Source organism: Scyliorhinus torazame, chromosome 19 (assembly GCF_047496885.1).
Source record: "Scyliorhinus torazame isolate Kashiwa2021f chromosome 19, sScyTor2.1, whole genome shotgun sequence".
NCBI classification, from domain to species: domain Eukaryota; kingdom Metazoa; phylum Chordata; class Chondrichthyes; order Carcharhiniformes; family Scyliorhinidae; genus Scyliorhinus; species Scyliorhinus torazame.
The window spans coordinates 79,923,263-80,211,620 of NC_092725.1; the positions used below are offsets into that span (position 1 = coordinate 79,923,263).

General features: G+C 45.9%; 2 protein-coding genes and 1 long non-coding RNA gene across 7 annotated transcripts; 1 reads left to right on the top strand and 2 right to left on the bottom strand.

Annotated features, from left to right (window-relative positions):
- The first annotated feature begins 43,010 nt into the window (after nt 1-43,010).
- Nucleotides 43,011-229,011, top strand: wnt5b (wingless-type MMTV integration site family, member 5b). 3 transcript variants are annotated; one of them, XM_072484596.1, is made up of 6 exons: nt 43,011-44,229; nt 185,351-185,407; nt 186,710-186,858; nt 188,116-188,363; nt 192,855-193,147; nt 226,811-229,011. In XM_072484596.1, the coding sequence occupies exons 1-6, from the start codon at nt 44,224-44,226 to the stop codon at nt 227,267-227,269; spliced, it is 1,212 nt and encodes a 403-aa protein (XP_072340697.1). In that variant the 5' UTR covers nt 43,011-44,223; the 3' UTR covers nt 227,270-229,011. The 3 variants fall into 3 exon arrangements, with proteins under 3 accessions (XP_072340697.1, XP_072340698.1, XP_072340699.1); XM_072484597.1 differs by lacking the exon at nt 185,351-185,407; XM_072484598.1 differs by lacking the exons at nt 43,011-44,229; nt 185,351-185,407 and adding an exon at nt 185,821-185,990.
- Nucleotides 57,739-136,059, bottom strand: LOC140396250 (uncharacterized). 3 transcript variants are annotated; one of them, XR_011936498.1, is made up of 4 exons: nt 135,828-136,059; nt 127,730-127,889; nt 127,268-127,462; nt 57,739-58,308 (listed from the first exon to the last, which is right to left on the bottom strand). It is a non-coding gene; the product is annotated as an uncharacterized lncRNA (long non-coding RNA). The 3 variants fall into 3 exon arrangements; XR_011936497.1 differs by lacking the exon at nt 57,739-58,308 and adding an exon at nt 99,656-100,146 and having other exon boundaries at nt 135,828-136,058; XR_011936496.1 differs by lacking the exon at nt 57,739-58,308 and having other exon boundaries at nt 125,706-127,462.
- On the bottom strand, nt 136,080-138,904 carry LOC140396249 (F-box/LRR-repeat protein 14). Its single transcript, XM_072484599.1, has one exon. The coding sequence runs from the start codon at nt 138,283-138,285 to the stop codon at nt 137,083-137,085; it is 1,203 nt and encodes a 400-aa protein (XP_072340700.1). The 5' UTR covers nt 138,286-138,904; the 3' UTR covers nt 136,080-137,082.
- Nucleotides 229,012-288,358: the final 59,347 nt, after the last annotated feature.

The following is a 288,358-nucleotide window of genomic DNA, read 5'->3' on the forward strand; positions in this document are numbered from 1 at the left end:
AACCACCCAACAACCCTACCACCACCCCCCACCTCGACTTCCCTCCCAACTACCACCCCAGTTCCTGACTACCACCCTACCGCTCTCAACCACCCGCACATCCTCTCAACCCTCAACTACACTCCCGACTGACCACCCGACCCCCTCCAGACCATTCTATCCGCCCCCTGTTGCCCGCCATCCTATCCACTTACATTACACTCTTAGCTTCTCCTGGGCTTCTCGAAGTGCATTTAAACCCAGGAACCTTTAAACTTACCTGGGTTTATGGAAACTAGTGCCATAAAAAGTGGGTGTATCTTCAATGCCCTGCACTGGAAGGCCTCGGGACTGGGTACACTGCCCATTTCTCACCAGGCGCAGGTTGGGCAAGAAATGTGTAGCTCCCGACTTAGGTAAGTGAAAAGAAACCCGGTGGCAATCCAACTATGATCCCCTCTCCTCGAAAGTTCTGGCCCTTACATTTCATTTATTGCCATGTGAACCACTGTGTAGTTATCTGGCAAGTCTATCTGCCGCAGCAGCATCATCCTTATTGGAATATGACCTGGTTCAACACACAGGATTAGAATCTTGGCAACTAGAATGACATCATCTCACGGTCTTTCCAGATTTCAGGGATTCACAAGCTGCCAATTCCAGTGGTGACAAACTGTGAAATTCCTCACAGTTCTACATATCCTTCCTTACACCTTTTAAATAATCTTTTTTTTATCTTTCATGAACCATATTTGCAACAATGCAATCTTGTTTTCAACCAATCCGCCAGCCATTTCAAGATGACCTGTTTTTCATGTTCCTCGGCCTTAACGAGAGTGCTCAAATGTAATCAATTTCCTGAAACTTGGTCCTCAAATTAATTCCTATTATTGTATTTCATTGCAATTTGGCCATTTTGATATTTCATGCTTTCAGTCAGCAAAAAACCTCAGTTTATCTACGCATGTCATACTAAGAGCCATTTCTCCTACAATTAATTTACACTGTAAAGTTCATGCTATGTAAATTCCACCCAAAAGTTGACAATCTGCCATAACATTGCTCTCAATATAGCACATTGTGATATTAGGGCTTGAGAAACTATCGTAATAAGGAAAGAAAAAAAATTGGGACAGTTGGATAACAGAAAAGAAAGACGATATTTAATTGAGGATTTTACAATGATGGTGAAGTTATTTTTCAGGTAAAGCTGGGAAAGTGTATTTGCTACAGTTCAAGAGTCAGTAATGGATGGATGGGGAATCATTAGTTTAATATTGGAAGAGAGAAATTAGGATAAATTTATTTTTGCAGGGATACGTTAGAGGATGTGATGCTTTGACACCTGAGGAATCAAGGCACTCTTGCATCTTTTAAGGGGAGAATAATTAAACATTTGAAACAGATGGCAACACAGCACTCTGGATAGAGCAAGATACTGAGATTCATATGGATTGCTCTAGCCAGCATAAGACGTGAACATTTATGGTTGTATCGTGCCCTGCTTTTCTAGTGATATGGCAGTCGCGTTCTACGGCAAAAACCAGGATTAGATCTGAAGTCATTGTTGAACCCTGAATATTACCAGCCAACAGAGGTCAGAAAATCTCCTAGGTGTGCTTCAGGATCTTAACACTATTGCAGAATTTGCATTGGCAGCCACAGCAATCAGCCATATTAACTCTGGGTATTATTTTGAGATGATTAAGTAAGCGTATGCACCTTTAAGTGGGCCAAGCTTTCACATATACATTTTTCCATATGTGTATATACACATCGGACAGATCGTCCCTGATGTGTAAGCTTTACTTCAGTCTCATACTTTTATTTTATAGAACAATAATTTATTATTTTGTGTTTAAGGATTGTCAGATTCCCATTCAGACAAAAGTGCATCTGTGACATAGATAATTGCCTAACATGTGTTTTTCCAGACTAGACATTGTGCTCATATATTGCGCAACATGACTTTTGTCTGGAACTTGCCTGATTTTTACTACTGTATTTTAAGAACCATCATATGCATTCTTCTCTAAGCACATCACCATAATTATTCACTACAGGAATCTGAGACTACTTAGAAAAAAAAGAATTTACTGAACCAGTCAGGACACAGCGAACTCTACCTCACAATCACAAGCTGCGTTGGCTCATGTCATCGACATATATGGGCAAAGACAAAGGCATATTGATGTCTAATAAAATGATGATCCAACTGGTCAGGGCACAGTAATCTCTATCCCACAGTCACTGATTGTAGGCTCTCCCAATGACATATATGGACAAACATAATTCATGCTGAGGCATATAAAATTATGATACTGAAGTGTAACTGTCAAATGTCTTTATTGATAACCACAAGAATGATAAAACTCCCCATAAAAGCCCTGTTTGAATATGTACTGTTCTTGGTACATTTGCAAATGTGCATGTATAACATATATCCATCAGAAACATTATTATTTTTTCTATATTTGATATTCTTTCTCATTTACACATGGATGATCTGATACTAGGTCCATTGTGCAGATGTTCAATTAAAACTCTTTAAAACTCATTCTTCCTCCTACTAATGTAATTATCCTATTGTTAAACACCAAACTGTGTAATGCAGTGTTGTGTGAACTATTCAGCTAATTGAAGTATTTTGTTCAATATTAAGTTCAGTATTTCTTTTTAAATTTAGAGTACCCCATTCATTTTTTCCAATTAAGGGGCAATTTAGCATGGCTAATTCACCTAGCCAGCACATCTTTGGGTTGTGGGGGCAAAACCCATGTAAACACGAGCAGAATGTGCAAACTCCACAAGGACAGTGACCCAGAGCCGGGATCGAATCTGGGACCTCGGCGCCGTGAGGCAGCAGTGCTAAGCACTGTGCCACCGTGCTGCCCCAAAATTCAGTGTTAACAGCAGGGTAGAGTACCCACTTTGGTAACCTGTGTGCAAATTGGAGTTGAAATCACATTGGGTTTCTAAAATAAAGTTGGGATTCAAATTTCCACTCAAACTCATTTGTATCATTACAAGTGTAAAATTGTCCGTGAATCAATGCAGTCAGGCAGAATAATAAACAGATGATCATTTTTTTCTCCCCCCTTAGAAGAGTGGAAGCCTGATGTGGTTTCATTAATACAGCTGAAAATTGATTGCTCACATAAAGTAAGCATTCTTTTATCAGTGTCTATTCACCACCTGTGAATAACTCACTTTTAAATCACTGAAATTACTTCCAAATAACTATACTGAACTGGTTACTGCTTCATCAGTGTACACCAGTTGCTTAGTAACTTTTTTAATATTTAAAAACTTTAAAAATGTGCCTTTGTGCTTTAAAAAAGCAGTTTAAATTGAAGAGCCTGTTCAAATGGTCAGAAACATGCACCACCGGTGGAAACTCACTATGATCATTATTTCACTGGGGCATGGTCATATTTTTGGGAAGGGCCAGCTTCCAAAGCAATGTTTTCTTAAACTAACGTTAAAGGTCGTGGAAGCTGGATTTATACTCTACATAATTTGCACTTAAAATTCCTCAATCTGGTTTGGCTGATTTCTGTCAAATAGAACCAACAGAAACTATTTATAAAATGATTTAATCTCTTTCAATTTTTGAGTTAATAGTCAATGGAGGCTCATTAAATGAGGTTCATCTCATTTCATCCCAGTTTTATGAAATCGGTTTCTCCACCACAGACTCATGCTCACCGTTCTAAATTAAAATATATAGAGCACGTGATCCATCTTAAATGAGCAAATTTTAAACAGAATAGTTACTGCAAGAGATCAAGATAACACATTTCAGGCCTGTCCAATGAAATATATAAATATAATGGGTGGGAATTTCCACGCTCCCACACAGACTATTAGAACTGTGCTTCACAATCAGATTTATGTTCTCTGAGTAGGAGTTATCAAAGTATCAACTGACCAGAATTTTCCACCCATTCTCGTTGGTGGGATCTTTCAATGCAGCGACAGCAAACACCTTCCCCAGGTTTCCAAGTAGTAGGGGTTGTATAGGAATGCCACTGTTAACAGGGTTTCCTGTTCTATACCAGAAATAGAAATTGGATGACTGGCCAGTTAACTTGCTGGTTTAGAGGCACATGTTTGACAGAACTCTTCTACTTTGCTTTAATAATGTCATACTGCTGCCTCACGGCACTGAGGACCCGGGTTCGATCCTGGGCCCACGTCACTGTCTGTGTGGAGTTTGCTACCCGTGTCTGCGTGGGTCTCACCCCCACAACCCAAAAAGGTGTGCAGGGTAGGTGAATTGGCCACGCTAAATTGCTCTTTAATTGGAAAAAAAGAATTGGGTACTCTAAATTTACTTTTAAAAAATAATGTCACACAAACGAGCATACATCTGAAAGACAGAGGGCGAGATTCTCCACTCTCGCGCCGGTTGGGAGAATCGCCTGGGCCGCCAATATTTCCCGGGACACCGGTCCGACACCCTCCCGTGATTCTCCCAAGCGGCGGGAACGGCCCCGTCGAGTTCCGCGGGCCGGAGAATCGCCGGAGACATCCAAAATAGCGATTCTCCGGCACCCCCACTATTCTCAGGCCCATATGGGCCGAGCGGCCAGGCCAAAACGGCGGGTTCCCCCCGGCGCCGTCCACACCTGGTCGTTGCCGTCGGGAACAGCGCGGGAACGCTGGGGGCGCAGCCTGTGGGGGGGGAGGGGGGATCCTGCACCAGGGGTTCCTCAAATGTGGCATGGCCCGCGATCGGTGCCCACCGATCGTCGGGCCGTCCTCTTTGAAGGAGGACCTCCTTCCTTCCGCGGCCCCGCAAGATCCGTCCGCCATCTTCTTGCATGCGCGGGTGACACCAGTTATGCGGCGCCGGCGGCGTCATCTATGCGGCGCCGCCTTTACGCGGCGACAAGGCCTGGCGCGTGTAGATGACGCAGCCCCGATACTAGCCCATTGTCGGGGCCTGAATCGGTCGGGATCGGGGCCGTTTTGCGCCATCGTGAACCTCGCCGCCGTTCACGACGGCGTGGGCACTTCGGCGCGGGAGTAGAGAATCCCGCCCAGAGACTCTGACAAAGCGGCACTCATTCAGCACTGCACTAAAGTATCAATATAGATTATGGGGCTAATACTGCACAAACCAATGAACACAATTCCACCATAAATCCAATGGAAGTGTGGTTGGGTCCCAATCTTCCCCACTGCAAACAAGTAAAACACTTGTTTTGGTGCCGAAGAAGGAGATTTAGGGCTAATGACAAAAAACATGGAGTGTCTTGAAGGAGGATAGAGTGACAGAGAAATTTATGGAGGGAATATCAGAGCTTGGGGCCCCGGCTGGCTGAAAGCACAGCATTCAATAATTTGGCAAAGGAAATGGGGAATCCACCAAAAGATAGAACTGGAGGAATGTAAAATTCGGATGGTTTGGAGGGAGGGCTGAAGGAAGTTAAAGAGATAATGAGGACTTCAACCATGGAGAAATTTGAACGATTAGCATATTTATGTTGGGGAAGATCTTGTTGTGCTTGGTCCCAGCACAGTTTCTATTGAAACCCATTTTGATCTTGGGGTGTTTTTGACAATTTAAGCTTAAAAAATGGCTAAAGCAGCAGTTTTAAAACAACCATATGCATGCATGTTAATGACTGTCGTCTTATAAAAAGATCTTTCAGGCAATTAATTGCAGAACTGTTTTGTTGCATATAGAAGCTGCCCACCAGAGGCCATTTTTCTTGGCCACTATTTCTCCAAAGTATTCCATGTAGCATTTACATTGGAGCCTGCTAGAACGCTGCCGACAGAAGCTTGGCTAAAGTCGATATACCTTTGCTGTGCCTGTTCCCACCAGTTTAAATGATCAAATGTTCAATGTGGCCAATTGTGTGTGAGCCAAACATCACAGAAAGAAAGATCTCAATTTCAACCCTTGGTCTGTACTAAGGTAACTATACTCATCTGGTAAGGCAATAAAGCACCGTGATTACCATTCATGCCCCGACTCCAGTGTCCCTATTACTGATCGTTCTCCAGTGAATCCTGCTGAAAAATGCACTTTTGGGAAATCAAGTGAGAACATGGTGAAATGGACTCCGTGGACATAATCTGCCACCATTCACTCTCTTGGTTTATGGTGAAGAATGGGTGAAATGCAGGAGGGCTTCAGCTCCCACCACTCCACCCCCTCCCCAACCTGTGAAACGATATCCTATCTTCAGCGGAGATGGGAGGAAACTAGACAAGCGTAAACAAAATGACTATGTTGTACATGCAACAGGGCCAAATTCTCTTGAAGTAAGAGACATTTTGCCTTTTCATTTACATTTCTACATTGAACCAATCTACAATTAAGTGGATTAAAGTATATTTTTTGATGAGGTCATGAAGTGAGGAAATATTTCACTGAGTGCTCTAGATGGTAACTGATCACACAGATCATAGAAAGTAGTACACACAGAGCAGCAAGACGGTGGAACTTTGCCACATGGAACATAGAACATTACAGCGCAGTACAGGCCCTTCGGCCCTCGATGTTGCGCCGACCTGTGAAATCACTCTAAAGCCCATCTACACTATTCCCTTATCGCCCATATGTCTATCCAATGACCAAAGATGTGCAGGTTAGGTGGATTGGCCATGCTAAATTGCCCTTAGTGTCTAAAATTGCCCTTAGTGTTGGGTGGGGTTACTGGGTTATGGGGATGGTGTGGGCTTGGGTAGGGTGCTCTTTCAAAGAGCCGGTGCAGACTCGATGGGCCAAATGGCCTCCTTCTGCACTGTACATTCTATGAATGCCCTTAGTGTTGGCGAGTCCACTACTGTTGCAGGCAGGGCATTCCACGCCCTTACTACTCTCTGAGTAAAGAACCTACCTCTGACATCTGTCCTATATCTGTCTCCCCTCAATTTAAAGCTATGTCCCCTCGTGCTCGACATCACCATCCGAGGAAAAAGGCTCTCACTGTCCACCCTACCCCAATCCTCTGATCATCTTGTATGCCTCAATTAAGTCACCTCTTAACCTTCTCTCTAATGAAAACAGCCTCAAGTCCCTCAGCCTTTCCTCATAAGATCTTCCCTCCATACCAGGCAACATTCTGGTAAATCTCCTTTGCACCCTTTCCAATGCTTCAACATCCTTCTTATAATGTGGTGACCAGAATTGCACGCAATACTCCAAATGCGGCCACACCAGAGTTTTGTACAGCTGCAACATGACCTCATGGCTCCGAAACTCAATCCCTCGGCCAATAAAAGCTAACACACCGTACGCCTTCTTAACAACCCTCTCAACCTGGGTGGCAACTTTCAGGGATCTTTGTACATGGACATCGAGATCTCTCTGCTCATCCACACTGACAAGAATCTTACCATTAGCCCAGTACTCTGTCTTCCTGTTATTCCTTCCAAAATGAATCACCTCACACTTTTCTGCATTAAACTCCATTTGCCACCTCTCAGCCCAGCGAATTAGCTCATCTATGTTCCTCTGTAACTTGTAACATCCTTCTGCACTGTCCACAACTCCACCGACTTTAGTGTCACCTGCAAATTTACTCACCCATCCTTCTATGCCCTCCTCCAGGTCATTTATAAAAATGACAAATAGCAGTGGCCCCAAAACAGATCCTTGTGGTACACCACTAATAACTGGACTCCAGTCTGAACATTTCCCATCAACCACCACCCTTTGTCTTCTTTCAGCTAGCCAATTTCTGATCCAAACTGCTAAATAACCCTGAATCACATGCCTCCATATTTTCTGCAGTAGCCTACCGTGGGGAACCTTATCAAACGCTTTACTGAAATCCATATACACCACATCAACTGCTTTACCCTCATCCACCTGTTTGGTCACCTTCTCAAAGAACTCAATAAGGTTTGTGAGGCATGACCTACCCTTCACAAAACCGTGTTGAATATCTCTAATCAAATTATTCCTTTCCAGATGATTATACATCCTATCTCTTATAAACCTTTCCAAGGTTTTGTCCACAACATAAGTAAGGCTCACTGGTCTCTAGTTACCAGGGTTGTCTCTACTCCCTTTCTTGAACAAGGGGACAACATTTGCTATCCTCCAGGATTCTGGCACTATTCCTGTAGACAAAGATGACTTAAAGATCAAAGCCAAAGGCTCAGCAATCTCCTCCCTCGAGAATCCTAGGATAAATCCCATCCGGCCCAGGGGACTTATCTATTTTCACACTTTCCAGAATTGCTAACCTCAAGCCCTTCTAGTCTAGTAGCCTGAATCTCAGTATTCTCCTCGACAACATTGTCTTTTTCCTGTGTGAATACTGATGAAAAATATTCATTTAGCACCTCTCCTATCTCCCCGCACTACTGTCCTTGACTGGCCCTACTCTTACCCTAGTCATTCTTTTATTCCTGACATACCTATAGATAGCTTTCGGGTTATCCTTGATCCTACCTGCCAAAAACTTCTTATGTCCCCTCCTGGCTCTTCTTAGCTCTCTCTTTAGGTCCTTCCTAGCTAACTTGCAACTCTCGAGCGCCCTAACTGAACCTTCATGTCTCATCTTTACATAAGCCGCCTCCTTCCTCTTGACAAGTGTTTCGACTGCTTTAGTAAACCACGGTTCCCTCGCTCAACCACTTCCTCCCTGCTTGACAGGTACATACTTATCAAGGACACGCAGTAGCTGTTCCTTGAACAAGCTCCACATTTCCATTGTGCCCATCCCCTGCAGTTTTCCTCTCCATCCGATGCATCCTAAGTCTTGCCTCATCGCATCATAATTGCCTTTCCCCCAGATATAACTCTTGCCCTGCGGTATATGCCTATCCCTTTCCATCACTAAAGTAAACATAATCGAATTGTGGTCACTATCACCAAAGTGCTCACCTCCCTCCAAATCTAACACCTGTCCTGGTTCATTACCCAGTACCAAATCCAATATGGCCTCGCTTCTCATTGGCCTATCTACATACATGGAGTAGTTGGTGCAGATGGCCTTGCATTTAAAGGATGTTTTGATGCAAACATAAATGAGAAGGATGAAAGATGTAGTTAGAGTGAGAGAAGTCTACTATGAAGTACAAATATCAGCTTAGACCTGTTGAGCCAAATGGCCTGTTCCTGTGCAGCAGATTCTATGTGGCAAAGATGATTAGCTGTTAAAAACACGGAAGAGATCATGCTGTCTCTCTTTCTGAGTCGCCCACCTACATATATGTTTTCCTGTAGATGCAGTCACATGTCATAGGAACCCCAACATTAAATTAAAGATTACTCTATACCATCTGTATTTTGTTGTTTATATATCTCTCTATATGTACAATAAAACCTTAATAAAATGGAAACATACTAACTGTTGAAATAGAGATAAAAGGACTGAAGGCGAAAAGCTTACGTGATGTTACTATCAATTTATGCCTCTCTCCGCCAAACAAATTAATTGATCTGACTGTTTCAGTCTTACTGTTAACCTAAAGCATTGCACAAACAGCTGAATTGTTATTTAAATTGGCGATGGAACAATATTCCTTTGGCACATACACAAGCCAAATGTCACAATCTGGTACAGAACTAAACCATGCAAGGAAACAAATGTTATAAATAAGACTGGTACAACTTCATTTTATGAATAAAATGATCTTTTTTTTAAAAAACTGCCCAATAATTTTACTGAACAAAATTGTTTTGCTGGTTACCTTTTTAAAACTTGTTTAATGTTTCTCGTGTCAAAAACAATGTAAACAATGAATTTTAATGTGTGTTTAAAGAGTATTGTAATTCTATACTTGTAACATTTTTAATTTTAGTTCCTCTTTGGCCTGTTCATTGTCTGTGTTTTAGAAACTGTCATAAAAATGGGTGTGTGTTTAATGGGCTTTGTGGTGCGTTACATGAAAATCTTTTATGCTGAACAGATTAATTTCTCTGGCATTTACATTGACTAAAAACTGTACTGCCTTCATTTATCTTCACGATAAAAAGGGGGTTTTCTTTGATTCTTTTGCTGAAAACTATTGGCAGATTAAAACTGTCACTTTTATTCCTCCTGCCTAAATAGTATAAACACTGTGTTGACATGCTTTGTGCATTTTTCTTTCCTCTCTTGCTTAGTGTAAATGAACGTCACTTCCAGGCTTGAAATCAAATCCAACCAAAAACATTTGCAGTTACATAGTGTTGAAATGTTCTATAAATAAATAATTCATCATCTTGTTTTGAATATGAACCAATGGGTGACTGATCAATGCCATCTATGTTCCTGAGGAGAAATAAGCAAAGCCATCCCATTCCATTTGACGCCCCCTCCCCCGCTGACAAATGTAGATCTAATCTAACTCACCAATCAACTCAGACTGAAGGTAATCCCTCAGTGACTGATTCCTCAGTGAAATTCTGACGAGCAGTGCATCCCTCAGTAAAGCGTGTCACAGTTTACATTACTGCCCTTACCTTAAATCAGCTATTCTGCTGATGAGGTAAAAAAAATGATTCATATCCTTATCCATCATCCTGTCAAAGTCATGAGATTGTTGATTGCAGTGGCTAATTTGATAAATGGTGAATAAGAATTTGGGTTTCAAAACAAATGGCAGATTCAGACTTGTAATAGTGTTCTGAGTGACACGCTAATGGTTCAAATTCCCTGCCATTAACTTGGGGATTCATTTTAAAGATGAGTGGGCAAGTTCAGTCAACTTGAAAATATTCACAATGTGAAAATGTTACATCCAAATTTGCAGCCTCTTATGTCATACATTGAAATCATTCACGGATGTCTCTTGCCTGTCAGACCTGCAATTTTCAACCACAATTGGCATTGTGAGTCAATTTGTTGAGCAATAAACAAGGATCATCCAGTCCACTTGAGCCACTCCAGGGCAAACACACATGGAAAGTGGCTGTCAAGAAAAGAGAAACGTTTAGGGTCCATTTGGTATATAATTATGTTAAAATATGTGTTTGACGTTCACTATCCAGGTAATTTCTGCTTGGTCGCTGGTGGAAATACAGCAGACTGGTGAAGTTTTCAAATAACATGTTACAAGGTTTTAGGTTACAATATAATATCTCGGGTGTAACAGTCCACACAGATTTAATTTCCAGGATTGCTTTGTACGTTTCATACTAATATATTATGGGGATATAAAGAATTAGTGAAAACAATTGGATAGAGCTGCTGTAATGCAACTTGCTTAGCGTTATTAGTTCCACCAATTGTTTGCTGATTGATGTAGATTGATCCTTTTTCAATTAAAACCTTTAAATTAAAAAATAACTTTGAGCCCTCTGTTATTTCCCTCAGCTATGTGCCAGACCTGTCTAGGGCTCTGCAAGTAATACTCTGCAGGTAGCTTTTAAGAGGTGTACTAGAGTGACCTGGGATGGCTTTGCTCCGACACAGAAACATAAGCAGAGCGTAGATCAGGGGCTTTTTAGCACAGGGCTAAATCGCTGGCTTTGAAAGCAGACCAAGGCAGGCCAGCAGCACGGTTCAATTCCCGTAACAGCCTCCCCGAACAGGCGCCGGAATGTGGCGACCAGGGGCTTTTCACAGTAACTTCATTTGAAGTCTACTTGTGACAATAAGCCATTTTCATTTCATTTCATCAGTGATGTGAAGATTAATAGTCTTTTGCTAAACTTATAGAGTTTAGTGAACATGTTGAAAATAAAGCTACTCAACCTTGTTCTTCATTTTGTTACAAGAACATTAGAAGGTTGGGAAAAGGAAAACCATTCAAACCTTAACTTGGTAATTCCCATGTTCAGGACTTCCTCAGACTATTTTTTCCCCTCCACCTATGGGTGTCAAGTTTTTATCTGACTGTTTCTTATTGAACTGTTTTTTAAATATTCCGACCAGATTCACAATCATTGATTATTCACAAGTTAAGAACTTTTAAAATCTGAAGCAGAGATGCTTCAATGGAGGTTCTCTTGCTTTTAATTAGAGTCCTTTACTTATTTTCTCCTGATCCTGTAGAAAGAGTTTAATTAAAACCAAACATCTTTGCTTGAACCCTGCTCATTCCTATTCTCATGTAATCTTCAAGGGTCTACTGTTGGACAAGGATACCGTACTGTGCCTAAGTTTGATATGCATGTTTGAATAATGAGCTCAGGGAAATGGTGTTGATAACAGACTAGCTACAGAAGGCACACTTTGGAATCGGATATCCTGGGCACTGAGTACAACAAGGGAAATGAACATTTGACATTTTTGCTACTGAAGGACTGCCTAAAGAAAACCAAAACATCAACAGAAATCTTTAGGACATTTGTGAGCTGTAACAAAAATAATTTCTTTTAATTTTCTGTGTATGATATTCATGTTAACTTGTACTATGATATTCATGTTAACTTGTATTATGAATTTAACAATTTCCTATTTCTGTTTGCACAATGTTTCACTTTCCTCCTGCAAGCTCTTGTGTATAAAGGTGCGAACTCAAAGACAGCAGCGAGGCAAAATGGCACCTCATTTGTTTTGAGCTGTATGATTATACTAAGATGTCTCTTCTGTGAATTGAATTTTAGATTATATACTCATTTGAATTTATATTATGGGTAACTATTTTTATTTTAATAAGTAACAGTGTATTAAACTGCTTCACCCTACCTTGATTCAGACATTTAGCTTTACAGGAATTAGACTTTTGTATCATTGTGGGTGCTAACATTTTTTGGGCAGGCAGTATTGAGATGTTCTTGCTATTAAAGTCGTTGTTCTGGACTTTAATAAAATATATTTAATCAAAATATGTGACTGTGAGCTTCTGTGTACGCCATTTTATCTTTTTTATTATATTATTATCAAAACATGCTCTGGAACACACGGTAAACAAAACAATGCAAGGTTTGAAAAATAATTAACATAATGGTAAGTGTTTGTGTATGTCCCTTAAAGTCTGAAATGACTTTGTTTCTTTATATCTTTCTTTAAAGTGTGACACACAATATTGAGCACAATACATAGCTTAGTGTATCAGAACTGAAATATATTTTTATAAATATAATTTCTTCCTTCACGAACATTACAAACAGAAAGTTCAGTCTGCTGCCCTGATTGGCAAATTTTGTATAAGATCACTGTTTCAAGGCTGCCTCTGACACCAATTTGGGGCAAATTGCGTAAAGGAAATGTAACCACAGGGATGATTAGAAAACAGAAAGTATGGGTAAGTAGATGTTTTCATTATAGCAGGATTAGGGTAGTGAGTGTCTCGGGAAATGTGCTGACTCATTTCTTTATCTTTCATTTCAACATAGGCATCTGATGGATCTTTATGACATTGGCCCAGATTTTGCTGGACTAATAATGTCAAGGCTATCAATGCTCACCATGATTATAAGGTGAAACTGACAGCAGCTTCTGGTATCTGCAGATGCACAGTTAAATGTGGAAATGCAGAGGTTGTTGTCAGTAATACCCTTCTCTTCCACAGGCTGTGCTGCTGCAGTCTTAATGAATGAAATCTGCATCGAGATTATGGGCATGAGCTTGGGCTAATTACCCGCTATTCTGATTCGATAAATGGCTTAAATAGGTTTGGGGCTCATTCAATCAGGAATGACTGATTTTTTGGGAGGGGGGGGGGGGGGGGGGGGACAGGCAGTTATTCGGTAGTGGTTACACGCTAAACCTCCATGGTTCCAAATGTTAATTTCACAATTTCTTTTTTTTTTTTAATTTTAATTTTCCAATCAAGGGGCAATTTAGTGTGGCCAATCCACCTACCCTGCACATCTTTGGGTTGTAAGGGTGAGACCCAAACAGACATAGAGAGAATGTGCAAACTCCACACGTACGGTGACCCGGGGCCGGGATTGAATCCGGGTCCTCGGCACCATGAGTCAGCAGTGCTAACCACTGTGCCAGCGCACTGCCCGTTAATTTCCCTCAGAAGAAAATTAATGTTTTGGAATTTATAATTTTTTGTGTTTTGTCTTTTATGTCACTCCATTAAATCCAAATGTGTATCCTAATCTTGATTTCACTTTCTATACAATAATTTTAAATGTAATTTATACTAGCTTTTTTACTTCCTGCTTTATTGTCTGCGTGTCTCAGTGGGTATTGTGCATTCTGAGTTGTTGAAAACACAGACCCGACAGACCTGTAGAGGGCACTAAATTCAAAGACGCTTGACTATTGGAAAGCTCCTCTGATGCGCCCGCAAAATGTCTTTGTATAGCAGGTGAACATGTTGTGAACGACTTTCCTCACACCAAAATCTGATCCATTACATATACAGACATGACTAATTGTGAGAATAATTCCAGGATTACATCTTGGATTAGCAGGATGGGCAATTGGTCGAGGATACAGGTTCATACAGGGATATTTGAACAATATATCCCAAATATAATATTCTGAACAGAGTGGAGGAACAGAGATATGTAAATCTTTCAAAATCAACTGCTTATACGCTCATCAAGATTTCCCTTATCAACACTGACAATGCTGGCAGACACGAGCTCTGAATGCATTGTCAGTGTTGATAAGGGAAATCTTGATGAGCGTATAAATTGTTGATGCTGTGGACAGGAATACTGCTGCAGTGAGAGTGAGAATGAGGAAAGGGTACAAGGAGCAAAAACGTTCAAGAAGCATACACCCGGTGGGTGAACCAGACTCTCCCATGTCCAGCTCTGTGATGCCTGAGGGAGAACATAGAACATAGAAAATACAGCACAGAACAGGCCCTTCGGCCCACGATGTTGTGCCGAACCTTTGTCCTAGATTAATCATAGATTATCATTGAATTTACAGTGCAGAAGGAGGCCATTCGGCCCTTTGAGTCTGCACCAGCTCCTGGAAAGAGCACCCTACCCAAACTCAACACTTCCACCCAACACCAAGGGCAATTTTGGACATTAAGGGCAATTTATCATTGGCCAATTCACCTAACCTGCACATCTTTGGACCGTGGGAGGAAACCGGAGCACCCGGAGGAAATCCACACAGACACGGGGAGGACGCGCAGACTCCGCACAGAAAGCGACCCAAGCCGGAATCGAACCTGGGACCCTGGAGCTGTGAAGCATTGTGCTATCCACAATGCTACCGTGCTGCCCTTAAGAACAAGTAAATCAACACTATATCATTTTACCGTAATCCATGTACCTATCCAATAGCTGCTTGAAGGTCCCTAATGTTTCCGACTCAACTACTTCCACAGGCAGTGCATTCCATGCCCCCACTACTCTCTGGGTAAAGAACCTACCTCTGATATCCCTCCTATATCTTCCACCTTTCACCTTAAATTTATGTCCCCTTGTAATGGTTTGTTCCACCCGGGGAAAAAGTCTCTGACTGTCTACTCTATCTATTCCCCTGATCATCTTATAAACCTCTATCAAGTCGCCCCTCATCCTTCTCCGTTCTAATGAGAAAAGGCCTAGCACCCTCAACCTTTCCTCGTAAGACCTACTCTCCATTCCAGGCAACATCCTGGTAAATCTTCTTTGCACCTTTTCCAAAGCTTCCACATCCTTCCTAAAATGAGGCGACCAGAACTGTACACAGTACTCCAAATGTGGCCTTACCAAAGTTTTGTACAGCTGCATCATCACCTCACGGCTCTTAAATTCAATCCCTCTGTTAATGAACGCGAGCACACCATAGGCCTTCTTCACAGCTCTATCCACTTGAGTGGCAACTTTCAAAGATGTATGAACATAGACCCCAAGATCTCTCTGCTCCTCCACATTGCCAAGAACTCTACCGTTAACCCTGTATTCCGCATTCATATTTGTCCTTCCAAAATGGACAACCTCACACTTTTCAGGGTTAAACTCCATCTGCCACTTCTCAGCCCAGCTCTGCATCCTATCTATGTCTCTTTGCAGCCGACAACAGCCCTCCTCACTATCCACAACTCCACCAATCTTCGTATCGTCTGCAAATTTACTGACCCACCCTTCAACTCCCTCATCCAAGTCATTAATGAAAATCACAAACAGCAGAGGACCCAGAACTGATCCCTGCGGTACGCCACTGGTAACTGGGATCCAGGCTGAATATTTACCATCCACCACCACTCTCTGACTTCTATCGGTTAGCCAGTTCGTTATCCAACTGGCCAAATTTCCCACTATCCCATGCCTCCTTACTTTCTGCATAAGCCTACCATGGGGAACCTTATCAAATGCCTTACTAAAATCCATGTACACTACATCCACTGCTTTACCTTCATCCACATGCTTGGTCACCTCCTCAAAGAATTCAATAAGACTTGTAAGGCAAGACCTACCCCTCACAAATCCGTGCTGACTATCCCTAATCAAGCAGTGTCTTTCCAGATGCTCAGAAATCCTATCCTTCAGTACCCTTTCCATTACTTTGACTACCACTGAAGTAAGACTAACTGGCCTGTAATTCCCAGGGTTATCCCTAGTCCCTTTTTTGAACAGGGGCACGACATTCGCCACTCTCCAATCCCCTGGTACCACCCCTGTTGACAGTGAGGACGAAAAGATCATTGCCAACGGCTCTGCAATTTCATCTCTTGCTTCCCATAGAATCCTTGGATATATCCCGTCAGGCCCGGGGGACTTGTCTATCCTCAAGTTTTTCAAAATGCCCAACACATCTTCCTTCCTAACAAGTATTTCCTTGAGCTTACCAATCTGTTTCACACTGTCCTCTCCAACAATATCGCCCCTCTCATTTGTAAATACAGAAGAAAAGTACTCGTTCAAGACCTCTCCTATCTCTTCAGACTCAATACACAATCTCCCGCTACTGTCCTTGATCGGACCTACCCTCGCTGTAGTCATTCTCATATTTCTCACATATGTGTAAAAGGCCTTGGGGTTTTCCTTGATCCTACCCGCCAAATATTGTTCATGCCCTCTCTTAGCTCTCCTAATCCCTTTCTTCAGTTCCCTCCTGGCTATCTTGTATCCCTCCAATGCCCTGTCTGAACCTTGTTTCCTCAGCCTTACATAAGTCTCCTTTTTCCTCTTAACAAGACATTCAACCTCTCTTGTCAACCATGGTTCCCTCACTCGACCATCTCTTCCCTGCCTGACAGGGACATACATATCAAGGACACGTAGCACCTGTTCCTTGAACAAGTTCCACATTTCACTTGTGTCCTTCCCTGACAGCCTACGTTCCCAACTTATGCACTTCAATTCTTGTCTGACAACATCGTATTTACCCTTCCCCCAATTGTAAACCTTGCCCTGTTGCACGCACCTATCCCTCTCCATTACTAAAGTGAAAGTCACAGAATTGTGGTCACTATCTCCAAAATGCTCCCCCACTAACAAATCTATCACTTGCCCTGGTTCATTACCCAGTACTAAATCCAATATTGCCCCTCCTCTGGTCGGACAATCTACATATTGTGTTAGAAAAGCTTCCTGGACACTGCACAAACACCACCCCATCCAAGCTATTTGATCTAAAGAGTTTCCACTCAATATTTGGGAAGTTAAAGTCACCCATGACTACTACCCTGTGACTTCTGCACCTTTCCAAAATCTGTTTCCCAATCTGTTCCTCCACATCTCTGCTACTATTGGGGGGCCCATAGAAAACTCCTAACAAGGTGACTGCTCCTTTCCTATTTCTGACTTCAACCCATACTACCTCAACAGGGTGAAAGACTCCTCGAACTGCCTTTCTGCAGCTGTTATACTATCTCTAATTAATAATGCCACCCCCCCCCCCACCTCTTTTACCACCCTCCCTAATCTTATTGAAACACCTATAACCAGGGACCTCCAACAACCATTTCTGCCCCTCTTCTATCCAAGTTTCCGTGATGGCCACCACATCGTAGTCCCAAGTACCGATCCATGCCTTAAGTTCACCCACCTTATTCCTGATGCTTCTTGCGTTGAAGTATACACACTTCAACCCATCTCCATGCCTGAAGATGGTAACTAAGCTAGATATGCTAATGGAGCCTGGGCTAGTGTCAAGCAATGCTGTGTCATAGCTCCCATTCTATTTACAATCTGCCTGGCAGTGGCTATTCACCTCATCAAAGATCAACTGTACACTGGTGTGAATTTTAAATACCACCTCGATGGAAAACTCTTTAGCTTCAGTCACCTCCATGCCAAAACTAAACTGAGAACCATAGTCTAAACTGAGAACCATAGACATATATGATCAATAGTTTGTGGGTGACTGCTGTGTCATTACCTATCCTTTGCAAGATATTCTTGATTCTTCAATTCTGCATACAAGAAACTTGGCCTGTCCTTGAATGTTGCCAGAACAAAACTCATATATCAACCCACACCTGGGCAGCCATCCTGAAACCAGCTCCACAAGCATTTATCAAAATCTCTTCCAAAGTACCCTTTGATGAACTGAATACTATGTCCAGATGACCGAAAAGCATCTCTCTGCCAGGCCGTTTTTTCTCAACCCACAGATGGTCAGCATTCCAAGAGAGGAAAAAGAAAATGCTTCAAAAGCACTCTGAACCTCTTCTTGAAACAGGGCCTTGCTACCAGTCATTCAAAATGATGACGGCTTGTCCTTCAAACTGTATCACACTGAGTCCAAACACCTTAATGGTGTGGCTGAACAGTGGCAGAGAAGGAAAGAAACAAAAGCAAATCTTATTTTCCTGACCCTACTATCTTATCGGATGTCCTGTCCAAAGATCTGCTGGTTGAGTATTGGCCAGTCACATGGCAGGATCTGGCAACTCTGAGTAGATGTCATTCTTGAATGGAGGGACAGCTAATGAGGATGATGACAAATCTGTGGAAATTTTGTCTGAGCTAAATTCTTTGTGGATGAACGTGCTGTTGGCAGAAAGGAAACCACAATGAGAGTTTTTTGCAAAATGACCAAAGTTTACATTGTACAACTCATAAAGTGCTCAAGTTTCAATCGTTGCTTTGATGTTTGATGCAGTATGTTAGTGTTTCTGCAGAGTTTTGCTGTGCTGTCTCAGAAAATGACTCAATTTGAACGACTGGACATTTTAATTTAATATTTAATAGATTTTGATGAGTTTGGGATGTTGGTGACTTGGCCTCAGCTCAAGGGCTACGTAGCACTTACCAATTCTTTACCATGTTTTTCAATCTTGCACATTCTGATGTGCATTAAACAATGGGCCTGGGTTATGACGTTTTGGGGCCCTAGGTTTTAAGACTGTTTGGGGCTGTTTCGCACTCAGTTACTGCAACACCACCCGCCTCCCATCCATTAAAATACAAACATGCAGTAAAATTCTTTTAAAATTGACCTGTACAATTCATACGCACTCTATTAATAATCATGTAAATCACGTTTGATTCAATTAAACTGATACAGCAGTTGTCCGCAGGTTTTACTGGATTGGAGTTCCATAGACAAGGATGCTAATCTAATCCTTGTTACATGGCAACAAGTTGTAATGGGAACTTGCTGCTTACACACATTCTCTTCCTGAGTCTGCAGGTTTGTCAGAAGTTGTTGAGGGAGGAATCATTGATCAGGAGCAACTACACCCTGGGCAGGCTTCTCTAACAATCGGCGCGATGGCTGGAACCCGGCAGCAAAAACGGCACGAATCACTCTGGCGCCGGGCCCCGCGAAACGGCGCAAATTCTCCAGCCCGGAATAGGCTAGCAGCGGTGTGACGCCATTCGCGACGGCATCACCCATCACGGACGCACGGTGTCGCAGCACAAAAGACGTCGCATCCCCCCCCCCCGGAGACCTGTCAAAATGGCCACCCGCCACGCAGCGCTGAGGTTCCAGGAGCGGGACATCAAGGTGGTCCTGGACACAGTGGAACAGAGGAGGGAGGCCCTGTACCTTGGACATAGCCGCAGGGTCGCTCCACACCTCAGCCGGCACCTGTGGAGGGAGGTGGCAGAGGCCGTCAGCACCGTGGCTGTAACACCAAGGACAGGCGCCTAGTGCCACAAGAAGGTGTCATGTGAGAGTGTCTTTAAGAATTGGATGCTGAAGAAATGTACCTTTAACAGATCAAGCTGATCATATTACTGAAGTGTTGTCACGGGGGGGAGCTGAGCTCACTTCTGCTTTTGGTTTCAGTTTGAGAAAGCAGCTTGTGTGTGTCTGTGTGTTTCCAGAGAGCTGAAGTCAACCAAGCTAATATATCTCTGCCATCCAATAGAAAATATATATGTTCTGTGACCTGGTGTGGTACTGTTTTGAAGGTTTGAAGCCTTTTGGATGTTTGAAGGAACATTTTGAGGGATTATTTAGTGTTATATTATTTTTGGGGTTATTTTTGAAGTAAGGGGTGTTAAGGGATCCAACATTTATTCAAAAGGTTCATGGAATAAACATTGTTTTGTGTTAAAAACCACGTGTCCATAATTGTAACACCACACCTGGGGAACAAGCTATGTGCTGGAAAAGCAACAGTCCATTAAAGGGGGAGGTTGGTTGAACTCCATGATACATTTTGGCGTTCTGAAAACACCTCGCCCATAACAATTGGGGGCTTGAGGGGGATAAAAGTCTTATCTATTGGATTGGCTTTTGTGAACTTAAAGACAGTGGAGGATTGTTGCTTTTCCGGTATGGTATTTTAGTTTAAGTGGGGAGAGTGTTGTGAACAATGGCTCTTTCAGAGGCTCAGAAGTTTTTGGGGGTGGACGTGGTAACACGTGATACCTTACAACAGAGAGTAAAAGCAGACTGTTAAGTTTAGCAAAAGCATTGCAGTTAACTCTAGCAAAATACGAAAAGATGAGGTATCTGCGCATTTACGTTTGCCTGTGATACATTCTGACTAATTAGATATGGCAAAGCTCCAATTGCAGATTAAGCAATTTGAACATGAAAAAGAATTAAAGCAACTTTAACATGAAAAAGAATTAAAGCGGCTTGAATATGCAATGAAAAAGAAAGAGATAGAGAGGAAAAAGAAAAGGAGAGCGAAGAAAGAAACAATGAAAGAGATAGAGAGGAAAGGGAAAACGAGAGAGTGTTTGAACTTTGGAAAATGGCTCTGAAACATGAAAATCAGTTAAAATTGGCAGACGCAAAGGGACACGTACAGTTGGAGGAGATGGATGAGGATAATGAGACAGAGCATCAATGTAAATATGTCCAAGCATTGCCAAGGTTTGATGAGAAGGAGGTAGAAGCCTTTTTCATTTCATTTGAGAAGGTAGCTAAACAAATGCAATGGCCATAGGACTTGTGGGTATTACTGATCCGAAAAAAGCTGGTAGGTAGGGCTAGTGAAGTGTTTGCATCACTACCGGAGGAGGTATCTGGAACATATGAGGAGGTGAAGAAATCCATCTTAAGTGCATATCAGCTAGTGCCTGAAGCTTACAGACAAAGGTTTAGAAATTTAAGGAAAGAATTTGGTCAAACATACATGGAGTTTGAAAGGCTCAAACAGAGTAATTTTGATAGGTGGGTAAGGGCTTTGAAAATAGACCAAATGTATGAAGCTCTCAGAGAAATTACACTTTTGGAGGAGTTTAAAAATTCAATTCCTGATGTAGTGAGAACTCATGTGGAAGAACAGAGGGTTAAAACTGCGAGATTAGCAGCAGAAATAGCAGATGGTTATGAATTAGTTCATAAATCAAAGATTGGTTTCCGACATCAGTTTCAGCCGGTGAGGTATAGAAACTGGGGACATGAGAAATACTCAAGTGGTAAAAGTAAAGGTGATCTGATGGGAGACAATAAAGAGAATGTACCTCAGATTAAAAAAGAAATCCAGGAGGGTGGAAAAGAGATGAAAAGTTTCAAATGTTTTCACTGTAATAAACTAGGCCATGTAAAGTCACAGTGTTGGTGGTTGAAGAAAAGCACTGGGAAGGCTGATGTGGTAAAACAGGATAAGACAGTGGGGTTTGTTACAGTGGTAAAGGAAAGCCCAAGGGAAGCGAAGGAGGTGCAAATGATTGTACAGCCTGTTCAAGAAGTAATTGTTAAGAAGGTGCCAGATGTCTTTAAAGAATTTACTTGTGTGGGTAAAGTTTACTCGTGTGTATCAGGAGGAGCAGGTAAAGAAGTCACAATTTTAAGAGATACGGGGGCTAGTCAATCTTTAATGGTAAGAGATGAGGAATTATGTAGTTTGGGAAGGATGTTGCCAGAAAAGGTGATGATATGCGGAATACAGGGTGAGAGGAGTAGCGTTCCATCCTATAAGGTAAGGTTGGAAAGTCCAGTGAAGTGTGGTGAAGTGGTAGTAGGAATAATAGATAAACTATCTTGTCCAGGAATACAGTTTATCTTGGGTAATGATATAGCTGGATCGCAGGTGGGAGTGATGCTTACTGTGGTTGATAAGCCAGTGGAAAATCCGACTACTGAAGGGTTGAAGGACAAAGAACCTGGGACTTTTCCAGATTGTGTAGTAACAAGGTCGCAAAGTCACCGGTTAAGACAAGAGGAGAAATCAAAGAGTGAAGTTGAAGTGCAATTATCAGAAACGATTTTTGATCAGATGGTTGAAAAAGAACAAGAACAGGTGGAGGATGAGGCGGATATCTTTAGTTCAGGAAAATTGGTGGTGCTACAACAGAAAGATGTAGAAATAAAACTGAAATATCAGAAAGCATATGCGGAAGAGGAATCTGAGAGTATACCAGAGTGTTATTACCGTAAAAGCGATGTCTTGATGAGAAAATGGAGACCTGTACGTATGCAGGCGGATGAAAAGTGGGCAGACGTTCATCAAGTAATATTGCCGGTAGGGTATAGAAAGGAGGTGTTGTGAGTTGCACATGAGGTACCAGTGGGAAGTCATTTGGGAATAAGGAAAACTCAAGCTAAAATCCAGAAACATTTTTATTGGCCTTGGCTACATAAAGATGTAGTTAAATTTTATCAATCATGTCACACATGTCAAGTGATAGGGAAACCTCAAGCAGTGATAAAACCAGCGCCATTAATACCCATTCCAGCATTTGAGGAACCTTTTTCAAGGGTCCTAATTGATTGTGTAGGACCGCGTCCTAAAACAAAAAGTGGGAATCAGTATCTTTTGACTATAATGGATGTGTCTACTAGGTTTCCAGAGGCCATTCCAGTACGTAATATTACAGCTAATAGGATTGTGGAGGAGTTACTTAAATTCTTTACTAGATATGGGCTACCCACAGAAATTCAATCGGATCAAGGATCGAATTTTACTTCAAAGTTATTCAAAGAGGTTATGGATAGCTTAGGAATAAAACAATTTAAATCAACTGCGTACCATCCAGAATCTGAGGGAGCGTTAGAAAGGTGGCATCAGACATTAAAGACAATGTTGAGAGCGTATTGTCAAGATTATCCAGAGGATTGGGACAAAGGAATCCCACTCGTATTGTTTGCAATTAGGGATGCACCTAATGAGTCTACCAAATTTAGTCCTTTTGAACTAATGTTTGGTCATGAGGTACGAGGACCACTTAAATTGATTAAGGAAAAATTGGTGGGTGAGAAATCGGAAATTACACTATTGGATTACGTGTGAAATTTTAGGGAACGATTAAATAGAGCAGGTGAATTGGCTAGACAACATTTGAAAGTTGCACAAAATGTGATGAAACTGGTAACGGACAAGAAATCCAAAGTTCGTAGTTTTGTCAGTGGGGATAAAGTTTTAGTGTTGTTACCAGTGGTAGGTGAGCCTTTAAGAGCTAGGTTTTGTGGACCGTATCAGATTGAAAGGAAATTAAGTGAGTTGAATTATGTGGTTAAAAACACCAGATAGAAGGAAGACTCACCGAGTGTGTCATGTGAATATGCTTAAAAGGTACTTTGAAAGGGAAGGAGAGAAAAAGGAGGTTTTAATGATTCTAACTCAAAGTGACGAACCAAATCCAGATGACTGTGAATTTGACATACCTCAAATTAAATTGGAAAATGAGGATGTTCTTAAAAATTGGGATGAATTGTTAAGTTACCTTCCAGAGGAAAAGCGAACTGACCTGAAAGAGTTATTGATATCACATGGGCAAGTTTGTAGAGATAAATTGGGAAGTACTAAAATGACTATATCTGATGTAGATGTGGGAAATGCTGTTCCTATCAAACAACATCCATATAGACTTAAACCTTTAAAATTGGCACAGGTTAACAAAGAGATTGAGAGTATGCTTAAAAATGGCATAATTGAAGTGGGTTGCAGCCAATGGAGCTCACCCATAGTGATTGGACCTAAACCAAACGGTACCCAACGGTTGTGTGTGGACTATAGAAAGATGAATGCAGTTACAAGAATGGACTCTTACCCTATCCCACGTTTGAAGGATTGCATGGAGAAAGTGGGACAATCTGCTTTTATTTTCAACTTCCAGACATGGAAAAAACATTTTAAACATCGTATGGAGTTTTTCGATCGACTTCAGACGGTGGGTTTGGTGGTGAACCTAGCCGAAAGTGAATTTGGAGAAGCCCGAATCACTTTCCTTGAGGAGTTTCCGATACCCTCAAGACAAAGGGAGACAATGCGATCTCTTAACATGAATGAATTTGATCGAACCTTTGTGCAAAGGTTTTGTGGCGTGATTACTCCACTGATGGAATTGCTGAAGAAACGTTAAAAATTTCAATGGACAGGGGATTTTGCACAGGCATTTGACTGCCTGAAAGTTGTGATCACCAATGCTCCTGTATTGGAGAATTGCAAGGGGCTCTGTGGTCAGATTGAACTAAAGTATCTGAAAATGCCGAGGAGTAGAGGAATGGATGGATTGTGCAGAGACTTTCCTGTTCAAAGAGACTGTCAATCGAGAGGGATTTTGGTTGGAGGAAGAAGAACAAAGAAAAATTGACTATATTATTATACCTGATTGCGTGTGGTTTTTTTTAAAGGAAAAGGTATATTTATTGTGTACATTTCTTAGTGGATGGTGCAAAAGTGAAAAATGAAACCATCTTGAAGTTGATGGGTTTTTTTTTCTTGGGGGGAGGTGTCATGTGAGAGTGCCTTTAAGAATTGGATGCTGAAGAAATGTACCTTTAACAGATGAAGCTGATCATATTACTGAAGTGATGTCACAGGGGGGAGTTCACTTCTGCTTTTGGGTTCAGTTTGAGAAAGCAGCTTGTGTGTGTCTGTGTGTTTCCAGAGAGCTGCAGGAAGAAAAGCAAGGTGCTGGAGCTGAAGTCAACCAAGCTGATATATCTCTGCCATCCAACAGAAAATATATATATTCTGTGACCTGGTGTGGTACTGTTTTGAAGGTTTGAAGCCTTTTGGATGTTTGAAGGAACATTTTGAGGGATTATTTAGTGTTGTAATATTTTCGGGGTTATCTTTGAAGTAAGGGGTGTTAATGGATCCAATGTTTATTTAAAAGGTTCATGGAATAAACATCGTTTTGTGTTAAAAACCATGTGTCCATAATTGTAAAACCACACCTGGGGAACAAGCTGTGTGCTGGAAAAGCAACAATCCATTAAAGAGGGAGGTTGGTTGAACTCCATGATACATTTTGGGGTTCTGAAAACACATCGCCCATACCAATGGTCAATGACCTAGTCAGGGCAACCAGGGTGAGTACCCCCCCCCCTCCCACCTCCGATGTGCGGCACAGCCCTAGGTGCAACTGACATGGCTGCACCCACCCATGCAGCCTGCAGTGGCAGGATGAGTTGTGCACCTCTGCCAATATACACACAAACGCTGGCCTGCATGTATATCTCTGCCTAACACTGTTGCCCTTTATCTCTGCTACCCACCCGTCCCCCACAGGAGAAGCGTGCACACAAGAACCTGGAGCATGAGAGGACTGGAGTGGGTCCAGCTGATGTGCGACCGTTCATGAAGAGAGGGCCCTGGAACTTGCAGGCGGACCTGAGGACCGGGAGGTTGTGGATGCAGAGGTCAGGGGCGCACCACCAAGTGAGACCCCCCACGACCTGCCCCCCTTCTCCCTTCCCCCATATCCCCGTTCCCCCATATCCCCTTTCCCCCATATCCACCATCCCCCATATCCCCCTTCACCCATCCGCCATATCCCCATCCCCTTTCCCCCATATCGCCCTTCCCCCATATCCCCCTTCCCCCATATCCCCCTTCACTCATATCCCCCATATCCCCTTCCCCCATATGCCCCATATTCCTCTTCCCCCCCATATCCCCCATATTCCCCTTATCCCCATATCCCCCTTCCCTCATATCCCCATATCCCCCTTGCCACCAATCCCCGTCTGCGTGTATAACCATGGCATAAAGGTTCAGGGCCACCGTAACCTTGCCGGCCACGGGGAGAGGGTGGTCCTCCCCCAGTGCTACGCGGTGCCAGGTGTGCCATCAGGTGGCAGATATGGGCGATGGTTTCCCGGCTAATGCAAAGTCTCCTCCTGCATGCCTGGTCCGTGAGGTCCTGGTACAACGAGCGTGGCTGGTACACACGGGGCCTCATCGAGTGCCTCCGTCACCGTGGCACCAACTCCTCGTGCTCCTCCTCCTTGTCCTGTTGGGCGGGCGGCCCTCTGGCCTGGGCGGCTGCCACTTGCCTCCCTGCAGCACGCTCCTCTGCGGCAGCCTCCGCCGCCTCCCTGGCACGCTCCTCCTCCTGCTCCCCCAGGGCAACATGTACAAGTGCGGCTCCCGCCTCAGCGGCCAACATCGCTGGGTGATCACCAAACATAACGGCCTGTGGGGGGTGGGAACGACAACATGTCATCATTGCCTGTTACCCCCCTCCCCCCGCGCAGCCAGGTGCCATGGGGTGCATGGTCACGACTGTTGGAAGCTGGCACCTGGCCAGGCGGACAACCTCCCCAAACCCCCCACCCCCTCTCCCCGGCACTCGCCCTCGCCCCTCCCCGGCACTCGCCCTCCCTCTCCCCGGCACTAGCCCTCCCCTTCCCCTGCACTCGCCCTCTCCTCCCCGGCACTCGCTCTCCCCCCCCACCCCCCGGCACTCGCACTCTCCTCCCCGACACTCGCCCTCCCCCCTCCCCGTCACTTGCCGTCGCCCCTCCCCGTCACTTGCCCTCGCCCCTCCCCGGCACTCGCCCTCCCCCCTCCCCGGCACTCGCTCTCCCTGGCACTCGCCCTCCCCCTCCACGGCACTCCCCCTCCCCGGCACTCGCCCTCTCCTCCCCGGCACTCGCTCTCCCCCCCACCCCCCTGGCACTCGCTCTCTCCTCCTCGGCACTCGCCCTCCCCGGCACCCGCTCTCCCCCCTCCCCGGCACTCGCCCTCCCCGGCACTCGCTCACCCCCCACCCCCAGCAATCGCCCTCGCCTCCCTGGCACTCGCTCTCTCCTTCCCCCCCGCCCCTCAGCACTCGCCCTCTCCTCCCCGGCACTCGCCCTCCCCGGCACTCACCCTCCCCCTCCCCGGCACTCGCCCTCCCCCTCCCCGGCACTCGCCCTCTCCTCCCCGGCACTCGCTCTCCCCTCCCCCCCCCCAGGCACTCGCCCTCTCCTCCCCGGCACTCGCCCTCCCCCTCCCCAGCACTCGCCCTCCCCCGTCCCCGGCACTCGCCCTCCCCCCTCCCCGGCACTCGCCCTCCCCGGCACTCGCCCTCCCCCCTCCCTGGCACTCGCCCTCCCCCCTCCCTGGCACTCGCCCTCCCCCCTCCTCGGCACTCGCCCTCCCCCTCCCGGCACTCGCCCCCCTCCCTCATGGGAGAAGGATGTCTAGGAGCTCCACTGTATGTCAGATAGGGAGGTGAATAGTGTAGGATGCTTCTCATTCAGGCGAGCGGCGATCCATCGGAACAAAAGCTCTGGGACCTCGGCCATCAGGTGAGACACCTCCCCTGAACTACTGGGGCAGAACACACTGAGGTGGTGCACCTGTGGCCAGAGAAAACGCAGGGACCATCAATGCCAGGTCAGCGAACAAGCGCATTGTTCTGGTTCAGGGACGTACCTGCCTAGAGCAAGGACCTTCCGCCTAGAACAACCTGATGAAGATGAGTGCATGCAGTTGAATTGCATCACCGTGTTGCGGGTTTCCCCTCAAAGTCACCATCCAGGTGATTGGTCATCCACTCATAGTGGAACTGGACACGGCAGCTGCGGTCTCTGTGATAGGACGTTAGAAGTTCAAAAAAATCAGGACGGAGATCTAACGTTTGAACTTGAGGGACACTGAGGTGAGGTTGGCAATGTAAATGGGAGACCCCTAGCCCTCACGGGTACAATAATGACCCCAGTTGCCTATGTATGGTATTCCGTCAGGTTGCCCTGGCCAGAATCTGCTGGGCCATGATTGGCTGCAGAGGCTCGGTTTGGCCTGGCAGCAGACTTTCAGGATGGGCACTGGGGGGGTTATACAAAGTCCTGAGGCCTAACCGAAGTACTTCAGGGCCGCCCAGTTCCTTACACATTGCTGTCAAAGGTAGAGGATGAGCTCAACTACGTGGAAAGACTTGGGAATCATCCAACCGGTATAATTTGCAGATTGGGCAGCACCTGTAGTCCCGGTACTCAAACTCGATAAAACTGTCTGCCTGTGTGGGGATTACAAGCTACCAATGAACAAGACCTCTCGTTTGGATAGATACCCGATGCTGCAAATAGACAACCGCTATGAAAAGCTGGCTGCAGGACACTCTATTTCTAAACTCAGCATGAGTCATGAATGCCTCCAATTGGAGCTAGACGTCGCTTTGGGCGGCATGGTAGCACAGTAGTTAGCACTGTTGCTTCACAGCGCTAGGGTCCCAGGTTCGATTCCCAGCTTGGGTCACTGTCTGTGTGGAGTCTGCACGTCTCCCTGTGACTGCGTAGGTATCCTCCAGGTGCTCCGGTTTCCTTCCACAAGTCCTGAAAGACGTGCTGTTAGGTGAATTGGACATTCTGAATTCTCCCTCCGCGTACCCGAACATGCGGCGAAGGGCTTTTCACAGTAACTTAATTTGTAGTGTTAATGTAAGCCTACTTGTGACAATAAAGATTATTATTATTAGATTATTATTATTCCAGAAGTTTTGTGACCGTTAATACCCATAGAAGTCTCTAAGAATATACAAGGTTGCCATTCGGGGTGTCATCGGCTTGCACTATTTTCCAGAGAGTGATGGAGATGATCGAAGGACCACCGTGGGTGGCGGTTAACTTGGATGATGTCCTGGTCACCGGAGCCATGAAAAGGAGCACGAGAGCAACTTGGAGGAAGTCCTCCATCAGTTTTTCGAGGCAGCATCTGCCCTAAGAGAGAAAAATGTGCTTTTCGCACAAAAGAGGTCACATACTTACGGTACCGTGTCAACCGAGATGGCCTGCACCCAGTACAGGAGAAGGTGCGAAAAATCAAACAAGCCCCACGCCTGAGAATGCGACCAAATTGCGGTTGTGTGAATTATTACAGGAAATTTACATAGATACATAGAAGATAGGAGCTGGGGGAGGCCTTTTGACCCTACGATCCTTCTCCGCCATTTATCACGATCGTGACTGATCATCCAACTCAATAGCCTAATCCTGCTTTCTCACCATAACCTTTGATCCCATTCGCCCCAAGTGCTATATCTAGCCGCCTCTTGAATATATTCAATGTTTTAGCAACTACTTCCTGTGGTAATGAATTCCACAGGCTCACCACTCTTTGGGTGAAGAAATGTCGTCTCATCTCTTTCCAAAATGGTTTACCCTAATCCTCAGTCTGTGACCCCTGGTTCTGGACACACACACCATCGGAAACATCTTCCCTATATCTACCCTGTCTAGTCCTGTTAGAATTTAATCAGTCTCTATGAGATCCCCCCTTGTTCTTCTGAACTCCAGCGAGAACAATCCTAACCTCGTCAATCTCTCCTCATATGACAGTCCCACCATCCCTGAAATCAGTCTGGTAAACCTTTGCTGCACTTCCTCGAGAGCAAGAACATCCTTCCTCAGAAACCGAGACCAAAACTGCACACAATATTCAAGGTGTGGCCTCACCAAGGCCCTGTACAATTGCAACAACACATCCCTGCTCCTGTACTCGAAACCTCTCGCAATGAAGGCCAACATACCATTAGACTTCTTTACCGTCTGCTGCACCTGTATGCTTACCTTCAGCGACTGGTGTACGAGGCCACCCAGGTCCCGCATGCGCACTTCCCTCTCCCAATTTAAAACCGTTCAGGTAGTAATCTGCCTTCCTGTTTTTGCTTCCAAAGTGAATAACTTCATACTTATCCAAATTATACTGCATCTGCCATTGATTTGCACACTCGCCCAACCTGTCCAGATCATGCTGTAGGATCTCTGCATCGCGTCACAGTTCACCTTCCCACCCAAGTTGATATCATCTGCAAACTTTGTGATGTTATATTTTGTTCCCTCATCCAAATCATTAATATATATTGTAAATAGCTGGGGTCCCAGCACCGATACCTGTGGCACCCCATTAGTTACTGCCTGCCAATTTGAAAAGGGCCCATTAATTCCTACTCTTTGTTTCCTCTCTGCCAATCAGTTTTCTATCCACCTCAATACCCTTCCCCTAATCCCATGAGCTTTAATCATGCACAATAATTTCTTATGCGGGACTTTGTCAAATGCCTTCTGAAAGTCCAAATATACCACATCGACTGGCTCCCCCTTCTCAACTGTACTAGTTACTGTTGTTGTGGGCCAGGGTTTAGACAACCCCAAAGTGTATCATGGAGTTCACCTGACCCACAACTTGTAATATAGTGTGTTTATGGGGAGCACACGGGTCTACTTTACAGGTGTAGTGCAACAGAGAGCTAAAGTACTTTTAAATTAAAACTGTTTATTTATGAAACCAGTTAACACTTTATAAACCCACAGTAAACATCTTAACAACTATCAACATCAATCATCCCCACAGATACAATATTCTATAAATAACCCTTAATCTTTCCTTGCAACATCCATAAGACAAAAGACCCTTTTTAACACCGAGATCAGGTTTAAATGCTCTACTGAGAGCAGTTATCACTTTGAAATCACCCAAATGATCTGGAGACAGTCCTTAGATTGCAGAGAGATCCTTATACAGCTGCTTGCTTTTCCTGCAGCTATCCAGCTCTCAAAACAAAACTAAAAACACCCTGTAGCTGCCTGCTCAAAGCGAAAGTGAAAGACAGCCAGCCCAGCTCCACCCACACTCTGAGATCTACAGCTATTTAATAAACACCCGTTTCTTAAAGGTACTCTCACATGACACTGCACTGTACTAGTTTATCCCAAACGTAGCGATCATTCTCGCACTGCAGCATGCGCTATTGAAAAAGCACCAGGATTAGGTATGGAGAGCGCCGCTAGAAGAAGCATTCGCCAAGGTGAAGCAGTGACTGTCAGCATCGGGATTGTTGACCCACTAAGACCCCTCAAAGCCCTTTTTAGTCACGTGATAAATTTCCATTGGAACCGGGGCGATGTTATCCCACCGCATTGACAGCGGAAAGACCAATAGTCTATGTATTGCGGACTTTGGCCGCTACGGAGTGCAACTATACTCAGACTGAGAGAGCAGGTCAGGCCGTCGTTTCTCTGGTGAAGAAAGTCCCCCAGTATGTGTCTGGGCGACAGGACACAGAAGGACCCAGTCTTGGCAAAGTTCTGCCTAAGGAGAAACTGTCTAAGGAGCTGCGGGCTTTTGAGGCCAAGAAGCAAGAGCTCAGTGTGGAGGAGGCATCCTGCTGTGGGGAGCTCCGCATTCTGATTCCAAGTCAGGGCAGACAGGTCATCAAGATCTACAGAAGGACACCCAGGAGTGACAAAGATGAAAATGCTAGCCAGTAGCTACGGATGGTGACGAGGCCGAGGCGGCGACACGAGGGACTGACCCCGCAATGCACCACGGGCCAGTAGCATCAGCAGCTCCCACCAGTCGCAGCCTTCCACCCATGGGAATGGTCAGGCAGCCTTGGGTCTGCCTAATGCTGATTTTCCCGGACAGTGGACGCCCATTCCAAATGCCGTCCACCACTTCAAAGTCCACCGTTGAAAAGCTACGCCTCTCATTCAGTACCCATGGCACCCCATGGTTTTAGTCATGGTACCCCGTTCACTAGCGAGGTGTTTGCATGGTTCATGAAGACAAACTGGGTGAAACACATCCAGACAGCCCGATACCACCTTTCCTCAAGTAGTCTGACTGAACGAGCAGTGCAGGAGGAAACGGGCCGCGGGTGGCAATGTGCAACTGCTGATGGGCCCGAGGCTGAGAGGCCGCCTTCGTCTAATGTTCCCCGTTATTAGCAGAAAAGTGGAATGGAGACAAGATCTCCAGAGACAGTACCTGAACAGATGGACACAGGACAGAGGTTTTCAGCCGGGGGGCACGGTATACGTCTGGAGATGGTGTCTGGTGGATACCAGGAACGGTATTGAAACAGATTGGACCGGTATCTTACATGGTAAAACATGAGAACAGGGCGTGTGGAAGCATCTGGACCACCCCCAGGGAACCAGCATCAGGACACCGCCACCAGAGGAACCATTTTCCAACCCCGCCTGCCTGGCACAGGGGGGGCTGTGCCAGGGGGGGGGCTGGGGACCCCCACCCCACCGGGGGCCCTGACACTGAGATGCGCGAAGTGGAGGATTCCGGATCCAACATAGAGACTCGGGCATCTGCGTTTTCGGACGGCATCCTCGTCAGGGAACAGTTGCCAACGAAGCCCGCCCCTCCCAGACGATCGATGCAAAAACGAATTTCCCAAACACACCACATCCCCCCGCCCTCCCCTGTCCCCGACCCAGCCCAGCACCTGCCGGATGCGTAACTGTGGGCAAAGCAAAGCAGACGGCCTTCTCCGCTCCTTGTGACAGAGGCACTTGCAGACTTTGGGGGGAGGGATGTTAGAATCTCCACCAGACCGATGGGGATAGCCCAGTCGATCTCCCCGTGGGGCTTGTGAAATACGAGCGGAGCCCAACAGCGGGGTTTATTAATTGTACAAGATAAAACTGGCCCAAGAGGAAGTCGGCATCTGAGGATGGTCCGGGCTGCACTTGGAGCGTTGTTAAGTTGCTGTATTTCATAACTGTGAGCAGGAAATCAACTATTTTTGACTAACCTTTTGGGGCTCTTCATTGACGATAATATGGTCAATGAATCAGTTTTGTCACGGTGTGCATTTCTGTGCCACTGGTACCTTCCTCCAAGCTGCATATGAATATGTTCTCCGCCAGGCACCCAGCAGTCTTTTTCTCCTCTGCTACAACCCACCGAGCTCCTTTACTCTGTGAGCTCTGCCCCCGCTTCTTGGATCCCCTTCCTACTCAACTCCCGACTATTCATTTTTAAAAGTATTTTTATTACAAATTTTTTACATTTTTATAATTTACAACAAACACAAAACCCATCCAACACATTACCACCCCCCCCCCCCCTCCCCGCCCACAACCCCTCTTTCAGCAGTCAACGGTAACTAACCCTCCAAAATGCAAAATGAACAAATCCCAACAATTATAGAAGCCGTCATGCTTTGAGCAAATTTCACCTTCTTCAGGGGCAAAAGCACCAACAGGTCCCCCCCACCACGCCGAGGCACAGGGTGGTGAAGCTGACCTCCACCCCAACAAGACCCACGTTCGAGCAATCAGCCAGGCGAAGGCTAAGACATTTGCCCCGCCACCGTCTGCAACTCTAGCCAGTCCGACACCTCGAATATGGCATCCAGGGGACTGGGCTCCATATCAACATGCAAAACCCCCAAAATGATGCTGAAAACCACCCTCTAAAACCTTTCAACCTTCAGGCAGGACCAAAGCATATGTACAAGGTTTGCAGGGCCCCTCGCACATCGCTCACAGTCATCCTCCACCCCCTCAAACAGCCAGCTCATCCTAACCTTTGTCAGGTGCACCGTGTGTACCACCTTCCGCTGTATCAGCCCCAGCCTCGCACACAAAGTCGAGACATTCACCCTCCGCAGCACCTTGCACCGCAGTCCCTCCTAATGCCCTCCAAGGACACCACATTCTCCTCCAAAATCCTCCCGTAAATCGCTGAGACAGCCTCCACTTCAACTCCCCATTGGCAGCAGCAAGGAGGCCAGTGCTAATGGGAAGGTCCCACACCTGAATGTACCGGAAACTCTTCCCCCCCCCCCCCCCCCCCTGCCAACCCAAACTTCTCATTCAGCTCCTCCAGGTTCGCAAACCACCCTCCCAGAAACAAATCCTTAATTTCCCTAATCCCCTTCTCTTCCCATCCCTGGAACCTCGCATCCATCCTCCCCAGCACAAACTCGTGATTTCCCCTGATCGGCATCCAGCCCCGACTCTGCTCCCGACCTAAAATGATGCCAAAACTGCCTCAAAAACTTGAGCATGGCCACCACCACTGGACTCACCCAATACTTCCCTGGAGCGGTGCCGTTGCCAGCACCCGCAACCCCGAACATGAGCCCGCCTCCATCCTTACGCACAGAGCCTCCACCTCCCTATTCCATCCCTGAATCTTCTCTGCATTCACCGCCCAACAACAGTACATCAGATTCAGGAGGCCTAACCGCCCCCCCCCCCCCCCCCACCCATCGACTGCCGTCCCCTCTGCAGTATCACCTTCCTTATCCGGCCACCTTCCCCGCCCAGAGAAACAAAGAGATCAGCTTATCCACCCCCCTTGAATAGTGCTTCAGACAAAAAGACCGGCAGGCACTGAAACAAAAACAAGATTCACGGTAAAATATTCATCTTCACTGCCAACACCAGAGCAAGTGTATCCCACCTCAACAAATCAGCCTTCACACTCCCAACCAAACTAGAGAAATTGAACTTCCGAAGACCTGCACAATCCCGGACCACCTGCACCCCCAGATACCTAAAGTGAGATGCTGCCAGGTGAAATGGCAGCCCCCCCCCCCACTCCAGCTCCCGACCCTGGGGAGGAAATCACAAAGTACTCACTTTTCCCCAAGTTCAACTTAAATGTCCCAAATCTCTGAAGCAAGCCCATTATGTCCCCCAAAGAGGGGCCCAAAATATATAACAGCAAATCATCCGCATACAAGGACACTGTCAACCCCCTCCCAGAATCCCCTTTCCAGTTCCTCTTGCAAACACCTTACCCAGTATCGATCCCCTCCCCCCACCATTCACACCTCCCCAGTCCATCAAAACTTCCTCGACCAGGCTCCAAAGACCCCCGCCACTCCCCCACCACAATTGTTCACTCGCCGAACTTTGTTTACTAGCACAGTGACCCCTGCCAGAGCCCCCCCTCCGCACCAAATCCTCAGTAACCAGGCCCCTCATGCACAAAACCGCACCTTCCCCCAAACCATGAAACAAAAAAGAACCCCACCCATAAGGAGCAACAAAAACACATGTAATTAAACCCAATCCAAGGAAAAAATCTGATTAAAAAATAACATTCTCAGTCCCCACCAACAAAGCCCAACTCCCAACTCTTATCTCAGCCCCAGTTCTTCTGCCTTGACAAACACCTCCGCCACCTCCACCGTGTCCAATCTGATTCAAGTTGAAGGACTAGCCAAGGAGGATATAGTCAATGATAAAAAAAGTTCTGTTTCTTATAATTCCCAAGCATATTACCATAATTCATCTGACACCAATTACAAAGAGAAACAGGTTTACATACATATTCCCTTGACTTTTCAAGAACAAGTAAACTGAAATAGTCTTGTTTCCTAATGTCATGTAATCTCATTGCATCAGTAAGAGCAAATGCATTGGACTGAAAGAAAAAAAACTCTAATTTTTTTCTGATGAGCAACACAATTCTGCTTTGAGTGTTGAGAAAAATAAATGTTTCCAGCTGGATCTTCAGAGTCAATGGTGAACCGTAAGAATACTTCCTTGATGCCGGAAAATGTGCTCTGAATTACCTGCTCCAATTTTACATTTCATATTGTTTACCTTCATAACTTGATTATTTAAAAGTGCAGTTGGTAGCTGCAAAGTAACTGTTGCTTTTATCTCCGTGTTCTGCAGAGTGTTGTATATTTGCTCTCCGGCTAAATCTAAACATCAACCCAGTGGAAGAAAGAGAGCTTCAATCACTGGTTTTCTGTTTAAAGTGCTCCCAAATATCAAATCCAGATCCGAGAAAAACTCACATTACTCTCTGAAAACTTGTGATAAGTGACATTCTGGCCTCAAGTCGACACCAAAGCTGCCAGGTAGAAGGGAGAGGGATTTTTCACCTGGAATTTTTTTGAGGACATCCTTTCAATTCAGGTTTCTCAGACTCCACTCCCTCCCCATTCCATGACCTGGTGCAGGAGCTGTGCTTCGAAAGCTAGTGATTCCAAATAAACTTGTTGGACTTTAACGTGGTGTTGTAAGACTTCATACTGTGCCCACCCCAGTCCAACGCCGGCATCTCCCCATCATGGTACCCCATTCCTTGGCAGCAAGCGGTTTGAAGATGGTAGATTATGATTTACAATCTCCATCCATCATCATCGTCATCACTAAACTGGCTGATCTCGCTGTACCTGTTCAGAGAGGTATCCATGTTAAAACCTGGTACCCCCACGGAAAATTATGGCGAATTGAGAAATCTTACAAGTGAAGTGATCCCCTCTTCATCTTCCCAGCTGGGTGGCTACGAGAATCTCCGTGCAAGTGCTTCAGAATAGAAATTGATCTGACGATGCGTGTCTAAATTTAAACACAGGGAGAATTTTAAAAACTGATTAAATGCTAAATGTTTCACTAAAATCCAATAGACGATGGCGCTGAAAAGGAGTTTGATCCATTCACTCCCGGGGCTTTGAAAATGAAAACGACGTGTTGTTTTTTGCCAGGAGGTGGTCTCTTGGCGGCTTTCTGGGAAATGAAGCGGTTAATATTTAGAAATAGAAGCAGCTCCACTTCCGCTCAGACCTACAGTGAAACAGGATGAATGGGAAAAGAGCAAGTTACATAAAACCATTTTCTAAATTGCGTTGGGTGTGTTTTCTGGAATGATGCGGTTTGCCAGCGGTGCCAAATACACTGAATTTAAATGCTTGAAATAACAAAATCTTAAAATAACGCCGAAAATACAGCAATTAGTTTGTCTCCTTTGAAAAGCAGCAAATTCAACAATGTGGTGACCTTCGTATAACAAGCTGCACTTCAAACTATCTCTGAGGTTTTGTGAGTGAGTTTTTCCATACTTCGCAATAGTGCAGGTTACGGGGAGAGAGAGACCCGTTACAAATCCATAGACCACTGGAGAGAATGGTATTTTCTGGATAAACGCCCAATTTTAAAATAAACATACCCTTGAAGATGCGGCATTACGGGTTTAGTTCTGTGAAGTGCCCGCCTCCTCATGACTTTAAATTGAGGCTTTGAAGTTAATTAGCTCATGGCTGTAAAACAGAATTTTACACACAGAATTTAAAGAGATCAAGGGCCAAATATCGACATGTTTTGAATTATGTCTATATTTCCAAATGGCTTAGGTAAGAATATTTTTTCCACTTACCTGTGTTATCTGGTTTGGAACAGCGCCACCTTAGGACGTGGAGACATATCGAAATGATTCCTCGTGGGTTTCTTTGGGAAGGACGGTACTGAATAATCCCACTGGATTTGCAGGATGCACAGTGGTACTAAAACTACTGGTCACCTGCAATGTACCGATACTGACAGATGACTAATACAATCACGGCATAACAAACTCAGTAGGATGTCATCTCCAGGATATGTGTTCCCTATAAAATCATGGGACGAACGCCAGCCATTATCACAGAAACGTTACAGTGCAGAAGGATGTCGTTTGGCCCATCGTGGGGGCACCGGCTCTCAGAATGAGTTTAGTGCCATTTAACCCTGCACATTCTTTCTTTTGAGATAATCAGCATTTTGAACGCCTCCATCACACCCACAGGCAGCGTATTCCAGACCTAACCACTGTTGCTCTCGGTAAATGCTTGCTTCTTTTGCCAATTACTTTAAACCTGTGCCCTCTCCCTCTCTACCCTTTCATGAGTGGGAACAGTTTGTCTCTATCTACCCTGTCGATACACCTCCTGACTTTGAATACCTCTATCAAATCAAATCTCAGTCATCTCTATTCCAAGGAAATCAATCCCAACTCCTCCATCAATCCCAACTCCTCCAGTCTATCTTCATGACCAAAGTTCTTCATCCCTGAAATATTCTTCTGAATATTATCCACACTCTCTCCAAAGTCTACATATCTTTCCTAAGGTATGGCATCCAGAACTGAAACCGATAGCCCAGCTGAGGTTAAACTAGTGTCTTATGAAAGTTCAACATAACCTCCATGGTCTTCTACTCTATGCCCTTATTAATAAAGCCCAGGATACTTTCTGATTTATTAACTGCTCTCTCCACCTGTCCTGCCACCTTCAATGACTTATGCATGCATACACCCAGATCTCTCTCCTCCTGTATCCCCCCCCCCCCAATTTATAGTTGAACACTTTATTTTATATTGTCTCTTCAAATTGTTCCTACCAAAATGAATCACTTCACATTTTTTTGCATTGAACTTCATTTGCCATCTGTCCACCCATTCCAGCAATTTGTATGTGTCCTTTTGAACTTCTATCACCCCCACAGTTTACAATGCTTCCAAGGTTTGTGTCATCTGCAAATTTTGAAACTGTGCCTATACCAAGGTCTTGGTCCTTAAGATATATCGTGAAGAGCAAGGGTCATAACACTGACCGCTGGGGAACTCCACTGCAACCCTTCCTCCATCCTCAAAAACATATATTAACCAAAACTCTTTTCTGTCATTCAGCCAATTCCATATACGTGTTGCTTCTGTCTCTTTTATTCCCTAAGCGTTTACTTTGCTCACATGTCTGTTGTGCGGCACTGTATCAAATGTCTTTTGGAAGTCCATGTACACCATATCCTCATCAGTGCCCTCATTAACCCTCTCTGTTATCTCATTTAAAAACTCCAAGCTAGTTCAAGTGATTTTCCCTTGACAAATCCGTGCTGGTTTTCCTTAATTTGCCTGAATGTATCCATGTGACTATTAACTTTGTCCTGAATTATTGTTTTCCCTGTTTCCCCATCATCAAAGCTAAACAGACTGGCCTGAATTTGCTGGGCATATTCCTCCCACCCCCCTCCCCCCACCCATCTTTTTGAGCAATTCTTCAGTCCTCTGGTACTACCCCTGAGCCTAAGGAAGACTGGAAAATAATGGCCATTGCCTCCACAATTTCCACTCTCACGGTTTTCTTGGATGCATTTCATCCAGTCCTGGTGTCGTATCAACTTTAAGTGCAGATTGCCTGTCTAAAGGCCCCTCCTTAATAATATTAAACCATTCACGTGTCTAAATCACTTCTACTTTTACCATGACCTGTAGAACATCTTCCTTGGTAAAGACCGATGTAAAAGGATTATCTTAATACCTTAGCCACGCTCCTGCCTCCAATTGTAAATCCCATCTTGATCTCTAATTAGTCATTTTTACTATTTATGTACCTATCGAAGACTTTGGGATTCATTTTTATATTGGCTGCCAGAATCTTTTCATACTCTCTCTTTGTTTCTCTTATTTAATTTTTCACCTCCCCTCTGAACCTTTATATTCAGCCTGGTTCTCCATGTATTTTCCACCTGACACCCATCATAAGCACACGCTTTCTTCCTCATCTTCGTCTCTATTCTTTTGTCATCAGGAAGCTCTGGATTTGTTTACCCTTCAGTGGAAATTGACTGTGCCTGAGTGATCTCTTCTTTGAAGGTGTTTGATAGATCCAGGGCAGGATTTGAGGGCAGGAAAATGTTGAGAGAATGTTACTTGTGGGACGTCCCCCGGGACGAGATGTTAAACCTCGGCTATTCAGGTGTCCGTGGCCCTCAACTATGAGGAGGAAGCTCCCCATATGTCCAGGCCGACATTTATCTCTCAAACATTATTACCACGTTTGACGACATGAGAAGTCATTTCAACTAATGAGTTGGCTGCAATTAGGTTCTGGGATGTGAAAGATGCTGTTTATGTGCACAAAATACGGAATTACTGCAGAAGCTTGCACTATCCATTAACTTTCACTATCAAGAACGTGCTCTTAGAAAAACAGATCGTACAAAACATTTTATTTGCTAAAACTGCCTTTTGCACCGACAATGAAATAGCTTACGGTTACTTTTGACTTTGAGTGCAATCTCGGTTACAATAAATTTTGATTTATAAACCAACCTTCAGAACAGCCTGTGCTCTTCCCGATCATTCTAGAAGCCGCATCAATAAAACATCTCAATAAGGAGAAGCTTCGAGAAAAGTGAGTTCATCGGGACTTTACACTGCTGTTACATTTACACATTAAGTTGCAGGTGGCGAAATATATAATCCATCACATTCTCCCTCTCTAACTCTGAAGTCACGCAGACTTGAAACGTTAATTATGTTTCTCTCTCCCCAGATGCTGCCAAACCTCCTGAACTTTTCTAGCAGTTTCTGTTTTTGTTTCAAATTTCCAGCAGCTGCTGTATTTTGCTTTTGAGATATAACTTGCGATCAGCTGTTACATTCCATTGGTCTATTGTGCAATGGTTGACAGTATCATTATAATGTTTTGATTAGAAATATTTTACATTTTTATCCCTACTTTAAGTCCATTTCTGTAATTTAAAAAAACAGAACAATTAGTCAACTCAATTCTGGTAGTCTTTGGTTCAATCCTGGGTATAACCGAATGCCTTCAGTCACTGCCTTCCAATAATCTTTTTCCTGATAAAGGTTGAGTAATTCGATTTAGTTAATCAAATAAGATATGTTATGCACACTCATTATCACTTTCCATGTCTATCCCTTACCAGGGATTGAAGGATTAAAGATCACCTGAAATAGACAAACAGCCATTTCATGTCCATGACCCTGGCGCTATTCCATCAACCTGCAGCTTGGCATTGTAACGATACTGTTCTGATACTGTGGGGTGCGTTAAGCTTTGGCAACCTGTCTGCGTTTCACTTTGTTTTTGTTTCGCTCTTGGAATGTGAAAGTCGCTAGCGAGGCTAGTATTTATTGGCCATCCCAAATCACCCTTTAGAAGATGAGGGTGAACCGGCTTCTTGAAGCAGCTGCAGTCCATGTGCTGTAGGTGCTCTCGGGGTTTGTGAGGGAGGAAGTTGCAGGATGTTTTTGGCCCGTTGTTTCAATGTGACAAACTGATCAATTTGATCGTGATCCCAAATGAGAAATAACACCCTCTCACCGAGAAGAACATGGTGTTGAGTGTACCCTCCATTCCCAAACTATCGAGGGGTTTGTTCCTTAATTCAGCCACACACACATACACACGAAATCCGAATTTTAACTTGACAGTTGAGATCAAACTAGATTGAAAGCCATACCGGTTCCAGGTATTAGATTATTCCTGGACGTGAAGAATACATTCCTTGGACATGTATTGCTCGTTAACCTGATGAATTAGTTTGTACCTGGCCAAATATTATTGATTGTCGGACAGTCGGTTTGTCTTCTATTGCACAACGGCCATTGGTTCGGTAACATTAAAAAAACGGCGAGATAATTGGTACAACAAATATCATTGCTGCAAAATAAACCTGTGTAATATTAGTTAATGAGAACATTTGCAGCAATGTCCTTCGTTTTCGAAGTCTTCTCCAACCATTGTCTTTAAATCAAACATTAAATGTGTCCAAATTATTGAGTAAAATATCGGTTCGTTGACATGCCAGCTGAGACCTCGCCTCCACAAGATGGATCAGCAGACCTTACTTAAAGATGACGGGAATAATAATGTTATATTCTGTGAAAATTGACTTAAATTCGTCGGTGAGCAAAATCCACATTTCTCCACATTCGTTTCTCATTGGAAGACAGGTGTATATTTTTCCTGAGCTTTACCTTTTACACGCATCAGGAAGCCCACCCGCCTTCTACAGAAGAGGGCAGGAAAGTGTTGGCTTAGATCTTCAGAGAATTGTTTCTTTCGCCATGGTCTCTGGTTTCTTTGTGGATAGAACTAGGAATGCGTTTTAATTCCAAGTGCACAATGAACAAGACACGCCATGTGACTTGGACCAATAGTTTACATATATGTGCACGCCGATATCAATACGTTTGTTCAGAGACAAGTATCCAGGTATACTTTTCCAGGGATCAATGTAGTCGGATCTTATAATCACAGTTTTGTTTTTAAACTGGTTGTACACATACATGTACCGGCCTCCCGGAATGTGGCGACTAGGGGCTTTTCACATTAACTTCATTGAAGCCTACTTGTGACAATAAGCGATTATTAATATTATTGCATGTTGAGTTTTGTAAAGTATAAATCTGTATGTCTGTGTATTCCTGCACATATGTAGGAATGGAGGACACTACATGTGAACATGTGTTTATACATGTGCAAATATACACAAGAATGCTGCATGAATGTACCTACATAGTATATTACAGTCCTCCGAAAGACTAAACTATTTTCAAACATCCCAATCAGAAACAGAAAAGCTCTGTTCTCAAACACAACTGGACTTACGAAAGTGACCCAAGAAAAGGTAATTAGAGAATTCTCCCCCCCCCCCCACAGAAATCTTCAAAACAGACTATTAAACATATTGTAAAGATGTTCAGTAATTTCAAATAGTTACATTTTTTTTAAAAATAGATGAAATTGGTATAAAGTGGAAGGAATTTCGATTTTATTCTGACATGAAATTGACGTTATTGGAAAGGCGGGAATGTGTTTCCCTGTTCGGGCAGTTTTAACCCGGGTCAAATGAAAGTGATGAGAGAATCAAAGAAACTTCAGAAAAACCTAGTCACAGAAAGTAAGCTGTGGATAGGCGAAACATTTGGATGATTTAGGAAATGTTGGGGTTGTATAGACCAATGGGGAAAGGGTGGCTGGAGAATTTGTGACAATGAAATATGTTTTCATGTTATTTTGCACTGCTTCATTCGGGTATTATTTCCCGTGGACTGTTATCGCTGTGAAGAATGTGCACTGTATTAAAATACGGCCAGCTCTAAAATAGGGCAGTCTGACAACTCAGAAACTCCAACCTTCCCTGATTGCTGTGCAGTTTTAACTCTGGACAAAGTGGACAAATGCTACCCCCTCCCCCCCCCCCCCCCCCACACACACACACACGCACCGACTCTGTCCCTTCTAGTATGGTTTAGTCCAATGTTGACACTAATACTAGATTATTTTTGTTGTGAATGACTTTAAATGTGAGATCCGGGGCAGTCTCGCTTTAAGGCGTTAACCTGCTAATGGCGTGTGCGCACGGCGGTGAGTGCGCAGGCGCGGTGTCTGGCTCAGGTAGCAGTGTGAAGTCGGATTCGGGAGCAGCGCTTTGCAAAAAGCGCCTTTGTTCAACTTAAACAGCGAGAGCTGCAGCCCCCGAACCTCAGTGCAGTGGCAGCGAAGGCGAGCACAATGTCCCCGGCACCAAGATAAAGCAGAAAGGAGTCGAGCGCTCACTGATCCAGGGGAGAGAGAGAGAGCGCCAGCAGGATAAAGCGGAGTTTCTCCTTAAAAAGGCAACAAGAAAAGTTTCTCGAAAACTTTTGCACGAGTTTGCACGTTCACACTGTCAGCACATTTCACAGATTTACCTGCCCCCCCCCCCCGGGCTGAGAGTGGCGGGCGCTTGCACCCAATTCCCGAACTGCTGGATGTGTTACTTTGTCAAATTGAGGGGTGCAAGTGTGGACCAAAATAGCCAGTGAGTGGAAACTGGGAACTCGAGAGGAGAGGCTGCTGATCGCAGCTGGGAACTCCAGGAGCGAGGATTGAACTGATTTATTTGCTGACGGTGGAAAAGGTCCCTCACAAAAAAAAACTTCAACCCGAACACCAAAGGCAGAAAGGACTTTAGTGCACGGTCTGATTTCTTTCAAGCGGATCCACGCTTTCAGCAATCCTGTGACAGGCGTTGGTGAAATGGCTGAACAGCGTCCCAGCAGAGCCCAGCTCTGACACCTCAAAATACACCCAAACTGATGAAGTGACACTCGATTTGAAGGAAAAAGAATTGTCCCTCAGGTAAACTAATCTGCGCACAGAGGGTGGGTACACACCATTATATTGAAAATCAAATACCAAACCAAAGGAGCAGCTTGCAAAATCTAAAGCTAACTCCAGCAAAAGGACAAGAGTGAGATAAAGAAGTTACCAGACGGAAACGAGCAGAATTGCAGAAGTGTGTGGGGGAAAGAGGTTGGCCGACTGTGTGTGAGGGGGAACTGGGAACAGGGCCGGAGGAAGAGCGCGGATCTCTCCGCGTGCTGGTGTGTGGAGTTATGGGTCCAAACCTGAAAGAGCTTCAATAACAGGTGCAACATGCTCACACAAGCCAGCTCCGTTCCTCCTACTGCTCTGCAATCCTGAGAACCAACTGCTTCGTCCTCGCTCTGTTGGCTTCTTCATCCGGAGAGTCTTATTCTAAACAGCACAGCAGAGGAACTCTGAATAACTCCGACAGCCTGGATATTTACCCTGCACCCCTGGCTCTGAAAATGCAGGTGAGTGTTCACCTCTTTCCTCTGGCCTGTTCCTTTTAATGAAGCGAGAGCAATGCAAATGAATGAGAGCTGTAATGGATGGAGATACAACGTTAGTGCGGTGTTGAAAAATGTCTCATTGTTACTATAAGTTGTTTACTTTTGACAGCAGAATGTTGCAGATCGAGTGTAGTATTGTTCTTCTGTGGAAGTGTTTGTTTTACCTTGTTTGGAGTTGGTGTTTGCGGATTTGAGAAAGATAGCTTTATCACTTAGCCTCCCTATCTTACCTTTCCCCAATACGATATTTAATTTTGGCATTTCCACCAATGTCATTCCCCCCCCCCCCCCCCAATGAACCTGTCGCTGTTATTTTAAATCGGAGTTAGCCTCTTTCAAAAAAAAATGACTGGAATATAATTCCTGCAATCTGTCATTTGGAACAGGATTCGCTGGAAAACAAATTTCACTTTTGGTGGGTTTCAGTTTAATTTGAGCTGTGTACCGTTTTAAACGCAGAATTCAGTTCATGCAAAGCCTTGCTTTTACAGAGAAGCTACTTTTTCTGTATTCTGTACATTTGTTCAAACATTACGTGAACATTTAAAAAATGTTTCGTTCATCCTGCGAGTTTACGATCAGTTTTCCCAATGCACCGTGTTGTTTATCCTATCTATGCACACACCTCTTAAATTGACCCCCCCCCCCCCCCACCCCATGTCATACATAATCTGTGGCCGTTTTATGTATCGAAATATCTGTCGCCAGTTGATGAACTGTTGTGCTCTTATTCTGAGGGCATTTGGATCCTCGACCACAACAATATCTACGGTTGCTGACGACAGACAAAACACTAAAGAAGCGACCAGTTTTCCATTGGAGCAATAAGTTACTCCTTGGAAACTGACATCGACACACATGTGCCTTCCAGCTGTAATGGTTGGCTTTGGTTGGGTTGCGAAGGGAGAGGCTAGTTGTGACTGGCGGTGGTTGTTAGTTTGGAATGGGTAAAAACATTAAATAAAAATGCAACATGGGGAGTGACAGGCGATCTCTGCAGGAGAAAGATCCGTGAAATTGATCCATTTTTGTGTGTGTAGGGAAGCCCCCCTCCCACACCTATCCCCAGGAAGGGGGTCCACCCCACTCCCCCATCCCAGGGAGTGGAGACCCCACACCCATCCCCATGAAGGGGACTCTCCCACACAACCCACCCAGGGAGTTGACCCCACCCCCACTCCCCGACCCCAGGAAGGGGGCCCCACCCCAATCTCCCATCCCAGGGAGGGGAGCCCCCCCCCTCCCCCCCCCCCATCCACACCCATCCCCAGGAAGGAGGCCCCACCCCACTCCCTCATCCCCAGGGAGGGGAATCCCCCACAACTCACCCCAGGGAGGGGACTCCCCACTCCCCCACCCCAGGGAGTTGAGACGCCCCCACTTCCCGACCCCAGAAAGGGGACCCCCCCCACCCCAGGGAGTTGAGCACCACCACCCCCCATCCCCAGTGAGAGATCACCCCCTCACTCCCCCACCCCAGGGAAGGGAGCCCCCTAACCCCCCCCCCACCCCAGGGAAGGGAGCCCCATAAACCCCCCCACCCCAGGGTGGGGACCCCCGCTCACTCTCCCACCCTAAGGTGGGGACCCCCCTCAGTCTCCCATCCCAGGGAGGGGAGCCCCCCCCCCTCACTCTCCCACCCCAGGGAGGGGACCCCCCCTCACTCTCCCACCCCAGGGAGGGGACCCCCCACTCTCTTTCCCACTCCAGGGAGGGGACCCCCTCACTCCCCCACTCCAGGGGGACCCCCCTCACTCCCACCCCAGGGAGGGGACCCCCTCTCACTTTCCCACCCCAGGGAGAAGACCCCCCCACACTCCCACCCCAGGGAGGGGACCCCCCTCACTCTCCCACCCCAGGCAGAGGACCCCCCCCCTCACTCTCTCACCCAGGGAGGGGACCCCCCACACTCTCCCACCCCAGGGAAGGGACCTCCCTCTCACTCTGCCACCTCAGGGAGGGGATCCCCCCTCACTCTCCCATCCCAGGGCGAGGACCCCCCCTCACTCTCCCACCCCAGGGAGGGCACCCCCTCGCTCTCCCACCCCAGGGAGGGGACCCCCCCTCACTCCAGGGGGACCCCCTCACTCTCCCACCGCAGCGGGACCCTCCTCACTCTCCCACCCCAGGGAGGGGACCCCCCACTCACTCTCCCACCCCAGGTAGGGGACCCCCTCTCTCTTTCCCACCCCAGGGAGGGGACCACCCCTCACTCCCCCACCCCAGGGAGAGGACCCCCCCTCACTCTCCCACTCCAGTTCATATTCCCTTGAGAGTGGCAGCGGCCAGTCAGCCTTGTAATGTGTCCGCTTCAGTCCCTAGCTCCAGCACACCTTCTGATTAAATCGCTTTAAACAAAACACCGCCGAGCTGGGGGACACAGCGGGAACGGGCAGCTCGGGCCGCTTTCTGAACACTTTTCCCGGGAGGAAGTTTTGTGAGAACAGCCGCTCCATTGGTGTTTACAGAGTGCGCCAGTGTAACGTGCTGGCTGATACTAAACACAGACCCACCAGTAACGTCCAATGATAAAGTTAGCGTATTGGGGGGGGGGGGGGTTGTTGTAGAAAAGTTACATTAAATCAGTGGCCACCATCGAGTAGCCTGAACTTTATAACTTCTGCTGCTTTTTAAAAAATAAATTATTTCCGGCTGTGGTTCCACACTAAACCAAAGTTAGGTGAAGTGTGCAAGTGTGTTAAATGTTTCAGTCAGGGAGATGATAGTGTTCATTATTGTTGATTAATACAGGATTTGCGTTAAATCAGATTGCGGCCCTCATCCGGACAACACTCTTCCCTCAGCACTCTTGGCACAACCCGCTACCTCCTCAGTTCACCCTTTAATCCACACCATTAATCCACCCTTTAAACCACACTGGGGCTCACCACCAGTTGAAAGGGCGGCATTTAGCATCATTGGGGTTTCGGGAATCCCAGAGAGAACTCGGTCAGAAAGAAACTGCTGGCGACTGTGTTTTGTTAAACAACTCATTCCGTTCAGCCTCAGCTCACTCATTATTCACCGTTTTCAATGGTAAACTGCACCCAGAGAGTCCGATTGAATGATGAATCTGTATTATAGACCATGAGAGATGCCAGCATTTGTTATACAGTGAGGGGGGGGGGGGGGGGGGATTCTGGTCAGCAGACTTTGAAAACATTATCACTGATTTTTGGTACTTTGTGTCCAGGCATTGTCTGTATTACAGCTGGGTTAAAGGATTGGCACAAATATAAATAAATAGTTTGGCACCGGGCATTTTCTGTGCCGTACTGAGGACACTGATTGAAATGAGCAGTCTGTAACATTAACTCACTCCAGTCAATCCACACTGCCAGTCATTTCGGTGAGCTGACCGAAGCTTGAAATGTGCGAGTGGACCACATTCCATGCAGCAAAACACAGGATAAAGGGACAAGGGGGGATTCCTGGAAGCCAATCGTAACCTGGGTTGTTTAGCTGCAACACCGAGTTCATTCATCCGCACAACTATCCGAGTCCGCGTGATCGCATTTCAAAAAAGTGCCTCAACCCCAGAGCTAACCTGTAGTGAATGGTGCCCCTCGCTGGCGGAACTCTGTTACTGCAGCTCCTTCCTGGCCAGATTGAAACACTGGCGGGGGGGGGGGGGGGGACCTGTCAATGTTTAAAACGACTGTCTGGTTCTCTACGATATTCAGTTGGAAGAACAAGTCAACATGTTAATTCATATCGATTGTCCAGTGATCGACACAAAAATGTTAATCGCCCAACTGTTCAATCCGCGTGTCAAACCGCAAAGTCTCATCCATTTCTGGTCATACAGAAATCTCGAGCAAGTGCCCCAATCCCAATTTATCATCAATCCTCCCATTACACACACATCATGTTCCAATTACTCCATTTCAATGTACCGCCTGAGCCCATGACAGTAACATTCCCATTCAATTACACAATTGTCTTTGTCCCATCAAAGTCCAGTACACAAGTCCGGATTAACTTTGTATTATTGTTACTTTAAAACATCTCGATTTGGAACTTTAGGGTAAGATTCCATCATACAGACCAGAAATGATCAAGGTTCAATCTCCCAGCCAATACTAAATTGATGTGGACATTGCCACTCATATTCCCAGGCAGGGGAAGAGAAAAGGGGCTCCTGGTCCCGATAACTGTCCAGAGAGCCCTTTAGGAGTGATGCCTTTGTCTGAATGTTGGGGCAGTACAAGAATGGACACAGCTGTGTTGCTACCAGTGGTCAGGGAAATCTGCCAGCACTTCTTGTCATAGAATTTCTACAGTGCAGAAGGAGGCCATTTGGCCCCTCGAGTTTGCACTGATCCTCAGACAGAGCCTAAACTCACTCCCCCGCCCTATCCCCAAAACCCCACCTAATCTTTTGGACACTAAGGGGCAATATATCATGGCCAGTCCACCTAACCTGCACATCTTTGGACTGTGGGAGGAAACAGGCGCACCCGAAGGAAACCCGCGCACACACGGGGAGAACGTACAGACTCCACACAGACAGTCACCTGAGGCTGGAATTGAACCCGAGTCCCTGGCGCTGTGAGGCAGCAGTGCTAACAACTGGGCCACCCTAAATGAGCCACAATGTCTGAGTTCACACATGAATAATAATGATATTTATGTGATGCTGGAGGTTAGCTGGTGTCTGTGGAATGTACATCAGCTTGTAGTAAAAGCAAAATACTGTAGATTCTGTAAATCTGAATTAAAATCACAAACTGCTGGATTAACCCAGTAGGTCTGGCAGCATCTGTGGAGAGAGAAACAGAGAAAACGGGCTGGACTCTCTGTTTGGGAGACTGTTCTCCCGTCGGAGCTGAATTGCAACTGATTTTCTTGGAGCGCATAATCAGGGAGTGATTCGCCGTCCTTCGCCATGCAAATTTACGCATGACGAGGATTGCGAGTGATTCCCAAGGGAATCTTGCTATTGGGCTGCCATTTTGAGCCCGATAGTGAGGTCCTGTGGCCAACCTCGCATTATAATTCAGCCCCCCAGCATCACAATTCAGCTCCCCAGTACCCGCCCCCCCCCTCCATATCGCAATTCAGGCCCCCACCCCTGGATTTTCTGGGTCTCCCCCTTCCCCAATTATTTGGGTGACCTGACCCACCCCACAGAGCCCCTAAATAAGGAGACACCCAGAAACCCTCTACATAAAGAGGCTCCCCAGAGATCCCCTGAATAAAGAGACCCCCCTAGAGACTCCTAAATAAAGGGACCCCCTAGACACCCTTTAGGAAAGGGACCCCACCAGAGATTCCTTAAATAAAGAGACCCCGCCAGAGATCTCCTAAATCATAGAAGATCGTGGAATCCCTACAGTGCAGAAGGAGGCCATTTGGCCGATAGGGTTTCCACCGACCCTTCGAAAGACCACCCTACCCAGCCCCAATCCCCCACCCTATTCCTGCAACACCACCCTAAGGGGCAATTTAGCATGGCCAATCCACCTAACCCGCACATCTTTGGAGTGTGGAAGGAAACTGGAGCACCCGGAGGAAATCCACACAGACACGGGGAGAATGTGCAAACTCCACACAGACAGTGACCCGAGGTCGGAATTGAAACCAAACACCTGGCGTTGAGGCAGCAGTGCTAACCACTCATTGTAGATGTAGAATGCATATGGGGGAAGAAAATGGCAGGTGTAGTCAGTACATTATTTGGGTGACCTGATTACCCCCCCCCCCCCTACCCTCCCCCATAACAGTGACAATTCTGTGGGGCAGAGAATAAATCAGGAGATAATAAGGGCATGTAAAAAAGGCAGTACATTAATCATGGGTGACTTTAATCTTCATGTGGATTGGAAAAATCAAACAATTGGCAAAGTAGCCATGAGGAAGAATTCATAGAGTGTACTCAGGACAGTTTCTCAGAAGAAGATGTTGCGAATCAAGCCAGGGATCCGACCATATTTGATCTGGTAAAGTGTAATGAGGCGGGTTTAATAAGCAATCTGAGTAAAGGATTCCCCAGGAATCATTGATGCTAACATGGTAGAATTTAGCATTCAGTTTAAGTGAGAGAAACTTGGGCCAGAAAGAATTAAACATAAATAAAGGTAATGACAAAGGAAAGAGGGCAAGTTGGCTGGAGTGGACTGGGAAAGTAATTTAGTAGAAAAGATGGTTGAAGATTGAGATGAGGAAACATTTCTGCACTCAAAGGTGTAAATAAAGGGATTTCCCAGAGATGCTCTAAATAAAGGGACCCCCTCCAGAAACTCCCTAAATAAAGGTATCCACCCTCAAACCCCTCCAGAAACAAGACCCCAGCCAGGAAGCCCCCCAGAAAAGAGACCCTGAGGGTCAGGCAGCCCCCAGAAAAGAGACCCCTGTCTGGAAGCTGGAGAGCAGTCCAGACAGAGGCAGTGAAAAAAGTTACTGTTGTAACACTCACCTGGGCACTACACCTGCTGGTTCAGACACAGAATGGACCACATGTCAATTCCTGGAAAGAGAAATCAATCAGCTGTGTTTAAACCTCTCAGATCCTTGAGCTGCAAGCCATTCTTTAATTTCTCTTACTGTGATTGACAGCTTCCAAACACAAACAGCTGGCAGCTTTGCTTCAATCACCTTCCTTCAAGGCTGAGTAACTCTGAAGTGCTCTAACCACAATGTTTATAAATGTCAACCACTTCAAAGAGAGTTAAATGTTGTCAATTTCCAGTTGACAACTTCAAAAGCATTCAAGCGTGAGGGGGGGGGGGGTGTAATTGAACACATATCTTTCCTATTTAGTTTCACCATAAAATGAATAATCTTGATACAACCAGAGAATTGGTGATAGATGTTTAATTTTCATATGGTTGCCAAATGTATGGGGAAATCACCAGAATTTAGCTTTCACTAATAGTTTATGGTAGAGTGCATCTTTGTATTGTACTCCATGTTTCCCAAAGCATTGAAACAAAATACTCATTTATAAATCTTTGCCTGACCTCTCTCTTCCATACCTATGCAATGTTCTCCAGCTATGAATCCATCTGTACTCATCAGCCTCAGATTCACCTCTGTAAGCCTCTATGCTGTGATGGATTTCTATGCGTCTTTATAAGCTTCCACACGATGTTCTGCTCCAAATCCATCTTTGTAACTATACTTACTATCACTCAAAATAACTTAATTGGTTGTGAAGCATTTTGGGGCATCCCGAAAATATGAAAAGCAGTACTAAAATTAAAGTTTCTCTTCTCCTCCTCCTTTCTTTACCTTCTCTCCCGCATTCTCCTCTGTATCTCTCGTTTCTTTCTCCTTTTTTTGGCATTTATTCCTCTTTCAATCACCTTGGGATATTTTACTCTGTGTAAGACACTGTACAAAATTAAATGATAAATATCTGTATCAGAAGAGCTTTATTCACTAGTGTTCACATGCTGATTGTGTGTTAATGTACTCAGAGAACAGATTGTCCTGTTGGCTCTCTGTTAACTATAAAAATTTGAAAAGTGAAGCTTGGAGTTCGTGCCATGTTGAAACTTCACTTTTTGTCACAATGGGTTATAAAGCTGAAGCAGTGTTAGATTATATATCTTTTACCTATGTGTGCTTTTGGTGATTTCACATATGAATTACACTTCACACTGTTTGCATTGATGCAGACAGACCATTTAGTTTTAATGACCTATAAGCATGGGAGTGAATTGGAGCATTGTGTGTGTCTGTCTACATGTGTGTTAATGAACATGAATAAGTAATCGAATTCAGTCCAAGGTATATCTGAACGTCATAAACTTGTAGGATGTCCAGCTTTATTCTGATTTTGACAAGCAGTATAATGTTAGTTAAATGATGCTATTAGCAGACAAAACGTCAGCGAGGACTCTTGAACAGTACTAGAAACAGAGGTAAAATATTAAAAGTGAACATTTTCTGTATAATAGTGGCTACTTCAAAGTTGGGGGGAGGAGTTTACAAGAGGAAGTGGAGGGGAGGAGTCTACAATTTATAGGTATCATTCACCGTACTCTTCCGGGGATTGGATGCTGTTGAATATTGGGGGGGGGGGGGGGGGGGGGAACTATATATGTCAGTGGTGACCATAGGCAATTCCTGATTGCTTTTGACTTTTTTCCTTTTTTTCCTCCTTGGGAGGGTTTGTTTTATTTGATGCTTATATTGTCAGGTGGGCCGTTCATAAATTTAGTCTCGGAGGTGGGCGACGAATCATCATCTGGATCGATGCTGTATACCGATAGAGGCTGGACTCCTTGCTTCGGGGACACCCTGTTTTTTGTAATGATACCGACTCGAAAAGGCGCCTTCGGGTCCTCGGTGTCAATATCGGGTTGCAGGTCCGAATCGGGCTCAGTGACCGTGGGTTGAATGGCCCGGACATTCCTGCGAGGCTGGCTGGAGCGATAAGAGTTGGCAGGCTGAGCTGATCTGCATAAAGCAGCATAGTGGCCAAGTTTGCCACATCTCAGGCATCGTCGAGATTTGGCAGGACATTGCCGCTTTAAGTGGGCGGAGCCACAGTTGTCACACGTTGTTGCGTCAGTACGTTTGCTGCGCCACCACGCATGCGCGGTACGGTCGTACGTGCAGTACGTCCGTCGCCTCGCCGTCCCCTCGTTCAGTGCGCACAAGCGCGGGTGTCCGCGAAAAGCATGCAAAATGTCCGCCCTCATCCAGGCTGAGGCCCTTGAGTTGCTCGATTGCTTGGACCCGTTCTGCCTCGTGGGGACCTTGCCATGCCGTTTCAGCCGCTTGGATGTGAGAATACCGACTAGTGGCGTGTTCGTGTAGCACGCAGGTCTCGATGGCAGTCGCTAGGGTGAGCTGCTTTACCTTGAGGAGCTGCTGATGTAGGGGGTCCGACTGAACACCGAAAACGACCTGGTCGCGTATTATGGAGTCGGAGGTGGGCCCGTAATTACAGGACTGCGCAAGGATGCGGAGGTGGGCGAGAAAGGACTGGAAAGGTTCATCCTTACCCTGCAAATACTGTTGGAATACATAACGCTCAAAACTTTCATTCACCTCGATGTTGCAGTGACTGTCAAACTTGAGGCGGACCGTCTTGAATTTTGATTTATCTTCACGATCAGCAAAGGTGAGAGAATTGAAAATGTGGATGGCATGTTCCCCGGCCGTGGATAGGAAGAGAGCGATCTTCCTGGTGTCTGAGGCAGCTTCCCGGTCTGTGGCTTCAAGGTAGAGCTGGAAGCGTTGTTTGAATATCTTCCAGTTGGCCCCTAGGTTACTGGTGATGCGGAGCGGCGGCGGGCGGACGCTGTCCATTTTGCAGGATGGCTGTATGCTGGTGAAAGGCAGATCACTTGCAGGTAGGTCTAAGAAGCTCTAACATCCCTCAACTCCTGGTATCATGATGTGTTGGGTGCTCTGGATCCGTGGAACACATACAGGCCACCAACACTTAAAATAGTGCAACACTATTTTATTAAGTTAGAAACTGTTGAACATACTTTCACTGTGGGTTAACACGATGTTAGATGAAACTAAAGACCTATGCCTGTCCTAACCAGTCTATGCACTCAGCACATGGTGAAGATCTGTGCTGTAAGCTGTAAGCTCTGTCCTTCTGAGATGCTGCATCCTGAATGAGTGGGAACTCTGATGCCCTCTGTATATATAGTGAGTGTGCTCTAACTGGTGATTGGCTGCGGTGTTGTGTGTGTTGATTGGTCCCGCTATGTGTCCATCAGTGTGTGTGTGTGTCTGCACCATGATATACTGGTGTATATTATGACAATGTGGACATGGTGTGCTGACCCCCCACAGCACATTTCTCACACCTGTCCTCCACCCTAAAGAATCTACTCATCCGGGCCACTGTCATGTGGTCCCGGTGAACGACCTTGAATTGGATCAGGCTGAGCCTGGCACATATTGCGGTCGTGTTGACCCTACCCAACGCGTCCACCCAAAGGCCCTCCTCTATATCTCCCCCCAGCTCCTCCTCCCACGTTTGCTTCAGCTCCTCGGTCTGCATCTCCTCCGATCTCATAAGCTCTTTTTTATGTCTGAGACGCTCCCCTCTCCTATCCATCCTCTAGAAACCACCCTATCCTGAATCCCCCTTAGTGGCAGGAGTGGGAAGGTTGGTACCTGCCTCCGCAGAAAGTACCACACCTGCAGATATCGAAATTCATTTCCCTCCGCCAGTGTAAACTCCTCCAGCGCCCTCATACTCGGGAAGCTTCCTCCTATGAACAAGTCCCCCATTCTCTCAATCCCTGCTCTCCGCCAAATTCGGAACCTCCCGTCCATCCTCCCGGGGGCAAACCAGTGGTTATCGCAGATTGGGGACCAGACCGATGTCCCCTCTGCTCCCACATGTCTCCTCCACTGCCCCCAGACTCTCAGGGCCGCCACCACCACAGAACTGGTGGAGTATCGTGCCGGCGGGAACGGCAGAAGCACTGTTACCAACGCCCCCAGACCTGTGCCCTTGCAAGAAGCCGCCTCCATGCACACCCACGCCGGCTCCCCCCCCCCCACCAGCCACCTCTTCACCATGGCTATATTAGCCGCCCAGTAATTATTGCTGAAATTCGGCAGCGCCAGCCCACCATCCCCCCGACTCCACTCGAGTATTGCCCTCTTCACTCGCGGGGACATGCGCCCCCACACAAAGCCCACAATAACTTTATTGATCCGCTTAAAAAGGAGATGGGGAGGCATTGGAAAATGAATAGGACTCTCGGGAGGACCGTCATTTTTACCGATTGAACTCTGCCCGTCAAAGACAACGGGAGCGCATCCCATCTCCGGAAATCCTCCTTCATCTGATCCACCAGCCGGGCCAAGTTCAATTTATGTAGCCGGTCCCAATCCCTCGCCACCTGGATACCCAGGCACCTGAAACTGTCCCCTACCACTCTGAACGGCAGTTCCCCCAGTCGCCTCTCCTGACCTCTCGCCTGGACCACAAACATCTCGCTCTTCTCCATATTGTGCTTATACCCCGAAAACCGGCTGAATTCCCCTAAAATACCCATAATTTCTTCCATCCCCTCCATTGTGTCTGAGACATACAAAAGTAGGCCATCCGCATACAGCAATACCCTGTGCTCCACCCCCCCCCCCCCCCCCCCCACACTCCGGACCAGCCCCTTGAGGCCCTCAGAGCAATTGCCAGCGGCTCTATTGCCAGCGCAAATAGCAGTGGGGAGAGGGGGCTTCCCTGTCTCGTCCCCCGGCGCAATCTGAAATAGTCCGAAGTCGTCCTGTTTGTCTGTACACTTGCAACCGGAGCCCGGTACAGCAACCTAACCCAGTCAATAAAGCCCCTCCCAAAACCGAACCGCTCCAGCACCTCCCATAAATAATCCCACTCAACCTGGTCAAAAGCTTTCTCCGCATCCATCGCAACCTCCACCTCCCTACCTTTCGGGGGCATCATAATCACGTTTAACAGCCTTCTTACATTGGCCACCAACTGCCTGCCCTTAACGAACCCCGTCTGATCCTCCACAACAACGTCCGCTACACAGTGCTCAATCCTGGAGGACAACATTTTGGCCAGAAGTTTGGCACCTACGTTCAACAAAGAAATCGGCCTGTAAGACCCACATAGCTCCGGGTGTTTGTCCCATTTCAGGATGAGCGAGATCATGGCCTATGACATCGTCTGGGGCAGAACCCCTCTTTAATTTGAAACGTTTTAATGCTCCGACCTGTCTGATGCTGAACTTCTTGAGTGTTATTGCAGCTGCACTCATGCAGGAAACTGGTAAGTATTCCGTCACACTCCTAACCTGAGACTTGTAGATGATGGAGAGGATTGGAACTGTCAGGAGCTGAGACACTTGCTACAGAGTGCCCAGTCTCTAATATGGTGGTAAAACCTCTGATCAGTGGTGATTCCCAAAGGACCGATGCTGAGAGACTCAATGATGATGTTGCTGTTGAATATGGGAGATACGGTTGGATTATTTCTTATTCAAATGGGAATTAACTGGAATTTATATCATGTAAATGTTCTCTATCACTTATCTGCCCTAGTTTGGATGTCATCTAGACCCTGCTGTAGGATTAGTACAGGCTGTGACTTCCACTATGAAAAGAAACGAGCAAAATATTGTATGAACAGCATCACCTCATATTCTATCCTGATGTGAAAATGTATCATTGTTCCTTCGTGGTCTCTGATTTAGAACAGACCTGATGCCATTGCAGAGACACCATCATCAGGAGGATGATAACAGTAAACGTCCCCACCCCTTCTCAGGGAAACTCGGGATGGGTAACAAGTGCGGCCATTTCCCACCTTCTGAGGATAAACAAGTGTCTTACAGTGTCACAATTGAGTGCTTTTTATTCAAAAATTATATTATTTTAGAAAACACCAACATTTATTAGTCTGATTAAATCTTTATAACTGCTTCGAATATAATTTATAAAATATATTTTTAGTTATTTCATTATTAATTAATTACTTTGTTCATATAACCACCTGTAACCAGTAGGACTTTGGAAGGATTTACAGACCGGATGGAATGGGTCAGCTGATCCATTGTGAACTGCAAAATGTGGAATATAATTACACCAAATAAAATATCAAAATTATAATTTTCCAAGGGAAGGTTGCATGCCCAACAGCATACTGGAAAATATTTTTTGTGCCTGTATTTGTTCTAGTCCTATTAGACTTTTGTGTATTCATGTTTTTTTGTTCCTCCAATGTAAGTGGAATAAGGTTGAAGTTATGACAACGATGTGTTCCCCTGGACTGACAGTGAAATTACTTATTTTGCTTTCTAATATTCCAAGTCATTTTTGAATAATCATTTGGGACTGTGCAAGTGTCTCTTCTATGAACCATTGGTCAGCTTTTATTAGTTTTAAGTATGTTTACTGAAGGTTTGCTGCGTGATGTGTTCGCTAGAGAAAACACCAGTAACATGCCTGCCCATTGCAGGAGAATTCCTGAGGGTCATTTAATAGTTCTGTTGGGGTGACCAGAGACAGGTTAAAATGTAATTTTTTCAAGGCAAAGATCTTGCATGACAAACCTTAACTGTTTTGAAGAAGCAACATTCAGAATTGACAGTTTTGATTATTTACATCTGGACTTTGGATAAATTTCCACATTAATGTTGCAGAAGCTTAAGGGAGTCGTTATGTAAGTTATACCTCAGAGGAAATTACGAATTGGCACAAAGAGAAAATACAGTAAGAACTAACTGGGAGAGCAATATCAAACTTGGGAGATACGTCAAATTGAATATTTATGTGGGCTTGATTGGACCAAATTCTATTTAAAGGCCAAATTTTACTAAGAAAATATAACTTTGCTCAAATTTTCAAATGATCCTAAGCAATTGTGTCAGAGTTGTCAAATCCACCACAACCATTAGGAAACTCTGGCAGATCTAGTTAAACTTTCAAGTCAGAAAGAAGTTCAATAAGTGTATTGAACACTTGAAAACTTGAAGTATTGTACATTGGGATAAATACTCAATTGAAACAGGTAGGGGACAGGTTGAAAGAAATCTGGAAGAATCTAAGTATGTTCAATCAGTACAAAGTAGCAACAAAAATATAAACAGAATACTAAGCATTATTGCCATGTGAGTAAAGTAGAGGTTTGGTGTAATCAGACTGAAATATTTTGACGCTGTTAGATTGTCAACAGATTTGAATATGGCATTTAATTCTGGTCAAGAAAGCACAAGAGAATAATCCATACCCAGAAAATGGTGAAGGGAATGAGGTTTTGTCAAGAGAACTGAGCTAAAACTTGGATATAGTTGAAGGCATCTGTCCATCTCAGGATGCCATTTTTGGATTGAAGATCACCTGTTGTGGCCATAGAGGCTGACTCATGAGTGGCAATCCCTTCCACAGTTGGCACAGATAAATAGTGCTAGCCAGAGGGCGACTGTTTTTTCACCATCTTTTCCACCATCTACATGTTTTTATGTCCCCTGCTTTTTCCACACTTGTTTCCAGGTACTTTGGTCAGCACCAAGCAGTTCCCATGCATCCATTCTCATCCTAGTCAAGCTGAGGTCTTGCTTGCAGACGTCTTTGCATTGCAGATGTGGAGGGCTAGGAACGTGGGAAGTTAACAAGATTAGCAGTGAACTTGAGATGAAAATCAAATAACAAGTGACATGACTAGCAGACATCTAGAGGAATAATGAGATGTGATTTGCCCAGTAACAGGAGTAGCAGGAGTCTGGAGACATTGAGGTGCGAATGGCCATATCAGAAACACTTCACCAGCGATCAGTGGGGCTATACAAATGATAACTTCTAAAGGCAAGGAATTTGAGTGAGGTGGACAGCAGAATCCACAGAGGGGAATATCAAAGAGACTAAACAGTATATCTGTGAGCACCTTCAAGGGAGAAGCAGGCTAGTTTTCCATCTAACAGTCAGACAGGCCAGTTCCATCTGTGATCCGAACTAGGGTGGCATGGTAGCACAATGGTTAGCACTGTTGCTTCACAGTGCCAGGGTCCCCGGTTCGATTCCCGTCTTGGGTGTAGCCATCTAAGATGGCCACCTGCAAAGGACCATGGGAATTATGGCCAATCCAGGACTCACAGATATACAGCCTATGTATATCTAAAACACAGGTAACCAGACCTGACCGAAACCCCTGCTCGTTTACATTTCAATGGCCTATTTTCCCAGGACAATAGAACTCCAATCAAGCAACCGGTACAGCCACAGACTGATCGGCGCCACTCCCTCGCTCAGAAAGCATAACTGCCAAGGTCAATGACCACTAAGGACCCGCCCAGCTACCAAGGCACCCGCCCCTTTATTGGCCGAAATCGAAGAGAGTGATCAGAGCCCTGTCGCCCTATTGGGTCCAAGGTTAAGGACCGCCCCAAAAAGCACGAAATCCCAGGGGGATAAAAGAGAGCGCAGCCATGTGTTCTGTCTCTCTTGGATCCGGCCTGTGTCACCCAATTGCAGCAGGGACAGCCAGTTCAGTTCAAGACCAACGATCGCTACCTGACGCATGAGCCCAGCAGAGACAGAGCCACTGTCTTCAAACCAGCCAAGTGAAATCCAGATAAAGACCTTTATCCATTTGCACAGTGCCGGTCGCCCTGAAGTTAAGTATAGGTTATTGTAGCTGATAGGTGTAGTTTAACTCGTAGTAGATATTGTGTTTGCATGTTGAAATAACTCTTGTAAATAAACCATCTTTTGAACTAACTAACTGGTTGTGTGGTCATTTGATCGATATAAGGGAAAGGCTTGTGGTTCACCGAGATAAATAAAAATACCAACATTATTGGCGAACTCTGACGGGACTCGATTAGAAGCGACTTTGTCACTCCGAGATAACCCACAAACTTTGAATCCAATTACGAGAAAGAGAAAGAACCACAAGTGCAACTCCCATATCGACCAAATAACCGAATTTCGGAAGTGTGTAGTAACCCGCATGCGTACCTAACAGGAAGAGTAAGGTAAACTCGTTAGAATTGTGTACAACTATCAAGGGTTTGTGAGCCTGAAAATAGCTTAAGCCATACCCGCTGTTCAAATCGCCGCCTTTTTCCCCTGTCCCAAGTTAAAAGTAGAGAAAGAGATAAGAGAAGTAATGGCCACTAAAGCAATGGAAAGATTGAGGAATCCACAGGAAACCAAGGTCGCAGCGACCAACAGAGCAGAGCAATGCCCCATATGGGAGGAAGAGTTAAAGAAATTCTTAAAGGGGAAAGGATGGCCCCTTTGGTCGAATTTTTGCGCTAATGATGAGTCAGGTCCAGGAAAGATAGGATAGACTTGGTGGGAGTACCTAAGCGAGGTCCAAAAGAAAAATGTAGGGAAAGTCAGAAAGCCGAAGGCAATAATGTCCTGTTTGGCACAGTTGCGAGGCACAGAGGAGGTCGTGAAGACACTCTGTAGGCAGTTAATTGAGAAGGAAGAAAAGAACGAGGGAAAACAGTAACGAAAGCGAGAAGATAATTGAGCAACTCCGGGAACAGTTAGCAGCTAAGGATAAGGAAATGGCCGATATAAAAGGCGCACATCAATCTTGTCTAGTTCACCTTAGTAGCTTCCAGACCCAGTATGATAAAGCCTACCAAGATACACAGCACGCAGTCCTGGTAAGAGAAGAAACAGGACAACAGGTCGCCCAGCTAACTAGCAAATGCGCAGATTTAAAAGCAGCTTTGAGAGCGCTCCACAACTCCACTAAGGAACAGAGGCAGAGTACCGTTGACCATGCTAAATGCAGACAGAAGATAGAAAAGTTACAGTCGTTACTCTCAGTACAGAATGACTTCAGGTGCACTTTCGAGCAGGATTTAGATGAGGAAGATGCTCCCGATTGGCAAGAGTTAAACAAAAGCGCCCAAAAATACATAGAGAACATGGGAAATCAAAATCGAACCCCCCACGCCCCAAAAAGAAAAGCACCCGCAGCACCGACTGCACAGGCAGCACATGCCCCCACTCCCCGCATCGACCACAAGCTGCGAGAGTTTCTGTACTTTAAAAATTTGCATTTCTTGTCTCTCCAAAATGGTATTTCAAAAGAAAAAGGAGGGAGTCACATATGGTGACAATCATAACGGGTAATTGGAGTAAGGAGAGAAAGACTAATAAAACGAGATATTAACCAAAGATTAACAGATACTATGCTTGCATCCCCAGGATTACACGGAAAACAGACAACACAGGATGAAGCAAGGACAGCTGACATGAGTTTGGATCATCGCTGGACTTCTGCAAATGTGCGCGCAACGGACCTTTGTTACAAACCCCACACCAGCCCCAAACACTATCACCCAACAGACCACCACCAGCCCGGACACTACACCGCACATAAAGACAGACATCAAAACCCCCACCTGGTGCGAAAACATTGCCAATTGGAACCCTCTTTCATACATAGTAGAGGCCCTTCTAGTAATTGCAATAATCTACAGTGTCATTCAGACACTCCGACTCCGTAAATGGCGAGCAAAAGCTTCCCGCTCCCCGCTATATACAGTCCGAGCCCCCTTCTTTGGAATTCAATAAAATTAACTCATGTAATAATCACTGCTAAAAATAAACCATGTACCTCTTTAACTTTATTAGGATTAAGTAGAAATGTGATGCTGCTGTTTTAAATTTTGTACTGAATATAAGTTCTTTGATATTTACCAGCAGCATGAGAGTAGCTTAGATAGCGTTAGCTACAGATCAACTGTGCGGATAAATTAAATGTTATAGTGACCTAAATTATAGTAACCGTTAGAGATGAATTAATTTATGGATGTATTAATGGAATATTAGGTAAATGTCCCAAACCATAAGATAGAGTAGAGTAGAGCCTTGCCTTGACCAAGGGTGACCGGTCCACCAAGGATGAACAGGGATCGATAGTGTGATCCACCACGCTTCGTGTTCAAGATCAAAAGGATGGAATGTAGCCATCTAAGATGGCCACCTGCAAAGGATCATGGGAATTATGGCCAACCCAGGACTCAGACAGATACACAGCCTGTGTGTAACTAAAACACAGGTAACCAGACCTGACCGAAACCCTCGCTCGTTTACATTTCAATGGCCCATTTTCCCAGGACAATAGAACTCCAATCAAGCAATCGGTACAGCCACAGACTGATCGGCGCCACTCCCTCGCTCAGAAAGCACAACTGCCAAGCTCAATGACCACTAAGGACCCACGCTGCTCCCAAGGCACCCGCCCCTTTATTGGCCGAAATCGAAGAGAGTGATCAGAGCCCTGTCGAACTATTGGGTCCAAGGTTAACGACCGGCCCAAAGAGTGCGAAATCCCAGGGGGATAAAAGAGAGCGCTGCCATGTGTTCTGTCTCTCTTGGATCCGGCCTGTGCCACCCAATTGCAGCAGGAACAGCCAGTTAAGTTCAAGACCAACAATCACTACCTGACGGATGAGCCCAGCAGAGACAGAGCCACTTTCTTCGAACCAGCCAAGTGAAATCCAGATAAAGACCTTATTCATTTGCACAGTGCCGGTCGCCCTGAAGCTACGTATAGGTTATTGTAGCTGATAGGTGTAGTTTAACTCGTAGTAGATATTGTGTTTGCATGTCGAGGTAACTCTTGTGAATGTAAATAAACCATCTTTTGAACTAACTAACCGGTTGTGTGGTCATTTGATTGATATAAGGGAAAGGCTTGTGGTTCACCGAGATAAATAAAAATACCAACATGGGTCACTGTCTATGCGGAGTCTGCACGTTCTACCTGAGTCTTTGTGGTTTTCCTCTGGGCACTCCGGTTTCCTCCCATAAGTACCGAAAGCAATGCTTTTTAGGTGAATTGGACATTCTGAATTCTCCCTCAGTGTACCTGAACAGGCTTATTATGGAGGCCTGTTCCACTTAACATTTAGAGTACGGCAGATTGCAAATAATCTCCTCTAAAATACATAGTTTCATGCCTTCACTGAACCAGGAAGAGACTTTCCCCCCCCAGACTTTGTCACCTAAGCTGTATTGTGTGTTAACTATTAGCTGAATTTTTAAAAAAAATGTAAAATAAATTTTGTGTACCCAATTAATTTTTTCCAATTAAGAGGAATTTAGTGTGGCCAATTCACCTAGCCTGCACATCTTTGGGTTGTGGGGGCGAAACCCACGCAAGCACGAGGAGAATGTGCAAACTCCACATGGACAGTGACCCAGAGCCGGGATCGAACCTGGGACCTCGGCGCTGTGAGGCTCAGTGGGTTAGCCCTCACACCGAGCTGCCTACTATTAGCTGAATTTGACCAATAGAGTTGCGAACATTGGATGTTGCTTGGGGAAAGGGAGTTGAGAGAATGTGGGTATATTTTGGGAACAAGAGGTTACTTCAGATTAAATAGTGTGTTTAGTAATTCATATACCTAAGTGTCATAGTGAGTATTAGTCTTTTGTCGTATGTTTTTGGTTGGTCTCATGCTGATTATAAGCTCACCTCAGAGTATGTCTTTGAGAATGCAGCTGTCACCTATTTGGTGCACATGACCCAACCAATGGAGTCACCGCTGATTCAAGAGGGCAGAAAAGGTGGAGATCCCTCGACTAGGGTACATCCATATTCAACACTCTTGGCTTGCCAATATTGTCTGAGGCAGCGAAAGTGCAAACTGTTCAGCTGCTTTCAAGTTGCCTGTGGCATTACTACTGGAAAGGAGGGTGCTGTAAGCTCTGGCCTGATACACACGGAGCTTTGTGCTTTCAGATAGTTTGCTGTTAGTCCAACTCATCTCCGCAACTTTGACATGACAGCTGCAGCTTGGCAATCCTGATGCTAATTTTGACATCAAGGAGCAGGTTGCTGGCAATTGTTAATCGAAGGTTTGTGAGGTTTTCAACAATCTCATGAGTGAGGTTGCTGATGTTGGGGGAATCTCCACATCCTGACACATTACTCTGGTTTTCCTAACGCTGATTGTCATTCCAAACTGCTTGCAGGCCTGAGGAAAATCAATATACAAGGTGCTTGCAGGCAACATCAGCATGGAATGCCAGCACAGCATCATTAGCAAACAGTAACTCACAAACAAGGGGCGCGATTCTCTGCTCCTGCGCCGTTTCAGAGAATCGCCTGCGTCACCAAATTTTCCCGCGACGCCGGTCCGACGCCCTCCCGCGATTCATGGAAGCGGGCAGATCGGCACAATCGCGTTTTGCGCGGCGCGGTCCAGTGAATCGCCCGAGACAGCCAAAATGGCGATTCACCAGTACCCCCACGATTCTCAGTGCCGGATGGGCCGAGCGGCCTGCCCAAAACAGCGGGTTCCCCCGGCGCCGTCCACACCTGGTCGCTGCCGGCGGGAATAGCGTAGGAACGCTGGGGGGCGGCCTGCCCGGGGGGGGGGGGGGGGGGGGGGGGGGATCCTGCACCGGGGGGGCCTCAATGGGGTCTAGCCCGTGATCGGTGCCCTCCGATCGTCGGGCAGGCCTCTCTGAAGGCAGACCTCCTTTCTTCCGCAGCCCCGCAAGATCCGTCTGACATCTTCTTGTGGGGCGGACGGCAACCACGCATGCACGGATTGGCGCCGGTTATGCGGCGCCGGCAGCGTCATGTATGCGGCGCCGCCTTTACGCGCCGCCAAGGCCCGGCGCGCGTAAATGATGCGGCGCCGCTCCTAGCCCATTTTCGGGCCCTGAATCGGTCGGGATAGGGGCCGTTTCGCGCCGTCGTGAACCTCGACGGCGTTCATGAAGGCGCGAACACTCTGTCTCCATTTTGGAGAATCGCACCCAAGGACTTTACACACTTTGGTTCTGGCACCCAGTCTTAGCAAATTGAACAGTTTTCCATCAGCTCTGATATGCAGGTAGTTGTCCTCATTTGAGCCACTGAAAGCAGACAATGGCAGCATGGAGAATAATATACCAAAGAAAGTTGGTGCCAGGATGTAGCAGCCCTGCTTTCTCCTGCTGTTGAACTTGAAAAGGATCTGAAGTTGCTCGTTTGTAACTGATGGAACAGTGCGTATTCTCTGGAAAATACAAAATTATATCCAGGAGAGAAGTTTAATTTCCACAGCAGTGTGAGAAACCGTTTCTGCTTCAAAGCCCAAGGCCTTGACGATGTCTATGAAAGGCAATGTGGCTTGTGCTCTTCACAACACCTGTAAATGTCAAGGTGGGAAAATCATGTCAACTATCGATCTGCCAGCTCTGAAGCTGCACTGACACCGTCTGGATAGATGGGTAATACCAGGGTCTGTCTGCAAAGATCTTCCTCACAATATATAACAAGGAGATTCCTCAGTAATTGTTACAGTCACTGCAATCACCCTTGCTTTTTCACAAGGTGACTATGTTTGAAAAGCGCGTGTCTTGAGGCACAAATCTTGCCTTCCAGCAGAGACACAAACATTCATAGAGATGCTGCAGTAGAGACGGTTTCCCACTTTGATGATTTCAGATGGAATGCCATTATTATCTGGGTCTTTATCACTGGTGAAACAATCAATGATCTTTTTGAGCTCGCGTGTGGTGGACTCGCTCTCCAGCACCTCCCAGAGAGGAAAGTTTAGAATTGCACTGAGAATTTCTTCTGCGACCAAGTTCTCCATTGAGTAGAGGTTAAAGTAATGCTCCATTCATCTTTCCATCTGCTTGCTAGGTTCAGTGATGATCACCTCATGTTGTCTTCAGGGGAGCATATCTGCTTGCTGCTGGGCTAGTTACTTTCTTAATTCCTTCATATATGCCCGGATTCAGTAGCAGATTGTATGTGCTGCAGCAATTGAACCAGTATTGATCGGCACAATGCCAAGCAGCCTTCTGGGACTTGGTTCTGGTAGCTCTGATTTGTTACAGGGTACTTGTCTTAGTTCATGAAGACTCTTCTCTTGGTTGCAATCATTGACTCTATTTTCATCCAATAAACTCAAGCCGATCATCATTCCTCTGAGCTATTTTCCCACAGGCAGTGTGTGCAGAGTTATGGATGGTGCTGTGCAGATTATATGGCTTTAGACATTGTGGTCTGAAAGAACCTGATCAAGGATGCTGAAGAATTCCTGGGTCCTTTCTGGTCAGTGGTACAGCAAGTGTTGATCTGAAGACATCCTGTCTTCTTGGAGTGGTATAGTTTCCTTGGCTGAAGCCTGACCTTGCTGCACACTCGGGAGTAGTCAGTGTCATAGTCAGTGTTGTGATATCTGTGAGTAATGAGGACACAGTTGAGAGTGGTGATGATAAGGTCTAGTTTTTGTCAGTGGTACAATCTCCGATGTCTTCAGGACACATTGTGGCACGGCCTGGTTTGACGCAGTTGTTCATCGCACAAAGTCAATGGTAAGAGCATAGCTCCCGCAAATAATGTCCATTTTCCTTCTTGCTGATTCCCTGATACACTGTGCATGTTGGCCAAGCTGTGTAGTCAATACCCAGTCTTGTGTAGTCAATACCCAAGCTGTGTTGTCAATACCCAGCGGGGCAGCACAGTAGCATAGTGGTTAGCACTATGGCTTCACAGCGCCAGGGTCCCAAGATCGATTCCCACTTGGGTCACTGTCTGTGTGGAGTCTTCACGTTCTCCCCGTGTCTGCGTGGGTTTCCTCTGGGTGCTTTGGTTTCCTCTGGGTGCTCTGGTTTCCTCCCACAGTCCAAAGATGTGCAGGTTAGATGGATTGGCCATGCTAAATTGCACTTAGGTTAGATGGGGTTGCTGGGTTACAGGGATAGGGTGGAGTTGTGGGCTTAAGTAAGGTGCTCGTTCCAAGAGCCAGTGCAAACTCAATGGGCTGAATGGCCTCCTTCTGCACAATAAATTCTAAAAATTGTGTGATGTCCCCTGGAAGGTACATTCCCTTGGTGCTGGGAATGCTGCAGATGGTGGTGTCAAGTGTCTCATAGAATTGATCCTTGACAGGTGAAGGTGAGTGTCAGGGCATAGATGCACATGAGATTAACTGGGCTCATGCTCATTGACAAGCTGAGAGTAAGAAGTCTGTCTGAGCTTTCAGTGAAAGGGTTCAGCCATTGAAAGTCGCAGGTTTATTACTGTGAAACCCATGTCATTCTCACATTGTGCATCTTGGCTTTCCCTTTGCAGAAGAACGTGCAGTGTTTCTCTTCAAGGGGTCACTTTGAGTGAGCCTAGTTTCTTACATTACAGCAACGTCCACATTGAGCCTTGTAAGTTCTTTGTCAATCACAGCTGTCATTATCAACCTGCAGAAGGTAACTAGTAAAGCCAGGATATATTGTCTTTACATTGTCCTTACATTGTCTTTACACTGTCCTTACACTGTCTTTACATTGAAACTTGTGATGCAAATAACTGGTGACTTCTTTATTGAGAAGTGGGTGCGGAGATTATTGATCTGCTGATCTAGGCTCCAAGCATCCATTGAAGCATGGAGACCCTGGCAGGACAGCACTTAACTGACTGGTGGTTGCCCAGTTTGAGGCAAGCAGTAGCTATCCAACGGGTGTGATGATCTGTCCCACCCTCAGAAGTAATGCTTGGCTTCCTACTCTATGCCAATTGAGTGAGCTGATAACCACTTTTCATGCTGTGCCACAAAGCTGGAGTGTCCTCTACAGAGCAGAGGCCTGGGCAAGTAATTTGGAAACCCTGAGTTCCCCAAGTACAGGAGTGACCCCCGCCCCCTCGGCATTGCTAATATTGTCCAAAGGAAAGGGTGGAACCAGCAAGATTAGGTACCAGCTCTGCTGCAGGAGTTGCTGGAAAGCTGCCTGCTAGGTGACGAACCTGTGGGACCCCAACCTGGATTTTCTGTTGGGGTTTACTCCCTTAACCTTCTTGTCTCCAAAGACAGCTCATGAGGCTATTTACATATAGCAGGGGGAGAGGCTAGTTTGTGAGCACCCACATGCCAATGGACTTGCATGCCATAAGTCTGGTGGGGGGGAGGAACAGGCCTCCTACGAGTCCCCTGGAGTTCAGCCTGGGAGCGCACAGTTCCCACTTTACGCATGTTGCCATATTGAGGCTCTAGACAGCCTCTTCATCAGCAAGACCTTTATACTGGCAGCAAGAGACTTGCACACCTGCCTCTCTATTTCGCAATATTTGAGCTGTTAGCCAGCGGTGGAAGCTGAGAGCAAGAGGTGACAAGCAGACTAACCATTACACACCACCCACTACACTAACGCATGTCACTCACCATGTCAAGCAAAGAAACATAAGATTTGGATATAAAGGGCACAATATCAACGTTTGTAGATCTTACAAAAATAGGGATTTTAAGTGATTTCAGAAGTTAGATTGGAGAGATTGATGCCAGGTGAAATTTACTGTGGAGAAATGCTAAGTTATGATAGGTTTTCAAGAAAGATTAATGAAGACATAAAGACTAAATGGTAAAATTTCAAAGTAAAGAGAAACCAAAATGATTTTAATAATAGGTGAAACAAAGAGGGAACAAACCTACACAAACTAATGGTGAGACTACAATATTTTGTATACCGTACTTCATTCAGCAAATTTATGACGGCCATGGGGAGAGTTACAGAAAAGATTTACAAGAATATTACCAGCATTTGGAGGATACAACTATCAGGAAGTATGAACAGGCTGGACACCTTTTTTCTGGACAAAAGACCAAGCGGATACCTGATAGAAATAAATAGGATATTAAGTAAAATAGAAAATGCTCGACAAGAAGGTAGAAACAAATGGCCAAGTGGCAATTTGGGGTTTGATAAATTAAGTACAGCATGAAAAATATGGGGCTGGACTTTCCGCTGTCCACTGCCAGTAGCGGAGTTCCCGATGCAGCCATGACCATTACCTGGAATGGTCATTTCATACTGAGGCCAAAATACTGGAATACAAAATCAAGAAAAAGGGACAAGAAAAGTCGAACTTGCTCATCAAACTGCCCCATTCTGACATAGTGCAACCTACACATTTCACCAGCCCATCTCATCTCCAAACTGAAGCAATGGCCGTGGAAAGGCAAAAAAACACAAACAAAAAAAATCCTTTAGCCAGTCCAGGAAGAAAAACTTGGAAATTTATGTCCAAATTCCGAAGGTATTCAGGCAAACTCCAGGCAACTGCAATGACTGATATCATTATTTTAAGTTAGCCTTAACTTCAATAAGTGGAGAGCTGGTCAGGTGCTGTGATGTGGGAACTATACTTTTCTATGGAAAGATGGGCTGAATGACATTCTTCACCTTTGTGAAGTCTGCCAACTGTCTGTTACAATTAACAGGTTCAATCGTCAGATTGTTAGCTGCAGCATATCTCCAAAAAACATTTATTTTGTAAATGCCAGTCCAAAGTATGTGACAGAAAGGGTTTGTCAAATATACTAAATGCCTAGACGAAGAAATGAAGTAAATTCAATATTCAGGTTATTGTAACTGTTCTATTATCCCATTATGTTTGACAGAGTCTGAATCTTTCTTATGCACTGCTTAAAATTAATATTAGCACTTACACTGTCTGCTGATGGAAAGTTTAGCTGCTGTTCATTTTTACAAATATAGACACAAAAGTTTATGGGATCACTTTTCCTCAGTTCTGAATGCTTTTAATTAGGAAATTATGGAAAGATGACTCCTGTGATTTAAACAAAAGGTCTAAAATCTCTTCAAAAACATTTGAAACTGCTAAATGTATTTAATGAAGGATAAACAATGACCCAGTCAAGGGATGTTGGCAGTATCAATTAAGATGGTGAAAATCACAAAATGCCTTTTAGATCTAATTTTTATTTGTGGTCTGCTCGTCTGACTTTGTATATGATCTTATATGAAATATGTCATCTGAGCACATCGCTTCATGATTGAAGTTATTCGTGAGTTTAATGAGGTCTTTATTTGTAGTCACGGAGTAAACACAAACTATGTGTTGGACAGAATATTTACTGAATGGGTGGAAGCAATGTTGACATGCATTTGCAATTGTGTGACTTGTGTATTAATTGGTAGATCCAACAGGAGGGAAAATATTGTCTAGTGGATGCCTATTTGACTTTTTGGCTCAATCTTTGTCACTTGAGTAAATAGGTTATTTGTTCTATCCCCATTCCAGGACTTGAGCACATTGTTTATGTTGACACTACAGGTAGAACCAATGCTGTATTGTCAATAGCATGTCTTAGCCAGAGGTATTAAACAGAGTTCCCCAGTCTGTTCCAATGGTTCAGCTAGATGCTAAAAATCATAGTGTGCTATTTGAAGAGCAGGACGCTGTCTCAGCAAATGTTCTTCCTTCAAACAATGCCCCCCAAAATGCAGAAACTGATTATTCAACTTAATTTAGGATCTAGCTTTGTGCAAAGTGACTGTCTAATTTGTCTGCCTACTTCAAGATGATTCATTGCAATCAAAGAGCTTTGAGAAATGTAATGGGGGGCTATTTCTCTTTTCTTTCCTCCCCATCACTGTATCATCAGGTTACTGACCCTTCTGCAACTGGAAACAGTCTCATTATTTTCTGTATCAAAACCCTTCATGATGTTGAACACTTACATCAAATCCCCTCTTACTTGGAACTTCTGGTGACGGTGGGCGGGAGGCAGCCGCACAATGGAGGGCTCCCGTTCGGGAACGGCATTTTCGGGGCTTTAAGCCCGGTCCCAGGGTCAACGGAGGCGGCAAAAGCAGGGAGAAGGCACAGAGGAGGCACAGTGAAGGCACAGTAAAGGAAAATGTCGAGGGTGAGCAAAGAAACGGACGTAAAAAACACAGCTGAAGGTTCCATCGGGGAGTGGAAAGGTCACTGCGGGGTCACCAAGGGAAATGGAGGCTGGAGCACCAGGGGAGGCCGCATTGCTTACGGCTGAAGAAATAACTAAGGCGATGGCTGCGGAATTCGAAAGGCAGTTTACAAAATACATGGAGACAATGAGGAAGGAGATGAGGGAGGTTTTGAGTGCGCTGGTGGAGGAGGCGATTTCCCCGGTGACGACGGCGGTGGCGAGCGCAGTGGTGGAGGTGCGGGAGCAAGGGGAGGTGTTGAAGGAAGTGGAGAAGACATTATTGCAGCACGGTGATCAACTTACCTCGATGGGGAAGGAGATGCGGAAGGTGATGGAGATTAACAAAGATCTGCGAGGAAAAATGGAAGACCTGGAAAACAGATCCAGGCGACAGAATTTGAGGATTGTGGGGCTGCCCGAAGGAGTTGAAGGACCGAGGCCAACTGAGTATTTTGCCGCATTGCTGGTGAAACTATTGGGGGAGGGGGAGGATCCCTCCCGTATGAACTGGATCGGGCTCATCGGTCGTGGAGGCCTGAACCAAAGGCGAGTGAGCCGCCAAGGGTAGTGACTCTGTGCTTCCGTAGGTACAGTGTGAAGGAGAAGGTCCTGTGCTGGGCCAAGCAGAAGCGGGTGTGCAGTGGGCTGGAACTGGTACACGTGTATACCAGGACTTTACGGTGGAGCTGGCGAGGAGGCGGGCTGCCTTCAGCCGGGTGAAGAGGGCACTGTACATTAGCAAGGTGCGGTGCGGCATTGTATATCCAGCGAAGCTGAGGGTGACTTACAAGCTCAAGGACTTTTAGTTTGGAACGGCGGAAGCGGCGGAGGAGTTTGCGAAGGCAGAAGGACTGTGGCAGAACTGAGAAATTGAGAAATGACCATGGGCCGATGTAACCTCATGACTGTATTTTCTCCTTTTTTCTTTCACTGTGTGCGGGTGTATGGGCTAAAGGAGCCAATGTTGTATATATTTGGACAAGGGAAGTGATGGGACTTTCACTCAAAATGAGGGCTCTTTGGGATGTAGGTGGATATGCGGGGTTTGTGTACTAAAAGGGGATTTCTGGGCTTTCCAAGGGCTGGGCAAGGGGGAAACGGACCCGGGTGGGGGCCTCCACGCTGGCCGGTTTAAGCCGGCCAGTGAGTGAAAGTGAGGTGGGGGAGGGGCTGCGGCCATCGGAGCCTGGCAGAACAGGGTCCAAGTGGTCTAGGCGGGGTGGAAAGTTGGGGGGAAGGAACCGATATTGGGGGGAGGAGTTTTATAAGAGGCAGTGGACGGGAGGAGTTGGAGAGGGGGGAGGGTGTTTACAACTCTTGGATATCATGTATGGTACTCTGTCAGAGGTTGGAGAGGGGGGAGGGTGTTTACAACTCTTGGGTATCATGTACGGTACTCTTTCAGAGGTTGGATGGCGTTGAGTGTAGAGGGGGGAGTGGACTCTATAGGTTAATGGTGACCATAGGCGGTCCCGGACTCCTTTTTCTTTTTCTCCTTTGTTTTTTGTTTCCACCGTGGGAGGGTTTGTTTCATTGGATGCATATATTGACAGGTGAGCCGTTGTTTGGGGTGGTGGGAGGATGGGATCGTTGTTATTGTTAAGGGGATTGATTTTGGATTTGTTACCATTTACTGTCTGTGGGTGGGGTGTAAATTTTGAAGGAAAATGTGAAAATGGAGAATAAAAACATTTTATAAAAAAAAAATCTCCTCTTACTTTTCTCTGCTCTAAGAATAACAAGTCAAGCTTCGCAAGCCTCTCCAAAAAACTGAAGTTCCTACTTGACATTTAAAATTGGAAATGACAGTTGGATGTTTAAGTATTAGTTTTTGAACTTCAATCTATATTTTTTCAATAATTCTGGCCTGGGTTTTCAGAGTCAGGATGACTCCACAGACCTTTAGAAATGGCGGCCAGGACCTGATTCTGGGATTCCTAACCCTATTCCCAGGGTTTTTCACTACGGCCTATTGAGGGTACTCCTATTTCAAGCTATGCCCATTCAAACACAGTACACTGTATAGAAAATTGAATGCTATTGTGACAGTAGAATGTGTAAAAAATATTTTTATAAAGTTATTCAGAATTTGCCACTTTCTTTAAAATCTTCTTTTTATTATAAGAAAATACAAATGTCAATCATCCAAATCCTTTAAATTTGTGATAGCAGAAACTGCAAACACTTGAACCTCTTTATGTTGCAGTAAACATTGTGCAATTGACAGCATAGATCAAAGAGACCAAGCTGTCAATCAAGCAATGTTTTCCCAAGGACTTGGGTTGTTCAACAGGCTAATGGATTTCTGGGCTCTCAGCCAAACCTCATATATATTCTTGGCTGAGAGCCCTGAGATCCATTAGAGTACTAATGGGCATGGGCATTGAAGTGCCAAACCCGGGCATGGAGAGTGGATAGCTGCATATCTTGGCATAGCCATGAGTGGTCATGCAGGTTGGTAGTGGAAATACCTTGGCGGGGATGCAATGAGAAGCCATGGAGGGGGGGGGGGGGTTAGGGGGCATCAGGTGTCATGGATGGGACATGGGAATATGTGTGATGAGGAGGGTGAGGGTGGAAGGCGGGTTTTTAATGATCTGGCTCAGCACCTGGCAGACTCTATGGCCACCTCCGAGCTCTTTCCTGGGTTGGCTGGCCTGTCTGCAGCCTTTCCCCCGACCCCCTTTGCAGGGACTTTTTCCTGGGGCGGGTGCGCCAAACCGTGAAATTTCCTGGCTCCCACTACCCACCTAGAGGATGCAAATCCAGCCAATTGATTTTGTCTAATCTCTTCCGATTTTGCTCAGCATATTATAATTCCCCAGCTGCCTCTGGTCTGCCAGGAGATCTGGAATCTGGGATAGGGACTAGGTGATAATGACTCAATTTGTCTCTTCAATCTAAAATCCACTGTTAATAGGATTACTGTAGCTACGTTGCAGAAGTTCTAAGGAAAATAGTATCATAACCTAAACTAAAGCTTGAAGTCCCTGCAAACTACATTTTTAATATTAAAATATGTTATCCTCCCAGGAGAAATCATTTATTGTGACAGGGAAAATTGGATTAAACTTCAAAATGTCAGAACACATAAGAGCCTTTACTGTTGTGGGATATGTCCTAATTAGTTGCTGGATCATGACTTCAGGACATTCTGCTTCAGCTCCTACACTGGCACTCACATTCAACCTCAGACACCTCCCAATTCATCACTGCTGCAAAGTGTAGTGTGCCCTTTTCGTTGTCAAACCTCCCAAACCCACGACCACTACCATCCACAAGGGCAAGGGCAGCAGACACCAGGGAACACCACCACCCGGAAGCTCCCCTCCAAGTCACTCACCATCCTGACTTGGAAATATATCGCCGTTCCTTCGCTGTCGCTGGATCAAAATCCTGGAACTCCCTCCCTAATAGCTCAGTAGGTGTACCTACACCACATGGACTGCAGCGGTTCAAGAAGGCAACTCACCATTACCTACTCAAGGGCAATTAGGGATGGGCAACAAATAATGGCCTAGCCAGTGAAGCCCACATCCCGTAAAAATAATTTTTTAAAAAGATAGCTGCTGGATATATCTGCCGTTATGACAAGCCCAAATTTGACCCCACCTTCAGACAATTTGTTTTTGATGGTATAGTGTATGGTTGTTTTGGGGCTGTCTTTTTTTTTGGTGCCAATTGTTTTGCTTATGTCCTTAGGTGATATGTAGACATCAACTATTTAAAAATGTTCACAAAAATTGATACTGGGATTACAGGGGTAACAAAAAGTAATGTTAATGGAATCACAGCCTTTCACATCAGCCTTATTACATCAAACAACTCTCTTTGTACTCCAAATATTGCCACTGATATTCTTCAAAATATTCAAATTTAAAATACACAAAGCTATCTTTGACCATGTAAATTATAGAAAACAAGTGATTATATTGAAAGCTGTATAGAATATTTAGCAACAAAATGGTTAAAAAGTATTGACTCGGGGATGTCCGGTAGCGGCCATGGTGTGAGTGGTTGCACATTTGGTAGCTCCCGCTCGAGGCTGTTTTTTGGACCTTTTCCCTGTTTGTAGGGTGGATGTTTTAAGGAAAAAAGGTGTAGGGCTGACTGGAGAAAAGTTTGACTCCACTGGTGGGCTGGTGGATGGATCCACAGACCAGAAGAGGGTCGCGAAGAAGGGAGCAGTTGGAGCAAGAGAATCTTTGTGCACCACAGGTCAAGATGGCGGAGGGTAAAGGGTCTGCCTTGCCTGCCCAATGGTCAACGGAGCATCTGGTGGACTTCTTCAATGAGAAGTTTAGCCGACAGAGGAGGGAGGCCCAGGATGACCTAGCCAAGGCGGTGGAACCGTTAAAAGCGGGAATTGATCGGGTGGAGCAGAGGCTGGAGTCCCAGGACCAGGCTATTCGGAAAGTGGGGGGGGGGGGGGGGGAGCATGAGGAGCAGCTCACCCTGTTGGTGGCTGAAGTGCGCCTGAGGCGAGAGACCCAGAAGCAGTTAAAGGAGAAGCTGGAGGACCTGGATAATCGCTCCCGGAGACAGAATCTATGCATCGTGGGGATGCCTGAAGGCATCGAGGGAGCGGACGCTGGCACATATGTAGCCAAGATACTGGAGAAGTTGATAAGGGAGGGAGCCTTTGACTGGCACCTGGAGGTTGACCGAGCACACAGGGCGCTGATGAGGAAGCCGCTGGTGAATGAGCCGCCGAGGGCGATGGTGGTGGGTGTTCATTGGTTCCTGGACAAGGAGAAGATATTGAGATGACCGAGGCAGATGAGGTGATGCACCTGGGAGAGGAGTACCGGGTGTACCAGGACCTGGGTGCGGATCTGGCGAAGAGGGGGCCGGGTTTAATCAGGTGAAGGCTGCCCTCTTTAAAAAGAGGGCGAAGTTTGGGTTGTTGTACCCGGCCCGCCTCTGGGTGACTTTTAATAGCCGAGAACATTATTTTGGAACACCAGAGTTTTTAAGAGACAATGGACTGGCAGGAGAAGGGGGACATTGAACTGTGGAGGGGGTGTGAGGGGATGGGTGCATTTTTGGTCCACTTTTTCTTGCATCTTTTTTCTCGTTTGTTGGTTGTTGGATAACTTTTCTCATTCGGGATGTTTTGTTCAGTGCACCTTTTTCCTTGTTTCATTGTTGCTTGTGAGGTGTGCGAGCAGGGGGAAGAGGAAACAGCACGGGGTAGGAGGCTCAGACACCTTGGGGGCTACTGCCAGGCTAGCTGGGTGGGCTAGTTAATGGAAGTGCTGTGGGGAGTGATCAGGTGGTTAGTGTAGCAGAGTGGGATGGGGTAGTTGTTTTGTTTGGGGGGGGGGGGGGTTGCTGCTGACAAAGGTGTTGTTGCTGTGGCGTACCATGGAAGGGAGTGGTGATGGTGGGCATCCGAAGGTGGGCCTGAAGGGTCGCGTGGCATGGGCCGAGGACTGTCCCAAGGAGGGGTATGGTTGATCTGCAGAGGAGGGAGGGTGGGGTGCCCTCCGACCAGGCTGGTCATATTGAACATGAGGGGACTGAACGGTCATGTGTTTTCATACACCTGAGGAGCTTGAAGGCAGACGTGACCTATTTACAAGATACACACTTGAAGATCGGGGATCAGACAAGGCGAAGGAAAGGGTCAGTAGGGCAAGTCTTCCATTCGGGATTAAGTGCTGGTAAATAAACGGGTGGCATTTGAGGTGGGAAATATAGTGGCAGATTTGGGGGGAAGATTCGTGATGGTGAGTGGGAAGCTGGAGGGGATGCCAGTGGTCCTGGTAAATTTTTATGCCTCAAATTGAGACAATGTGGAGTTTATGAGGTGGATGCTGAGGAAGATCGATGACCTGGACTCGCAATGGTCGATTTTAACACGGTCATTGAACCAGGATTGGACCGGTCGAGACCGAGGTCGGGGAGGGTGCTGGCGGTGGCGAATGAGCTGAAGGGGTTCATGGAGCGCATGGGCGGGGTGGACCCATGGAAGTTTGGGAGGCCGACGGTGAAGGAGTTCTCGTACTTCTCCCATGTGTACAGGATGTTCTCTCGGATTGATTTTTTTGTGGTGGACAAGACGTTATTGGCGGGGCTGGTCGACTCGGTGTACTCAGCGATCGTGGTTTCAGACCACATGCCGCATTGGGTGAACTTGCAAATGGATCGTGGGGGGGGGGGCAACGCCCGCAGTGGAGGCTGGATCTAGGGTTGCTAGTGGATGAGGAGATATGTGAGCAGATGAGGGCCGCCATTTGGGGATATGTGGAACTAAATGATACGGGTGAGGTCTCGACCACCACGCTTTGGGAGGCACTCAAGGCAGTGGTTAGGGGGCAGTTCATATCGATCCGGGCACTTAGGAAGAAGGAGGAGAGTGCAGCGATGGCAAGGCTGATGGAGGAGATTCTGCGGGTGGACAGGACGTATTGGGAGGCCCCGGAGGCAGGATTGTTGAAGGAGAGGCAGAAGCTCCAGATGGTGTTCGGGCTGGTGTCCACGGGGAAGGCAGTGGGGCAGTTGCAGAGGGGCAGTGTATGAATACGGGGGAGAAGGCTAGTAGGATGCTGGCCCACCAACTCAGGACGCAGGAGGCAGTGATGGAGGTTCGAAGGGTGAAGGACGAGAGGGTTAGAATGATACTGGACCAGGTGGGGGCGAATGGAGTATTTGAGGAGTTTTACAGAAGGCGTTATGAATTGGAGCCCCCCACCGGGGGAGGAGGGAATGCGGCGATTCTTGGATGGGTTGGAGTTCCCCAAGGTGGAGGAGGGCATGGTAGATGGCCTGGGAACACCCACTGGACGGATGGAGGTTATGGAGGGTATGGGGGCGATGCAGGCAAGGGAGGCCCTGGGCCCAGGTGGCTTCCCGGGAAATTTTATTAAACGTTTTTGGGAGACCTGGGCCACTGCTGGTAAGGACATTTAATGACGCAAGGGCAAAGGGGGAGCTCCCCGCTCCCCGCTCCCTGCCCCCCCCCCCCAACCACGTTATTGCAGGCCTCAATATCTTCAATTTTGAACAGGGTGTCATAATATACACCAGTATATCATGGTGCAGACACACACTGATGGACACACAGTGGGACCAATCGACACACACAACACCGCAGCCAATCACCAGTGAGAGCACACGCACTACAAAGACAGGAGGCATCAGAGTTCCCGCTCATTCGAGCTGCAGCTAGCTAGGAGGACAGAGCTCACAGCCTGCAGCACAGACATTCACCATGTGCTGAGTGCATCGACTGGTTAGGTCAAGGCAAAGGTCTTTCGTTAAAGCTAGTATCGTGTTAACCCACAGTCAGAGTATGTTAAACAGTTAATGATTCAATAAAATAGTGTTGCACTATTTCAAGTGTTGGTGACCTGTATGTGTTCCACGGATCCAGAGCACCCAACACAACACAGGGATAAGGATCCGGAGATGTGGAGAAGGCCTTTGATCGGGTAGAATGGGAATATTTGGGATGGTTCAGGTAGGGGTTTGTGGATTGGGTCTGGTTGTTGTATCAGGCGCCAGCAGCAAGTGTAAGGACGAACCAGGTGATTTTGCATTACATCGTGGGACGAGGCAGGGACGCCCACTATCCCGTTGCTTTTTCCGTTGGCGATAGAGCCACTGGCAATGGCGCTTAGAGCCTCAGGGAGTTGGAAAGGGATAGTACTGGATACCGGGGGGGGGGGCGGAAGGGGGGGGTGTTGGGAGCACAGGGTCTCTCTATATGCGGACGATCTGTTGCTTTACATATCGGACCCAGTGGAAAGTATTGGAGGCATCATGGTCATTTTGGTGGAATTTGGCCGGTTCTCTGGGTATAAGTTAAACATGGAGCAGCTACATAAATTGAATCTGGCGCGGTTGGTGGAGCAGATGAAGGGAGTTATTTAAGATGTGGGACGTGCTCCAGCTGTCTTGGTGGGGTGGGTGCAGTCCATGAAGATGGCGGTACTCCCGAGGTTTTTATTCATGCTCCAGATCTTCCGATTTTTATTCCAAAGGACTTCTTTAGGAAGATTAATACATTGATCTCGGGATTTCTATGGGCGGAGAAAGCCCCATGGGTGAAGAAGGTGCTGCTGCAGCAGGGACGTTGTGTGTGGGGGGGGGGGGCGCCAGGCTGGCCTTGTCAAATTTGACGAATTACTACTGGGCAGCAAATATAGCCATGGTCAGGAAGTGCAGGAGGGGTCGATATGGGAGCAGATGGAGGCAGCCTCTTGTAAGGACACTAGCTAGGGGCTGGCCAGATACTCCACAAGTCCGGTGGTGGCGGCGGCCCTGAGGGTGTGGGGTGCCTCAGTTTGGGCTCCGATTTGTGAGAATCATGGGTTTGGTCCGGGGGGCCTGGACCTGGGGTTCCGGGGGTGACGGCGGGTGGAAATTGAGCGGTTTGGAGACCTATTCATTGGGGGCAACTTTCCAAGCTTGGAGGGACTGGTAGAGGAGTATGAGCTGCCCAGCAGGAATGGGTTCTGGTAATTACAGGCGCGAAACTATGTGAGAAAACATGTGCTGTCCTTTCCTGACCTGCCGCCCCCGGGATTGCAATACAAAGTGGTGTCGAAAAGAGGTTGGAGAGGGCAGAGTGTCAGAGATTTACAAGGAATTAATGGACTGGGCGGGTGCTCCGATAGGAGAAGATAAGTGGAAGTGGGAGGAAGAGCTGAGGAGGGTGCTGGAGGCTGGGTTATGGGAGGAGGCTCTGAGAAGGGTGAATGCATCCTCTTCATGCGCTAGGCTTAGCCTCATTCAATTTAAAGTAGTCCACAGGGCACGCAAGACAGTGGGCAGAATGAACAGGCTTAAGTTTGCCCGGAGATGGAAACCACTTATAGATTTCTTCAAGGATAGTTAAGAGAAGTCAGCGTGGATTTGGGGGGGGGGGGGGGGTGCTGCAGCTCCGTTCAGTAAGATTATGACTGATCTGATTGTGCCCTTAACTTCACTTTCTTGTCAATCAAAATGCGGAATAAATTCAAGGCTGAGTTAAACAATGACCGAGCCTCCACTGCACACAGGGGAATAGAACAAAAAATCAAGGAAATATTCCTGAAATTCATCAAGGTAAATTGTATATTTTGGAAATGCTGGGAACGGATAGCCATTTGACCTGGCTGTGATGCAAGGTGTTGGTGTGACAACTAAAAAAAATGGATAAGCTGATAATGCCCTATTTCAGCCTGTGTAACAAAAGCACTCCACTCTTTCTTAATGATAGAACACCGTATAATGCAAAAATGTTTTAATGAAGCATAATGAGCCAGGATGCAGAGGAGGAACATTTTGTCCCGAAGATGGAGCGGCATAATGAATGACATAGACAAGTCTTGTTCTTTTGTGCACATCTCCTTCAACACAGAACAATATAAGGTATTTTACAAAGAATATTTTAGCCCAAAAGGGTACTTTGTTAAAGAAAGAGCATTTCCCCAAATTTGAATTGATAAATACAGTATATGTTGTGATACTGAGCCATAGGATTTGGGCAGGTCCACGTTTGATTTGCCATTTGCATTGAACCTGTTAATCCAAGCGGAGATTTGTAGAAGCTTTAGAGATGGCTTCAGCATCTGCAGATTGTCGGCAGAATTTCCAGTCCTTCCTACTGACAGAACCTTCCGTACTGCTGAAGGTGACCCTCCCATTACGGGTTACCCAGTGGCGGGGCGGGTGAGCCATACAAAACGCCATAGTCGTTGACGGGACCAGGAGATCCCACTGCTGGCCAATGGCAAGCTGCCTCTGCTGCCAGAAAGCATGCCGCATTCCACGGGGGGGTGGGTGCAGAGTATCTCACACAGTAGAAAATTTGCTCGCTTTTCTGTTGTTGATGATATGATTGTTGTTGGCCAGGACACATGTGCAACAAGCATGAGGTAACATCAAGTAGCCAGCTTGATTGGCTTACCAATTAAGAATGGCTATCTGAGCATTGCCGAAAAAAGACAAGTGTTGTCAAAGCTTTTCATCTTGCACACCTCAGGACAATTTTGAAGAATTCCAAATGTAAAGGGAACAACAATTTATACTTCTTGAGAAGAGAGTGTTAATTGGCAAGTTGACTGTGATTGGTAGAGGCGTTTCAATGGAGACTGCACCACTTAACTGATGATTGACAAGATTTGTTGAAATTCAAACCAGGCAGGTTGATTCTGATTGGTAAAGGCATTGGGGAATGAACCAGTGAATGGCTGATGCCCATTTTGTTTCGTTGTAAAAGGCTCAGTGTGAAGGGAGAGACAGATGGAATTTGGATTAATGTCCACGGGGAAGGCAGTGGGGCAGTTGCGGCAGGCCAGAGGGACAGTGTACGAGGAGAAGTTGAGGAGGATGTTGGCCTACCAGTTGAGGAAGCAGGCAATGGCGAGGGAGATCGGTCAGATGAGTGATGACAGCGGTAAGGTGGTAACAGACCCGGAGGGGGTGAATGGGGCATTTGAAGCCTTTTATAGGAGGCTGTATCAGTCGGAGCCCCTGACGGGGGACGAGGGGATGTGGCAGTTCCTGGATGGGTTGGGGTTCCCCAAGATGGAGGAGGAGTGCGTTCAGGGCCTGGGGACTCCAATTGGATAGCATGGGGGCGATGCAGACAGGGAAGGCCCTGGGGCCGGATGGATTCCCGGCAGAGTTTTATAAAATGTTTGGGGCGGAGCTGGGGCCACTGATGGTGATGATGGATAATGAGGAGAGGGAGAGGGGGGATCTTCCATCTCCCTGATTTTAAAGAAGGACAAGGACCTGGAGCAGTGTGGGTCGCACTACCCGATGTCGCTGCTGAATGTTGATGCCAAATTGCTGGTGAAGGTGCTTGCATCGTGGATTGAGGACTGTGTGCTGGGGGTGATAGGGGAGACCAGACGGGATTTGTGAAAGGAAGGCTGTCGTCGACAAATGTGCGGGGGTTACTTGATGTGATTATGATACCCTGGAGGGGCAGGTGATGAAGGTAATGATGGTGATGGATGTGGAGAAGGCATTTGATCGGGTGGAGTGGGTGTATTTGTTTGAGGTGCTGGGGTGGTTTGGGTTCGGGCAGGGTTTTGTGGATTGGGTCCGGTTGTTGTACAAGGCACATGAGGCGCTTTTTTGGACGAACCGAGTCAGGTTGGGACGAGACAGGGTGCCGCTTTTCCCATTTCTTTTCACCTTGGCGATAGAGCCATTGGCAATGGCGCTCAGGGTGTCGAGGGATTGAGTGGGGGGGAGGGGGTCCGGAGCATAGCGTTTTGCTGTATACGGATGATCTGTTATATATCTCGGACCCGATGGGCAGCATTGGAGGGATTATGGAGATCGTAGGGGAATTTGGCTAGTTTTTGGGATATAAATTGAACATGAGAAAGAGGTGGCATACAGAGCACACCTCACGAGGGTGAGAATGAGCCAATTTTTTGAAGGAGTAGAAGATGTGTGTGAACGTTGCGGGGGGAGTCCCGCTAATCACATCCATATGTTTTGGTCCTGTCCAAAGCTAGAGGATTACTGGAAGGAGGTTTTTAGGGTAATTTCTAAAGTGGTGCGAGTGAAACTGGACCCGGGCCTCCGGGTGGCCATATTCGGGGTGTTGGACCATCCAGGGTTGGAAACGGGTGCGGAGGCAGATGTTGTAGCCTTCGCCTCATTGATCGCCCGAAGGTGGATCCTGATGGGTTGGAGAGCAACCTGTCCACCCTGTGCCCTGGCGTGGTGGGGGGACCTGTTGGAATTCTTGACTCTTGAGAAGGTTAAGTTTGAACTGAGGGGAAGGATGGAGGGGTTCTACAGTTCATGGGCATTATTCATTATGCACTTTCAAGAACTGGATAACATCGAACATTAGTTGGGGCGTGTGGGTGGGAGGGTTGGGGGGAGGGGGGCTGTGTGTGTTAATGGTGACTATGGGTGATCCCTAATTCCTTTATGTCATTTGTTTGTGTGGACATGCGGGCTAATGTTTGGGGTTTGGTGGAAGGATGGGATCGTTGTTATTGATATGGGGATTGACATATTTGTTACTGATTATTGTTTATTGTTGGTGGGTGTAAATTTGTGAGAATATGTGAAAAAGGAGAATAAAAATATATTTTTTTTAAACCAGCCCACATCCTGTAAAAATGAATTTTTAAAAAGACTCCCAGGTGGAGAACGGGAACACTTTAGGGATGTACTCAGAACATCCCTGAAGAGATCAAGGGTGGAATTCTCCGGCCATTCGTGGCAGATGGACTCTCTGGCCCTGCCGGCAGCGCACCCCCACCGGTTTCCCGGTGGTGTGGGGTGGCTTCCATGGGAAATCCCATTGACAATCGACGGGAGTAGAGAATCCTGCAGCCAGCGAACCAGGTGCAAAGATTCTCCATCCTCGCTAGCAGCGGTTTTGTAGCACAGTCACAACTGAGAATCCTGGCCCTTGTTTTTGGAGAGTTTATTTCGTGCACTTTGTTAAGTGTTTTGAGGTTAAGTACACACAGGGAGAGGGCAGTGATTGGACGGTTAAAGAGACACATACTGACACAAGGAGAGGGAGACCAAGTCTAGTAGTGTTTTACTCTGTGAATAAATGAAAGGCTGGCTCTCGTTTCTTCTTTTACCAACTGTCCACACTTCTCACATTTTCGGGTCAATTGTAATTCTGTTTTTCCAGCCTAAATTCATTTCTCCTCGAAAAGTTCCACTTCAGTGGGAAAATTAAGTAATTGTGCAAATTTCAACAAAACTTTACACGGTGCAGTTACTTCCATGGAGCGTCCAACTGATATGTTGTCTTGATTTTTTTAACTGCCGTTCACAACACCTGCCTGCAATAAATCCATTTGGTTTAAGGTGCCCAACAGACTGTTGTCAGAACAGTGCTTGACCATAACACTAACACTAACAGACAGCGTGTAAAAGTGGCAGAGTGCCTCCTGAGAGATAGCAGAGATAAAGGAAGCATTAGTATGTGTCCTTGGTGTTGGCACATGCCCTTCCCGCCATCTCTTACCAGTGTTATGGGCCAGAGTTTAGAGAACCCCAAAGTGTATCATGGAGTTCACCAGACTCACAACTTTTAATAGATTTTGGTATGGGGAGCACAAGGCCCACACTACAGATGTGGTACAGCAGAAATGGAAAAGTTTTTTTTAAAGCAAAACAATGTTTATTCTATGAACTTCAAGTTAATCTTTTTAAAACATACAGTGAACATCTTAGCAACCATTAATTCAAATACAACCCCCAAAGAATACAACACTAAGTAATCCTTAATAACTTCCCAAACAAAATCCAGAAAACAAAAGAAACACCTTTTAACAGAAGCACATCAGGTTTACATTCACTGCTGAAAACATTTTTAATTCTGAATTCACCAAATGATCAAGAGATAGTCTTTTCATGGCAGAGAGATCAACAGTACACCTGCTTTGTCTGGCTTCAGCTCCAACATTGAAAACAAAACCAAAAAAAACACAGACACACCCAAGCTTTTCTCAAAGTGAAACTAAAAAGCAGAGCCAGAGCTCAGCTCCACCCACACTGACATCATTGCAGTAACATGAGCAGCCAAACATTCCTTAAAGTGACATTCTCATGACACCTCCCCCTAAGAAAAAATAAATAAACCATCAACTTCAAGATGGTTTCATATTTCACCTTCTCACTATCCTTTAAGAAATGCACACCATAAATATACTTTTTCGTTTCAAAAAACAACTCACGCAAACAGGTATAATAATATAGTCCATTTTTTTCCCGTTCTTCCCCCAACTGGAATCTTTCTTGATTGACAGTCTCTTTGAACAAGAAGGTCTTTGCACAATCCGTCCATTTCTCTATGCCTCGGCATGTCTCTTTAAACTTTAGTTCAATCTGATCACAGAGTCCCTGGATATTCTCCAACACAGGAGTATTGGTCATCACAGCTTTCAGGCAGTCAAATGCCTGTTGAAACTCCGCTGTCCACTGGAATTTTTGATGTTTCTTCAGCAAGTCCATCAGTGGAGCGATCACACTGCTAAAATTCGGTACAAATTTCCGGTAAAATCTACTCATACCAAGAAATCGCATTATTTCCCGTCATGTCGAGGGTGTCGGAAACTCCCCAATAACTTTTGTTTTCACATCCCGTGGGACCATTCGACCCTGTCCGATTGTATGGCCAAGGAAAGTGACTAGGGCTTTTCCAAATTCACTTTTGGCTAGGTTTATCACCAAACCCGTCTCCTGAAGTCAATCGAATAACTCCATCAGATGTTTTAAATGTTCTTCCCATGTCTGGCTGAAAATGACCAGATCGTCGATGTATACCGCACAATTGGGTAATCCTGAAACAACTTTGTTAGTTAGCCGTTGAAATGTGGCTGGGCCGTTTTTCATGCCAAATGGCATAAATTTGAATTGGTATATACCATTTGGAGTCACAAAAGCTGAAATCTCCTTCGCCCTTTCAGATAAAGGTACCTGCCAGTAACCTTTAAGTAAATCCAGTTTGGAAATAAAAGCTGATTGTCCCACTTTCTCAATGCAATCCTCCAAAAGTGGGATAGGATAAGAGTCCATTATTGTAACTGCATTAACCTTTCTATAGTCCCCACACAACCGTTGGGTACCATCTGTTTAGGCACCATCACTATGGGTGAGCTCCATTGGTTGCAACCCACTTCAATTGTGCCAATTTTAAAGGGTTAAGTCTATATGGATGTTGTTTGATTAGAACAGCCTTTCCCACATCTACATCATGTATAGCCATTTTAGTACTTCCCAATTTATCTCTACAAACTTGCCCATGTGATATCAATAACTCGTTCAGGTCAGTTTGTTTTTCCTCTGGACGGTAAATCAGCAATTTATCCCAATTTTTAAGAACATCCTCATTTTCCAATTCAATTTGAGGTATGTCAAATTCACAGTCATCTGGATTTGGTTCGTCACTTTGAGTTAGAATCATTAAAACCTCCCTTTTCTCTCCCTTTCAAAGTACCTTTTAAGCATATTTACATGACACACTCGGTGAGTCTTTCTGCTGTCTATAATTCACCTCAGTTAATTTCCTTTCAATCTGATAAGGTCCACAAAACCTAGCTTTTAAAGGTTCACCTACCACTGGTAACAACACTAAAACTTTATCTCCACTGGCAAAACTACGAACTTTGGATTTCTTGTCCGCTACCCGTTTCATCACATTTTGTGCAACTTTTAAATGTTGTCTAGCCAATTCACCTGCTCTATTTAATCGTTCCCTAAAGTTTGACACGTAATCCAATAATGTAATTTCCGATTTCTCAGTCACCAATTTTTCCTTAATCAATTTAAATGGTCCTCTTACCTCATGACCAGAAATTAGTTCAAAAGGACTGAATTTGGTTGAGTCATTAGGTGCATCCCTAATTGCAAACAGTATGAATGGAATTTCTTTATCCCAATCCTCTGGATAATCTTGATAATAAGCCCTCAACACTGTCTTTAATGTCTGATGCCACTTTTCTAACGCTTTAATGTCTTATGCCACTTTTCTAACGCTCCCTGTGATTCTGGATGGTACGCAGTTGATTTAAATTGTTTTATTCCTGAGCTATCCATAACTTCTTTGAATAACCTCAAGGTGAAATTTGATCCTTGATCCGATTGTATTTCTGTGAGTAGTCCCTATCTAGTAAAGAATTTAAGTAACTCCTCCACAATCTTTTTAGCTGTAATATTACATACTGGAATGGCCTCTGGAAACCTAGTAGACACATCCAATATCGTCAAAAGATATTGATTCCCACTTTCTGTTTTAGGAAGCGGTCCTACGCAATCAATTAGGACACTTGTAAAAGATTCCTCAAATGCTGGAATGGGTATTAAGGGTGCTGGCTTTATCACTGCTTGAGGTTTCCCTATCACTTGACATGTGTGACATGATCGACAAAATTTAACTACATCTTTATGTAGTCCAGGCCAATAAAAATGTTTTTGTATTTTAGCTTGAGTTTTCCTTATTCCCAAATGACCTCCCACTGGTACCACATGTGCAACTCGCAACACTTCCTTTCTATACCCTACCGGCAATACTACTTGATGAACGTCTGCCCACTTTTCATCCGCCTGCATATGTAAAGGTCTCCATTTTCTCATCAAGACATCACTTTTACGGGAATAACACTCTGGTATACACTCAGATTCCTCTTCCTTATATGCTTTCTGATACATCCGTTTTATTTCTATATCCTTTTGTTGTAACTCCACCAATTTTCCTGAACTAAAAATATCCACCTCACCTCCACCTGTTCTTTTTCTTTTTCAACCATCTGATCAAAAATCGTTTCTGATAATTGCACTTCCACTTCATCTTCACTCTTTGATTTCTCCTCTTGTCTTAACCTGTGACTTTGTGACCTTGTTATCCGGAAAAATCCCAGGATATTCGTCCTTCAACACTTCAGTTGTCTGATTTTCCACTGGCTTATCAACCACGGTAGGCATCACTCCCACCTGCGATCCAGCTATATCATTACCCAAGATAAACTGTATTCCTGGACAAGATAGTTTCACTATTACTCCTACTACCACTTCACCACTCTTCACTGGACCTTCCAACCGTACCTTATATAATTGAGCACTACTCCTCTCACCCTGAATTCCACATATTGCCACCTTTTCTGGCAACATTCTTCCCAAACTACATAACTCCTCATCTCTTACCATTAAAGATTGACTAGCTCCCGTATCTCTTAATATTGTGACTTCTTTACCTGCTCCTCCTGATACACATGAGTAAACTTTACCCACACTAGTAAATTCTTTAAAGAGATCTAGCACCTTCTTATCAATCACCTCTTGATCAGGCTGTACAATCTTTTGCAGCCTTTTCACTTCACTTGGGCTTTCCTTTACCAGTTTAACAAACCCCACTGTCTTATCCTGTTTTACCACATCATCCTTCCCAGTGCTTTTCTTCAACCACCAACACTGTGACTTTACATGGCCTAGTTTATTACAGTGAAAACATTTGAAACTTTTCATTTCTTTTCCACCCTCCTGGATTTCTTTTTTAATCTGAGGTACACTCTCCTTATTGTCTCCCATCAGGTCACCTTTACCTTTGCCACTTGAGTATGTCTCATGTCCCCAGTTTCCATCCCTCACAGGCTGAAACTGGTGTCGGAAACCAAGCTTTGATTTATGAATTAATTCATAATCATCTGCCAGTTCTGCTACTAACCTCGCAGTTTTAACCCTCTTCTCTTCCACATGAGTTCTCACTACATCAGGAATTGAATTTTTAAACTCCTCCAAAAGCATAATTTCTCTGAGAGCTTCATACGTTTGGTCTATTTTAACTGACTTACATGTTTCATGGCCATTTTCTGAAGTTCAAACTCTCTCTTTATCTTTTTCCCTGATCTGCATCTCCCTTTCTCTTTGTTCTGCTAGGGATATTCTTTCTTTTCTTCTTTCTTCTCTCTCTCTTTCTTTTTCCTCTCTATCTCGTTCGTATTCAAGCTGCTTTAATTCTTTCTCATGTTCCATTTGTTTAAGTTGTAACTGAATTTTTTGCCATTTACAATGAGTCAAACTGTATCTCAGACAATTTTAAATGCTTAGCAACTGCCATAATTACCTCATCTTTTCGCATTTTGTCAGGTAATATTAACTGCAATGTTTTTGCCAAATCTAACAGTCGGCTTTTAGTCTCTGTCTGTAAGGTACTGCGTGTGACCATCTCCACCCCCAAAAACATCATAGCCTCTGAAAGAGCCATTGTCCGCAGCACACTCCGCACTTAAACTAAAACACCACACCTGAAAAGCAACCACACAATATGCTCACCCCTCACTGTCTTTAAGTTCACTAAGCCAATCCAATAGATAGACTTTTATTCCCCTCGAGCCCCCAATTTGTTATAGGCTAGGGTTTAGAGAACGCCAAAGTGTATCATGGAGTTCACCTGACCCACAACTTTTAATAGATTGTGGTATGGGGAGCACACAGCCCACTCTACAGCAGAAATGGAAGAGTATTTTTTAAAGCAGAACAATGTTTATTCTATGAACTCAAGTTAACCTTCTTAAAACATACAGTGAACAACTTAGCAACCATTAATTCAAATACAACCCCCAAAGAATACAACACTAATAATCCTTCATAACTTTCCAAACAATATCCAGAAGACAAAAGAAACACCTTTTAACAGAAGCACATCAGGTTTACATTCACGACTGAAAACATTTATAATTCTGAATTCATCAAATGATCAAGAGATAGTCTTTTCATGGCAGAGAGATCAACAGTACACCTGCTTTGTCTGGCTTCAGCTCCAACACTGAAAAGAAAACCAAAAAAACAGACACACCCAAGCTTTTCTCAAAGTGAAACTAAAATGCAGAGCCAGAGCTCAGCTCCACACACACTCTGACATCACTGCAGTCACATGAGCAGCCAAACATTTCTTAAAGCCACATTCTCATGACACCAGCACCATCTCGAATGCAGTAACTGCTTGTGCCAACAAGATAACAGAATTAATAAAGAGGGTGCAGCCTCATTGTTCCTAAATGAACTTTACAGAAACAAGCATTTGGAGCTCAATTTTCTGCTGTCAAGTGAACCCGGTGGAAGGCCTCAATCCTGCTGTCAAACTCTTTTTTGGTTATTTTCTTTCTGCTGAAATGTGAATAGCACAGAGCACTTGGTTTGGAATGCTGATTCTATATATGATTGACACTCGTTTCAATTGGTTATGGTTACTTAACAGCCGACATATGGCCGACAACAGGCAACACGGTAGCATAGTGGTTAGCACAGTTGCTTCACAGCTCCAGGGTCCCAGGTTCGATTCCCGGCTGGGTCACTGTCTATGTGGAGTCTCCACGTTCTCCCCGTGTCTGCGTGGGTTTCCTCCGGGTGCTCCGGTTTCCTCCCACAGTCCAAAGATGTGCAGGTTAGGTGGATTGGTCATGCTTAATTGCCCTTAAGTGTCCAAAAAATGTTAAGTGAGGGTTACTAGGTTGCAGGGATAGGGTAGATATGTGGGCTTCAGTAGGGTGCTCTTTGTAAGGGCCAGTGCAGACTTGATGGGCCGATTGGCCTCCTTCTGCACTGTAAATTCTATGATTCTATACCCTGGTAACCCGGGCAGCATTTTGACCAAGTCGTTTGACATGGGAGTTAAATTCACAGCAAAGAAAAACAATGGACGCGATTTAACCTGAAAAATGTGTCCCGTATTGAGGTGCCGAGAACCACCCTGCTATCAAATGGGATTCTGTTGTTTTTTGCTGGCCTTGGTTGGGAACACCCCGTCAAGGCCGCATGTGAGCTCATCAGTGCAAGAAGAAATTGGGCCGCCATTTTTAAGTGCCGCCCAGATCTCTTGACCCCACCCGGACACCCCACCGCGGCCTTCGGACCCCCCAAAGTACATCTTAGGGGGTTCTTGAGCCCCATCCTCACCATATCTCTTAAGGGCAGGGCATCCCTGGACCCGATCACTGGCATGGGCCACCCAGAAACTGCCAGCCTGGATGGGGCACTGCCAAGGTGCCAGGCTGGCAATGCCAAGGTGCCTGGCTTGCAGTGGGAGTGCCAGGGTACCACCCTGCCCAGAGCCTGACCACCCAGGGGCCTCCAATGGCCTGGGAGATCCCCCCAGGTGCTGTTATGCCTGATCCACATTTGTGTAGGTCAGTGCTAAATGGCGCCATGGCGAGGTCTCCCAGGTGCAAGCGTTCTGAATCCCGCAAGAGGCCTTTTGGATTTAACGGCCTTGTCATGTCACCGAGTCGGGAGCGACGAGGCCATTCGAAGATCATATTGAACTTCAGTTCTATCACAGAGAAGATTTTCTGGATTTCTTTTGACAATTTTGTCTGATAAAAGCTCAGTTCTCAGTTAGCATTTTCTTTTTGGTTGTCCTGTGATATTGTTTGTCCTGGGATATTCTCTTACTTCTTGATAGCAGTACAAATACCCATGATTTTGTATTGTTGCCACTTGGGAGATTAAAAGGCTATCTTGGCAATGAATAGGTTAAATCATTCACTACACAGTGTAGGACCTTACAATATAAATTTTCTTGGGCAAACGTTGTGTGAAGGTGAAATTTCCCAGGTGTTCCTTTATCACAAAAGACCCGATTTTAACTCGGTGCAAGTGGGTAGGTTCTGAATGAAGTAAAATCTTCCCCCAATGTTTCTCACCATTTTCAAAATGGTCTAGGGTTATAAAATTCATGCGAGTTTCAAACATTGCAGCCACATCAAGTTTCACAACTAATGACATCGAAGATGTAACGTAAAACTCCCAAAAGCTTTTCCATCTAATACATCCACCAACCTCTGGTCTCATTTGAGTGTGAAATTGTGCACAGTCCCAGAGTTGATGACTGTCAGTTTGAAGTGCAGCTCATTCTCAAGTATGGAAATATCTTAAAAGGATATCAAATGGAAATTATGATAACTTTTTGCCAGTTACTGTTTTCATGGTTTCGTGGGCGGCCCGGTGGCAGTGGTTAGCATTGATGCCTCACAGCGCCAGGGACCCGGGTTTGATTCCGACCTCGGGTGAATGTGTGTGTGAAGTTGGCACTTTCTCCCCGTGTCTGTGTGGGTTTCCTCCGGGTGCTCCGGTCTCCTCCCACAGTCCAAAATGTTTAGGTTAGGTGGATTGACCATGCTAAATTCCTCCTTAGTGTCTAAAGGTTAGGTGGGGTTATGGGGATACGGCGTGTGGGGAGTGGGTTTCAGTTGGGGTGCTCTTTCGGAGGGTCAGTGCAGACTTGATAGGCCGAATGGCCTTCTTCTGCACTGTCGGGATTCAATAAATAACACCAGTTAATTTTCCTGTTATGGGTCACTTGGCTGAGTCGTCTTTCTCTCCGGTCCGCTTGATTCATCAAGTTGGGCAGACTTAATTGGGTAGGAGAAAAATTAAGAAGCTCTGGCGAGAAATCAGCATTAGTGTCAGGTGTACCTTTCAGGATCAGGGACAGATTTAATTATTAAGATAAACCCACATCATCTAGGGAACATGCTGGAAATGCCTCCTTGAAACCTAGCACCTTTCAAACTTTTGGTCAACCTCTTAATCTTTCCACTTTTGGATTGATTGCTGTATCTTTTCCTTCTGCTGCTCTGATGCACCTTGGAATTATTTTCTGTTTAAGTAACATCACTTACATTTTTTTTTGTTTATCAGTCTGAACCTTGGTCTGTTAATGCACAAATTTTGGAAGTAAAGTAGGTGTCACTGATTACAAAAGTGGGTGGGGATAGATTACACTAGACCTTCTTTGTTCCATCTGACTTTGCAGGACTGGTTTTAATGGGTCTAGGAAGCATCTGCCAGTTTGTGGCATGTAAGTGAGATCTAATTGATGTTTTTCACATTATCTTCCTCCATTTTCACTGATGTGGCAACATTTATACTATTTGCCTATATAAATTGGTATCCCAGGATTTCTAGGTACTGAACTGTTTAAAGTTAAGTTTAAAGAGCCTAGTAAATTGTACGGCCACTTTGCAATTGTTTTTCTATTTTCTGGTTATTTTTCTGATGTAATTTTGGTTTTCAGGAGCCTTTTGTTGTGCTGTTGCACTATTTCTTCAACAGTTTTAACGAGTTTCGTATAGGAACATCTATGCTTTTGAGAGGAAGAGGTGGCACTCTGCACGACTCTGCTTGTACCTTGGAACCAACAAAGTTGCACATATCTCCAAATCATGGCACATATCTTCATCAGAGGAGCAGGGCTTGCAGAGCCTTGAGTTTACAAGAAATGCGATTTGAGAATGATGTCATGTTATATTCAGACCTGCAGCCAAATTCTTCCAAAGATTCAACACAGTGTGTTTATCAACGCCATAACTGCCCTTAATTCTTATGATTTGAGATCGTCAGCTTCAAATTAGCTGTGGTAGTTGTGTAAGTGACCAATGCCCTGTTTGCTTGAGAAAGCAATCTTACTTCCATTCCTTGGTCAATTGACAGCAGCCTGAGAGGGCCGTTTAATATTTATTGAGCAGTAAGACTCCCAAAGGGGTTTAGGTTTCATTTGTGTGGCCCTGTGTGTTCTATTTCACTATATCAGTGCGTGTGTGAATAAGAATGGAATCCAATCATTCACTGAATTCATTTGTGACCATCAGCTCTGCATTGTAGAAGTTCATGCTTTTTACCAAAACAGAGGTCACAGCCAGTCGCCAATATTTGACTCACTAAAGCAATTCTGAGGGAAAGTCCTGGGAGATTGATGAGATTCTATGTAGCTATACCTATGAGACTTGTGTGGTATTTCAGGACTTCAGCTAACTGCAGGTATAATGTATGAATTCATCAGAGTACTCCCCGAGCAGACCACTGAATCAGTCCTTCAGCTGTTGGCAAGATCTGGAGGTGCCCCACAATATAGTCCCATAAAGGTTTCAAAGGTTCCTTGTGCTCGGTATTATACAGCTTTAAAGTATAATTATGTGTCTTTGGATAACCAAGGCCTAGAGGTGAATTAGGGAACTACCACAAGTGGAGCAGTGCCGAACCTGTTGCTAGTGGCAAGAACCATTCAGCAAGTTTCTATGAAGAACATCTTCCTCTTGACATTTTATGGATCTCCTGTCATTCTCCTTAGTATTGATAGTGTATGATGTATCTGTTGTTAACTGGAGGTTGAATTGGGGGTGGAATAATTCTTTGAATAGTGGCAAAGGATCTTTTACATCCAGAAGTCTAGACTTGATATCTTATTTGTAATATGATGCCTCCAATAAGGCAGCACTCTGTCAGTATTTTACCATCCTTAGGTGAGCCTAGATTATATACTCACCCCACTCTGTGGAATGAGACTTGGACACACAATCTTTGGACTGAGAATGAGAGTGTTACCACTGATCAAGGCTAACATTAGCTGTGGTTGTATGTCGGCAGTATTTTAACTTTTTCGGTTAGGAGGTATGGTGGACTGACCTTGCCAATTCATCTTTTTTTTCCCACAAGAGTCTGGAATCCTCTTTGAACCTGTCTATCACAATACTGCTGAAGACCAGAAATTTGGTATGTGTGGGAAACCTAGCCACAGTGCAGTGAAGGGCTTACATTGCTGACATCTTGGGCTTTTCAGTGTCTTAATCCAGTCTGCTTTAAATACATTGCACGTTGTGAATTTAGGTCAGTAAACTTCCTCATAGCTATAAAATGTACGTGTGGGGCAAGACTAATAATACTGTGGTAATAATAATGCTTTGTGTGGTGGCAATAAGTAAATAACATATTCATTCAAACACTTGATCAGGGCAGAGTTTGGTTGGAAATATTCCCATCATAACTGCATTGTAAATGTATATATAAGTTTTATGATATAATAAAGGTGACAACTCACAGTTCTAATCATTTTTATGACTGATAAATATTTTTTCACATTTTGTCAGGAGCAACTGTACTTTCAACCATGTGTTACCAAGAACATATAATGTATTAGACAGAGGTGTTGCACAACAGGGCAAGAAGAATATTCAAGAGCAATGGTTATTTTGGAGAGCCATTGATGAATACTTTTGCAGCTGTATTGAGTTATGCAACTGTGCTATAGAAAGGTGGGTGCTACAATAAATAAAACATCCTAAACAGTTTATGGGAAAATAACAGCATAGACCAAAGCCTTCAAAACATCATTTTAATTGAGTTTATATTTCTTAAAAATATATATATTTTAAGATGTACATTCAAACAACCTAAAATTATTTCTCTCAGAATGGAGCAAGAATGGGAGTTTTTTTGTTACATAGAATATTGATATGACCGCCTAACAAGATTTCTAACCCTGGGTAATTATTTGAACTCTATATTGAAGTGTGCAGTTGCATTTAATGTTAAAGATACTACAATAGAAAACTCAAAGCCATCTACCAATATAATTGCCAACACGGAGGGCTAAATGGACAAAAGTATTTTATGATCATAAAATAAATCATGTAAAACAGTAACCACAGGAAGGGTGGAGCCAATTAAGGACCAAAAAGGAGATCCTGCTGTGGAGGCAGAGGGCATGACTGAAGTACAAAATTTTACATCTAGCCTCACGAGAGAAGTGTAAAGGAGAATAGTAGAAAAGAAATTGTAAAAGATAGCTGATAGCACTCTCGGCTCTGAGACACAAGGATCCGGGTCCAATTCCTTTTCAGGACTTCAACACAACATTCAAGGTTGACACTCCTGTGCAGTACGGGAGAGTGCTGCACAATGACGAGGTGCCAACATTCGGATGAGACGTCAAACCGAGGCTCACCTGCTTTTTCAGGTGGATGTTAAAACTGCCACGGTACTATTTCAAAGAAGAGCGGGGGAATTATCCTGTTGTCATAGCCAATATACCAGCCCAAAGATGTGCAGCTTAGGTGGATTGGCCACGTTAAATTGCCCCTTAGTGTCTACCGGTTAGATGGATTTATGGGGTTACAGGGTTAGGGCGGGAGAGTAGGATTAGTTAGAATGCTCTTTCAGACTCAATGAGATGAATGGCCTCCTTCTGCCCTGTAAGGATTCTATGATTCTATGAATATTCATCCCTCAAACAACATCATGAGAATAGACTATCTGGACATTTTCACATTGCTGTTTGTGGGAGCTTGCTGTGTGCAAATTGGCTGTTTTGTTTCGTGTATTCCAACAGTGACTCCACTTCAAAAGTACTTTATTGGCTGGAAAGCACTCTGAAACGTCCATTGGCTATAAAAGTGCTACATAAAAAAGTACATTTTTCTTTCCGACTTAAAAGATTGGCAATGCTCAAAGTAGAAAAGTCATCCGGTCTGGATTGGATGCATCCTAGGTTGCTGAGGAAAGTAATGATGGAAATTGCAGAGGCCACAAATTGTTACCCCGCTGTTAAAAAAAGGGAAAATGGATAAACTACAGGCTGGTGTAATTATACACTTTCACAGACTTCATTTGTGAATACAGAAATGATTTATTAATAAAAAAACAGCAGCCTTATGGCTGCACATAGCTCCTTACATTTCTTCTGCATAAGACAGCTCCACCCCCTGGGGTGACTACCCATTTTGAGTCCTAATTGTCCCCTAAGCCAGGTGACCATGACTCTGCTGTGTTGCCCTTAAAGGGATAATAACCACATCCTTCCTGTTTAATGCGACAATTTTAAATATATATATTTTTATTCAAAATAGATTTTCATTATAACAAGATATAACAAAACAATATACAGTAAACACCATTTCAAAATAAACTACCCACATCTAACCCCTCCTCCAAAACCCCTCATAAACAAACAAAACTTAACAAAAACCATACCCCCAGCAACTGACGGTAACCATCTCCCTGAAAAAGGAAATGAAAGGCTGTCATCTGGAATAGAACCCATCCACTGACCTTCTCAAGTTACAAAAACTCCACCAGATCACTCAGTCAGGCCGAGGCACTGGGCGGAACCGAGGACTTAAACATGAGCAGAACGTGCCTCAGGGCTATCAAAGAGGTGAAGGCAAGGACGTCCGCCTTCACCCCGGTGAGTCCAAAGCACCAAAAATAGCCACCAACAGAAATAGCTCCAGCTGAATACCCAGAATCCCTGACAAGGTGCTGGAAAAGGAGACCCAGAAACTAACCAGTTTAGGGCAAGAACAAAACATGTGCGGATGGTTCGCTGGTCCCCAAGCACAACGATCGCATCTATCCTCGACCCTCAAGAAGAAACCACGCCCTGGTCAAGTGCACCCTGTCCACCACCCTGAACTGGATCAAGCTGAGCCTGGCACAAGAGGAGGTAGAGATGACCCTGTGAAGAGCTTCACTCCGCACCCCCCCCTCCCCCCCCATCAAACACCAGAGCTAGTTCACCCTCGCACTTCTCTGTACTTCCTCCAACAAAGCCTGCCCTGTCGACAGGATCCGGCCTGAATATCTGAAATCCCCCCCTCACCCAACTCAGCCAGAGGCAAGACCCTGTCCAAGAGCGGGGCGGGGGCGATGATCCCAGGGGACATGAAGGAATCTCCTTGTGCAAAAAGTCAGAAACCATCAAATATCTAAAAACATTAGAGGGAGATGGAACTTCTCCAATAACTCCTCCATACCGGTGAACCTCCCTTCAATAAACATATCCCCAAACCTCTCCACTACCCCGCCCCACCCATGCCCTGAACAACGAGTCCAAGCCAGACAGCACAAACAAATGGTTCCTGCAAATAGAGGCCAACATTGACATGAGCACAGCTTAAAATGCTGCCTAAACTGCCTCCAAATCTTCAAAGTGGTTATCATCACCGGGTACATGGTGAATCTTGCAGAGGAAACAGAAGCGGGGCAGTGACCAGGGCCCTCAAACTCGAACCTCTGCACAAGTCCGCCTCCAACCACCCCCACATAGAATCTGGATCCTTAAGCCACCCCCGCACCTTTTCAATATTTGTAGCCCAGTAATAAAATGGCAAATTAGATAAGGCCAAGCCCTCAGCTGCCTCTCTCGGTAGAAACATCCTACAAATCCGTGGGGTCTTGCCCGCACAAATAAAGGAGGATACCACTTTGTTGCCTCTACCAAAGAAAGAATTGGGGAGAAAGACTGGGAGACACTGAAACAAAAACAAAAACCTTGGGAGGATATTCATTTTTACAGTCTGCACCCTGCCCACCAAAGGTCAGAGAGAGATCATCCAACTTTTACAAATCGGGCATTTACCAGACTAGCGAAGTGAAGCATGTGAAGCGATGACCAATCATGGGCCACCTGGATTCCCAGATAATGGAAGCTAGTCCTGGCCAGTTGAAATGGCATCTTTTCCAGATCAGCTCCCCTTCCTGGTGATTCACCGTAAATTATTCAATTTTGTTGTCCAGATTCAGCTTATACCCCAAGGAGTCAAAACTCCTAAGTAGCTTCATTATCTCCTCTGCATTGGAAAGTGGGTCCGTGATATACGTAAGCAGATCATCCGCATATAAAAACATCCTATGCTTCTTCCGCCATTCCCCCCCCCCCCAATTCTATCTCCCTCACCCAGTGGATGACCTTAACGCAGTGGCCAGAGGCTCGATTGTCAAGACAAACAAATTGGACAGCCCTCCCTTGGACCCCTGTTCAATTGACAGTAACCTGAACTCAGGGCATTCGGACGCATACCCACAGTGGGGCCCTGTATAAAAGCCAAATCCATGATGTAAATTTTAGCCCAAAGCCAAGCCTCCCAAGAACTTCAAATAGGTGCCCCACTCAACCCTATCAAACGCATTTTCAGCGTCCATTGAAATAATCACATGAAGCTCAGGCTCAGGGAGGGGGAAAGAACAACATTCAACAATCGCCATGTTGGTCGATAACTGCCAGCCCTTGACAAAACAAGTCTGTTCCTCCGAAATCACCCCTGGAAGGCAGACCTCCAAAAGCATTGCCAACACCTTCACCAACAGCTTAGCATCAGCGTTCAACAACGAAATAGGTCGGTACGATCCACACTATGCAGGATCGTTATCCTTCTTCAGCATCAGGGAAATCGATGCCTACACCAGCATGGCTGGCAACACCGCCCAGGACAAGAAATCATTGAACATATTAGCAACAGTGGGATCAACTGACCTGCAGACATTTTATAGAATTTGATAGGGAACCGATCCGGTCCCGGAGCTTTACTCGATTGCATTAATCCGATACACTTCATAGCCTCCTCCAATCCCATCCTTGACTCCAATTCCTCCCTTCTCCCCTGCTAACCACCTGGAAAAACAACCCGTCCAGAAACTGCATCATTGACAGTCTCTCCTCTACAGGCTTTTATAGAGCTCTTGATAAAAGGCCTCAAATGCCACATTAACCTTCCCTGGGACAGAAACCAATCCACCACCCAAATCCCTTATCTGCACCATGTCCCGGGAGGCAGCCTGTCACCTCAGCTGGTGCGCCAAAAGATGACTGGCCTTTTCCCCATATTCGTAAAAGGTCCCCTTGAGCAGCTGGTTCATCGCCTTGCTCATTGAGCAAGAACAAAAACATATATCAACCCACACCTGGGAAGCCAATATTCCATCTCCCACATATGTTGAAGGATTATACTGAGCACTTCCCAAACCTTGGCAGCTACCTCTCTCAAAAGGGCACCATTGACAGGGAGATTCAATGTTGGATCAGCTGCACTAGCTCAACCTCTGCAAATAACAGTGGCAAATGTTTGACAACAAAGATAAGTCAACAGGTCTGAGTGTATCGTCACCACACTCCTGTACAACAGCGGGAGCTGGACTGTAATTCAGCAACAAATAAGAGCGCTAGAGAAATTCTATCAGCAATGCCTCTGCCGCATCCTCCAGGTTCAATGGAAGGCCATTGAACAAACGCTAGTGTACCTCTTGAAACCAGCTCCACAAGCATTTATGAAAATCTCCGACAAAATCACCTGACCACTGTGTCAGGATAGTCGAAAAGTACCCTCCTCTTCCAGGTTCTGTTTTCTGTTGTCTCCATTCTCAAACAGCCAGCACAGCAGAACTGATCTTAAAGACTGGGTGGAACTTTCTACCAATCGTTCAAAATGATGACAACCTGTCCATCAAACTGCTTTAAGTCCCGTTATCTTCATGATGAGGCAGAGAAGGAAAGAAAAGGAAGCAAATCTTGCATTCCGGATCCCACTGCCTCAGGAGACAACCTGCCGCATGTGCCCAAGCATCTGCGGGTCAAGTAAATGCCAATTCAGGCCCATGAAGACCCATGGCAGAAACATAAACCGTGAGCAGATTTGCTCGAGGCACAGCCAATGATGTTTCTCCTAAGAGGAGAGAGAGTTAAGGGCAGATTTGATAGAGCTTCTAAACATTTTGAAAGGTTTTGATGGTGTAAATCATAGAATCACCACAACCTACAGCATAGAAGGAACCATTCAGCCCATTGATCTGTTCTCACTCGCTGAAATAGAAGCTGTGTGTACTTTTGAAAAATATTTTGCTTCCAACATGACATTGATATTACTGCCAAATGACTAAAGGAGCCAATGTGGTATATATTTGGACAAGGGAAGGGACGGGACTTTCACTCGAAATGAGGGTTCTTAGGTGGATATGTGGGGGTTGTGTGCTAAAAGGGGATCTTTGGGCTTTCCTAGGGCCGGGCAAGTGGGAAAGGGACCCGGGCGGGGGCCTCCACGCTGGCCGGTTTAAGTCGGCCAGTGAACGGGAGTGAGGTGAGGGGAGGGGCTGCGGCCATCGGAGCCTGGCAGAACAGGGTCCGAGTGGTCTAGCCGGGGTGGAAAGTTGGGGGGAAGGAACCGAGGTTGGGAGGAGGAGTTTTACAAGAGGCAGTGGACGGGAGGAGCTGGAGACCTGGGGTGGGGGTGACTACGGGTAATCCCGGATTCCTTTTTGTCATTTGTTTATGTAAACATGCGGGTTGAGGTTTGGGGGTTGGTGGGTATATGGGATTGTTGTTATTATGGGGACTGACATATCTTGCTGATTATTGTTTATTGTTGATGGATGTAAATGTGGGAGAAAATGTGAAAAAGGAGAATAAATTTAAAAAAAAAAGATATTACTGCCAAATTTCATTGAGCAGACTTTTATGAAACATACCAAGTACATTCTCTTCAGAATGTTTAGATCCAGTCACAATCATCAGAATTTGGATGTTAACTTGCATTTTGATTTTCCTTCAATAAAGATCAGCTGGTCAATCCCACAAAGGTGTCAGTTATGGATGCATTTCACTGCTCCTGCTGTCTGGAGTTTATAAAATACAGAATGGTGATTTGAGAAGAAAGGGGCTTGCTTGTAGCCTCCCACGTTTTGTATCCGTTGTAGACTCGTGTAAAATATTGCATTTAACTGGCTGAGGAAAGAGCAAGAAAACTCTACAGTTTGCACATTACTATTACTTTTTTAAATCCTTCATTACCTAATGATTCAAAACATATATATAATGTATCAATAATTACATTCCTTATTTTCTGTCTTTTTGGGGAGAGATGACCTTCACTGCCTGGATTGAATCAGAATTTATGTCCCAGAGAGGAATGAAAAGTGATCTAACACACTCTGGCACTCATTCACTAATCAAATAGCAGAGACTTAATTTAATCTTTCTAGGCTAGGTTTGAACTTGTACCCCAAAGGTGAAACAGTAGGCTTTGAACAGACTGCGACACCCAGTCCTTCAGCAGAGAATAGAAAGCTTCATTTCATCTGACTGGGTTATTTAACCCTTGTTTCAGAGGACAAAAGAAAATCTTTGAATATTCTGTGACACCCAGTCACCATTAAAGTGCTGAGAAATTTGGTTAATTTATCTGGGCTGAATTTGAACACATGTCAAGGATGGGGAATAAAGTCTGCGAAAACAGGATCAGCCAGTTAACATCACAGAGCAGAACCTTATCTTATTTGGGCTGGAAACAAACTAATATCCTAAAAATTAAAAGGCAATTATTAATATTCTGACTTCATGGTCTATTGTAGTGTTAACTCATGCAGTACACATCTAAATTTCCAAAGTACGCTGCTGGTGGGCAAGGTTCCCTAACAGATGCACAGTCAGATAATGACAGTGCACAATCAGTTCCTGGTTTTGTTTTGAAGTCCGTCTTTTTCCTCTCAAATGCAAAATATAATTTTCATTTCTTTGTTTGGCCAATCCTTTTAATTGTGTCACCTATTGTGTGGTTTTTGTTGAATCTTCAGCCATTTTAGGATGTACAATTTTTACTTTTACTAGAGCAATTATTATTTTAAACAAAGCTTTGAGGAAAATGTATTTTTCAAATGGTAAATTTCAATAGTTTTTCCATGAGCATGGTCTTTTACCCAAATTTTTGAACAAAATGGTGATCTTGTGTATCTTGGCCAAATACAAACATATAAATTAGGTGCAGGAGTAGGCCGCTCGGCCCCTCAAGCCTGCTCTGCTATTCAATAAGATCATGACTGATCTGATTTTAATCTGAACTTCAACTTACTTATCAGGAACATATCTAGCTGTCTTAAAAATATTCAAAAACTATGCTTCCCCTGCCTTTTGAGGAAGAGAGTTCCAACAGCTCACAACCCTCAGAGAAAAAAAATTCTTATGTACACCATTGTACCCAGGGTTAATTGTGTTTCGCATTTCTGTATCAGAGCAAATTATGAGAATTGTTCCCTCTGACCGAGAAGTTGTTTTATGATTGATAGTTACAGCACAAAATCAAGATAACTGCACAGTAAATAGCATACCTTATCAGCTCTGGAATCATTTGTTTATTACCAACTAGCACGCAATATTGGATATTACCTGGTGTCAGCCTCCTGAGTGTCAATCACGGATCTGGCGAATCAGATACCGTTTTTCATTGGAATTGGTCGTTTTCCACATGACACCAATGCTAGCCCCTCAATTGTCGCTGAATCGGCTTAGGTGCGGCACCAGTTTTGCTGTCGTAGACATCCGTGAATCGTGCCCCGGCGTCAACACTTGGTCTCAGGAACGGGGAATCCCGCCCACTGTTTTATAAGTCATTAAATAGCAGATAAGGTCTATGATCTATTTGAAGCATGTGGAAGGAATTATCTTCATCGTCTAGTCACCTAATTTCTTTTTAATTACCCAAATGATTTTATTTTTAAATGTCAGATGTCCCAGCTAAGATGAAAGCTTGTCTTCATGTTGCGTAATTTCAAGAAGCAATTAGGTATAGCTCTTGGGGCTAAAGGAGTCAAGAGATATGGGGGAAGGCAGGATCAGGGTTTGAACTTGATGATCGGCCATGATCATAATGAATGACGGAGCAGGCTCGAAGGGCTGAATGGCCTCCTCCTGCTTCTATTTTCTATGTATGTTTCTATGTCTGGCATTCCAAATGAAGTTACATCAGACGGTGGGCACCGTTCAACTCTGAGGAATTCTAAGAGTTGGCATAATAATATGAGTTCAGTCAAGTCACCAACTCACTAAAGTTTTAACAGGTAAAAGCAAGGCAGCAAACAGCTAAAATTACAGTGATGATTCTGGAAAACTGCACAACCCTTGTCAACTGGCACATTACACTGGGTGAGGTATAGAGAGCTCCCCAGTTCAAAAAGAGTTTGGCAAACCATGCTACTGGCTAACTATGAAAATTGATGATAATAAAGAGTGCCAAAGAGCAATTTAAATTGAACACAGACCTGACTCTAAATAATGGTATGAATGAACATGATAAACCGAGAAAATGAGGAATGGTCAGAACTTAACCAGTCGGGAAAAGGAATGGATGTTTGTGAAAATGCAAATAAACCTTGACTTGAAAATAGACACCAAAGGTTCAAGTATCATGTGAGTGGGGCCGCATGGTGGCACAGTGGTTAGCATTGCTGCCTATGGCGCTGAGGACCCGCGTTCGAATCCCAGCCCTGGGTCACTGTCCGTGTGGAGTTTGCACATTCTCCCCGTGTCTGCGTGGGTATCACCGCAACCCAAAGATGTGCAGGGTAGGTGGATTGCCCATGCTAAATTGCCCCTTAATTGAAAAAAAATAATAATTGGGTACTCTAAAAAAAAATTTTTAAGTATCATGTGAGAAATCTGACATACCAGCAAAAAAAATTTTTTTTAAATGGCAGAGCTACCATTTTTAAAGGGCACTGAAACCCGAGCTACATACCCTGTAACCCACATGATGCCATTCAGGCAACCCACAATCACCAAAACACAATACAGAGCATTGCAGTAAAACCAAAGGCAATCATCAGCAGAACAGTGAACCAGAACTAAAGCCAGCCAAACAGAGATTCCAGATAGAAATAGCTCCCAATACCAAGAAGAATAAGCCCTGTATCCTAGCAACAAAGAATAACAGAGTAATGAGAAAACCACATAAGAGATGTTATTTATCAATGACTTTGTAGTTGTTTGAACTGTTCCCATTGCAACTATGGGACTGTTCAGACTTAATCATTTGTTTTTTGATGTCAAGGTTTAGTTTCCTTCTAAGGAGGGAGATGTTTTGCTATGGAATTGTACCCATGTATCGGTATGATTCACAAGATGAACACTAACTGTTCCCTTTGATCCACAAGTTGTTTTATGATTACCAGCTGTAGTGCAAAAGCAAGATGACTATATAGAAAATAATACATTTTACTATTCTAAGTGATTTAAACTACAGAAATTTACAATACAGGAGGCTGTCAAACAACTATCTGCTTGGTCTGTGTTGTGTTATGCTTCTTCATGTAGCATAAGCTGCTTCCTTGATGTATACTCTGACAAAGGAAGGTTCAGACTTGGAGATAGGTTTAACACATTTATTGAACAGTTAACAAGTCTCCTACTTGAGTTCGACTCTCCTGCTGATCTTGCTATAGAAACTCAATCTAACTAACCAGTCTGCTCTAATCCATGCGGTGGGTGTGATGCTCTGATCTGCCCCTGTCCTTCACTCTAAGTGTCGCCTGTGGAAAGAGAAAGAGCATGTGTGCCCTGTCCTTTTATATGGGTAGCCCCCTTGCGGTCGTGTCACCTCTGGGTGTGTCTTGACTGCCCATTGGTCGTGCCCTATCTTACTGACCTCTTGGTTGAATGTCTGTGTGTCATGATGTCTCTGGTGCTCCCTCCCTCCCTAAGTGTTTACCTAGTTGCAGTGTACCTACATTAACCCCTTGTGTATTTACAATGATGCATATCACCACAGTCTGATTCCACTGTCTTTCACCACATTTTTTAATTCAGTTTTTACTATATGTGAAGCCCTCAAATTCTGAATATATTTACCTAATTTCCTGTTAATCTTCCTCACTGTACTCAAAGGAGTCTCAGTTTCCCTTATCACTGCTCTAACTGAAGCCTCTCGTCACTTGGATCTTTAGTTGTTCAATACCAAGTGTCCTTTTATCCTTCAGTGGTATGTGAGTGTGGCTGACAAAGCCCATCCTTAATTGTCTTTGAGAAGGTGGTGGTATGCCATCTTCTTGATCCATGAGAGACAACATGATGTCAGTACATTGCTGTTAGGAAGAGCGTTCGAGGTTTTTGACCCAGGAGCGATATATTTTCAAACCAGGATGGTGTGTGACTTGGAAGAGAATTTGCAGGAATTGGTGTTCCCATGTGTTCGGCTTTGTCCTTCAGGGGGTAGAGGTCACGAGTTTAGAAAGTGTTGATGAAGGAGCCTTGGCGACTTGAATCTTGCACGTGTTACACTGTGACCCAGTAGTGGAGGGAGTGATGGTTTCAAAGTTTATGAGTGTTGTTGGAGTTATATCCCATCACACCCGACTTGTGCCTTGTAATGGCGGGCACACTTTGAAGAGTTAGGATGTGGTTACTCACCACAGAATTCCCAGACTTCTATCTGTTCTTGTAGGCATCGTATTTATATGACAAGCATTGTTATGCTTCTGGTCAATGTTAACTTCTAGGATTTTGAAGGTGGGGAATGCAGCGATGGTTTTCTTTATATGTTCATGGGATTTGGGTGTTGCTGGCTAGGCCAGCTTTTATTGCCCTTTCCTAATTTCCCTTAAGAAGGCGGTGGTCAGGGTGGCATGATGACGCAGTGGTTAGCACTGCTGTCTCGAGGCACCGAGGACCCCGGTTCAATCTCAGCCCTGGGTCACTGTCCATGTGGAGTTCGCACATTCTCCCTGTATCTGTGCGGCTCTCATCCCCACAACCCAAAAAGATGAGCAGCGTAGGTGAATTGGTCATGCTAAATTGTGAAAAAAAGAATTGGTACTCTAAATTTTTTTAAAAAGAGGTCGTGGTGAGCTGCCTTCTTGAACCACTGAAGTCCATGTGTTGTAGGTACACCCACAGTGATGTTGGGAAGGGAGCCCAGGATTTTGACCCAGTGGCAAGGAAGGATTGCCAATATATTTCTAAGTTATAGATGGTATAACTCATGGGTTTGGAAGGTGCTGTCAAAGGAGCTTTGGTGAATTTTTACAGTGCATCTTGTAGCTGGGGCATACTGTTGCCACTGGGCAGAGAAAGTGAATGTTTATTATAGTGGATGGGGTGCCAATCAAGCGGCTGTTTTTTCCTGGATGGCGTTGAACTTTGGAGCTGCACTCATCTGAGCAAGTGAAGAATATTCCATCAGACACCTGACTTGAGCTGATTTAATGGTGGACAAGCTTTGTGGGGTCAGGATGTGAGTTACTCTCTGCAGAATTCCCAGCTTCTGACCTGCTCTTGTAGCCACAGCATTTAAGTGGCTGGCCCAGTTCAGTTTCTGGTAAATGGTAATCCCCATATTTTGATCGTGAGGGATTCAGTAATGGTAGTGCCACTAAATGCCAAGAGAAGATGGTTAGATTCTCTCTTGTTGGAGATGGTCATTGACTGGCAATTGTGTAGCGTAAATATTACTCGCCACTTGTCAGCTCAAGCCTAAATGTTTCCAGGACTTTCTGCATGTGGGCACAAACTGCTTCATTTTATTAGGAGGATAGGATCAAATGCTTCTGAACACTGTGCAATCATCCTGGAATATACTCACTCTGATCTTATGATGGAGAGGTTATTGTGAAGCAATTGCAGATGGTTTGGGCTAGGACATTGTCCTGAGGAACTCCTGCAGAAATTTTCTGGGGCTAAGATGATTGGTCTCTCACAACCACAATTATTTTCCTTTGTGCCAGGTGTAGTGATCTCTGTATATGTAAATACATAAAGGGTTAATGTGTAGTCAGTACAGTCAGATGAAGGCACACTGACAAGGGGTATATAAACAACCACAATCTGTTTACCCGCTCTCTTTGGATGTGTTGTAGCTAGAGGACAGAAGTATAGCAAGCTCAGAGTGTAAAGTATATATTTCATTGTTAATCTAAATCTACCTGGTCTAATTCGAACACTAGTAAAGGTATTAAAGAAAAGAACTCACAAGAAAATTGATTAGTTACTCAATACATTATTTGTTGTCAACTGGACGACTTTGAGTATTCATCATCTAAGTTATGTTCAACTCGGCAGAAACAAATGAGTAACAAATATTACTCCCAAGTAATATAACATGGTACCAGGATAAAAGCTTTAAGAATTTATTACAAGATAGAATAGGCAAGAAAAAAGAAAGTTGCAGTACCGACTGTTAGACTGTGGAAGACTTCACAGCAAACGTATCCTCGACAACAAATCGACTCGATGGACCACGTTCAAGCTCCACGGCAGCTGAAAACCTCTAGTAATTTAAATTGGAAGTTGTTTAAACGACAGTTCCAACTTTATCTAGAAACGCATGGTCTAAATACTGCCTCTGAAGCCAGAATAATAGCACTGCTACTGTCAATGGCAGGTCAGCAAGCTAGAGAGATATATGATTAATTTATATTCTCAGAAGGTGAAGACAAAAGGAAACTCGGTGTGAATATTGTGAAGTTTGATGACCACTGCAAGATGCAGACTAATGAAATACTGGAGTGTTTCAGGTTTCATAAACGGTTACAGAAAAACAGCGATTACAAGCTTTGTCACCGACCTAAAACTGCTAGCACAAACATGGAATTTCACTGATTTGTAAGATTCATTAATAAGGGATCAAATTGTTTATGGACTTTGTGTTGAAAGTTTGAGAGAAGCATTATTGAGGCAAAACAACCTAACGCTCAAAATTGTGATCGAAAAATGTATGTCGCATGAGCAAAGCAGAAATCAATACTTGGAATTTTATCACCGGGAAAAGGGAGCGAAAGTCCACCACGAGGTTGAGAGTGTTAAAATGGTGTCGCAGACAGCAAAGAAGCACGTTCAGGATGGCAGCTACCTTGTGCGCGCACACTCCAACTCGGGACATGCGCAGTTCGTACAAAGATGCGGGGCTCAAGAGAAGAAGTCTGCGCATGCGCCAGAGAGACAATGTCATAACGTGCTACCGATCTGGTAACACCCACTTAAAGGGGAAATGTCCTGCACAAGGAAAAAATGTTTAAAATGCTCAAGGTTCAACCACTTTGCATCCCAATGCAAGTCACCAGCGATTTTTCAGAATCCAACTTTGAAGCAACAAAATATCAATGTTCGCAGCATTGAAATGATGGAAAATAAAGAATCCAAGAAATATTTTACGGAAGATGAAGAATACTTCTCCTTAGAAAATACTTTCTTTGTCGGAATAGTAAAAACAGAAGATGAACTTCAAACAACAACAAAGGCTCATCAGCAAATAAATCAAGTGAATGGTCCACAACAGTACAAGTCAATGATGTACCAATACTTTTCAAACTTGACACTGGGCTTCAGCAAACTTGATGACTAGCAAAGATCTGCCATCAATCCAAGGGGAACTCGAGATGATACCGGCTGCATGCAAGTTAAAAGATTATAATGGCAACCAAATTGTTTCCAAAGGTTCAAGCCATTTAAAAGTGGTCAATAAGGTCAAGGGAATACTACGTTTTGAGATCATGGATGACTAGAAATCTTCGCTGTTAGGTGCTCAAGCCTGCAAGGACTTGCGGCTTGTCCAAAGAATCTTCATGCATACCAAAGACACATCTCGAATGGATGATGACATCCAGCAACTTCTTAGTGAATACCCTGATGTATTTTGAGGTATGTGTACATTACCATACAATTACAAAGTTTTTCTTAAAAAGGATGCAAAACCCATCATTCATCCACCAAGAAGAGTACCAGCTCCACTGAGAGAACAACTCAAAGCAGAGTTAACACGATTACAGTCTCAAGGAATCACCTCAAAAGTCACGCAACCGACTGACTGGATCAGCTTATTGGTCTGTGTCAAGAAGCCTTCAGGTGATCTACGAATCAGTATGGATCCCAAAGATCTAAACAAGAACATCCGTAGGGAACACTACCCTAATCCCAAGCGAGAGATTACTTGTGAGATGGCAAACGCTCACATTTTTACCAAACTTGGCGCTTCACAAGGTTTCTGGCAGATGCAGCTAAATGATTCAAGCAAAGTACTCTGTACATTCAACACACCATTTGGACGTTACTGTTTTTATCGAATGCCTTTCGGGATCATCTCAGCCTCAGATATTTTTCACCAAATTATGGAGCAGATGACGGAGAGCTTTGAAGGTGTCAGAGTTTATGTAGATGACATCATCAACTGGTCAACTACTGAAGAAGACCATATTGCAAGACTGAAAAAAATATTTTACAGGATCCACCAGTATGGACTAAAGCTCAACAGATCTAAGTACACATTTGCGTGTTCATCTTTGAATTTCTTGGGTGATACAATTTCAGCTCAAGGCGTCAGGCCAGACAATGAGAAAATATCTGCAATACAGAACATGCAGCAGACAAAAGATAAAAAAGCTGTGCTTCAATTTCTGGGATTCATCAATTTCCTGGGGAAATTCATTTCAAACTTATCGACGAGGGTGTCAGCTCTACAAACTTAATTTTAAAAACAACAGAATTTGAGTGGACTCCACGCCACCAGGAAGAATGGGTGGACATCAAGCATCAAGTGATGACAGCTCCTATTCTGACTAATTTTGAACTAACCAAACCTACAAAGATCTCAACCAATGCCAGTCAAGATAGAATTGGTGTGGTACTACTTCAGCAAGACAACCAAACAGACTGGGTTCCAGTCGCATATGCATCCAGAGCGAAGACTGCCACGGAGTGCATGTATGCGCAAATAAAAAAAGTGTCTTGGACTGATTACAGGTATATCAAAGTTTCACGACTACGTGTACAGACTACCTACATTCATCGTAGAAACCCATCACAGACCTCTGGTTAATATCATTGATAAGAATCTCAATGATATGATTCCTCGCCTGCAATGAATGATGATGAAGTTGAGGAAGTATGACTTCACACTAGTCTACACTCCTGGAAAAGATCTCATCATAGCCGACACACTATCAAGATCCATCAATATAGAAAGCACACTTCCTGAATCAATTAACAATATAGAAGCTTAATTACAGTTGTACAAGGAAACTCTTCTGGCATTTGATGAAAATTTGCAGCAAATTCGTACGGAGACACAGAAAGATGCGACCTTGCTACGAGTAATACATCCTCTCCAGCATGCTTGGCCAAAAGGACACTGTCCACAATTTCAAAATATCCAGGCAGAACTAACTGTAGTAGATGGATTGCTACTAAGAAATGACCAGATTGTCATTCCGCTAACTCTCAGGTCAGAAATGCTCGTCAAGATTCACGAAGGACATCTCAAAAGCGAGAAATGCAAGAGAAGAGCACAGCAAGCTGTTTGTTGGCTGGGAATAAATATAGACATAAACGACATGGTAATGATGTGTACCACGTGTCAAAAATATAAACCAGCTCAATGTAAGGAGACCCTTCAACAGCACGACATAGCTACGTCACCGTGGATGAAAGTAGGCATGGACTTGTTCCATGCTAAAGAGAGAGACTATGTTCTCATCATAGACTACTATTCCAACTTTCCTGAAGTGATGAGACTTCCAGACCTCACCTCCACGTCAGTGAGCAAGGCATGTCGGGAAACTTCTTCGAGACATGGCATTCCGCAAACCGTTATGTCACATAATGGTACCTGCTTCGCAAGCTGGGAGTGGACAGACTTCTCAAAAAAATATAATTTCAACCTGAAGTCCGCACTTTCCTCAGTCAAACAGCAAAGTAGAGAAAGGTGTGCACAATGTAAAGCAATTAATAAGCAAGGTGAGTGATTCGTAATTCAATATTCACTTGGCTTTACTTTCATATAGAGCCTCACCATTAAGCTCAGGGCTCTCTCCAGCTCAAATGCTTTTCATTTGTGAAGTGAGAACAAAGCTACCCATGTTACTAATCCAGATCAATCATTTGTGTTGAGTAAAATACAGCAACAAAACAACAAAAAACGAGGTTACTATGATCGACATGCGATAACACTGCAACCACTGAAGATACAGTTAGACTTCGACATTCAGAAGGAGGATGGTCACAAACAGCCACTGTAATCAGATAAGCAGCACCACGTTCCTATGTTGTAAAAACTGCAGAGGATGTACTACTTCGTCAAAATTGGCGGGCCCTTTTGAAGATTCAAATTCCTCCACCTATATTTCCGACGTTGAATTTGCATTAGTCTCTGAACCAGCAGAACTTGCTTATCAATAAACCAGCTGACAGTGATCAGAAGGGCATTAAGAAAAGAATCCAAAGCCACTGAGAAGATCCAAGTAGACGATGACGCAAACCAAATCATTTAAACTTGTGAACTTTAAACTTGTGAACATTGAACTGATTGATTCACTAACTCTGTACAATGCATGACAAACTGCATCATTTCTTTATGTACAATTTTCTTTACAGCATATAGAATATATGTAACATAAAAAAGGGGGATGTAGTGATCTCTGTATATGTAAATACATAAAGGGTTAATGTGTAGTCAATACAGTCAGACGAGGGCACACTAACAAGGGGTATATAAACAACCACAATCTGTTTACCCACTCTCTTTGGATGTGCTGTAGCTAGAGAACAGAAGTATAGCAAGCTCAGAGTGTAAAGTATATATTTCATTGTTAATCTAAATCTACCTTGTCTAATTCAAACACTAGTAAATGTATTGAAGAAAAGAACTCACAAGTAAATTGATTAGTTTATCATAATAGTCTCATAAACTATTTGTTATCAACTGGACGACTTCGAGTATTCATCATCTAAGTTAAATTCAACTCGGCAGAAACAAATGAGCAACAAATATTACTCCTAAGTAATATAACACCAGGTATGACTGCAACCAGTGGAGAGTCATCGATCACCCCCCCCACCCCTCCAATTCTCTTTGACTTCAGTTTTGCTAGGGCTCCTTGATGTCACACTTGGTCAAATGCTGCCTTGATGTCAAGGTCAATCACTCTCATCTCACTGCTGGAATTCAACTCTTAAACATGTTTAGAACAAGGCTATAATAAGGTCTGGAAACAAGTGTGAACTCAAACTGAGCATCAGTAAGCAGCTTTTTGCTGAGTAAGTGCTGCTTGATAGCACTGTTGGCAAACCCCCCTTCCATTACTTTGCTGATGATTGAGAGTAGACTGAAAGGGCGGTAATTGACTGGGTTGGATTTGTCATTCATTTGTGGGCAGAACACAGAGGGCAATTTTCCACATTGTCAGGTGGATGTCATTGTTGCAACTGTACTGGAACAGCTTAGCTAGGGTTGCGGCAAATTCTAGTGCAGAAGTCTTCAGTACTACAGCTGAATGTTGTTAGGGCCTTTGCTGAAACTTGCAATAACAAATGTTACAAACTGTACTTATTGTGTGTACTGATACTACAGGGTAGAAGAGATACTTTCTGCACTTTCCCTGGAGGTGGTGGGCAGGGGAGGGGGGAATTGTGTTGGAATTGTGTGTTGGCAAAGAAAGGAAGAGTGTTGTCAGCAGCAGCTTCTTGGTCTTTGAGACCAACATGCACATAATGATGAGGTGGACTGGGTAAACCTAATGGAAAGATTGCAGACCACTTGGAAAGAAATAAGTATTTTTAACACAGGGCCTTCGTTTTCATGCCCTTTCCAAATGACTGGAATTGTACTCAGTCTTCTAGTTATTTTATGCAGACGTGCCCTCACATCCATACATGTGAGTTTGGATCGACCCTTGAGGACACACTGAGAGACAGACTTCTGTGCAGATTGAGAAATAAGACAATCCAGAGATGATTGCTGACATAAAGCTTTCTAACACTCAAACTTGTGTTGAAATAGCAGTGTCTATGGAGCTGACAGCTAAAGAAGTTCCCCAAATTACAGCTGGCGTCAAAATAACCCAAGATGAATACTGAGAAAATAAGATCTTTCAACATGCAAGCATGCCAGAGGTGTGCTCAGGTGGGGCATTCTCCACAGATGTGCCCAGGTATGGCATTTTCCACAGGAATGTTGGTGTCAAGAAAACAAATGTCATAACTGTGGCCAGAAAGGTCATTCAAGGTGTGCTGGGCCAGACAAATTCCTCAAATCTTGAAGATGGGTAAAAACAAAAATGCACCCAAATACACAAAAATGGCCTAGAATGACCGAAGACAATGATAATTCCCAAAGAACTAAAACTTGGTGCATTATCGATGCAAGGCGATACACAAGAGATTTTGGGTCTATCCGAAGCTAAATGGGAACAAAATTAAAATGGAATTAGATGCGGGAGCTGCTGTATCTCTTATCTCTGAAAAATTAGATCAACAAAAGCTCAAGAACATACCATTAAACCATCTGATATAATCTTGAGAACTTACATGGAATATGTGATTCCAGTGAAGGGTTGTATCTTGGTGCAAGTCAAAGTAAATGGTCAATCTGAAAAACTGCTGCTCCATGTGGTAAAAGGAAGTTTTCCTGCACTTTTCGGGAGAATATGGTTGAACAAAATAAAACTAAATTGGCATGCTGTGAACCAGTTGGTTGAATGAAAGAACACGTTACAGAAGCTCTTAGAAAAGTACAAGAATATACTTGAAAACACTTTAGGAGAAATGACCAGAGTCGAGGCACAACTTAAGATAAAACCTGATAGCAACACTAAATGTTTAAAGGCAAGATTGAGAGTGCGTGGCCGAGCGGTTGGGCAACCACAATTGTCTCAGTTACCAAGCCAGATGGCTCAGTAAAAATCTGTGATGACTTTAAAATGACAATTAACCCAGTGTTGTGTGCTGACCAGTATCCCTTACCATTAATTGAGGACCTATTTGCTGGATTGTCAGGTGGACACAGTTCAGATTTGTCCCAAGAATATCTCCAGATGAAGATAGTAGCTGTGTTACAGCCTCTTCTAAATATTGTAAAACACAAAGCGCCTACCGTTAGGAATAACGTCTGCACCAAACCTATTCCAAAAGTCCATGGACCAAATCGTTAGTGTTCTCAATGGTGTTCAAAATAATTTGACAGCATTTTAATTACCAGCAGGACTGATAAGAATTTAGAAGACACATTGGAGCATCTCGAAAGACAATCTTCACATCGAGAGAGAAATGTGAATTATTCCAATCATCAATAAGCTATCTTGGCCATGTAATTGATAAGGACGGGCTTCACAAGCAACCCAAGAAGATGACTGCGAGTTTAGATGTGCCAAGACTACAGAATATATCGCAGCTGAGATCTTTTTTAGGACTCATCAATTACTGTGGAAAATGTATTCCAAATCTCACTGCCATATTATAACCATTTCATACATCATTATGTGTGAACCAACAATCATACATCATTAAGTGTGAACCAACAATGAATTTGGACAATAGACTGCAAAATGGCATATACTGAAATCAAAAACGTGCCGAAGAAATCAGAAGTTTTAGTTCATTTCAACCCCAAGTTGAAGAGATTTCCCTCTCATCCATCATAAGAACTTAAGAATGAGGAGCAGGATTAGGCAATTGAGCCGCACGAGCCCAGTCCGCCATTCAATACAATAGCTGATCTTCTCTTGGTCTCAAGTCCACTTTCCTGCCCATTCTCCATAGCCCTTCAACCCATTATTAAGTAAAAAAATCCGACTATCTCCTCCTCAGATTTACTCAATGTTCCGGCATCCACCACACTCTGGGGTAGTGAATTCCACAGATTCACGCCCCTTTGAGAGAAGTAATTTCTTCTCATCTCTGTTTTAGATCTGCTACCCCTTATCCTAAAACTATGACCTCTCGTTCTAGATTGCCCCACAAGAGGAAACATCCGCTCTACATCTACTTTGTCAATAACTTTTATCATCTTCTGTACCTCCATTAGATCTCGTTTCATTCTTGTAAACTTGAGAGAGTATAGGCCTGAATGGCTCAATCCCTCTTCATAAAACAAACCCCACATCTCTGGAATCAATCTAGTGAACCTCCTCTGAACTGCCTCAAATACAGCTACATCCATCCTCAAATAAGGGGCTGTTTAGCACAGGGCTAAATCGCTGGCTTTGAAAGCAGACCAAGGCAGGCCAGCAGCACGGTTCAATTCCCGTAACAGCCTCCCGAACAGGCGCCGGAATGTGGCGACTAGGGGCTTTTCACAGTAACTTCACGAGGACACCCAGATCCCTCTGCACTGAAGCACTCTGAAATTTCTCTCCATTTAGGGAATAAGTTGCCTTTCCATTTTTCCGACCAAAATGGATCATCTCACACTTATCCATGTTAAACTCCCATCTTCAAAATTTTGGCCCACTCATCTAACCCATCTACATCCATATGTAAATTTCTTATTTCCTCATTGCACTTACTATCCCACCTATTTGAGTGTCAACTGCAAATTAGCCATAGTACCTTCTATCCCTACATCCAGTCATTCATATATATTATAAATAGTTGGGGCCCAAGGACTGAACCCTGTGGCACCCCACTGTTTACAGCTTGCCAACCAGGAACAGACCCATTTATCTTGACTCGCTGCCTTCTGTCAGTGAGTCAATCTTCTAACCAAGTTATTCCCATGTGATCTTACCGTAACCTTTTGTGCGGCACCTTATTAAATGCCTACTGGAAGTCCAGATATACTACGTCTACCAGATGCCCATCATCCACTTTGGCTTGTTACATCTTTGAAGATCTCTAGTAAATTAGTAAAAAAAACAATTTACCCGTCATAAAACCATGTTAGCTTTGATAGATTGCGTTTTAACTTTCTAAATGTCCTGTTACTTCCTTAATAATGGACTGGCTGCATCGGTGAGGAGTAACTGGGACGCAGGGAATAAGGAACACCTTTTTACGGCATGAGGTAAGTGGTCAGACAACTGCGGGGCGGGTGAGGGGAGACCGGGATGAATAGGGATGTAAGACTGGGAAGTGGGGAGGGGGGTTGGGGGGCTCAGCTCAGGCTGTTGGGGCCGGAGGTGGTGCAGGGGATCTGCTAGATGATCATGTGTGTGTGGTATCCCATGGGAGGCTTGGTCTGTGTGTTTAAATAGTTACTCTGGAGTCAGAACTGATTTCCTTTCCTTCTAACTCTTTCAGAGTAAATATCAGGGTAGAACTGGCACAGCCATCCAGAGGTAGCGATTTAAATTGCTTCTCTCGGATAATTCCCAGCCCAGTGCAATTGTCCAGGGGAAAATCTCGGCCTGTGATGGGATGTCAGTTTTTATTCTCACCTCTTTCCGAGTCTGGAGACATGCAGCTGGTTGTTGCTGTACAGTTGCTTGTCTAATGTTGATGCAGGCTTTGGCCTGGGATTGTGGATTATCATTTCTATTCCCAGATAGTGATCTGCGAGCTGCAAAATCATATAAAATTTAGCAGCAGCCACCACTATGCATCTGAGACTCAATCGCCAGACGACAGCAAGTTGTCAGTGATTGAATTACCAGTGCCGTCTAGAGCTGAACTGCCCAGTGGTGATTGATGATGCCTTGAGGCAATCCTTCCCTTCCTTTCCTGTTTTAATTTTTATTTCAAGTATCTCTTGACCAGAAAACTCGAAACTGAGATTCAATGTTTTGAGCATTCATCCTCCATACCATTTATAAATGCAGTTACATCAACTGATGCAGCCTGATTTCCATTCCATGTTTTTCGGTTTACTCATGTAATGTGAAGATTGTCAGATTCTAGCCAGTCAATTTACAACTTATTGAAAAACATTTTAAACAAATCAGTGGCGCAGTGGTTAACAGCGCTTCCACACAGGTTCAAGGACCCGGGTTCGATTCCAGCCTTTGATAACTGTCTGGGAGAAGTTTGCATGTTCTCCCAGTGTCTGCGTAGGTTTACTCCGGGTCCTAGTTTCCTCCCATAAAGATATGCAGGTTAGGTGGACTGGCCATGCTACATAGCCCCTTAGTGTCCAAAGATGTGCAGGTTGAGCAGATTGGCCATGATCAATAAGTAAGTTGATGGGATGGGGAGGGAGAGTGGGTCTAGGTAGAGTGCTCTTTCGAAGAATCGGTGCAGACTGGATGGGCCAAATGGCCTCCTTCTGCATGTAGGGATTCTATGATTCTAAAATCTAAATTTTTCACACTAAGTAGCAGTTAGCCACGTTCTGTCAGTCAATGCAATCAAAAGCCATTTGAAGTGGTATTTATGAGGTGTTGTAGAGCCACAGTCATCATTTGGCCAACACTCAAATTTCCTTTGTTGCCTTAGTAAAGTCAAATTGTTAAGATATTCTTTCGCAAAACAATTCTTCTACATCTGGAGTGCAGGGGAATCGTCCCATTCTAACTCATGGAGAGGTTAGATGTAGCAGGTACTTCCACACAGCAAGAGGTGGAGGTAATGGGCCCGATTCAGTGGACTTGAGTTCAGGTCCGCTGAACGGCGTGTTTAGCAGGGTGTTCCTTGGCTGAAGCTCACCAGCAGAAAAGGCTCCCGGCAGATTGAGGCGCTATTTTGTCTGGCTGCCCCGATCTTCCCCCACACCCGTTTTGACCACGTCCCTCACCCACCAACCTTGATGAGGCCGCTGGGAACCCTCTCTCACCCCACTCTATCTGGCAGGACCTAATCATTGGCATGGCAACCTGGGCATTGCCAGGGTGCCCTACCAGGGTGCCTAGGTGGCACTGACAGGGTGCCAGGCTGGTAATGCCAAGGTGCCCAAGTGCCACCGTACCCTTTCCGCAACCACCCGGGGGTCTCATATGGCTTGGGAGATCCCCTCAGGTGCTGTTACATCTGATCGACATTTATGACCAGTACCAAATGGAGTCCTGGTGAGGTCTCCCAGGTGCGACCATTGAGCCCCGGGTGAATCCAGCAAACGGATTTTTAACGGTTCATTTAAATATGCTGGTCTGGATCAAGCCCAGTGAGGGTGAGATCCAAATCTTGACGTCTTGCAATATTCCGTTGAATCTTGCGGGATGTTTTGAGTGTTACGAATCTCATGAGAGGCCTCTTGCAAGATTCAATAGCTTTGTCCCGACACCAAGTCGGGTGCGACAAGGCGGCTGAATCCCACCCAACAAGTTATAGTGTGAGTGTCTCCGGATAGCTCACTCCAGAATGTCCTTTGTAGATAACTTCAGGTCACTTACCTAATTTGTTAAATAGGGCATGTTTGAAGGACTAAATGGAAACAAAACTTTATAACCTTTTCCAAATTAAATGAATTGTTTTAACGTATAAGCCTCTTTTTCCCAGCATAGCTCTGAAATAGTCTGTCTAGACACAAATATTATCCATTTGTGAGTTAAAAAAGCAAAAAGACTTGCATTTATATAGCTCTTTTCATGACACCAGATGTCTCAAAGTGCTTTATAGCCAATAAAGTGCCTATTTAAGTGTAGTCACTGTTGTAATGTAGGAATGAATTGATTCATAAAGCAGTAATTCAATTGTGATGTTGGTTTTCCAATTTTCATGTGAACCTTTCTGGATCCCAGTCTCCCTTTCTTTCCCTCTGCCCAAATCTTCTCCCTCAGTCTCTCTATCCCCCACTTTTCACTCCTGGCTGTTTCTCGATCGGCCTGTGTAATTTACAGTTACCCCTATGTAAGGCCTAGTTCTCTCATGTGGAGTGAGGGAGGATAACTGTGATGTTGCCACCAAACCACACCAGTCCTTGTGACAGCAGCTAGAGAATTAATGAAACCTGGGGACTCATGCTCTTCTCCAGGATATTGTGAGGGTTGACAGGCCTAATATATCTCCTGTCATTAATTTGTTCTCTTACTTCCTTGACTCTAGCTTTGATATCATTGTCTCCAACGGAATTTTCATTAACTTTCATCCTAGTCGTTTCAGTATGGACTCCCTCTAGTACAAGACGCACAGACATGAGCATTTCTACTGCACAACTGGACTAGCTATTCATCACTGAACTGGTGGAACCACATTAAGTTATATTGGGCCTCCCTCCCCCTTTCCAAAATTACCTCCTGGATCATCCTGCAAAGCAAAGGTTTCTCCATTATCAACCATTTAATTTAACTCCTCACCTCGAATAAGTGTGAGGAGCTCATGGACTTACTTGTCACCAAGATAGAGATCATCTGTGTGGCTGTTTCCCTTCCTTTTCCCTTTCCCACCAAGCCCTGTCAATGAATTGCTGTCTGTTTTCTATCCCAATTTTTCCCATGCTCATTCTAGCTACGATACATGCTTCTTGTCCCCAGTCTGATTCTCACGAAACGACTGACCACCCAACTTCCTTTCTTGGTTCCCTAGGCTAGCTGACATTCCAAAAATTCTCTCCTCTTCAGGCTCAAACCACCATTATCAACTCCATGGTTCACAGGACCATAGGTGACCTTTCATCTCTGCAAACTTTGTAATATGCCCCTTGCAAAATCCTTGACCATTTTGTTGCTTCCCAAATCCTGGCAAATTTCCCCTGCATTTCTCTGGTTTGAATCTCTCCAATCATGTTCTTGACCACCCCATAGCAATAAAATTGCCTTCACCACCTCATAAATAACATAACTGTGACTACGCTATTTTATTTCTCCTCCATGCCCTTGTGCTCTCTGCAGCCCTTTGACGCATTTAAAAAAAAATATATATATTTTAAGGTATTTGAACATTTTTATAATAGTAACATAAACAATGACATCAACATGGTAAAATAAACATCCCCCCCCAGCCCAATCTTCATGCACCTCAACCATACAACAACAATACTGGAATACTGCATCTGCGGACATTTTAATTTTCCCCGAGAAAGTCGACGAACGGCTGCCACCACGGGAGAACCCTAACATTGACCCTCTTAAGGCAAACTTTATTTTCTCGAGACTGAGAAACCCAGCCATGTCACTAACCCAGGTCTCTACACTCGGGGGGCTTCGAGTCCCTCCACATTAACCGTCTCCGGGCTACCAGGGAGGCAAAGGCCAAGATGTCGGCCTCTTTCGCCCCCCTGAACTCCCGGATCTTCCGACACTACAAAGATCGCTACCTCCGGACTTGGCACCATCCGTGTTTTCAGCACCGTGGACATTGCCTCAGCAAAATCCTGCCAAAACCCTCTAAGCTTAGGGCATGCCCAAAACATGTGGACATGATTTGCTGGGCTTCCTGCGCACCTCACACACCTATCCTCAACCCCGAAGAACTTACTCGTCCTAGCCACTGTCGTGTGTGCCCGGTGGACTACCTTAAATTGTATCAGGCTAAGCCTGGCGCATGATGAGGAGGTATTAACCCTGCTTAGGGCATCCGCCCATAGACCCGCCTCTATCTCTCCTCCTAGCTCGTCCTCCCACTTGCCCTTAAGCTCCTCCACCGGAGTTTCCTCCACCTCCGAAAGCTCCTGGTAAATATCTGATACCTTCCCCTCTTCCACCCAGGTACTGGAAACTACTCTATCCTGTATCCTCCATGGCGGCAGCAGCGGAAAGGCTGGCACCTGTTTTCTCAGGAAGTCTCGCACCTTCAAATACCTAAAACCATTCCCTGCCGGCAATTTAAATTTATCCTCCAAAGCTTTCAAGCTATAAATGGATCCCCCATCCTTCCAATTCCTGCCCTCTGCCAACTCCGGAACCCGCCATCTAACCTACCCGGTACTAACCTGTGGTTATTATAAATTGGAGTCCAAATCGATGCTTCCTCCACTCTCTTATTTCTCCTCCATTGCCCCCAGATCCTCAGAGCCGCCACTACCACCGGACTTGTGGAGTATAGGGCCAGCGAGAACGGCAGAGGTGCCGTTACCAATGCTCCCAGACTGGTGTCTTTACATGACGCTGCATCCATCCGCTCCCATGCTGACCCTTCCCCCATTACCCACTTCCGAATCATGGCTATATTAGCCGCCCAGTAGTAATTGCAGAAGTTCGGCAGCGCCAACTCACCCTTCCCCCGACTGCGGTCCAGCAACACTTCCTTCCCTCGCGGAGTTTTACTCGCCCATGCAAAGCCCAAAATAATCTTATTCACCAGCTTGAAAAAGGCCTTAGGGATGAAGATGGGGAGGCACCGAAAGACAAACAGAAATCTGGGGCGGACTATCATTTTCACGGTCTGTCCCCTCCCCGCCAGTGATAGCGGGAGCATGTCCCATCTCTTAAAGTCCCCTTCCATTTGTTTTACCAACCGGGATAGGTTTAACTGGTGTAGAACCTCCCATTTCCGGGCCACCTGGATTCCCAGATATCGAAAGCTCTTCCCCACCATTTCTAAGTGGCAGCTCTCCCAGTCTCTTCTCCTGTCCTCTTGCCTGGATCGCAAACATCTCGCTTTTCCTCATGTTCAATTATACCCCGAAAAATTGCTAAATTCCCTCAAGATTCGCATTACTTCCCCCATCCCCTCCAACGGGTCCGAAATGTACAAGAGCAGGTCATCTGCGTAGAGCGATAACCGGTGCTCCACCACCCGAACCAGCCCTTTTCAGTTCCTAGAGGCTCTTAACGCCATGGCCTATTGGTTCTATAGCCAGAGCAAACAATAACGGGGACAGGGGGCACCCTTGACTCGTCCCTCGGTGTAGTTCAAAATACCCCGACCTCAGCCGGTTCGTACGCACACTCACTACTGGTGCCTGATAGAGCAACCGCACCCAGTCAATAAAGCCCTCACCAAACCCAAACCTTCCCAGCGCCTCCCACAGGTAATTCCACTCCACCCGATCAAAAGAATTCTCTGCATCCATCGCTACCACCACCTCCGCCTCCACTCCTTCTGAAGGCATCATAATAACATTTAGAAGCTTTCGAACATTGGCCTTGAGTTGCCTGCCCTTAACAAATTCCGTCTGGTCTTCCTTTATCACCCCCAGGACACAGTCCTCTATCAGTCTTGTGGCCAGTATCTTAGCCAGCAGTTTGGCATCCACATTCAGTAGAGAATTCAGCCTGTATGACCCACATTGCTCCGGATCCTTCTTCCGTTTCAGGATCAATAAAATCGAGGCCTGCAACATTGTTGGGAAGAGCACTCCCTTCTCTCTTGCTTCGTTAAATGTCCTCACCAGCAGTGGGCTCAATATCTCTGAAAACGTCTTATAGAATTCACCGGGTAGCCGTCAGGCCTCGGGGCCTTGCCCGACTGCACGCCCTCCAGCCCCTTGATCATTTCCTCAATCTCAATTGGGGCTCCCAGCCCCTCCACCAGGTTCTCCTCCACTCTTGAGAACCTCAACTGATCCAGAAATTGCCTCATCCCACCCACCCCAGCCGGGGGTTCCGACTCATATAATTTACTGTAAAAGTCCTTAAACACCTTGTTCACCCCCGCTGGGTCCAGGACAGTATTCCCATCTCTACTCTTTACTTTACCTATCTCCCTGGCCACCTCTCTTTTCCTGAGCTGGTGCGCCAACATTCTGCTTGCTTTTTCCCCGTACTCATAGATCGCCCCCCTTGCCTTCCTCAACTGTTCCACTGCTTTCCCTGTGGTCAACAGCCCAAACTCCACCTGTAACCTCCGCCGCTCCCTCAGTAGCCCTGGGTCCGGGGACTCAGAGTATCTCCTGTCCACCTGGAGTATCTCCTCCATTAATCTATCCCTCTCAGCCCGTTCCACCTTTTCTCTCTGGGCCCGTATCGAGATTAATTCCCCTCGGACTACTGCCTTCGAAGCTCCCCAGACCGTCGCTGCAGAGACCTCTCCCGTATCATTTGTTTCCAGGTAGTTCTGGATGGACTTGTTAACCCACCCACAGATCGCTTCGTCCGCTAGCAACCGCACATCCAGTCTCCACAGCGGGCGTTGCCCTCTCTCCACACTAACCCATAGATCCACCCAGTGTGGGGCATAATCCGACACTGCACTTGCCGAATACTCAGTATCCACCACCTTCGGTATTAGCACCCTGCTCAGAACAAAAAAGTCGATGTGAGAATATACCTTGTGGACATGTGAAAAAAAGGAAAACTCCTTCGTCGTCGGCCGTACAAACCTCCATGGGTCTACATCCCCCATCTGTTCCATAAAACCCTTCAATTCCTTTGCCGCAACCAGCCTCCCCCCTGTCCTGGATTTTGACCAGTCCAATTCCGGATCAATGACTGTGTTGAAGTCCCCTCCCATGATCAGGTTATGTGACTCTAAGTCTGGGATCTTACCTAACACCCGCCTCATAAATTCCACGTCGTCCCAATTCGGAGCATGTATGTTCACAAGTACCACTTGCAACCCCTCCAACTTCCTACTCACCATGTACCTACCCCCCTTGTCTGACACGATTCTCCCTGCCTCAAGTGCCACTCATTTGCTGATCAAGATCGCTACCTCCCTGGTCTTTGAGTCCAGTCCCGAGTGGAACACTTGGCTAACCCACCACTTTCTCAATCTCGTCTGGTCTGTGACCTTTAGGTGTGTCTCTTGTAGCATTGCCACGTCCGCCTTCAGTTCCCTCAAATCCGCAAACACGCGAGCCATCTTGACCGGCCCATTCAGTCCTCTCACATTCCATGTGATCAGCCTGGATGGGGGGCTTCCAAACCCCCAACCCCCACCGACTAGCCATCATGCTCTTTAGGCCAGCCTTGAGCTCGCGCCCTCCGCTTTCTTGAAACCCCACTCGGGCTGTCGCTGTTCCCGACCTCCCATTTGTCCCCTACTAATAGTTCCTCCCCTGTCAGAAAAGCAGCTCTCCCCCCCCCCCCCCCTTTCCCACCCCCTCAGGAACAGCATTAGAAACCCAATCTCCCAAGTCAAGCTCCAGCTTAACACCCGCTCACCCCCCCACCGCGCTTCCGAGAGTCAGCTGATCCATGCTGACTCAATAGCTCCCGCCCCTGGCACCAAGCAGTCTGTCCCCCTATTGTACTCCCCTCTCTCCCCCCCACATGAATAAACATTTTTAAAGCATCACATTCCCCAGTAAACAAACAACAGAAAAAACAGTGAAGAAACAGTCACTTTAGAAAAATAGTCACCCAAAAAACAGAACTAAATTCAAAGCCCATTCCCCCCCCCCCCTCCAACCAGGTCCTTGCAAGACAAAACAACCTTTAACCATCCACACAGCCCATTATTTCACATAGAGCTACTTAAATTTATACAATCCAGCACCACAAATCGCTGCCCCAGTACGTCTCCAAGGCTTAAGTTTTAATTTGCCTCCAGCTTCATTTCTTTAATAAAGGTCCATACTTTGTCTGCCGTTTCAAAGTAGAAGTCCTGTTCCTCATGTGTGACCCACAGACGGGCTGGGAACAGCATCCCGAACTTCACCCCCTTCTTAAAGAGGGTCGTTTATGCCCGATTGAACCGTGCTCGGCTCTTGGCCAAATCCGCTCCCAGGTCCTGATAGATGCGCAACTCACAGTTCTCCCACTTGCTGCTCCATTCTTTCTTGGCCCACCGCAAAACGGGTTCCTTGTCCATGAAACGGTGAAAACATACCACCATGGCCCTCAGCAGCTCGTTCGCCCTGGGCTTCCTCGCGAGGGCTCTGTGCGCTCTGTCCAATTCCAGGGGCCGAGGGAACGCCCCAGCCCCCATCAACCTCTCCAACATGTCCGTCACATAGGCCCTCGCGTCCGATCCCTCACTGCCTTCAGGGAGGCCAACAATTCTGAGATTCTGCCTCCTGGACATATTCTCCAGGTCCTCCAGCATCTCCTGCATTCTTTTCTGGCGGTCGTTCATCATCCCCCACCTTGCTTTCCAGCACGGTTGTATACTCCTCGAGCTTGGACAACTTTTGTTCGACCTCCTGGATCGCTCTCCCGTGGGTTTCCTGATTCTGAACCACTTGATCAATCGAGGCCTTAATCAGGTCCAGCGTGCCCTTCTTCAGCTTGGTGAAGCAATCCTCGAAAAACTTCAACAGCTGCTCCGTCGACCACTGTGCCGTCTCCCCTTGCTCTCCGCCATGCTGTCCTGTATTACCAGCTCTGCTTGCGTCTCCCTTATAGGATTTTGTCTTCTCACACGGCCACTTCTGGTCCAATTCTCTATACACCGGAGGGGGATTTCTCCTTTCTGTCTCACTCTTCACTGATTTATCCCATAAAATCCAGAAAAAAACAGGGGGAAAGGTTCAAAAGTCCATTACAGGCGGGAGCTATCAAATGTGCGACCTCCTCCTCCATGGCCGCCACAGGAAGTCAACACTTTAAAAAAAAAAATTAAAGTACCTAATTCATTTTTTCCAATTGAGGGGCAATTTTGCATGGCCAATCCACCTACTCTGCACATCTTTGGGTTGTGGGAGCAAAATCCATGCAAACACGGGGAGAATGTGTTCTCCACACGGACAGTGACCCAGAGCCGGGATCGAACTTGGGACCTCGGCGCCGTGAAGCAGCCGTGCTAACCACTGCGCCGCAATGCTGCCCCCCCCCTCCTTTGACACAGTTGACCACATCATTCTAATTCAATTCTTCTCATTTCAATAGGGCAGCTCTTTCTTGTTCCTTCCTTACCAGAGCCTCTCCATAAATGGTTGCTCTACCCACTCACACACACTACATGCTGCCCTTTGGTAACATCATCAACAAACATGGGGTCAGCTTCCCCATGTAAGCTGATGACACTCAGTTCTACCTCTCCACCACCTGTCACGACCATTCTGATCTTTGGGCTGCCAAACATCTTGACCATCATCCTACAATTATCTTAATAAATCTTTTCTGAATCCTCTTCCAAAAACAGAAAAAATATATGGGATTTTCCACTTCATTCATTACTCCTAACACACACCTGGAGTGAACATCAGGAGATCCCACCCCCAGCCCATGGTTTTTCCAATCAAAATGGTTCGAAAACAATGGGCTGTGGATGCAGAATTTCTTGGTATATTCTTTTGGCATATACGAGGAGTAATGAAATGGAAAAGCTTTACCGGTAATTTGTACTGCTTACCACCACCTCTTTATTTTTGTGCTCATGTTTAAAAAAAACTTTGCATTCCATAGTCCTCCCACTTAGTAAAAAACGTATTGAATTCTCTGCTCACATTTTCTTTCAAAATATTACCATTTATCCTCACCCTATTCTTCCACCCAAAAATGTATTATTTTACATTTCACTTTAAATTTCATCTGACATCTATCTGTCCAATCTGCTCATCCATCTGTCTTTCTTAAGCAGTTCTTGACCCTTCTTACAGTTAACTTACCAATTTTGATATTGTTGTCCTTATACCGAACCATCAAAATATACTGAAAAAAGCACGGGTCGTCACATTGAATCCGAGGAGGGAACCTACTATTATTCATTCACCAGTCTAAAAACATTCATGGAATACTACTCTCCTTCTGCTCTTTGGCCAATTTCCTACTAATACTGATCCATACTCTTTTAATTTATCTTCTTTAATTTCATTGGCAAATCTCCTATGTGACACCTTGTCGAACTACTTTGAAAATCCCTATTCAGCATTTGTCAGATTTCCTTCATCAGTACACTCTATTATGACCTCAAAGAACTAAATTGTGGATACGGTATTATGTATGGCACAAATTTGGAGAGGAGGAGGATGTTCTGGTCAACCATGTTGAAAGCTATATAGAGGCCAAGTAAGGATGACTCATGGTTGCAGTCACGTAGGATGTAGTCATTAACTGGCACGTGCCCTCCAGGCAAATTCACAACACATTTTACAGCCTGAATGACCATCTTATCAATAGAATGAACTAAAAACATTTAATTTAGATAAATGTAGCAACATAAAGTTTGGTCGGGCCAACACAGTATACTGCAGAGAACAGTACTGAAAGAGCTTTTATAAAAATCTTGATGTTATTGTGTACAGATTGCTGAAGATTCATGACTAATACAAAAGAGCTGCAGCTAAATCGAACAAGGTAATGAGTTGTATTAATAGAACACTTCAGTAATTAATGGACACCATATAGACACTATACATTTACCGTACTGTGCCCAATTTTGGATGATATAATGACCTTGGAAAAGTTCTAGACGTAGGCTAATAGAATGATTCCTAGCTTTCAAAATCTCAGCAACTCAGCTAGGCTTAGTAAGACCTTGGCTTACTTAATTTAAAGCAATACAAATTTAGCGGCAATCTGACAGAAGTATATAAAATAATGAAAGGACTAGACAGCATCCCTTATGGAAGATTGATCATTTTAACTGTTTGGAGAGGACCAGAGAACATAAAGTTGAACACAAAGTTAAAAATAAGAGTGGGAAGAAACTGGAAGTTATGCCACAACATGGAAGAATTTCCCAGAGAAGTGTGAATCTCTGGAATTCATTTCTAGTTGGTATGATTGGTGATGACTCTCTGCATGCTAGACTGGTTCCTGATTGGGGAAAAGGTTAGAAACAGAAGATAGGAGCAGGTCGTAGGCCATTCGGCCCTTCAAACTGCTCCACCATTCATTCTGATTATGTCTGATCATCCCACTTTCCCCCCCGTATCCTTTGGTCCCTTTAGCCCCAATCTTATGGAAGATTTTCTTTCAATGTTACACTTGGTCCATGTAATCTTCTTGACAGGTTTTGATTGTCTCAGGGTATTTTTCCTTTATTGACTCTGGGTTTTTACTTTTCTTTCACATTCTCAGGCGATCACATGACTGTGGGTGTGTGGTGGGGTGGGAGGTGTTGCATCAGTAGTAGAGAAATCATCAAAAGCTAACGGAAACACAGCCGTTGAATGTTTTCAAGGCAGTGGTAGATAGATTCTTGATTATTAAGGGGATGAAAGGTTATCGGGAAGTTACAATCAGACCAGCTATAATCTTACTCAAAGGCGGAGCAGGTTCCAAGGGCCAAGTGGCCTAGTCCTGCTCCTAATTTATATGTTCATATCTTAAAGGAGGGAAGAGGTGTGCAACTCCAATGGTCTGGATTTCATGGTTTTTGGCAGGCTTGACTAGATGTCCTTTTCTGCTTGTCAATGTTGTATGATGCTACATACTGGGGCAGTGTAATTGTGAAAATAATAGCTACTTGGGTTTCAATTTCTTATTTTCAAAGACTATTTTCTTTTAACGCATACCATATTAAAACTCTTATGGGCATATGAGATCACCCTATGTTGTACGGATTACACATGCTGTTATAATAGAAGGTAATATTTGAATCCTTAATAACCATTACCCTTATTAACAATCTCATTTAAGAATCAACAAAATAAAATTAATTATTAATTTGGGAAGATAGTCATTTTTCAAGATGTAAAATTTTAATATTTGCTTATTGACAATTATATCCCCCATACCTTAGGTTAGATTGCTTCGCTCCAATGACACCATTGTGGCTGTCTGGGTTTTTCCTCTTACATTTGGCTTTGATCCTCCCTCCCCACATGTCTCTCTTTGTTCCCTGTCGGGCATGACTTGTTCAGTATGTCTGGTTGCCTGACACTCCCAGCTGTCAAACATTAGGTCTAGGATTCAGCACTTCTTCCTTTTCTCTACGAAAAAGTTAACCAATGACAGATCAAGATAGGGCTAATTCAGCCTCCAAGCACAGATAAAGTTCTCTATTTGAAACTGCACACATAGTAATATGGTTAAAATAATTATTTATACACTTTTTGATTATTAAGAACCTCTTGAAATGAAAACATTTCCAGAAACCAACTTATATAGATTAGTACTAAAATTCAACCTACATATAGCAGCATAAATCATTATCAAGTATGAATGCCAAATCAGTACTATTTTTAACCAACACTCACCTCTTTCCCCTCCTCTTGAGGGTTAGATTTCATTGTAAGTGTCAGTTTTGAGTAAATGCCAGTATAAACTGCAGGTGGAGCTGCATTAGGTTTCTCCACATTCAGATCATTGTAACTATCCACACACTGACTGCCTTCCTTTCCAATTCCTGTATAATCCCTGCAAAACAATTAAGGATGTATTGCTTGAGCTTACACAAAAGAGTCTTGCATCCTATAGCACTGACCAGGATGGTGCATTTACTCGAGCTGCGCAGGAATGAATAAAAATTCAGATTATAGCACTGGGTTGAACTTCAAATAGAACCTTGTTCTAGATTAAGTGTAAATTTAACAAAATAAACAGAGTAAATATCGGTGAATCTAGATATTGCCATGAATGGATTATTACGACTGTGCTAAAGGGACATCAAATATTACTTTAATTGAAGTCATTTCAAAACAATTTTCATTTATGTAGTGCCTTTAACATAGTAAAATTACCAGGGCACTTCATAGGAGCATCAGGAGATGAAATTTGCCACGGAAGTGAGATGCGCTCTATGGGCTGATAGCCAAAAGCTTGTAGGCACTAAGGAGCAGCATAAAGGAAGTTGAGAGGTAAAGAGGTGGAAAAGTTTAGGGAGGGCTTTCAGAGCTTGGGCCTAAGCAGTTAAAGGCACGACCATCATTTGTGGAGCAGATAAAATTGGGGATGCTCAAGAGACCAGAATTAGATAAGCACTGGTATCTCGGAGAGGTGTGAGGCTAGAGATTACAATATTGGGAGGATGAGGCCATGGAGGGACTTAAACAAGGTTGAGAACTTGCAATTGGGGTGTTGCTTAACTGGGAGCAATGTGGGTCAGTAAGCACGGAGGGATAGATGAACGTGCCTTGGTACAAGTAACGACATGGGCAGCAGAATTTAGGATGACCTCAAGTATGCGGTGAGTAGAATGTGGGAGACTAGCCAACACTGTTTTGGAGTAGTGGAGTAGAGATATCAAAGGCATGAATTGACTTAAAATAACAATCATTCACAGCTCTCTTGATATTATAGTGGATAATGGCACTACCTGGTCTAGCATCCTGCTAAATAGAAAGTACCAAGCTTGATTTCCATTTGGTTAAAATAACTTGATTTCAGATGGATTGCTCAAATTTCCTCAACACTCCTCTGCTTTGGAGGAAACATAATTATTCAAAAACCCTGCACATCATTTTTCTGAAGTGATTCCTGTTGCATGAGATTTAGCTGTTTGACCATGTCTCGCCAAATAACTAGATAGTTTCCAGTCACTGGAATCATCCCCTAGCAAGGATCAATTGACCTTTACAAAGGAAGTAGGAAATTGACTTAATCATTACAGAACACAATTAATATGATGGTACTGTCCAGGCTTACATAGAAAGAAATGTATATTTGTACATACTGCAGTAAATCATTCTAGTCTTGCAAATGCATTAGTGAATTTCTGCATCTTCAAAGTATACTTAATATTATAATTTGTAAGAATACTTAGAACTGAAGACAGAGAGAAAACCCATAGCAAGTGGTCCAAAATCATTAAGCTGTACTATCTCTAATTAATTCCCTCACAATACCCCACGGTTACCTTATTTCCAACTCAGACACTGAAGAATGAAGTTACCTGGTCTCCAATTCAGTCAGTTGAGTCTATGTTATCCAACTCCTGATATTGCTCTTATCTCCAATTTACTTCCATATTAATTTGCAAACTACTCACACCAGATACTGTGTCACTGTATCCCTGAATGAATTATTATAGATGTAGTGATATATTTCAAAATTACTGAGAATGACATATCATTCTTCCACCATTGACTCCATTTTCCTGTTTACTCATTTTACTATGCATAATATAGAAATATTTATAAAGAAGGAAATGTTACTACTTTATCGTACATTTTAGCAAAAATAGTAAAGAAAATATGCATGTAATTACTCTCCCAGTGACTCATTCAATTTACGAACTTCTATTGTCATCTGACAATCTCCTTGTTGAGTCTCCCACTTATTTGGTTAACCTTGCAGTTATTTTCCCGTCATCCTGGTAACTTGTGGTAATTAAGTTACTGACTCACTTTGGTAACATCACAATTACTGAAAATGCTTCATTCCCTTGGTTCATATTTTGAAATAGGCACATTCTACTTTGGTGCATGAGTGGATCTGATCTTTGATTCCTGGATCACGAAACTATTCACTGGAGAATTATTGGTTATACATGAATCCAAGTCCACAGAATGTTGTAACAATCTCTAATCGTGATTATTAGACAGTCCAATAATGTGATAAGAGGGGTTGGATTTAAGAGTTTAACATATGTTAATTATTTGGTTGTCACTTTGTTCTGATTAATTTGTGTCCATTTGAACCACCAGACTTGCAGGTGCTGCTGTTGCTTCGAATACAAAGAACAAACTATTAACAAAACCCATAAAACATTTTCCTTATTCCTCTTCCCTCACTATTTTTGAAACTCTTTTTATTCCTGTTCTCCAATTTCTTGTCTCTGCACTGTTTAATGGGAACACATGCAACCATAAGCTCTGAGCCCCGTGAGTTGAACGTCCCTAAAAGGAAATAACTAGTCTGCTCTCTTGTCCTATGGAAACCTAAATCATGTTATGAAGTAGGGGAGTATACTGACATTCTATCTTGTCCACACCACTGAGAGTGTTCAGTGTAATCTTCAAGTAGAATATTATTTGTGAAGATCAAGTGAGTGTCTTTAATCTTCAAATCTGTTAATTCAAAACTCTTAACAGCAATGAAGATAAAGTGCTTTTTGCTTCATGTTAAATTATGATAATGCCCCATTAAATAATGTGACCTATATCCAAATGTCTGGGTGAGAACAAGAATATATTTCATAAAATATATTCTTTCATGAAAGTTTATTTTCATTGTCAACTTAATATTTCTCCTGAACTACTTTTATTAAGGCCAATTACTTTTTGTTTAAAGCGCCAAATGCTTGGTTGCCTGTCTGCTTAATTAGAGCAGACACAGAAATAATAATTCAAGCTGTAGCCTGATTAGCAATGGAATTGACTACTTCTCTAATACCTGGGAGATTTGTATCCTCTATTTTTTTAAAATCAAAATATAAATGATTCATTCTTCTTCAGTCAGATTTGACTTCAGTTAATTTTCATCCGAACAAATAAAAGAGTTTTTTTTGTATCTTATACCAACAGTACAGTTTGTCAAATTATACCAAAGACATCTAGTGGCTATTGATGAGGATTTCTCTAATGGTCTAAGAAAAACTGAAATCACTATTAAGTTAAACTGCTGAAATGTGTTTTGCACCAAAAAACTCAATATAAGAAAGGTGTATTGTAAGTAAGGTGTATTGTATTAATCTCGACTAATTAGATATTTGCTCTGTAACCAGGACAATTCGACTAGATAATAACATTTTGCATATCATAGAATTTACAGTGCAAAAGAAGGCCATTCGGCCCATCGAGTCTGCACCAGCTCTTGGAAAGAGCACCCTACCCAAGGTAAACACCTCCACCCTGTCCCCATAACCCAGTAACCCCACCCAACACTAAGGGCAATTTTGGACACTAAGGGCAATTTATCATGGCCAATCCACCTAACCTGCACATCTTTGGACTGTGGGAGGAAACCGGAGCACCCGGAGGAAACCCACGCACACACGGGGCGGATGTGCAGACTCCACACAGACAGTGACCCAAGCCGGAATCGAACCTGGGACCCTGGAGCTGTGAAGCAATTGTGCTATCCACAATGCTACCGTGCTGCCCTATATAGATAAAAATACTCAAGAATTTGATTTTTGTAATGCAAGTAATTCCATCCTCAATCACTCCTGTAAAACATGAGATTATTCTGCAGTCTGCATAAGATTTCATCAATGGTTTGTACCAATACAATGCAACTGTCAAGAACAGTACAGCCACACTATCCAGTATCATGGAATACCATGAATTAATGGTTGTATGAATAATTGGGTGTTACTTGAGTTAAGATTTCCATAAAATATGGAAACTATACTTCTACTGTTTCCACATTATCTGGACATCTAAGTTACATACATCATTCTGCATAGGACAGGGATGAGAGTGGCTAAAGAAAAAGAGGTTTGAAAATTAGTGGTCTAAGACAAAAAGGTCTGAATTTTTTATGTGACAATGTATCTTGTAATTATAGCACTTTTTAATGATCTGTAGTGAAATGCAAATGCTTCTCAGCCATTTCAAATGGGTGCAATTGTTAGACTTCAAGTGAGTAGGGAACATTAGTTTTTCCTTTGGTTACCTCCATTACTCTCAAGACAGTGGATCAATCAGTTTGTAGAAAATAACCAAAGTGACTTCAGTATTCAATGCAGTTCAGGATGACGTCCAAACCAGCATGTACTGGATTATGTACATGCAAAGTGAAGCAAAGGACTATGGCACTGCTTCACAAACTTTTTTCCAATGTGATCCCATTTTAACTCTTCATCTTCTCAAGGGCAATTAGAGATGGACAACAAAGCCTGGCCTTGCAGCGATGCCCATTTCCATGAACAAATTTATATATATTTTTTAAACTCTTGAAAGTTAACGTGACCCCGGACACCAGCAAAAGAGCAATAAAGCAGCATAGTAACATTTAGTATATAATTATTGTTTACGTATTGTAGATCAACATACATCATATAAGTATGAAGTGTTTTCTTTAAATTTTCTTTAAAATTTAAAGTACCCAATTCATTTTTTCCAATTAAGGGGCAATTTAGCGTGGCCAATTCACCTACCCTGCACATCTTTGGGTTTTTGGGGCGAAACTCACGTAAACACGGGGAGAATGTGCAAACTCGACACGGACAGTGACCCAGAGCCGGGATCGAACCTGGGACCTCGGCACCGTGAGGCAGCAGTGCTACTCACTGCAGCACCGTGCTGCCCTCGTATGAAGTGTTTTTAAAGTACTTTATAAAATGTATTATTTTATATACTCATGTATATTTCAGCCATATTTTTTTGTTCATGGAACGTGGGCGTCGCAGGCTGTGCCAGCATTTATTGCCCATCCCCAATAGCAGTCGAGGGGCGGTTAAGAGTCAACAACATTGCTGTGGGTCTGGAGTCACATGCAGGCCAGACCAGGTAAGGATGGCAAATTTACTTCCCTAAAGGACATTGGGAAACCAGATGGGTTTTTACGACAACGGTTTCAAGATCATTAGACTTTTACTTCCAGATTTTACTGAATTCAAATTTCACCATCTGCAGTGGCGGGATTTGAACCTGGGTCCCCAGGGCATTACTGTGGGTCTCTGGTTTACTAGTCCAGTGACAATACCACATCACCACCTCCACCAATATTTCCTGGAGACAGAAGACTCTGAAGCCCCTCCCCCCCAAAACTTTATCAACTGCCTTGCTCCAACCCCCCTCCTCTCACTCAGCACTCTTCCCAATCCTCCTTCCCCAACCCCTCGGACATTCTTCCCAACTCCCTCCCCCCTCTTAGCAAACCCGCTTTGCAACTCCCTCCTCCCCCCTCCCCTCTTCTTAGCAGACCCCGCTTTGCCACTCACTAAGGAGCTCCCTGACCTCCTTCCTCCCATCGCTCAGCACCTCTTCTTTCCAATTTTCCTCACCAACCTCCCCACCCCCTCACTGGCCTGGCCTTACAGCAATACCAAGTGGCCCTGTAGCCCCTTCATAGCCAAGCACAAACAACTTTTTCTTATTTAGAGTACCCAATTATTTTTTTCCCAATTAAGGAGCAATATAGCATGGCCAATCCACTTAACCTGCACATCTTTGGGTTGTGGGGGTGAAACCCACGCAGACACGGGGAAAATGTGCAAAAACTAATACTGATTCAATGCAACCAGCCTAGACTCTCCCCCTGTGCAAACTTAGACTCTGCTGATTCCGCCCCTCCCCCCACAATCAGATGAACCCTGTAAAGGTTTTGCCCCCCCCCCCCCAAAACTGTACCATCAGGCAGCCAGACGAGCACAGCCTCAGGCTGTGTGGTGGCAGTTGGAGTTCAGGCATGGACTCCAAAGGGGCTCCCCATTTTGGAGTTCATTGATTTCTCCCAGACTCCAGGCATTGTCTGAACGCACAAACAATCAGAGAGGTGGAGGCTGGAAAAGCCTTGGCAAGAGCAGAATTCCATATTCTGAAAAGTGGAAATTCACCAAATGGCTGAATTTCCCATCCCTGATCTTGCAGAATGGAAAGAAACTCAGTTTTAATCTCGATTGTTTTTTTTAAGAACATAAAATTAATCTTAAGTAGACTGAACTGGTATTTTAACATTGTGCTACTTAGGATTTGTTCAATGTTTTCACCGGTAGCCATTAGATATATACCATCCTACTATTTTCTGTAATCCGTCTCTGAATTTATTTTTGGTTAATGAAAATTGACTGAACTGAAATCCCACTGTAAGGAACCTGTGGGTATCATTATGCACCACAACCTGCCCACTGTTGGTTTTGTGGTTATGTTGCCCTTTGTACTCAATATTAATCTAGAGTAGTTGTTTCCACACGTTAACTGACCCAAGTGTTTAAACACACAGTGAATATTTAATTATGAACTAACTGATCAGCAAAAACTATTAGTCACAAGTTGTGAACAGGCTTGCATATGGATTAACCTATGCTATTATTTGGGGGATGAGAGAAAATCATATAATCACAAAGGTGAATGTTGGAATATCAGGCATCTTTAAGGTCTGAAACTTGTCCAGGGCACAAATGCCATTTCTTCCCAGCCACTGGCTGGGGAATCAGGTATAGATATAAATCTGAAAAAAAACCATGTGATGTGAATTTGAAATTAGTCACATTTCTAATGAAATTGCTAAAGTTTTTGCAAATAAATCTGTTAAAATTGTGTTTGATAGGAAAAGAATATTATCCAGTTGAGAGAAGTTTGTGTTTGAGATCCAAATACTAAAATATCCTACTTGAGGTTGGTTGATATCCTCAGATCAAAAACAATACATTCCTGTTTTTTGCCAGATCATCTTAATTCTGTTTGCACGTTACCAAGTTAAGCAATGTTTGACATTCCTCACCATGATCAGGAAAGTGATCAAGGCTAGTAATTTTTGCTTTACAGAGCATGCAATTGGAATATGGTGAAGAGTAGTGACATTCATCTTTGTCACCTCCCCATGTTATTTACTTCCACCTCTTAAACTGTAATTTCTGACATGGACTGCAAGTCGGCAATATTCCGAAAAGATGTGTGCTGTAAGAAATACGGTATTCTTCGTCTTTCGGTGAACTTAGCCAAAATAGAAAAGTCAAGACTAAAAATGACTTGTCTTTTGTAAAGGATTTCAGTTCTACTTGATCTGACATTGAAAAAAATAAAGCTTTGAAAAATGCATTTTGAATCAACCCCAATCTTGTGATGGATTGTGGAAGAAACAGTAGTTATAAGAGGCAGATGGCACATCAGCCATCAAAACCTCTTGTACAGTGTATTCAGGGCTGCGTCAAAAGGTACTTCTGGCAGCTCGAGGCCATTTCCACCTCAAAGAGAACGAAAACCCACCCAGGTAAATTTAGGAGAGCTTATTAAAATGGAGGCTGGGAAATTCCAGACATGGGGAATGTCAGCAAAAAATACATTTTGTTTTAAATTTTAGGAGCTATATTCAACCAAGAAGTTGATAAGAAAAATATTTTGCTACAACTGGTCTGCTGAAAACGAAATCCTGGCCTGTTAAAGATAATCTTGTGAATCATGAATGAACGCTTTTTAAAAATTTTTTAGAAAAATCACTTTGTCCTGCAAGTTGCAGTAGATGTTAATTGATTTCCCAATCCCACGTTTTTTTTAAAACTGCTGCTGAGAGTTAGTCTTGGGGCAGCAGCCTTGCTTCTGCTTGAAAAACCGATTAGGCGCACTCAGAAATGGACAGGAATGCTAAAAAAAAAGGCCGAGAATCCTGAGGGAGCTGCACACTAAAGCCATTAGGCATGCATGAGCGGACAAGCAGAAAAGGAGAGCGCTGTAGCTTTTTAACTTTGCCCAACAATGCAGCGCCAGCCCGGGGCTCGGCCCCACAACCACCTCCCGTCCTTCCTCTCACCCATCCATCCATTTAAAACGCGCCAGGAATCATCAGGAAAAGGTTGCAGGATGCGCTATCTAAGTGTAGAGAAGAAGAAAGACCATCCGGGTGAAAAGGAAACCCGATTAGGCGGAACAAGGCTCCAGGCAGCATTCCGCCCCCCCACCCCACTACTGACAACACGGCGCCATTGGCCCACCTCCACCACCGTACTTTCTCGAAATGATCACACACAATGGGGGCACTGACTTTTTTTTCTCCAAAACATACTTCATATTTTCCCGTCTTTATTATATAAATATCAGCTTTTTAACGTTTACTGTAAGAATATAAAACGTTTAAGTATCATTTACAAATTCACATACAGTACAATTCAAATATAGGTTGATCAGCAGGATATTTTTTTCCCCCTTCAGTTCACTAACTGCCTGTCTCTCTGCATCATGGCCCTGACAGGCACTCAGTCCTCGGCAATCGATGATTCTTCACTTGACGTGGTCGCCCTATCTTAAGGTAGAAAAGGCTTTAATCATTTTCTGAAAAGGGGGGTGGGGGTAAACAGGTCCCCCACGAACGGTTGTTAAGTGTCGACCGAAAAGAAACAAAAACCTGTACAGCTGCCAGATCAAGGCGTCTAGATTCCAACTTCAGTCCTTTATTCTTTTAAGTATTTCCTTTGCATAAAACTATAGTTCGGTGGTTCCCGGCTTGGGTGCAGCCAAGCCTACGAAAACCAGCGGTCACGTGTGCTTCATAGATTCTTTGTAAAAATGTTTCCAGCCGACTTTATTTTCATTTCTTTCTTTTTCTCTCCGCCCGGCCTCGAACGGGTAGCAACGCCGGAGACCAGCCAGAGGAGGGGTAGGGGAAAGGTTGCTCCAGACCTTGTATACTGTGTAACTCCTCAATTTCGGGGCACAAAAGAAAACGAGGTAGCCTTGAATGGTGTCTTATCAGCAATATGCATAATCATCAAAACAAAAGTACGAACCAGACTCCAGAAACAAGTGACACCGTCAAAATTACTCTTTTTGTTTCTGCTGCGAAAACCATGTTGAAGGATGGGAAGGATTACTGCAACGTATTTGATAGCACGGTGTGGAAATAATTTGCCGTATAAGTTACAACAAAACGAATACCCACTTTTTTTTTGTTTAAAAAATCATTTTTATGGGGGGGGGGGGGAAGAGAATTTTTTAAAAACAGAATACTCCTGTTTTGACAACAATGGCGGCGATTCTCAAGTGTTTTTTTTGTTTTTAAACAAAGATGTTCACCTTACTTTTTCACTTTCAGTCATCTGCCAGAGGCCCAAGTTGAGAACTTTAAGGCAGGGCAATTGTGTTATTCTTTCCAATCCCCGTTTGGTGATTTTTGTGCAGCCGTACAGATCAATGCCCGTCAGCTGGGTCAAGTGGTCAGCTATGAGCTCCAGTCCTTTGTCTGTAATCCGCACACACTGGCCGATATTTAGGGTCCTTAATTCGTGCATCTGCCGGGCCATTTTGTTGATGCCGTCATCACTTATGTGGCAGGAGCAGAGGGAAAGCGACTTGAGCTGGAACAATCCTTGCGCGATGTAAGCCAGGCTCTGGTCGCCGATTTTATCGCAGAAGGAAACGTCCAAGCCGGTCAGCCTCAAGCTGCCCATGGCTAGATGCATGATGCCAGTGTCGCTGATGTTATCACAGGACCTCAGGTTGAGACTCCACAGACTGGTCATGTGTGATAGGTGCAGCATGCCCGCGTCTGAAATCCCCCCGCAGAAACTCAGGTTGAGCACTTTGAGTTTGGTCAGGCCTTTGGAGATGTGTTTTAAGGAGAGATCCGAGAGTTTCTGGCAGTCCTGTAAAGTCAGATACTCCAGGTTCAAGCAGCCTTCCGCGGCGCTCCTGGTCATTCCTGCCAAGTGGCCGATGCCGACGTCCGAGACGTGCCGGCAGCTCCTCAAATTGAGGCTCTTGAGTCTGTGCAAGCCCCAGGCGATGAGCAGGAGGCCGGTGTTGGTGATGTTGCTGCAGCCGCCCAGCTCCAGCACCTCCAGGTTCTTGAGGTACTGGGCGATGCGGCCCAGGCTGCTGTCGGTGATCTGCTTGCAGAGGCTCAGGTTGAGCACGTTGAGGGACGGGATCTCCTGCACGAACGCGTGCCCCAGGCCGATGTCGGTCAAGTTGTAGCAGCCGCTGAGGTTGAGGCTCTCGATGTTGGGCATGCCCTGGATCACATAGCTGAGGCTGCGCCGCAGGCTGAGGATCTGCACCCGCCTGATGCCCCGGGCCTGCAGGCTGGGGAAGAGGGACGGGTTGGCTCTCCTCAGATGCAACTTGGCTTCGACCCCCCTCCAGACGGATTTGTGGTAAGCAGCGTCCCTCCAGGCCGCGCACACTTGCGCCGCCCGCCCTTTGTCCCGCACGTCCAGATAGCTGAAGATCATGGCTAAAATCTCCGGGAAGAGACACGAGATGTGCGTCTCCATGTTTGTGACCGGTTTCCCACTCTCTCTCTCTGTCTCTCTTTTTTTGGCCAATCGATCAATCCCCGGGACTGCGTCACGTGACCCGCCTGCTGCTGCTTGCGCAGTCGGATTCAAACTGCAAGAGCCGTCGGCGCATCAGAAAAAGCAGCTTCAAAACGTTGGCCTCTCGGCCCAAAGGCACGTCATTCTCATCCTGGCTTGCATTACTTTAAAATGCAAAACAAAAAAAAAATAGGCCGCGGAGTTGTAATTTTTTTTTGTCCCCCCCCCTTCCTTTATAATTATAACACCCACGCTCCCTCCTCCTCCTCCTCCATCGGAGCTCGCTCTCTTTCTTTCTTTCTCTCCTCCCACTCTCTCTCTCACGCCTGCAGCCCCGGGGCTTCCTGCGGCCTTTGTCTGATCTTTTCAAAACCCACTTGGCAGGCGCGCAGCATTTTCCATCGCGGGGGTGTCCCCGGGAATTAAAAGCAGGAGCAGGGAGGATCGCGCTGCCAGAACTTCTGCCCCCCGCTCTGCTCGGGGACAGGCCGGCCTGCCCCGCACTGAGCCCCCCAGTCCGCTTTTGATCGGGGCAGAGGCCACGAAACGTTTCGGAGAGTCGCAGCGGCGGCGTCTGCTTGTGCTCGGATCCCGCCCCCCTCCAAAGTCCCAGTCCGCACTTGGTTTCGCCCAGATGGAATGGGAAGAATCGTTCCCTAGGCAACCAACTTCTTACAATTCACTTCACTTCACATTAACCCCGTAGTTGCCGGTTCGTGGGCAAAGCTGCATCTCACCTGGACACCCAGGCCCAATGTTACCCTCTCAACCGGACACACAGCCCCAACATTCCCTCTCTCTCACCTGGACTTCCAGCCCCAACATTACCCTCTCATCTGGACATCCAGCCCCAACATTACCCCCTCACCTGGACACGCAGCCCCAACATTACCCCCTCACCTAGACACGCAGCCCCAACATTATCCTCTCACCTGGACACCCAGCCCCAACATTACCCTCTCAACTGGATACCCAGTCCCAACATTACCCTCTCACCTGGACACCCAGCCCCAACATTACCCTCTCAACTGGATACCCAGTCCCAACATTACCCTCTCACCTGGACACCCAGCCCCAACATTACCCTCTCACCTGGACACCCAGCCCCAACATTACCCTCTCTCTCACCTGGACATTCTGCCCCAACATTACCCCCATCACCTGGACACCCAGCCCCAACCTTACCCACTCGTGCATACTTGTCACCCTCAAATTATTTTCTGCCTTAAAGGAAGACTAACACATCCCCAAGTTTAAAGATGACAAATGGATCAAATGCTAAAAATATATTTTCACAAAATATTTTTGTATTTTTTACTCCCCACAAAAGAAATAAAAAGACACATTGCACACAGGTGATTGAATGCCTAACCAAAGCCACACAAATCCATGATCCTGTCTTTTGCGTGTTCGCACAGTTATTTTTTCCTCGCATTTGACGTGAATCTGCTTGGCGGATGAATTGCAGATGCATTGTGGTTACTGACACATTGTGAAGGAAGGCCACAGACCTGAAAAGTTAACTTGAATGTTCCTCTCTCTACAGATCCTGCCAGGTCTACTGAGCATTTCTGGATTTTTCTGCTTTTACTTCAGATATTCAGCATCCGCTGCAATTTGCTTTAATACGGGATTGCGGGATATTTTTTCTCAACCCGTACATAGGGCAGTGGAACAGATTTACATCCCTGAAAACTTAAACAAGATTGCATTTTCTTTATTTGATGCCATGGTTGTTGATTCCCCTGATAATGTCCATATATGTATTTTTCTTTAACTTTATCAATTGTGATTTAACTCCAAAAATTGTATTTCATATCAATTCATCAGTTTTCAAAATATTGAGTTTACGTCCTGGACGTGTTACCACAGATCACACAATAAAATGGCCTCTACTGTTTGAAGAGAGGAAGCCACCGCTCCTTAACTCCAGGCAATATAGAGGAAACACGTTGTGATTAAGGTGTGAAACTATAGCCATGTTGTCATTATGAACACTTGCTAACATCAAAGAGTTGACTTTAAAAAAGGACTAGAGACATCGAAAGACCTGTAAAGGGACGGGCAGGGGTGGAGACAGGGATTGTCTTATCAGAGCACGTGTGCAACACCTTCAAATTGGCCGGAATGAAAGGGGAAAGTGACAATTTGCCTATTCTGCCAGTGCATAAATAAAAATTCAAATGAACAATGCCTGTGCCCTAATGATTGTAGTACATTCTGCTCAGTGTGTTCCATGTATGTAGATATGTGACAACATGTTGGGAGTTGGGTGGGAATTGCAGGCAACTGTTCCCCCACCATCATAGACTTCTAGAGTTTTACAACACAGAAACATTGGCCCATTGTGTCTGAGCCAGCCACCAAGCACCTATCTATTCTAACCCCATTTCCACCCCTTAATCCGTAGCCTTGTATGGCGTTTCAAGTGCTCATCTGAATGCTTTGTAAATGTTTTGAAGGATCCCGCCTCTACCACCCTTTTAGTTCCAGATTCCCACCACCCTCTGGGTAAAAAGGTTTTCCCTCATATCCCCTCTAAATCCGTTATCTTAAATCTGTGCCCCCTGGTTATTGATCCCTCAACTAAGGGGAAACGTTTCTCCTATCTACCCTTTCTATGTCCTTCATAACTTTGTACAGTTCAATCAGTTCCCCTCTCAGCCTTCTCTGCTCTAATTAGAACAAACCCAGCCTAACCTGCTTCTCATCATAGCTCAAATGCTCCAGCTCAGGCAACATCATGGTGAATGTCCTCTGCACCCTTTCTAGTGCAATCACATCCTTCCTATAGAATGGTGACCGGAACTGCACACGCTACTCTAGCTGTGGCCTAACAAGCATTTTACACCACCCCATCATAACCTCTGATATTCTATGCCTAATAAAGGCAAGTAGGCGGCACAGTAGCACTGTTGCTTCACAGCTCCAGGGTCCCAGGATCGATTCCTGGCTTGGGTCACTGTCTGTGCGGAGTTTGCACGTTCTCCCTGTGTCTGCGTAGGTTTCCTCAGGTGCTCCAGTTTCCCCCCCACAGCCGAAAGACGTGCTGTTAGGTGAATTGCATATTCTGAATTCTTCCTCTGTGTACCCAAACAGGCGCCGGAATGTGGCGACTCAGGACTTTTCACAGTAACTTCATTGCAGTGTTAATGTAAGCCTACTTGTGACAATAAAGATTATTATTATAATTATATTATTATTTTCCCATAGGCCTTCTTAACCATTTTATATACCTGTCATGCTGCCTTCTGGGTTCTTTGGCCATGCATCCCAAGGTCCCTCTTGTCCTCTTTACTTTCTTGCGTGCTCCTGTTCATTATGTATTCCTTTGCCTTGTTAGTCGTCCCAAAATGCATCATCTTATATTTTTCAGGGTTAAATTCATTTACCACTGTTCTGCCAATCTGACCAGCCCATCTATGTTGTCCTACAATCGAAGGCTTTTCTCCTCTTATTTACCACATCAACAATTTTTATGTAATCTGTGAACTTACTGATCATACCACCCACATTCCCATTTTGATCATTTATGTACACTACAAACAGCAAGGAACCCAGCATTAATCTCTGCAGCACACCACTGGAAAGAAGCTTAGTCACAAAAAACAAGCTTTAACCAACACCCTTCTGCCACTATGCCAATTTTGGATCCAATTTGCCAAATTGCCCTGGATCCCATTAAAACACTTAAAAACATTGAGAAAATGTGCTTTTGGAATTACAGATTTTTTAAGGGGCAGAAAGGTACAAACAAGTTTCTCACTATATTTCCCTTCAGTTATATATATACATTTGGTTAAATAATAGTCAATTTTATAAAAGAGAGCAAAGTGAGTAGGAGTTTACATATGAATATACGAACAAGGAGCAGGAGTAGGCCATTCGGCCCCTCGGACCAGCTCTGCCATTTAATAAGATCATGGCTGATCTGATAGTAATCTCAAATCTGCTTGCTGCCTACACTGGACAGCCTATCACCCACTTGCTTACCAAGGATCTCTCTCGTCTTAAAAATATTCAAAGACTCTGCTTCCACTGCCTTTTGAGGAAGAGAGTTCCAAAGACTCATGACCCTCTGAGAAAAATTTCCCCTCATCTCTGTTTTTAATGGGTGACCCTCATTTTTAAACCGTGACCTCTAGTCCTAGATTCTCCCACAAGAGGAAATATTCTCTCTGCATCCACCCTGTTAAGACCCCTCAGGATCTTATGTTTCAATCAAGTTGTCTTATACTCTTGTAGATACAAGCTTAGCCTGTCCAACCTTTTCTCAGAAGACAACCTGCCCACTCCCGGTATTAGTCTGGTTAACCTTCTCTGAATTACTGCAAAACATTTACATCCTTCCTTAAATAAGGTGACCAATACTGTGCACGGTGCTCCAAATGTGGTCTCACTAGTGCTCTGTATAACTGAAGCATAACCTCCCTACCTTTGTATTCAGTTCCTTTAGAACCCTGGGGTGTAGTCCATCTGGACCAGGTGATTTATCCACCTTCAGACCTTTCAGTTTCCTCAGAACCTTCTCCTTAGTGATCGCCAATACACTCATCTGAGCCCCCTGATTCTCCTGGAGTTTTGGTATCCCACTGGTGTCTTCCACCATGAAGCCTGATGCAAAGTAACTATTCAGTTGTTCTGCCATTTCTTTGTTTCCTAGTACTACTACTTATCCAGCCTCATTTTCCAGTGGTCCAATGTCTATTCTTGTCTCTCACGCTTTATATATTGAAAAAAAAACTTCCTATCTTTTATATTACTAGCTAGCTTACATTCATATTTCATCTTCTCCCCATTTAGTGCCTTTTTAGTTGTCCTCCGCTCGCTTTTAAAGGCTTCCCAACCATCTGGCTTCCCACTAAACCTCGCCACCTTGTATGCTTTTTCTTTTGATTTTATGCTGTCCTTGACGTCCCTCATCCACAATGGATGCCTCGTCCTCTCCTTTACAAATTTCTTCCTCCTTGGGATGAATTGAAGAACATTTTTATTTTAAATTTAGAGAACCCAATTCATTTTACCAATTAAGGGGCAATTTAGCGTGGCCAATCCACCTAGCTTGCACATTTTTGAGTTGTGGGGGCGAAACCCACGCAAACACGGGGAGAATGTGCAAACCCCACACGGACAATGACCCAGAGCCGGGATCGAACCTGGGACCTCGGCGCCATGAGGCCTCAGTGCTAACCCACTGCACCACTGTGCTGCCCGAATTTAAGAACATAAGAACTAGGAGCAGGAGTAGGTCACCTGGTCCCTCGAGCCTGCTCCGCCATTCAATAAAATCATGGCTGATCTTTTTGTGGAATCAGCTCCACTTACCCGCCCGCCCTCCGTAACCTTTTATTCCTTTACTGTTCAAAAATCTATCTAACTTTGCCTTAAAAAACATTTAACGGATTGCCTCAACTGCTTCACTTTGCAGGGAATTCCACAGATTCATGACCCTTTGGGTGAAGAAGTTCCTCCTCAACTTAGTCCTAAATCTGCTCCCCCTTGTTTCAAGGCTATGCCCCTAGTTCTAGTTTCACCCGCCAGTGGAAACAACCTCTCTGATTCAATCCTATCCTCTTCATAATTTTATATGTCTCTATAAGATCCCCCCCCTCATTATTCTAAATTCCAATGAGTATTGTCCCAGTCTACTTAGTCTCGCCTCATAAGCTAATCCTCTAACTCCGGAATTAACCTAGTGAATCTCCTCTGCACACCCTCCAGAGCCAGTACATCCTTTCTCAAGTAAGGAGACCAAAACTGTACACAGTACTCCAGGTGTGGCTTCACCAACACCTTACACAGTTGCAACATAATCTCCCTGTTTATAAACTCCAATGAAGGTCAAAATTCCATTTGCCTTCTGTTATGTTCCAGGGTTTAGAGAGCCCCAAAGTGCATCATGGAGTTCACCTGATCCACAACTTTTAATAGATTGTGGTATGGGGAACACATGGCCCACTCTACAGGTGTGGTACAGCAGAAATAGAAAGGTATTTTTCACAGCAAAACAATGTTTATTCTATGAACTCAAGTTAACCTTTTTAATACATACAGTGAACATCTTAGCAACCATTAATTCAAATACAACCTCCAAAGAATACAACACTAAGTAATCCTTAAGCTGTCCTTTTAACATCTATAAGACTTTTTAAAAAAACTTTAAACAGAAGCACATCAGGTTAAAGTCACTACTGAGAGCAGTTATTAGTTTTAAATCATCAAAGGATCGATTTGCAATCTTTAGATTACAGAGAGAGAGAGACTAATACCCCTTCTAGCTGTGACTGCAGCTATCCAGCTCTGAAAACGAAACTAAAACACATCCTGCAGCAAACAGCCTAAAACGAAAGTAAAAAGCTGACAGACAGCCCAGCTCCACCCACACTCTGACATCACTGATAAACACCCATTTCTTAAAGGTACATTTCTTAAACACCCATTTCTTAAAGGTACTCTCACATGACACTTCTTAGTTACTTGCTGCATCTGCAAACCAACATTTTGCGAATCATGTACAAGTACACCCAGGTCCCTCTGCACAGCAGCATGCTGCAATATTTTTCCATTTAAGTAATAGTCCATTTTGTTGTTATTCCTACCAAAATGGATGACCTCACATTTATCAACATTGAACTCCATCTGCCAGACCCTTGCCCACTCACTTAAACTATCTATATCCCTCTGCAGACTTTTAGTGTGCTATGCACACTTGGCTCTACCACTCGTCTTAGTACGAAGTCTTACAACACCAGGTTAAAGTCCCAACAGGTTTGTTTCGATGTCACTAGCTTTCGGAGCGCTGCTCCTTCCTCAGGTTTCACCTGAGGAAGGAGCAGCGCTCCGAAAGCTAGTGACATCGAAACAAACCTGTTGGACTTTAACCTGGTGTTGTAAGACTTCGTACTGTGCTCATCCCAGTCCAACGCCGGCATCTCCACATCATGGCACTCATCTTAGTATCATTTGCAAATTTTGACACATTGTACTTGGTCCCCAATTCCAGATCATTGCGGTCCCAAAACCGATCCATAAGGCACACCACTAGCTACTGATCACCAATTGGAAAAACACTAATTTACCCCCACTCTTTGCTTTTTGTCAGTTAACCCGTCTTCTATCCATGCTAATACAATGCCATGCACCTTTATCTTATGAAGCAGCCTTTTATGCAACACCTTGTCGAATGCCTTCTGGAAATCCAATTTCTGTTGTGCCTCCCGAATAACCCAAAAAAACTCCTGCCATTGCTGTTCCACTGTCTTCCCTGCTAGGCTCCTTTTCCAATCAACTCTGGCCAGCTCCTCCCTCATGTCTTTGTAGTTTCCCTTATTTAATTGTAATGCCGTTACATCTGATTCCAGCTTCTCCCTCTCAAACTGCAGGGTAAATACGATCATATTGTGGTCACTGCCCCCTGAGGTTTCCTTGACCTTAAATTCCCAAATCAAGTCTGCCTCATTACACATCACCAAATCCAGAATTGCCTGTTGCCTAGTGGGCTCTGTCACAAGCTGCTCAAAAAAAACATATCTTAGACATTCCACAAATTCCCATTCTTGGGACAAACCTGATTTTCTATATTGCATTTTTACATCTTGCGAACCTGAAAAAGACTAATTCATGCCTACTCTCTACTTCCTTAAAGCCAGCCGATCTCCTATCCATGCCAATATGTTACACCCCCCCTCCCCTCCCCCATATGAGGGGCAGCACGGTAGCATTGTGGATAGCACAATTGCTTCACAGCTCCAGGGTCCCAGGTTCGATTCCGGCTTGGGTCACTGTCTGTGCGGAGTCTGCACATCCTCCCCGTGTGTGCGTGGGTTTCCTCCGGGTGCTCCGGTTTCCTCCCACAGTCCAAAGATGTGCAGGTTAGGTGGATTGGCCATGATAAATTGCCCTTAGTGTCCAAAATTGCCCTTAGTGTTGGGTGGGGTTACTGGGTTATGGGGATAGGGTGGAGGTGTTGACCTTGGGTAGGATGCTCTTTCCAAGAGCCGGTGCAGACTCGATGGGCCGAATGGCCTCCTTCTGCACTGTAAATTCTATGATTCCATGAGCTTTTATTTTCCACAATAGCCTTCGATGAGTTTACATAAGCAAATGCTGATTGCAAAGGAAAATACCCTCCGGTTAATTTCAAGAATGATTCAGGTGCTTTATTCAAGCCTTATGTTTTATTTTTACTTCAATGAAAAGACGTTTTCTCCCTCTACTTCCTCTGCCCATTGGGAGAAGATGTCAAATGTCTGTCAGATGTCATATGAGTAGCTGTAAGAAGAAACCATGGCAAATCATCAATGTTATATTTTTTGAAGTTGTCACTGTTAATAAACTTTAATGGGAATAAATAATAAACTGCCCCCTTTGGGTTGTCCAGGAGAAGCAACTTCTCCAACTTCAAGATTTTTTTTGAGGTATCAACCTCTCATCTATTGCTGGAGAGCCAACAAAAGTATTAAACTCATGTTTAATACTACTGGTAATTTTACACTTGACAGTTTTATCCAGAAACCTTTTCAAACAAAGTTACTTGGAAACAATAGTTCACTAATCTCACTATTCCTTCCTTAGGATATGTGTTCCACTTTTATTTGTACAGCTGCTTCATCAATAACCATCCTTCCACCATCAGGTCAGAAGTGGAGATGTTCACTGATGTTTGTACAATGTTGAGCATCATTCGCAGACTACTCAGATACTGAAACAGTTCATGTCCAAGTGCAACAAACCCTGGACAATATCCAGGCTTGGGCTAACAAGTGACAAGTAACATTTGCACTATCAACATCCTGGGGTTGCCATTGATCAGACACTGAACTGGACTAGCCGTATAAATACTGTGGCTGCAAGAGTAGATCAGATGCTAACAATCCTATAGCGTGTAATTCACTTCCTGACTCTCCAGAGCTTGTCCACCATCTACAAGTCACAGGTCAGGAGTGTGGTGGAATAGTCTCCACTTGTCTGGCTAAGTGCAGCTCCAACAACACTCAAGAAACTCGATACCATCCAGGAAAAAGCAGCCCTCTTGATTGTAACTCCATCCACAGACATTCGCTCCCTCCACCACTGACATAGTGGCAGCTGTGTACACCATCTACAAGATGCACAGCAGAACTCATCAAGCCTCCTGAGACAGCACTTTCCAAACCTGCAACCACTACCATCCAGAAGAGCAAGGGCAACAGACACATGGGCCTACCGCAAAGCCACACACCATCTTGACTTGGAAAATGTATCGCTGTTCCTTCACTGTCGCTGGGTCAAAACTTCTTCCCTAACGGCACTGCAGTAGTTCAAGAAGGCAGCTCACCACCACTGTCTCTTTTTTTATAAATTTAGATATAAATTTCCAATTAAGGGGCAATTTAGCGTGGCCAATCCACTTAACCTAATGTGCAAACTCCACATGGACTGTGACCCGGGGCCGCGATCAAACCCAGGTCCTCAGCACCATAGGCAGAAGTGCTAACCACTGGGCCACCGTGCCGCCTACCTCCACCACCTTCTCAAGGGGGCAATTAGGGATGGGCAATAAATGCTGGCCTAGCCAGTGATGCCCACATCTCTTGAATGAATAACAAAAAATGTTTTAATTTGCTGCACTTTAAACCAAATTAATGTTTGCTTTATTTTGGAAATCTTTGCAAAAATACAATTATCGGCAGTTCTGATAAGAGTTGGGGGAAATTTTTTTTGACATAAATTTAGAGTACCCAATTATTTTTTACCAATTAAGGGGCAATTTAGCGTGGCCAATCCACCTACACTGCACATCTTTGGTTTGTGGGGTTGAAACCCACGCATACACGGGGAGAATGTGCAAGAAACGTAGATTTATAATACAAGTGAGATATTGAGAGGTTTCTGAAGAATGTAAGAAGTAAGAACAGAACTAGACTGCACAACTCTTTGAGTCTATTCTGCCGTTCATTTCAATCAGGTTGATCTTCTGCCTCAACTCCACTTTTCTGCCTACTCCTCATATCCCTTGGTTACCTTGAGAGACCTTAAATATACTCAGTGATCATACAATCATAGAATTTACAGCGCAGAAGGAGGCAATTCTGGCACATCGAGTCTGCACCGATCCTTGGAAAGAACACCCCACTTAAGCCCACGCCTCCACCCCATCCCCGCAACCCAGTAACCCCACCCAACCTTTTTTGGACACTAAGGGCAATTTATCATGGCCAATCCACCTAATCTGCACATCTTTGGACTGTGGGAGGAAACCAGAGCACCCGGAGGAGAATGAGCAGACTCCACACAGACAGTGGCCCAAGCCAGGAATCGAACCTGGGACCGTGGAGCTGTGAAGCAACTGTGCTAACCACTGTGCTACCGTGCTGCCAGGTATGATCAACCAACCACACCTGTCTGAGTAGAGAATTCAAAAGATTCACAATTCTTTCAGTGAAGAAACTTCTCAGCTCAGGCCTACATGATCAATCTCTTCACCTATTTTGCTCAGGTGCACTCATGATAGTCATTGGAAAGTGCTTCTGTTTGAGTAAAAGCAAGTGACTCAAGATTCCCTAGCTACTTATCTGTACGAAAGTTTTGCACTGGATGTCTCAAAGCGCTTTCCAGTCAGTGAAGTACTTTTTGAAGTATGAACACTGTTGTGATGAAGGAAACATAACAGCAAAATTGTGTAGAGCAAACTCACAAACAGTAATGTGATAATGACCAGGTTGTCTTTTTTTGTCATGTTGATTGATGGATAAATATTGGCAAGGACACAAGCAGTAATTCCCCTGTTCTTCTATAAAATAGTGCCGGGATCTTTTACATCCTTGAGCTGGTCGATGGTGCCTTGATTTAACAACATCTTCAACAGTGCAACACTCTTAGGAGTGTGCTAGAGTGTCAGCCAAGAGTTTTTTAGTCCTGGTGTGGGACTTGAACCTGGAACTCAGGACATAAAAATGCTGCCAACTAAGACATGGCTGACAGTGATCCAATGATTGTTAACTGCAAAAAGCTTTGGAATTTGGGAAACTTTCAAACTTTCCAGTGGAAAGGAATCATAGTTCTTGAATGTGAGAGTAACAGTTGATTTGGGTACCCTAATATATACTGATACTACAAGTAAAATGGCTCCACAATAATTGTAGTCAAACTACTTTTTACACATTTCAGCAAAATGCAATTAATCTGGGAGGCATGTGTAGCAATGGTTAGCACTAGGACTGCGGCGCTGAGGACCCGGGTTCGAATCCCGGCCCTGGGTCACTGTCCGTGTGGAGTTTGCACCTTCTCCCCATGCCTGCGTGGGTTTCACCCCCACAACCCAAAGATGTGCTGGTTAGGTGGATTGGCCACACTAAATTGACCCTTAATTGGAAAAGAAAAATAATTGGATACCCTAAATTTTTTTTAAAATGCGATAAATCTAAGCAAGTCATAAAATTGCACCCCTGTTTCCCATGGCTGGTGCGTAAAGGCACTGCTTGGTAATCAATTCATTTTGGGCGAGATTCTCCGGCCACGCTCGTCTGGGCACCAGGGAATCCTGCCCGAGGTCAATGGACGTTCCCATTGTCCGCGTCTCGCCCGTGTCAATCTTGCGGTGGGCGGGGCAGAAGAATCCACTGTCTCCAAGGATCGGAGGGGAGAAATTCACAAATCTTTCTGCTCCTCATTGATGTCTGGTGAGCCCTACAGGCAAATGTGCTTGTGTAGGCACCACAAGAAGAGTCTGGTAACATTTACTGGCCAGCCTCATGAGACGATTAGCCTCTTTGACTTAATACCGATCAGTTGTTGCTTGAGAAAATGTGCTGCAAACTGTTGCTGTATTGAGGAGAGGTTATTGAGTTAGAAATTGGCAGAATAGCTGCGGGAATAATGCAAACCTAAAATAATTTTCATTGAACTCTTGAAAAATGTGTTTTTGAGGATATAATAAATATCTAGTTATCAGCATCGTAACAGTGACTATACACTTGGCTATAAGCACTTTGGGATGTCATGAGAGATGCTTTATAAGTGGAAGATTTAAAAAAATCTATCTAGCCTATCTGTATCTTCCATATCTCACACAGTTTATACCTTTACAATTATGGATTTCCTCAACATAAAGACTTATCAACCCGATAATGAGCCCAAAATATCTATCTTGATACACTGGGATGCCTGCTCATTTGTCACTGTATCTTCGACATACACAGCCAGCTATTCCTCCTCAACCTCTGGGTGCTGGAGATTGTGGGTGTACATATTGCTGCTAGAATCACACTTTTAACAACTCCTTTTTAGAACAGGTCAAATTAAAGCTCATAGCTCCCTTTAAATTTAAACGTTGCAACTTGCTTAATTTCTTCAAAAATTATTTCTCCTTTGGACTCCTTAAACTATTCTCAAATTAAATGAAAAATGTGAAAAGTATGTTTAAAAATAATTCCTTACAGTCTAAAAGCTCCTGGTTTATTCATGAATTGTTGTTATTCCTCCTCCTCCACACCCCTTAATCGTTTCAAATAGTCTCCTGTGTGGTACCTTGTCAAAGGCTTCCTGAAATTCCATGTATATCACATTCACTTAATTTGACCCATGCATCTTAAGGAACTATTATCAGGTTTGTCAGGCACAATATTCCTTTCTGAAAACCATGTTGGCTAATGCACCTGCAGTGGTTCTCATTACGTCCTCCCATCATTATATTTGGTGTCTTCTAGGGACCTAGCCTGAATTCCTTTCTGTTTCTTAGTTATACGCTGCCAGTGTTGATACTACCTGAAAGCACAGGATCAGTTTCCATATGTGTGCTGGCGATATACTTCACAATCATTTCTCTAAATTGCCACACTGCTTATCTGACATCCTGTGCTGGATGAGCAGAAACCTCCTGCAACAAAATATTGGGAAAACAAAAGCCATTGTTATCAGCCCCTGCCACAAACTCCATTCCCTAGCCGACTCCATCCATCTCCCTAGCAACTATTTGAAGTAGAACCAGACTGTTCGTAACCTTGGTTTCTTATTCGCTTCCAAGATGAGCTTCTGAACACATCAAGGGCAGCACTAAGACTACCTATTTCCATCTGCTGCCTTAAATCTACTGCATCAGCTCATTTGTGGATGAACACAGCCATATCAGTGTTGGGCCAAGACTTGGCTAATCCAATTTCCAATGCTCTGCTGCCCGTGTCCTAACATGGAAAGTAGAGGGAGAGAGGAACTCAGGAAAATTATAATCATCAGGGAAGTGATATTGAGCAAATTCTTGGGTCTGTAGGTTGATAAATCCTGGGTCTTAATGGACTTCCCCTTAAAGTCTTGAAAGAAGTGACTAATGATATAGTTTTAAAAATATATATTTTTATTCAAACTTTCAACATTTTTACATTTTTACAGCAAGACACGAAGACCCCCCCCCCCCAACATCTTTCTCTCTCCCCTCCCCCCTTACACCTTGACACCAACCAGGTCACCAAAATATAAAACAAACAAGCCCCATCTCTGGTGGAACCCCTCACTCACCCACCCCCCCACCCCCCAGAGCAAATTTCACCTTCTCCAAATACAGGAACTCCATTAGATCCCCAAGCCATGCCGAAGCACTACGGGGTAAAGCTGACCTCCATCCCAACAGAACCCGCCTGTAAGCAATCAACGAGGCGAAGGCTAAACCGTCCGCTCCCACTCCCATCTGCAGCACAGCTCCGGCAGGTCTGACACCCTGAACATGGCCTCCAGTGGATCCGGCTCCAATTCCATATGCAGAACCTTGGACATGGTGAAAAACAACCTCCAATATTTATCCAACCTCGGGCAGGACCAGAACATCTGGGCATGATTGGCTGGGCCCCAACCACACCGCTCACAACTATGATCCACCCCCTCAAACAACCAGCTCATCCTTGCCCTCATTAAGTGTGACCAAACACCACTTTTAACTGAATCAACCCGAGTCGCGGACATGAGGTCACGGCATTGACCCTTCGCAACACTTCACACCATAACCCTTCACCCAGCCCCATCCCCAACTCTTCCTCCCATTTGGCCTTAATCCCTTCTATGAACCCCTTATCCTACTCCATAATCCTGCCATAGAGCACAGAGATGACACCCCTCTCCAGTCACCCCACCCCCATAGAGCACAGAGATGACACCCTCTCCACCCCCCCCCCCCCCACCCCGGCCCTCCACACACACACCGACAGAACCACCTCAAGCAAGAGCAGGACGGTGCCACCGGGAAGCTCAGGGAAACCTTCCTCTGGGCCAGAAACTTCTCCAAGACCACATCCACCCAGTGCGAAGCATTGTCCGATATCACGATTGCCTAATACTCTGCCTTCTTCACCCCAGCCAGCAGCGCCTTCCCTACCACAAGAACGTCGATCCTTGAGTACACCTTATGGACTGGTGAGAAGAACACATGCTCCCTATACCTGGAGTGCAGAATGTGTCACAGATCCACCCCTCCCATCTCCTTCATGAACCAAGCTAACACTTTTGTTTCCCCCCTTGAAGCGACCAGTGAGCGCAGTCAGGACCTATCCACCTTCGGACCCAACACCATATTCCAATCCTCCCAACTGGTGAGTATCCAGGTCAGATATGGCTGCTAACATCTTCCGCACAAATCCAGCGCCATCCCAGTTTGGGGCATATATGCTAACCAATACCCACACTAGCCTTCGTTCCAATGCATCTGTCACTATCAAGTACCTTCCCCCCAGGTCCGCCACCACCTCTTCCTTCTGGAACATCACCTGTTTACCCACCAGTATCGCCACCCCCTGCTGTCAAAGCCCGAATGGAACAGCTGGCTCACCCAGCCCTTCCTCAGCCTCATATGGCCTTTAGCCCCAGATGGGTCTCCTATAACAGCACCACGTGCGTTTTCAGGCCCTTTAAATTGGAGAAATACCCTCTTCACCGGTCCCCCGAACCCTTGCACATACCACGTCACCAATCTCACTGGGGGTCTCCACCACCCCCCCCCCCCCCCACCCCCCCGTCCTTCCTACCCGTCATGAACATCCTCCGAGGTCCCACCTAGCAGGCAAGACCCAGCCCCAGCTCCAGCTCTAACCACCATCAACCCCCCCCCTCCGCAATCCCTACCCACATTCCCAGCAACCCCTCCACCAGTTCCTCTTGAAAACACTTCACCCAGTATCGTCCCCATTCCCCCACCATTCACACATCTCAATCCCATAAAACATGCCCGGACAACAACCGCGGCCTCTCCCCTCCAACTCGGTCCCATTGACTAGCCAACAATCTGTTTGCTAGTGCGGCGGCCCCTGCAAGAGTATCCTCCCCCACATCGAAAAAGAAAACACATCAACTACAACACCCCCCAGGGCGGCACAGGGACACAGTGGCTGGTATTGCTGCATCACAACGCCAGGGACCTAGGTTTGATTCCAGCCTTGGGGGGCTGTCTGTGAGGAGTTTGTATGTTCTCCACGTGTCTGCGTGGGTTTCCTCCGTGTGCTACCGTTTCCCCCTGCAATCCAAGGATGTGCAGGTTGGGTGAATTGGTCATGCTAAATTGCCCTTTTAAAAACAAAAACTCTTAACACCCCCACACCCATCCAAACACCCCATACACCTCAATCCCCACAAAAAATCCCAATCCCAACAACCATAAATCCCAAACCATCACAGCCCAGACCCATATTACATCAAAAAGGTTAACCATAATACCTGTACACAGAAAAAACAACAAGAGCAAAACAAAGAAAAACGCAGTCACAAACCGTCAAAGTCAAAATTCAGTCCAGCCCCAGGCCTTCTGCCTTCACAAAGGCCTCCGCTTCCACTGCCATCTCAAAACAATAGTCCTTACCGTTGTGTGTGACCTGAAGCTTCGCTGGGTAAACCCGCAAACCCGCACATTACGCTTGTACAACACCGCCTTGGCTCAGCCAAAGGCTGCCTGCCTCCTAGCCAGCTCTGTCGTTAAGTCCTGGTATATGCATATACCCTTGCCGTTTCACTCCAACTCACACTTCTGCTTCACCAACCTCAGCACCTTATCTGGAGAGACACTGCTTGATTAGGGATAGTCAGCACGGATTTGTGAGGGGTAGGTCTTGCCTTACAAGTCTTATTGAATTCTTTGAGGAGGTGACCAAGCATGTGGATGAAGATAAAGCAGTGGATGCAGTGTACATGGATTTTAGTAAGGCATTTGATAAGGTTCCCCATGGTAGGCTTATGCAGAAAGTAAGGAGGCATGGGATAGTGGGAAATTTGGCCAGTTGGATAACGAACTGGCTAACCGATAGAAGTCAGAGAGTGGTGGTGGATGGTAAATATTCAGCCTGGATCCCAGTTACCAGTGGCGTACCGCAGGGATCAGTTCTGGGTCCTCTGCTGTTTGTGATTTTCATTAATGACTTGGATGAGGGAGTTGAAGGGTGGGTCAGTAAATTTGCAGACGATACGAAGATTGGTGGAGTTGTGGATAGTGAGGAGGGCTGTTGTCGGCTGCAAAGAGACATAGATAGGATGCAGAGCTGGGCTGAGAAGTGGCAGATGGAGTTTAACCCTGAAAAGTGTGAGGTTGTCCATTTTGGAAGGACAAATATGAATGCGGAATACAGGGTTAACGGTAGAGTTCTTGGCAATGTGGAGGAGCAGAGAGATCTTGGGGTCTATGTTCATACATCTTTGAAAGTTGCCACTCAAGTGGATAGAGCTGTGAAGAAGGCCTATGGTGTGCTCGCGTTCATTAACAGAGGGATTGAATTTAAGAGCCGTGAGGTGATGATGCAGCTGTACAAAACTTTGGTAAGTCCACATTTGGAGTACTGTGTACAGTTCTGGTCGCCTCATTTTAGGAAGGATGTGGAAGCTTTGGAAAAGGTGCAAAGAAGATTTACCAGGATGTTGCCTGGAATGGAGAGTAGGTCTTACGAGGAAAGGTTGAGGGTGCTAGGCCTTTTCTCATTAGAACGGAGAAGGATGAGGGGCGACTTGATAGAGGTTTATAAGATGATCAGGGGAATAGATAGAGTAGACAGTCAGAGACTTTTTCCCCGGGTGGAACAAACCATTACAAGGGGACATACATTTAAGGTGAAAGGTGGAAGATATAGGAGGGATATCAGAGGTAGGTTCTTTACCCAGAGAGTAGTGGGGGCATGGAATGCACTGCCTGTGGAAGTAGTTGAGTCGGAAACATTAGGGACCTTCAAGCAGCTATTGGTTAGGTACATGGATTACGGTAAAATGATATAGTGTTGATTTATTTGTTCTTAAGGGCAGCACGGTAGCATTGTGGATAGCACAATTGCTTCACAGCTCCAGGGTCCCAGGTTCGATTCGGCTTGGGTCACTGTCTGTGCGGAGTCTGCACGTCCTCCCCGTGTCTGCGTGGGTTTCCTCCGGGTGCTCCGGTTTCCTCCCACAGTCCAAAGATGTGCAGGTTAGATGAATTGGCCAATGATAAATTGCCCTTAATGTCCAAAATTGCCCTTGGTGTTGGGTTTGGGTAGGGTGCTCTATCCAGGAGCCGGTGCAGACTCAAAGGGCCGATGGCCTCCTTCTGCACTGTAAATTCAATGATAATCTATGATTAATCTAGGACAAAGGTTTGGCACAACATCGTGGGCCGAAGGGCCTGTTCTGTGCTGTATTTTCTATGTTCTATGTTCTCTTTCTCCTGAAAACTGTGAAAACAGATGACTACAGCTTCGATGGTTTATTCATTCTCGGTTTCAGCCAGAGAGACCGGTGGGCCCTGTCCAATTCATAGTGGGAGGGAACCTCCCCCCCCCCCCCCCCCCCCCCCCCACCGCCACCACCAGCACCACCCATGAACTTCACTAGCATATCAGCAAAGTATTCTGTAGGTCTCCGGCCCTCCACCCCTTCAAGCACACCCACATTCGTCAGATTATGTCTTCGCAACCTGTTCTCCGGGTCTTCTACCTTGGTTGATCTTTGCCACCCTCTGCAGCTCCTCACCCATTGAGGTGAATTTGTTGCTGTGCCGCGACAATGCCTCCTCCACCCCATTAATTTTTTCCCCTTGCTCCCGCATCGCCGTCGAAGTTCTCACCAACTCCTCTCTCATCAGGGCAAGGGTCTCACCCACCCATGCCTTAAGCGAGGCCATCATCTCTGTCTGATGCCTTTCAAAATTCTTTGAAAACAGCTGTTCGAACTCTCCAGCCATCACTTCAGCCATCTTCTCCGCTGTGATGGGTGCGGCCCACCCGGCAGGCTGCCCGCCACCTTTCTTCCTACTGGACTCCTCACCACTCTCGGCAATGGGCTTTCGCTCGCTGCCTTTTTCTCTGGATTCTTCTTTCCAGTTTTTGACATTTTATAAAGGTCCCAAATTTCCCACAGCTTCTCATAAAACAAATTTTCCACAAAAACTGGGCTCAAAGGGACTAAAAAAATACTTCTCTGGCAGGAGCCACCAAACATGCGACCTCCATCTACATGCTGCAACCGGAGGTCGGCTAATGAGATAGTTGATGCATTGGTTTTAATTTTCCAAAATTTCCCAGATTCGGGGAAGGTTCCATTAGATAGTAACATAACAAATGTCACTCCTTTATTCAAAAAGGGAGAGAGACAGAAATCAGGAAACTACAGGCCAGTTAGCCTAACATCTGTCATTGGGAAAATGTTAGAAGGCATTATTAAAGATGTTTTAGCAGGACACGTGAAAAAATTCAAGTCAAACAGGCAGAGTCAACATGGTTTTGTGAAAGGGAAATCATGTTTAACCAATTTATTGGAATTCTTTGAAAGAGTCCCATGTGCTGTGGATAAAAGGGGACTGGTGGATGTACTGTACTTAGATTTCCAGAAGTCATTTGATAAGGTTCCACGTCAAAGGTTATTGCAGAAAATAAAAGCTATATGGTGTAGGGGGCAATATATAGGGATGGATTGAAGATTGGCTAGCTAACAGGAAAGGGAGAGGTGCCATAAATGGGTATTTTTCTGGTTGGCAGGATGGTGGTGTGCCACAGGGATCAGTGCTGGGCCTCAACTTTTTACAATTCATATAAATGACTTGTATGAAGGGACCGAAGGTACGATTGGTAAATTTACTGATGAATAAAAGATAGGTATGAAATTAAATTGTGAAGAGGACTTAAGGAGGTTAAGTGAGTGGGCAAAATTTGGCAAATGGGGTATAATATTGGCTAATATGAAATTGTCCATTTTGGCAGGGAGAATGAGAAAGAAGCTTATTATCTAAATGGTGAGAGATTGCAGAGCTTGAGATGCAAATGGATATGGGTGTCACAAAAGTATGACATGGGTATACAGTTCCAGCAAGTAATTCGGAAACCTAACAGAATGTTATCATTTATTGTGAGGGGAATTGATTACAAAAGACAGGGAGGTTATGCTTCAATTGTACAGGGCATTAATGAGTACAGATCTGAAATACTGTGTACAGTACTGGTCTCCACATCGAAGGAGAGTTATAAATGCGTTAGAAACAGTTCAGAGAAGGTTTACTAGACTAATACCAGGAATGAACAGGTTGTCTTATGTGGAAAGGTTGGAGAGGTTAGGTTTGTGTCCACTAGAATTTAGAAGAGTAAGAGGCAAAACCTTTAAAATCCCGAAGGGTATTGACAGAGTGGATGTGGAGCCTATGTTTCCTCTTGTTGGAGAATCTAGAACTAGGAGTCACTGTTTGAAAATGCTCGTTTAAGATGGTGATTAGGATACATTTTTCTCTCAGTGCGTTTTTAGTCTCTGGAACTCTCTTCCTCAAAAGGCAGTGGAAGCAGAATCTTTGAATTTTTTAAGTCAGAGCGAGATAGATTCTTGATCAATAAGAGGGTGAAAGATTATCGAGGGTGGTCAGGAATGTGGGGCTGAGGTTACAATCAGATCAACCATGATTTGATTGAATGGCAGAGCAGGCTCAATGGGTTGAATGGCCTACTCCTGCTCTTAATCCGTATGTTTGTATGTAACCAAGTCCCCTTTACCTATCACGCGTGTGCTTGTTGAACTGCATTGCTACAGTTTAAGCAATACCCTTGATTTTATAAATCTAATCCATGTTTTTGAATCCCTCCCAAGGTTTCACTCTCTCCCCGTCTTTTTCTGGAATCTCCTTCAGCCTTCCAATAGTCTGCGATATCTATGTTCCTCCAATTATGGAATTTAATTGCCCTCAGCTGCTAAAATCGTAAACTGTAGAATTCCTACCATAAATCTCCCAACCTCTCTTCCTCCATTCCTTGAAAACTCTCCTTCAAATCTCCCTTTTTGACCATCTGCCCTAGTATCCCCTTACTTGGCTGTCATTTTTAAAAATAATGCTCATATGAATGTTTGTGATGTTTTACCACATAAAGGCACAATATAAATTACTTTGTTGTCAAAGCTGATATCAGTAACTACATTTGATCTCAGTGACCATCGATTAGTGAAGTAAAAATATCGACCTGGATTCCTACTTTTAATCAAGCAAAATATATGTGCTGCTGAGAATTAAGGTGAAGCCATGATTGAAATGGGCTCTAATTTGGTCCATGGAAGATAGCCTGCTGATATTAATTGTCAAGACTACAAATGAACAATGGCATGGACAAAATTTCAGAAGGCGACTGACTTCCATGAAGTCATACACCAGTGAGCAATCACTGCCTTAAGGAAAGAAAGATTAAAATTAATGAGGAATTAAAACACAAAGTGGGTGTTATTTCCAATTCCCTGTACCTTGAGTGCAATGAAACCATAGTTAACAGACAAGCAGGAAGTGAAAGCATTTTAATAAAAAGCATAAAGGCATGTATTTTCAGTTTGATTACTTTAAGTCGCTTACTTAGCTTGATTAGTGGCTTGAGTTTGTTTTTTTCAATTCCCTCCCCTCTTTACTCACAGCTTTGGATTCTGCCGACACAGCTCCATGATTAAGCAGACAGGATTTTTAGCAGGCTATTGACAATGGGTGGGAGGAACTACAACTGAACGCGATCTTTTCCTTGCCTTTGTATTTGCTTTTCAGATGGAAGGGGGGGAAAATGTCAGCCTCTGGACAGTAATTAGGAGTGTGAACTTTGGCTAATTTTTCCGCTCCTTAGCCTCAGGCCAGTTATAGTGCCCCAGTACTGCATTAGTGAGATCAACTAATTCATTGAGAATAAAGGATTGAACATGAAACCTTCCTAGTATTGCTAATCACCACACTGTAAAATATATTAATTCTTTTAGAAAAGCTCCTTTAAAAATGTTGTGATCTTGTAGCTTTACAATTATTGTTTTATCTCTTCTCCCCTCTACATAGGCTATCCTAAATTATCACCAGAAATTTGAAACAGCAACAAGAACCACTTGTATTTATTCAGAGCCTTTAATGTTGAAAAATGTCTAGCTAGATGCCAAGCTAAAGATGAAGGTATTATGAGAGACAGTCAAACACTGGTTTAAAAGGTTGATCTTCAGGAGGGTGTTAAAGGAGGAGGGGACGGTGCTGCAATATGGGTTTGTGGATAGAATTTCAGACACTTGGGCTTGAGCACTGCCAAAGGAGGGAAGGGAGGGGTGGGGGGTGGGTAGCAGTAAACACACTGGTGTCATAAGAATAGAGATTAATGGGAGGGTTGGCGGAGAGGGAGGTTGTAGAACCAGAAGAGTTAGAGAGAATGGGAGGGCAAGTCCATGAAGGAATTTGGAGATGATAGGATTGACAGAATGACCTTGAGTATGGGTATGAGAGTTTATATAGAAGATGGCGTTTTAAAGAGAACAGTGAAATCAATGGAGAGAGGGCATTCATTAAATGAAGGTTAAAATCGTTGAGTGGGAGGAGTTGCATGGTGCAAAACCAGGTTGAAAGAAAGGAGGATATGTTAGGGAGAAACATGGGGTTAGTATTAGGGTTGAAGGGGCGGCACAATGGTTAGCACTACTGTCTCACAGCTTCAGGGTGGCGGGTTCAATTCCGGCCTCGGGTGACTGTCTGTGAGGAGTTTGCACCTTCTCCCCATGTCTGCGTGGGTTTCTTCTGGGTGTTCCAGTTTCCTCCCACAGTCCAAAGTTGCGCCGGTTAGGTGGTTATGCCCAAAAGGTTAGGTGGGGTTACGGGGATAGGGCGGAGGCGTGGGCTTATGTAGGGTGCAGACCTGATGGGCCGAATGGCCTCCTTCTGCACTGTAAATTCTAAATTCTATGAAGTGAAAGGGATTGGACAGAGTTAGTTGCTCAAAGGAGGAAAAGATGTGAAGAGTAGAGAGACAGCTCAAGATGTGATTTGATGGTTCGAGCCAAGCCATCACTTTGATCAGGGTAGACAGTGGAAATTATAGCATAGGTCAGATGCTTCAGTAATGAAAAGGTGTTAAATTTCAGTCAAAGACATGAATGTTAAATTGGACAGTACCTGAAAACAGGTTCAGGAATTGTGATGTGTGATTAACCTGTGCCTGTTATTGCAATAAATGCAGTTTTGCGCTCCAACTATATGCTGCTTACTTTGTTCCATGATATCTTGACAATGCTAACCATATTGTTCATTGCCCAGACAAATCAGCAAGGCAGCAGTTTTGTGAGTGGCTAGCACCACTTAAAGCTGCCCTGCTCTGCTTAATGCTGGCTCTTTAATAAAAGGCTGGAGCAGGTACTGGGAGTCATGGTTTAAGGGAACCTGGATTTCAGAGGTTGCCTCCCACTGTCTCTCCCTCTCCCTCTCCCCCTACCTCTCCCCCTACCACATTATGTGAAAAGCAAATACAAAGGCCCAAAGTTTGGACCAAGATTGTCATGAATTTTGAGTCGATTTCGGCGTGAGAACAGCTGGTGAGTCAGTTTCAGCGGGAGCAGTGCGGAAGTGGTTGCTGGGAGGTAAGTCTGTCCTTTAAAAGCACTTGTCTTTGCAGGGGCAGGCCAGTCGATTTCGGCGTGAGAACAGCTGGTGAGCTGTTTCAGCGGGAGCAGTGCGGAAGTGGTTGCTGGGAGGTAAGTCTGTCCTTTAAAAGCACTTGTCTTTGCAGGGGCAGGCCAGTCGATTTCGGCGGGAGAATCAGCTGGTGAGTCAGTTTCAGCGGGAGCAGTGCGGAAGTGGTTGATCGGAGGTAAGTCTGTCCTTTAAAAGCACTTGTCTTTGCAGGGGCAGGCCAGTCGATTTTGGCGGGAGTGGAGCTGGTTAGTCAATTTCAGCAGGAGCTGAGAAAAATTTTTTAAATTTTTTTTAAAATTAGTGTTTTAGGCGGGAACAGGAAGTACCATATTTTATTATATTATTATTATTTTTTATAAAAAATTTAATTTAGTTGTTAGCCAGATCTTGGTAGAAAGTTAGAGGAATGGCAGGGAAGGGAGTGCAATGTTCCTCCTTCAGGATGTTTGAGGTGAGGGATGCAGTTAGTGTCCCTGCTGATTTTAACTGCAGGAAGTGCTGCCATCTCCAGCTCCTCCAAGACCGAGTTAGGGAACTGGAGCTGGAGTTGGAAGAACTTCGGATCATTCGGGAGGCAGAAGGGGTCATAGATAGCAGCTTCAGGGAATTAGTTACACCAAAGATTGGAGATAGGTGGGTAACTGTAAGAGGGACTGGGAAAAAGCAGTCAGTGCAGGGATCCCCTGCGGTCGTTCCCCTGAGAAACAAGTATACCGTTTTGGATACTTGTGGGGGGGGGGACTAACCAGGGGTAAACCATGGGGTATGGGCCTCTGGCACGGAGTCTGTCCCTGTTGCTCAGAAGGGAAGGGGAGAGAGGAGCAGAGCATTAGTAATTGGGGACTCGATAGTCAGGGGCACAGATAGGAGATTTTGTGGGAGCGTGAGAGACTCACGTTTGGTATGTTGCCTCCCAGGTGCAAGGGTACGTGATGTCTCGGATTGTGTTTTCCGGGTCCTGAAGGGGGAGGGGGAGCAGCCCCAAGTCGTGGTCCACATTGGCACTAACGACATAGGTAGGAAAGGGGACAAGGATGTCAGGCAGGCTTTCAGGGAGCTAGGATGGAAGCTCAGAACTAGAACAAACAGAGTTGTTATCTCTGGGTTGTTGCCCGTGCCATGTGATAGTGAGATGAGGAATAGGGAGAGGGAGCATTTAAACACGTGGCTACAGGGATGGTGCAGGCGGGAGGGATTCAGATTTCTGGATAACTGGAGCTCTTTCTGGGGAAGGTGGGACCTCTACAGACAGGATGGTCTACATCTGAACCTGAGAGGCACAAATATCCTGGGGGGGAGATTTGTTAGTGCTCTTTGGGGGGGGGGTTTAAACTAATGCAGCAGGGGCATGGGAACCTGGATTGTAGTTTTAGGGTAAGGGAGAATGAGAGTATAGAGGTCAGGAGCACAGATTTGACGTCGCAGGAGGGGGCCAGTGTTCAGGTAGGTGGTTTGAAGTGTGTCTACTTCAATGCCAGGAGTATACGAAACAAGGTAGGGGAACTGGCAGCATGGGTTGGTACCTGGGACTTCGATGTTGTGGCCATTTCGGAGACATGGATAGAGCAGAGACAGGAATGGATGTTGCAGGTTCCGGGGTTTAGGTGTTTTAGTAAGCTCAGAGAAGGAGGCAAAAGAGGGGGAGGTGTGGCGCTGCTAGTCAAGAGCAGTATTACGGTGGCGGAGAGGATGCTAGATGGGGACTCTTCTTCTGAGGTAGTATGGGCTGAAGTTAGAAACAGGAAAGGAGAGGTCACCCTGTTGGGAGTTTTTTATAGGCCTCCTAATAGTTCTAGGGATGTAGAGGAAAGGATGGCGAAGATGATTCTGGATAAGAGCGAAAGTAACAGGGTAGTTATTATGGGAGACTTTAACTTTCCAAATATTGACTGGAAAAGATATAGTTCGAGTACAATAGATGGGTCGTTTTTTGTACAGCGTGTGCAGGAGGGTTTCCTGAAACAATATGTTGACAGGCCAACAAGAGGCGAGGCCACGTTGGATTTGGTTTTGGGTAATGAACCAGGCCAGGTGTTGGATTTGGAGGTAGGAGAGCACTTTTGGGACAGTGACCACAATTCGGTGACGTTTACGTTAATGATGGAAAGGGATAAGTATACACCGCAGGGCAAGAGTTATAGCTGGGGGAAGGGAAATTATGGTGCCATTAGACGTGACTTGGGGGGGATAAGGTGGAGAAGTAGGCTGCAAGTGTTGGGCACACTGGATAAGTGGGGCTTGTTCAAGGATCAGTGACTGCGTGTTCTTGATAAGTATGTACCGGTCAGACAGGGAGTAAGGTGTCGAGCGAGGGAACCGTGGTTTACCAAGGAAGTGGAATCTCTTGTTAAGAGGAAGAAGGAGGCCTATGTGAAGATGAGGTGTGAAGTTTCGGTTGGGGCGATGGATAGTTACAAGGTAGCGAGGAAGGATCTAAAGAGAGAGCTAAGACGAGCAAGGAGGGGACATGAGAAGTATTTGGCAGGAAGGATCAAGAAAAACCCAAAAGCTTTCTATAGGTATGTCAGGAATAAGCGAATGACTAGGGAAAGAGTAGGACCAGTCAAGGACAGGGATGGGAAATTGTGTGTGGAGTCTGAAGAGATAGGCGAGATACTAAATGAATATTTTTCGTCAGTATTCACTCAGGAAAAAGATAATGTTGTGGAGGAGAATGCTGAGCCCCAGGCTAATAGAATAGATGGCATTGAGGTACGTAGGGAAGAGGTGTTGGCAATTCTGGACAGGCTGAAAATAGATAAGTCCCCGGGACCTGATGGGATTTATCCTAGGATTCTCTGGGAGGCCAGGGAAGAGATTGCTGGACCTTTGGCTTTGATTTTTATGTCATCATTGGCTACAGGAATAGTGCCAGAGGACTGGAGGACAGCAAATGTGGTCCCTTTGTTCAAAAAGGGGAGCAGTGACAACCCCGGCAACTATAGACCGGTGAGCCTCACGTCTGTAGTGGGTAAAGTCTTGGAGGGGATTATAAGAGACAAGATTTATAATCATCTAGATAGGAATAATATGATCAGGGATAGTCAGCATGGCTTTGTGAAGGGTAGGTCATGCCTCACAAACCTTATTGAGTTCTTTGAGAAGGTGACTGAACAGGTAGACGAGGGTAGAGCAGTTGATGTGGTGTATATGGATTTCAGCAAAGCGTTTGATAAGGTTTCCCACGGTAGGCTATTGCAAAAAATACGGAGGCTGGGGATTGAGGGTGATTTAGAGATGTGGATCAGAAATTGGCTAGCTGAAAGAAGACAGAGGGTGGTGGTTGATGGGAAATGTTCAGAATGGAGTACAGTCACAAGTGGAGTACCACAAGGATCTGTTCTGGGGCCGTTGCTGTTTGTCATTTTTATCAATGACCTAGAGGAAGGCGCAGAAGGGTGGGTGAGTAAATTTGCAGACGATACTAAAGTCGGTGGTGTTGTCGATAGTGTGGAAGGATGTAGCAGGTTACAGAGGGATATAGATAAGCTGCAGAGCTGGGCTGAGAGGTGGCAAATGGAGTTTAATGTAGAGAAGTGTGAGGTGATTCACTTTGGAAGGAATAACAGGAATGCGGAATATTTGGCGAATGGTAAAGTTCTTGAAAGTGTGGGTGAGCAGAGGGATCTAGGTGTCCATGTACATAGATCCCTGAAAGTTGCCACCCAGGTTGATAGGGTTGTGAAGAAGGCCTATGGAGTGTTGGCCTTTATTGGTAGAGGGATTGAGTTCCGGAGTCGGGAGGTCATGTTGCAGCTGTACAGAACTCTGGTACGGCCACATTTGGAGTATTGCGTACAGTTCTGGTCACCGCATTATAGGAAGGACGTGGAGGCTTTGGAGCGGGTGCAGAGGAGATTTACCAGGATGTTGCCTGGTATGGAGGGAAAATCTTATGAGGAAAGGCTGATGGACTTGAGGTTGTTTTCGTTGGAGAGAAGAAGGTTAAGAGGAGACTTAATAGAGGCATACAAAATGATCAGGGGGTTGGATAGGGTGGATAGTGAGAGCCTTCTCCCGCGGATGGATATGGCTGGCACGAGGGGACATAACTTTAAACTGAGGGGTAATAGATATAGGACAGAGGTCAGAGGTAGGTTCTTTACGCAAAGAGTAGTGAGGCCGTGGAATGCCCTACCTGCTACAGTAGTGAACTCGCCAACATTGAAGGCATTAAAAAATTTATTGGATAAACATATGGATGATAATGGCATAGTGTAGGTTAGATGGCTTTTGTTTTGGTGCAACATCGTGGGCCGAAGGGCCTGTACTGCGCTGTATTGTTCTATGTTCTATGAATTCAGGAGCAGAGGGCAGCATGGTGGCGCAGTGGTTAGCACTGCTGCCTCACGGCGCCGAGGTCCCAGGTTCGATCCCGGCTTTGGGTCACTGTCCGTGTGGAGTTTACACATTCTCCCCGTGTTTGCGTTGGTTTCGCCCCCACAACCCAAACATGTGCAGGCTAGGCGGATTGGCCACGCTAAATTGCCCCTTAATTGGAAAAAAAGAATTGGGTACTCTAAATTTAGAGAATAAAATGAATTCAGGAGCAGAGTGGCCCTAATTGAACCCAAACAAAGAATCAAATTATTGCTGAGTAGGCACCTCTTGATAACAATAACACCTTTGATTGCTTTGCTGATGAATTAGAATAGGCTAATGGGGAGGCAATTGGCTGGAATCTTGCTATTTATGGTCAAGATATGCCTGGTCAATTTTCCACTTTGTCGGATTGTAGCTGTACTGGAATAGCATGGCTAGGGGTGCAGCTAGTTCTGAAACACAAGCCTTCAGTGCAACAGCAGGGATGTTGTCAGGACCCATAGTTTTTTCTGTATCCTTCTTCTCTCCAGTTCGTCCTCCCATTTTGTCTGGTCCCGTCCAATGGTGTTCGGGCTCTGTCCAGTTGCTGTCCGTATATTTTACCACATAGCCCCCCCTTCTCGCTGCTTGTGCCTATCAGGTCCTCTAGTAGCGTGCCTTCTGGGGCCCTACTGTCTCTTTGCGGAGGAAGTGCTTTATTTGGAGGTGTCTCTATTCCTGTCCTCTTGCTAGTTTCCACTTCCTCGTCAGTTCATCCAGTGTTGCCAGTCTGCGCCCTACGTAGAAGTCCCCGACCGCCAGTGTGCCCCCGTCCCGCCTCCATCTTTTGAAGGTGGTATCTAGCATGGCTGGGGGGAATCTGTGATTGCCGCAGATGGGGGCCATAAGGGACATTCTGGTTTCCCGAAGTGCTGTCTCAACTGGGTCCACGTTCTCAGCGTGGCCGCTACCACTGGGCTCATTGTGTACCTTGTTGAGGAGGATGGGAATGCTGCTGTGGCCAGGGCCCGCAGGGTTGTTCCTTTACATGATGCCTCCTCCATTTGTACCCAATCTGTATCGGGTTCTTGTACCCATCCCCTCACTTTTTCTGCCATTGCTGCCCAGTGGTAGTATTGTAGGGTCGGTAGAACCAGGCCCCCTCTGACTTTCGCTCTTTGCAGTGTCGGTTTGGGAATTCTCGGGTTCTTGCCCCCCACACAAACGCCATGATTAGCCTGTCTATGTTTTGGAAAAAGGCCTTGGGGATGAAGATCGGGATGGATCTAAACAGGAAGAGGCACTGTCCTCTTATAAACTCAACACAAAATTTTGCCCCATGATATCAACATTACATAATTTCCAACATTAGAATTACTGTACTTTGTTCCCAAAACAGTCAGGTACTGTTTAAATGAAGAATTAAGGAAACTCTTTTGATGGGTTAGAAATATTATTTGAATACATGATTATATATTTAATCCAATATTACACTGCATTAATAAATATTTATTCAGCACAGAAAATAATGAACTTTAGTGGAATTATTGTATACAATATGGTAAAATGTGGGTTCAAGAGGACCACTGAATCCTGAGTTGAACCACAGAACACAAAGGCACCTGTATTCTCTACACGGGTGAAGTGGACATCTCCAACAGGAAGCGTTTTGTGATGGGCAAAGGTATCTTCTACATCTCATGGGTAATCAGTGATGTGAAAACAACACATAAACTGGAGAAACTGTGACAAGTGTGCTGTTGAGAGATTTGGAGCTGGACTTTACTGCCCCTGGGGTGGGTAGGCAGGCAGAGGGCATAAAATTGGTTGCCATGACATGAGAATTGTTCGCTGTGCCTACCCTAAACAATTTTACCAACCTGTTCGCCCATGGACCAATTGGCCAATTAATGGCAGCAGTGAGCAGCAAGTGTGTGGAATTCAGGACTCCAATGCAGCAAAAGGTTTAATGAGGTTCAGAAAGGTGCATGTCCTACAACTCTCAGCTAGTAGCCATCACTCTCTCACCTCCCAGCATTCCCCTGCACAGTACTTTTCTGACTAACACAGATTCCTTTCTCTCCAGCCTCCTCCTCAAACTTTAATCTCAACAAATAAGACTCAAGGACTACAACTGTCACTTACTATTTACCGATGTTGAATGGATGTCACTAATATATTAAATGGCATGATCTGGACAAAGTTAATGTGGAAACCCTACTCCATCTATTTTCACTCATTCATATCTTGTGGGCAGCACGGTAGTACAGTGGGTAGCACTGTTGCTTCGCAGCTCCAGGGTCCCAGGTTTGATTCCTGGCGTAGGTCATTATCTGTGCGGAGTCTGCATTTTCTCCCCGTGCCTGCGTGGGTTTCCTCTGGGTGGTCCGGTTTCCTCCCACAGTCCAAAGATGTGCAGGTTAGGTGGATTGGCCATGCTAAATTGCCCTGAGTGTCCAAAAATGTTGGGTGGGGTTACTGGGTTACGGGGATAGGGCGTAGGTGTGGGCTTAAGTCGGGTGCTCTTGGGCAGCATGGTGGCATAGTGGTTAGTACTGCTGTCTCACGGCACTGAGGTCCCAGGTTCAATCCCGGCTCTGTGTGGAGTTTGCACATTCTCCCGTGTTTGCGTGGGTTTCGTCCCCACAACCGAAAAATGTGCAGGCTAGGTGGATTGGCCATGCTAAATTGCCCCTTAATTGGAAAAATGAATTGGGTACTCTAAATTTATATTTAAAAAAAAGTAGGGTCCTCTTTACAAGGGCCGGTGCAGACTCGATGGACCAAATGGCCTCCTTCTGCACTGTAAATTCTATGAAATCTATAAATCTTTAAACTCCCACAGATGGACTGTGGGTTTAACAGAGGAGATGAAGAAAGTGCCCAAGGAGTACTCAGAGCAGTGCCAGAACTCACACAACTGCTGCACACCCTCCTCCAACACGGATCTCACAGCATCACAGATAGATTAGCACATACTGAGGAGCACATCACGTGAGAAGCAGCAGGTGTTGGACATAGGCAGCAGTGGAGAGTCAGTGTCAGAGAGTGTGCAGGGAACACCAAGCTCTGGTCAGCTGAACATAGACCCTTGGGGGGTTGTCCATGAAAAGGAACTTACAGAACAGCACAAATACTATAATGGCTCAGGCATTTGAAATAATGACCACCACTATTGAAAGAATGATCAACCTCCTGTAGGATCATATGTGGCAAATGGTCTGCAGATTTTGGCTGCTAATTTACAGAGGATTGAACAAAGTCACACTTTGATGGTTCACCACCTCACTGACATGCAGCAAAGTACCCTCCTGCTCTTGGCTATCAGGAAAGTTCAGATGGGTCATGAAAGGGAACATTGAGAAAGAGCGCATGACAGCAGGGGCACTTCTTGCATGCCCATTTCTTAGTCCTTGCCCCATCCGTTCAGACAGAGCTGTACAAACTTACTGATTAGCCTAAAAGTGCAGATAAGGAAATCTTTGGTGTGGCCCTAATGGACTCTAAAACCCAGAGGATGCAGATGCGTATTTTGTGTGAGAGCAGGGGAATGAACAGACTGTCTCTAGCTCTGTGAAGCTTAGGGAAGCTTAGGGAAGACCTAGGGAAGGACTATGCCGAAGAAATAGAAAGTGTAAAAGGAAGACCTATTAGTTAAACAAGGGATTCACTTGGGTGCTGAAAACAGCGTTGCTTTTTCATTAACGCTCTTTACTTAAGTTCAAGAAGACATTTACCCTGGTCAGTTTCATTCCTCCTCAGTATGGAGGAATGGGGAAGACAGTTGACTGGGTGACTATAGGCAGAAGGTCTGTTGAGGGCCAGTGGCGATTGCACAAAGGCCTTCATAGAAAGCTTAGAATGCTATGTCTGTTGTGGGCTTCTCTTACAGCTGGGTCTTCGGTTGCAGGTACCAATGGCATGTCGGGCTCCTCCACCTCATTGTAGGCCATCCTACCTTTGCTCAGACTTCATTCCTTTCTCAGTGCTATGTTATGAGGAGCACAGCAGACCATCACAATCCTGGAGAGCAATGTTGGGGCATACTGCGGGACACCAACAATATGCCGAGGCACTGGAACCATACTTGTAGCAAATCAATGGCTTGCTCTAGGGGTTGCCCTGGTTGAGACATGGCTCCTGTTGTACCTTTCCTGTGCCTCTTGTAGTTGGGTTCTTCATGACAGTCAGCCAGGTTTTGTCTCTCAGGAGCCAACCACTGAGGCTGTTTGGTGGAAAAGACCAACTTCAGAACAAGAGACTGTCGGAGGATAAAAGTGTCATGGCAGCTTTCTGGATATCTGGCAGATGGTCATAGACCACCTGCACATTAAGGTACTGGAAACCCTTCTGATTAATTAAGCTGTGATTAGTCCTTGATTGACACAGATGTATATCCAGTTATCCCCTGCATCTGTGGAAATCCTGTGAGTGAAGCAAAGCTGACAGCCCAGGGCGGCACGGTGATGCAGTGGTTAGCACTGCTGCCTACGGCGCTGAGGACCCGGGTTCGATCCCGGCCCCGGTTCACTGTACATGTGGAGTTTGCACATTCTCTCTGTGTCTGTGTGGGTTTCACCCCCACAACCCAAATATGTGCAGGTTAGGTGGATTGGCCAAGCTAAATTTGTCCTTAATTGGAAAAAAATTATTAGGTACTCCAAATTTTTTTAAAAAGCTGACAGCTCCCTGAGTTTGACTTGCCTCACCCATGACAAAGCGAATTTAAGCAGCGACCTTGGCAAAAAAAGATAACAGTGACCCGGTGATGTACATGTGGACTGTAGATGGTAGAATCTTGCAGATGTCATCAACAGATCACTGGAAGGAACCAGATGCAAAGAAATTGAGAACTGTGGTCACATTGACAACCACAGGCAATGCATGATCACTTACCTCCCTTGAGCAGAGACTTTGAGACTACCTGCTGCAAAAGTCTGAGCCTTCTGGGGCACAGTTGCTCAAATAAGTCAAGGAAGCTGACCTTGGCTTATCAACCCTGTGCTAGGGATACCCCCTCCCTTGAGGTGCAGCTTTGTGCCCATCCTCTCTGTCCCAGGAGCTTAATGTGTTTGCAGAGAAGTCAGCTGCTGCTGGAACTGCCCCTGTGTCTCTCTATTGCGCCAGAGCAAGCTGCAGTTTCGCTTCAGGAGTCCATGCCGTATAGGTAGCCGCTGCCCCCCACCCTCCCCAATTGCAGGAAAGTCTCACAGGCAAGAAGTTGATATTGAGCTCAGTGAACCCCATTGCCATTTCCAAAACTAGTAAACAATTGAGACTGAAAGAACTACTCCTGTCAGTGCTGTGGCTAACCACAGATCTGCCAATTTTCTGCCTTTACACTGGCAGATCAGTGACAGTCAGCAATTATATCCTGTTGTGCACTTGCCCCCACCAAGCTGGGCGTGATTTAGAAACAATGTGGAAACTGTGCACTTTCAGAGAAAGTCAGAATGCAGGGATAAAGAATAGCTTAATTGCCTTTGTAGTTGCCTTAATTGGTTTCCCGCCAGTTCCGAAAAGGTTTTGCCATGGCCTCATGGAGCCAGAAGAAAGTGCTACAAAGTCAGGATCACACTCCAACATCAACCTCAGGGGATTTAACTCTCACGCATTCAAACTCACCACCCTTGCATGGAAAGCTCCACCTTCCATGGATTCAAGCATGAAGCGTTCAGTTGGAGAAAGTTATATCTCATTGGTGACTTAGTGTTAGACAGGAAGCCTCACAAAGGTGGTCCTTGGATTGTGAGGTAATGGGAGGTAATCAGACATGTATCTGAAAACTGACTTCATATCTGCAAATGGTGTCACTGAGGAGCAGTCAATATAGGAGAGAGAGTGATAGAGTCTGAAAATCTGAGAGATGGAAAAGATAATATTCATTAACAACCATTTATATAGAGAATTTATTGTTCTTTTAAAAAATATATATTTTTATTGAAGATTTTCCAATAAATTTTACAACAAAATCCATATTACCACAGCAAATGTACACAAAAACCCTGACCATCATGCCATCCCATCCACCAAGATAAAAAAGACAACCAAAAAAACAAACAAAATAAACTAAACCCCAACACCCCCACCAACTGGCATTGACTAATTCCTTAAAGTAGGTAATGAATGGCTGCCATCTCCGGTAGAACCCTTCAACCGATCCCCTAACAGTGTACTTGACTTTCTCCAGGTATAAGAATTCCATTAGATCACCCAACGAAGACCTCCATCCTGGCAGAACTAGCAACCTCTGCGCAATCAGCGGGGTGAAGACAAGAACATCTGCATTCGCTCCCCTCTGTAGCCTGGTCAGTCCAACACCCCGAAAATGGCCATCAGAGGACAAGGCTTCAGTTCAATATTCAGAATCGGATACATGGTGTTGAAGAAGGAGTCCCAAAAGCTTGCCAGTTTGGGGCAAGACCAGAACATATGTGTGTGATTGGCCAGCCTCCGAAACGCTGCTCACACCTGTCCTCTACTTCCGGAAAAAAAAACCTCAATCTAGATTTGGTCAGGTGCGCCCTGTGCACAAGAAGATGTGGAGTTCACCCTGCAGCAGGCCTCACTCCACACCTCATCATCCACTTTAGGACCCAGCTCCCTCTCCCGCTTCACCTTCATTCCATCCGCCAACCCCAAGTCATCAGACACAATTTGCCCACAAACACCAGACGTGCTCCCCTTTTCCGACCCCACCAGCAAAAGTATCCTTTCCAACAGAGTCACCCACGGTGCCTTGGGAAATTTTGGGAAGGCCATCCGCACAAAATTCCTCATCTGGAGGTACCTGAACGAGTCCGCACCCCAGGCCGAACTTCACCAACTCCTCCCAGCTGGCAAACCGTCCCTCTACAAACAAATCCCCGAATTTCTCCAGTCCCTTCCTTTCCCTCATCCCGAACGTAGTGTCCAGTCTCGACAGTTCAAATAAATGATCGGCACAGATAGGGGCCAGCTGCGACACAACTCCAAAATGTTGCCTAAACTGTCTACATATTCTTAAAGTAGGTTTGAGGAGACCTAGCCGGAGAAAACAGAATCCTAAGCCAGAGAAAACGGAAGCGAGGCTATCACCATCAGACTAGACACCCTGCACGACCTCACTCTATCTGTCCCCATATGGTATCTGGGTCACTGCGCCACCCCAGCACCTTCTCAGCATTGGCCACCCAATAATAAAGCAACTTTGGCAGTGCTAAGCTCCCCCGACTGCCTATCCCGTTGAAGGACAACCCTACGGATCCTCGGAGTCTTGTTCGCCCATATAAAGGGCAAAATCAATCTATTAGCCCTCCCAAAAATAGATTTAGGGAGTAAGATAGGGAGACATTGAAACAAAAACAAAAATCTTGCAAGAATATTAATTTTGTTAGACTGGTCTCAGCATCCAGGGACAGGTGGATGGATGGTTCTCTCACTTTTGCAGATCCGTCTTAACCATATCCACCAGACCTGCAAAAATTAAATTAATGCAGCCGGGCCCAATCATGGGCCACCTGCACTCACAGATATTTTAAACTAGAGCTGGCTAAGTGAAAATGCAACACTCCTAAGTTGGTTCCCCTCCCTGGGCAGTTAACCGGAAACCATTCACTCTTTTCCAAATTCAGCTTGTAGCCCAAAAATGAACCAAAGCTCCTCAATAGCTCCATTATATCACCCATAGTGGGGACTGGGTCTGTAACATAAAGTAACAGATCGTCTGCGTATAGAGACACTCTATGCTCCACCCCTGCCCTCTTTAGCTCTCCCCACTTACCCAAAGCAATTTTACTGCAATTGTATAGGGCATTGGTGAGGCCACACCTGGAGTATTGTGTGCAGTTTTGGTGTCCTTATCTGAGGAAGGATGTTCTTGCCACGGAGGGAGTGCAGTGATGGTCCTGGGAAGGCGGGACTGTCATACCAGGAGAGACTAAATTGGTTAGGATTATATTCATTGAAGTTTAGAAGAGTGAGAGGGGATCTCACAGAAATTTATAAAATTCTAACAGGAGGCGGCATGCAGGGCGTGGTGTTTAGCACTGCTGCCTCATGGTGCCGAGGACCCGGGTTCGATCCCGGCCCCAGGTCACAGTCTGTGCGGAGTTTGCATATTCCCTCCATGGGTCTCTGTGAGTCTAAACCCCACAACCCAAAGGTGTGCAGGGGAGGTGGATTAGCCATGCTAAATTGCCCTATATTTGACAAAAAAATGAATTGGGTACTTTAAATTTATTTATTTTTAAATTCTAACAGGATTATACAGAGTAGATTCAAAAAGAATGTTCCCGATGGTTGAGGGAGTCCAGAACTAGGGGTCATGTTTTGAGGATAAGAGGATATCTTTTGGCACTGAGATGAGGAGAAATTTCTTCACCCAGAGAGTGGTGAATCTGTGGAATTCATTACCATAAAAAGTAGTTGAGGTGAAAATGTTGTGTAATTTCAAGAAGGGATTAGATATAGCTCTTAGGGCTAAAGGGATCAAGGGATATGGGGGAAGGTAGGATCAGGGTATTGAACTTGACCATAATGAATAGCGGAGCAGGCTTGAAGGGCCGAATGGCTTCCTCCTGCTTCTGTTTTCTATGTATGTTTCTATGTAGCCCTCAAAGCTATGGCTAAGGGCACAATCGCTCATGCAAATAAGAGGTGAGACAGTGGACACCCCTGTCTAGTCCCCCTTTTCAAATCGAAGTACCCGAACTCAAGGTACGAACACAAGCCAAGGGGATCCTAGACAACAAATGTACAATGAAATTAATTTTGTCCCTAGAACAAACCTTTCCAAAACTTTGAATATGTATCTCCATTCCACCCTGTCAAATGCCTTCTTGGCATCTGAAGACACAATTACCTCTGGCGCGGGCTCCTCAGACGGGTAGAGAACCACATCCAAAAGCACACGAATGTTGGCTGGCAACTGCCGGCCCTTGACAGAGCCTGTCTGATTCTCCACAATCACCTTGGGGAGACAGGGCCTTACTGCTAATATCTTAGCCAGTATCTCGGCATCCACATTTGGCAGCGAGATAAGCTGGTATGACCCACACTCGGTTGGGTCCTGATCCTTTTTCAACAGCAGCAAAATGGAGGCCTGCAAAAGTGTAGCCTGGGTAGAGAGTTGTTAAATATATAATAATCTTCATTAGTGGCACAAGTAGGTTTACATTAACACTGCAATGGTGTTACTGTGAAAATCCCCTAGTTGTCACAATCTGGCGCCTGTTCAGGTACACTGAGGGAGAATTCAGAATGTCCAGCTCACCTAACAAGTGTCTTTTGGGACTTGTGGGAGGGAACCAGAGCACCTGGAGGAAACCCACGCAGACACAGGAAGAACGTGCAGACTTCGCACAGACAGTGACCCAAGCCAGCAATCGAACCCGGGTCCCTGGCGCTGTAAAGCAACAGTCGACGGAGTGTGGCGACTAGGGGATTTTAACAGTAACTTCATTGCAGTGTTAATGTAAGCCTACTTGTTACACTATTAAAGATTATTAGATGGCCGCCAAACCCACCCGCAAAACAAAACAAAGAAAATCCCATAGTCACCATCAGAAAACTAACCCCCCCTTCCCTCCTCCCCTGAACAAAACCGCATCCAATCATCCACGTTGATCACTTTCTTTTTTTTAAAAAATATATTTTATTGAAATTTTTTTTCCCCCTGAGCAACATTTTTCCCGCTTACAAAACAAGCGAAACGATAACAGTAACAAAACAGAAATTTTTAAACTTTTTAACAATAATAATAATAATAATAATATATAAGTAACAAAACCTCGTACTCTGTTGACCTATACTCAACTGCCTCCCCCCCCCCCCTGGGTTGCTGCTGCTGGTCATCCGTCTTCCCTCTAACGTTCCCCTAGGTAGTCGAGAAATGGCTGCCACCGCCTGGTGAACCCTTGAGCCGATCCTCCCAGGGTAAACTCCATCCGCTCCAGTCCAATAAACCCCGCCACACCGCCCACCCAGGCCTCCAGTCCGGGGGGCCCCGCCTCCCCCCACATGAGCAGGACCCCGCGCCGGGCCACGAGGGACGCAAAGGCCACGACATCGGCCTCCCTCGCCTCCTGCACTCCCGGCTCCCCCGCAACTCCAAACAGAGCCAACCCCCAGCCTGGCTTGACCCGGGCCCCCACCACCTGCGAAATCACTCCCGTCACTCCCCTCCAACACCCCTCCAGTGCCGGGCACGCCCAAAACACATGTGCGTGGCCCGCCGGGCTCCCGCCACAACCCCCACACCCGCCCTCCACTCCAAAGAACCCGCCCAATCCCGCCCCCGCCACGTGCGCTCCATGCAGCACCCTAAATTGAATCAGGCCAAGCCCGGCGCACGAGGAAGAGGAATCCACCCCGCCCAGGGCACCAGCCCACGCACCCTCCTCCATCCCCTCCGCCAACTCCTCCTCCCACCCTCCTCCAAGCTCGCCCACCGACTCCTCCCCCTCCTCCCCCATCCCCCTACAAATCTCCGACACCCTGCCCTCCCCGACCCACACCCCTGAAAGCACCCTGTCCTGTATCCCCTGTGTCGGGAGCCGCGGAAACTCCCACACCTGCCGTCCAGCAAACGCCCCCACCCGCACACACCCCAAGAAATTCCCCCGGGGCAACCCACACCCCTCCTCCAGTGCTCCCAAGCCCGCAAAAGTCCCATCCACGAACAAATCTCCCACCCTCCCAACTCCCAACCGGCACCAGCTCCGAAATCCTCCATCCACTCCCCCCGGGGCGAACCCACGGCCGCCCCCGACAGGGGACCCCACCAGGGCTCCCCGCACTCCTCTCCGTCGCCTCCACCGTCCCCACACGTTCAGTGTTGCCGCCACCACCGGGCCCGTGGTGTACTTTTTCGGTGAGAACAGTAGCGGCGCCGCCACCAGCGCCTCCAGACTCGTCCCCCCACAGGACCCTCTCTCCAGCCCCTTCCACGCCGCTCCCCCACCCTCCACCATCCATCCACGCATCACCGCCACACCGGCGGCCCAATAATAATCTCCCAAGTTCGGTAGCGCCAGTCCTCCTCCGTCCCCACCGCGCTGAAGGAACCCCCCCCCACCCCCGGAACTCTCCCTGCCCACACAAAGCCCGCAACGCTCCCATCCACGCCATTAAAAAAGGTCCCGGTGATTAAAATAGGGAGACATTGAAACACAAACAAGAACCTCGGGAGGACCACCATCCCAACCGCCCGCACCCTGCCCGCCAGCGACAAAGGCTGCACGCCCCACCCCCCAAAGTCCTCCCCCACCTGCTCCACCAGCCATGCCAGACCAGGTCTGTGAAAGGCTCCCCAGCCCCTAGCGATCTGAATCCACAAGCACCGGAAGCCTCTCCCCACCCCCCCCAGCGGCAAGCCCTGCATCCCGCCACTCCGGTCCCCCGGATGCACCACACACAATTCACTCTTCCCCATGCCCAACCCACACCCCGAAAACTCCCCGAACCGCCTCAAGATTCGCATAACCTCTATCATCCCCCCGCTGGGTCCGACACGTATAGCAATAGGTCATCCGCGTATAACGAAACTCGGTGTTCTTCTCCCCCTCTAGTCACCCCTCTCCATTTCCTAGAGTCTCTCAGCGCCATGGCCAGAGGTTCAATTGCCAGCGCAAACAACAATGGAGACAGCGGGCATCCCTGTCTTGTTCCCCTATATAATCGGAAATACTCCGATCTATGTCGACCTGTAACTACGCTTGCCGTTGGTGCCCCATAAAGTAGTCTAACCCAGCGAATAAATCCGTTCCCAAACCCAAACCTCCTTAACACTTCCCATAAATACTCCCACTCCACCCTATCAAATGCCTTCTCTGCGTCCATTGCCGCCACTATCTCTGCCTCCCCCTCCACTGAGGGCATCATTATCACCCCTAATAGCCGTCGCACGTTAACATTCAATTGTCTCCCTTTTACGAACCCTGTCTGGTCTTCGTGCACCACCCCCGGGACACAGTCCTCTATCCTCGATGCCAGCACCTTTGCTAGCAGTTTGGCGTCCACGTTCAATAGTGAAATAGGTCTATAGGACCCACACTGCATCGGATCTTTGTCCCTCTTCAAAATTAGCGATATCGTCGCCTCCGACATTGTCGGGGGTAGTGTCCCCCCTTCCCTGGCCTCATTGAACGTCCTCGCCACAACGGGGCCAACAAGTCCACATATTTTCTGTAGAATTCGACCGGGGACCCGTCTGGCCCCGGGGCCTTCCCTGCTTGCATGCTTCCCAGTCCCTTAATAACCTTGTCCACCTCAATCGGCGCCCCCAGGCCTGCCACCGCCTGCTCCTCCACTTTCGGGAACCTCAACTGGTCCAGGAACTGCCGCATCCCCTCCTCTCCCTCTGGGGGCTGAGACCTATACAGTTCTTCATAAAAGGTCTTAAACACCTCATTTATCTTTCCTGCCCTTCGCACGGTGTCTCCCTTTTCATCCCTAATTCCTCCCATCTCCCTCGCTGCTGCCCTCTTTCGCAGTTGGTGCGCCAACAGGCGACTAGCCTTTTTCCCATATTCATACCTCCTCCCCTGTGCCTTCCTCCACAGTACCTCCGCCTTTCTGGTGGTCAGAAGGTCAAACTCGGTCTGGAGTCGTCTCCTCTCCCTGTACAGCTCCTCCTCCGGGGTCTCTGCAAATTCCCTGTCCACCCTTAAAATCTCCCCCAGTAATCTATCCCTTTCCTTGGCCTCTGTTTTCCTTTTGTGGGTCCCAATAGAAATCAGCTCTCCTCTGACCACTGCTTTTAGTGCTACCCAGACCACTCCCACAGGGACCTCGCCGTCATCATTGACCTCCAGGTATCTCTCGATACACCCCCTCCCTCTTGCACACACTCCCTCATCCGCCATCAGTCCCACATCTAATCGCCAGAGTGTTCTCTGCTCCCTGTCCTCTCCTACTTCCAGGTCCACCCAATGTGGGGCATGATCTGAAACCGCTATGGCTGAGTATTCAGCTTCTTCCACCCTAGAGATCAACGACCTTCCTAAAACAAAAAAATCTATCCGGGAGTACACTTTATGGACGTGGGAGAAGAAGGAATACTCCCTAGCCCTGGGTCAAAGAAATCGCCATGGATCCACTCCCCCCATTTGGTCCATAAACCCTTTAAGTACCTTGGCCGCTGCCGGCCTTCTTCCAGTCCTTGAGCTGGATCTATCTAGCCCCGGGTCCAGCACCGTATTGAAGTCCCCTCCTAAAATCAAATTTCCTGCCTCCAGGTCCGGAATACGCCCCAGCATCCGTCTCATGAACCCTGCATCGTCCCAATTTGGGGCATACACATTAACCAACACGACCTCCATTCCCTCCAGCCTACCACTCACCATTACATATCTACCTCCACTATCTGCTACGATGTTCTTTGCTTCAAATGCTACCCGTTTCCCCACCAAAATGGCCACCCCTCTGTTCTTTGCGTCCAGTCCTGAGTGGAGCACCTGTCCCACCCATCCTTTCCTTAACCTAACTTGGTCCGCCACCTTTAGGTGCGTCTCTTGGAGCATAACCACGTCTGCCCTTAGTCCTTTCAAATGCGCAAACGCTCGGGCCCTTTTTATCGGCCCATTCAGGCCTCTCACGTTCCACGTGATCAGCCTCACTGGGTGGCTACCTGCCCCCCTCCCGTGTCGACTAGCCATTACCTTCTCTAGGCCAGTCCCATATCCCGCCTCCGCGCTCCCGCTCGCTCCCCCAGCGTCGCATTCCGCCCCCGACCACCCTCTCTTGAGCCATTTCCTTTTGGATTTCCGCAGCAGCAATCCAGTTGTCCCCTCCCCCCCCCCCCCCCCCCCCCCCCGCTAGATCCCTATCTAGCTTGATTGCTCCCCCCATATCACTTCCGTAAGTCAGCTGACTTCAACTGACCCCTGCTACTCCTGCTCGCTCCTCGGCCCCCCTGGTGTGAGGGAACTCCCATCCGCCTTGCGCCTGTTTTCCCGCCTTATTCTTTCTGGCGCGGGAACATCCCTTTACATGTCCCGCCTCTTAAGGCGCAGCTCCCTTTCCCCTCCCCCTCTCCTTCCCCATTCTCTGACTATGTCCCGCCTCTCCCCCCTCACCGGCGCCCACATTTCCCCAGTGTCCCCCCCCTTCCCTGTTTACTTCTCGCTTAACTTTCACCATCCCATTAACAAAAACAATAATAACAACAATAACAGTTCCCTGCAGCATCAGTCCCTCAGTTCCGGTCCAGTTTCTCTTCATTGATGAAGGACCATGCTTCCTCCGCCGTCTCAAAATAATAGTGTCTCTCCTGATGCGTGACCCATAGTCTTGCCGGCTGCAGCATCCCAAACTTCACCTTCCTTTTGTGCAAAACCTCTTTGGCTCGGTTGAAGCTCGCCCTCCTTCTCGCCACCTCCGCACTCCAATCCTGGTAGATCCTTACCACCGCATTCTCCCATCTGCTACTCCGCACCTTTTTAGCCCATCTCAGGACATCTTCTCTGTCCTTAAGGCGGTAGAATCGCACGATTATCGCCCTCGGTGGTTCTCCCGCTTTTGGTCTTCTCGCCGGGATCCGATTTGCGCACTCCACCTCCATGGGGCCCGCAGGGGCCTCAGCACCCATCAGTGAGCTCAGCATCTTACTTGCGTACGCTCCACAGTCCACTCCTTCCACACCCTCCGGGAGACCTAGTATCCTAAGGTTCTTCCTTCGTGCTCCATTTTCAAGGGCCTCAATCCTGTCAGCACACTTTTTATGAAGTGCCTCGTGCGTCTGAGTCTTGACCACCAGGCCCAGGACCTCGTCCTCAATACCTGACACCTTCTGCTCCACCACGCGAAGTTCCATCTCCTGGGTCTTTAAAGTCTCCTTAAGCCCCTCAATTGCCTGTAACAACGGGGTCATTACCTCCTTCTTCAGCAGATCCACGCACCGTCTCACCACCTCGTCCTGCTCAGGCCCCCATGTCACCTGTGGTTTCTCCGCCGCCATTTTGTTACACTCCCTCTGACCTTCTGGCTGCAGATTCTTCGGGCTGCAGCCGCCGCCGCTGGTTTTTCCCTCCGTCTTTCGGGGGGGGGCTCCCTTCCCTCGCGCCTCGCACCGGGTTTTATGGCCGTCCAAGTCCCCGTTGGGGCTCTTAAAAGAGCCCGAAGTTCCGTCGGAGCTGGAGCCACCGAAACGTGCGGCTAGCTCATCCCTGCCGCAACCGGAAGTCTATCCACGTTGATCACTTTCTAAAGAACAGTACTCCCTCCTAACTAACCCCCACCCCACACAAACAAAAATGCTAGGCTCATTGAACAACAAAAACATATCCTTTCAAGTCTGAATCCTTTGAACTTAAAAGAGTGGAGATCAAGGCCATAGTAGGGGGAATGGCTCGATGAGTGAGCAATGGTTTTATTGGGAATTATTGAATGGCTAGGATGAGAGAGTAATGCCTTTTTTGGGAACTAGGACATAAAGGTAAAGGTGAGGGCGCAGTTGAGTAAATCAGTAGTTGCAGAAATGCTGTCGTGAACAGTGGGCCAAAGGCTGGATTTCAGTTAAAAGTGAATTTTGAGATAATTCTTTCCAGGGACAGATACAGAAGAAGATTGGGTTGGGGCAAGGAGTGGTGAGTGGTACAAGGAGGTGATCAGAGATGGTCTTATGTAAATGATGAGATGGGTCTAGCAAGGCTACGTGAGATGGCAAGGTCAAGGGTGTGGCTGTGAATATGGATTGGGGGGTTACCTAAGAGAGATTTAGGGCGGATAAGAAGGCAGTGAACTCGGGAGAGAGAAAATGTGAGTTGAAATAGAGATTGAAATCACTGAGGATGAAGAGTGCAGAGGCTGGGATAGGAAAACAGTGAAGACATTTCAATGATTACAGGTGTACCCAGGAAACCTCTCTGGAGGAATACAAATGTCATAGAATCCCTACAGTGCCGAAGGAGGCCATTTGACCCAACAAATCTGTACTGGTCCTTGCTCCGATAAAGTACCCTACCTAGGCCTAATCCCCCGCTCCTATCCTAATCCCACATAACATTTTGGGCAATATCAGCATGGCCAATTCGCCTAACGTGCACATCTTTGGACTGTGGGAGGAAATCGGAGCACCCGGAGGAAACCCAAGCAGACATGGGGAGAAAATGCAAACTCCACACAGTCACCTGAGGTTGGAATCAAACCCGGGTCCCTGTGCCACTGTGCCGCCCTGCAGTCAGCCACTGCAGAAGGATATGACCTAGACAAGGTTGCTGGAATCAGCAATATGTGTACCAACCAGGCAAGAAGTCAAAGCCACCTCCGGCCCTTGCTTTACAAGTATACCAGCCCTCAGAGGAAGAAACAATGCAGTTCAACTGCATCATCACAACTACAGTTCCAATAAGCATGAGGCTTATTGGCAGTTATTCCTGCTTATCAACAATTGTTCCTTTAAGATGGAGGTAGGTATGGGAGGTGCTGTCTCTGTCATCGTGTCCGAATGGGTATTCTGCCCTTAAGCCTAAGGGATATCAGGGCCAATCTATCCACGTATATGGGAGAACCGTTGAAAATTATGGAGACCATCATGACCCCGGTAGCTATAGACAGCAGTTGGTTAACTCCCACTCGTAGTCGTACGAGGGACAGGACCAAGTCTCATGGGCAGAGGTTGGCTCCAGAAGATCCAACTGGACTGGTTGGAAATCTTTAAATTGGGGATTGGTGGATTTTTCTGAGGTTATTAGTAAATACCCCAAAGTCTACCAAGGGGGCCTCAGTAATACAAAAGGAGCAAGGGCCTGAATCTATGTTGACCCTGATGCCATGCCAAAATACTTCAGACCACGGCCAGTCCCATACTCATTCCTTGAGAAGTTGGAAACTGAAACTGAGCAGTTGGAAAACCTCGGGACAATACGACCAGTGCAATTCACAGAGTTGGCCGCACCCGCAGTTCCTGTCCTCAAACCTGACAAGTCAGTCCACGTTTGCCGGGATTATAAACTCACAGCCAATAAGGTCTCATGACTGGATGGTACCCCATGCCATGCATAGAGGATTTGGATGCCAAATTGGCAGATGCCCAAACCTTCAGGAAACTGGACATGAGCCACCACTACCTCCAGCTGATCCAGGTGAACCATCCCATAAATTAGTCATGATTAACACCCATAAGGGCATGCCTGCCCATTGCACTCTTCAGCCATCATTCAGCGTGACAGTGAAAATAATTTCCAAGAGTTACCCAGGGTGGCAGTATATCTTGACGACATGCTAATTACAGGGGCTACTGAACAAGAGCATCTAGCAAACTTGGAGGAGGTCTTGGGGTGGTTTTCCAACACAGGCATATGCCATAAGAGAGAGAAATGTGTATTCTAGGCAGGTGACGTACTTACTTGGGGTACGGTTGGATAAGAAAGGCCTACATCTCTGGAGGATACGGTCAAGGTCATTGAGGAGGTGCCAACGTCGCAAAACACAACAGAGTTGAAATTATTTTTGAGGTTGATAAATTATTATGGGAAATCCATTCCGAATCTCGCGAGAGTAAAAAGGCAACTGCTGTCGTTAAACACACTGGCCCACTACGATTCCAAGAAGGAACTAATATTGACATGTCTCTCATTATGGAATGGGAGCAATTCTCTTGCATCGTTGGGAAGATGGCACGGAAAGGCCCATTCCGTACACGCCTAGGACCCTTGTGGATGCAGAGTGCGCTACTCACACAGTGTGAAGGAAGGTTTGGCTCTTATTTCTGGTGCAAAAAAAATTCCACCACGATGCCTGTGGCTGGCATTTCATGGCAATAACAGACCACAAGCCTTTGCTGGGCCTTTTCAAAGAGGATAAAGCAATCCCCCCCATCGCTTCTGCCTCCATCCAACATTGAGCCTTGTTACTGGTGGCCAACGAATACTCCCTTCAGCAATGCCCTGGAGCATGGGTAGCCAACGCGGATGATGTGAGTCGCCTCCCCTTACCCACGAGCTTGGCCCCTTTGCCAGCATTGAAAGAGGTCACCTGACTTTCAACTTTTCAGACACCTTGTCGGTATCTGCGAAATAGATTAAGGCTTGAACACAGAAGATCTCCACATTGTTCAAATTTGAGTCCAATGTCGGAATCTGATGATGAAGAGATCGTGGCTGATCTGATTGTAGCTTTAGCTCCAATTTCCTGGCCCTTCCCACAACCCTAGACTCCCTTGTTGATCAAAAATCTGTCTAACTCAACTTTAAATAAGTCTCCACTGCACTCTGTGGAGGAGAGTTCCCAAGGCCAACCACCATCTGAGAGAAGATTTTGATTCCTCACCTCATGGCCATCGCTTTGGGAGGCGACAACGCCCTCCTCATTAATCTACAACAGTACTTGTTGTCAGTAACCGTCGGATTCAATAAATTGCTCATTCTGATTGTTCCAAACCGCAGTTCCCACTCTTCCGTTCGGCTACACAAGTTGAAATGTGATTAACAAGGCGCCACCTCGTGGAATCGGGAGTGAATTGGACATTGTTGGCAGACAAGAATTGCTACCATATCCAATTAAGTCTGTAAATATCCTCATACCCTCCAGCTTCCATCAGCCTTTATCTATTAACATAGCGGTACATTGTGCGAATGAAGATGTTTACATCTTTGCATTGTAACATTTACTCCATCTTCAGTTTAGTTACCTAAAGCGGTCAAAGACTTTTCAGGTGCATTTACGTTTTTACGGTACAAGTCGTTTCGAGAACCATCTGTAACAGAACAAAATGTACCGATTTTCTAACGCGATTCTAACGTGCATTTCAGAGCTATCAACGTTAAAGGCACATAGCAAGAATGGAGGAAGTTAAGGATATATATATATGCACTCATCAGTATTCCGTTTAGGTAGATTCCCAACAGACTATTCTCTGTTTACGTGCCTGCACATTTAATATTGATAAGACCCAGAATATAAGTTATCAATATGAAAATACCTCTAATTTAGCACATCTGCAGGAGATAATAGAGCGACTGATTCTAACTTTGAACACTTTTTTATTGTACATAATTATTCCTTGTGTGTTGTGTGGGAATATTTTCAAAGGAGGTTATGATAGCACACTGGAATGAATGACAGAACTGAATCATTTACATATTTGGATATAAGTGTTGGGGAGAGTACACAACACAGGACGCTCCAGATATTACAATTCTTGCAAAAAGCCAAGGAAACAAATTTACGCGAGTTACATGTTAAAATTTGATAATTACAATTCAATGATTGGATACAATTTAATCTTGAGCATGGTAGATCTAAATGGTGATGACGTCAATGGGTCGCTATAGTTTGTATTTTCTTTCCTTCATCTTGTTCCCAATAATACTTTTATCACTTCGCGCGACAATAATGTGTTCTTTGTATTTAAATGCTCAGATTTACTTTCTCAAACCAGTCTGATATAATAATATTCGAAGCAATCTGCATGACGTCTGCTCCTGCGAATGTTAAATGTGAGCACTATGTGTTTGAGGAATTTAGATCGGGGTTTTTTTCTTTCTGGGCCATTGAGAGGCTGGTGTTCTGACTATTTTTGGCTGGGAGGTTAACATCTGCTCTGCAGGTGGAGGGTTGGACGGTGTGGCTCTGTCCGGTGTAGTCTGCAGGTGAGAGAGGCGGCAAAACTCGCCTCAGTCAGAGTTGCTCAGTCTTGTCACCGTTTCCTGCATCACCTTCCACTTCAGGCATCCTGTCCACTGAGCATTCAGTAACAGGAGTTGACACGGTCCCCGGTACTGGCAGTCAATGTATCAGTATTGTCCAGTTATCACTCGCCAAGGTTAGCAGGAATAACACTCTTGTGTTAGCGTTAGAAATTTGGGAAAGGGCGAAAATGGACACAAGGACAGTCTTGTCCAGATGTACCCTGCAATGAAGTTCTTCTGTCTGCGCTTTCAGATCCTTTTTCTTCGGCTGCCACGAAAAATCGGAACATTCTCGAAGCCCTTTAATCAGGTTAGAATCCTGTTAGATTTTAGCACACTCCGATTTACAGGAGGGCCGCTGGAGCGGGGGATGAATATATGCAAGGCTCTTTTTGAAGGGGTGTTTGGGGGGAGGGTTGGATGTGTGTTCTTACTGCTTGGTGCTGGAAGAGGCCAGGTTGTTTCCGGACTCTAGCTGCATCATAATACAATGGCTATTCAGGAGAACTGCAGTCTACACTTTGATCATTCCACACCCCGAACCCAAACACAAGCTACACAATCTCTCCCGACTAACCTTCGGAGTAAATTCAAGTTCGCCAAGTCGGCTTTTCATCATTGATGCTGTGCAGTCTCTGGGAAAGCACCCCCGGCCCGCTCTAAAACAAAAACTTCCATGAAATGTCCTTTTACTTGTTTTATATCAATTTATTGTTTAATGAAATGCAGATGTTGTGACTGCAGTTTTAAATATGAAGCTTGTGTGTAAGATCTGCGCGTCCTTTGGTTACTTTACTAATAGCCCAATGCATATTGTGCTGGAAATACTATTTGAAGAAGTTGAAAGAATGTGACTCATCTACCCGACCTTCTATTCATCCCATTCCAGTCAGGTATGGAATAGAGACAGCTCCTTAGATGGGCAGCAAGGCTGTTGCCGCCACATTTCTATTCTGCTTGTTGAACGGTTCAGCAGATGGAAAGGCGCTTTTCTTGGCCTAGCTGTGGTATGCTGGTGTATCATCCTCCAACCCCAGGATATTGTGTTTGTACAACCCACAATCTGGACCCATTTGGTGTTTGGTTAACACTGGTGGTCGAGACCTGCTCGGAAGGAGTGCTGCGGTGTTGTTGGCTGCTGTTCATTCTTGGATCCTCTGCCCCCCCCCCCCCTTCCTCCTCCTCCTCCTGAGGTCTGAACACTAGTTATATTCCACTTTTGTGTTGTTGTCACACACAGAGACCTCTCCAGGTTTCTGAGGGAGGAAAAACAAATCCGAATGGGATGGCGGGAGTTGCCCCCCTCAGCACGCTGCTGTTTTGTTACAAATTGTAAACTGACTTTCAGATGCCAGGCTTTAAAAAAATCCTTTCCTATTTAGTGTGACAGTCTCTGACCAATCGGAGCCAGGAGATGGCCCCTCATAAAAACTCTTGTGTTTAATAAGAGATTCGCTCGGATTCAGTCAGATACTTCAGTTTGTGACCGTAAAGCATAGACTAGGCTGGGCGGCTGAACAGTAATAATAACAGAAACTCCGGTCAGCGGGAGTGTGGAGGAGGACTGCTCGCAGTGCTGGGCTGATTGCCTTTGCTTTGTTTTTATTTACAGAGGACGGTGGCAAGACGGTTGCTGGCGCAGGGAGCGCTTCGTGCAGGTTTGAGCCCGGCCAGGCTCACCATGACTGGGCTTCGCGTCCTGTTGGCTGCCGCTTTGCTCTCCAGCTGTTCCCAGTGCTTGGTCGAGGGAAACTCTTGGTGGTAAGTGGCTGAACATTTTGGAGTTTAACTTACTCTCGATTTGTATGGGAAGGAACTTCGCTGTCGGGATTTGGCGATGAATCAGACTTAAATTCGAGGGTGGGTGATTCAGTCTATATATGTACAGGTAAACATGCACATCGTTGCTAAACCTTGTTGAATATGTGGCAGAGTTGTAATAATGGAGTTCTGTTAGCCAAGTCACATTCGGAATTTTAAGATGACAATCAAGCTTTGCGAGAGTGGATAATTATATATTTTTTATTTTGGGTGTGGGGGATAGGGTGGAGGCGCGGGTTTAAGTCGGGAGCTCTTTCCAAGGGCTGGTGCAGACTCGATGGACCAAATGGCATCCTTCCCCTCTGTAAATGTCATGATTCTATGATTATATACCTAAGGCTATATGCGAGCCTGTTAGTGTGGGAAGGACAATTTACTGCCCACAGCTAGACACGATGATCTCTGACAAATTAACTCTTTTTGAAAAAAAAGACCCCAGACATAGGTCGACAAGCAATTGTATGTAGTTTCTCACAATGTGTTTAAATATATATATAAAAAGAGAAAATGCTGGATAAACCCAGCAGGCCTGGCATCTTCTGTGGAGAGGGAAACAAAGTTAATGTTTCAAGTCCAATGTGACTTCTAGCATCCACAGTATTTTGCTTTTGATTCAATATTTTTACTTCAATGTAAAGTATATGAGGAAAAGCTTTCAATTTCTTTCTTGGTATTTTAGAAAATGTCGAGTATTTTGTTTCAGCTTTTCAGAACTGTTCTTTAAGATGGTTTCTTGAAAATGAATTGATATGTGTATGCTTATGTCGAAGGGATTGCTCCAATATACACTTTTCAGGCAATTTACTGAGCCAAGTCCTGACTATTGCAGCGTTAACTGCAGCACTCCCTACCAGACAATGCCGGAAATAGCATCCGTGGAGAGAGAAACCGAGTTAACTTTCTAGCTCAACGACCTTTCATTAACTCTCTTTCTCTCCCCACAGCTGCTGCCAGACCTGCTGAGCTTTCCCAGCACTTTCTGTGTTTTTTTTTTAATTTCAGATTTCTGCAGCATTTTGCTTTTATATTCCGTGTCCAACTGTTTGAAGAAAACCACTGGGGCTAACAAATGTCGTCGGTTTGTAAATGCAACATTGTTCAAGGAAAATCCAAACCAATTGACGCCAGCACATAAATCTGAGATGTGACCAGTTTCTCCAAATCGCTTAATTCCTTGTGTTTGTTAACCCGCCATAGGTCGCTGGCTATGAACCCCATCCAACGGCCTGAGATGTATATTATCGGAGCCCAGCCTCTCTGCAGTCAACTGAACGGCTTGTCACAGGGCCAGCGGAAATTGTGCCAGTTGTACCAGGATCATATGGTTTATATTGGAGAGGGGGCGAAGACTGGCATTAAGGAATGCCAGTACCAGTTCAGACAGAGGCGGTGGAACTGCAGCACTGTGGATAACATCTCTGTGTTTGGAAGGGTCATGCAGATAGGTGAGACTTTCCACTTGGCTGCATAACAAAAAAAAAATGCTTCAATGAAACAAAAGTTTAGCACGCTTGTGTGAGATCCGCTGTGCTGCCATCCCCCTTTCAACAAAAGTGCAACCGAACCTTTCTTTGTGTGGAAAACCCGAGCCTGCGGTCATTAGTCCTTCGGGTTTATGGGAAGGTGTCGCCTCGATGCATTGTTCCTGCCTTTTTGAAATGCAATTATCCAGTGACAGGGACTCGAGAAATCCGGGCTGAGATTGATGTTTCTGATAAACAGTGCAATGTATAATAGTGCCAGAGAGGAGAGAGGATGGAGCTGAACTCCATATGCAGGGCAGATGGATTTGGGAATTTGGCCAGAGTTGCAGGAGTTCTTTAGATGTGTTTGGGGCAGAGGAATATTGGGAAAGGTTGGTTGCTTTTGCTTTCGGGAATATGCTTTTTCAGATGTTTGCCTTGTCAGGAAAACTCATCCATAAAATAAAAGTGACGGGTTACGGTGCATTAAGTATTCTTCTCACTCGTTTTACTGAATTTTTAACCATAGCTGGAGAGTCCGAGCTGTGCACCTGCACTTTGCTCACTGTTGTTGAGGCTGGTAAATAAGGTCCATCGCTTTTTTCGAGATTTGTTCAAATTCCTCCGTAGTTTGCATTGAGAGAATGCAAAGGTATCATTGAGAACACACTCTGGATTTCTGCAGAGGGATTTGGGCAGATAGAAATGACGTTTATAGGGGAACAAGCGCACGTGGTGCACGTGAGTTTATCTAAAATATTCACTTTTATCAGACGGCTATATAAAATATCAGGCCATGGCTTAATATGATGCTGAATCAACACTGCTTGAATTTCAGTTGTTGCAATGAAGTAGGTAAGTAAAATATTTCTTACAGCAACTGAAGATAGAATCGCCTCTTTTCGAGAAGTATCAATTTCCAGGTTTTGTCAGGGAACAGTGGTGTTCGCTGTTGTTTTATTTCTGGCCTCATGGGGTTACTCTGGTAGATCCCGGCTCGTATCAATGTATTGTTGGAAACAAAGAGACTTCTGACAGGGAAATGACCGGGAAATCAAAGCTAATTCACTCTATGATCAGATTAACAGTCCACCTCCTTCAATTATCTGGATTGTGTTTGGATGTAGGGCCAGTTAGCTCGGTTGGTGAGATGGCTAGCGTGGGGTTCAGAATAACGTCAAAAGCATAGATTTGATTCTTATTCCAGCAAAGATAGTGTTAGGACCTGCCCCAGAGACTGCAAGGCAATGGTAAATTACCCCCGTCAAAAAACCGCCAAACAAGCGGCTCAGGATGAAGCCTCAGTAGCCAAGGACCTGTCTCTGGGCAGAGCATACCGTACCCTGCCATTTGGATGTATTGAAGTATTTATACCGCACTCATGGGAGATCACTCTTCCCTGTCTGTCTTCCTTCCTTTTTTCCGGGGCTTGTGAATTAAGTAATCGGGAAAAGCTGACTGATAGTTTCACCATGTGTTTCAATCAAAACTGTGCTTCATTTCCAAATATCCCAGAAATTGTCTATCACACCAAATGGTTACATAGGATTGCCCAGGATTGATGGAACATACCAGTGTCTGTGCTCCACTCGGGTCTTCTCTGGTGTTGTCCCTTGTCAATTTGCCACTGTAACCACTACTCCCTTTTCCCTCAAATGCGTGCCTCGCTTCCTCTTAAATGCAGCTTAGTATTTGCTTGAACCATTCTTTGGGTAAAGACGTTTTCTTCTGAATTCCCTATTGGATTTATTGGTAACTATCTTATGCTGATGGGCTCAATGCTCTCCCCTGCGTCACCCGTCACCCCCCCCCCCCCCCCCCCACGGAAACATTTCCCCTGTATCCATTCTATCAAAACCTTTTATAATTCTAAAAACCTCTATTAAGTCACTATTTGGCCTCTTTTTCAGGAAAGATTCTTGCCTGATCTGTTTCTGTAAACGATAATTCATCTTCCTCTCACTCTACCCTTAAACTTGAGAACAAAAATCCCTAATCCACTTTGTCAACATTATAGCTGTTATCATGTTTCATAAGGCTGTACATTATCGATTCTTCAGGAATTTTAACTTCACGAAAAAAAGAAAGATTTCCTTGTTTAGTATCATATTCAAATACTAATAACAGCCAAACATTGCATTTCATTCATTAATCATTAAAAGACTACTTGTTGATTTATATAATGAACTCTCTCCTTTATGAATATCATTAACTATTTTGTGGCTGCGCCTATTAAATCTTACTCTTAATTGGTTAATTTAGATGTTTTTAGAACTGAATCTCAATCACATTAACATTGCCTTAATACTCATAATCTCCAATCTCTGTTTAATCCCTTCTTCCACCCGCATAACATCATCAGGGCAGCACGGTAGCATGGTGGTTAGCACAAATGCTTCACAGCGCCAGGGTCCCAGGTTCGATTCCGGCTTGGGTCACTGTCTGTGCGGAGTCTGCACATCCTCCCTGTGTGTGCGTGGGTTTCCTCCGGGTGCTCCGGTTTCCTCCCACAGTCCAAAGATGTGCGGGTTAGGTGGATTGGCCATGCTAAATTGCCCATAGTGTCCAAAAAAATTGCCCTTAGTGTCCAAAATTGCCCTTAGTGTTGGGAGGGGTTACTGGGTTATGGGGATAGGGTGGAGGTGTTGACCTTGGGTAGGGTGCTCTTTCCAAGAGCCGGTGCAGACTCGATGGGCCGAATGGCCTCCTTCTGCACTGTAAATTCTATGATCCAGCTTTGTCCTGTCTCAGTTCATCATGTCTCTCATGCTGAAACCCTCAGTCAAGCCTCCATTGCCTCTAGACATGACTGCTCCTGGCTGGTCTCCTACATTCTACCCTGTATAAACTTGAAATCATGCAAAACTCTGCGGTATTTGTGGTTTGGTGTCATGTTTTGTTTTACAATGCTCCTGTAAAGTGCTTTCATTAGGCTAAAGCTGCTATAGAAATATATATTGTTGTTTATTGTTTACACATTGTACATTTTAGTACTTTATTAAGTCTGTTTAAGCGAATGGATCATTTGTCAGAATTCTCAATCTTAATCAACTAGACTTAGCAATGGAACAAAAACTTGCATTTATACAGCAGGAGTCCCGAAGTGTTTCGATTTCTGATATGTAGCCATTGTTGTTTTGGATGCAAACATGGCAACCAGGCCCCACAGGCAACAATCAGATAAATTATGCTTATCTTGGAGGCAATGATTGAGGAATAATAGTTGGTTATGCCACCAGAGGAATGTTTGCTCTTCTTCAATTAGGCATATGATATCTTTGCTATCGACCTGAAAAGGTTCAAATTCATGATAATTGGAGACTCAATAGCGAGAAACACTTGTGTAGCCACAGATAGCAATATAGGTAGCAGCACTATAAGTCAAGCTTAAGGGAGAGGGATATCTTTTTTAACCAAGAAAATAAAGATTTTATAGAAGGAAAAGTATCAAAGTGCTCTTAAGCAAGTCTATCATGCCAAAATATATATTTTCGAACATAAATAATGGAGACATACTCAAGACTCATTTTATGCAAGTTTTATAAAAAAAGTATACAAAGATTAGATCTGTGAGGCTTGGCAAGTTTTATAAAATAGGATACAAAGATTAGATCTGTGAGTATTTTTGCCTTGTGTCAGACTTGTCTTTGTTGATTCAGTAAATTTGCCGTATTACAGACAAATTGCTGTCACATTTAGGCCACAGTGGAGTGATGACAAACATCAGAACTGATGCTCTGGACTATCCATGAGCAATTACTAATAAGCAAGTGTAAATTCTGATATGTGTATTTACTGAAAAGGTAATAAGAATTAAAAGAGCTCCATCAAGAATATTGAACTATGTTTGATTCTTTATTGCTGCTGAGGTAGTTGGCCTGAGCATGGACAGTAAAGGGACAGTGAAATTGATCTAGAAGGGAAAATATCTGAATCCCAGACCTGGTCATTATTCTATCACTCCCAAGTTTACTTTTGTAGAAATCAGGCTAGACCACCAATGCCCTCCAAGTTTCAATAACATATTAACATTCAGGGCCCTCTTTTATCTCAATCAAAACCCATCCACTTACATAAGTTAAAGTCACACTCTCACTGTTTAGGATCACCTATGTGCTTTTCACAGTAACTTCATTGAAGCCTACTTGTGACAATAAGCGATTATTATATTATTATGTTTAAAAATACACTTATGTAAGTCATTGGATAACTGCTGACATCCATGCGACTGCATTCCAATGTATCTAATTGCTTTTAAGAGAGAAGTAGCAAAAATTATTGACAACAAGACTGAGAAGAAGTATTTACGTGCACAGAAATAAGACAAACAAATATTAATGTACTTTCACACTTTTTGACCCTCTGTTTGAGACCAGGGAATGTGAAGTGGAAATACAATTGGTATACATATTTATATGTATAAATGCTGCAGCTACACCTACATTGACCAGAACTTGTTTTGTCTGATTTCAGGGAGCCGGGAGACTGCCTTCACATATTCTATTTCAGCAGCTGGCGTAGTAAATGCAATAAGTCGTGCGTGTCGTGAAGGGGAACTCTCAACCTGTGGCTGCAGTCGTGCTGCCAGGCCCAAAGACCTTCCCCGGGACTGGCTGTGGGGAGGCTGTGGGGACAATGCAGAATATGGCTATCGGTTTGCCAAAGAATTTGTGGATGCTAGGGAGAGAGAGAAAAATTACCCCAAAGGGTCAGAAGATCATGCCAGGACACTAATGAATCTGCAGAACAATGAAGCTGGCAGAAGGGTAAGAACTAGTCAGAGATGAGCTCTATTTTGTAATTTACCCATCACTTATGGGCAAGAAAATATTTACCATCCAGCAAATTCCCCAAATATTTATCGGTGTCTCCATCTGCCTGCTGCTTTGTCTCTTTTTCTTAGTTATTTGGCCTGTCTGCTGCTTAAACACAATTATCTACCTTTAACTATCTATGCATCAATCTATATATTTATCCATCTATCTATTGATCAAATTATCTATCGAAAAATCACTACATCAGTCATATTTTCATTTTCTGGTATTGCATTTTTGCCTACTGTTATGTTGCGTTGTGGCTGGTTTTATTTGATTCCACTTTGACTCTGTACTTTTGAAAGTTATAAATATTTTCTCTATTGGAAATTAACATTTACCATGGAATTTCATTTTTCTATAAATTTATATCTGTTGAGAAAGCTTTTAAAATAGTTTCGCCAGGGTGTGAACTCCAACCGACGTATTAGCAAATGCAATGTTTGATTTCCTATTTCGATGTATATTTTTAATAACTATCGTTCTATCCACTCCTCTCTCTAAAAGATATCTTTTATATACTCAAGCATGTTTATCATATATTGCTTATTATGTATTGGTGTCTAGTCTATCTAAAACTAACTATGTTAGATGTTGCATGGGGTTTGCATTTTGTATTCCAAATCCTGATGCACTGAATTTTTTAAAAAATACTTCAGACTGGGATTACACATATTGGGGAATTTATGTGGGGATGATGGAATCAGTGTTTCTGTTGATGGAACAGTGAGGTGGGAGGTTCAATGTCTCTGGGCTGGACTTGGTCGCCACTATTGTGATATTTGGACCAGGTGATGATGGTGTGTTCCCATCTTTCCTTTCAGATCAGTCTGTCCTCTGCCTAGGATGCACTGTGGCATCACAGCACACATACTTCTGCAAGGAAAGGAGTTCTTACAATTTTATAGCTTTGTGGCCTTAGATTAGATGAACATCATTTGCTATGAATGCCATATGTCTTATTGGTGCTGGGAGGGCAGAGTTATTTGGAATACTTGCAAATATACTTGCAAATAATTATGGAATCGCACAGAAGGCTGTAATTTGGCCCGTTGTGTTCCACCTCTATGTAAGAACAACCTCATCTGGGTCCATTCCTCTGCCCTTTTTGCTTTCAGCCCTGCAAATCCTTTCACTTCAGGTGCTGATCCAAATCCCTTTTGAAAGCCATATTAGATCTTCCTGTGCCATACTGTCAGGCAGTGCATTCTAGCTCCTAACCAAATCGCCGGGCCTAAGTTGCCTTCTTTAGTTCTCTTCCCAAAGTCAGGTCCTTGGTGATTATTGGTGATTGCCAAACTGTGGCAAAGTGCCCTGATATTTATTTATTTATTTTTATTTTTAAAAATGTTTTTATTCAAAATTTTCAATAATTTTTACAAATTACTACAAAAGAAAATATAATGCAAAACAATATGCCAACAAAAACAACTTAACCCTCTAACAATTTAACAAACAAAACAAAACAAGGTGGGGCATTTGCCCCTTACAAATAAAATGAAATAAAACTCCGGCCTCTTTCGACTTCTGCACTCCCGAATCTTCCGATGCCCCAAATATCGCTATCCCCCAGCTTGGTTTTACCCGAGTGTCCAAGACCTTGGACATAGCCTTTGCAAAGCCTTTCCAAAATTCCATAAGTGCCGGGCATGTCTAAAACATATGGGCATGGTTCGCTGGGCTCCATGAACATCTCACACACCTGTCCTCTACCCCAAAGAACTATTCATTCTCGCCCCTGTCATATGCACCCGGTGCACCACTTTAAACTGAATCAGGCTCAGCCTGGCGCAAGATGATGAGGAATTGACCCTGCCCAGGGCGTCAGCCCACAGGCCCTCATCCAGCTCCTCACCCAGCTCCTCCTCCCACTTGCCCTTCAGCTCTTCCACCGAGGCCTCCTCCGCCTCCTGCAGCTCCTGGTGTATGTCCGATCCTTTGCCATCCCCCACCCACACGCCCGAAACCACCCTGTCCTGTATCCTCCTGGCGGGTAGCAGCGGGAATTCCCCCACCTGCTTTTTCACAAACGCCCAAACTTGCATGTACCTAAAAGTGTTCCCCGGGGGCAACCCAAATTTCTCCTCTAGCGCCCTCAGACTGGCAAAAGTCCCATCGATAAACAAGTCCCCCATCCTTTTGATTCCCGCACTGTGCCAGCTTAGGAACCCGCTGTCTATCCTACCTGGAACCCCCCCGACTGCGCTCCAAAAACAGTCCCTTAACCCGCAGGGTCTTATTTGCCCACACGCTTGAAAAAGGACTTGGGGATGAGAATGGGCAGGCATTGGAAGATGAACAAGAACCTAGGGAGGACCGTCATCTTTACGGACTGCACCCTGCCCGCCAGGGAGAGTGGCAGCATGTCCCACCTTGTAAAGTCCTCCAGGGAGAGTGGCAGCATGTCCCACCTCGTAAAGTCCTCCTCCATCTGATCCACCAGCCGCGCTAAATTGAGCTTATGCAAGACTCCCCAGCTCTTGGCCACCTGGATGCCCAACTACCGAAAGCTCCTCTGCACCATCTTGAGCGGTAGCTCTCCCAACTTCTTTTCCTGGCCCCTCGCATGCACCACAAAAAGCTCGCTTTTTCCCACATTTAGCTTGTATCCCGAGAAGTCTCCAAACTCCCTAAGTAACCGCGTGACCGCCCCCATCCCCTCCACTGGATCTGCAATGTACAGAAGTAGGTCATCTGCATACAGTGAAACACAGTGTGTCCCCCCCCCCCCCCCCCCCGAACCAACCCCCTCCAGTTTCTGGACTCCCTCAACGCCATGGCCAGCGGCTCAATCGCCAGGGCAAACAGCAAGGGGACTCTAAAGTACGCCTACCGCCGCCGGTTCGTCGAAACACTCACTACCGGGGCCTGATACAACAATTTGACCCACCCTATGAATTCCTCCCCAAACCCAAATCTGCCTAACACCTCCCAGAGGTACTCCCACTCCACCCGGTCAAAGGCTTTCTCCGCGTCCATTGCCGCTACCACTTCTGCGTCCCCACCCTCCAAGGGCATCATGATCACATTCAGGAGTCTCCGCACATTCGTATTCAGCTGGCTGCCCTTCACAAACCCCATCTGATCCTCATGAATCACTCCAGGGAGACAGTCCTCAATCCTAGTGGCCAAGATCTTGGCCAACAGCTTGGCATCCACATTAAGGAGCAAAATCTGCCTATAGGAGCCGCATTGCAGCGGGTCCTTATCACGCTTGAGGATAAGTGAGATCAGAGCCTGCAACATCGTCGGGGGAAGGATTCCCTTTTCCTTAGCCTCGTTAAAAGTTCTCAACAGCAACGGGCCCAACAGCTCTGAGAATTTCCAAACGAACTCTACGGGAAACCCATCCGGCCCTGGGGCCTTGCCCGCCTGCATACTCTCCAACCCCGTAATTGGTTCCTCCATCTCAATCGGGGCCCCTAACCCCCCCCCCCCCCCTCCTCCCTCCACCTTTGGAAACCTCAGTTGGTCCAGGAACTGCCTCATCCCCTCCCCTCCCTCCGGGGGTTCTGACTCGTATAATTTACCATAAAAGTCCTTAAATACCTCTTTTATCTTAGCTGAATTCAGCATCATGTTCCCCACCTATCTCTAATTCACCCAATCTCCCTAGCCGCCTCCCTCTTCCGCAGCTGATGTGCCAGCATCCGACTTGCCTTCTCCCCATACTCATACACTGCTCCCTGTACCTTCCTCAACTGGGCCTCAGCCTTCCCCGTGGTTAGCAAGTCAAACTTCGTTTTAAGGCTCCGGCGCTCCTTCAACAACCCCTCCTCGGGGGATTCCGCCTCCCTCCTATCCACCCTCAGTATATCCCCCACCAACCTCTCCCTCTGCATCCTCTCCCTCTTCTCCCTGTGGGCCCCAATTGAGATTAACTCCTCCCTGACCATTGCCTTCAGCGCCTCCCAGACCACACTCACTGAAACCTCCCCATTATCATTGGCCTCCACATATCTTTGGAAGCACCTCCGGACCCGCCCACAGACCTCCTCATCCGCCAATAGTCCCACGTCCATTCGCCACAACGGGCGTTGGCCTCTCTCCTTCCCCCTCCCCAGCTCCACCCAGCCTTGGCCCGATTGAATCCTGCATGCTTCTTGGCCAGCTCTGCACTCCAGTCCTGATAAATCGGATCTCGGTGTTCTCCCACCTGCTGCTCCGCTCTTTCTTCGCCCATCGCAGGACATACTCCCTGTCGATGAAGCGGTGGAACCTTACCACCATAGCCCTCGGCGGCTCATTCGCCCTCAGCCTCCTTGCCAGGACTCTGTGCGCCCCATCCAGCTGCAGGGGCCTCGGGAAGGCCCCCGCGCCCATCAACGTACTCAGCATCATGGTCACATACACCCCAGCATCCGACCCCTTCACGTCTTCAGGGCGACCCAGAATCTGCAGGTTCTGCCTCCTCGACCTATTCTCCAGGTCCTCCAGCTTCTCCTGCCATTTACTGTGCAGCGCCTCGTGCGCTTCCACTCTGACCGCGAGGCCCAGAATCTCGTCCTCATTCTCAGAGGCCTTCTGCTGCACCACCTTGATCGCCGTCCCCTGCATCTTCTGGGTCTGCACCAGCCTTTCAATCGACGCCTTCATAGGGGCCAACATCTCCGCCTTCAAGTCAGCAAAGCAGCTTCTTAAAAACTCCTGCTGCTCCCGGGACCACTGGGCCCACGCTGCCTGATCCCCGCCCGCCGCCATATTGTTTTTCGTGCCCATTCTCCTCTCTTCTCTAAAGCCACTTTTTTGACCGCTCCACTCCTGGTCCACTCCATACAGTGCTGGGGGATCCTCACTGTTTCCTTCCCACACCGGGAATCATCGTCCAAATGCCACTGGAGCTCCTTAAAAGGGCCCAAAAGTCCGTTATCGGTGGGAGCTGCCGACTGTGCGACCTACCTAGGCATAGCCGCAACCGGAAGTCCTGATAATTATTTTTACCCGGGCAAGGAGGCAGACCCTGAGTCTACCTCATCTAGAACAGGGATTGAACCCTTTGCTGTTGGCATTAATCTGTCTAGCTAATTTCTGTCCAGCTAATCTGTCTAACTTTCAATTGATGGGAAAGTTTGCAATTTGAACTGAGTCAAAGCAAACTGCTTAAATATGCAAGGCCACATTGAAGAAAATCAAATCAACTTTAGGGGAGTGGGATGAGACATTTCCTATATTCCAGATACCCATCAAAACTCATAACTGTCTCACAAAGAGATCTAAAAAATACAATAAAAAGTCTTACAACACCAGGTTAAAGTCCAACAGGTTTGTTTTGAATCACTAGCTTTCAGAGCGCTGCTCCTTCCTCAGGTGAATGAAGAGGTGGGTTCCAGAAACATGTATATAGACAAAGTCAAAGATGCAATACGATACTTTGAATGCAAGTCTTTGCACGTAATTAAGTCTGCAGGTCCAGACGGAGCAACTGGAGAGAGGAATAATCACAGATTAAAGAGGTGCGAATTGTCTCAAACCAGGATGGTTTGCAAACCCAGGCCAGATGGTGGGGGTGAATGTAATGCGACATGAATCCAAGGTTGAGACTGTACTCATGTGTGCGGAACTTGGCTATAAGTTTCTGCTCGGCGATTCTGCGTTATTGCGGGTCCTGAAGGCCGCCTTAGAGAACGCTTACCCGAAGATCAGAGGCTGAATGCCCTCAACTGCTGAAGTGTTCCCCGACTGGAAGGGAACATTCCTGCCTGGCGATTGTCGTGCAATGTCTGTTCATCTGTTATCGCAGCGTCTGCATGGTCTCGCCAATGTACACACCTAGGGACATCCTTTCTTGCAGCGTATGAAGTAGACAACGTTGGCCGAGATAAACTACCCAGCCTTCAGACCAGCGATCATGACACCACACAACCCTGCCATGGCAATCTTTGCAAGGCGTGCCAGATCATCGACGTGGGTATCACCATTACACGTGAGAACACCAGGTACGTGGTACATACTCGTACGACTCGGCCAACGTTGTCTACCTCATACGCTGCAAGAAAGGATGTCCCGAAGCGTGGTACATTGGCAAGACCATGCAGACGCTGCGACAACGGATGAACGGACATCATACAATTGCCCAGTCCCATTTCAAATAAGTTCTCTTCAATTCAGTTTGAGCCATGTCAGTCACTTCCTCTCTCTGAAGTTTCATAGTCATTCTGATCCTTCAACCTTTTTGCACAAATTCTGAACTAGCTCAGTCCAGTTCTCTAAGTTTGAATGGTCTTTGCTTTTATTCCAGCTGCTACATGGGTGACACCGTAGCACATTGGTTACCATTGTTGCTTCAGAGCTCCAGGGTCCCAGGTTCGATTTCTGGCTTAGGTGACTGACTGTGTGGAGTCTGCATGTTATCCCTGTGTCTGCGTGGGTTTCCTCCGGGTGCTCCGGTTTCCTCCCACAATCCAAAGATGTACAGATTAGGTGGATTGGCCATGCTAAATTGCCCTTAGTGTCCAAACAGGTTAAGTGGGGTTACTGGGTTTAGGGGATAGGGTGGATGTGTGGGCTTGGGTAGGGTGCTCTTTCCAAGGGCTGGTGCAGACTTGATGGGCCGAATGGCCTCCTTCTACACTGTAAATGATTCTATGATCTTGTGTTGTATCACCAGTAAGTGTTTAAATCAGAGTCTCTGGTCATTGACTCAGGAAGGTAACTGCAATTTCAGTACTTCTGGTTGATGATTTCAAATTTTCAATTATGCAGCTATTTCAGTTGTTTTGTTATTGTTCATTACTGACTTTGATACATCAGTAATATTACTTGGATCATTTCTTTGCTCAAATGTATCAATATTCAAAAAATAATTTTTATTCACAGGAACAACTTTCTAATTGTGACAATCCATACCATCCATCTTCTTCATTTCCTCCAGTTTGCTTTGGAGTTCACAAATCACATTGTTTTTCTCATGATAAAATATGAACAGTTTGTTAGGTTTGTTTTTTAATTCTGCATCCAACCAATTATTATGATTTACCAGAACTTATTTTCTTCTTCAAGGCATTTTCCGCGATACCTCATAAATACCTCTGTGCCAATTTCACCAATTTTTAACTGAAGATCAACCTTTGCTTTTTCAAGTTTATCCTATGGGCAGTTCAAGTCCACAGTCAAACGTTCCACTTTTCCTGACTGATTCTCAATTGATTTTGTCAGTTCTCTTTTTTTATTCGCAAACTCCTCTTTCATATGTGAAAGTTGACTTTCTGTGTTAATCAGGTTTCCCCTCAATTGCTTGTTAAAGAAACAGGTTCGTTCCTTCCATTAATACATCTTACTAATGCTTTTTTCTTCATAAAACTTCCTACAATAGAATTGGATTATCAGCTACCATCAATGATTGATCTGCTCCTGTATCTCTTATAAAATTTTAATTTGTTTGCTTACCTTTTTTAGACGAAACAAAACATCCAGAACCACCACTTACTTCCTTTGCCAATACTTAAACAATTCTCTGAACTATCTTGAGAGCTATCCCCCTTTCTCATTTATTCTGTAGGAGCATATTTCACTTGCACCACTGCTATAGTTTTACCAGCCATTCCCTTTTCAGAGGCTTCCTTTCCTACTACTGCAACTGGTCTTGCATTTAATTTCCAACAATCTGCCTTCATATATCCCGCTTAATTACAATAGAAACACTTAGGCCTCCAAATGTCAATTCCACTCTCAGTAACTTCTTTTTTGTTCTTTGGTGAAATTTCCTGACCTTTCCCAATGGTTCCATCTCTTTCTTGACTATTTGTTTTCTTTTCTCCTTTCCACTTTCTATTCTTCCCATGTTTAAAAGGATGATAGAAAAAAAGTTTGGTTCAATGGACCAGTTTGTAATCATCAACGAACTCTGCTGCCTGTCTAGCAGTTATAACATTTAAAGGAAGTGAATCTTTAAATGCTTCTAAAAGAATAATTTCTCTAAGGGCTTCATATGTTTTCTCTACCTTTAGTGATCGCATCCAAAGGTCTAAAACTATTTTGCCTCACTCGCTCGAGTTCAATATGAGTTTGTCCAAGGTTGTTTTCTTGCGTTTTGAAATTTCTGTCTGTTTGCCTGCAGAACCAACTCATGTGCACTAAGGATAGCTTTCTTTACTACATCATGATCTACTGATACCTCTTCTGACAATGATGTATACACCTCACTACCTCTACCCACCAGTCTACTTTGTAAAAGTAATGTCCACATTTCTTTTGGCCATTTCATGTGTTTAGCTACCATTTTAAAATGAATAAAACATGCTTCCACGTCCTTTTCCTCAAATTTTTGAAGAGCTTGGTAGAAATTTAAACATTTCCCCACAAGGTTCCCCACATGTCTGGAACTGCTTCCTTTCTCAACCTGCTCTAGTGTCTTTTTTAACTGCCAGCATTTTAAGCTGAAATTCTCTCTTTTTTTCTTTTCTCTTTCTGCCATTGGATGAAGGATTAAGTTTTCAAGTTTTCTCAATCCAACTTCCTTTTAGAAAAGTTCTTTCTCTTCCCCTTTTTCCTGCATTTCAAATTCCTTCATTTCCATTTATTTTTCCTTTTCTTTTCCCTGCATTTCTAATTGTTTCATTTGTAATTGAATTTTAGCTAATTCAATTTCCTCTCTTTTCGAAATACTTGGTCTATCTGACAACTCTTGTACATTTAAATGCTTTGCAATTTTTTCAACAATGTCGGTAATCCCAACTCCAATTTATCTGCCAATTCAGTTAACTGGCTCTTGGTAACTTTCTGTAAACCAGTCAAATTTACATCTTACATCTTTAGGAAAGTCTTAGCAATTTCAAAAGCCATTTTGGATTCTAACCTATACAATCTACCTCACAGAACCCTAATTCATTTGTCCAGTACCTCAGTATCCCTTTTAAGGATTCATAGATCCCACGATTTAACAATAAATCCCAGAGCAAGTTTACTATTCAGCATGCAGTAACCCTTTCTCCACGTTTTGAAATCCCGCAAGAGCCCCGCTTTTGTTACGATTCCTGTTGGTGTTGGAACTGGATGGGAAGATCACAGAATGGAACCCTGGCTCAAAAGACCATCACATTTACTTTTTAAAAACTAAAACATAGAGAAACAGAGTCACAGGACCGCTAATTAATTTAAACAAGAAAACAAACATTTATTAAACATTGGATTATAATTGAATGCTCCTTATTCCTCCCTACCTTAACAAAGACACACAGATTTTAAGATTACCATGGACTACCAACTGTATCTTAACCTACAATGGTCTCAGTACCACAACATCCCTTTAAACACACAAGATGGCTGTGATCAAATACACTCTACACTCTGAACCTCAACTGAATGTCTGCTCATAATCCCCCCAGGTGATTGATGATTGAGAGTTTCCAAACTCCACTCCAAAAAAATGTCACTTTAAAATCTACTTTCAAAACAAAAAATTCCATCAGTAGCTTTCATGATGAACCCATTCCAGGTTTTCCAACTATACTGTCAAACTCGCTTCTGCTCTACTTTTAGGAAGGAACTCAGTGCCAGGTTTTCCACCTCTTCTTTCAGGATTCCTTTGTCTTAACTGCTTTTACATCCAACCTCAGATTTCCAGTTATTTGAACTCATGTTACAAAGGCTGTAGTAAAATCTCACAAACCTGAAAATTACTTCAGGGCCAGAATTCCCCAGCCATTGCGATTCTCTTTTCCTGCCGGCAGTGCAACCCCTCTCATGGGTTTCCTGGTGAAAAAGGGTGGCATCAATGGGAAATCCCATTGACAAGTGGCCGGATTAGAGATTGCCGCCGCCAGTGATTGGCCGCTGCCGAAAAACACGTGGCTAGGGGGTAGGAGAATGCAACTCCAGATACCTTTCTTGTGTCTCAGCTTCTTCTCAGCTCTGTCTGTCTTTACTGAACAGTTCTGTTCTAGTACTTTTAACCTCAGACTTCTTAGAAACTTCTCTTAATTTCTCTAGTTTCAGTAACTAGCTGCTCTTCAGATCTCTGCACTTATTTTCTTAGCCATTACTCCATGGTATGGATTTTCTTCCAGCAAAGCTGAGAGAGGCTTTCCCTCTTTATCCTTCTAAAACCAACTGTTTTTAGCAGAGGTGTGAGAGCTACCCTATCTCTCACTACCCATCAGCTAAAACCTAAATACTTTCTTTATCCTTACGAGGGCCTCCAGTTGCTAAGCAACCTCTGCTAGTTCTATTTATTCCTCATTCCGTAGCCCTCCATAAGCGCAATAGAATCACAGTTGGAATTTAAAACAACCCCCATATGTACAAACACCTTTGTACAGCATGAATCTAACTATAGGTCTTACCCTTTCTGGAACAGAAACCTTGAATTAAACCCACTTAAAACTTAAAGAACCCAGGAAAGGGTGAGAGAGTTCCAGACAAGGGAGATAACATTTAAGGAAAGGGGGGAGAATCGGAGAGAGCATTGGAGGCAGTTCAGAGGAGGTTTACTGGATTGATACTTGGAATGAGTGGGTTGTTGTATGAGGAAAGATTGGACAGACTGTGATTGTTTCCACTGGAGTTTAGAAGAGTGAGGGGTGATTCGATTAAGTATATAAGATCCTGAATGGTCTTGACAAGGTGGACATGGAAAGGATGTTTCCTCTTGTGGGGGAATCCACAACTAGGGAGGGGCACTGTTTTAAAATTAGGGCTTGGTCTTTTAGGACAGAGATGAGGAGCATTTTGTACTCTCAGAGGGTTGTGCAACTTTGGAACTCTTTGTCTCAAAAGGCTTTGGAGGTGGAGGTCATTAAATAGTTTTTTATAAATTTAGAGTAAGGGGCAATTTGGCGTGGTCAATCCACCTAACCTGCACATCTTGGGTTGTGGGGGTGAAACCCACGCAGACACGGGGAGAATGTACAAACCCCACACGGATAGTGACCCAAGGTCAGGATTCGAACCTGGTTCCTCAGCGCCGCAGTCCCAGTGCTAACCAGTGCACCACATGCCGCCCTGTCATTAATTATTTTTATGGCCGAGGTGGATAGACTCTTGTTAGGCAAGGAAATCAAAGGTTATCAGGTTAGATGAGAATGTAGAATTAGATACACAAACAAATCAGATATGATCTTATTGACTGATAGAGCAGACTCGAGCGCTGAATGGCCTACCTCTGCTCCTATTTCCTATGTTGTATGTAATTCCAGGAAATGGAAAGAGAAAGGGAGTTTAAAGTAAAACAGCTCGAGCTGAGAGCATCCTATCATGCTCCTTGAAGACTCCCCGTGCTCAGACTTAAGGGCTGAGGTATTCAAGCTTTCCCATTGAAATCCTAATTTTGATGAAGTAGAGGTGGATGCCTTCTTTATCTTTTTTGAAATTATAGCACAGCAGTTAAAATGGCCAACCCGTTACTAGTCCCTACTGTTGCAGAGTAAGATGGCAGGAGAAGCTCATTAGGTTTGCTCTCTTTTGCTTGAGGAAATTGCAATACGCTGTGAGGCAGCTGAAAATGCTATTTTAAGTCTGTACTGTCATGATACGCAGATAATGATATACAGACAGGCAGCTAATGAACACAGAGAACAGGACATGATCAATGATCAGGCAGGACACTCAGGGGTGGTATCTCACTTTAAATGGCACGAGGCACACACACTCCGCCTCTTTCCACTGATGAACATCTACAGAGTGAGTCAGGGTGTATGTACAGTATCACCCTCCAGCATGTGGCTAAGAGCTAGTCTGGTTCAGTCAGACAGAGTAACCACACTTAGGTTAGCAGAGAGTCGAACTCAGAGAGAACTGTGCTACTGGTTCAATAAATCAGATTGAACTAACTTCAAGGTCTGGAGTATCTTTTGGTTAAAGCTGCATCCAGTTGCAGCCTGTGTTATCCCAGAGTACATAACATGACATGTACCACTTAGTTCCAGAGGTCAGAAATTCCATAGCCTCAAGAAACAGTCCAACCAGACATACCTGGAATTTGAACAGTTTAAACAGCTTTGACAGGTGAATACGGGCAATTAAAATTGACGCCACCTACAAAAACCTTTTATAAAATAGTTCTATTTGAAGAGTTGAAAAACCCATAACCTTCTCGATAAGAACTCACATAGAGGAATAGAAAGAACACACATAGAGGAACTGAAAGTAACAAGGATCAGGCAGGCTGAACCCTGGCTGATGATTAGAAGCTTGACCAAAAATCCTTATCCCAAAGGAAACTCATTGCCTAGTTACCCCCAAAGTACTGAGAAGGATAGTAGGTGGGAGAGTGTTAGGAAACTGTGCACCCGTGCGCAGCTGGAAATAGGAGGGCCTTCCTCAGGCCAGAGAGGATGGTGCTGAGACGAGAAGTGAGGCCAAGATGCTTGTGTGTTTTCACAGCTGCAAGGCAGGACACCTCTGTGCTGACTGTTGGAGGTTATGGGAAAAGTCCGTGGGATTTGTTAGGGCACGCAAAGCCCACACAGAAAATGAAAGTCAGCAAATCAGTCTATAGTTCTGACTGCAGCAGCAAATCCCTGTAGATGCATTACTGTGAGTGCAGGTAAGTTTCAAAAAATTCTTGAGAGTTACAAAGATTTTGTATCAGAAGGAAGAGTGGCCACATTTCTTCTGAGGGGGCGAGTAAACCTATAGCGATACTGAGGGATACTGGGACCAGCCAAACTCTACTGCTGGCAAAAGCATGACTTTTACCCCAGTGCATTAAATGCCAAGGAGTTTGTAAAGGGTATTGAAGGAGGGTACATGCCCACCCCCTTATACCAGGTTCAGCTGGAGTGCACCCTTGTGTCAGGACCAGTGACCATGGGAGTTGTTTGCAGTTTGCCTGTGGATGGGGTTGACATGCTCCTTGGCACTGACCTGGCAGGATCAGAAATGATGGCGTACCCAGTTTTCCTAGGAGCCAACCGCGGTCAGGAAGGCAGAACAGCTCCAGGAGAATGTGCCTGGCATTTTGCCTGACTATGTGGTAACCCGGTCTATGAAGAGACAAACTCTGTCAGAGGAGGCTGAAGTGGCACTGCAGATAGGTGGCTCTACTGTCTGGTTACCTAAAACTTTGTTTGAGAGCTTAGAGGACCCCGAGAAGGTAAGTATGTTTTCCTCGGTTTCTGCTCAGCAAGCTGACCTGTGATTTGTAAAGTTAGCTCTGGCTGCCCAGTTTGAAGCTGAGGCAGAGGCAATCCACGAATGCGATTACATTAACAATGAGGTGTTGATGAGGAAGTGGAGACCCCGTCAAAGACTTGCAAATGAGGAGTGGCAGTGATTTATCAGCTCGTGGTGCAGCTGAGGTACTGTGGGGAAAATCTACGGCTAGCACACAAAATTCTGGTGGCTGGATATGTTGCCATACAAAAAAACCCAAGACTGCATCAGCCAACTCCTGTACTGGCCACACCTCCACAAGGATGTAGTAAGGTTTTGCAGAACCTGCCAGGTTGTGGGAAAACCCCAGTCTGCAATAAAACCATCACCTGTGGTTCCTTTCCTGGCTTTTGGGGAATCATTCAGCATGGTGCTAATGGATTGTGTGGGGTTCCTGCCCAAAACAAAAGGGCGCTACCAGAATATCTTTGCCATCATGGGCATAGCTACCTGTTTCTCAAAGACTCTTCCCCAGAAAATGTTAGCTGCCAAAATAATGGTGGGGAATTAACAGTTCTTTACTCGGCATGGACTACCTCTAAGATCCAGTCGGATCAGAGCTCAAATATCATGTCCTGGATATTACAGGAAGTCATGGGTAACTTGTGCATGACCCAGCTGACATCCTCAGTGTATCATCAGCAGTCGCAGGGAACACAGAATTATACCATCAGAGCCGAAAAGAAATGATCAGGGCATTCTGTCACGAGTTTCTCCATGAGTGGGATAAAGGACGAGGCTGTTTTCTGTTCACTATCAGAGACTCACCAAATGAGTTCACTGGTTTTACTCGTTTGAATTGATTTACAAACATCTAGTGAGAGGTCCTCTGAAACAAATCAAGGAGAGATTTGCACAACAGAAGGAAACATGTAACCTTGATCTGTGAGCGACTTAGGAGAGCCTGTGACAGGGCTCAAGAACACATAAAAATCTCCTGAACAGTCATGAGAAAACAGGCAGACAAACATGCCAGAGCCCAAACCTTTCAGCCAGTGTTCATACCAATACTGGGTGAACCCCTAAAAGCCCTGTTCAGTGGCCCGTACAGAGTAGTTAAGAAACATGGGAAGGTAAATTACCCAATTGATACCCCAGACCGTAGGAAAAAGCAAAGGCTGTGTCATGTCAAGATGATAAAACAGTATCACAGCCCTGAAGGGGACAAGCAGGTCTGTCCAATACAACAGACCTGGAGGATGAGAAATCAGTGGGGATGAATTGGAGGGAGATGTGGTTGAGGTCCATATTAAACCCCTACTGTCTGGCTAGGAAACACAGAAATGTTAACAAAATTAGACACCATGAGCTGGATTCTCCGATTTGCAGACTGGTGATACTGGCGTGGGAACAGTAGCGTTTTACGCCAGAAGAAACGGTGCAAAAGCTGCACCGATCCTCCGTCCGGTGGGGGGCTAGCAGCCGTACCACGTAACGCCCCGCTTTACCTGCATATACGGCTGGAGAATTGCTGGGTCCGTGACCACGCCGTACAACATGTCACCGGCCGTGCGCGGATCCTGCCTGCCAAAAACTGCCTCCCTGTAACTAGGCTCGCCATCCCCGGAACCCTCCCCCCCCCCGGCCAGCGGAAGGGCTCCCCTCCAACTGGCGTCGCTGGACTCAGTCTGTCGCTGCCACGCAGGGTCCAAGAAAAAAAGTACCATGAGTGATCCACGCCGTCAGGAACTCAGCCCATCGGGGGCAAAGCATCGAGGGAGGGCCTCTGGTGACGTCGTGAGGCCATTCCGATGGCGTGCGGCATTGAGTACGCCGTCTTTCTGTGTGCGGAGCATCGCAAATGCAGTGTCTACCCCAATTTCAGCGCAAACGGGGATTTTCCAGCCGATCGCCGAATGTGATTGTGGCGTCAGCAAACGGAGAATCCCGCCTCGTATTCACTCACCTAAATGCAGAACAGTGAGGAGACCTGACAGGACTGTACACTGCATTTAAAGGCATCTGGAGAGACAAGTCGGATTGCACCACTTTAGATCTCCATGATGCGGATGTTCGAGAGGCCCCGCCCATAAGGCACTATCCCTACAGCCTAGGCCCAGGTTTGAGGGGAGATTAATCATATGCTGGAGTACCAATAAAGCCTAGCAGCAGTAGCTGGAGCTCCTCAATTGTGCTTGTGCTCAAGCCAGATGGCTCCACAAGGATCTGTATTGACTACCAAAAGGTTAATGCAGTGAGCAGAGCAGACTCTTTCCCAATACCCTATCTGGGCGACTCTACAGATAGGTTAGGTAATACAAAGATAGATTTACTCAAGGGATACTGTAAGGTTTCCTTTGCTAGGGCAGCACGGTGGCGCAGTGGGTCAGCACAGTAGCCTCACGGCGCCGAGGTCCCAGGTTCGATTCTGGGTCACTGTCCATGTGGAGTTTGTTTAGTCGCCCCATGTTTGCGTGGTTTCGCCTCCACAACCCAAAAATGTGCAAGCTAGGTGGATTGGCCACGCTAAATTGCCCCTTAATTGGAAAAAATGAATTGGGTACTCTAAAAAAATTTTTTAAGGTTTCCTTTGCTACCCATGTGAAAGAATTTTCCATCTTCATGACTCCAGATGGGCCATGCTATTTGGTCTCAAGAATGCCGCAGCCTCATTTCAAAGGCCAAAGAACCAGGTAGTTGTGGACTTATCTTTTTTTAAATAAACTTAGAGTACCCAATTCATTTTTTCCAACTAAGGGGCAATTTAGCATGGCTAATCCACCTACTCTGCACATCTTTGGGTTGTGGGGGCGAAACCCACGCAATAACGGGGAGAATTTGCAAACTCCACACGGAAAGTGACCCAGAACTGGGATCGAACCTGGGACCTCGGCGCCGTGAGGCAGCAGTGCTTACCACTGTGCCACAATGCTGCCCGTGGTGGACGTATCTAATTATGTAGTGCACCAGGACAACCTCCTGGTGTAGTGACACCTGGGAAACGTACTTGGAGCAACTTTTCTTCCAGAAAAGACAGTCAGCTGTCGCAAGAGCGAGTTCACCGAGACTTACGTGACATACCTAGGACACGTGGTGGGTCAAGGACAAATATTGCCCAGAGCAGCAAATGTACAAGCAGGAGTACAGTTTCTCATTCCCAAAACAAAATGGGAAATCACAAGATTTTTAGGGCGTGTGGGTTCTACTGCAATTTCGGCCCAAACCTCAGCACTGGTCCACAGGCAGACCCACTACAGAAAAAAAAGCAGATGTCATGAACCAGACTGCTTTCTAGAAGCTGAAATCCATTTTAATGAATGAAGCAATGCTAGCAGCTCCAGATCTAGGTCAAGCATTTAATGTAGCCATTGATGATAGTGACCTTTGGGTAGGGATTGCCCTCCTCCAGGATGATGAATCAAGAGTAGGGAAACCAACTGGGTACCTCTCCAAAACCTCAGTAGAAGCACATTGAGATATATGTCCAAAATGGATACAGAGAGACTACAGCCTATACCGACCACGACCCTTTGACCTCTGTCGAGAAATTCAAAACTCAGAATGCAGGGTTATTCAATTGGAGTTTGTTTCTCCAAATATGTCAACTAAAAATTATCCACATTTCTGGGAAATAGATTGCGGATGCCTTATCCAGAACTTAAAGAGACCCAATTAGAACTAATTGGATAAACCAGGCCAAGGCATAAGAGAGTGAATGGAAGTGAGTGTTGTTTTGTGTTTTTATACCTTGTAATGAAATGAGAATTAATCTTTAGTTTTGAAGATCTGGGGCTGGATTCTCCGTTTCTGGGACTAAGTCCCCACCCCATCAGGAAAACGGTGGTCTTTTATGCCAGGAAAACTGGCATCAAAAGGCCACAGATTCCCCATTTTGCTGGCAGCTAGCAGGTAGCTGTTGTAGAGCTCTCAGCCTAGCTGCCGATACGGCCCACCGCACTTCCGGGTCAGAGGCCGCCCATGCACATGGCAGCGGCCTCCAGCGGCTGCGCCGTGCTCCATGACGGACTCAGCTCGCAGACCTGGACCAGCAAAATAGTGCACCGCATTGGCCGCTCGCGTGCCCAGACCACCCGCACACATTGCACCCAGCCCCGAATGAAACTCCCCTGCCCGCCGATCGGCCCTCCCCTGACTGTGGTGGCCCCGGACTGAGGATCACAGACGGTGGGACCACATGAGTCCCATGCCATCGGGAATTTGGCCGGTCAGGGACGGAGCAACGCGGGGCGGGCCTCAGGCAATGGCCCGAGGCGGTGGATACTTGCGTGGAGTACGCCGATTTTCGGGGGAACGGAGAATTGAAGAACCAGTACCGCTCCCGATTTTGTGTGCCAAAACGGATTCTCCGCCCCGTCGCCGAAATTGGGCGGGATTCTCCGATATCGGCGCGATGTCTGCCGACCGACGCCAAAAACGGCACGAATCAGTCCGGCATCGCGCCGCCCCAAAGGTGCGGAAGTCTCTGCATCTTGAGGGGCCGCGTCCTCATGTTGAGGGGCTAGGCCCACGCCGGACTGATTTCCGCCCCGCCAGCTGGCGGGAAAGGCCTTTGGTGCCCCGCCAGCTGGCGCGAAACTGACTTTGCCGGGCGGCGCATGCGCGGGAGCATCAGCAGCCGCTCACAGCATCCCCGCGCATGCGCAGTGGAGGGCGTCTCTTCCGCCTCCGCCATGGTGGGGACCATGGCAAAGGCGGAAGGAAAAGAGTGCCCCCACAGCACAGGCCGGCCCGCGGATCGATGGGCCCCGATCGCGGGCTAGGCCACCGTGGGGGCACCCCCCCGGGGCCAGATCGCCCCACGGCCCCCCCAGGACCCCGGAGCCCGCCCGCGCCGCCATTTCCCGCCGTCCCAAAGGTGGTTCAATCCACGCCAGCCGGCCCCCGTCGATTCCCCGACCCGGTGCGGGGTCGGAGAATCCAGCCTGTGATTTTGTAACTTTCTACTGCCTGGAAACTTTTCATTTTGAACTCCGACAGAGCAAGCTACTTAACAAATTACCCGTAGGGGTGTGTGAAGAGAGAGACATTTCCTATAACCCAGACACCCATTGAAACTTGTATCTGTCTCAGGAAGAGACTTTTAAAACGGCACAGTACTGGATGTAGAAATTAAGCTGCCACAGACAGACACATCTAAAACATCTTGGAAATACACAATGAGTGAAACATTTCAAGGCAAGGCTGCCCAGCCACTGGAGGGAGATTGCAGAAAACCTTCAGCAGAGAGAGCAGGCTGAAGATTGCTTTCTCTGACTCTCTCTTTTGGGATACGTCTGTCACCAGGTTCAAGAAGCCAACTCTACCAGCAAACCAAGATCTCGTAATAATTGTAACATCTTGTACATCTGACCGCATCCAAGACACCAGTAGGAAAAATTGGTCACAATGTTTAAAACCTATGCCTCAAAACCAATGACACTTAACCGTACCATTATTTTACCTTTTTAAAATTTAACTCTAACTTCCCTTTTTTCTGATATCTGTGTATCTGAGTGCGTGTGTGTATGTTTTTGTAAATGTGGGTGTGTGTCTTTGTGGGTGTGAGTGTTTTTATGAGTGTTTGTATGTTTTTGTGAATCTGGGTATGTTTTTGTGTGTTTGTGAGTGTGTGTTTGTGAGTGTGTGTATGTTTCTGTGAGTGTGTGTATCTTTCTGTGAGTGTGTGTATCTTTCTGTGAGTGTGTGTATGTTTCTGTGAGAACGTGTATGTTTTTGTAAATGTGAGTGTGTATGTTTTTGTGAGTGTGTATACATTTTTGTAAGTGTGCATGTGAGTGTGTGTGTTTTTGTAAGCGTGTGTGTGTATATGTTTTTGTGAGTGCATGTACGTTTTTGTAAGTGTGCATGTGTGTATGTTTTTGTGAGTGGCTAAATGTTTTTGGAAGTGTGAGTGTGTGTGTGTTGTGTATGCATTGTGGGCCCTAATGGTGGCATAAGGGCTGAATGCTTGACGTCGCATTTTTATTCTTTTTCCTCGGGTATAGTTCTTACTTTTACTCAAGAAAACCTTGTTTGATTGGTTCCTTATTGCTCACATCTTAAATGGTTAAGTATATTCTGATTTGGAAAAGGCATATCCTCATCAAAAGAAACAAACCTTGGTTTTGACCAACCAAGGAGATTGAATAGAGGGGAACCAGTTCACCCCTTCTCACCTGGTCGGAAAAAAAATTCTGTGGCCTCTTAAAATGGAGCCTCTTTTCCACACAGACCGTTCCTTAGCACAGTGCTTGTTTTAGTGGTTCACTTGATAATATTAAATATATAAATTGCAATTTTAGCCCGGGCTGTGAAAAGATAGATTTTTATGTTTAAAATTCCTGTTCTGTGGCTGCGGCCAGCGAGTTTCGCAAGTCCCCCTGAGCAGTGAGCAACTATTTGTGCTCTCCTTCCGGGTCATGGAAGGCTATGCATACAGAAACCTGGCTTCAGTACAAACCAGAAAACAGAGACTGTATTGTTGATTTCTTCCTGACTGTCTCGCTACCCCAGTGAAGATATGGATGGTATTGTTTTATTTTTAGGAGGAGGGATAATAATATAAATGGAGGAGACGTAGAGCTTGGAAATAACAAATAGGCGGGAAATAGTTTGTCTTGGCTTTGTTAGAAGGATTATATTCGGGACCATTACTGATGATGACTATATGGAATCATTGGATTTTTAATTGATTACTTGGATTACAGTCCACTATACCGTGTGTTTCTAATTATCTGCAATAGTTCACTAATTTTATTTGAATTGTATTCTGTGATTCTCCCCAATTATGCATGAAAACCACAAAGCAGTAGGTTCAATATGAACTATCTCCCTAAGCATCTGAAATACATTTGCAAATATCCAGCTGAGAGGAAGCTGACTCCGAGTATGTTGGAAACTATGAGATAATGTGCTTTAAGATTAAAAACGGTCCAGCTAAAACTCAAAAACAAAATTGTTTTCCACTGTCAATGCGAAGAAAGTTTAATGTGTGTCTGGAAGTAAAATGTATTTTCTGATCTCAAAATAAAGCCCCTGCAAGAAAGTTCAAAAATAAAGACACACACTTTCTGAAATAATAGCAACACTATAATAAAGATAAAGCAACAGTGAAATATCACCACCCAATTTATTCTTGTGGTGTACACAATGGGTCTCTGCATCTATCATGTAAAAAGAACACAAATTATTTTTAATGTGAGTTATTATAATATTATCATATAGGAGCACCATGTTTATAGCAACCAACAGGGGGAAGTTATGTTGTATTCTTTTCGATGTTTTGTATGGATTGAATAGATCAGAAAACTACCACAGACGAGGAAGTCCATTTAACAGATCTTGATTCATCCATTCAGAATTTATTTTCAGAAATGTAACTACATGCCCTTCATTGGGGCAGAAAGAATGGGCACTGAGATACTGGCGGAAGGAGGCCAGTACATCTCGACTCTCAGCAGAGGGAGATGTTGTAGCTGCATAACCTGCTGTTCTAAAGGCAGCTCGGAAGTGCATCTGAGGGTGTGTGAAGTGCTGGTCAGATGAAGTCCCTTTCAGACAATTGACAGTGACAACAGTGATCAAGTGTTGTTTTTGAGTTTTCTGGCAGAATCGATGCTGTGCCTCTTAGTTTGTCTGTAGCTGATTCCTTCCTTGGCAATGGACCAACAATCCCAACATGTGCGAGCTGTTGAGCCTCAGGCTCTGACAATGGTTCGCTACTGATATCGACATACCAGACGGCCTTCACCGTCAGCAGGCAGCCAAGGTATCTGTCATTGGAGACCCACCCACTTCCTGCCTCCCACAATCCACATCCTTGACTCTTGCCGAGTTATGTGATGTAGAGAAAGCAGGGAGGTGGGAATGTTAAATGGCTTCTGTTCAGAAGAGTGAAGGACAATATTTACGAATGCTGCCTATAAGGTGTTGGTGCAAAAGGACAATAGACTGAGAATAAGTGTGAGAGTTGGCTACACCAATGTGAGGTGCAGGCAAAGAGAGGAATGAATGGAATTGGCAGGTGTGTAGCCCTGATGTGTGCTGCGCAGGAGAATACTGGGCAAGTCAGAGTATGGGGCCTGGCACCTGATGGTGTTACCCACTCATCCGTCTTTGCCCCTGAGATCCTGGATTTTCAAGGTCCATGGTGTCCACGTCAGAGGGACCACACTGCTGCTGCTTCCTTGGCCATTTCTATCTATACCGACTTGATTGAAAAAGTTGTCATCATCCTCCTTCCTCAAGGAGAGCTCTCATCACCATATCCGCTCACTCCCTGAGATGGATACTCAGATAAGAGTGGAAACCCAAGGGGTAGCTTTTCTCAGCAGCCTTCCATTCCTCTGGTAGTGCAGTATGAACAGTCCACATGAGCTGCTCCAAAGCGTTGCTAGCTTCCTTTTGGACTTTTAAGTGGTACCCCCAATTATTTATGAAAGTGTTATTTTTACACCATGTTACCATGTTCACATCCTCAGATTTAAAAAAATAAATTTAGTGTATCCAATTCATTTTTTCCAATTAAGGAGCAATTTAGCGTGGCCAATCCACCTAGCTTGCACATCTTTGGGTTGTGGGGGCGAAACCCAGGCAAACACGGGCACGGACAGTGACCCAGAGCCGGGATCGAACCTGGAACCTCGGCGCCGTGAGACTGCAGGGCTAACCCACTGCGCCACCGTGCTGCCCCATCCTCAGATTTTGTTGGTCAAGCATTCTGTTTTGTGAAACACCAGAAATATTCTTGAGAACATTACTTGGTATCCCTTGTCAATGAGTCCAGAGGCAATCTTGAGGAAAAATCTCTAGAGGTGTCAGGGTCTTGGCCCCCGGCTAGCGAGCTGGTGAGAGACCTGCATTGCCTCCTTTAGGGAAGGTCCACCAAATTACAAGCCAATCAAGAAATTAACAGGCCACCAGCGGTCCTCTCACTGGATCAGGACCCTGGAGAACGCTCTTTTGCTCAGCTGTGCCACCATGAAGGCGGGGGCTGCTGCTGGAATGACATTCACCGGATTCCCAGGGTTGTGAAGATACTCTGGCGAGGGATGGTGATGGCGTGAGGGATTTTGCCAATGGAAGATCACAGGAAAATGAGGTTCGGGAGGGAGGGAGGTAGATGGTTCTCAGTGGACACCTTCCTGATGCTGGGTCTCTTACTCAGGCACTGAGTGGCTATGAATGAGTTACCATCCCAGGAGATAATAACCTATCTGCACAAGTTTGCATGTCTTGCTCCCCGCCTGGCAACAGGACCATCTGTCGCTGGGTAATACCAGTGTTGGCAGGACAATGCTTTTAATTGGGCATTAATTGCGTTTTAAGAGTCTCAAATAGCTGCAGGCTGTCCACCAGCCTCCCAACATGGATTTAATAGGGGTTGAGGCAGGAAGTTGCCAGCGACCACAACAGCCATCGTTCTGCCCGATTGAATACCCACCCCACCTCCAAACCTGCCACTGTTGTAATGATGGGAAACCTGGCAGATAAACTGTGAACAACAATGATCCACAAACGGCATAATATAAATGATCAGCGAGCCTCTTTTAGTTATATTGACTGAGGAATAAAGGTTAACCAGGAAACTTCATATGGGGAGGGAAGGTGGTCAGAGTGAAAAAGGTGCTGCTACAGAAGGGAAGGCAGGCAGGGGGTTTGGGTCTTCCGAACCTGATGTACTACTACTGGGCGGTGAATGTGGAGAAGGTGCGGAGCTGGGTCAGAGGGGTTGATTCCCAGTGGGTCAGAATGGAGGCGAGTTTGTGCAGAGGGTCGGGAATGAAAGCACTAGCAACAGCTCCGCTCCCGATAGCTCCGGGGAAATACTCAGGGAGTCCGGTAATAATAGCTTCATTGAAAATTTGGAGGCAGTTTTGCCAACACTTCGGGTTGGGGGCAGGGTCAAGGGAAATGCCGATTCGGGGGAACCACAGATTTGAGCCAGGGAAGTGGGATGGAAATTTTCAGAAATAGGAAGAGAAGGGGATTAAGACACTAAAAGATTTGTTTCTTAGAGGTTGGTTTGCAGGATTGAAGCAGCTGGAAGCAAACTATGGGCTGGAGCAGGGAGAAATGTTTAGATACATGCAGGTTCGAGATTTTGCCAGAAAGGAGATACAGAGCTTCCCGGAGGAACCGGCCTCTACATTGCTGGAGAAGGTGCTGACGACAAGGGGACTGGAGAAGGGGGTAGTGTCAGTGGTGTACGGAGCTATTTTGGAAGAGGATAAGGCACCACTGGAAGGGATCAAAGCAAAGTGGGAGGAAGAGTTGGGAGAGGTTATAGAGGAGGGGGTTTGGTGTGAGGTGCTCTGGAGAGTAAATGCCTCCACCTCATGAGCGAGGTTGGGGCTGATACAGCTGAAGGTGGTATACAGAGCACACCTCACAATGTTAGACGTTTTAGTTGCTGTGATATGAAGAGTCTAAAGTTCTGTCCCTTTTTCACAAACAAACATTTATTTCATTCCAACAGCCTTTGCACAAAACTCTAACTATACATCACCTGACAGAGGCCACCTGAAGCCCCTTTACATATCAGTGTCAATTAATGGATACTTAACATAAATGAGACAACTAATTGCAATGTCTCTTAACCCATTACTTAACAGTCTCCCCTTCCTTGGAGAAAAAAAATAATTAGGTGAAAACAAAATTTCAAGAAACTCAAAAACACACACATGATTTCCTCCCCTTTATTTTTTTTGGACGAGAAAGAAAAAAAACAGTCACAGAAACAAGCGCCCTTCATTAACAATATCCAAAAGTTTCTGTGAACTCGCCCCTCTTTTCGTAAAGCAGTCTGACAGTTGATAGCTTCTGTCGACCCATTTAATTTTTGTTATTTCCCCTCTGTCCAACATCTGCTTCAAACTTGCGATGTCTATCTGTAACCTCTTTTCATTGACACTTTTTGTAGAGTGCACATTTTCCCACAGGGATTTATTTTCAATGTGACAGTCAATAGGTATATTACCCAAATCCCCTAATCCCAAAATTTCTGTCAATATCATACTTATATAAAAGGCCATATCCACTGCCTCTACAAGGCTTAACGTCTCAGCAGCCAAAGTGCTTTTTACCACTCGCCTTATTTTCTTTGTTTCCCACACAAGCGGGCAACATTTACCATTGTTCCCCAAAAGGAAAATTATAAAACCTCCTGCGCTTGAAACCCCATCACATAAATTTGTGTAGGACACGTCACTATAAACTATGAGTTTCAAGTGCCTACGGTCACCTAAAACCGGGAACTTCAAAACAGACTCCTGCATTTTTAGTTTGGCCAACGCTTTATTTGCTCTTATTATGTCTTCCACTTTGGGATCATTCATTTTTGTACTCAACTCTAAGACATCAAAACTCACGTCCGGTCTAGTCTGTCCACCTAACCAGTTCAGTTGCCCAATTAAACTTCGCAGTTGCTCTTTTTCTATCTTTAAAACCATTGCGTCTTTTTGTGAAACTCGGCCATGACTAATTGCTATTGGGCTGATGCTTTCCAAATAAGATTGCTGACGTAAAGTTGCCCCTAACTTAGTCTGTCCAATTTCCAGCCCAATATATTTAAATGCACCAGAAGCCTGACTTCCAACCCTGAATTCTTTCCTCAAACCAGAGATTACAACAGCTTCAAAATCACTAGTCCCACCCCACAAAAAATCATCGACATGCATCATAAAAATGCCAGAAAGATTTCCTTTATAGTGCCAGTCAAACATTGCAGGATCTGCTTTCAACTGGCAACAGCCTAACTTTAACAAAACTGACCTTACTGAAAAATACCATACTCTAGATGCATTATTTAATCCATATACACATTTGTTCAACTTCCAGAGTACCCCTTCTGTGTTAGCTGCTTCTTTAGGAGGACAGAGAAAAATGTCTCTCTGGAGCTGATGCCCCTGCAAAAAGGCAGCTTTTATATCTATAGATTTGCATTCCCATGCCTTTGTGGCTAAAAGAGCCAAGAAGATCTTTAAAATAACCTTTCCTGCTGTAGGTGAATCTAATTTATTTGAAGCCACCAAAATCTCACGTGCATGTGGGCTTCTACTCCTATCAGTATTCGTAGTCTTACTCATGTTCCGAGATCTTGATAAACTACGTCCCCTCTCCCGCCTGGTATCTCGTTCTGTACTGCTACTGCTTGATCTTTCCCTTCTGCTGTGGGATGTCCTTTCAATAGTTCTTGACCTTTTCCTGCGGACCTGTTCACTATCCGATATACTATCTGAACTGGCACTGCGTTTCTGTGCCCTCCATTTTCGAACTTCGTTTTCCCAATCCATTGTCTTGACTCCTTCCCCTGAATGCTGTACATTCAACCAATGTTTATACTTTCCAGTGGGCTTCTCTGCTCTACTAATAACAGTTGCATCCTTCCATTGACTAGACCCTTCAGGCAAGTATGTCACTTTTGTACCAACTTTTGGCAGTTGCCTTTCGGAAAAATGGCCTGTTCTAATTCATCAGAAGTGTTGTGTTCCTCCACAGAAATCCTGTCTACATCAGTTAATTGGTCCTCATAGTTCTGTAACACATGCGTACCAGATGACTCTGGTTCCTCGTCATGTCTGTCTGCTCTGTCTAAATTTGAAAATTTTGTCATCTGTACCCATTATCCTTGATGAATGTAGCCTAACAGTTTGATTACTATGTTGCAAAATAATTGTTTTGCCATCTATGCCTATGATCTTCCCTGGGCCTTTCCATTCATTAGAATTGTCTCTCCTATAGTATACCATGCCTCCTTGCTGAAAAGCCGCATCTGATGGCCGTACGTTATGTCTTAAAGCTCTGCGAATTCTTTCAGAGACTTCTGCTTCCAAAAAAGCTTTTCTATTGCTATGTAATGCATTTAAATGTTCAGCAAAACCAGAGCTAATTGTAGTCCCCTCCCAAGCTGGAGGCTGGTCATCCAAAATGGACGGAATTTTAGGATTTCTACCAAACACCAATTGATAAGGACTATAGCCCCCAACTATCTGCAATGAATTCTTTGCATGTACTGCCCATGCTAAAGCTGAATTTAGTCGATCTGCCAAAATTTTACGAAGCATGTCATCGATGACAGCATGATTTCTTTCACAGACACCATTACTAAATGGACTTTCTGCAGCCGTATTCATAACTCTGATATTCATGTTTTCACACATATGCCTAAACTCATCATTAGCAAATTCTCCCCCATTGTCCGTAAGGAATTTTGCCGGTGGACCCATTCCTGTCCCTATCCATTTGTCCACGATTTGATCCAGAATGACTCTCTTTTCTTTACTTCATACAATCGTTGATTGACTAAATCTGGTTGCTAAATCTACAAAATGCAAAATAAATATATTATTTGCTTTATCCCAGATCTTAAAGTCCATGGCCACAATGTCGTTAAAATCCCTGGCCAAAGGTAGGGTTATTATCGGTCGTGCTGGTGTCCTTCTGTACTTCCTACAAACTTCACAGCGGTCACTAACCTGTTTTATCAGTTTAGTATAGTCATCATCCCTTATCCCTGCATCCTTTAATAAATTTTTCAGCCTCCGAGGAGACGGATGTGCAAATTGCCTATGCAGTTTTAATACCACAAGCTTTTTATCAGCTAAAGTCCCATTTTCAACTGCCATTAACACATCCTTAACCATTCTACTTGAAATATTATTTGTCAGGAATGGAATACAATAGTGCCCCGACTGTGTAAATTGTAAGTCCACCGTCTTTCCAAAAACTGTTGCCTTATCCTGTTCCATATCCAGTTTCATGTGTGCTTTCTTCATCGACGGTCTGCTCAGAAGCAAAGGTATCTCACTTGATACAACATCCGTGCTAATGAAATGATTCACTCCGGCAATATTGCAAGGGATCACCACTCTTTTCAGCGACTTCAGAGTGTTATCATCCCCAAACCTGAAACTTGTGGAACTTTCAAATTCCTTAACCTTGTTACGATTTTCAGCATTCAAAGAGCCCAGGTAACATTTTAACCAGTCAATTCCACACACAGTAGATGTGCAATATAGCACAGTTGAAGGATTCTGCAACCAACACTCTCATTACCGGCGTAAAACTGCTTGTCAATAGGACAATGCCTTCTTTCTGGTCACTATCGTTTTCCTCTTCTGACTGTTCCATTTCATGTGTCGCTTCAAACACTCTATCATAACGAGTTGGACAGTTGAAAGCATAATGGTATTGAGAGTCACATCGTAAACATCGATTTATCATGCCCCGTGCATTTCTGCGGTTCATCTTCCTATTGTAGGTTCTAACTGGGTTTCTGTCTTCATAATTTCTTTGTCTCGGTCTCCTTCTATAGTCCTGAGCCCTGTTCTTAGCCATACGATTTTGCCATCCTGTTAGTAGTGTATCTTCCATATTCTGCCTTATTGCAGGCTGACCTATTTGGGTCATCAGAGCCATCGGAATCAAATGTTTCCCCAGAAACTTTTGGAAATGCTTTTGTCATCTGTTCGAATAAGGTATCCTTATCAGTAAACTGAACTCCTGTCAAAACCATGAGCCTATCCATCTTGCTCATTCTAGCACAGTCAAGTAATTTAAAGGCCAACACAGACTGTGGAAATTCCAAGTTGTGTTTCTGCAGCCTTTTATATAGTCTGCCAAATTCCATTATATAGTCTTCCATGGAGATATCCTCCATTTTCCGGAACTTATCAAAATCCGACTATGCTTCATACGCACGTAACAAGTCATCTTTCTTATAAATCTTATCCATATAATGTAAAAAAGTCTCCAGACCTCTTCCAATTCCAGCTCAGAAAGCACTTTGTTTCGGATTTTACTGCCATATGTAGAGAAAGAGCCAATGCCATACCTTGTTTTCTCTTTCCCAAAGCAGTTACCTTAGTCCACGTAAGTACTGCACTTCTCCATTGGTTGTATGATTCCCTTTCAGAAAATAAGGGAGGATAGTCATATCCAGCCATCTTTATCCTCGGTTCAGCCATATATTCCCTTTTTTTTCTCTCGCTCACTCCTTGGTTTGATCTGGAAAAGTTGTATCTTTCAACCCTTCACATTTACACAGCAACCATCCTCTGCCCCCAATTGATAGACGTTTTAGTTGCTGTGATATGAAGAGTCTAAAGTTCTGTCCCTTTTTCACAAACACACATTTATTTCATTCCAACAGCCTTTGCACAAAACTCTAACTATACATGACCTGACAGAGGCCACCTGAAGCCCCTTTACATATCAGTGTCAATTAATGGATACTTAACATAAATGAGACAACTAATTGCAATGTCTCTTAACCCATTACTTAACACACGAGGGCGAGGATGAGCCGATTCTTTGAAGGAGTAGAAGATGTGTGTGAGCGTTGCGGGGGGGGGGGGGGGGGCTGCTCACGTTCATATGTTTTGGTCCTGTCCAAAGCTAGAGGATTACTGGAAGGAGGTTTTTAGGGTAATTTCCAAGGTGGTGGTAATTTCCAAGGTGGTGCATGTGAAACTGGACCCGGGTCCCTGGGTCCCCGGAGGCCATATTCAGGGTGTTGGACCAGCCAGGGTTGGAAACGGGTGCGGAGGCAGATATCGTAGCCTTCGCCTCGTTGATCGCCCGAAGGCGGATCCTGTTGGGATGGAGAGCCACCTCTCCACCCTGTGCCCTGGCGTGGTGCGGGGACCTGTTGGAATTCTTGACTCTTGAGAAGGTTAAGTTTGAACTGAGGGGAAGGATGGAGGGGTTCTACAAGTCATGGGCATTATTCATTATGCACTTTCAAGAACTGGATAACATCGAACATTTGTTGGGTGGATCGGTGGGAGGGTTGGGGGGGAGCGGGGCTGTGTGTATTAAGGGTGACTATGGGTAATCCCTGATTCCTTTTTGTCATTTGTTTATGTAAACATGCGGGCTAATGTTTGGGTGTTGGTGGGAGGATGGGATTGTTGTTATTGTTATGAGGATTGACATATTTGTTGCTGATTATTGTTTATTGTTGGTGTGAATTTGGGAGAAAATGTGAAAAAGGAGTAGAATAAAAATATGTATTAAAAAAAACAGGATACTTGAGATTTCCTCTCTCTTATAGTGCACCCAACTGAGGGAGCAGATGATGGCCTTGGCTTTAAGACTCATATGAAGTAAAGTGTCTCGAATACTCACATGCTCCTGAAGTGAAAACTAATGTTATGTGCTCAAGTTTCTTGAGTGTGGCTTAAATCCTCGGGCAGGATTCTCCGATTCTGGGGCTATGTCCTGACGCCGGCATGGGAACGGTGGTGCTTTACGACCAAAATTTTGGCGGAAAATGACCACCGATCATCCATTTGGCTGGGAGCAGCGTTGAGCGCCCGACTCTAGCTGCCGATATGGCCCGAAGAATTGCCGGGTCCATGGCCGCGCCGTGCAACATGGCGTCGGCCACACGCGGATGTGGCCTGCAAAATAGTGCCCCCCTTTGGCCGACTTGCGGGCCCCGGACCAGCCCCCAATAGTGCCCCAAGCCCCTGACAAAGTCCCCCCTGCCCGCGGATCGGCCCTCCCCCGACTGTCGTGGTGCTGGACTGTGTCAGCTGTCAACACGCTGAGTTCCCGATGGATGATAGCACACGCAACCGATGCCATCGGGAACTCGGCTGGTCGGGGGCGGAGCATCGGGGGGTTGGGCCTCAGGCAATGTCCCGAGGCAGTCAATACGGCGTGCAGCGTACTCCTAGAGTACACTGCTTTGGAGGGGGCGGCGCATCGCGAAAGCAGCGCCGTCCCCGATTTCGTTGGAAACTGGTATATTCCGGCTGATCACTGAACGCGATTTCGCGACTAGAGAATCCTGCCCCATGCCTTCCTGTCTAAGAGGTGAGAATCCTACCACGATGTAAAGACTGATACCTAAAGATATTATCCATATGATACACATGATTATTCACTTTTCCTGAGCAAAGAATCCTTAACATTTAGAAGCTCTGTTACTTGCAAACTAAGGGGAACAATTAACACCCAGACGAGCAGGAGATGGGGGGGGGGGGGGGGGGGGGGGGGGGAGAGGGTTGTTAAATGATAAAACCGGGCAACCCGACCCCAGCCCATTTTGAGCACACCTAACTCCGTGTTAAAAGTTGTGGAGTAATCTGTTTTTGAGAGGCAGGTCAGTAATTCCCATATGGTAATGAAGCGGTGTATCTCAGAATTAGTAGCCATTTGCATTTCATAACTCTGGGCCTAGTTTCCCAGGGGTTTGAAAACCTGGTAGCTAAAAGAAGACAGAAGCTGCCAGATCCAGAAGGTAAGTTCTTTTCCAGCTATACAAATGGGGCAGGAAGAGCAGAATTGCTTCTCCACAGGTTAACCCACAATGATCTGCCTCTCTCTGTGCGATTACTGAGCCCAACATGATCATCCTTTCCCTGATCTTCAGAATTATCTGTGATCTCCCAGCGCACTCTCTCCCATGATCTCTTTCCCCACCCTGGCAATGTCTTTCTCCAATCTCTGTCTCCCTCCTTTCTAGCCCTTGGCTTCCTATCAGGCTTTTGAATGGTCATCTACAGGACCTCTGCATTTTCTGTTTCCTGGCTGCGGAAAGTCACCCTTCCTCTACATAAATTGTGGGCCAATGTTTTGCTTCAAGCTGCTAACCCATTTTTTTCTAGCTGCTTGAATCTTTGATTCCTTACTTCTTCGGACAGAGCCTGAATCCAGGGCCTGAATCTGCTTTTCAATATATTTTAATGCTTCACAGAATTTATGCACTGGCATCACTTCCTTGGCTTCCCGTGGTTCACTCGGCCCTTAAAGTTCCCAGTCTACCTCCAATTACCCTGTAGGAGTAAATTATCTCAAAATTTAAGCAACAGATGAAGCTGATGGTTTCACGCTGCTACTATGCTGTAGCAAAGCAAGCGATATTCGCCACTAAAGTCAAGAAGACATTCTGTCTTTCATAAAAATGGATAATACTGTAATGAATTTCAGTGCCAGTGTGATGCCAGGTATGCAGGCCGTACGTCCCAGTGACTGTTGAACTGAATGTCCTTCCACTGTTCACAATGGGCAAAGTACTGACTGAACCCTACCCTCGTGCTTGCAAAACTCAAAACACAGGGTTGCGAACGGCACAAATCCCGTTACGTCGGGAAAATTGGGGGTGAGCCCTAAAACTGGATTTGTGCCAGGTACCAAACAGTCATGGATATTCCTGGGCCCTCCCAGCAGATGCAATCTGGTTCATGCCTTCGCTGGGCATGAACCGGATCAGCATATTAAAATTCACAGTAAAATATTGATAATTGGCTTTCAGCCTGATTCGCCCGGCTTCTGCAATTCTCCCACCGGCTGGTGAAATGTGAAGCTGCCGCAAATCACTACTGGTCTCCACAAACGGAGGTGAGACGTGATGACCGTTCCGGGGGGTGGGGGCCCCAGAGGCCACTGCAGTGCCAACCTGTCATCTTTTGCAACTCCATACCAGGGTGTCGCTCACCTGGGGTGGGGGATGCAGGTACCGGCAAAGGGGAGGGGGTCCCTGATACTGGTGATTGGGGACGGCCTAACGCTGGCAATAAGTGAGCGGGGGGTGGGGGCTTTGCCGGCGAGAAGGGAGGGTTGCGATGTTCTAGGATCAGAAGGGCATTCCAATCTCTGAGGATCCGGCCTTGCTGACATCTTTGGGTCCTGCACATCTCATTATCAGCGCAAATCAGCTCCCCAAAAATTATTCTGACTTCATTTACCCAATTTGTTCTGAATCTGGAGACCTGGAGACTGGCTTGTGATGCTTCAAGAGGCGAGGACTGTGATTTGTACCGATTTTTGTGCCTGAACTGATCGAGAATTCCGCCCAAGGTGTCTACTGCAACTACTATTTGGGACCTGGACAAAATCATCTTTCTCCAAGGCTGAATTCAAATTCTCCAATTGCTTCTGCTTGTGCTCAACTGTGATCCCAGCATCTTTCATGAATACTGCGTTCTCCTGTCAAGTGCCCAAATGGCAGTACCTGACTTGCTTTTGCGGGCACAATTTTCTATTCCTCTGCTGACAGCTCTTATCTAGTTTTGTGGGTTTCAACCTTGCTCTAGGCTCTGCTCCAATCTTCTGAACGATCCCTGCCTTCCTGCTATCTATTTGCTTCATTTGTTCCCCAGAACTCCTTCATCATTTTTCAAAGGACTTGTTGGACTGGCTTCTCAACTTCTGCTGCTCTAGTTCTGAGTGCTCATCACCTTTCTATAACTGACCCCAATTGACCCCCCTCATCTAATTGATTTACCTTTTATGTTTCTCTGGATTTCTGGACTTCACTGTCCTAGGTCCTTTGGCTTCATTTCCACTGCTTCTTGCCCCTCAGTTGGTGAACCAGGTTTGCTGGTGCACATTACTTAGCAACTTGAGACCACCATCCACTAGATGCCTGAATTAGCTCCTTCTGGTTCATGGTCGATTTTTCACTCCTTTCTCACTCCTCTGTTTCCACTGACAACATCCAGCAATTGATACTCTCATTCGAATTGTTCATGGACTGACTTCATTTCCCCAACTTGTTCTGAATCTGGAGACTGGTTTGTGATGCTTCAAGCTGATGACATACTGTCCGATGATTATCTCTACTTTACTTGGGCGTTATCATATTCGCTCCTCCCTATCCCAATTTCTGCTGTGTCGGGGTAACTCAATTCCCTCTTTGTCCATCCATGTGTACATTGTGGCTACTTTAGATCTGAGACTATTACTTATATCACCTTTTCTTTCTTTTAACCCTCACCCAGTGATGCAGCTGTTTATTTCTCCCACTTGTCCACTTTGCCCTCCCCGCCACTTCACCCCCACCCCACCCCCACCATTTCCTAATCACTACTCCCCATCATTCTGCTCTCTGACCAGTTTTCCAAATTTAAACCTGCCTTGGATAATCCAATAGCTACCTTTTGTGCCTCTCTTGACATCCTTTGAGGATCCATCTATTTTCTGATTATACATCTGTAAAGTGTCTGAGGGTGTTATTTATGCCTGTAATGGGTGATAGGAATGTAAGTTTAGTTTTTCACAAATTCTCATCAGCAAAACGACAGCATCATGCTTGGCTATTATGCCCAATACTGAGATACCTAATCATTGCCAATGCCTAGAAACCAGTTTCTTGCATTGTCACCACCTTCATAGGAGGGGAGAAATTAGTCCAAAATTAACACCATCAATGAATTGTTTTTGTTTTAACCCTGTGAATAAAATGTGCTTCTCTTGTCAGAGCACATACTGTATTATATAATTTTTATTCTATGTTCCAATCTGTTTGGAAATCACCACAATCTTTATATTCTTCCCTACAATTTTCACCTTTCTTCATGAGTTTACTTACGTTAGGATATAATTTTGAAGTCCTGACTCTGATCTTTGCCTCACCAATTCTGCACACGTGTACATTTCAGTTGCGGTCACTTGCAGGTAATGTGACTCTTCTGTCCTCCCCACTCCAGAATCATTCAGGAAAATTGTGGTTCACAATCTATTTACCTGGAATCAATGGAGCTGTTAAGCATTAACTGCACAGAGTAGCATATGTAACATAACATGAAACTAATTTCTAGACATGTAATGTTTTGTCCTTCGTGTTTTTTTCCCCAGGCTGTGTACAATCTGGCAGATGTGGCGTGCAAGTGCCATGGTGTTTCTGGCTCCTGCAGCTTGAAGACATGTTGGCTTCAACTAGCTGATTTCCGGAAGGTGGGTGACCTGCTGAAAGAAAAGTATGACAGTGCCGCCGCCATGAAAATCAACCGCAAAGGGAAGCTAGAGCTAGTAAACAGCCGCTTCAACCCTCCCACTGCAGATGACCTAGTTTATCTTGACCAGAGCCCTGATTACTGTGTGAAGAATAAGACCACAGGCTCCCTTGGCACAATGGGCCGACTCTGTAACAAGACCTCTGAGGGAATGGATGGCTGTGAGCTAATGTGCTGTGGACGGGGTTATGATCAATTCAAGACTGTGCAAGTTGAAAGGTGCCATTGTAAATTCCATTGGTGCTGTTACGTCAAATGCAAAAAATGCACACAAATAGTTGACCAGTTTGTTTGCAAATAACTTAAAACTGACAAAGCTTTGATGTAAAGGGTGCCTGGAGAGTTCCTGCTTACCCAAAAGAAACTGTTAACATGGTGAATGTAGAATGCGTGTGCTCAGACTTCAGCAAAAGAAAAAACAGAATTCATGCTTCACTTACCAGATAAAATGAACTGCTTTATAATCATTTTTAAAATATATATATTATTAACTGGACCTAGTACTGCACTCTGCCTTTGACCTCTCTGGCTCTCCTTGTACAATGTATAGTGTATGAGTGACAAGTTTAGCATTAATGACCGAGTCTTGCCTGCTGACTATTTATTAAAGATGAGGTCACAAATATTTAGCATTCTGACCTAATTTAATTCAGGTTTGAAAGCCATCTCCTACCTTCTCCTTCCATCAGCATTTCTACCACCTATTTTAGCAAAGTACCTCATACTTTGCAAATAGGAAAACAGCCGTACACAAATAACTGGAACTGCCCGGAAACAATGAAATAACCTTTTCAGTGAATTGAAAGAAGGGAAATAAAAAGGCCCCTGTAAAACATTGGTATCAGTTGCATTAATTCATTTAAGTAACTAAACCATTTTGTTTCTCTTAAATGGCTACAGGTATATGATGTATTTTGCAATCTAGTAACTGTCACAATATTTGAAAAATTCAATACCTATTTTTACAAAGTACTTGTATACTTTCAACTTACATTCTGCACAAATGTGTATATATGCTTGTACTTAGAACATGTGCCAGAATGAAAATAGGCATGTCACCACATTTAAACTGCAACCTGATTTGATTGTTGTATTGATACTTATCTTAAGATTAAATAATCCTGCAATAGCAAAGAACTGTGGCGACTAGTCTACAACAGAACTTTGAGAATGTTATAAATAATATTTCTATCTGCTAATTGTTGCAAATTTGAAAGGGGAAGCACACATTTTTTTGTTTGAAAGATTTTGAGGATTGGGCATGCAAGTACCACATTTGCTGGAATAAAATCAAATAAAAAATACTCCAAATGAGATAATGAGACTTGTTAAATTTAATGAGCAGTCTCTTTTACATAACTGATCATGGAGGGGAAGTTCTAACTTTGTAAATAGGAACTTGTATATACCAAATTCAGCCATTGAGTGGGATATTTGTTACATCAAGAGTCCTCGCACCTGTATCTTAATGCACTATCTGCAAAAGATTTGAAATTGTTTGAAAGAAGAATGAATGAAAGAAATGATCAATATTGTGGGAGTTTTGCAGTTTATAATTTGCAGTTTATAATTGTTTACATTGTATTAGAATGATTAGGTAATGTTATTTAACAATATTTGTAACCACACATGTCTACATTTCATTTCAATGCAATACACACATAGACCATTCATTCAATCACTGATAATTTGGATCTACGGTAAAGATTGTAGTTATACTTTTTAATTAAAGCAGTTTTGGTAGCTTTAAATTATTTAACATAATGTTTAAGTGGTGACAACCCATCCTTCACGGCAAAGTTTTTGAAAAGTGGCATTCTTACCTCACGCAACTATAATAAAGTTTATGGAGAATTCTCTATGTTTTTATTTTGCATTTATGACTAATAGTAAAAATCACACTTGGCTGTTCTAAATTGTTAGAATACATGTATATGTCAAGTTATATTGTTGCCTGTTCCTTCTGTTCATTACTCCATCCTTTAAATGAACCTGCTTTTATTTTAATAAAATGCTTCCACCCTTGATTGTTTAAAATTTAAAGCAATGCATTATATCCTCATTTTGGCAGAATAATTAAATAATAATAAAGATTGTTTGTCATAGCTCAAGCAGGCTGGAAAACCCAGCACACTCAAACTTACCTTTTTCATTTTTGAGTCTTAGGCTTGGATCCAGCTAGAATATATGAAAATAAAATCTTTCTGATTGCCATTATGATTCCCATGTGAAATGAGTTCAGGAATCTTAAGACAGTCTTAGCATCAGTTTATAGCAACAAAAATCTTATCAAAAATGAATAACTAATTGAACTGTCTTACTTAGGGAAACATAAAAATTAACCATTCAGGGAATGAGAATATCATGATACTCCATAACAGATTGTCAGTGAATTTTGCCCCGGCTCTATGGTGTAAAGAAGTAATAATGTGCTTGATGGGATTAATTTATGCAATGACAAAAACTGTTTCAGTCCCTAGCACTGCCAACATTGCCAACATGTGTACATTTTCAAGTTTAGTTTCAGGAGCACAGTAGAAAATTATTTGTTGGGACGGCTTTGTGGCACAATGGGTAGTGTCCCTACATCTGAGCCAGTAGTTCTGGGTTTTAGTCCATCTCTGGGACTTGATGGGCCCAGAAGGTGAGTTCATAATTTGGCCTAACAGGTTGATGGCCAACCTGCAAATCCTTACAATATGCCCATAGCATGAAGTAGGAGCAGGAGAGTCCCCTGGTCAGGCAGAACCGTGTGGTAGCTGGAACGCAACAGCCTCCCCACGTTAAAAGTCTCCATGCACAGGTTCTTGCCATGTAGCAAGTATCCTCCTCGCTTTGAGGGAATACCAGGGAGAGCAAGAGAGAGAAAATTATTCCATCCATGCTGCAAGGACCAAAAATCCAAAAACTGCACATGCTGGGAATCTACAATCAAAACAATACCCAGCATCTGTAGAGAGAAAAACAGAGTTAACATTTCAATTCAGTGACCCAATGTTCTGACAAATGGTCATAAACCTAAATGTGTCCTGTATTTTCTTTTTGCTGCGGAGGTGGGACCAGATGTGACCCAATTCCTGAACCGGGTCAGCCTGCTAGTTTGCTAGCATGTTTCTGCTTTTACACAATTATGGAATAGGCAGGAGTGGCAGAGGTGACAGCTACCTGCCCATAAACTGCAGGTAGCCAATCAGGTTACCTAAAGGACCTTCAGAGCCACTTTGCTGGCACTAGCTGGAATTTTTCTGTCTGTGTGTGGGCCCCCGACTGAGGCTGAAATATGGCCAAAGGATGGAAGTGACTCTTGGCTTCAGACTGGGGCCAATGCTTCTTCCTCCATGGAAACACTGCTCTCAACTCCCAAGAGCCAACATAGCCACAGGGTCAAAGCTGATGCTGCTGAATGTTCAGGGGAGGTGTTGACACTTAATTTATAAATTTGTAAAATGTCTTCAGAGGGCGCCTCCATTTTGATCACCCTCTCTTCCTCCTAATTATATCAGTAGTTCCTAGCTCTAACAGATTAATGGCCAACCTGCAAATCCTTACAATATGCCCATAGCATGGAAGTAAGAGCAGGAGAGTCCCCTGGTCAGGCAGAACCGTGTGGTAGCTGGAACGCAACAGCCTCTGCACGTTAAATGTCTCCATGCGCAGGTTCTTGCCATGTAGCGAGTATCCTCCTCGCTTTGAGGGAATACCAGAGAGAGCAAGAGAGAGAAAATTATTCCATCCATTGCTGCAAGGACCAAAAATCTTGGCCCTACATCCTCAAAAACCTGCCCATTGGCCTGCAATGGAAAGGACTCTCAGAAACAGCCACTTAATGGCTGCCTCCTGCAAAATAGCTTCCAGGGTCTTGGAGCCGACATTTTTGGATTCCAAATGCCAAATTAATCCCAGCTGGATTGAGGCCCTGGAAAGAAAATCCAGCCCATAAACTCTGTTTCTCTATAACATACTCTGCCTCAGCTGTTGAATATTTCCATTGGGCTCGATTCAACGGACTTGAGTCTGCTGAATGGCATGTTTAGTGGGGTGTTCAACAGCACTTTGCCAATTTTTGGAGGGAGATTCTCTTCATTGAGGCCACACCGAGGGATTTCCTGAACGGCTCCTCGCAGATCAGGTGCCATTTAGGAAGGCTGCCCCAATATCCCCCCCCCCCACCCCGTCCCTTCGAGCCCCTCAACCCCCAACTTTGAGGAGGCCACCAGGAACCCACCTCTACCTGGTAAGGCCCCGTTGGCCTGATCCCTGGCAATGCCAACCTGGCAGGGTGACTGAGTGCATTGCCAGGCTGGCAGTGCCTGGGTGGGGGGGGGGGGGGGGGGGGGCGTGGTAGTGCAGCGTTAAGACCACTATCAGATCAGTGGCATGTATTTCTGTGATGTTAAAGTGGCTTGTGTCACTCATTCTTTAATCTCCAGAATTACATTCTATCTCTCCTAAAGTGCCTTCCAGTAATTTCCCAGCATTGTGTTCCAGGTACTTTGCTGTGAAAAATGCTTGATTCATGGCGCCTTTCACATAGAATTTAAATGATGGTGCCAGTGTTTTGGTAGTCTGATCTGTATGTTGGCATGTACTGAAATAAATCAGTGCAATTGGTGCTCCCCATTCCTATTCCTCTTCAAGTCTTTTCCAATGCTACAATCCTGATTATTGGCTCTGTATGCTGGAGATGTAAACATTTATAAGATTAAGACTTTAGTTGGGTGTGCTGGAACAGCAGAGCAAAATGTAGAAAGCAGTGCATGGTGTGAGAGCATACAGGACTGAGAATGCATGGCCAGAGCAAGGAGCAGAAACAGAATGGATCGATAAACTAATAAAGGTAAGGCCTGAGAAGAAAGGGAAATGAACAGGTAGTGAGTACAGATATTGGTGGCAATGAAGAGGGAGACAATTAGAAGAGAAAATGGGTGGTAATATGTGAAAAAGCTATGGAGCAGAATTTACCAATGATGTTCTTCAGAAAGAGGCTAAGGACAGCAATTTGTGGGAAAAGAGAATAATCTGATAGTAGTGATTTAAGATGGGGCGGTGTCAGTATAAACTGAAAGGATGAGGGGAGGGAGGTAGAGTGTCAGGACGAACTGAGAGGAATAGGGAGAAACTACTACCCTGATCAGAAAGAATGGAACAAGAGCACCAACTGAACCTGATTGGTGGAGAGGAGAGAAGTATGCTGATAGAAGAGAGAGCCTCTGTGAAAGGACAACAAAAACCTTCAAATACATCAACTGCTGGTAAAGTGTATGGAAATAATCTGGAACAAATGATTGACTCTGATCTGAAGCAGCAAAACCAACCTCCTGCTCAGAGCCCCAAAATCCTTCCCCACACCCCAACTCCTAGTAAATTTGTGGGGGAACCAGGAGTTGTCTGATAATTAAAATAGGCCATGAAGTGCGAGAACGCTACATAACCTGCCTGTCTTATGGTCCACAAATATAAATATGAGGTTCTAAGAAGAAGAAATGTCAGCATCGCCCAATTCCAAACTTTGCTGGGGGATTCAATTCAATAGCTCACCCAAGGTAATGTTGCAAAGCATCTTTAAGTGTGCATCATTCCCCACGGAACTACGTTTTAGAACCAATGCTATTAAATTGTCTTATTATTTGAGTGTAATTTTACTAGGTGCAATAAATTTAGTGAAACATAGAAACTGCAACACCAGAAACAGTTATTCAGGTCTTTGCATAAGTGCTCATGCTAGATATTCAACCGGAACTATCGTCTTCAATCCTATTTCTTTAACAGTTCCCTGTAACCTGTTGTGTTTTTCCATATGGGCAGCACAGTAGCACACGTGGATAGCACTGTGGCTTCACAGCGCCAGGCTCCTAGGTTCGATTCCCTGCTGGGCCACTGTCTGTGTGGAGTCTGCACGTTCTCCCCGTGTCTGCGTGGGGGTGCTCCGGTTTCCTCTCACAGTCCAAAGATGTGCAGATTAGGTGGATTGGCCATGATAAATTGCCCTTAGTGACCAAAAAGGTTAGGAGGGGTTATTGGGTTACCGGGATAGGGTGGAAGTGAGGGCTTAAGTGGGTCAGTGCAGACTCGATGGGCCGAATGGCCTCCTTCTGCACTGTATGTTCGATGTTCATATCAATTCATGTCCTTGGCAAAATTCGTGAGATAAGATGTACAGGGACAAAATGTAAATTAAAGTGAAGCTTCCAACAATATAGCTTTTTTAAAGACTACTTTTAAATTATTCTATATTGTAGCTTAAATATGTATTTATTATGTTGGTCTCTTTTCGAATTAATGTCAGATATTTTTAATGTAAACAAAGTAATGGCTTGGAAATATCTAATTTGATTGCAGAATGAATGTCCACCACAATGTTTCGTTGAAAGCTTAAAACTAAACTTCCTTTGAAGCAGATTTGCTAAAACAGGATGATTAAAAAGATGGTTGTGGGCTGTCATGTGAGAGTACCTTTAAGACATGGATGTTTAAGCAATGTACCTTTAAGAAAACAGTGATGTCAGAGAGTGGAAAACTAACTGACCTGAAAGAGTTATTGATATCACATGGGCAAGTTTGTAGAGATAAATTGGGAAGTACTAAAATGACTATATATGATGTAGATGTGGGAAATGCTGTTCCTATCAAACAACATCCATATAGACTTAATCCTTTAAAATTGGCACAGGTTAACAGAGAGATTGAGAGTATGCTGAAGAATGGCATAATTGAAGTGGGTTGCAGCCAATGGAGCTCACCCATAGTGATGGTACCTAAACCAGATGGTACCCAACGGTTGTGTGTGGACTACAGAAAGGGGAATGCAGTTACAAGAACGGACTCTTATCCTATCCCACGTTTGAGGGATTGTATTGAGAAAGTGGGACAATCTGCTTTTATTTCCAACTTCCAGACATGGAAAGAACATTTAAAACATCGTATGGAAATCTTCGATCGACTTCAGGAGGCGGGTTTGGTGATGAACCTAGCCAAAAGTGAATTTGGAGAAGCCCGAATCACTTTCCTTGCGGAGTTTAACCCTCAAGACGAAGGGAAATAATGCGATTTCTTAGCATGAGTGGATTTGATCGAACAGTTGTGCAAACATTTTGTGGTGTGATTACTCCACTGATGGAATTGCTGAAGAAACATTAAAAATTTCAAAGGGAATCGGACTTTCAACAGGCATTTGACTGCCGGGTCGGAGAATCGCCGGGGCTGGCGTGAATCCCGCCCCCGGCAGTTGCCGAATTCTTCGGCGGGGGCGGGAATCGCCCCCCCCCCCCCCCGCGATTCTCCGGCCCGGATGGGCCGAAGTCCCGCCGCTAAAATGTCTGTCCCGCCGGCGTAGATTAAACCACCTACCTTACCGGCGGGACAAGGCGGCGCGGGCGGGCTCCGGGGGCCTGGGGGGGCACGGGGCGATCTGGCCCCGGGGGGTGCCACCACGGTGGCCTGGCCACCGATCCGCGGGCGGGCCTGTGCCGTGGGGGTACTCTTTCCCTTACGCCTTCGCCACGGTCTCCACCATGGCGGAGGCGGAAGAGACTCCCTCCACTGTGCATGCGCGGGAATGCCGTCAGCGGCCGCTAACGCTTCCGCGCATGCGCCGCCCGGTGATGTCATTTCCACGCCAGCTGGCGGGGCACCAAAGGCCTTTTCCGCCAGCTGGCGGGGCGGAAATTCGTCCGGCGCGGGCCTAGTCCCTTAAGGTTGGGGCTCGGCCCCCCAAGATGCGGAGCATCCAGCACCTTTGGGGCGGCGCGATACCCAACTGATTTGCGCCGTTTTCGGCGCCAGTCGGCGGACATCGTGCCGATACCGGAGAATTTCGCCCGTGGTAACCAATGTTCCTGTATTGGAGAATTGCAAGGGGCTCTGTGGTCAGATTGAACTAAATTATCTGATTCTGAGGAGAAATGCCGAGGAGTAGAGGAATGGATGGATCGTGCAGAGACTTTATTCAAAGAAACTGTCAATCGAGAAGGATTTCGGTTTGAGGAAGAGGAACAAAGAAAAATAAACTATCTAATTATACCTGTTTGAGTGTGTTGTTTTCTTTAAATGAAAATGTATATTTACTGTGTACATTTCTTAGTGGATGGTGCAAAATTGAAAAATGAAACCATCTTGAAGTTGATGGTTTTTTTTTTTTTCTTGGGGGGAGGTGTCATGTGAGAATACCTTTAAGACATGGATGTTTAAGCAATGTACCTTTAAGAAAACAGTGATGCCAGAGAGTGGGTGGAGCTGGGCTTTAGATCAGCCATTTTGCAGTTTAGATTTGCAGTTTGAAAAGAGCTTGGGAGTGTCTATGTGTGCAGTGAGCTGGATCTCTGCCATGAAAGACTATCTCTGGATCATTTGGATGATTTAAACTCATTATAGTAAAGCCTTTAATCTGATGTGATTTTGTTTAAAGGTGTTAAGTCTCTTGGAAGTTTGAAGGAACATTTTGAGGAATTATTTACTGTTGCAATATTTTCTGAGTTATCTTTGAAGTAAGGGGTGTTAAGAGATCCAATATTTATTTAAGATGTTAAGTTGAGTTCATGGAATAAACAGTGTTTTGTGTTTAAAAACCCACGTGTCCATAAATGTAATCCCTTACCGAGGGAACAAGCCGTGTGCTAGGAAAAGCAACAAATACATTAAAGGGAGAGGTTGGTTGAACTCCATGATACATTTTGGGGTTCTGAAAACGCCTCGACCATAACATGGGCAAATGAAAATAGGCCATTGATAATAGCAATCACTGAAATCATCATGTTTACAATAAAGGATGGAAATATATCATTAAGGGCCAGCCATAATTTGAACTGGACTTTCAAATCCCAACTATCTTTTGCTCTCCTTTTGCCATAATATTTCTGCAGCAACTGATTTACTCAACTGCACCCTCACTCCCACCTTTGATTTCCTAATCTCCAATGAAACCAATAGTATATTTCATTCTGGCCATTCCCCCTGGTATGACTCTCCTTTCTGCTCTCTTAAGTCCAAAAGATGCAGATTTGAAAGGATATGGCGATAATTTGTTTGCCACTGTCAGAGCTGGCTGGATCGCTTCAAACACTATTGTGGCTTGCTCTTGCCTGCTAAAACTCCTCACTATTTTAGGACCTCTCTCTAATGCAAAGATAACCCTCGGTTTATTTTCTATATTGCAAACCATTTTCTTAAACATTTCTCCCCAGTCCACCTACACCCACCCTTACCTCCAACAAGTACAAGCAGTTCATGGATTTTGTTGTCATTAACATTGAGAAAATCCAGTTAACTTCCTCTGTCATTTTCCTCACTTCCACTACCACCAGGCCAAATTTCCTTTAATGTTCCCCCATGTCTGGGCCTTGAACTCATATCTTCACAGTAACTTCATTTGAAGCCTAATTGTGACAATAAGTGATTTTCATTTCATTTCATTTTCATTTTCATGAGGCTCACCTTCTGCCCCCTCAGTCCTATTTCCATTAAATTGCTGATCACCCAACTTCCCCTTCTGGTCCCCATGTTAGCCGAAATTGTAAATGGTTTGCCCTCTTTGGATGTTGTCCCTATCTCCTTTAACCTCGTCGTCATCATCTCTCTCCTCAAAGAAAAACCATGATCCCACTGCGTTTGCAAACTACCATTTATCTCCAACCTCTCCAAAGTCCTTACATATGTTTTGCACTTCCTAAATCTATTCCCATCTTTCTCAGAACTCCATGTTTGAATCCCTCCAGTCAGATTTGTGCCGCATGTCATTGTACAGAAACAGATTTTAACAAGGTCAAAAATTACATTCTATGTGACTGTGACAAAGGTAAACCTTCCTTTTTCGACCTATCTCAGCCTTTGACACGCTTGTTTATACAATCCTCTTCCAATGCCTCTCCACTGATTCCCTTAGTTATCTAATCATAGCCAGAGAATCACTTGCAGTGGCTTCTCTTCCTGGTTACATCTGGTGTCCCCAAAGGGTCTATCCTTGGCCCCATTGTATTTCTCATCCACATGCTGCCCTTCAGCAACACCATTAGCATTAGTCTTCGCATGTACACCAGTCACAATCAGCACTACTTCAATGCCATTTCTCTCGGCTCCTTCATTTTGCTAAATTATCAGATTGCTTACTTGGCATCCAATATTAGACGAGCAGAAATTTCCTCCAATTAAATATTGGGAAGACTGAGGCTATTGTGTTTGTGGTGGTTTTAAAAACAAGTCTGCGACTTCTGGTGGCGGCTATGAGGGAGTAGGTCGCACATTTGGTGGCTCCCGTTTCGGTCGGACATTTGGACCTGCTCCCCCGACCTTTTTGCGATTTTGAGCGCGGAACTGGAAAGCAATATTACTCAGGCACTGAACCCACACAGAGTTGTATGTACTTAAGAAGCCGGAGGGACAGTAAACAGCAGAAGAAGTGGTCAAGCAAGGGCACAGTGGAGGCTGTGAGAGAGACCAATATGGCCGATGTCCAGAGCAAGGTGCCGACAGCCAGCCGACAATGGAGCAGCTGCTAAAGGCCATGCAGGAGGGCTTTTTAGCTCTGAAGCGCGATAACTTGGAGCCGCTCCAGAAGTTAATGGACCAATTGGAAAAAAGGCTGGATGATCAGGCTGAGAAGCTCCAGAAGCTGGAGAAGACGGTGGAGGAGCAGGCCGACTTTCAAATGGTGGTGGACGTGGAGATTCGGAGGTTGAGGGATCAGCAAAAAATGCTGCTGGAAAGGCTGGAGGACCTGAACAACAGATCTCGCCGGCAGAATGTAAGAATCATTTGCCTCCCGGAGGGGGCTGAGGGGCTGGATGCTGCCGCCTATGTGGAGGGTATGTTTCAGAAGCTGCTGGGGAACCGCCGGTGGTGGACAGGGCACACAGAGTGCAGGTGAGGCAGCCCCGGCGAGGGGGTCCCGCACGAGTGATGGTGGTCCGGTTCCACAGGTACCTGGACAAGGAGCAGGTTCTGCAATGGGCCAAGAGCACACAAAGCTGTACTTGGGACAATAGCACCCTGCGTGTTTACCAAGACCTGAGTACTGAGGTGGCCAGGAGGAGGGGAGGCCACAGGCAGGTGAAGGAGATTTTGTATAAGAACAAGGTGAAATTTGGCCTGCTTTTTCCGGCGCGACTGTGGGTTACGTAGGAGAGTCAGCACCACTATTTTGAGGAACCCGTGGAGGCGATGGACTTTGTTAAGAAGCAAGGGCTGGCTCTGAGCTGAGGGCTCTTGGACTCATGGTAGAACTTTTATGTCTATTTTGTTTCTCTCTCGCTGTGAGAGATGCCTGCATGCTTGGGTCCATTCTTTTCATTTTATCGACTTTTTTAGGTGGATGTATTTTGGTTGTGATGTGTTTTTCTTGTTCTTTTTTATGGTTTCCTTGAACGTTTCCTTTTTGGGTTACTTGTTTGGTTGGAGTTTTGGTAGGGGGAAAATATAAAAAAGAAAAAGATTTTACCAGGATGTTGCCTGGTATGGAGGGCATTAGCTATGAGGAGCGATTGAATAAACTCGGTTTGTTCTCACTGGAACGAAGGAGGTTGAGGGGAGACCAGATAGAGGTATACAAAATTATGAGGGGCATAGACAGAGTGGATAGTCAGAGGCTTTTCCCCAGGGTAGAGGGGTCAATTACTAGGGGGCATAGGTTTAAGGTGAGAGGGCAAGGTTTAGAGTAGATGTACGAGGCAAGTTTTTACGCAGAGGGTAGTGGGTGCCTGGAACTCGCTACCGGAGGAGGTAGTGGAAGCAGGGACGATAGGGACATTTAAGGGGCATCTTGACAAATATATGAATAGGATGGGAATAGAAGGATACGGACCCAGGAAGTGTAGAAGATTGTAGTTTAGTCGGGCAGCATGGTCGGCACGGGCTTGGAGGGCCGAAGGGCCTGTTCCTGTGCTGTACATTTCTTTGTTCTTTGTTCTAAAACAATTAAAAAGGTGCGGTTGTGATGGGGGTTTTGGGAGAACTTTTTGCGATCTTTTTCTGTGTGTGGAGGGGAAGGGCTGAGAGAGCCTGGTACTTCTTATCTCTATTTGTTTGATTTAAATTACACTATTGTTGGGGATGTTTCTGACTTGTATGGAGTGTGTGCTTAAGCAGGGCTGGTTTGGGGAAGTGGTATGGATGGGCCGGGGCGAGGGGAGCCAGGGAACAATGGGTGAGAGACGCGCTGGCGCCGAAGCTGGGAGCCACCAGGCTAGCTGGGTGGGCTAGTCAACGGAAGCCACATGGGGGGGGTGTTCATACAGTAGGTTGGATGGTGTTGCTGGGGGGGGGGAGTTGATCTGCTGATGAGGATGGAAATTGGACATGGCAACAGTGGGGAGGTCATGGACGGAGCCGGCCAGGAGGCGGGCCAGAGGATGAGTGACACATGGCTGGGGGGCTGGCCAAGGAAAGGGGATGGCTGATTGACAAAGGGGGGAGGGGGGGGCAAAGTGTCACCCAACCAGGCTGATCATCTGGAATGTTAGAGGGCTAAACGGGCCAGTGAAGAGGGCGGTGTGTTTGCGCATTTGCGGGTTCTGAAGGCGGAAGTAGTCATGCTGCAGGAGGCGCACTTGAAAGTGGCAGACCAGGTTAGGCTAAGGAAGGGCTGGGTTAGTCAGGTCTTTCATTCGGGGCTCGACACTAAGACTACGGGGGTAGCAATCCTGATGAATAAAAGTGTTCAATTTGAGGCGGAGGGTACAGTTGCGGATGGGGGCGGCAGATTTGTTATGGTTAGGGGTAAGCTCGAAGGGGTGAGAGTAGTCTTGGTTAGTGTGTATGCCCCTAATTGGGACGATGTGGATTTTATCAGGAGGTTGCTAGGGAAGGTCCCCGACTTGGACTCGCGCAAACTGATCATTGGCGAGGACTTTAACACAGTCCTGGACCCGAGCCTCGATCGGTAGTATTCAAAAACGGGCAGGTTGCCAGCAATGGCAAAGGAACTGAGAGGGTTCATGGAGCAAATGGAGGGGGCTGATCTGTGGAGATTTAGCCAGCCGTCAGCGAGGGAGTTTTCGTACTGCTCCTACGTACACAAGGTGTATTCCCGAATTGATTTCTTTGTCATGAGTAGGGACTTGCTGGCCAGGATAGTGGGGGCAGAATATTCGGCAATTGCCATATCGGACCATGCTCCGCACTGGGTAGATCTACAGATTTGTAAGAATAGCTTTCAGCGCCCACAGTGGAGGCTGGAAGTTAGATTGCTAGCGGACGAGGGGGTGTGTGAGAGAAACAGGAGATGCATGCAGAATTACCTGCAGGTAAATGATACCGGAGAAGTCTCAGCTTCGCTGCTCTGGGAGGCGCTGAAGGCAGTGGTGAGAGGGGAGCTGATATCAATCTGGGCTCATAAGGACAGGACAGATAGGGCAGAAACAGACCGACTAGTTAAGGAAATTTTACGGACGGACAGGAGCTACGAGGGGTCCCCAAGGCCAGAGTTACTCAGGAAACGACAAAGGCTGCAGGCCGAGTTCGGGGTGCTGACTACAGGCAAGGCCGTAGAGCAGCTTAGAAAGGCGAAAGACACGATATATGAGCATGGAGAGAAGGCCAGCAGAATGTTCGCGCAACAACTAAGGAAGAGAGAAGCGGCTAGGGAGATAGGAAGGATAGCGGACGGGGAGGGAAATCTGGTGGGGGACCCGGCAGGGCTGAACAAGGTGTTTAGCGACCTTTATAGTAAGCTGTACACTTCGGAACCCCCCAGGGGACCGGAGGAGATGAAGCGATTCCTGGACGAACTGACCTTCCCAAGAGTGGGTAGGGGGGTGGTAGACGGACTGGGGGCCCTGGTCAGGATCAAAGAGGTATTGGGGGGCCTGATGGTCATGCAGTCGGGTAAAGCCCCGGGGCCGGATGGGTATCCGGTGGAGTTTTATAAAAAGTTTGCCGAGATAGTGGGGCAAGTGCTGGGCAGGGTTTTTAACGAGGCAAGAGACAGAGGGGTTCTACCCCCTACGATGTCGCTGGCCACTATTTCGCTTAGTCTGAAACGGGATAAAGACCCGGAGGCTTGTGGGTCTTACAGCCCAATCTCTTTGATCAACGAAGGCGCTAAATTACTGGTCAAGATCTTGGCGACTAGAATTGAGGACTGTGTACCGGATGTAATTGCGGAGGACCAAACCGGGTTCGTAAAGGGTAGGCAACTGGTGGCCAATCTAAGAAGGCTGCTTAATGTGATTACGATGCCCCCGGAGAGCAGGAAGGCAGAGATAGTGGTGGCTATGGATGCGGAAAAGGCTTTTAACCGGGTCGAGTGGGAGTATATGTGGGAGGTGCTGGGACAGTTTGGGTTTGGGGAGGGGTTCATTGACTGGGTTAGGCTGTTATATCAGGCCCCAGAGGCTAGTGTAAGGATGACTAGGACGACATCAGATTACTTTAGACTACACCACGGGACAAGACAGGGCTGCCCTCTCTCCCCACTGCTGTTTGCACTGGCCATAGAGCCCCTGGCAATTGCTCTGAGAGCTTCAAGGTACTGGAAAGGGCTGGTCCGGGGGGGAAGTGGAACATAAAGTCCCGTTATATGCGGATGACCTGCTGTTATACGTATTGGACCCAATGGTGGGCATGGATGGTATCATGGAAACCCTGAGGGAATTTGGACGGTTTTCAGGATATAAACTAAACGTGGCTAAGAGCGAATTGTTTGTAATTCAGGCGAGGGGGCAGGAGAGTAGGCTGAAGGGGTTGCCGTTCAGGCTGGTAGGAGAAAGCTTCAGATACTTGGGGATACAGGTGGCACGGGACTGGGGCAAGTTGCATAAGCTCAACCTGTCCCGACTGGTGGAATGAGTGAGGGAGGAGGTTCGGAGTTAGGATGCGCTCCCATTGTCACTAGCGGGGAGGGTGCAGACTGTTAAGATGATGATTCTCCCGAGGTTCTTGTTCATATTTCAGTGTCTCCCTATTTTCATCCCGAGGTCCTTCTTTAAGAGGCTGAATAAAATTATCCTGGGGTTTGTCTGGGCGGGGAAGTCCCCATGGGTGAGGAAGGTGATGCTCGAAAGGAACACAGGGGAAGGGGGGCTGACGTTGCCAAACTTCAGCAACTACTACTGGGCAGCAAACATAGCGATGAAAAGGAAATGGATGGTGGGTAAGGTGTCGGTTTGGGAGCGGATGGAGGCTGCTTCGTGCAGGGGCACCAGTTTGGCAGCCCTGGTTACGGCGCCTCTGCCACTCCCGCCGGCGCGGTACTCCACCAGCCATATAGTGGTGGCGGTTCTTCTGATCTGGGGCCAGTGGAGGAGGCATATAGGGGAAGTGAGAGCATCAGTGTGGACCCCAATCTGCGGCAATCACCGGAGAACATGGACGGTGGGTATCGACTGTGGCGGAGGGCGGGGATTGCGAGGGTGGGTGATCTGTTCTTGGAAGGGAGCTTCCCGAGCATGAGGGCATTGGAGGAGAAGTTTGGGCTGGCAGGAGGGAATGACTTTAGATACTTACAGGTGCGGGATTTTGTGCGCAGGCTGGTGCCGTCCTTCCCACGCATCCCGCCAAAGGGGAGGCAGGACAGGGTAGTATCGAGGGGAGAGGTAGGTGAGGGTAGAGTCTCAGATATTTACAAAGAACTAATGGGAGCAGAGGATACACAGACTGAGGACCTGTAGCTTAAGTAGGAAGAGGAGCTCGGGGGGGGGGGGATGGAGGACGGTATTTGGGCAGAAGCTCTGAGCAGAGTAAACACGACCGCAACATGCGCCAGGCTCAGTTTGATCCAGTTTAAGGTCGTGCACCGGGCCCACATGATGGTGGCCCGGATGAGTAAATTCTTCGGGCTGGAGGACAAGTGTGCCAGATGCGGCGGTGGGCCGGCTAATCACGTGCACATGTTCTGGTCGTGGCCTAAACTCAGGGGGTACTGGCAGGGATTCGCGGACATCATGTCCCGGGTTTTGAAAACTGGGGTGGTAATGAGTCCTGAGGTGGCAATCTTTGGGGTGTCGGAGGACCCGGGAGTCCAGGAGGAGAAGGAGGCCGACGTCTTGGCCTTTGCTTCCCTGGTAGCCTGGCGACGAATACTGTTGGCTTGGAGGGACTCGAGGCCCCCGAAGACCGAAGTATGGCTATCGGACATGGCGAGCTTTCTCGGTAGAGAAAGTTAAGTTCGCCTTGAGAGGTTCACTATCGGGGTTCGCCCGGAGGTGGGAGGTGGCAGCCATTTATTGACTTCTTCGCAGATAAGTAACCATCAGCATGGGGGGGGGGGGGGGGGGGGGGGGGGGAGAGAGTCGAGTAGGGGGGTGGTTTAGGCAGGTCCTTGCGAGAATGGAGTTGTGGTTTGTACTATGCGTTATTTGCTTTTCTTTTTTGTACAGTATTATACAATGTCATTGTTTTATATGCCAAAAAATACCTCAATAAAATTGTTTATTGAAAAAAAACAAGTCTGCAGGTCTAAGGTTCAAACCAACGAAGAGCTTTATTAGGAGATGTTAACACTACAGGTTGCTATGTTACACTGCCCGTTTGCCTGCGCAAACGACTAATGACGTCACGTGGTCGGTCTCTTAAAGTGCCCCTTTACCACTATAAAGCTGCGAATGAGGAAACACTAGAAATACCATGAATACACAACATTTCTCCCCTCCCTTTAAATCAAAGGTCTCTACAGTAAACAGTGTAATATTAACAATCAAACAACAACAACAATCAATACGGCAGGCGCTTCGGAGACAGTCGTTCTCTGTGTGGTTGTTGGCAAATCTCGGGTAACTGCCTTTTGGTGTTTGCTGCAGCCCCTATGTCTTTAGCTTGGTTTAGCCGTCTTCCATGGTCACCTTAACTCGAGTCGATGTTGTGTTCCGAGGTTGACTCGGTGTCTGGTTCTCAACTGAGGTATTGCTTTCCCCAGTTGGTTTGATTGGTATCAGGTTCTTGGAAAGATCCAGGTTGTTTCTTTTTTTTAAATTAAATATTTTATTGAAAATTTTTGGTCAACCAACACAGTACATTGTGCATCCTTTACACAATATTATAACAACACAAATAACAATGACCTATTTTATAAACAAAAAATGAATAAATAATAAATAACAAAAATAAAAACTAGCCCTAATTGGCAACTGCCTTGTCACAAGTAACACTCTCCAAAAATATAATTTAACAGTCCAATATATAATTATCTGTAGCAACGACCTATACATACTATGCAGTATATATTAACAACCCTGAGAGTCCTTCTGGTTCCTCCTCCCCCCCCCCCCCCCCATCCTGGGCTGCTGCTGCTGCCTTCTTTTTCCCATTCCGTCTATCTTTCTGCGAGGTATTCGACGAACGGTTGCCACCGCCTGGTGAACCCTTGCGCCGACCCCCTTAGGACAAACTTAATCCGCTCTAGCTTTATAAACCCCGCCATGTCATTTATCCAGGTCTCCACCCCCGGGGGCTTGGCTTCCTTCCACATTAGCAATATCCTGCGCCGGGCTACTAGGGACGCAAAGGCCAAAACATCGGCCTCTCTCGCCTCCTGCACTCCCGGCTCTTGTGCAACCCCAAATATAGCCAACCCCCAGCTTGGTTCGACCCGGACTCCTACTACTTTCGAAAGCACCTTTGTCACCCCCATCCAAAACCCCTGTAGTGCCGGGCATGACCAAAACATATGGGTATGATTCGCTGGGCTTCTTGAGCACCTCGCACACCTATCCTCCACCCCAAAAAATTTACTGAGCCGTGCTCCAGTCATATGTGCCCTGTGTAATACCTTAAACTGAATCAGGCTTAGCCTGGCACACGAGGACGACGAGTTTACCCTGCTTAGGGCATCTGCCCACAGCCCCTCCTCGATCTCCTCCCCCAGTTCTTCTTCCCATTTCCCTTTTAGTTCATCTACCATAGTCTCCCCTTCGTCCCTCATTTCCCTATATATATCTGACACCTTACCATCCCCCACCCATGTCTTTGAGATCACTCTGTCCTGCACCTCTTGTGTCGGGAGCTGCGGGAATTCCCTCACCTGTTGCCTCGCAAAAGCCCTCAGTTGCATATACCTGAATGCATTCCCTTGAGGCAACCCATATTTCTCGGTCAGCGCTCCCAGACTCGCGAACTTCCCATCCACAAACAGATCTTTCAGTTGCGTTATTCCTGCTCTTTGCCACATTCCATATCCCCCATCCATTCCCCCCGGGGCAAACCTATGGTTGTTTCTTATCGGGGACCCCCCCAAGGCTCCAGTCTTTCCCCTATGCCGTCTCCACTGTCCCCAAATCTTCAGTGTAGCCACCACCACCGGGCTTGTGGTGTAGTTCCTCGGTGAGAACGGCAATGGGGCTGTCACCATAGCCTGTAGGCTAGTCCCCCTACAGGACGCCCTCTCTAATCTCTTCCACGCCGCTCCCTCCTCCTCTCCCATCCACTTACTCACCATTGAAATATTAGCGGCCCAATAATACTCACTTAGGCTCGGTAGTGCCAGCCCCCCCTATCCCTGCTACGCTGTAAGAATCCCTTCCTCACTCTCGGGGTCTTCTCGGCCCACACAAAACCCATGATGCTCTTTTCAATCCTTTTAAAAAAAGCCTTCGTGATCACCACCGGGAGGCACTGAAACACAAAGAGGAATCTCGGGAGGACCACCATCTTAACCGCCTGCACCCTCCCTGCCATTGACAGGGATACCATATCCCATCTCTTGAAATCCTCCTCCATCTGTTCCACCAACCGCGTTAAATTTAACCTATGCAATGTGCCCCAATTCTTGGCTATTTGGATCCCCAGGTAACGAAAGTCCCTTGTTACCTTCCTCAACGGTAGGTCCTCTATTTCTCTACTCTGCTCCCCTGGATGCACCACAAACAACTCACTTTTCCCCATGTTCAATTTATACCTTGAAAAATCCCCAAACTCCCCAAGCATCCGCATTATTTCTGGCATCCCCTCCGCCGGGTCCGCCACGTATAGTAGCAAATCGTCCGCATACAAAGATACCCGGTGCTCTTCTCCTCCCCTAAGTACTCCCCTCCACTTCTTGGAACCCCTCAACGCTATCGCCAGGGGCTCAATCGCCAGTGCAAACAATAATGGGGACAGAGGGCATCCCTGCCTTGTCCCTCTATGGAGCCGAAAATATGCAGATCCCCGTCCATTCGTGACCACGCTCGCCACTGGGGCCCTATACAACAGCTGCACCCATCTAACATACCCCTCTCCAAAACCAAATCTCCTCAACACCTCCCACAAATAATCCCACTCCACTCTATCAAATGCTTTCTCGGCATCCATCGCCACTACTATCTCCGTTTCTCCCTCTGGTGGGGCCATCATTATTACCCCTAACAACCTCCGTATATTCGTGTTCAGCTGTCTCCCCTTCACAAACCCAGTTTGGTCCTCGTGGACCACCCCCGGGACACATTCCTCTATTCTCATTGCCATTACCTTGGCCAGGACCTTGGCATCTACATTTAGGAGGGAAATAGGTCTATAGGACCCGCATTGTAGCGGGTCCTTTTCCTTCTTTAAGAGAAGCGATATCGTTGCTTCAGACATAGTCGGGGGCAGTTGTCCCCTTTCCTTTGCCTCATTAAAGGTCCTCGTCAGTACCGGGGCGAGCAAGTCCACATATTTTCTATAGAATTCGACTGGGAATCCATCCGGTCCCGGGGCTTTTCCCGCCTGCATGCTCCTATTTCCTTTCACCACTTCTTCTACCTCGATCTGTGCTCCCAGTCCCACCCTTTCCTGCTCTTCCACCTTGGGAAATTCCAGCTGATCCAAGAAGCCCATCATTCTCTCCCTCCCATCCGGGGGTTGAGCTTCATATAATTTTTTATAAAATGTCTTGAACACTCCATTCACTCTCTCCGCTCCCCGCTCCATCTCTCCTTCCTCATCCCTCACTCCCCCTATTTCCCTCGCTGCTCCCCTTTTCCTCAATTGGTGTGCCAGCAACCTGCTCGCCTTCTCCCCATATTCGTACTGTACACCCTGTACCTTCCTCCATTGTGCCTCTGCAGTGCCTGTAGTCAGCAAGTCAAATTCTACATGTAGCCTTTGCCTTTCCCTGTACAGTCCCTCCTCCGGTGCTTCCGCATATTGTCTGTCCACCCTCAAAAGTTCTTGCAGCAACCGCTCCCGTTCCTTACTCTCCTGCTTCCCTTTATGTGCCCTTATTGATATCAGCTCCCCTCTAACCACCGCCTTCAACGCCTCCCAGACCACTCCCACCTGGACCTCCCCATTATCATTGAGTTCCAAGTACTTTTCAATGCACCCCCTCACCCTTAGACACCCCCCCTCATCTGCCATTAGTCCCATGTCCATTCTCCAGGGTGGGCGCCCTCCTGTTTCCTCCCCTATCTCCAAGTCCACCCAGTGTGGAGCGTGATCCGAAATGGCTATAGCCGTATACTCCGTTCCCCTCACCTTCGGGATCAATGCCCTACCCAGCACAAAAAAGTCTATTCGCGAGTAGACTTTATGGACATAGGAGAAAAACGAGAACTCCTTACTCCTAGGTCTGCTAAATCTCCACGGGTCTACACCTCCCATCTGCTCCATAAAATCTTTAAGTACCTTGGCTGCTGCCGGCCTCCTTCCAGTCCTGGACTTCGACCTATCCAGCCCTGGTTCCAACACCGTATTAAAATCTCCCCCCATTATCAGCTTTCCCATCTCTAGGTCCGGAATGCGTCCTAGCATCCGCCTCATAAAATTGGCATCATCCCAGTTCGAGGCATATACGTTTACCAAAACCACTGTCTCCCCCTGTAGTTTGCCACTCACCATCACGTATCTGCCCCCGTTATCCGCCACTATAGTCTTTGCCTCGAACATTACCCGCTTCCCCACTAATATAGCCACCCCCCTGTTTTTCGCATCTAGCCCCGAATGGAACACCTGCCCCACCCATCCTTTGCGTAGCCTAACCTGGTCTATCAGTTTCAGGTGCGTTTCCTGTAACATAACCACATCTGCCTTAAGTTACTTAAGGTGTGCGAGTACCCGTGCCCTCTTTATCGGCCCGTTCAGCCCTCTCACGTTCCACGTGATCAGCCGATTTGGGGGGCTTCCTACCCCCCCCTTGTCGATTAGCCATCACCTTTTTCCAGCTCCTCACCCGGTTCCCACGCAGCTGTATCTCCCCCAGGCGGTGCCCCCCCGCCCATCCTCTCCCATACCAGCTCCCCCCTCTCCCCAGCAGCAGCAACCCAGTAATTCCCCCCTCCCACCCCCCCCTGCTAGATCCCCCGCTAGCGTAATTACTCCCCCCATGTTGCTCCCAGAAGTCAGCAAACTCTGGCTGACCTCGGCTTCCCCCCGTGACCTCGGCTCGCACCGTGCGACGCCCCCTCCTTCCTGCTTCTCTATTCCCGCCATAATTATCATAGCGCGGGAACCAAGCCCACGCTTCTCCCTTGGCCCCGCCCCCAATGGCCAACGCCCCATCTCCTCCACCTCCCCCCATCACCACCTGTGGGAGAGAGAAAAGTTACCACATCGCAGGATTAGTACATAAAACCCCTCTTTGCCCCCCACATTCGCCCCACCACTTTGTTCGAACGTTCTTTTTAATAACCCGCTCATTCCAGTTTTTCTTCCACAATAAAAGTCCACGCTTCATCCGCCGTCTCAAAGTAGTGGTGCCTCCCTCGATATGTGACCCACAGTCTTGCCGGTTGCAGCATTCCAAATTTTATCTTCTTTTTATGAAGCACCGCCTTGGCCCGATTAAAGCTCGCCCTCCTTCTCGCCACCTCCGTACTCCAGTCTTGATAAACGCGGATCACCGCGTTCTCCCATTTACTGCTCCGAGTTTTCTTCGCCCATCTAAGGACCATTTCTCTATCCTTAAAACGGAGGAATCTCACCACTATGGTTCTGGGAATTTCTCCTGCTCTCGGTCCTCGCGCCATCACTCGGTATGCTCCCTCCACCTCCAACGGACCCGCCGGGGCCTCCGCTCCCATTAACGAGTGCAGCATCGTGCTCACATATGCCCCGATGTCCGCTCCCTCCACACCTTCAGGAAGACCAAGAATTCTCAGGTTGTTCCTCCTTGCATTGTTTCCCAGTGCCTCCAACCTTTCCACACATCGTTTCTGATGTGCCTCCTGCGTCTCCGTCTTCATCACCAGGCCCTGTATATCGTCCTCATTCTCGGCTGCCTTTGCCTTCACGACCCGAAGCTCCCGCTCCTGGGTCTTTTGTTCCTCCTTTAGCCCTTCGATCGCCTGTAGTATCGGGGCCAACAGCTCTTTCTTCATTTCCTTTTTGATCTCTTCCACACAGCATTTCAAGAACTCTTATTGTTCAGGGCCCCATGTTAAACTGCCACCTTCCGACGCCATCTTGGTTTTTGCTTGCCTTCCTTGCCGCTGTTCTAAAGGATCCACTGCAATCTGGCCACTCTCTCCTCCTTTTTCCATCCGTATCCAGGGGGGATTCCCTTCTGGTTTACCGCACAGTGTTTCTAGCCGTCAAAATTGCCGTTGGGGCTCCTATCAAGAGCCCAAAAGTCCGTTTCACAGGGAGCTGCCGAAACGTGCGACTCAGCTGGTCATCGCCGCACCCGGAAGTGCGATCCAGGTTGTTTCTTGGCACAGATTGATTTGGATTCTCTGTCGGTTCAGTCTCTGGCAGATTGGTTCTTGTCTCCAAAAGTTGATCCGCATGTTTGCTCCATATGATATCATCTCAGGTTTGTACGGTTTTGGAGACTGGCCTATCTGCTAAAATGGTGGCAGGTATCCGCTTTTCATTTGTGGTGTAGTTTCTTGCCAGAACATCTTCACCCCTCCGCCGAAAAACATGGGCTGGGTTCTCCAAATCTGCGGCTAAGTGCCGATACCGGCGTGGGAACTCTGGCGTTTTACCATGCTAAAATTGACGCTGAACCCTCATCGATTTCGGGACCGGTGAGGGGTTAGCAACTGCGCTGGATAAAACACACGGCTCCCACAGCAAAAACAGCCGGAGAATGGCTGGGTCCGTGGTTGCGTATGCGCACGGCGACAACCTACAGTGGTCGCGCCATACAACATGGCGCCGGCCATGCGTGGATCCGACCTGCCAAATACTGCTCCACAGGACAACTGCAGGCCATCCCCCACCAGTTCCCCCAGTCCTCGCGGAAGCCCCCCTGGCCGGCAGCACGGCTGCCGGCTGGCTCTGGCGGCAGTGGACACAATCTGCGGCCGCCAAGCCGGGTTCCTGACCACTCAGACCACACGTCAACCGCACGTCGGGAACTTGGCCCCTCAGAGGTGGAGCATCGGAGAGGGCCTTCTTGATAATGCACGTACGCCATTCCAATGGTGTGCGGTGCATGGCGTGATAATGGCATTTTGGAGAGGGCAGGAACTAGAAATCCGGCATCAAACTGGCGTCGCCCCCGATTTGGGCGTCAGAAGGGATTCTCCGGCCGATTGCCGATTACGATATCGGCATTGGGCAACGGAGAATCCCACGCATGATGTTTCTTTTGCCTTGTTCTCCTGCTGTATGACCAGTTCCTGCTGCAATTTCTTTTGTCTTGGGTTGTTTAAGAAAATCGGATGCTGTGCATAGTTAACATCCAACCATTAACAACGCTGGAGAAATTTGGGTTATTGAGGGCGCAGTATTCCTGTACGTGAGCAGGAATTGGCTCAAGCATTTAGACAATGAACCTTGTTCTCTTGTTACCTTCAATTAATATTTCATCATCTGTACAAAACATTTGCCAGCACATTTGTGGCAGGATGATAAGTAGAGGATTGGATGTGTTAAATTCCATCTCCTTCAGGTAGTGTATGAACTCTTGCGAAATAAATTGCAGCTTATTATTGCTCACGAGTTGCTCAGGGTATTCAAATTTATTGAAGATTTCACCCAATCTCTCAATTGCTTTCTCCACTGACATTTTCATCATGATTACAACTTTAGACCTTTGAGTGATCATCGATTAGAATGAGAAATGTACGCCCTTCAAACGGTCTGACATAATCACATGTACTCGTTGCCAGGCCTCTTCTTGCCATTCCTATGGGTGTAATGGGGCTAATGGCGACAGGTTCTGTACTTTTGTGCAAGATGAACACATTCCCGCTTTGTCCTTGATTTTGACACCTAGTCCGAGCCACCAAAAATAGCTTCTGGCTATCTCCTTCATCCTTACAATACTACAATGGCCTTCGTATAATTGATTCAATACTCATTTTCTTAGTAGTTTGGAATGATGACTGTCATTCCGCAGAGGAGATAACCTGCCTGGATGGAAAATTCAAGTGGAATATGACTTAAACTCAGGATTTGTTCCTGAAGTCTTTCCTCGAAGCGCCATGCCATGGCCTTTGACAGTACTGAATCATTTCTGCTAGGCTACTTATCTTGCCTTGCAGGTACAGGAGTGTTATCTACTTGCTCAAAGTAAAAAACGTTTCCACATGAAGTGCTTAATGACAAAGTATTTTGTAAGGGTAGTCAGGAGACTCCAACTGCATTCCCAATAAGGTTTGACTGATGAGAGCGACACGGTGGCGCAGTAGTTAGCACTGCTGCCTCACGGCGCTGAGGACCCGGGTTTGATCCCGTCTGGTTCACTGTCTGTGCGGAGTTTGAATGTTCTCCCCGTGTCTGCATGGGTCTCACCCCCACAACCGAAAACATGTGCAGGGTCGGTGCATCGGCCACACTAAATTGCTCCTTAATTGGAAAAATATAATTGGATACTCTAAATTTATTTTATAAAATGTTTGACTGACAATACTTGGTCGTGTATATGTATGCTGACAAGAGCAATACCCACCTCTGCATTCTACTCGCTGCCATTGATGGAATCCCAGTCTGAGGTCCAAGAATCATTGTAAGTGGATAATTGTCCATCATAAAGTAAACTTCCTCCCATACAGGAATTGGCAGAAACATTTTATTCCGAGGGTTTCTTTATCTATGTGCAATTAATTTTGGCTTTATTCAAGATCCTTGATGTGAAGGTGATCGGCTTCTCTTCACCTGTGGACATTATGTGGGAAACAGGTGGCCCGACCCTATAAGATGATTCATCACATGCCAGTTGCAGAGGTAAATTTGGATCAAAATATGTCAGGACTTTTGACTTGAGTAGTACCTCTTTGGCTTGCACGAATGCTCTCTCACATTGATCCACCCATGTCCACTTTTCATTTCGACACAGTAAATTGTGTAAGGGTTTTAGAACAGTAGCCAGATTAGGGACAAACCTTCCATGATAATCTATGGTACATGCAAGAAGCTTAAGAAAGATCAAAGCTGATTCACATTCTGAGGGGCGGGTGCCTCGGTCACGGATTTGATTGTCGAAGGCAACTTCTGCAATCCCCTGGCATCGATGACATGATTGAAGATTAGAAAAATTCACATTTGTCTTTTCGGACTCTTACTCCATCAGACGGGTGGAACTCGGGGAGCTGATGGCCACCATTCCCACTCCATCGGATATGTCCGGGTTGGCACCTAGCGGCCTCTCCTACCAGTCTGTGCCCATAGGGCCCAGGGGTTCACCTCAGGACGGAGGACAGCTGGTTTGAGCCCCAGCTGCCCCTGCATCATCTGGCTCTGCCAGCCCTGGCGGCTCTCCAATGTCTGCACCATCGTGTCGACACCCTTGGTGATGCTCCTCAGTGATTGGACCATGCTTTACAGTCCCTCGTCAATACCCACCTGCAACTGGGACAAGCTCGCAACGTCTTGACCAATTCCAATCTGAGAGCGGGACATGTCCCGCAGAACCTCATCAAGGTCAGCCTGGTACTAGGCTACATCCCCCAGTGAGTTGGACATTCTGCCAAGGCCCTCAGCCATAGCCATCACCAACTGCACCATGCCTTGGGCACCTCCATTAATGTTGCCAACGTAATGCACCAGGCTCGCCACTGCGGTCGCCACCCTCGCATCATTGGCCTTGGTGCCACGCAATGCCGGCGAGATCTCCTGCGCCCGTAGCCTCTGAGTCTCCTCCAATCAGCTACGGACCTGCTGGAGTGTCGCTGACATCTCCGTCTGAATGTTCCAGTCGCTCCCTTTTGCCTCCATCAGCTTTGGGTAACCCTGATCCAGAGGCTCAGCATCTGGCTGGGACCCAGCTGGGTCCTAGGATCCAGCAGACGTCCGACTGCTGTCCCACCTGCCTCCACCTGATGTGCATCAGCAGCTGTGTGGTACTCACCAGATTGTGCCTCAGAAGCCTGTCCACTAATGTTGCCCACCGAGGTGTGGGTATTTGCGCTGATGGAGGGTGGAGACGACATGTCGATCATGTCATCCTCGGAGCTGTCCTCCAAAGTGGTCTAATGGAAGGCAGGGGAGGGGACCATCCAGGACGGGTCGTCACCGTCACCTGGAGGACCTCTGGAGGGCAGCACTTGGTATATTTAAGTGTGTTCGTATGGTTCAGTTTTATTCATTCAGCTTTTCTCACCTACAGATTTTTCACTAAAAATATGCATCTTGAATGAGATTATACCTGGTTTAAAATCACTGAAAATGCACTGCTGCTTCACCGTGCCAAGGTCTCACGTTCGATCCCAGCTCTGGATCACTGTCCATGTGGAGTTTGCACATTCTCCCCATGTTTGCGTGGGTTTCGTCCCCACAACCCAAAAGATGTACAAGATAGGTGGATTGGCCATGCTAAATTGTCCCTTAATTGGAAAAAATGTATTGGGTACTCTAAATTTATTTTTTTTAAATTACGTCAATACCTAATTAATACCAGTGACGTATATTAATCAGTTTCTTGATAAATTAAATATATTTTGATGTGGAAAAAACTTTTAAAGGAAGCATACCAATTAATGCCTGTGCACCAAAGAAAATTAGCACAGTTTGAAGAACCTCACTGAAGAAGTTATTACTTTCCCAGACCAGACCTGAACAGTGGTTAGGATACGGGACAGAAACCGCAATACTTTATTTTAATTTAAGACTGTGAGGAAAGGATATCTCTTTCCAGGAGTGATTTCACACAAAATAGGGATGTGATATATTAAAATAAACTTTATTACTAACACAGTATTAAAATATTAGGGTGGCATGGTGGTTAGCACTGATGCCTCACAGCTCCAGGGTCCTGGGTTCAATTCCAGCCTCAGGTGATTGTGTGGAGTTTGCATTTTCTCCCCATGCCTGCGTGGGTTTCCTCCGGGTGCTCCGGTTTCCTCCCACAGTCCAAAGATGTGCAGGTTAGGTGGATTGGCCATGCTGAATTGCCCCCTAGTGCCCAAAAGATTGGGGGGGGGGGGGGGTTACTGGGTTGCGGAGATAGGTTGGGGCATGGTCTTGATTAGGGTGCTCTTTCCAAGGGCCAGTACAGACTCAATGGGCCAAATGGCTTTCTGCACTGTAAATTCTATGATTCTATGATCTTTAACATCACACAAGAAAATAGCTTACAATTAACAATGCTAATCAATACATTGACACGATAACCCTTAACTGCTATATTTATTTCCATTCAAACAGGAAAACCATCTCAGCTCTCAATCCACTTTTTAATATAGTTAGTGGACTTGCTTAAGAGGTGTTCTTTTAAAATGTTTTAAGAGGTAGATCTGAATCCTGTCAGAACAATGCAGGATATCTAACTGAAGTCTTCAGAAATTTTCTTCATAGTTTGACTTCCAGAACAAACTGAAACATCCTGTCTTTTTCAACTCACTGTTGAAACTGCCTATCCTGTTCCCAGGCAAATCTGCTTCTGGTCTGCCCCCAGTCTCATTTTAACTGAACTGCAGTGAGAGCAGATGTTTGACTTTTGCTTGCATCCCAATCTAAATCTAACCTAAACTAAACTGCTTTTCTACAACATGCCTGGTACTCTAGCTCCTTCCAAGCTGAAACAAATGTATCTAATTAACTACTCCCCAGGGAGCCATCTTAATCCAAACAAAAATCTATTAGCCCAAGCTTTTATGATGTTTTAGTTGCACTCTGTCTCCCAAAAACATAGTTGCCTCTTAAACCAGACTTTTTAGGGCAGCACAGTAGTAATATGGCTTCACAGCGCCAGGGCCCCAGATTCGATTCCCGACTGGATCACTGTCTGTATGGAGTCTGCACGTTCTCCCCGTGTCTGCGTGGGTTTCCTCCGGGTGCTCCGGTATCCTCCCACTCGTCCCAAAAGACGTGCTGTTAGGTAATTTGGACATTCTGAATTCTCCCTCTGTGTACCCAAACAGGCGCCGGAATGTGGCGACTAGGGGCTTTTTACAGTAACTTCATTGTAATGTAAGCCTACTTGTGACAATAAAGATTATTATTATTATTTTAAAACCACTACTGCAGCAGTCAAACACATACTAACCCAGGCTTTTAACGCTTACTGCTCCAAATACATTTAATACAATACACCTGAAATTCCTACATTCATCACACTGTGATTCGCAAAATCTTGCAAATTTAGATAGGGGGTATATCCAGTTTTATGGGAGGGGCCTGATTCAGGCAAATTGAATCTTCAACCAGTGTAAACATTTGCGGAAAACACAAAAGCAAGTGATTTTAAGTGTAATATAAATTAAAATCCCAATTTTTTACAATGATTTGGCTAAATCTGCCCGCATTTCACTAATATTACCAGCAGAAACTCTCTACTCCAAAGTAATTTGTTCAAAAACCAATTCACATGAACTATAGAATTTTGTGACTTAAACCTATTTAGCCTGGGAGGCCTTTCATTTTCATTCATATTATCTTGCAGCGAGAGCAATTATTCGCTGATAAGTTTTAATTCCCAAAGAACTCAAGCCATTTGGAATGTTGATTGGCATAGCTCCCAAACGGAACAGCCATGCTACATCAGCTTTGAGTTAGTGGGACATCATTGAAAGCATTTATACATAGGATCCACTTATATGAACAAATTACATTTCTTACATTTGTGTCCCATTTTTGTTACTGTCTGTTCTACAATTTTTACATTTTGTGGCCATTAGCACTGACTCTGAAGCTAACATTTCATATACATGCCTTTCAATCCTCCTACACTAGGTGGCGGTGCTACCATTCTTTCACTACACTACCTCTGCCATTTCCCTTGGCATCTTGCCTCAGTACAACAAAATTCAATTTATTTTAATTTTAAATAGCCTGCAAAAAGTTTATCAACTTTATTGTGCACAGAACTCATATTTCTGTTCCTCATATTGTCTCATTTTCCCCATAATTTCATGCTGCCTTAAATAAATCAATGATGTGCTGTTGTCACAATTATCGAGTAATAGTGTTATATAAAATAAAGTTCAGAAAAGGACTTTCAGCATTAGGAGACCCGATATATTACTTGTGCTGCATTGCATTTAATCTGCTGAAAAGTAATTTTTGTGCCTCACATTACTTCATTTTTCAAAAAGGCACAACATGAGCAACTTACAAATAGTAAGATTCATATTTCACCCAGGAAATATCTTAAACAACTTGTACTTATAAGCATCTTAATGCAGTAAAGTTGATCAGGGAGCTTCACAGGAACATCAACAAACAAACCATGACACTGTGATAACCCTCATGAGGACCACAGGGAATCAGTTATTGATTTCCTCGTGGGACTTATGGAGTCCGAGTTTCCATGGTAATGAGCAGAGGGCCACCCAGTTGGAACTCGTTACCAAATCCTTTATATAAGATCCCAGACCCGGACTGGGAGTTATGTTAGTCTCTGGCTGGGACACTTGTGTTGTAGGTTGTGGGCGTGGCTATAGTTTTGAATTCAGAATAAATCTGTTTAAATCTTCCGCTCCTGGGTTACTACAGGCGCAAAGCCACATAAGGTAATATTAAAGCAACTGACTAAAAGTTTCATCAAAGATGCAGGTTTTAAGGAATCTTAAAAGAGGAGAGAGGTCAAGGGACAAAGAGGTTTTATAGAGAGTATTCCAGAGCATGTGGCCTTGACAGCTGAATGCATGGCCACTGATTGTTAAGCAATTAGAATCGAGATTACTCAAGGCCAGAATTGGAAGAGAGACAGTTCCTTGGAGGGTTGTAGCTGGAGGAGATTACAAAATTAGGAAAGGACAAGGCCATGGAGGAATTTGAAAACAAAGGTGAGGATTTTAAAATTGAGGCATTGTTTAACCAGAAGTCTATGTAGATCAGTGAGCACAAGAATGTTGGTTGAGTATGACTTGATGTGAGTTAGGACACAAATCAGAGTTTTGGATGACCATACTAAAGTACAGTATATAGATCATGGTATAATGATCTCAATGTATTGGCTTTTGAACATTCAAATTAGCAGATAGAAGGAATTAGTTGTGTGATGTTCTGAACCCTTTTAAGTGTTAAGTGACATTTTTTTCAGATTTGGTAACTATAATTATTTATAGCATTTTATTTGTTTGTTATTTGCTGTTGGTGTTGACTGATAAATTTCCTCAACGGTTAATTGAGAATTAACTTTTAGTTTTATTGCATGAAAAGCAGTGTGAAAATGTGTCAGTAATGTAATGTGGTATGCTTAGTATTGGTGTAAGTGGATTGATAAATGTTGTTGTGTGATGTGCACAAACAATTCTTTCTTGTGGTATGTGAGTGATGGTAGAGTTGATATTTGTTGCTTTGCTTAGGAGTTTTTCTATTGAGGTTCTGTAGTGGCAAAAAGAACAAAACAGCCCTACACAGTAATTAAAGTTCTGCAAAACCTTCCTTTTAGTACGTGTCATCAATTTTGGGTCTGCACTAGATATTCTCCTGTTTAGCTTTATTTGTCTGCAAGCAGATCCCTTATCCTTTTGATCAGAACATATAAACGTACAAACATACGAATTAGGAACAGCAGTAGGCCACTCGGCTAGTCTGATTGTAATCTCACTTCCACATTCCCAACTACTCCGATAACCTTTCACCCCCATGCTTAGCAAGAAGCTATCTAGTTCCGCCTTAAACATCATTAGTATCTAATCAACTAGCCACAATCATCGATACAAGTATGACCCCCATGCCATGACAATGAATTTGATCACAACTGGATATTATAATCTCAAATCTTCCAACACCTGTTTTGCCTATCTTTCAAAATGCAGACTGAATAAAATACATTGTAACATAGAAAAGATAACAAAAGCATGTCACACTGACAATATATAACTCTCCTGGCTAGCATTGTAACTGAATTTGGTCTGTCCAGTACTTACGAGAGTGATTTTTTTTTCTCTTTAGTTTTACTTCTTTACTAAATCTTGCAAATTGCAGAGGTTGGGCTGGATTCTCCTTTACGAATCCACCCCGCTACCACTGCTAGAGAGGACGGAGAATGTGGCGAACCGTTCGCTGGTGACCGGATTCTCTACTCCTGCCGCTTGTCATTGGGATTTCCCATTGAAGTCGCCCCACTCTGCTGCTGTCTGGAAACCCACGGGTGGGGATGCACCGCTGGCGGGAGCAGAGAAACTCACAGCCAGCGAAGGGCCGGAGAATTCCGTCCCTTGTGTTTCATTTGTTCTGAACCAAACAGAAAATCGAGAGCCAGACCTCTAATGATGTTACAGCTCTCTGTGTATTGGTCCACTGCACTGTCAATTGAACTACCTATTGCCCCACCCTTACAGGTGAGGATTTAATGGTCGCTATCTTCTTTTGCCTTGAAATATAGGGTAAACTTTAGAAAATAGGTTTACGAGGGTGGTGAGTGTCATTAATAATGCCTTATTAATTACATTATTAAGTTTTAATGACAATTACATTGTTAAACAGGTGCTGGGTATTGTACAAATATAAATGGGAACACTGGGAGATTGGAGTAGAGTTGACTTTGAGCCAAGTCACTAAACTCTCTCCAGCAAAAGCTGTTGTGTCTTAGTTTTAACTTCACCCACTGATGTGGATCCAGTTAATATTGATAGTAGAGGATTGTTAGCCTAAAGGTGAAGATTGGAAACTAAAATATCTTTACACAGAAGATTGAAATAGGATTTTGCACTGTTCTCTGAAATCAATGGAAGAATGGAGTAGATATATGGACACTGGCTACATCCTTACCAAAGAAAAAGCAAGTTGTGGCTTTGTCACATTCGCTTTCCAACAGAAGCAGGATCATGTGCAAACATTTTCAGAGCTAGAGGCTCATCATTTGTACATTAAATAATGTTTCAATAGTCTCAAATGTAGAAAGATGGCCTGTTAAATGCATAGTCAGAATTGGATAAACTTACAAGTATGCATGGTTATTCCATTGAAGAATATGTCAATAAATTTAACAGGTTAGATAACATATTGCAGAAATTATATCTGGAGATCCCTAATTCAGTGCTTGCCTTCAAATTGTTGGATTGTGTTAAAGTGTCGAACCAGACTGGAGTTAGATTCTAAGAAAGAAAGGCGCTTCTGGGATAGATAGCTGAAGCTTTAAAAAGATTTGGGGGGCAATATTCATTTCCAGCCACTTTAATGGCCCCAATGGAATATTCAGCAGTAACACAAATGATGGAGGATTCGATGCTGGCAGCCTTTTTAGACCATTTAGATGTAGGATGTGAGCATCAATACAAAAGAAGAACCTCAAACAAAAGAAATGAGGATAGAGGCCCTTTTGGTAGCTCTAATAGATGACTGGAATTGACCAACTATGACAGGAGAATGAACTCCAGGACTAACCAAGGAATGATGACCCAGTGCTTCCAATATGACTCAAAATATCATTATAACAAATTTTTAAAAAACCAAATGACCAGGAATGATCACAAGGGGAAGATGAAGATCCAGATCAGTCAGAGGAAATTGCACTGGTCACCCGAAACTTTAATCCAGTGATGGGTATTCTAGTTGCAGACTCATTCAATTGTGCTGTATTAGACAGCATGTATACATCCACAGTGTAGAGTGGAGTGGCTAAAGTGCTACCTGGATTCTCCAAATAGTAAAGACTGAAGTAAGGTTAAATAATATGAAAGTTCTACTTACTTCAGTTTTGGGGATGATAACACATTAAAAGCACTAAAGAGAGCAGTGATTCCATGTAACATAGCCAGAGTAACCATTCTATCAGCACAGATGTATTATCCAGTGAAATACCCTTGCTGTTGAGTAAGCTGTCTATGAAAAAAGCTTAAATGAAATTAGATATGGAATATAAGGCAATTGCTTTGACCTGCGCGAGACACAGCCTGAATGAGTGAGGCACAGACAGAGTGAGAATTTGAAACTTGGTAATTTGGTGCAGTGAGGTAACCAGGAAAGGTAAGTGATAAATCTAATTCCGTTGTTTTTCAGTTAAAAGTGCAGTGTAGATTAGTGTCTGATTGGCTGAAGCTGCCCCCACCCTAATTGCTGAGAGGCAGTTATCTGGCAGTCACCTGAGGCCTGTTTAGGGGCACAAAGGTACACATTGTATTCTTCTCTTTGAAGTTTAAGTAGTGTGAGTCATCCTAAAGTCTGTATAAAAGACAGACAGAAAGCGCACTTAAGCGTTGCGCAGGTCAAAGAGACACAGCCTGAGTGAGTGAGACACAGACAGAGTGAGAATTTGAAACTTGGTAATTTGGTGCAGTGAGGTAATTTGGTGAAGAGTGGGAGAAGGTGCTTTTTCCCTACTGTATTGTTCTCTCTCTTTCTTCTGGCCTGTAACTTTTAATCAGCAGGGAGAGAACCCGAGAACATCTGAGACCGTCAGGAGGTAAGTAATTGATTTTTACTCATTTTTACTTTTATTACCTTTTCAAATTGTGTGTGTGTGGGGGGAGAAACTGAAGTGACATCACAGAAAAGCTGTGACCTCAGTGGCTGGTTGGGAATCTACACTAAATTAAAAAAATTAAGCATTGGTAACTAATTAAACATAATTACTTAATTATAATTTAGAGGGGTATCTAAGCCAGAGATTGGAGAGTACTATACTTAGCTTTCACATTTATACTGGAAATCTAGTGCTAGGAAACAGATAGTTAACAGTAACTTTGTTTTTAATATTTTTAACTTTTAACTTTAATTTACTAATTAATTGACACAATGTCAGTTAGAGGGGTGCAGTACTCTGACTGTGAGATGTGGCAGGTCGGGAGGCTTCCAGCGTCCCGGATGGTTTCATCTGCAGAAAGTGCACCCAACTGGAGCTCCTCACAGACCACATGGTTCGGTTGGAGCAGCAATTGGATGCCCTTAGGAGCATGCAGGTGGCGGAAAGCGTCATAGATAGCAGTTATATAAATGTGGTCACACCCAAGGTGCAGGCAGAGAAATGGGTGACCACCAGAAAGGGCAGGCAATCAGTGCAGGAATCCCCTGTGGTTGTCCCCCTCTTGAACAGGTATACCACTTTGGATACGGTCAGGGGGGATAGCCTATCAGGGGAAAACAGCAGCAGCCAGAGCAGTGTCACCACGGCTGTCTCTGATGTTCAGAAGGGAGGGTCAAAGCGCAGAAGAGCAATAGTAATAGGGGACTCTATAGTCAGGGGCACAGATAGACGCTTCTGTGGACTCCAGAATGGTATGTTGCCTCCCTGGTGCCAGGGTCCAGGATGTCTCCGAACGGGTAGAGGGCACCCTGAAGGGGGAGGGCAAACAGGCAGAGGTCGTTGTACATATTGGTACTAACGACATAGGCAGGAAGGGGCATGAGGTCCTGCAGCAGGAGTTCAGGGAGCTAGGCAGAAAGTTAAAAGACAGGACCTCTAGGGTTGTAATCTCGGGATTACTCCCTGTGCCACGTGCCAGTGAGGCTAGAAATAGGAAGATAGAGCAGCAAAACGCGTGGCTAAACAGCTGGTGTAGGAGGGAGGGTTTCCGTTATCTGGACCACTGGGAGCTCTTCCGGAGCAGGTGTGACCTATATAAGAAGGACGGGTTGCATCTAAACTGGAGAGGCATAAATATCCTGGCCGCAAGGTTTGCTAGTGTCATACGGGAGGGTTTAAACTAGTATGGCAGGGGGGGTGGGCACGGGAGCAATAGGTCAGAAGGTGAGAGCATTGATGGAGAACTAGGGAATAGGGACAGTGTGGCTCTGAGGCAGAGCAGACAGGGAGAAGTTGCTGAACACAACGGGTCTGGTGGCCTGAAGTGCATATGTTTGAATGCAAGAAGTATTACGGGTAAGGCAGATGAACTTAGAGCTTGGATTAGTACTTGGAACTATGATGTTGTTGCCATTACAGAGAGCTGGTTGAGGGAAGGGCAGGATTGGCAGCTAAACGTTCCAGGATTTAGATGTTTCAGGCTGGATAGATGGGGATGTAAAAGGGGTGGCGGAGTTGCGTTTCTGGTTAGGGAGGATATCACAGCTGTACTACGGGAGGACACCTCAGAGGGCAGTGAGGCTATATGGGTAAAGATCAGGACTAAGAAGGGTGCAGTCACAATGTTGGGGGTTTACTACAGGCCTCCCAACAGCCAGCGGGAGATAGAGGAGCAGATAGGTAGACAGATTTTGGAAAAGAGTAAAAACAACAGGGTTGTGGTGATGGGAGACTTCAACTTCCCCAATATTGACTGGGACTCACTTAGTGCCAGGGGCTTAGACGGGGCAGAGTTTGTAAGAAGAATCCAGGAGGGCTTCTTAAAACAATATGTAGACAGTCCAACTAGGGAAGGGGCAGTACTGGACCTGGTATTGTGGAATGAGCCCGGCCAGGTGGTAGAAGTTTCAGTAGGGGAGCATTTCGGGAACAGTGACCACAATTCAGTAAGTTTTAAAGTGCTGGTGGACAAGGATAAGAGTGGTCCTAGGGTGAATGTGCTAAATTGGGGGAAGGCTAATTATAACAATATTAGGCGGGAACTGAAGAACCTAGATTGGGGGCAGATGTTTGAGGGCAAATCAACATCTGACATGTGGGAGGCTTTCAAGTGTCAGTTGAAAGGAATTCAGGACCGGCATGTTCCTGTGAGGAAGAAGGATAAATACAGCAATTTTCGGGAACCTTGGACAACGAGAGATATTGTAGGCCTCGTCAAAAAGAAAAAGGAGCCATTTGTCAGGGCTAAAAGGCTGGGAACAGACAAAGCCTGTGTGGAATATAAGGAAAGTAGGAAGGAACTTAAGCAAGGAGTCAGGAGGGCTCGAAGGGGTCACAAAAAGTAATTGGCAAATAGGGTTAAGGAAAATCACAAGGCCTTTTACACGTACATAAAAAGCAAGAGGGTAGCCAGGGAAAGGGTTGGCCCACTGAAGGATAGGCAAGGGAATCTATGTGTGGAGCCAGAGGAAATGGGCGAGGTACTAAATGAATACTTTGCATCAGTATTCACCAAAGAGAAGGAATTGGTAGATGTTGAGTCTGGAAAAGGGTGTGTAGATAGCCTGGGTCACATTGAGACCCAAAAAGACGAGGAGGGCGTCTTAAAAAATATTAAGGTAGATAAGTCCCCAGGGCCTGATGGGATCTACCCCAGAATACTGAAGGAGGCTGGAGAGGAAATTGCTGAGGCCTTGACAGAAATCTTTGGATCCTCACTGCCTTCAGGTGATGTCCCGGTGGACTGGAGAATAGCCAATGTTGTTCCTCTGTTTAAGAAGGGTAGCAAGGATAATCCAGGGAACTACAGGCCGGTGAGCCTTACCTCAGTGGTAGGGAAATTACTGGAGCGAATTCTTCGAGACAGGATCTTCTCCCATTTGGAAGCAAATGGACGTATTAGTGAGTGGCAGCATGGTTTTGTGAAGGGGAGGCTGTGTCTCACTAACTTGATAGAGTTTTTGAGGAGGTCACAAAGATGATTGATGCAGGTAGGGCAGTGGATGTTGTCTATATGGACTTCAGTAAGGCCTTTGACAAGGTCCCTCATGGTAGACTAGTACAAAAGGTGAAGTCACACGGGATCAGGGGTGAGCTGGCAAGGTGGATACAGAACTGGCTAGGTCATAGAAGGAAGAGAGTAGCAATGGAAGGATGCTTTTCTAATTGGAGGGCTGTGACCAGTGGTGTTCCGCAGGGATCAGTGCTGGGACCTTTGTTGTTTGTAGTATATATAAATGATTTGGAGGAAAATGTAACTGGTCTGATTAGTAAGTTTGCAGACGACACAAAGGTTAGTGGAATTGCGGATAGCGATGAGGACTGTCAGAGGATACAGCAGGATTTAGATTGTTTGGAGACTTGGGCGGAGAGATGGCAGGTGGAGTTTAATCCGGACAAATGTGAGGTAATGCATTTTGGAAGGTCTATTGCAGGTAGGGAATATGCAGTGAATGATAGAACCCTCAAGAGTATTGAAAGTCAAAGAGATCTAGGTGTACAGGTCCACAGGTCACTGAAAGGGGCAACACAGGTGGAGAAGGTAGTCAAGAAGGCATACGGCATGCTTGCCTTCATTGGCCGGGGCATTGAGTATAAGAATTGGCAAGTCATGTTGCAGCTGTATAGAACCTTAGTTAGGCCACACTTGGAGTATAGTTTTCAATTCTGGTCGTCACACTACCAGAAGGATGTGGAGGCTTTAGAGAGGTGCAGAAGAGATTTACCAGAATGTTGCCTGGTATGGAGGGCATTAGCTATGAGGAGCGGTTGAATAAACTCGGTTTGTTCTCACTGGAACGACGGAGGTTGAGGAGCGACCTGATAGAGGTCTACAAAATTATGAGGGGCATAGACAGAGTGGATAGTCAGAGGCTTTTCCCCAGGGTAGAGGGGTCAATTACTAGGGGGCATAGGTTTAAGGTGAGAGGGGCAAGGTTTAGAGTAGATGTACGAGGCAAGTTTTTTACACAGAGGGTAGTGGGTGCCTGGAACTCGCTACTGGAGGAGGTGGTGGAAGCAGGGACGATAGCAACATTTAAGGGGCATCTTGACAAATACATGAATAGGATGGGAATAGAGGGATACGGACCCAGGAAGTGTAGAAGATTGTAGTTTAGTCGGGCAGCATGGTCGGCACGGGCTTGGAGGGCCGAAGGGCCTATTCCTGTGCTGTACATTTCTTTGTTCTTTGAAATCTGTGGAATTAGAGTTTACACAATTAAGACTTTATTGTGTCCCCTTAACAAGAGCTAATCACTGATGAGTTTAAAAGAAAAATGGCTTTCTTTTTAAAACCACATTAACTGAGGTCTCAGGTGTCACTGCCCATCCCCTCTAGCACTTTGGAATGAAAGAGGACAGAGTGGATGATTGTACTACCTGTCCCTTTCTTTGCAGGCAACCACCTACGTGTCCTCCCTGTTGTGTTTGGTACTTTGTACTTTACAAAGGGAACTCACCAAACACTTCGACTTGTCCAAACTAGAATCCTATATTGAGTCTCGTGTGGTAAGATAGCAAGCTAATACAGAGCACGATATCATGGAGTCTGCTAACTACTCCTCTGGAAGTTACACCTAGCACTAACCATTTACATCTTATTACCCGCCTCTGGAAGTTACACCTTGCACTAACCATTTACATCTTTTTGTCATGATATGCAGACACACCTATTATAATATACAAACAAGCAGCTAATGGACACAGAACAGGACATGACCAATAAGCAGACAGGACACTCAGTGGTGTGATCTGACTATAAAAGACACGAGGCACTCACACTCCGCCTCTTTCCACTGATGAACATCTAGAGAGTCAGTCAAGGGTGTTGTTACAATCCCACACCGCCACCACGTGGCTAAGAGCTAGTCTGGTTCAGTCAGACAGAGTAACCACACTTAAGTTAGCAGAGAGTCGAACTCACAGAGAACTGTGCTATTAGTTCAATAAACCTGATTAAACTAACTTCAAGGTCTGGAGTATCTTTCTGATCTAAGCTGCATCCAGTTGCAGCCAGTGTTAGACCAGTGTACCTAACACGACATCTTACCAGGAGATACTAATTTAAGGTGGCTTACTTCAGTCCGTTCCATGACGACCAGCAAATGTATCCCGGCACCATGGAGAAGATTCAGGCTCCTCACCAGCTCAGGACCTCTGGCAATCTCAGTGCCAACTGGCGGATATACAATCAAAAGTTTCTGCTGTACATCGAATCCTCAGACCTCGAGGGTGCGTCTGATGCAAGAAAGATCGCGCTTCTCTCAACAGCGGGTGATCAAGCCATCGAACTCTTCAACTCGTTTAACTTCACCGAAGGCCAGGACAAGACAAAGTTTCAGACTATCCTGGACAAGTTCGATAGTCACTGTGAAGTGGACACCAATGAAATTTTCGAGCGCTACATATTTAAACAACGTCTTCAAGGTAAAGATGAATCTTTCAACTCCTTCTTAACTAGCGTCTGCCTGCTAGCGCGGTCCTGCAACTTTGGTGATATTGCTCACTCCATGATCAGAGACCAAATTGTGTTTGGAGTTCACTCTGATCCTCTGAGAGAGCAGCTCTTAAAAATCAAGCATATGACTCTGCCAGTCGCGATTGAAACATGTACAGTGCATGAGCACACAAAAAATCGGTTTTCCCAATACAAATCGGCTGAAAATGAGAAACTTGCCTCCCACGAGGCAGTGAGTGTGCAGCCATCTCCCGGATGCAGCGCCTCAGCATTGAAGACCGCGACCATTTTGCGCGCTTTTCCCGGAGCCCCACGCATGCGCGATGCGAACGGGATAACGAAGCGGCCGACACCCACACTGCGCAGGTGCAGACTTATGCCGACCGCACTGCGCATGTGTAACGATGTACACCACATCGCGACGCCGACGTCACGACGTGCCCGAACTGTGGCAACGCCCACTTAAAGGAACACTGCCCTGCAAGAGGCAGGCGATGTTTAAACTGCGGGAAGCCTGGACACTATGCAGGTCTGCACCACCTGTCAGAGGCCACGCTCCCAATTCCGACGACGGCGTGTCCAGAATGTGCAACGACGATTACAGGATTCTGATCCTGGCAGTACAACGGAGCCAGAGGACGAGTACCTGGAGTCCGCCTACCTAGTGGGCATCATTACCACACGTGAACATGCCACACCTAACTCATCTCGCATTCAGTCCATCCTCGCTGTGGATTCGGAGGACGAATGGCATGCGGTGATGCAGGTCAACCGCTGCTCCATCCAGTTCAAGCTGGACACAGGTGCTTCTGCCAACCTTCTCTCACAGGCAGACTTCAAACGCATCAAGAAGCCCCCAAGGTCCTTCCAGCGGCCTGCCAGCTCCTGAACTATAACGGTAATACCATCACGGCACTGGGGTCCTGTCATCTACTCGTCTCCAACCGGAGTACCCATGCACGGCTAAGGTTTGAAATTGTCAAGACGGACAGGCATCCCGACTGGGCGCGCATGCCTGCAAGAAGCTAAACCAGGTGAAGTGGGCTTATTCAACAACATCCTCCAACGTGGATCTTCAAGCTGGCATTGACGACATCCTCGCTCAGTATCCGGATGTGTTTGAAAGGATGGGCACTTTGCCATATCGGTACAAGATCCTACTGCGACCTGATGCCAAGCCAGTGATCCATGCACCACACCGGGTCCCGGCTCCCCTGAACGAGCGCCTGAAGGAACAGCTCAAGGAGCTGCAGCAGTAGCGGATCGTTTCCAGGGTAACCGAACCGACTGACTGGTTCAGCTCGATGGTGGTGGTTAAAAAACCCTCTGGAGACCTGCGCATCTTCATTGATCCCGAGGATCTCAACCAGAATATAATGTATGAACACTACCCCATCCCGAAGCGGGAGGAACTCACCAGTGAGATGGCACATGCACGGCTTTTCACGAAGTTAGATGCATCATATGGATTCTGGCAAATCCAGCTGGATGAGTCCAGCAGAAGGTTCTGCACCTTCAACACACCGTTTGGCAGGTACTGTTAGAACCGTTTGCTGTTTGCCATCGTCGCGGCATCGGAAATGTTTCATCGCATCATGGATCAGATGATGGAGTGCATCGAAGGGGTTCGTGTGTACGTGGACGACGTCATCATATGGTCCACGACCCCTGAGGAGCATGTTTCCGGTCTCCATCAGGTATTCTGCCATGTCCACGCCAATGGCCTGAAGCTGAACAGGGCCAAATATTGCTTTGGCATATCGACACTCAACTTCCTAGGAGACCAGATCTCTCAGCAGGGCGTGTGCCCTGACACAGACAAGGTCAAGGCCATCGCAGCCATGAAGGTCCCGGAAGACAAGACGATATTGCGCTTCCTGGGCATGGTCAATTTCTGGGCAAGTTCATCCTAAACATGGCCTCACACACCACGGCCCTACGAAACATAGTGAAGAAGTCCACTGCCTTCGAGTGGAAGGCGGCCCATCAGGCAGAGAGGTTGGAGCTGAAAGCCAAGCTCACTACTGCACCCATATTGGCATTTTTCGACCCAGACAGGGAAACGAAAATCTCGACAGATGCGAGCCAGGATGGCATCGGTGCGGTCCTGCTGCAACGCAATGTTCATCCTGGGCACCGGTTGCCTACGCATCAAGGGCAATGATGCCGACCGAACAAAGGTATGCACAAATAGAGAAGGAATGCCTGGGCCTTCTCACTGGCATTCTCAAGTTTCACGACTATGTCTACGGCCTGCCGACATTCACTGTCGAGACGGATCCCAGGCCCCTGGTCCACATTATCCACAAGGACCTTAATGACATTACGCCTCGGTTGCAGCGCATCCTCCACAAACTCAGAAGGTACGACTTTGACCTGGTCTTCACGTCTGGCAAGGAGCTCATCATTGCCGATACACTGTCCCGCTCCATCACCCTGCCGAGTGAACCACTGAACGTCATCCGGCAAATTGAGTCACAGGTGCAGCTGTGTGCTAGCACCCTCCTGGCATCTAATGAGAAGGTGATTTGTATCCGTGAAGAGACAGCCAAAGACCCCCTCTTGCAGCGTGTTATGCAACACCTAGCCAATGGCTGGCAAAAAGGGCAGTGCCCTCAATTTTTCAATGTGAAGGACGACCTGATGGTGGTTGATGGTATCCTCCTCAAACTGGACCAGATTGTAATTCCACACAGTCTCCAGAGCTTGGTGCTCCGTCAAATCCATGAGGGTCACCTGGGTGTGGAAAAGTGCAGACGCAGAGCCAGGCAGGCTGTCTACTGGCCCGGGATCAGCCAGGACATCGCAAACATGGTCCTTAACTGTGCGACCTGTCAACGCTTCCAGCCAGCGCAGATTAAGGAGACACTTCAGCAGCATGAAATTGAAACCTCTCCGTGGTCCAAGGTTGGCATCGACCTCTTTCATGCAAATGGTCGTGATTATCTGTTAATCATTGATTACTTTTCCAATTACCCTGAAGTTGTGAAGCTCTCATTCTTCACATCTCGGACCGTCATCAAGGCCTGTAAGGAGATGTTCTCCAGGCATGCTATCCCACTCACTGTCATGAGTGACAATGGCCCGTGCTTCAGCAGCCATGAATGGCCTCTGTCTGCCCAGTCGTATCAGTTCAAACACGTCACTTCCAGCCCACACTATCCGCAGTCAAACGGAAAAGTAGAGAAAGGGGTGCACATAGTGAAGCAGCTCATCTGCAAGGCCGCGGATTCTGTGTCTGACATTCACCTTGCGCTGCTTGCGTACAGGGCAACCCCACTGTCCATTGGCATGTCTACGGCTCAACTCCTGATGAACAGGGACCTGCGAACGACACTTCCAGCCATACACGTGCCCAACCTGGATCACCTCCCGGTGCTGCAGAAGGTGCAGCAACTCCAGGACCGGCAAAAACAGGGCTATGATGCTCATGCCACTGATTTGCCAATGTTATCCCCGTCAGACACTGTTCGGGTCAAGATCCCTGATGGAGGCTGGTCAGCTCCAGCTGTCGTTGTTCAACAGGCTGCCCACCCCCCCCCGCTTGTATGTTGTGCGTCTGGCTGATGGTTCTGTTGTGCGACGAAACAGACGGGCACTGCGCAAAGTTGCCTGCCCACAACCACATTCTTCTCCGTTTCCTTCTGTTGTTTTGCCACCTCCTGATACCTCGACTCACGAGGCCACCAGTCAGGCTTCAATCCCGCCCATCAAGGCGCTGTCGTCCTCACCACCACCAATCCGGCGGTCGACCAGGATCAGACGCAAGCCACAGAGACTGGACTTAGGCAAACAGAACAAATGTTCCTATGTTCTGTGATCTCGCATTAGACAGCTGTTTTCACATGTACATATATTTACATCCACTGCATGTATATAAGTTAATATTGGCCTATTCTTGTAAATACGCTCACATATGTCATCCAAACATAAAAAAAGGGGAGCTGTCATGATATGCGGACACACACATAATGATATACAGACAAGCAGCTAATGGACACAGAGAACAGGACATGACCAATAAGCAGGCAGGACACTCAGAGGTGGGATCTGACTATAAAAGACATGAGGCACTCACATTCCGCCTCTTTCCACTGATGAACATCTAGAGAGTCAGTCAAGGGTGTTGTTACAATCTCACACCTCCACCACTTGGCTAAGAGCTAGTCTGGTTCAGTCAGACAGAGCACACTTAAGTTCGCAGAAAGTCGAACTCACAGAAAACTATGCTATTAGTTCAATAAACCTGATTGAACTAACTTCAAGGTCTGAGTATCTTTCTGATCTAAGCTGCATCCAGTTGCAGCCAGTGTTAGACCAGTGTACCTGACACAACACTTATTACCCTCTCAATCTTCTTCTGAAGATGGCTAATAGATCTCCCTTTATGAGTCACAGGTCACATGACCTTGGTCCAGAGAATGCATGGTGTGTTTGTACTGCCACCTGCTGGTTGGAGGTTGCTCACCATCCAAATATGATAGAGCCCATAGGCACATCACCACACTCCCCATAAGGACTTAGATATGCGATGTCACTTTAAGGGACAGTCCTTCAGCACCTCAGTTTCGTGCTGCCCCTTTAAATATTGGACCTAATACGTCTAGGATCTGAATTTCCTGCCTGAGGCGCCATCCCTTAAGTGTCAGCTCAACAAGTTTTTGCACGGAGAAAATGGGTGTGATTCTCCAGCCTCGTTACGCTCTCGCTCAAACATAATGAGGCCGGGGATTAGCGGGAGAGGCCAAAAAATTAGATCCGGCCAGGCACCAAACAGTTTGCGATGCAACCGGCCCACTCCCACAGGCAAAATCGGGATCTTGCCTTGGTAAGGCGAGAAACCAATTATCACCACTTAAGCCCAATTTCCATACAATTAACGAGAGCCACCCCTTATCCAACAGCCTCCTATCATTCAGTGGCCTTTGGGCCGCCGTGGGGGAGGCAACAGCAGGGTAACCATTCTCGGCACCATCATGCCAACCCCTGGATCATGTATACCCATTGTGGGGGCAAGACCTGTCACTGCCATCTACCCAATGATTACCTGTAACCCCCCACTGACTGCTGAGGCCTCTGGCCGTGCGGCTGAAGGCTATTCCTAATAGGGCATTGGCAATCATGGTTAAGTGAGCATTTCACAGATGCCAAGTGGATTTCCATGGGTGGGCAGGCCATGTAGTATGTGGGAGCCATTGCCTAGCATCCCAATCACACCTTGATGCCTGGATACTGTGCTTGAACACTGCAGGAAGCAACACCAGACACTCAACATGCAACATCCGAACACCCAGGGGATGGGACACAGCTCCAGGCACATGTCCACGGCCGGAGAGTGAATGAGCGCCATGGGGAGGGATGATGTCTGGAGAGATGGTGTAGCCACCTGAGTTGGCCAAGTCCCGATTTAAAATGGCGAACGGCAAAGGCTGAAGGGAAATTCAGCCAACACAGGCAGAAACCAGCAGGTGCTAGTTTGCTGTGTATTTAACTCTGCAAAGGCCCAGACAACATCGATACCAGCGACTATCAGCATAATAATGTAGCAACCATCTACATACTAATAAGCAATCCCCGGGAACAATAGCAACATTTGGGACAAACAAAACTAAGCCAGACTCCCCGGCGCCAGCAGGAGCCAACACAAAAGAGGATAACGGACACCTCAAGACTGCCCATCGATCAGGGAACCGCTCCAGTATTGGAGAAATAGAACCAAGCGATTGGAACAAAGTCCAATCACCTAGAACCAGGTACAGGGTCCGCACCGAAAGGCGGGAAGCCCCTGGGGACTATAAAGTTAAGCCCCAAGTTCAAATCGTCCCTCTTCTTCTTGACCGGGTCACCCAGCAACGCGAACCAACATTGACCGTGACCGGTCCAGCGGCCGCCGAGAGATCGTAAGTCTTGAGTCAACACTCGCTACAAGATAGGCGTTCCTAGATATCAATCTGTACCAACTTCGAATCCCGCAGACTCAGAACCCGAACGAAAGGCCATTTGTTCCCCTGACCTGGTGGGCCAGTCCAAAGTTAAGTACAGGCCTGTTAGTCGTAGAAGTAGCTGAGACGTAGAATTTGTGCATGAGTAGCGATTACTGTGTATAATAAATGTGCTTTGATTTAAATCTTACTAATCGGTGTATTGCCTTATTGGTCATTACTCGAACTTGAACCTCGTGGCGGTATCATAAAGATACCTGGCGACTCGAGAGCAAAGGTTATAAAACAGAGCCAAGTGAACCAACCAAAAGTTAGCAACAATGGGCAAAGGGTCCAGGGGTCAGCTCACTTTGCAGAAGGAAGTGACAGAGGCATCATAATGGTTGTGCGAAAAGGTGTTTAATGTGTTGTACAAACCCACTCCCGATGGTGCCGTGCCACCCAACCCCCTACTTACCCGGTAACCGGCCCTCAGTGTTCCTCAACGTGCTTTGCACTCCTAGCTCCACCACTACGTCTAGGTATTTCCTCTGGATGCACATCTGGGTGAAGGCTGTCAGCTGCCTACCTTGTCCCATGGGCTTCGATGCCCCTGGTGGGCTCTGGGGTCAGAGGGCCCCTGGCACATACACAGCTATCCTCGAGATGTGGCCTCATCAAAGGGGTGGAACTCTGGGGAGCTGGTGGCCACCATCCCACTCCATGGGAAGGATCCAGCTTGGCACCCAGTGTCCCCTTCTCCCAGTCAGTGCCCATAGGACTCTGGGGTCACCTTGGGACGAAGGGGCAGCTGTTTCGAACCCCGGCTGCCCCTGATCATCTGGCTCTGCCGGCCCTGGTGGTTCCCCATGGTCCGCATCATAGTGTCAACACCCTCAGCGAAGCTCCTCAGTCACTGCGACATACTCTGCAGCACCTCATCCATGCCCACCTGCAACTGGGACAATCTCCGCAGCACCTCGACAATGCCCATATTAGAGCGGAACATGTCCCACAGAACCTCATAAAGGTCAGCCTGGTACTGGGTGACATCAAGAACAAAGAAATGTACAGCACAGGAAAAGGCCCTTCGGCCCGCCAAGCCCGTGCCGACCATGCTGCCCGACTAAATTACAATCTTCTACACTTCCTGGGTCCGTATCCCTCTATTCCCATCCTATTCATGTATTTGTCAAGATGTCCCTTAAATGTCACTATCGTCCCTGCTTCCACCACCTCCTCCGGTAGCGAGTTCCAGGCACCCACTACCCTCTGTGTAAAAAAACTTGCCTCGTACATCTACTCTAAACCTCGCCCCTCTCACCTTAAACCTATGCCCCCTAGTAATTGACCCCTCTACCCTGGGGAAAAGCCTCTGACTATCCACTCTGTCTATGCCCCTCATAATTTTGTAGACCTCTATCAGGTCTCCCTTCAACCTCCTTCGTTCCAGTGAGAACAAACCGAGTTTATTCAACTGCTCCTCATAGCTAATGCCCTCCATACCAGGCAACATTCTGGTAAATCTCTTCTGCACCCTCTCTAAAGCCTCCACATCCTTCTGGTAGTGTGGCGACCAGAATTGAACACTATACTCCAAGTGTGGCCTAACTAAGGTTCTATACAGCTGCAACATGACTTGCCAATTCTTATACTCAATGCCCCGGCCAATGAAGGCAAGCATGCCGTATGCCTTCTTGACTACCTTCTCCACCTGTATTGCCCCTTTCAATGACCTGTGGACCTGTACTCCTAGATCTCTTTGACTTTCAATACTCTTGAGGGTTCTACCATTCACTGTATATTCCCGACCTGCATTAGACCTTCCAAAATGCATTACCTCACATTTGTCCGGATTAAACTCCACCTGCCATCTCTCCGCCCAAGTCTCCAAACAATCTAAATCCTGCTGTATCCTCTGACAGTCCTCATCGCTATCCGCAATTCCACCAACCTTTGTGTCGTCTGCAAACTTACTAATCAGACCAGTTACATTTTCCTCCAAATCATTTATATATACTACAAAGAGCAAAGGTCCCAGCACTGATCCCTCTGGAACACCACTGGTCACAGCCCTCCAATTAGAAAAGCATCCTTCCATTGCTACTCTCTGCCTTCTATGACCTAGCCAGTTCTGTATCCACCTTGCCAGCTCACCCCTGATCCCGTGTGACTTCACCTTTTGTACTAGTCTACCATGAGGGACCTTGTCAAAGGCCTTACTGAAGTCCATATAGACAACATCCACTGCCCTACCTGCATCAATCATCTTAGTGACCTCCTCGAAAAACTCTATCAAGTTAGTGAGACACGACCTCCCCTTCACAAAACCATGCTGCCTCTCACTAATACGTCCATTTGCTTCCAAATGGGAGTAGATCCTGTCTCGAAGAATTCTCTCCAGTAATTTCCCTACCACTGAAGTAAGGCTCACCGGCCTGTAGTTCCCTGGATTATCCTTGCTACCCTTCTTAAACAGAGGAACAACATTGGCTATTCTCCAGTCCTCCGGGACATCCCCTGAAGACAGTGAGGATCCAAAGATTTCTGTCAAGGCCTCAGCAATTTCCTCTCCAGCCTCCTTCAGTATTCTGGGGTAGATCCCATCAGGCCCTGGGGACTTATCTACCTTAATATTTTTTAAGACACCCAACACCTCGTCTTTTTGGATCTCAATGTGACCCAGGCTATCTACACACCCTTCTCCAGACTCAACATCTACCAATTTCTTCTCTTTGGTGAATACTGATGCAAAGTATTCATTTAGTACCTCGCCCATGTCCTCTGGCTCCACACATAGATTCCCTTGCCTATCCTTCAGTGGGCCAACCCTTTCCCTGGCTACCCTCTTGCTTTTTATGTACGTGTAAAAAGCCTTGGGATTTTCCTTAACCCTATTTGCCAATGACTTTTCGTGACCCCTTCTAGCCCTCCTGACTCCTTGCTTAAGTTCCTTCCTACTTTCCTTATATTCCACGCAGGCGTCGTCTGTTCCCAGCCTTTTAGCCCTGACAAATGCCTCCTTTTTCTTTTTGACGAGGCCTACAATATCTCTCGTTGTCCAAGGTTCCCGAAAATTGCCGTATTTATCCTTCTTCCTCACAGGAACATGCCGGTCCTGAATTCCTTTCAACTGACACTTGAAAGCCTCCCACATGTCAGATGTTGATTTGCCCTCAAACATCTGCCCCCAATCTATGTTCTTCAGTTCCCGCCTAATATTGTTATAATTAGCCTTCCCCCAATTTAGCACATTCATTCTAGGACCACTCTTATCCTTGTCCACCAGTACTTTAAAACTTACTGAATTGTGGTCACTGTTAACGAAATGCTCCCCTACTGAAACATCTACCACCTGGCCGGGCTCATTCCCCAATACCAGGTCCAGTACCGCCCCGTCCCTAGTTGGACTGTCTACATATTGTTTTAAGAAGCCCTCCTGGATGCTCCTTACAAACTCTGCCCCATCTTCGCCCCTGGCACTAAGCGAGTCCCAGTCAATATTGGGGAAGTTGAAGTCTCCCATCACAACAACCCTGTTGTTTTTACTCTTTTCCAAAATCTGTCTACCTATCTGCTCCTCTATCGCCCGCTGGCTGTTGGGAGGCCTGTAGTAAACCCCCAACATTGTGACTGTACCCTTCTTATTCCTGATCTCTACCCATATAGCCTCACTGCCCTCTGAGGTGTCCTCCCGCAGTACAGCTGTGATATTCTCCCGAACCAGTAGCGCAACTCCGCCTCCCCTTTTACATCCCCCTCTATCCCGCCTGAAACATCTAAATCCTGGAACGTTTAGCTGCCAATCCTGCCCTTCCCTCAACCAGGTCTCTGTAATGGCAACAACATCATAGTTCCAAGGACTAATCCAAGCTCTAAGTTCATCTGCCTTACCCGTAATACTTCTTGCATTAAAACATATGCACTTCAGGCCACCAGACCCGCTGTGTTCAGCAACTTCTCCCTGTAAGCTCTGCCTCAGAGCCCCACTGTCCCTATTCCCTAGTTCTCCCTCAATGCTTTCACCTTCTGACCTATTGCTCCCGTGCCCACCCCCCTGCCATACTAGTTTAAACCCTCCCGTGTGACACTAGCAAACCTCGCGGCCAGGATATTTATGCCTCTCCGCTTTAGATGCAACCCGTCCTTCTTATATAGGTCACACCTGCCCCGGAAGAGCTCCCAGTGGTCCAGATAACGGAAACCCTCCCTCCTACACCAGCTGTTTAGCCACGTGTTAAGCTGCTCTATCTTCCTATTTCTAGCCTCACTGGCACGTGGCACAGGGAGTAATCCCGAGATTACAACCCTAGAGGTCCTGTCTTTTAACTTTCTGCCTAGCTCCCTGAACTCCTGCTGCAGGACCTCATGCCCCTTCCTGCCTCTGTCGTTAGTGCCAATATGTACAACGACCTCTGCCTGTTTGCCCTCCCCCTTCAGGATGCCCTCTACCCGTTCGGAGACATCCTGGACCCTGGCACCAGGGAGGCAACATACCATCCTGGAGTCTCTTTCACATCCACAGAAGCGCCTATCTGTGCCCCTGACTATAGAGTCCCCTATTACTATTGCTCTTCTGCGCTTTGACCCTCCCTTCTGAACATCAGAGCCAGCCATGGTGCCACTGCTCTGGCTGCTGCTGTTTTCCCCTGATAGGCTATCCCCCCCAACAGTATCCAAAGGGGTATACATGTTCGAGAGGGGGACAACCACAGGGGATTCCTGCACTGACTGCCTGCCCTTTCTGGTGGTCACCCATTTCTCTGCCTGCACCTTGGTTGTGACCACATTTACATAACTGCGATCTATGACGCTTTCCGCCACCTGCATGCTCCTAAGTGCATCCAATTGCTGCTCCAACCGAACCATGCGGTCTGTGAGGAGCGCCAGTTGGGTGCACTTTCTGCAGATGAAGCCATCTGGGACGCTGGAAGCCTCCCGGACCTGCCACATCTCACAGTCCGAGCACTGCACCCCTCTAACTGACATTGCGTCAATTAATTAAAATTAAAATTAAAAATTTTTAAAAAAATATATATATATATTTTTAAAAAAAATTTCAAAGTTACTGCTAACTATCTGTTTCCTAGCACTAGATCTCTAATAGAAATGCGAAAGCTAAATATAGTACTCTCCGATCTCTGGCTTAGATACCCCTCTAAATTATAATTAAGTAATTATGTTTAATTAGTTACCAATGCTTAATTTTTAAAATTTAGTGTAGATTCCCAACCAGCCACTCAGGCCACAGCTTTTCTGTGATGTCACTTCAGTTTCCCCCGACACACACAATTTGAAAAAGGTATAAAAGTAAAAATGAGTAAAAATCACTTACTTACCTTCTGAGTGTCTTAGATGTTCTCAGGTTCTCTCCCTGACAGAGACTGCTCCTCCCCCTCCGAACCTTGACCTGCACAATGCTTATAATATAATAATAATATAATATGGCACTTACCTCACACCAATGGGTCTTATTATTAGGTTAGAGGAGGAGGGCGGGTGGGAGACACTACACGTGTAGTGTCTCGGGTTTCCTCTCCACCAGAATTTATTGGTTGGGGGGGGGTCTTCCCAGAAGTCCGCGGGTCGAAAAAAATAAAACAGAAAAGAAGTGTTTTTTAAAAGGATACACTTACCTCCCTGAAATCACTTGCGCACCGCTCCCGCTGAAATCGACTGGCCTGCTCCTGTGAAGGTAAGAGTTTTTAAAGGATACACTTACCTCCCAGAAATCACTTGCGCACCGCTCCCGCTGAAATCCCGCACATCCCCCAGCAAGTCGGACATTCTGTCAAAACCCTCGGCCATGGCCGTCACAGACTGTGCGACGCCTTGGACACCTTCACTCATGGTGCCGATGTTGTGCTCTCCACTGGTCACCACCCTAGCAGTGTTGCCGTTGGTGCCACACATTGCCGGCGCCATGTCCTGCGCCCATAACTTCCGGGACTCCTCCAAGCAGCTATCGATCTGCTGGAGTGTCGCTGACATCTCCCGGCCGCTCCCTATAGTCTCCATCAGCTCCGAGTACCTATGTACCACAGGCTCAGCATCCAAGCTGGGACCCAGTTTGGTCCTGCGATCCAGCAGACCTCTAACTGCTGTCTCACCTGCGGGTTCCTGACTCCACCTGTTGTGCATCATCAGTGGTGTGATGCTCACCAGATTGTGGCCCCGAAGCCTGTTCACTAGCATTTCCCACCGAGGTTTATCATAGAAGTTACAATGCAGAAGGAGGCCATTCGGCCCATCGAATCTGCACCGGTTCTTGGAAAGAGCACCCTACCCAAGGTCAACACCTCCACCCTTTCCCCAGAACCCAGTAACCCCACCCAACTCTAAGGGCAATTTTGGACACTAAGGGCAATTTATCATGGCCAATCCACCTAACCTGCACATCTTTGGACTGTGGAAGGAAACCGGAGCACCCGGAGGAAACCCACGCACACACGGGGAGGATGTGCAGACTCCGCACAGACAGTGACCCAAGCCGGAATCGAACCTGGGACCCTGGAGTTGTGAAGCAATTGTGCTATCCACAATGCTACCGTGCTGCATTGTGTGTATCTGCGCTGGTGGAGGGTGGGGATGACAGCTTGCTGCGACTATGGTTGCATCCTCGGTGCTCTCCTCCGAGCTGTTCTCCTTGGAATCAGAGAGGGTGCCGCCCGGGATGGGCCGTCGGCTGGAGGACCTGCGGGAGAATGGACATGTGATCAGTGGGAGGGATGGGTCAGTCAGTAAGGCATTAGCAACTCACAGTTGACAGGTCCTCCGGGTGGGGCCTGGTGGTTCCTCACCTTTGCGGCATCCGCCAACCTCCGTGTGGGTGATCAATCTATCCTTGGCCACCCCAGTCACCTCCAGGGCACACTCCTCGAAGGAGTTGAGGATTCTGATATCTGGCACCCCTCTGTCGGCCTGGACCCTCTCCTCACGGTTATGAGAGAGCTTTACCTGAGGAGACCGATTAGCCACACGTGTGGTTCACAGTGGGGGGAGTGTGAAGGAAGGGTTAGGGGGTTAAATTGGAGGACGGGTGGAGGAAGGGCTAGGGGTCACATGGGGAGTTGTGGGTGGGTGCTCCCTTGGGTGGGGGTGGGGCATTGGTGTCTACTCGCTCTTGCTGCCTTTTGGTAGGTCGTTGACCTTTTTCCGGCTCTGGAGGCCAGTCCTCCTGGTTACACTCCCCGAACTGACAGCTGTTGCCACCTCATTCCAGGCAGCACTGGCTGCCCTGTGGCTGGCTTTCCTGGACCTTCGGGGAACAGGACATCTCTCCTGGCCTCCACGAAGTCTAGCAGCCTCCCCAGGTTAGCATTTCTGAATCTTGGGGCTGGTCTCCTGGGTGCCATTGTTGTGACCAGCTGGGGTTGGCTGAGCAAGTGCAGCTTAAAGTGCTGCTTGACCTTGTTAGCAGGGGGCTGACAAGCGTGGTCCTGGCGGATCAGCTAGCGAGTCTTCATTTGCGACTTGAGGCCTCGTTAAGTGGACCAATTAACGTTGAATTGAGTTGCCGGTCTTGCTGGGTCACATGCCGGGAAGCTCACGGCAATTCCCGCTCGCTACCACACTTAAAATATTTCTGGAGAATAGAGCCCAATGTCTCCAGGATCAATTCCGTCTCCTGGAAAAATAAAGGCAGGATGACCAATTGTCATGTATTAGGGTAACCCGTGGGAGACTGAGCTTGGGAGTCTCCACGTGCTTTTTTGCGTCCTCTATATTTTTTCTGAGCATGCCTACTGTGGCCATTGGCCACCAGGGTGTTTCAGTGATTTGAGTGGCACTGTAAATCTGTAGGTCAGTGAACAGAGAGATGATGCTATGACTCCACAAGACAAGTTGTAGGTTTTGTTTGCTATAAACTTCATCCCATGCCCCACTCTTATGGTCATCCGCATCTTTCTAGCTCCATGGTCCCCTGCATCCCCCAGCTCCATTGTCACCCACACCCTTCCAGCTACATGGTCAACAGCACCTGCACCCACACCACCACCCCCATATTGTTTCATACGAGTTAGAACACTCAGTGATTCAAGGAAGCCATATATAAGTTGCCACTTTTCACTGGGCTTCTTGCTGAGGGCACATAGAGACATACGAATTTCAATAATTGGGGAAGCACGTTGAATTACATTGAATTATATGCAAATGAGTGTATTGATGAGCTTCCTGCTGCAAACAGGCAAGGTTCTCTTTTTGTTACCTTTCCTCTGCTGTTTAATTGTTTACAGTTTTCCTGTGTCCAGGAGACTCCCACAAAATTCTCCCTGCTCACCCACCTTCTTGTCTGCTCCGCTTGGCTCCACAAATTCCAGTCCCAGGACTCTGCTGTTCCACAGAATCCCTACAGCACAGAAGGGGGCCATTAAGCCCAAATGGGTCTCCCGTAACCCCACCTAACCTGCAGATCTTTGCACACTAAGGGGAAACTTGCACATTTTTGGACTGTGGGAGAAACCGGAGCACCCAGAAGAAACCCACTCTGTTAGGCCTCCATTCAAGGAATGGAGAACCCTATTACTGCCCTGGTGGGGGTGTAGAGGGATTGGACATCCATTGGGTGGTTAAAGCCAGGGAATTGTTGAAATGAGGTCAGCGTCAGAAGAGTCATGGATGCAGATGGGGAAAGATTGGACAAGGGGAGAAAGAATAGTCAACTGCAAAAAAAGTCAAGATCAGAAGAAATAAGTTCAGAGGGGAAATTACAAGCTGAAACGATGGGTCTACCAGGGCAGTCCTGTTTGTGGAATTAGGGATGTAATAGTTGAGTCGGCAGTGACGAAGGGATGGATGAATGTATCGGCAGCATAATATAATAATAATCTTTATTGTATCAAGTAAGCTCACATTAACACTGCAATGAAGTTACTGTGAAAAGCCCTAGTCGCCACATTCCGGCGCCTGTTCGGGTACATGGAGGGAGAATTCAGAATGTCCAAATTACCTAACAGCATGAGCGGGATTCTCCAACCCCCGCCGGGTCGGAGAATCGCCGGGGGGGGGGGGGGGGCGGCGTGAATCCCGCCCCTGCCGGCTGCCGAATTCTCTGGCGCCGGAGATTTGGCGGGGGCAGGAATCGCGTTGCGCCAGTTGGCGGCCGCTGGCAGCGGCCCCCCCGGCGATTCTCCGGCCCGCGATGGGTCGAGTGGCCGCCCATTTTTTAACGGTCCCGCCGGTGTAAATTAGAGTAGGTCCTAACCGGCGGGACCTGGCAGCGTGGGCGGCCTCCGGGGTCCTCGGTGGGGCGCGGGGGGATCTGGTCCCGGGAGTTGCCCCCACGGTGGCCTGGCCCGCGATCGGGGCTCACCGATCCGCGGGCGGGCCTGTGCCGTGGGGGCACTCTATTCCTCCGTGTCGGCTGGTGTGGTCCTCCGCCATGGCCGACGCGGAGATGATCCCCTCCCCTGCGCATGCGCTGGGATGACGCCAGCACATGCTGGCGCTCCAGCGCATGTGCCAACTCACGCCGGCGGAGGCCCTTCGGCGCCAGTTGGCGTGGCACCAAGCCCCTTCCCGGCCGGCGCGGCGTAAACCACTCTGGCGCCAGCCTAGCCCCTGAAGGTGCAGAGGACTCCGCACCTTTGGGGCGGCCCAACGCCGGAGTGGTTCATGCCACTCCTCGGCACCGGGTAGGGGAGAATCCCGCTCCATGTCTTTTGGTACTTGTGGGAGGAAACCGGAGCACCCGGAAGAAACCCATGCAGGCACGGAGAACGTGCAGACTCCGCACAGACAGTGACCCAGCAGGGACCTGGGACCCTGGCACTGTGAAGCAACAGTACTGATCGCTGTGCTACAGTGTGCCCAGTGGCCTGAGGCAGTGACAGAGATGAGTGTTGTTACAGAGGTGGATATCATGTTTTATTTAAATAAATTTAGAGAACCCAATTCATTTTTTCCAATTAAGGGGCAATTTAGCGTGGCCAATCCACCAAACCTGCACATCTTTGAATTGTAGGGGCGAAACCCACGCAAACATGGGGAGAATGTGCAAACTCCACACGGACAGTGACCCAGAGCCGGGATCAAACCTTGGACGTTGGAGCCATGAGGCAGCAGTGTTAACCACTGCGCCACCCTGCTCTCCGTAAGGTGGATATAATGTAACAGGGGTTACGGGGTTCAAACTCAACAGTAGCCAGAGACGGGGAGAGCCTCAATGGGGAATCCATAAGTTCATGGCAGCGGCCAAAAATGATAGCTTTAGTCCTCTATGTTTCCCTGCATTCATTTGCGTCTCATCTAGGGCTAGATGTCAGTCTAGCCCTAGATGAAGGGTGAATAGAAGCTTTTCCGCGGGCTCTGGCACTACTGTGACACAGGCGTCGCAGGCTGTGCCAGCATTTATTGCCCTTGAGGGGGCAGTTAAGAGTCAACCACATCACTGTGGGGTCTGGAGTCACATGTAGGCCAGACCAGGTACGGACGACAGATTTCCTTCCCTAAAGGACATCAGTGAACCAGCTGGGTTTTTACGACAATCGACAACCGTTTCATGGTCATCATTAAACTTTCAATTTCAGATTTTTATTGAATTCAAATTTCACAATCTGCATTGGCGGGATTTGAGCCTGGGTCATAGAATTTATATGGAATTTACAGTGCAGAAGGGTCCACAGAGCATTACTCTGGGTCTCTGGTTTACCAGTCCAGTGACAATACCACTGCACCACCGCCTCCTCATAATCCTTCTTTTATCCCGTTTGCATGGCACATGCTTGCCTAATCTGGGAATTAATAGTATGTTTCTAGAAGAATTAGTGTTGGAATAAAAATTCCAAGGAATTCTAAGAAAACTGGCGATAAAAGGGAGCAGACGGATAGAATGAGAGTGGAGCATCTTCTCAATATAGCCACTTGATCCTCGAGCGGGCTGTCTACCCGGCACGTTTGAAGGCACTGCAAATGGTGATTGACGACAAACTTGGCTTGTTGATTCAGAATTTAAGTACTCATATACTCATGAGACCGAGCTGCAGAATACAAATAAAAGGCTCGATGAAACGGAGGAAAGAATCCTGAAACTCACAAATGTTGCTTCTTCAGCCGAATCTCACATTTAATCCTTGGAAAACCAGCTAAATCTACAGCTGTGTCTGAAATGCTGGAGAACAGAGTGATGCGCGATCAATAACTCCAGAAGTGAGATTGGAGACAATTGAAGGCTTTAATACGCTAGATGTTTCTCCCAGCAGCGCAGGTACAGAAGAAAGCTGCTGGGGCGGCACAGGCTCTTATACCCCGCCTTGCAGGGCGGAGCTAACATACAGGCTTAACCAATGGGAACAGGTACATTCTCCATCAATGGTATTCCGGCATTACCAGGTACCGTATTCCTTCTAACACAGACTACCACATTCACCCCCTGTTAAAAAAGAGTCCAGCGGGCGTGGTGGCTTCTATCACAATGTGGTAAAGTGGTAGAAGTTACTGTTATGAAGGTACCGTAATACCTCCATACAGTGTTTTGCCTTATTACATCTTAACTATTTACAACAGTAATGTACATTTCAAAATGAAGCAATTAGTCGATCGGGGGCCCTGGTCGTCCTCTGCGATCGTCGTAGCTTTGGTGGTGATGCCAGTGGAGGTTCGGGCGTCTGTGACTCCGGGAGTGTGGTTTCGGCTTCTGTGGCCACTTCATCACCCCTAGACGTGGCCGGTGGAATGGCCGACTGACCTGGGAAGGGGGCAGCTGTGGGGTGCGCCGGTGGGAGGGAGGGTGGGACTGGTGGCGGGGTGTGTGTGGGGATCCAGCGGGCGCCAGTTCCCGTAGGGAGACCGTATCCTGTCGGCCGTCGGGGTACGCCATGGCGTACTGAGGGTTAGCGTATAGGAGATGGACCCTCTCGACCAATGGGTCCGATTTGTGCGCACGCACGTGTTTTCGGAGCAGGATGGATCCGAGAGCTGCCAGCCAGGTCGGGAGCGAGGTCCCAGAGGAGGACTTCCTGGGGAAGACAAGGAGACGTTTGTGAGGTGTTTGGTTGGTCGTGGTACAGAGCAGTGACCGGATGGAGTGGAGGGCATCCGGGAGGACTTCCTGCCAGCGGGAGACACGGAGATTCCTGGACCGCAGGGCCAGTAGGACGGTCTTCCAGACCGTTCCGTTCTCCCTCTCTACTTGTCCGTTTCCCCGGGGGTTGTAACTGGTTGTCCTGCTCGAGGCAATGCCCTTGCTGAGCAGGAATTGACGCAGTTCATCGCTCATAAAGGAGGATCACCTATCACTGTGTATGTAGGTGGGGAAACTGAACAGCGTAAACATACTATGGAGGGCTTTTATGACGGTGGTTGCGGTCATGTTGGGGCAGGGGATGGCGAATGGGAACCGGGAGTACTCGTCAATCACGTTCAGGAAGTACCTGTTGCGGTCGGTGGATGGGAGGGGGCCTTTGAAATCCATACTGAGGTGTTCAAAGGGACGGGAAGCCTTTATCAGGTGCGTTTTCTCTGGCCTGTAGAAGCGCGGCTTGCACTCCGCGCAGATTTGGCAGTTCCTGGTGGCTGTCCTGACCTCCTCGATGGAGTAGGGCAGGTTGCGGGTCTTGATGAAATGGAAAAATCGTGTGACCCCCGGGTGGCAGAGGTCCTCGTGGAGGGCTCGGAGGCGGTCCACTTGTGCGTTGGCACATGTGTTGTGGGATAGGGCATCAGGAGGCTTCCCGGGACGATACAAGTTCTCATAGTTGTAGGTGGAGAGTTCAATGCTCCACCGTGAGATCTCGTCATTTTTTATCTTACCCCGCTGTGCATTATCGAACATGAATGCAACCGACCGTTGGTCAGTGAGGAGAGTGAATCTCCTGCCGGCCAGGTAATGCCTCCAATGTCGCACATCTTCTACTATGGCCTGGGCCTCCTTTTTGACTGAGGAATGGCGGATTTCGGAAGCGTGGAGGGTGCGTGAGAAGAAGGCCACGGGTCTGCCCGCTTGGTTGAGGGTGGCCGCCAGAGCTACGTCGGACGCGTCGCTCTCGACCTGGAAGGGGAGGGACTCATCGATGCCGTGCATCGTGGCCTTTGCAATGTCTGCTTTGATGCGGCTGAAGGCCTGGCGGGCCTCTATCAACAGGGGAAAAACTGTGGATTGGATCAGTGGACGGGCCTTGTCCGCATAGTTGGGGACCCACTGGGCATAGTAGGAAAAAAAACCTAGGCAGCGCTTCAGGGCCTTGGAGCAGTGCAGGAGGGGAAACTCCATAAAGGGGTGCATGCGTACAGGGTCGGGGCCTATAACTCCATTACGCACTACGTTGCCCAGGATGGCTAGGCGGTCGGTGCTGAACACGCATTTATCCTTGTTATATGTGAGGTTAAGGATTTTTGTGGTCTGGAGGAATTTTCGGAGGTTGGTGTCATGGTCCTGCTGGTCGTGGCCGCAGATGGTGACATTATCGAGGTACGGGATTGTGGCCCGTAAACCGTACCGGTCAACCATTCGGTCCATCTCTCGTTGGAAGACCGAGACCCCATTAGTGACACCGAAGGGAACCCTTAAGAAGTGATAGAGCCTCCCATCTGCTTCGAAAGCAGTGTATTTGCGGTCACTAGTGCGGATGGGCAGCTGGTGGTAGGCGGATTTAAGATCCACCGTGGAAAAGACCTTGTATTGCGCGATCCTGTTGACCAGGTCGGATATGCGGGGGGAAGAGGGTACGCGTCAAGCTGCGTAAACCTGTTGATTGTCTGACTGTAGTCAATGACCATCCTATGCTTCTCCCCGGTCTTTACAACCACTACTTGAGCTCTCCAGGGGCTGTTGCTAGCCTCAATGACACCTTCCCTCAGTAACCGTTGGACCTCTGACCTAATAAAGATCCGGTCCTGGGCACTGTACCGTCTGCTCCTGGTGGCGACTGGTTTGCAATCCGGAGTGAGGTTCGCAAACAGGGAAGGCGGATCGACCTTGAGGGTCGCGAGGCTGCAGACAGTGAGGGGGGTATAGGGCCGCCGAATTTGAAAGTTAGACTTTGGAGGTTGCACTGAAAGTCCAACCCTAGGAGTGTGGCCGCGCAGAGATGGGGAAGGACGTAGAGTCGGTAGTTTTTGAACTCCCTTTCCTGGACCGTGAGGTTAGCTACACAAAACCCCTTGATCTCTGCTGAATGAGATCCGGAGGCCAGGGAGATTTTTTGATTAACGGGGTGGATGGGGAGAGAACAGCGCCTTACCGTGTCAGGGTGTAGGAAGCTCTCCGTGCTCCCAGAGTCGATTAGGCAGGACGTTTCATGCCCATTGATAAGCACCGTCATTTTAGCAGTCGAGAGTGTTCGGGGCCTAGACTGGTCCAGGGTCACCGAGGCTAATCGTGGCAGCAGTTGGATGTTCTCTTCAGGCGGTGTGTGGTCAGCCGAACTGGGGTCTTGGGAGTCCATCCAAGATGGTGGCGCTCACTGGTCGCACATGGCTGGGGGTCCACAAAATGGCTGCGCCCATCCATCGCACGTGGCGTCCGCTGGACAAGATGACGGCGCCCGGAGGCCACACGTGGCCCTGGAGGAGGAAGATGGCGGTGCCCGCTGCCGCACTGGGCCTGTGGAGAGGGTTGTGGTGGCGGTCCGTATTCGCCTCCGGAGACCGCAGCGACCGTCCGGGCCTGGCATACCGCCACGACGTGGCCCTTTTTGCCGCATCCCTTGCAGACAGATGAACGGGCCGGACAGCGCTGTCGGGGATGCTTGGCTTGCCAGCAAAAATAGCAGCGGGGTCCCCCGGGGTTCCAGGTCGTCTTGCAGCACAAGCTTGTGGGGGGATGGGAGATGCCTCGGGGGCGGCTGCGGGGGGGGTTCCACGCTGCCCAGGGGGTTGCCGCGCGGTTGGGGACGTAAGCGCGGGCGTTTCGGGAGGCCACATCCAGGGAGCCGGCAGACGTCAGTGCATCCTTGAGGCCTAGTGTCTCTTTCTCCAGCAATCGCTGGCGGATTTGGGAGGACAGCAACAAAAGCGTCCCGAATCAAAGGTTCTGTGTGGTCGTTTGCTGAAACTTGCGGGCAGCTGCAGTTTGTCCCCAACACCAGGAGCGCACGGTAGAATTCTTCCAGTGATTCCACAGGGATTTGTCGCCTCGTCGCTAGTAGATGTCTGGCGTAGACCTGGTTTACAGGACGAATATAATGTCCTTTCAGCAGCTTCATTGCGGCATCGAAATCGTCCGCATCCTCGATGAAGGTGTAGATTTCTGGGCTTACCCTCGAGTGCAGAATTTGTAGTTTCTGTTCTCCCGTGGGTGTGTTTTCGGCCGTCCCGAGATATCCGTTGAAGCACGTCAGCCAGTGCTTGAAGGCTGCCGCTGAGTTTGCCGCGTGGGAGCTGAGTTGCAGACACTCCGGCTTGATTCGGAGCTCCATTCTTTAAAAACTAGCGTATTAAATTGATGCACGATCAATTACTCCAGAAGCTAGGTTGGAGACAATTGAAGGCTTTAATACGCTAGATGTTTCACCCAGCAGCGCAGGTTACAGAAGAAAGCTGCTGGGGCGGCACGGGCTCTTATACCCCGCCTTGTAGGGCGGAGCTAACGTACAGGCTTAACCAATGGGAACAAGTACATTCTCTACCAATGGTATTCCGGCATTACCAGGTACCATAATCCTTCTAAAACAGACTACCACACAGAGGTTGGAGGAAGAATGTCCGGGTCTTTGGTCTGTCAGAAGGAAAGGAGGGTAAGATCCCTGTTATGTTTTTTGAGGAGTAGGCTACCACATTTCCTTAAGCTGGATGTGGAGGCTAGGCCTATGAAGCTGGAAAATGCACATTGTATCCTGTCTTGGAGGTCTAGGGACATTCAACATCTCAGGCCCATAATCATTCGCTTTCACAACTTCAAAAGTCATCAGATTTTTCTGGAGGTGTCGAGATTCGGCAGGTCCTGGTTCCATGAGGGGACAAGGATCTAATTTTTCTAGGACTTCTTGGCAATGACACAGCAGAAATGTAGAGGCTTTGATGAAGTTAGACGACCACTCCAGGCAGCTGGAGTGAATGATGCCCTGCTTTATTCTACAACCCTCAGGGAAATATCCAATAACTCCGAGTCTTTCGATAATCCGGTTAGTGTCTTGGCCTTCGTAAAGTTCATAGATGGCCGTATAGGGTGTTGTTGAGAACATATCTGGAGTATTGTGTCATTTTAGGTCTTATTTGAGGAAGGATGTGGTGTCATTGGAGGCAGTTCAGAGGAGGTTCACCAGATTAATTCCGGGGATGAAGGGGTTGATGTATGAGGAGGGATTAAACAGCTTGGGCTTCTACTCGGAGTTTAGAAGGATAAGAGGGGATCTGATCGAGGTATGTAAAATACTAAAAGGGATTGATAAAGTAAACATAGACCAGATGTTCCCCCTTGTGTCAATCTAAAACAAAGAAGTCATGGATATAGGT

Coding starts and splice junctions, on each gene's coding strand:
- wnt5b (XM_072484596.1), top strand. Junction 186,859..188,115: donor GTCGAGGGAAACTCTTGGTG/GTAAGTGGCTGA, acceptor AACCCGCCATAG/GTCGCTGGCTATGAACCCCA. Junction 188,364..192,854: donor TGGAAGGGTCATGCAGATAG/GTGAGACTTTCC, acceptor GTCTGATTTCAG/GGAGCCGGGAGACTGCCTTC.
- LOC140396249 (XM_072484599.1), bottom strand. CDS start 138,285: ATGGAGACGCACATCTCGTGTCTCTTCCCGGAGATTTTAGCCATGATC.